Source organism: Amblyomma mixtum, chromosome 10 (assembly GCF_055824585.1).
Source record: "Amblyomma mixtum isolate Tamu chromosome 10, ASM5582458v1, whole genome shotgun sequence".
Lineage (NCBI taxonomy): Eukaryota > Metazoa > Arthropoda > Arachnida > Ixodida > Ixodidae > Amblyomma > Amblyomma mixtum.
This window is the reverse complement of record NC_143021.1, coordinates 4,388,138-4,671,197: the sequence shown is the minus strand read 5'-3', so window position 1 is coordinate 4,671,197 and position 283,060 is coordinate 4,388,138. Positions and strand designations below refer to the sequence as shown.

The 283,060-nt window shown below is 47.6% G+C and overlaps 3 protein-coding genes, 1 long non-coding RNA gene and 1 pseudogene across 5 annotated transcripts; 2 read left to right on the top strand and 3 right to left on the bottom strand.

The window, feature by feature from the left end:
* The first annotated feature begins 13,581 nt into the window (after positions 1-13,581).
* On the top strand, positions 13,582-15,165 carry LOC149325021 (uncharacterized). Its single transcript, XM_089564166.1, has one exon. It carries the CDS (start codon positions 13,582-13,584, stop codon positions 15,163-15,165), a length of 1,584 nt encoding a protein of 527 aa, XP_089420292.1.
* Positions 15,166-30,788: 15,623 nt separating this feature from the next.
* LOC149325020 (uncharacterized) lies at positions 30,789-39,840 on the bottom strand. The gene is made up of 3 exons (XM_089564165.1): positions 38,680-39,840; positions 33,853-34,418; positions 30,789-31,031 (listed from the first exon to the last, which is right to left on the bottom strand). Exons 1-3 carry the CDS (start codon positions 39,680-39,682, stop codon positions 30,948-30,950), a joined length of 1,653 nt encoding a protein of 550 aa, XP_089420291.1. The 5' UTR covers positions 39,683-39,840; the 3' UTR covers positions 30,789-30,947.
* A 6,328-nt stretch (positions 39,841-46,168) lies between these two features.
* Positions 46,169-265,228, top strand: LOC149325017 (protein 5NUC-like). Of its 2 annotated transcripts, XM_089563148.1 has the most exons (9): positions 46,169-46,508; positions 192,881-193,018; positions 203,747-203,966; positions 213,734-213,919; positions 217,657-217,857; positions 230,101-230,361; positions 233,056-233,211; positions 240,492-240,686; positions 263,108-265,228. In XM_089563148.1, the coding sequence occupies exons 1-9, from the start codon at positions 46,314-46,316 to the stop codon at positions 263,293-263,295; spliced, it is 1,740 nt and encodes a 579-aa protein (XP_089419274.1). In that variant the 5' UTR covers positions 46,169-46,313; the 3' UTR covers positions 263,296-265,228. The 2 variants fall into 2 exon arrangements, with proteins under 2 accessions (XP_089419274.1, XP_089419275.1); XM_089563149.1 differs by lacking the exon at positions 230,101-230,361.
* Positions 137,386-138,586, bottom strand: LOC149325019 (uncharacterized; annotated as a pseudogene).
* On the bottom strand, positions 150,639-160,084 carry LOC149325018 (uncharacterized). The gene is made up of 3 exons (XR_016286038.1): positions 159,087-160,084; positions 158,465-158,540; positions 150,639-150,922 (listed from the first exon to the last, which is right to left on the bottom strand). It is a non-coding gene; the product is annotated as an uncharacterized LOC149325018 (long non-coding RNA).
* Positions 265,229-283,060: the final 17,832 nt, after the last annotated feature.

Genomic DNA, 283,060 nt, shown 5'->3' with positions numbered 1-283,060 from the left:
ATATGTAAAAAATAAAGGTTGTGCGGGTATGAAAATAAGTACGTTCTCTCTTATGTATTAGCTCTTATGTATTAGCAACCACCCTCGTCAACTGATACCGGGAGGGCGGAGGCTCTACCTAAACGCCACTTCGACGGTCTGCTGCCGGGGCGTGACATCGCTGTCGACATGAGCTCACCTCGTCTTTTCGCACAGGTCGGTTATCGGACCCCTGCTTCCTGTTAGCGGTGCTCTAACCGATGTGTGATTGCGGTGTCGTGCCCCGACAGTTTGTTGGAGTGGGTGAAGAAATGCATGGGTTTATGTACTTTGTCCTATCTTACTCCTCTCGGGAGATGTTGAATTAAATCCTGCCCTAGTCCGGACAGTGGTAGTATTGATGAACGTACTAGTATTGAGGGCATCTATGCAATTCTGCGCAGGTTAGAGCAGAGACAGACACGTTTTCTTCCCGATCTTGAAGAAGTTAAGTTAGCCGCCGCGGTTGCTCAGTGCCTATGGTGCTCGGTTGCTGACCCGAAAGACGCGGGTTCGATCCCGGCAGCGGCGGTTGAATTTCTTTGGAGGAGAAATTCGGGAGGCCCGTGTAGTGTGCGATGTCAGTGCACGTTAAAGAAGCCCAGGTGGTCGAAATTTCCGGAGCCCTCCACTACGGCGTCTCTCATAGCCTTAGTCGCTTTGGGACGTTAAAACCCCATAAACCATAAACCAAGAAGTTAAGAAAGAACAGTATGCTCATGCTCGTTCGCTGCTGGAACTACAAAACACCGTCGCTGTACTGCAAAATGATTCACTTGCAGTCAAAGAAGGCGCCTCAGATAATCGGCGTAGATTGGTCAACGCGAAATCGTCCCTCGGGGATGCAAATAACAGGACACGCAGAACTAACTTGATAGTTTTTGGCTTATCTGACTGTGAAAATGAAAGTTGGAAAGACTGTGATAAAAATGTTATCGCGTTTTTCAAAGCTGAGCTTGACCAGATTATCCAAACAGATGATATCGAACGTGCTCACAGGCTCGGAACTTTTCGTGAAGGAAAGAACCGGCCGATTATTGTAAATTTCCCTAGGTTTAAATCTCAGATACCATCACATTAATCAGCTTAATTTGAATTTCGTCTACGCCTGCGGATGTGGTTTTAGGAATATTTGTTTCCGCCTTTTTCGAGTTAAGACTAGTCAGTTCTAAGCTGTTCTCTATTTTGCTGCGTTGCAACGCCATCTACAGGCGGCATCTCGGACCGAGATAGCCAATCTGTGACCTTTATTAACAGCAGGCATGTCCCTTGGCTCGTTTCAATGTTTCAAAAATGCGCTGCTTCCACGATAAGTTCCACGATAAGCGCCGGCTCTCAAGTCATATCACCAACGCGTGTTGAAAGACAGACGACACAAAATGAAAAGAGGGACACCAGATTGCTACTGCTGCGGCGCCGCTCGGCATTTTGGCAAGTAAAAGCACGAAACATTGCACCGAGTCAAGCGGCATGTCTGCTGATAATAAAGGTCACAGATTGGCTGCCTGGGTCCGAGATGCCGCCTGCTTATGGCGTTGAAACGCAGTTTTCTGTTTCTCCGCCTCCCGCCGCGTGGAGTATACCACTTTTGTCCCCGATAGTACATCCTGTTCCCATTGCTGCGCCACAGTGTCTCTGAACGATTCACAGATGTTGTGGAGAACGCATGATGCCCTGATTTCTTTCTTGGCATTGGGGCAGCTTGCACTCCATCCGCTTCATAATAAACGTGAAACGAACTTTAAGTGTTCCGAACGCTTTTTCAACTATGCGCCTTGTTTTGGAATGGTTATAGTTGAAGGTACCGACGAGGGTCCCTGGAGATGCACTTGAGAATGGTTTGAGCAAGGCTGATGTCAAAGGGAAAGCCTGATCCCACAGTATTACAGGTGCCACCGCGGAACCTCCAATCATTGTCACAGGTGATTTCAAGTGACCGCCTTCAATCAAGGTGCACAGCTTTGCCGTCCTCACACGCTGGCGTCGTGGCAGCGGCCCCTAGACCACGAATATAGATGCACCGAAAACGGTACTGGTGGTCCACCGAGGCCAACAATATTATGCTGTGCCTGCGGAGAAGGGCAAAAAAAAGCCCAATTGTATATCACCAGTCCAGTTTTCAACTGCAGGCAATCCTCATGCTGGTGTTTTCATCAACCAAGTGAACAGAACATACAGTCAAGTTGATAAACTGTGCGTTTTTCAAACTGCTCTTAAAGAGATAAACAAAACATGCAAGCTGATAAACTGGCAGATAGATAAACACATAAGCAGCTTCTTAGAACAAAACCCTCATGAAGCGTGTGAGCTATCCGCAATGGGCTTCTGCTTACAAGTCTCAAAACTTGTTTGGTTTATTCTGCTTATTGGGGTTAAACCCCAATAAGCAACTCAGGCTATGAGAGACGCCTCAGTGAAGGGCTGCGGATATTTCGCCCCACCTGAGGCTCTTTAACGTGCACTGACATCACACAGTACACGGGCCTCCGAATTGCGCCTTCATAGAAATTCGGTCGCCGCGGCCGGGATCGAGCCCGCGTCTTTCGGGCTAGAAGCCGAGCAGCATAACCGCTGAGCCACCGTGGCGGCCTAAAAACTTTTTTTCGGCCGTATCGCAGCTTAGTGATTAGTTGCAGTTCATTAGAGATGGCATATGGAGGTCTCGGATATAGCCAGTCAGAGCTCTCATTGAAAGGCAAATGAACTCGAACAACTGACGGCGCACAGCTCTTTGCATCTTTGGTATGAAAGTGCTGCCTTTGACAATAACTGTTGGTAGGGATTCTTTTTAGCGATCGAAGGCGATGCACATGACATTTGTATATACTACCCTTTATGAAAAGTCACTTTTACGAGTTATGCCGTCATAAATGTGACAATAAGCACGTCATAAAACACTAAAGCCCGAGTCACACTGCGGAAACACAACAACGATATGAACCAAACACGTTCGCAAGCGAGCCGTCAACAAGTCGCTCAACCAACTCGTCCCACAACTTCTTGTCACACTGCACGAACGGCAGGGAAACGAGACAGGTTGCTGGGGTGTTCTCTCGGTATGACAGCTTCCGGGAACCGGAACAACAAACAAACAGCGTTCTTGGACCCGTTTGGCGCTGTTCGCCGGCCGGGCGAATTTCCTCGCGACACCGCACGTACCAAACCAAGCACTTTGCGGTGATTCACCGCTTTTGTGCCTTTCGTGCTTGGAAACGTCCTTCCTTTTCAAAGTGCAAAAAAGAGCTCTTCCTTTCGTTGTAATGATGTCTGCTACGGTACGGCGTCTTGCAGGCGGGTGCATACAGACGGGAAGGCTGCCGTGGCCACCGTCGGCTGGCGGATGCGGCCGCCGTGAAGAAGCACGTTCGATCCCCGTCGCATTCTTGTGAGCAAGCGTACACTTCTGACGAACGCGGTTCTGTAGGGAGCCAAAAGGAATGTCCTGTTCCAGGGACTGTCTCGGCCGCGAGCTCTAGCAGTTTCTTGATGGGTTTGTGCGCGAGAACCACCCGAGCAGGAGCCGGCATACGAGTGTGCCAGTTGCTCGCGTGAACATGCCGCTGTCGTACTCGTGCCGCCAGGAAAGTGACCTGATCGCGATGATTGAAGAGGGGCGTTTTCCATGGAATATAACAGACCCAAAATATCAACGGTGTGATCTGAAGGAATCTGTGTTTCAAGAGATCGCTAGTTGGGACTGTATTTCACAGGTAAGCGCGAGTTACCAGTTACCTGTCCTGCTAATTTTGAACTTGAGATGAAGAAGAAAGCAGTGCTGCATTTTTTGCTTTGAGATAGCAATCAGAATAACTTTACAGGGTTCCAATTTCATTGCAAGAATGATGCGTATAATTATACCCTTTTTTTAGTACTCTGACAGCTTGGAACAAACTCGATGAATCTGCCGAGATTGTGGCGTGATTTGTAGTGACCGGCCGGGTTGATAATGCATTGTGGAACAGCAGCGCAAAACACAAAATGTGTAGAAGTAGACACAGGGCACAGAAAGCAGACGCGTGTAGCCCGTGCTTAGTTCTTTCGCATGAAGTTTTCGATAACGCCTCGCTCAGGCGTCTTTCTCAGCCTGTCGATCATCCAGCGCGGTTTCTCTGCGGTGGCGGCTGGTCGTCCGAGTCAGAATCGAGCAAGGCTGCACCTCAGCCGCCGCGCATGGTCATAGTTCGTCCGATATTCTGAAAAATCGCCAGTAGCTACGACAGTGCAAGGTGTCTCCAGTTTCCGCGGTCGTGCACACGCACGGAGGAGAGCGCGCGAGCGAAGGCAGAGAATCGCCGGGGAACGCGATTGAAGTTGTTTTTCTGGTGTGACAGGGTGTTTCTGAACAAGTGGCGCACATGTGGCCAACACAGACTGGCGGGAGACAGCGACATGTTTACCTACTGTTCGTGTTGACGCGGTGGGACAGGATCGCCAACCCGACGAAAACACTGTTTTGTCAGAGGGGTTGGCCGACTGTTTCCGCAGTGTGGCTCGGCCTTTAGCAGTCCTTGTAGTTATGATAGTCAATAGACGATATGCGAAATGCGCAGCGCCATCTCTAGGCGCTCCGAGAACTAAGTCCTCCATGTTGGTACGGTACACAAAACGAAACCGCTGCCCAGCGTTGGGTTAAAACGGCTGCGCTTCGTTTTAAAAGTAACATGCCGATGCAGTGTTGCGCTACCCTCTCCACTGTGAAAAGACACTACGATGCGTGCCAGAACTAGGCGCGTTCCAGCTTTTCGCTTTTCTATTTTTTTACTCCGTCCCAACGTTTTAGTAACACAAAACGCTATGCGAGGTATCATGTGTCAGCACGCGGATCAGTGCGCAGCTTTCGCTTTCTGCGCTGATTTTTTACAAACCTCTCGAGGTGATCTGAGTTTAAATTAAGATAGGGACCACAGTCTTTGTTGTCTCTGATCAAAATTAGAAGCCGTTTTCGTGCATTTATCAACTCTCCGGTCGGGCGTGAATATATATAGACGCCTATTTGAACAACGTAATAGAGAAGGTAATTTTTTTGAGCGGGCCAATCGCTCGTGCCGTGGCGAAATAAGTTCACTCGAAGAACAATATGCCGATTATTGCTTAGTTTGCTACGTGTTCAGTTAATTTTTTCCCGTGTTCAATTAGTTTTAGAAGGGCGAGCAAACTCTCTCGACCATACGCATATGTTATGCGCGTTAAGGAATCTTTGTGAAGCAATACACCCTATGTATAAAAACTGAGGTGCCAATGCTTTATTTCTTGAGGATTCCTATACCTTCGATATCTGCGGCGACGAAAATCTAAAAAAAAAGAAGCGAATAATATAGCTACTTTATTATGAAGGAGGGACGCATTTCTAAGCTAGAAAGGACGTGCAACAGTGTTCTGAAAACGCTTCAGGCCATCAGATTTTATTATCGTTGTGGCAAGCTCCAATAGCTTGCTTCGCAACAAAGCCATTTGTCTAAGTTTGGGAGTAAGCTAATTAAGTTTCGGAAGCAACCGAACATGCTAATTTCGCCCCTGCACACACAGCTTGACCAGCGTATCGAGTCCGTGCATGCACCTACAGCTGTAGCATCTTTCCCTAACCAAGCCGCCGCGGTGGCTCAGTGCTTATCTGAAAAAAAAAAGCTGCGTCTGTGCTTACAATATTTTGAATTATACGTGCATGCCTACTTTCCTCTTGTTGATGTCGACTGACTAACTTAAGCAGGACGCGGTTTCAACGAATTGTGGCGAAAATCAACCGACGCCGGGCTCTGAAACGGTGACGTTGAAAACCGTGGATGCGCATTGCACATTACAGTAAAGGAATTGAATTACGCAGCTGGTCGAGGGTCTTGTGTGATTATACTGCAATGCAGAAAGCTCCTGGCGTCGGCGCGAACGAAAGTTCGCACTGTCACAGAAATTTGTCAACACACGTGCGCACTCACCGCAAAATAACCGCTCGCTACCCGACCAGATGAATTCGCGTCCACCTGGGAATAAAATAGCCATGATAATGCGTGATGCTTGAACTGGTGCTTTAATGCGAGCATTAAAACGACAACAGCACACGGCCACGGTTCGACTTTCCAACCCACTTTCGAGTGCCGATTATTGCGATCATCAGCGCCAGACTTCAAGCGAATCTGAGGATGCGGTAGGAGTAAGCTGACACTTATTGAAAGCACCTACATTTGGTCAAAGATGAGCTGTGAAAACAACGCAGCAGCTGAAGCTTGCCTGTTGAAATTCCACTCGCAAGAAGAAAGTACGCATAGCAAACGATGCACCAGCTCGACGAGCTCGACCGAGCCAAGATGGAAACCGGAAGTTGTGGGCGCGGTGTTGCCGGACCGCCAGGCAATTTCGCATATCGTCTATTGCGTTGTGTCTTGGTGGTGACACTGGAAAGTAGCATCTTTCAAGAGCTCCAATCGCTTGCGGAAAGCAGTTGGAGGCAAAGAATTCCTTCATGTGCTCCTTTAGTTCGCTGCGACGGACCATTCACAGCCACTCGCTTTCGAGGTGATCGAGCACAGCTTGGACAAACTCTCTGAACACCATGTTCAATGCAGAACGACCAACACCGAAAAGATGTGCAATAGTCCGGTCTTCTGCACAGGAGCACGACCGGTAAAGCCCAATGGTAACTCTATTCTCCATAGGAAGCGGCTCACTCGTCCTCGTCGTTTCTTTCTGCAAATAGACTTTGCAGGACTGGACGATATGAGTGAATGTCGTTCGAGATACACGTAAGACTTGTTCGAAATTGCTCTCCCCTAGGTGTTGCGGTATATCTTCAAACCAGCGTTCATTCCTTTGGAACGCCCCGCGTTCTCGATGAATCGTGGCTTCGTTAGCCACCACAGCCGCAACCGTACAAGAGTTTGCCCAAAACTGTAGCTGCAAGTTCCTGATGACTTTCGATTGAGCCTCTATCGCCATTTGTATTCTGCTCTCTTCATTCTTGCTTTTCGCTCAGAGATACTTATATATTGCAATCAATTTCGTGACGTTTTTTTTTCATTTGCATACCGAGTGTCTCCACTTTGCTTCGCCATGTGAGCCATGTTGCTTGTTTACCATTTTTGGATGTGCGGCTAACTGCGATATTGTTTTGGCTTACGTTGACCGATTTGCTACAGCCAAGTAGGGGATAATTGTTTGAGAACTTAAACAAGTGCAGAAATGTTTTTTTCTTCTTTAAATATAGTGAAAGACCATAGACCCTTTCGAAAATTCAGCGCCATCTGGTGTGTGGTGCGCAAACCGCGGTGCCTCCGCCATTACTTGGGCATATGCCTGCCGGTATGCGCTCGGGCCAGATTGAAAAGTACGCGCGCCCGGCGAAGCCACAACAAGCGCAATTTTCTTGTTTCTGTGTCCTAGCCATGTTCCTTGACATTGGCTATCTGCACCAAGCTATAGTCGCGATGCCGGCATGCTGCTGTGTGCCTTTCTGCAGCCAGCGCGGCGAAGAGACGCGCACGGAAACAAGCTGTGTTTCCAGAGCACGGAGCGCATGGAGTAGCTGCATGCTTATTTCTTCTCGTCCGTGACCTGTTCGTTTTCACATTAAAATAAATGATATAAGTATTGAAAGAGCAGCGAAATGTTCCTTCTACCGTGTAACCGCTCCGCTGTATAGTGAGCACAAAAATAAAGGTGCCACCTTCGGCGCACTCGAGGACATGCATTCCGATGCTGGCGACTGTTTCGGCGCGTCACAAAATCAAAACGTAGCTCAAACGCGCTTGTTTTGGATTTTCAAGAATCCACGTCCATTCATAGAGAGTTCCGTGCGCGCGAAAAAGAGCACGACGATGCGGCGCGGCGAGGAGCGCCGTCGTTCTCTCCGTTGCGAACATGCAGCAAACGACGGCGACATAGGCGGAGTGCAGCAGCAGCAGCTGTGTGTTTTCGTTCGGTCAGGGCCTGTGCACTCTGGCTAAGGCAAGAGACACATGTCCGGCAACACGTCCGTCGCGCCGCTTCCGAACTGCCACACCACAGCAAGCAGGGACACACGCAGCGGCAAGAACTGCTGCGCCGCTCTACCCAAGCTCCGCCGACAACCGGTGTCGCACTTCGCCGCAGCGCAGCAGTGCCTGAGCGCTGCTTGGCTTGGTGTACAAATATTGCAAGAAAAGACGGCATCGCCTTGTTATCAGAAAGACTGCCAGCTATACTCGAGCGGCGACAAAGCATGCCAGCTGATGTTACGAGCTTTGGGCAACGGCACCGCTCGCGGGCGCTCCGGGCGAAGAGCTCTGCGGCTGCCTGTCTGCCGTGGTCGTCGCTAGGCCTATAGCCTGCTTCGCATCGAAGCGGCAGGGGCCGGCGCTTCGGAAGTCGCCTGCGCTATAATTGAAGGCCTATTCTTCACTCCGCTTTGCTGTTAACAGCATCATCTCACAATAAAATAATAGTATGGCCAATTTCTACGGCGCCTTCAGCAGCGGAGCTAGCGGGCGCCAGTCGAGCCGGACCCCAGCGTCGGGCTAGCGGCAGCTTCGAGGCGGTTAACTCGCAACAAATTCGCTCGTACCACAGTTGTCACTTTTACCAGCAACTCGGTATTGACCAATGACCCAGAAAAATGATGTATTTTCTCATTTCCCTATCACAGGGCTTGTTATTTACGTCGAGAACACTCATTAGCTCGTTTTTATGACGCCGGCAGGGGATCCAGGCTGGCCGGCCGGCATGCTCAGCTTACTTCACGTTCGCACAAGAAAATACAAAACGGCCATGCTACCAGAAAGGATGCTTGCTAGATTCTAGCAACGACAGCATGCCTGTGCTAGAGTGGAGCTTTCGGCAACGACACCGCCCGCGGCGACGCCGGGCGACGAGCTGCGCGCTGGTCCCCGACTGCCCTAGTCGTCGCTAGGCCTAGATCGCTGATCGAGCGCCCGTATCCGGATCCACACGCATTTCGCCCTGCAGTGCGCCTGCTCGTAGTCGAGTCCGGTCCAAGTGTTGTTAGCCCTCCTTTATCGACAGTAGATTCGACCTGCAGGGTAACACAGCAACGCGCACTGTCGACGGATCGCAGTGATACCGGCTTGTAGCTTCGCTGAGAGGTGCGGCCGGACGATAGGAGTCCAAAAGCCTTTCTGAAAATCCGCCCGGGATGACAGTCAGGTCCCTCGACCTCTGCAAATTTTCCGCCATCGCTTTCACAAAAGCAACCAGACATGCCACAAGGTGGAAACTAGTGCAAAGGCTGTGCAGAGCGCTATAGCTGCGCGTCTTCCAGCCAAAGGTGCCCAAAATATGGCGCACGACGCCGACGAAAGTTGCTGATGATGATGCCTGCCGAGTTGCCAGACTGAATTTTCTAAAGGGTCTATTACAAGCACTTTTTTTTGCTCTGACTTTTTGTTTGTGCAATAGTTTTTACCTGATCGTCATTGCTATCATTTGAGAATGACATTATTTTTTACTGTGTAGCACGGGAAGAAACCGAATGACATTCGATGCATCGAATGTCATTCGATTCAAAAGGCTAGTGTGACAGCGGTATTGCATAGGCTTGCTCAACGTCTGTTGAGCATGATCTGTCTGCTGAGCACGTCTGTTGAGCATGAGCATGATCTTCGCGCCATGGTAGGCGCGCATATACACATAGTATCGGCCGTGCGGTCTCCTTCTCCTTCTCGCGCCGGGCGCACGTCCCCATTGGTCAAACGCTTTGACGCGCTTCAGTTGCTTCCAGGGCTTTGTGGTCTGGCGCTGCCGCCGACGCGCGAGTGAAGAGGCGGAAGACATCTGTTAGCACACGCAAGGCTACGCCCTCTCCGCCGTCATTGAGTAGAAACGTCTCCGACATTCCAGAAGGTTCCACGGCATGGCTGACGCAATCCCCTTTGCGTCGCGCCGGCGAGCGGTGGTAGAGGGGGCAGCCACACACAAAAGGCTAGTCGCTCTTCGGGGTGTATTTCTCCTCTGTTTTAGGACGCGCGCCGGCGAGAGCCCTCCGCGAAACGCTGTTTTCGTTTGTTTCTTCTCTCTCAAAAAAGCGCTGAATTTTGTTACAGAGTTAGATAGGCAGATCAGCACGGTGGATCTGAAAATTCGTATGCACAAAACCGAAGCAAAGTTTAACAGTCTCGGAACTGTTCAGCAGTGTACAGCTGGTAGCGAGGCGTTGGGGGTGGTAAGGGAATACATCTACCTCGCCCGTGTAGTGACCGCAGATGCGGGTCACCAGGGCGAAATAACTCGAACACTTAGAATGGGGAGCAGCGTATTTCGGCAGTTTCTCGCATATCATGAATTGTGGTCTATGTACTTTTCTAAAAAGGAAAGTACAGAACAGCGGTATCATACCGGTACTCAACTATGGGGCAGGAACGTGGAGGCTATGAAAAGGGTTTAACTTAAACTGAGGACAACGCAACGAGCTATGGAAAGGAAAATGATGTGTGCAACTTCAAGGAAAAGCAAGAGGGCAGAGTGAGTCAGAGAACAAACGCGGGTTAATGGCATCCTAGTCTAAATCAAGAAGAAGCAATTGGCTTGGGCAGGGAATTTAATTCGAATGCAAGATAATCGATGGTCGTTAGTGTGCTATGGAAGAAGCTTCCATAGGACATGGTTAACAGAGGCATCTGAGAGATGCCTTTGTCCTGCAGTGGGCGTAGTCAGGCTGCTGCGGATGATGATTGCTGGGAGTCCTCATACCATTGTTGGCGTCGTGGTGAAGCGGTTAAGCGACGCGCGACTGCCCTGTGATGACAGCTGCTTACACTAGTGGGAATTGTGAGGCACAGGCTACTCTTCCCGAGCAACCCCCGTCGCCGGACCGACAGTGGAAGAAATCAGTAAGTCAGAGTCTTACACTAAAACGATAGCCCACGTGCTCGCCATGTATGCGGACGCCGAACACAAGACATGGAATGCCATCCTTCCCTACGTCGTCATGGCCCACAGCACCGCAGTACTGGAAACCACCCAGATCAATGCTTCAGGCTTGTTCAAGGCAGGAATAGGAACGACCAATTTCGACGCAGTGTTGAGAAACTGTGCTGAAGAAGACAACCTCGAGGTTTCTCGTAACAAGGAAATTTTTTAACCACAGATATTCTCTTAAGGTCTTGGGCTCGTTAACGCAATACAGCACCGGTTTTCACAAGAGCGAGAAGATGGGCTACTTGGCTCTGCATTGTGATTATAAAGAGCAAGGTAAAATGACAAGACAGAAGCAAAGGAAAACACGCACGTGTCATTTTGCCGCTGTGTCTGCCACCGTACATTAAAAACTATGTGCCAGGCGCATGTCAGTCATCAGAGCACTCTACACGTGGGTATTTGTGCCACTGTCATCAGTGTTCTTAACGATAGATATATTTCTGGAAAATTCAACCTCATGGTTTGCCTTCACAACATTTCGTCCAGCAAACAGTTCGCCTCAAGTCGTTCCCTTATTTTACAATCTGCCAAGCAGTGCGCCTCATCCTGCCCATGGGCTCAATAATTAATGGGGCTTCTCCTAGAAACTGCCGCGCCAGCTTGGGCCGAATTATAGCGCATGAGAAGTCCCGATGATCTTCAAAAATCACAAGCCTGTTAGTGATGTTTTCTTCAGGTAATATTCGATTTTTCAGGAAATTAGGTAACTAGGTATTTATTAGGTAACTAGAAAATTAGGTATTTATATAGTTACCTACCTAGGTAGGTAACAATATAAATGAAATATATGAATTTTTTTTCTTCAGCTCTCAGGCATGATTTTCGCGCTTTGTTTTTCATCCCAACGAAGAGGAGGCAGTAACGAAAGAAATATTACCGAATCACCTTAAAACCAGCCGGAAGACACAACACAGCGTCCTGTGTAGTGCCTTCCGGCTGGTTTTAAGATGAATCAATACCAACACGCCCAGTCGTCCGCCTTGTTGCACAAAAGCACGCAGGAAAATATGCAAAAATATTTGAAACTGCTGCAGGTAAAAAAATACCGAAAATACGTGTTTCTTACGCCTAAGATAGTTATTATTTACTGCCTGGAAGATCTCTTAAGCCTATTAATGAATTCACTGTCGGTTAAAAGACACCCGTCAGGTTTTGGCCTTCAGAAGTTTCCTAACCAGTTCGAAGCAGCTTCTACGTCGACCGTGACCTCACAGCTGATAATAGACGACGTTGTCTTGTAGCAGTAGCTAGTACTTGCGTTGTCTTCTCTCCCATACAGAAGATGCGGAAGAATAGCTCTAGCAGCTGACCACCCGGCGCGGTGGCTTAGTGGCTGTTGAGTAAGGGTGATGATCGAGTACCATCCTCATTTTGGTGGAGCAAAATGCAAGAAAATTATTGGTATCCGAATGCATGTTAAAGAACTCGAGGTGATTTAAATTAATTCGGAGCCCTACATTAAGGAATCTCTCATATGTAATCTGCAGACGTTGAACCACAGACTCAACGTACCGTGCGTACCATACCACACTGTATCTTGGCCCCAAGCGTGCAGTAGCAGGCCAGAGACTTACTCCTGCCGACCTCTCCACACTTCCGACTCTTTAAACATGTTTACCGCGTATGCCGTACCATTTGCCAACTCGACTACGCACAGTTTTTCGAGCATTCGGATGATCTCTTAAAGTCCAAGCAAGTTTTGAATACCTTGGGGACATTCATATTTACGGTTATAGAAAACAAGAGGCTTCTTTTATTCACGAGCTTTTCTCTTTAGGAATTTCCAGGGGCAATGCCTCGACCGTCACCGTCCACCTCCATGCTATCAACGCTCCACTCCTGATGACTGAAAGGTTGTGAACTTCTGTACAAGCGGTATCAAGGGTGATTGTGGAATAACATCGGCAATTTTTTTAACTACAATTACAGTGACCTGCCTAGGAGTCACGAAATAAACCTGGCAGTTCTATTATCCGTTACTAGGAGCACTCGAGGTGACGTAAGAAAAAAAGAAAGAGAACCTAGTTGCTAAACGGCCAACTCCTTCTTCCTATTTCAAAAAATTCTTCGGCGCGGCAGACAAGGACAAAGCGTCGAAAAAACACCACAGAGCACCACACGTTTTTTTCTACGTTTTATCCTTGTCTGCCGCGCCGAAGCATTTCTTGAAATATGTTTGACCAACTGGCCTACAAAATAACCCTTCTAAGCTAACCTTCTTCCTCTTCATTGCGATTTTTTGTCTTCCTCATCCTCTCTTTCATCTTCTTTTCATCATTAGAACTGCGGAATGTGAGAAACACAGGAGCGTGAGACACTAGGATTACATAGATCTTAATAACAACAAAAAATAAAGAAAATCATTGGCGACCGAAACTGCGTTCCTACAAGCAATGCAATTAGGTTCATGGAAAGCGCACAGTTCTCGTCATTTGCATTTCCGGAAATAGGCAATTGCAAAGTGATATGTCTTCCTGCTGAGCTCAGCTCGTATCATTATATTGTTTTCGTTTATTCCGCTCTTAACTTCGTAACATTCAGCGGTATCATTTCAACCTCAGCAGTTTTTCGCGGATCAGCACGAGCCCGTTAAAAGAGAAGATGAGTGCTGGCCGACGTCATCGCTATTGAGCCGGGCTTCCACGCTGTGACCACTGCGGGGCTATGGGCAGCCGCAGCGCGTTCGGCGGGGATGGAGAAGACACCAGCTACTTGGACGAATACTCTGTTCACGTCGAGGTGTATGACACCGAGGTCACGGACTCAGCAGGTAGCACGCCGATAATCAAAATCTCCGGCCTGTGCGACTCCCATGGTACTGCGCCCTACCTCATGAGCCCTAGGTCTTTGTCACGGCTGCTAGACCAAGTGACCAGCCCAAGCGCTGCCCAGGTCTGCGAACGGACGCAACTTCATCGACTTCAGTCGCTTCAGATGTTTGGTGATTGTTCCGACTCTACTCCGCTCCCTCCGTTGGCAGCGTCGAGACAGTACAGCAACCATACTGTGCCTTTAACGGGCTCTTGCGCTGACCCCGAAAAACGAGAAAATGTACTCGCCGACGTTTCCTTGACACACGGAGAGCAGCGCTTCATCGCACAGAGCCGGTACTGCTCGCCTGGCATTGTGGATCCAATGCACGACCGCGGTTCGACGCATTGCCGGGCGGAGTGTTCTGCTCTGGGCCACCACCCGAGCAGCCCAACCCGTGTAAGCACCTGCGCCAGCGCCAACCGCAAGTTGTGCACGCCTTCACGAAGATCACATCGACGGAGCCGCAAGAGGACGACGATTCCGTCTAGGCTTTCTGGAAGCTTCCGGGAAGCCGAGAAGATGGTAGCCCTTAGCAGCGAGTGCACATGCACACTTAGGAGAAGTGTTGGTGGTGCCTGCAGTGCAACAGAACCACAGTCGGGGCCGCAGTTGGGCTGCATGGAGGAGATGTTAACCATCCGTCACCTGCCAGCTGCTGACAGAAGGAAGCTCGTAAGACGTCATGAATGCGAATCGTTGTTGCAGGAATGTTGGGGCGGCAGTGAGCTAAGCGCCGTTTACCGGTTTCTGCCTTCTCGAAGGATGCGGCAAGGATGCCGGCTGGCCGTTTCGGAGCTGCACGCAAAATCGGCAGAAGAAGAATTCGGAGAGATTTATGTTTCCGACCGAGACAATATGTGGGTGGACGCACTCACCCCATCATTTCCGCGAAGGTCCGAACGAAAGTTTCCAACTGTGCACCAAGCGGCGTGCCGCGCGAACTCACAAATTCCTGACAGCGGACATATGGACACGAGGATTCGTGACCAGGGGACACAGACTGAAGGCGCAGTGACGGCGACGCTACCGTACACCATCACATGTCTTGTAGAATGGTTTTCCTCCACTTGCTACGACCTAGTCGTACGCCTTGCTGCCATCCAGGCCAATGAATCGGAGAGGTCTTCAAGAATTTTTTCGGGTGCCAGTACCGACCTTTGGTACAGGGTCATGCAACATGTGCAGGAAACTATGGCCAGCGTGGCACGGCCTCGTGATAGTGGCTGCCGCATCGACGGCATGACGGGCGGAGGAGAGTGCCCTGTTGAACGGCGGACGAAGGAGACGGAAGATGTACCCAGAATTCTATCGTCGTCGAGGCTTAAAGTGAGCACAAAGCAGTACACAGCGGAATGCCCAAAGGATACTACCCTTGCACAAGCTGAGTATTGTTCTACAGCTCCTGAGGGCCGCCAAGAAGCTTTCCAGAAGTGATGCTAATCGAGTTAACCACCGCTTCGCCGGAAATTACTAAAATTGACTGACTGCTTGTCGCCGACGCCGGCATTGTCCAATGCGGCTGGGTGGCGAAAGACGTATTACATATTTCCGTCGTAACAATATAGCGTGGCTCCAAATGGCACGAAAAATGTCCTTTTCTCCACTCGTGTGAAGCCGTAAGTTGAGAAGGAATAAGAAGGGATAAGGCGGCTCACAGATATTATTGCATGTTTAGCAAAAGAGAAAACGCCGGGCACGAGCGACAAAAAATAAAAACGAGGAAACAGGTGTCCGAACAAAAAGGTTTAAGCTCATCATTTCAGTAGGCCTGATGTGTGGTGCTTTTGATTGAAATCAGATTCATTGAGATGACTTTGTTGCTAGCTGCTCCGCAATGCACTCATCCGCGAAAATAAATCTTTACCATGGCAGAGTGAAAGAAGAGGCAGAAGTGCGTAGTTCCTGACCGCAGTCGCTCTGCGCCATTAAGCCTGAGGACATCATCATCATTATCAGAGAGATGGCGTGCAGCGGCTGCAGCAATTCTGAAAGGATAACCACAGCTCGAATCAGGGCAACAACGAAGAAAAGACTGCAACAAAAGTGATGGCCCATGGTAAAGGACGCACTATGCTTCACAGTGCAACAGTAGTGAAAAAAAAAATAGATAACCTGGACGGCACGAGCGCCGCTCCCGTCCTCATTATCTTTGTGCGACATATGTGGCGCTTTTAAGAATTGCGACCCAAAGCACTGCACGCGCTAGGGCCTGCGCGTAAGCTCGGGCTGCAAATTACCTATTTAGTGGCGTCTGGGTCGTGCCCGAGGTCCAAGTCGAGAGGCCATACCTGGCTCGCGTCCTTATATAAACTTGCATATGTCTAGCTTTTAACTCCTTATTTTCAAGTGATGCAGATTTCAGACGTTCTAGCAGCAAATAAGGCTCACGATACGGATTTAGCAAAAAAGTTTTCAACATTCATTTGCTTTCGGGCCGAGGACGGGGCGGGGACAGGAGGGTTGCTTACTTTCATATTTGCGCCGTTTTTACGCTTTTTACGCTGTTTTTGCTCGCTGCGCTGTTTTTACGAGAAGAAAATTAGAAAAAATAATTGCAGCTCTTTTACCTTTTCGGGAACTTGCTAGGAACGTTTCGAGACGCGGGTCACGGCAACGTGTCCGGTTCGTAACGCTAAACCACCATGCTTATCCAGGTATTCATACAGTTTTTACACAAAAGAAAATGAAGACTTAAGCACTTCACACGTCCACTCTGAAGCCGTCCGCTGCGTCTGCTCGCGAAATAGGGATTGAGACACAATCGCCATCGTGGTGGGCAGTTCGCGTCAACTCGTCCGCGCGGTGACTGCCTGCTACGCCGCTGTGCCCCGGTAGCCACTTGTAGATAAGGTCATGCCCTTAATTGATGGCAGAGTGATGTTCTGCGATTTCCGCAACCAGTTATCCACGGTCTCCACTGCGAAGAGCAGCTTGTAAGCCTTGGGTGGCTGCTTTGGAATCGCTGAGGATAGGTCACTGCTGGGCCGTGCTGATTTATATGCTCAATGGCGACACGAAGAGCGGTTGGTTCTCCACCCGTCAAAGTCTAGTGATCTGTCGTAACATTTATTTGTGCAGTCCTAGCCGGAACTACCACGGAGCCCAAGAAATTGATGGGGTTCACTGAGCCGTTTGTGTAGAAGTGCAGCCAGCCGGTTTGCATGGTGCTCATGGAAATATTCACGAGTGACTTTTTCTATTTCTATCGGCGATAAATGAACCTTCCTTCTGAGGCTGTGTATTGAAAGACGCACACGAGGTTAGCGTACGCTTCATAGTGAAGAGGACGGTGCGGAGTCGGGTGTAAACTGGCATAGCAGAGTGGCGCGATATGCATCAGTGGTGTTTGCAAACGACGTTCCCGGCCTAGTAATAGGAAGACCCGTCTTCTTTCGCGCTCGTTTTTACAAAAATGCATCCTCTCCAACTTGCCCAGTTCAGCATCCTTGTGTAAGTCACTGAACCCGAGAAAACCATGGAAAAAATTATTGTTTTTTTTTCTGTGTTGAATAATGAGAAATTAGTCGTGTAATATTGACTAGAATAGTAGTGTAATAAAGTACTAGTGTCATAAATGACTAGAATATACCTACCGAGTAGATTTCGGTGACGAAATGGGCGCAAGCTTTCGTCTGGGCTGGTGCTCCGTACATTCCGGTGAAATTCTCTGAATATGAGCCTCTGACCACATCTTTTGCAGAGCGGAAAATCTTGTCTCATGGAATTTTTGGGGAAAGGCTTTCCTTGCGCCATAACAAAATTCATCCTCATTATTACTTAAATAACTCTGAAGAAAGGCTGCATGCAGTGCAGCATTACTTCTCACAAGTACACGAGATCAACCACATTAGGACATTCGCGGCAAGCTGTAAAATGCTTAGTTTATGCTCAAAGCTGCCGGCACGCGGCTCTATCATTCTAATGATTTTAATGGCCTGTATAATGTGATGGTGTGTGTGATTAAGAATCTGGTATAAATGTGGTTTTCCTTGTAGCAAACCTTAGTTGACGTTCCCCGTCTTGTCCTGTGCTTTCCTCACTTCGTCCGTCGTCGTTTCGAGCGGTTGCAATATGCACTCCATTGTCAGCCACCAACTAGCCCCGCCTTCACTTGTTACATGTTTCAGCTGAAGTTGTCGTTACGTTGTTGCCCTGTGGCAGCTTCAAAGCATATGGTTGGAGGTGGATGGTTTATTGGGGTTTAACGTTCCAAAGCGACTCAGGCTATGAGGGACGCCGTAGTGAAGGGCTCTGGAAATTTTGACAACCTGGGGTTCTATAGCGTGCGCTAACATCAAACAATACGCGTACCTGTAGAATTTCGGTTCCATCGAAATTCAGCCGCCGCGGCCGAGATCGAACCCGCGTCTTTCGGGACAGCAGCTGTAAGGTCGTCGCTTGCACCCGCTTGTACGCGTTTCTTTTGCTTGTGTTTTTTTTTTATACAGTTACGCCCCGAGCCGCTTCACGGGATGCCGGGCGTCCCGGGCGGGGAGGAAACTTTTGTTTGTCTTTTGTATGCTGTTTCGAGTTTTGTTTCGTACAGCGGTACCCCCGAGCCGCGTCGGCGGGGTGCCGCGTGCCTTCGGGGGCGGAACTTTTGTTTGTCTGTTGTTTGTCGGGCGGAGCGGGCCCCCTGGACGGACCGCGCGTACATCACCCGCATTTTGAGATGTTTGTTTCCGCGGGTGAACTCGCACTTTGCGTGGAGTGAGTATTGAGTGTGCAACTGGTTTAGTTGGGTCTTGTTCTAGCACCGACGTGTAAGGCGCCGTGTGTCTCCGTAGACGGCGCCGCTTCGCGCATGTGCGGGGCTCCGGACGCCTTCGACAGGCCACACCCCGCACATCTGCTAGGTGCCTGGGTTTGCGTTGCTTCTCTTTACCGGTTGTCAGAGCCACTGGTCGTAAATTTGCGCTTCTCCTCGGGAATGGGTTTCCTAACATTGCGGACCGGGGCCCAGACGCGTCGGCGCCCCAGCCCGTCCGCGGTACATGGATTCCCCGAAACCGGGGGAAAGTGTCTTCGGGAATATGAGAGCGCTGAAAGAATATTTGTTTTTGTGGAAGAAACCCAGCCACGGCCGCGAGCTCTGAGCGGGCGGCAGTTGAGGTCGGAGCTGGGTAGGAGACGGACTTCCTCCCGCATGCTCGCTTAGGACGACGGATTGTCTTAAGTCCAGGGGCGGCCCAGCTCAGGTATTCTTTTCAATGCTGCTGTCATCATTATAACTGTACTGTACCTTTTTGTTGCAATCAAGTGTTAATTAAAAATGTTCTCAGTTAATCCGGCGAAATCGAGAGGTTCATTGGGCGAAGCAGGGAAACGGGACCTACTAAGAAGAAAGAAGAATCGACAAGCAACAAGTGAAGAAGAAAGGAGAAGGAAAGAACGAAGAAAGAACAGAACAGAACAACACAACACAATTGTTTTACTGCAGCCGAGCGCCTTAAGCGCTGAGCCAACGCGGCGGGGTACGACCGGGTTAGAACCCGGGTACTTCGGCTCAGTAGCCCAGCACCTGTTCAGTGTCTTTTGTTGGGGGAAGTCACCAATAAGGAGTTCGTTTCAGCGTTGCGCACTCTGCTCGTCCTTTGCTCATGGCGTTGTGTCCATCATGTTCCAACTTGCGCAAAATCGCGATCAACATATTGCGGGACGCGAGTTCACGAGAAAAAGTCCATTGCGTCTCTTCCTGGCAGTGCAATCGCCTGGTATTCTAAGCAGCGGACGGAGCATGTGCGCTTGCTCGTATCCTGACACATTTAAGGCGACTGGATTAAATGCGCTGTAATAAAAGTTTTTCCGCAAATTGGCTTCACGTAAACTTTTGACCGTGATAGGAGGTATAAAGGCATTTTTCGAAGCGCTAAAACAACATGGACTAAGAGAGAACAGACAGGGACGAGCGCTACTTCCAACTGTTTATTTCGTGAAACCCCAAGTGCTTTAAACAGTTCTCGACCGCTTTTATGACACGGCAGTAAACTGCACGTGCAAGATTACACAGTATAGCTGCCGAGACTAACAGAACAAAGAAGATAAGTGCACGATTACGTTGATACCCTGAGGAAGGCAAGTTCTTCGTTTGACAATGAAATAGACGGTGAACTTACACAAGTGCTACCCAGGGATGCTATGTTCTGTGCTTCTATAATCTCTCGGGTTAGTTCATCACGACTACGTCCGATGATGTGGCACTGATTTAACAATGGAGCACAATTACGGCACTTACTGCAGTGAATGGCTAGGTTGCTTCCGCAGGAATTTTTAACATTGTTGTTGTGCTGGCGTAGCCGGTCATTAAGACAACAGCCCGTTTGCCCAACATACTTTTTGCCACAATATAAAGGGATGCAGTACACAACACAGTCTACACAGTCTGTTTGTTCACGTGATTGTGATGTATATATGTTTTCCTTTTTCAATAAAAAATTCAGTTTCGAGTCAGCGCTCGTCTTTGTGTCCTCTTGCTTTGTCTGTCGTTTTGTTTCGCGCTGTTCCCTCCCACGATGTACAGTCTACGCAGTCCACGTACGCTGTTTGGTGTTTGATACCACATAATTGTTTGACAGAAGAGTAGGGTTTGGTCAGCTTGCAAAGCTTGTTTAGCTTGTTAGGGGCCATGAATGCAACTCTCACATCTGCTTTCTGCGCTATCTTTTTCAAGATGTGGGAAACAGTGTGCACGTAAGGGAGCACAGCAACCTTTTTTAGTAGAACTTTTTGACGGGTTAGTTGGTACATTGTCTAGAAAGAATGTCGTACGCCAAAAAAGGACGAAACAGGAAGGAAAAACACTGAACAGGAAAGAGGCGCAACTTCCAACTTTAATAACAGGAAAGGAAACCAGGCGCTCTTTTATAGCCGCTGAGCTGCATGAGGGTGCGTGAACTAAAAACCAAATGCGGTGGTGGATGAGTGATAACAACACTGCAACACAGCACAACAAGTCATAGGGAGGTCGCTATTACAAAAGGCATGTTGAAAACTCAGGCGAGCGTGAATGATAGCACAGGTTGAACGATTATGAAAAAGGATAAGAACTACCTCTAAGATATTAACAATCATGAAACCAATTGAAGGAAGCAGGCGGACTTTGCAAAGGGCATCTAAACGAAACCGTCCAAAAAAGCTAGTTCGTTTCTGGTGAGGAGAACAGAAGGCGTGCTAACGCAGTTGTCTTTTCTTTGATCAATATAAAAAGCCTCAATGACTTCTCTTTCGATTTTTTTCCTTTGCCCTGGCTAGAAACCTGGTCTCTTGAAATTTCGGAAAACAATCTTTACACCTGCTACAATGTAAAGCTAGATTGCTTCCCGTCTTGCTTTTTAGGGTCACATTGTGCTGTCGAGCACGCTCATTGAAGCACTGTCCCGTTTGCCCCACATATACTTTGCCACACGTCAAAGGGATCTCGTATACCACATTAGTGGTACATTTTGTGAACATTGTTTGATGTTTGACAGTGCAGGCCTTTTTGACCCGCTTTCCTGACACCATCGGACATATGCTTGCCAGTTTGCAGGGGGCTGAAAAAACCAGCCGCACTCCGTGCCTGGAAGCCACTTTTTTCAAATTGTGCGAAAACCCATGCAGGTAAGGTATGACCTGCACAGGTTTGTTTCCAAATTCCCGCTTGTAGTCCGGCTTTTTCATTTTTTGAAGGAGGCTTTCAGACACACTGGTGACCAGTTGCAATGGGTAACCTGCTGACATAACTCTTCTGATCTGATACTGGAAGCTTTCACTGATTTTGTGTGGACAAGATTTTTCTAGGGCCGACCTAATGCAAAGAGAAACTATTCCTCGTTTTACTAATTTGGAGTGGGCGCTATCGTAAGCTAACAGAGACTTCTTTGAGCGAGGTTGATACATCCAACAGACGTGGTTGTTGGTAAAGGAAATCTGTAAATCCAAGAACTGTATACAATCATGATCTGGCTTTTCATGCGTGAACTTCAGGGACGTTGACTTCGAGTTAAAAGCGGTCAGTACGTTTTCGATATGCGAATCTGATTCACACTGGGCCGGCACATCAAGCAGAACAAGATAATCGTCAAGGTATCTAAAAATGCATGAGACAGCTGTGCCGCAAAAACTGGAATCAAGTCGTCGATCAAATGAAGCCAGAAAAATTTCACACAAAACTGGAGCAACTGACGACCCTATACAGATTCCTTGCTTTTGCACAAAAAATTTTCTTCGAAACAAATAGCTGTGGAATTAAGATAGAACACTAAGAGTTCTAAAAAGTTCTCTACTGTGAGCCGCACTTCATTTTGAAACTTTACTTCCCCGTATTCTTCCAGTTGTTCTCTAACAGCCGCGAACAAACCATCATGAGGCACAGAGTAAAAAAGGTCTTCTATGTCTATAGAAAATCCGGTAGTAGCAGCAAGCTTTCCTTCTTCTAAGACCTGCACTATTTCTCTTGAGCTTCGGACACGGTAGGGATCCCCTCCCGCTATTCTGTCCAAATGGCGTCGTAGAAATCCAAATTTTTTTGTGCAAAAGCAAGGAATCTGTATAGGGTCGTCAGTTGCTCCAGTTTTGTGTGAAATTTTTCTGGCTTCATTTGATCGACGACTTGATTCCAGTTTTTGCGGCACAGCTGTCTCATGCATTTTTAGATACCTTGACGATTATCTTGTTCTGCTTGATGTGCCGGCCCAGTGTGAATCAGATTCGCATATCGAAAACGTACTGACCGCTTTTAACTCGAAGTCAACGTCCCTGAAGCTCACGCATGAAAAGCCAGATCATGATTGTATACAGTTCTTGGATTTACAGATTTCCTTTACCAACAACCACGTCTGTTGGATGTATCAACCTCGCTCAAAGAAGTCTCTGTTAGCTTACGATAGCGCCCACTCCAAATTAGTAAAACGAGGAATAGTTTCTCTTTGCATTAGGTCGGCCCTAGAAAAATCTTGTCCACACAAAATCAGTGAAAGCTTCCAGTATCAGATCAGAAGAGTTATGTCAGCAGGTTACCCATTGCAACTGGTCACCAGTGTGTCTGAAAGCCTCCTTCAAAAAATGAAAAAGCCGGACTACAAGCGGGAATTTGGAAACAAACCTGTGCAGGTCATACCTTACCTGCATGGGTTTTCGCACAATTTGAAAAAAGTGGCTTCCAGGCACGGAGTGCGGCTGGTTTTTTCAGCCCCCTGCAAACTGGCAAGCATATGTCCGATGGTGTCAGGAAAGCGGGTCAAAAAGGCCTGCACTGTCAAACATCAAACAATGTTCACAAAATGTACCACTAATGTGGTATACGAGATCCCTTTGACGTGTGGCAAAGTATATGTGGGGCAAACGGGACAGTGCTTCAATGAGCGTGCTCGACAGCACAATGTGACCCTAAAAAGCAAGACGGGAAGCAATCTAGCTTTACATTGTAGCAGGTGTAAAGATTGTTTTCCGAAATTTCAAGAGACCAGGTTTCTAGCCAGGGCAAAGGAAACAATCGAAAGAGAAGTCATTGAGGCTTTTTATATTGATCAAAGAAAAGACAACTGCGTTAGCACGCCTTCTGTTCTCCTCACCAGAAACGAACTAGCTTTTTTGGACGGTTTCGTTTAGATGCCCTTTGCAAAGTCCGCCTGCTTCCTTCAATTGGTTTCATGATTGTTAATATCTTAGAGGTAGTTCTTATCCTTTTTCATAATCGTTCAACCTGTGCTATCATTCACGCTCGCATGAGTTTTCAACATGCCTTTTGTAATAGCGACCCCCCTATGACTTGTTGTGCTGTGTTGCAGTGTTGTTATCACTCATCCACCACCGCATTTGGTTTTTAGTTCACGCACCCTCATGCAGCTCAGCGGCTATAAAAGAGCGCCTGGTTTCCTTTCCTGTTATTAAAGTTGGAAGTTGCGCCTCTTTCCTGTTCAGTGTTTTTCCTTCCTGTTTCGTCCTTTTTTGGCGTACGACATTCTTTCTAGACAACCTTTTTTCTTTCCCTAGACTTATTTGCGATGTCGTCACGACCGTTCAGGTTCCTAAGGACACGCTCTGCTACCGAGACCTGAAGTGGAACCGGGTAGCCAGCGGCGGATAACCGGTTCACTTGTTTGTGGAAACTACGGGGCATGCAGTGGTGGCAAGATTTCGTCAATGCGTTCCTGAAACAAAGTGCAGTCACTCCTGGCTTTACCAGCTGACAGTTCGAGAACTGTTTAAAGCACTTGCGGTTTTACGAAATAAACAGTTGGAAGTAGCGCTCGTTCCTGTCTGTTCTCTCTTAGTCCATGTTGTTTTAGCGCTTCGAAAAATGTCAAAACTGCACCAACTAGCCCGATCCGCTACACTTCTGAGGTATAAAGGAACGCAGAACTATGGAGGGAAATGCTTCTTTTTCGTATTCACTATGCCCAATATTAAATTTTTTTGTTCCAAAACGCAGCAAAAGCGTACCATCACCAAAAAGAAATTTCCGTTTTTCGCACACAGTTTAGATGTAAAAAAAAATTGAAGCCAAAGACACACCATGAACACAATATGTCCGTGTATTTGCAAAGTAAATTTTTGCAAAATACACGACTCCTAGTGAACATAAGAAGAAAAAATTCAGGGGGCACTTTGACTCTCTAAAGTGCTGCAAGGCGAAAGCGTTTCCTGGCGCAGTTTTTGCTTTTCTTTAATTTTTTTATTTTTCATATAATTTTTTAATGTTTTTTATTTCTGTTCCTTTTCTTATTTCTATGTTTTCTATTTATTTTTTAATTTTTGTTAAATGAAACCCATGCATTCACTAGATGCGCCTTTATCCATGCTCAAACGGTGAGCCTTCGTGGCGTAGTGGTAGCGTCTCCACTTCAAAGGCCCTGGTTCGATTACCAGCCTGGACACATTTTTTTTTTATTAGTGACGCTGAAACACGGAAAAACTTGCTAACATTCCTTGGTCACGACAGTATGAGGCATTAAATGCTTTCGCGTTAATATGAGCTTCACGAGTTCCAATACACGGCTTATTGAGTTGCGCAGCTGGCGCGTCCGACCACATCGCACAGGAAAAGTGGGTGCAACCTGGATGACGAGCATGCTAACGCAGACTGGGCAACTTGCTATCTGTTGGAAATGATGGCACAGAAACCGCCAGTGGTTTCACAGGCACATTCAAAGGGAAGCCCAATGACTGTCAGCATTCAAGACCTTCTGCACACTCAGTTTGCAGAATTTCAAGAGAGGATGGAAGAATCAGGAACGGCAAAGTACTCGACAACCACATTCTCCGGATGCACAGATGCCACTTTATTAATTTTGTTTTTTTTTTATTTACGAATACTGCTAATCCCGTTTGAGGCTGTGACCGGAAGGCATAGTCTGTGGCACAGAAGAAAAAAGAACAAGCAAGTGCCGTGTTATCCAATTTTCAGTCAGTGCCGCGTGCGGTCAGATAATACAACAAAAATCACCCGTGAAATCATTAAAGCCCATGAAATCCATACATTCAAGCCCCGCCGCGGTGGCTCAGCGGTTACGGCGCTTGGCTTCTGACCCGAAAGACACGGGGTCGATCCCGGCCGCGGCGGCCGAATTTCGATGGAGGTGAAATTCAAGAGGCGCGCGTACTGTGCTATGTCAGTGCACGTTAAAGAACCCCAGGCGGTCGAAATCTCCGGAGCCCTTCACTACGGCGTCCCTCATAGCCTGAGTCGCTTTGGGACGTTAAACCCCCATAAACCATAAAACATACACCATAGATTCAAAGATGAATGCGTAAGCGTTGCCCCAATAGCTCTGTCTGCAAAAGAACTGCGTTTTCTTCATGGCAATAGAAAAACGTGCGCAGATGGCCTTGTGTAACTGTAGCCTTTGTTCAGGTACTGTCATTCTCGACATCTTGTGTATCTGTTTTTTTCATTTGAGATTGTTTGCCACTGTATTTAAGAAATTAAAATCGCCTCAATAAAACAAGTTGCAATTTCAGCGCCGTGTCTGTGAACTTGTCTCGTCCTTTGTCCCTTGCGCTGCAAAAAATAATGTTACTTTATAGAATACAGAGAATAAGTAAACTTGAAATATTATGAATGTACTGCACTGCAAACGCATTCACATAGCATATCTTGATTAACGCGGAAAATTGGGCGTGTTGGTACATGTCTGGAATAAATCAATAGCAGCGCAAGGAGACAAGGACAAGAAGAAACAACAAGGACGGCGCTGAACTTCCAACTTTTATTTCCAACGAATCGTGAGAACATATATGCACTCTCAACACTCCGGCGTCATCGTCAGTGCATGCGCAGATATGTCAGCTCTTTATCAGAAAGAGTGATAGAAGCGGAGCTAACACATGCTTCTCCCCGATTATAAATCAACTCTGATTCAATGATTTCGCGCGTTACACGTTGATTATTCTTTTTTCTAATGACGGTGCTAGCAAGGTCTGGGGAACATTCTTCGCACGTAAGACAGTGGGCGGCCAGAAGTCCTTCAAATTCTTTTCCTTTAAGGGAATTATCTACATTTTTGGCATGTTCCCTCAACCTGTCATTCACGCATCTCCCAGTTTGGCCGACATAAGTTTTGCCACAGATTAACGGAATTTCGTATACCACGCCTTCTGCGCATTCAACAAAGGGCCGCCGATGCCTCTTCCCACAGTTCTTTTGCTTCGCTGTCTCGGGATCTGTCATCTTGCACAGCTTTGACAGCTTGTGAGGAGCAGAGAAGACGACTTGCACGTCGTACCGCTGCGCTACCTTTTTCAGGTTGTGTGACAGCTTGTGAATGTAAGGTATCACAGCTACCTTTTGCCTACGCTGCGCGTGGGCGTCACACTTACTCACGTCAGTGCGTAACTTGTTGAGTAGGCCTTCAGCAACCGAAATGAGAAGGTGCTGCGGATACCCGGCACTGCTCAGCCTATCGGCTTGATGGTTGAACGCTTCTGCGGCGAGATGCGGGCAGCTTTTGCTAAGGGCGTTTTTAAAGCAGGAGGTGGCGATGGCTCGCTTAACGAGCTTTGAGTGCGCAGAGTTGAAAGGCAGAAGCGGTTTATTGGCGCGCGGATCATAGCCCCAGCAGACACCATCATCTTTAAAGTAAAGCCTAATATCTAAAAATCTAAAGCCTAATATCTAAAAATCTAATTTCGCCGTTCACTGGGAGTTCGTGGGTTAGGTCAAGAGGCCTCATCACCGTTCCAAAGGTGCCCAATATCTCTCTAGCAGCACGTTCAATTGCCTGCGCGTCACAATCAACAACAACTAAATTATCATGAACAAACCTAAAGACCCTGCGGACGTTTTGGTCATTGAAGGATGAGATTAAAAGACGGTCTAAATGAGCAAGTACAAGGTCACTAAGGGCTGGGGCAATGCAAGACCCGATGCATACGCCCTGCTTTTGCAGGTGCGGTGTCCCTTCAAACTGGATGTAGGTTGACTGTAAATAAAATGTTAAAAGCTCTAAAAAACCTCGGACTGGAACTCCAGCAGCGTTCTGGAAGGCAATGCAGCCAAATTTGTCAATAGAGTGCTCAACGCATTCAAGGATTAGCTTGTGAGGTAAAGAATAAAAAAGGTCTTTAATGTCAACTGAGAAGGCTTGGCGGCCCTTTTCATGATTATGGGAGAAGAATTCTAAAGCCTGGTTAGAGTTCTTGACCAGAAACGGATCGTCCACAGGTAAAAGCTTAAGTTGTCGTTGCAAAAAACCTGCGACAGAATGCTGCCATGTTCCAGCTTCAGAGACAATGGTCCTTGGTGGCATTTCTAACTTATGGGTTTTCACGCTAAAGAATACATTTAAGAAGTTTTTCTTGCTGTTATCGATCGCCTTTACAAGCTGTGAAAGGTTTAACCGTTCGCAGAGTTTCTTTGCGCGAGTCTTGACTTTAATCAAGGACACCTTAGGATAGTTGTTGAAGACTGACGAAATAGCATCCCTGGATTTTGTTTGAAAAACTGTGCTAGGCATAACAGTGAATCCACCCTCCTTATCGGCCAGAAGGAGACGAAGCGAGTGATCACGTAAAAAGGCGGCCACTCTTCTGACAGGCAGAGAGGGCACCGGGTTCTTGCACCGGTGTAGGACATCAACCCCTTCCGAGACAAACCGAGCACCTGCCTCAGCCTGACGAGACACCTGACGAACCAAAGATAGTTGCTCTAACCGAGATTCCCTAGGCGGCACAGCAAACTTTGGTGCGAGGGAAAGAACACGTTCCACATAGGCTGGCAAGGTAACGTCACCTACGATGTGCACGTTGCAGGGTGGGGTAGCCGAGCTCTGGGCAGGCTTGGCCCTAAGTCGTCTCAGCACTTGTTGCCAGAGGAACTCCGTTGTCTGGTCAGCCAGGATGTGGAAGTTCCGCAGCTCACGTTGGTGCGAGGAGGCCTGTGTCCTGCTACAGACCTGGGCACTCAGGAGGTCACGGTACAGGCGAGCTTGCCGACGCCATTCTGATCTCAAGATCTTGACACCCCGTATTCCATGGCCAGAGGAAGGCGAAATCCCACCGAACATAGCAGTGACTTCGTCGGGTAGGCGCTTGGTTCGTAAGCAGAAGGAAAATTCCCGAGCACGGCACACTGACACAGCGATGCACGAGACGATGCATAAGGTAGCTGTGATACCTTACATTCACAAGCTGTCACACAATCTGAAAAAGGTAGCGCAGCGGTACGACGTGCAAGTCGTCTTCTCTGCTCCTCACAAGCTGTCAAAGCTGTGCAAGATGACAGATCCCGAGACAGCGAAGGAAAAGAACTGTGGGAAGAGGCATCGGCGGCCCTTTGTTGAATGCGCAGAAGGCTTGGTATACGAAATTCCTTTAATCTGTGGCAAAACTTATGTCGGCCAAACTGGGAGATGCGTGAATGACTGGTTGAGGGAACATGCCAAAAATGTAGATAATGCCCTTAAAGGAAAAGATTTTGAAGGACTTCTGGCCGCCCACTGTCTTACGTGCGAAGAATGTTCCCCAGACCTTGCTAGCACCGTCATTAGAAAAAAGAATAATCAACGTGTAACGCGCGAAATCATTGAATCAGAGTTGATTTATAATCGGGGAGAAGCATGTGTTAGCTCCGCTTCTATCACTCTTTCTGATAAAGAGCTGACATATCTGCGCATGCACTGACGATGACACCGGAGTGTTCAGAGTGCATATATGTTCGCACGATTCGTTGGAAATAAAAGTTGGAAGTTCAGCGCCGTCCTTGTTGTCTCTTCTTGTCCTTGTCTCCTTGCGCTGCTATTTATTTATTCAAGACATAGCATATCTAGTTGTTTTCTTCTTCACAACTTCACGCCTGTAAGTGAGTGTGAGGCAAATGCATAGGCTCGGTACACTGTAAGAAAAAATCCCGCAAAAGTACGTAACATATGGGCTCTAACCTTGTTGCCGCAACATGTGCTGTACCACTCCATTGTGAACGTGCCCCGTGGTGAAGTAGTTCGGTGCATTGAGCGGCAACAAGGTTAACGCACACATGCTATGTACTCTGTTATGACGTCAAATGTTCTGTATACCACGGTGTACAGGGTCTGTTCTGAAAGTAGTAAGACTGGTTTTTTCCTGGGCGAACGGGCGGAAGAGAGCTGGTCTGCGCGTGCAGGATCGTTGAAGGGGGATATTGGGAATGCTGGGGAAAATCGGCAGTAGGCTCTCGGCCGCTGAAGAGAGGAGGTCGCTTGTACTGTGAACCCCTGTCGAAACGTCTCGTCACGCAGAATAGTCGAGCGTTTGCTCGACCAACGATACGCGATCAAATTTTAAATCTTAGTAAAACGGGCAAAGAGATTCACAACATGATTAAGGAGGCCTACGGTGACGCTTCCATGGGTAGATCAGGTGTTTTTTGAGTGGCACAAGCTGTTCCGAAAAGGTAAGGAAAGAGTGGAGGAAGACAACCGCTCCAGACGCCCTTCAACCAGCAAGACCTACGAAAATGTGTAGCGAGTGAAACATTTACTTAACAGTGATCGTAAAATGAGTATCAGAGAATTGCTCATGACTTCAGCATTCCTCAAACCCAAGTTTTTGAGATCGTGACCGAAAACTTATCCATGAGGAAAGCGTGCGCGAAGTTGGTGCCGGGAGTGTTGTCAGAGGAGTAAAAGGCAAACCGGTAGGATCTTCTTCATCATGTGAATGGGGACCCCGATTTTTTGCCCAGCACAAGGCGGCAACGCTGCCTCAGCCCCCCTACAGCCTCGACTTGGCCCCGCCAGACTTTTTTCTATTCCCGAGAATAAAATCGACGCTCGAGGGGAAACATCGCGAATCGGTAGAGGTGGTTCAACAGGCCATGACGAGGGAGCTAAATAGCATTCCGGTCCAGGCGTTCCTCGAGGCGTACAAAAAATGTAAAACTCATAGGCACCAGCGTGTAGGTGCGGAAGGGTGCTACCTTGAAAAATGGTAATCGTTTGTAGTATTCTCTTGAATCAATTTTGTTTAAAAAAATCAGTCCTACTACTTTCAGAACAGACCATGTATGTGCTGTTTTTATGCTGACGTTACATCAACCGTCATAATAATGTACAACATATGTGCTGCAACTGAATTAACATGACATGATCTGTTTATACGACTACACCCCATGTTCTGTTCTTATGCTGCACTGTACATTACACAGCAAAGGTGCTAACATATGCATGTCCCGTAGCATTTATCAGCAGCCCATGGCCAGTTTTGAAACTTGACTGAACACATGCTGTTCAGTGCTTTACGGCACATAATACGCAATGTTACACTCCCGTATTTTTTGATCGGGGCCAGGCCCACGTTCAGGTCAGAGGCATGCTACGCATGGTAAATATGTCATGTCGGTAGCCTGTCACTGGTAGTCGATGCAATAACTCATCTGTGTGTACAAAGCTAGAAAAGCCACAAAATTTGTACATATACATGTGTCTATATGCAGTACTTTTTTGCATCTCCTTCAAAAATTTTCGGGTAGAGACGCAATCTAGGAATAAATATTGCATAGAAATGAAATAGTTTTAGAAAGTTTTAATTAAGAACACAGAGGTACAAAATAGCAAAAGCAAGCTATACAGAGAATCTACACTGAATGATATAAATAAAAGTTGTTTGCAAAAGCTACTAAATCCAATATCTAATCTGATATCAGAGTTCATGGACACACTAAATTGGCGCTACACAATAATCCAATATCTAAGCTGTGATATCGGAGTTATATTAGCGCACTAAATCTGAGCCATGCAATCCTGCCACTTTTTTTTTACTTTTCACTGTGCACTTTTGGGTGGACTGAGGTTATCCTCCGGGACAACTGCCGGCTCCTTTCCTCTGGGTTCACCCCCACCAATTGCCTGAAAAGAAAAAGACACATTTAGAAGCTAGATCATCCTGCTTAGACCTGCAGAATTTTAGGGCTGGTCTAAATGCCCAGCTGCCTCTGTTAGTTCTGCCGTTAGGTTGAGTTTGATTCTCAACAGTCCAATGCTCTCTTAGCGCAACTTCTGTGGAAATAACGGTACATATTAACATCATTTACATGGTTATACTAGCTTTTCAAACAAAACAAAGCAACACAAAGCAATAAAAGCACACAGAGTAAGGCATGCTGTGATGCCAAGAGAGCAAATGACTCCAGTATTAGGCAGGCAACAGTAACTTGTTCCAGACACTGCAGTTACTCAGTGCATTCTGATTTGGAATTCTTTATACAACCAATTTCTGTCCCGAGAGATATGCCTTGTGCATAAGCCACAGCGCAGTTACTGCCATATGCCTCAGCTTCTAATTTTGGCAAAACATTTTGAATTCTGTGACTTGCAAATGAAGAATCTGCAATATTCTGGAGGAAGGCTCCCGCACATTCACGTACACAGCCTCACACACAGCAATGGCTCGCATGCCATCGCTTCCTGTCTTAATGCTTTGTGGCCCGTACAGCACAGTTCTCTGCTTATTCAGCATTTTTTCGCTACCCTTCTACTCAAGGCTCTTTCAGTCACTTCTCTTCTTTCTCAGTAGTCTGCACGGTTTTCTTTCCGCGTTTCTGGTCATCAAAAAGTTCGCTTTCCCTCACAGCTCATGAGCCTGTCGTGTGAGCTCGCTGTGGGTGTATCAAAGTGAGAAAAAAAATTTCGCTCTATTCATACCTTGGCTCCAAGCATACGATTTTGAAAAAAAAAACTCGTTCTAGATTCATGCATATATGGTAGCGCTGCTTTTGGCAGGTGCCCGTACTGTAAATTTCTCATACAAATATGTGAGAGTGTTGCTGCCAGAGCCGCAGCACTTGTTGTGCTGGCTTGCATGAGCAGAAGAGTAGCAAACATATCAAGACATCAGCAGAACTTTGTTCATTTCCAGGTTGTACCCTCCATAAAAATTGACATGAAAAAAAAGCACATTCCTATCGGTCTGTCATTGTACTGGTTTCTACAGACACATTATCGTCCAAAAAAAGATAACGTGGCTGCTAGCACACCATTGCACAAAAATGCTGAAGTCATAGGTTTTTGTGAACTAAGGATCTTGCACATGAGTAGACAATACAGTCAAGCTCTGATTTTATTACTCAGCCAAATGATTGAAAGAGTTGAAGAAAATTATTAACCGAGCCATACTCACATAAAAGCTAGCCTTCAAGACTTCTATAAAGCCATGAAGAACAGCCCAAAAGAACAATACACAGTAAGCAGACAGGCTGAGCGCACGTGTGTGCATGTCGTCCTTTAGCACAACTCTTCGTGGTTTTGCAGAATAGAAAGAGACTAGCATCTTTCACGGGGCTTACTTTGCAACTACAGCACATTCAATTGCAACTCATCTCTGGAGGAGGGCTCAAGGATGTTTAGCATATGAAAATAAATATTCTTTACTAGCTGCCTTGTTAAAATGGAAGCTTAATTAAATCCTGCCTACTATTTTCCTCGCCTTCCCTGAAACAGCAGAGTTCAGCAAGGATATCTTGCATTTCATGCGTTCATATTTCTTATTTCTTTGATACAACAGCAGTTGCCACCCGAGAATGGCATAAAAAAAACTGTAACAAAAGAATCATAGCCATGGTTGCATGAACTGGAAAGCACAGCGGACTCCCGATTTCTGACGCAAGCCATGCAAATCTTAGCAGCTTCACACATGCTTTAGCCACATAGTTGAGATAAGTAGTTGCGTCCTTTCTTTGTCCATGTGCCACAGCGCTGTTTCACCGTAATGTTCGACCTACTCGCCCATCAATTCGTATTATTAAGGTTGTCAAACTACGCACAAAATGCACATGCACATTTAATCGCAACAATGTCAGATCTTGTGGGAGAGTAGCCAGGCTTATGGAGTTTGCATGCAGCTTTTTCTCACGTATCACTGAGTATAAGGTATGGGGGGTTATTCTTGTAGTAACGCTCAAAGGGCTAGAAGCAGTTGTCGCTCTCTAGCACCAGCGTGCTAGCCCTAGCAGTCAGAGCTGTGACCCCCAACCCGCGGTGCGGTGAGTCGCAACCACGGCGGGTTCGGGCCAGAGGGGACAAACACGAGTATGCTACTCGGAGGAGCGTTTATTGCTCCCGAGCAATACAGTGCAGCAGCAACAATACAACCGCCATAACGAGGGAGAGGGTTCCGCTCGCGTACGGGGGTGAATAACACAAAGGAAAGAAGGCACGCAAAGTGTGGGGGAAGAGGGTTCCGCTCACCTCGCGTGGTTCCTCGCTCACGGCCCGCGGCGGTCAAGTCACACACGGTGGCCGGGCGATAAGGGCAGAGGTCTCCGTGGCAGATCTCTGATCAGTGCGCGTGCACGGCTCCCGCCAGAAGACAAGCGAGCCTCGGGAGAAACGCGCCTTCTTCCCGGGCTGTGGAGAGGAGGTCTCTCGGTTGTGAAAGGGGAAAGAGGGAAAGTCCCTGCTGCGGCGTCGCGGCGGGGCGAGGAAGGAAGTGGGGGTGGCGTGAGTGCCCTCCCTCGCAAAACCTCCCGAGCGGCGCGCGCATAGCATCGCGTGATAATTACGCGCGGCCGTTACAATGGGGCAGGGGATTCATGTGTATCCCCACATCCCCCCCTCCTTAAAACTGCCCTACGGCCGAGAAGTGACCGCGTTCACACAAAAGGGTGTACCGAGTGGGGCCGGCGAAACGCCGTTAAACTTTAAAAACCAATAAAGAAAAGATTCAGCTCACAGCCAGCAGTGCCGTCGTCGAAGGCCGTGGACGCCGGGGCAGGAAGGCAGTGTAGACGGCCGCCATGGACGACCGTGGAGCCCAGGGTTGAAGGGGGTCGATGACCGCAGGTCCCGTGAGTCGGCCAGGGCAGCTTTGCCGGGACGCGCGGGCGGCAGGCAGGCTCAGGGCAATTACGCACCGTGTCGTAGCGTACGGCAGGCCCCCACTCAGCTGGATGAACCGCTTGCTCTTGGCTCGCCTTCTTTTCCTCTCGTTGGGGGGTGACAAAGGCGCGCCGACCCATTTTCCTTCTGCCGCAGGGGACTTGCGAGGCGGGCCCAGCGGGGCACCAAGCTTCTCTTGCGGGCGAAGCCGCTGCCGCGGGGACAGGGGGACTCCAAGGCGGCCTCTCTGCTGCAGTTTTCGCCATGGTAGACACAGGCCCCGGTTTCTCCGAATTCTCGTTCGCTCGTCCCGCGGCCGACCGGAAGCTGTTCTTCTTCTGCGCAACTTGGTGGCGACAGCGGGCTCTTGGCTCCGGAATGCGGCCGCCTTCCAAACGGCCTGGCTCTCGGTGTTCGAAGCTGCAACGGTCGTTGCGGCGTCTGCTGGTTCTCCTCCGGGCACGCTGTGAAGGCTGGCCTGCGGCTGCAAAGCTGTCTTTTCTTTTTAGTTACTTTTAACGATTTACGCAATTTTTTTTTTCTTTCAGTTAGTCTAATCCCGCTCGGTCTTTTCCGAAGAGAAAGCGTGTGCTTTCTCCGGAAGCCACGGTGCGAAATATGGAAGGGGTGTTCCGTCCATATTAAGCAGGAGAAATTACTCCCTGCGCGTTGGTCAGAGTTGTTTCTGCCGTGGGCGCAAGTTGTAACGAGGCGCCGGGCTCTGTTGTCGAGCCTTGCCTCTCGGTGCGGCTGCCTGCTGGCGGGGGAAGGTGTTCTCCACAGGCCACTCGTTCCCTCTGTCAAAGTAGGGTTTGAGATCACAGACATGCACTGGCCCGCCGGTCGGTCTTAGCGTCAAGTCCGCCAGCCTGTAGACGAGAGAGGAAAGTTTCCCCCGAACTGCATATGGTCCCGCCCATTTCGGCGTTACTGGCACCGCTTACTGGCATCGCTCAGAACGTGACTGCGCCTCAACACCAGGTCACCCGGTTTGTAGTGAACTTCCCGGTGAGAGCGGTCATACTGCGCTTTCTGCTGGGCCCGAGCAGTGCTCAGATTCCGGCGTGCTTTGTCCAAAGCCTCCATCATCCTCGCGCGCAGCCCGGTCGCATAGTCGGCGCGTGCCGACCAAGCAATCGGGTTGTCGCTGCGAACCTGTAGAGTAAGTTCTAACGGGTTCGGCAGCTCCCTGCCAAGGTTGAGAGCGGCAGGTGTGTACCCAGTCGAGCGATTCACGGTCGACCTGAGAGCAAACCCAATCTCGGGGAGACAGGTGTCCCAGTCGATGTGCGTCTCCGCAAATGCATCGAGCATGTGCTTGATGTTGCGGTTCACGCGTTCCGTGGGATTCGCCTGGGCGTGGTACGTGGTTGTTCTCCTGTGCTTAATGCCAAGGGCCGCACAGGAGTCCACGAAAAGTTTGGCAGTGAAGTACGATGCATTGTCCGTTATCAACTGCCCGGGGTAGCCGAATTGTGAACACCTCGATCAGCTTCCCCGTGATTACGCGTGCCGTCAGCTTTCGAAGTGGGAACAGTTCCACCCATTTGCTGAAATGGTCTGTGACAACGAGCAGATATTGGTTTCCACTCGGAGTCCTGGGGTAAGGTCCCATGACGTCACAAGCCGCAATTTGCCAAGGACCCTGGCTATTGATCGGCTGCATGAGCCCAGGTGGGCGTCCACCACGTGGCTTGACCCTTTGGCACACGTCGCACGAGCGGGCGTAGCGTATCGCATCCCGCTTCATGCCAGGCTAGGTAGCGAGGCGGCACAACTTGAGGTAAGTCTTAGGGCCACTCGCATGCCCAGCGATGCACGTGTCGTGAAAGTAGCGTAAAAGTGCTCCTCTCAACGTGCGTGGAATCACCACCTTGAAGGACTCGTGTGTATCCCTCTCGGAGGGGATATATCTCAGCAGGATGTCATCGGAGTCGAGCAGATAGGAATCCATCGCGCTCACAGCATTACCAGCTGTGTTCGAGCGCCCCGCACGGACAACAATACCAGTTGCCTCCATGTGCGCCGCGGCCGCGCCGCCCGGCTCCCTGAGCCCTTCGAACACTTTTCGACAAAATGGATCCTCCCGCTGTGCCTCCAATAGCTCCCTTCTGCTGAAAACGCTCACCACGGAACTGACGCCTTCAAAGTGGTTTACGCTTTCGCCCTGGGAAGGCGGGGTGTCCCTTCTCTCGGGGCGTTGTGTGAGCTGCGCGGCAGTCGCGCTCCTCTGGCTGTCGGGCGCGGCGGAGTGGGCAGTGTTGTTACTTCTCAAGCCGTCAACGGGCGCGCGCGAAAGTGCGTCCGCCACCACGTTGTTCTTGCCCCTCCTGTAGCGCACGGTAAAGTCGTAACGCTGGAGGAGTAGCGCCCATCGCGCTAGGCGTCCGGACGGCTCGCCTAGGCGTCTCAGCCAAGTGAGTGCCATGTGATCAGTCTCAACCACGAAAGCGACTCCATCGACATAGTAGTCGAACTTCCGCAGAGCGAAGATAATCGCGAGACATTCTTTTTCGGTCACGGAATAGTTTCTCTCTGCGGGAGTTAATGAGCGGATGGCGAACGCCACCGGTCTCAGGCTACCTACGTGCTCTTGAAGCAGGACTGCTCCTAAGCCCAGGTCACAAGCGTCCGTGTGGATCACAAATTCCCTGTTCAGGTCAGGCAGCCTTAGCTCTGTGGTTTCCGCGAGCGCGCAAGTGAGATGGCGTAGTGCCGCCTCTTGCTCGGATCCCCAATGCCACTTCACACCTTTCCTTAACAGTGTTGTTAAGGGGGCTTGCAGAGCTGCGCAATCTGGGATAAACTGTCGATAAAAGTTCACCAGCCCCAGAAAGCGTCTTAGTCCGCCTATATCTGCCGGCGACGGGAACTGCAAAATAGCCCGCAGCTTGTCTTCGCACGGCAGAAGGCGTCCTTTGTCTAGCGTAAACCCCAACAGTGTTATTCGGGTCGCCGCTATCTGGGTCTTGTTCGGGTTCAGAGTGATTCCCGCAGGCCTCAGCCTTTCCAGTACATCCCTGAGATGGCGTAAGTGCTCATCAAAGGTTTCCGAATACACGACAATGTCATCCAGGTAAGCAAGAGCGTGGTGCCACCTTGCATCGCCTAGGACACGGTCCATCAGACGCTGGTACGTCGCGGGCGCGCCGACCAGGCCGAACGGCATTCGGGTAAACTGGAAAAGTCCCCTGTGACAAGTGAAGGCAGTTTTCTCTCGGTCACTGGGGGGTCATCTCCACCTGAAAGTATCGTCTGCTAGCATCGAGCGTAGTGAAGTACTTCGCGCCACCAACATTGGACACTATCGAGGGAATGCTCGGAAGTGGGTATGCGTCCTTCCGTGTCACCTCGTTCAGGCGTCGATAGTCCACACAAAGGCGGGTTGTTCCATCCTTTTTGGGCACCAGCACCACTGGAAACCCCCAGGGGCTGTTTGATCGTTCCACAACGCCTGTATCGAGAAGCTCGTCCAGTGCGTTATCGAGCGCTTTCCTCTTAGCCAAGCTGACTGGCCGAGGATTGCACTTCCATGGAACAGCGTCGCCTGTCTCAATTTTGTGCCTAACCAGCGTAGTGCAGCCAGGCCGCTCCGTGATTACGGCGTCGTACTCGTTTAGGAGCAGAGACAAACGCGCTTTTTCCTCCCCCGACAAGCTCTCTGAGTTGTCCAGCAGCGGGTGGGGAGGCCTGCATGCCGCCGCGGCGCGAAGTGCAATCGCAGGGGGGACAGGGGGCCGCGCGGGAGGGGAGAGGTTCCCTTCCGCGCTTTTCCTCTCGACGCGGTCGACAGGCTGGTAGTTCAGCAGGGCCGAAGGCGTTTCGAGGTTCTTTTTCGGGCGATGATTGCGTACATCTGCTCGCGAAGCATCGGAAAGCGAAAATGCTTTCGACGCTTTTTGGGGTTGAACGAAAGGTTTCAGGGTGCCACATGCTCGCTCCCTATATCCTCCGTTGCAGACGTCAATAACAATGCCAGTCTTGGCGAGGAAGTTTCTGCCAAGAATAATTGGAACCGACAGGCCGGGGAGGTGAGCGAAGCGCTGGCGCCTCACTCTTTTCTCCCACCGCACCACAAGCCGCGCGGCACCGCTCGCGTGCGCAGTGCCGCTGGCTAATCGGAACGTGAGGTAGCTCGCTCGCACTCGGAGTCCGTTCCGACGGAGATGCTCACATACCTCGTCACCAAACAGGGATGCGCTCGCTCCTGTGTCTAGCAATGCCATGAACTTACGTTGTGCCACTGTAAGCTCAATTAGCGGTACTGGCGTGTTGCTGGGTGGTTCCAAACGACAAGCCAACGGAGCTAGGAGTTCGTGTGACTCACTGAGCACCGGTGTTGACGCCGCCGGCTGCGAAGCGTTGCTTACCGGCGGCTGCGTTCGTTTCCCGAAAGCGCGTGCTCTCGGTTCACGGGGCGTCTGCACTCGTTGGTTGCACCGGTAGCAGAGGGTATCCGGCCATTGCCGGGCGGGGCAGTTGTCGCCGCGCGCCGGTTGACCGTTCCTCCCTACCGGGCGAACCGTCGCAGATGCCCTTTGGTCTAGCGTCCTCGGGTCGGCATGTCGGTCCCGATTCTGCGTACCTTGGCCACGCGCAGCGTGTGCTGACCGCATAGCATACGTGTACGGGTCGAGAGCTCGGTCTGATAGTTCCCAACCGTTTCTCATTTGCCCGTCACTTAATGCAACCATTTCGGCTCCCCGGGAACGGTTTCGAAAAGTGTCTCCGTTCCAGGCGCATCGCGGCTCAAGTGCCTGCGACGCTGGCGGGGGTGGCCGATACGCGCGGGAGGCGAGTATGTCCGCCTGTGTGCGCTTAGCTGCCGAGGCGAGTTCGTCCAAGTCCCTGAACGGTACGCCTCGTAGGTAGGCTGCGAAGGTAGGGTGAGCTTGTCGCGTGACACGCTCTATCTTCTCGCCGTTCGAAGCTGAGGGGTCTGCAAAACGATAGAGTTCGTCCATCGCCCTCACGTACTCAAGCAAGGACTCGTCCGGATGCTGAGTAGGCAGCTCCAACTCACGCCGCAGACGACGGTCGTAATCTGCGGGCAAGAACTCCTCGCGAAACCTCGCTCGGAACTCCTCCATCGTGCGAGACCGATGGCCAGTAAGGCGGAACCAGCGGGCAGCCTGATCAGTCAGTGAGATTGGCACGACACGCGCCAGAATCTCGCCATCGGAAAGCCCTGTCGCCTGCTGGTAGGTCAGCATGCGCTCAAGGTACTCGTTGGCACTGACAAGATCGTGATAGCCGCCGTAGCTGGGAAGGTCCACCCTCAGCCTCGGACTCGCCGCTGGAGCGGGTGTTTGCAGGTTGTTCTGCACGATACCCGTGAGGCTCTCTATGAGGCGCAAGGCATTGCGCAACACAGCCTCTTGGGCCTGGCCAGGTAGTTCTGGCTGAGGGGCCCCGTGGGATGAGCAAGATTGCACATGTCGCGCCATGCTCTCCCTACATGGCGGCATAGCGCTTGGCGAGAAGTGCCTAGCGTCGCCGCTCGTCTGAGCCGGTGTGTCGTGTGAATCACCGCTCGGCTCAAACGATATAAGATCACAGGGGCTAGCGTCAGCCTCTGGGAATACACCTGCAGTAGTTGTTACTGCCGTGTCAACATGTTGCTGCTGAGAAGCCGTATTGGACAACCACAGCAGGGACTGGAAGTCAATCCCGCTCGCCGCCATGGCTAGTCTGTGTGTCGGCAGTCGCTCACACAGACACTCGGTTTGTCACACCTCTGGCCCCACGTTGGGCGCCAAGAATATGGGGGTTATTCTTGTAGTAACGCTCAAAGGGCTAGAAGCAGTTGTCGCTCTCTAGCACCAGCGTGCCAGCCCTAGCAGTCAGAGCTGTGACCCCCAAGCCGCGGTGCGGTGAGTCGCAACCACGGCGGGTTCGGGCCAGAGGGGACAAACGCGAGTATGCTACTCGGATGAGCGTTTATTGCTCCCGAGCAAAACAATGCAGCAGCAACAATACAACCGCCGTAACGAGGGAGAGTGTTCCGCTCGCGTACGGGGGCGAAAAACACAAAGGGCAGAACGCACGCAAAAATGTGGGGGAAGAAGGTTCCGTTCACCTCGCGTGGCTCCTCGCTCACGGCCCGCGGCGGTCAAGTCACACACGGTGGCCGGGCGATAAGGGCAGCGTCTCCGTGGCAGATCTCTGATCCGTGCGTGTGCACGGCTCCCGCCAGAAGACAAGCGAGCCTCGGGAGAAACGCGTCTCCTCCCGGGCTGTGGAGAGGAGGTCTCTCCGATGTAAGAGGGGAAAGAGGGAAAGTCTCCGCAGCGGGGAGCGAAAGGAAGCGGGGGTGGTGTGAGTGCCCTCCCTCGCAAAACCTCCCGAACGGCGGGCGCATAGCATCGCGTGATAATTACGCGCGGCCGTTACAATGGGGCAGGGGATTCATGTGTATCCCCAAAAGTGTTAAGCTCGATCGACCCTTGGTCGACCATCGGAGGCAGGCGAGCCTCCAGTAAAGCGTTTATCTGCTGGAACATATTCATGGCCTGACTCTCAGAGGCTCTAAACTCATTGCTCAAGGCGTCCAATCTTTGCTCAATCCTGTCCAACCCAGCTTCCAATTTTACCACTCTAGCTTCGAGCCTATCATGACTCTCCATAATGGCGATCCCACCGGCCCTAAGCTCGCTTAACCACTGACGTCTGTGCCACCCTCTTTGCACTTGCTTCTTCTGTGGCCGGCGGCGGCCTTTTCACCGGCGGCTGCCACTCTACCTACATTTCGGTTCCCTATCCGCGCTGGAGAGCAGCGATCGGAGTCTCCATTAGTTTAGGCAGCACTGGGGGTGCCCCCTAATCTTGATTCTTAGTGCCCTAAGTCGTTTCAGCTCTGCCAATTCGGCCTCTAGCTGTCTAATTCTCTCATACTGCTGGGAAAAAAACAGCGCTGACACGAGGGACAAAAAAAGAGGAAGACAACAGGACCGGCGCTTGGTCCTCCTGTCTTTGTCCCTCGTCTCAGGGCTGTTTTTTCCCCGCAGTATGTACCAACTAGCTGAACTCCCCGTTTTATTGAAATTCTCTCATACCCTAGCTGACTCCTCATTCCTCCTCTTGATGGGACTCGCATAGGGAGGCCGTATTTGGCCCGCTCACCTTTTTTCTCGTTCCACTTCTTCCAGGCAACGGCGGGAATGAATCCGAACGGCCCCTGCTCTTGCTGCTGCCTCTAGCACTGCTCGATGACCGCTTCCGAGGTCTTGAAGGGTGCCCCTCTTCCTCCGGTCGACTCTTCTTTCCGACGCCATGCTGCGCACCCGGCTCTTTACGGCCTAGTCGAAACTTGCACTTTCAGCTTCCGGCAAAGTGCGCCCCGTGGAACGCAATGCACTCCAGCGTGCAGGTCAACAATGTCCCCTCTGGCGGCACTGAATGGTCTCCCCCCCCCCCTTCGATATGGCACAGGTACCTGAGAAATTTTCATCTCGAGATATATATGCTCGCTGATGATAAGGATTTATATTTCAGTATTGAAATTGTAGACAGGGTTAACTGGAGACGACGGAGTTAATTGGAGAACGGGGGGTGGGGACTCCCTTCTGGAGTGGGCGTAGTCATGCTGATGATTTCAAATTCCGCTCTGTATTTTCTATGTCTTGCTCGTTTGAAGCTTAATTGGGGAATGAACAGTATAAGGTCATCGAAGTTACTGCTACGTTTGTTAAAACGTTCCGAAGCTGCTTTGGCTTATCTTTTTCTGTGTCAGCGCTGTGGCCATATGCATTCTGTCTAGCGCTGACTGATTGCCCTTTTCCACTAATATACTGCATGGGACAGGAAGGGCGTCAAACGATATAGAAGACAATATGCTACGCGCAGTTGAATCTAGTCTTTCGGTCGAAGGTGAAGTCAGTTTTAACGGTAGTGTCGCTCTGGAAAGGCTTGCATGACGTACAGATATGTCGAGGGCATGAACGTATTGTCGGCGTGGGTTTCTTATCGAGTCTAGCATGTGCTAAAATATCTCTCAGGTTTTTGTTTCGTCTGTATGGCGCAGTTTGCGCACTGGGATATATTTTTGATACGGCCTTCGCTAGCTTAATTAGGATGGTATTTCCGCACAATATTGTGTTCGTAAGGAAGGGCGTTTGAATATTTACATCACTTCCTATCTGTTTCAAACTGCAATATAGCATTGTGTTTTGTGTGCGTACAGACTCACTATTAGGATTAATCATCATACTGAGCTGATAAAAGCTGGTTGTTAATTAGCTACCTAATCAGTATGTCTTTTAAGTTAAAAGACATACTGATTGGGTATGCGAAGTAGGGGAAGTAGGGGTGTGCGAATATTCGAAACTTTCGAATATTATTCGAATATAATATTTTTAGTATTCGTATTCGATTCGATATCCAAGTATTCGTGTTGCTTCGAATATTCGACCCGGCGCGAATATTCGTACTCAGCCGAATATTCTATTGCGACCACCGGCGTTCATTTCGGTCCGCAAATCCTATCTACATAGACATAACAATATGGCGGCGCCCAGAGCAATGCGTAACTTTGGGCCATTAAGTAGCTGACTACGCTGGTGAGCTTCTTTGAGGCTATACCTGCGAAGCTGGTATAGGCAGAGCTGTGCACTAAATACCTCGCAATACGTGCCAGTTCAGTGTCAAGTGAGAGGGCACTTTTGTGGCTGGAGAAGTCACTTCACCTAGAAGGGAACTAACTACTTCTGCCTGACCTTGTGGAGCAGCCGGTTTTCCTTCACGACAACCTTTTATGTTCATCCCAGCAACGCGCTTTTGTGCTGATGGCAAGCTAGCCTTAATCAATGCTGTGTGCTAGCCATCTTCTCCAATATTTCCACTCTTCTAAGAATAATGTTCGAGACTTTGATATTTTTTGTGCAGCCACACACATCTTTTGTGTTCATTTCATCACTAATAGTTGAACTGTGATGTTCTTGAGTGCTCAAATAATGTTTTGTAGTGATTAGATGCGTCTGTCCTTGATTATTCGATATTCGATTCGATATTCGGAACCAAGTAATCGTAATCGATTCGTATTCAAAAAATTTGATATTCGCACACCCCTACTTTTAACAGTTACTGCCACCTCTTGGGATTGAGAGTTTCCGAATGAAGACACGTGCTTTCTGTTATATTAGCCTATTGTGACAAATTTTTAAAGTGTTTGCTGAAGCATCCGATATTCATACAAACTGAGGGAGCATGGGGTCCAGGAAACGAAGTTCATCGGTCACTTGAGTACATGTAAGCAACCAGGCCGCTGTGTTACACTCCGAAGAAGGTGCATAATACATATTCGGTCTCCAGTATCTCTTCATGCAAATTATATGCACAGCAAATTAGACTGCCTACTTTGGCTTCTGTGAATAGGCAGCACGTGAGTCGTACTAATCGTAAATATGGCGCAGCGTTGCTTTCGAATTTCTGTGCAGTCGGCGGCGCGCCACGCAGTGCGGCACGTGCTGGCACGACAGCACCACGCGAACACCGGTCGTGCAGTCCAGGATTGTGAAGGGAGGTAGATAATTAGTAGCATTCCCTTTGTATCGGGTAGCGGGGGGGAAATCCGACTGTGCGGCCTGCCCGTGGCCCCCCCTGCCACCGGATACGGGCTGGTGTAGTTTCGGCTACTAAGCTTTGTTCCGGTGCAACGCACAGCGGTGGGTGGATCCGCCGGAATCCACTCTTGGGGTTGCGAATCCCCAGGAAAGGTGCAGCAGACTTTCCGCGACATTGTGAGCGTGTCGCGCCCACGATGCCCTATGCCTGAGTGGGAGGGCAGGTCCGAGAAGGGAGACGGACTGGGCACGTGGAATCCGGCTTAAAAGCAGAACTGGTGACTAGAACGACTGTTTGCTTTTGGCGTGGTCGACCCGGTAGACGCGGTCGGGACTTTGTCGTTTTGCCGTTGGTGCTGGCGCCTCGGTAGACGCGGTTCCGACTTAGCTGTTTTGCCGAGCGACGAAATCGCCCGGGCAGACGCGGTCGTTCCAAAATTCGCAAAAAATTGAAAGTCACGGTTCCCTCTCGGTACGAGGGCGTACCACCCAGCCGCGGACGCGTTGGTTTCCGATCACGAAGAGCTCGGTGCCTCGCGGGGGCATGCGGCTGGGCGATCCAAGCTTAGGTTTTGGGGAAGTCGCCCTTGGCCTGAAAGCACGAAAAGAGATGGAGTAAGTAGCAGCAAACTCCGAGGCCAGTAAGCTCCGAAACGCGGGAAAGCCCGGCGGCTATCTGAGTAACGGTTAGTAGACTGCTGAAATCGCAGCGAGCATCAAGACCGATATACCTTGTGGTAGCACGTGATGCACTGCGGACATCAACCGAGACTTCAACCATGAAAGAGTGGGAGTATGGATTGAAGTTTCACATATTCTGCCAGGGTGATCGGTCTCGATCACTGCGAAAACCGTGAAAGGATGGCTGCAGCGTGTGCGAGTACTGCAGGAGTAAGAGCCGAAGTACCGAACGAGTGCTGCGAAATATCTGTCTCTTAGTACTGTGGGAGGGTCGGGGTGGCGGAACCTGGCTTGGGGGAGGGGATCCTAGTCGAGCCCCTGTAGGATTTTCCCTGTCTCGGACGGTCGGAGATCGCCGGTAAAACGTTCTCTGTGGTGTGGGAGTACGTTCGACGCCGAGGGCCCACTATTGGTGCACTGAGTGCTCGCCCTTCAAGGAGGCCTGAAAAGGAACTCAGGATCAAATCAAGCCAAATCTGGTCAAAATCCTGCTGTCCCCAATCCCACCTAATTCCCATAACCCAATCCAACGTCCAATTTCCCATCCATTTATCCCATCCCTTCCGCTACTTCCCAGGGAAGATCAGGGGAGTCTCCCCGGGCCCGCTTCCTCGGTTGTGGGTCGCTAATGTAGCATTTTCCCTTTTATTTTATTTTTCCACCCAAGGGTGCGAAAATATATTTTGCCTACGGGCCTCATCTTTTATTTTCCAATTGGGTTGAGCCTGTTGTGCGTAAGCGGTGCAGGTGGGGGCATATTATTTTTATTTCCTTTTGGTTGCCCCAACCTAACAAATGTATCGGGTAGCTCATAATTCTCCCCTCAGAACTCATTCCTAGCGTGATAAATTTCTTCCGATCAAACGCCAATTTCCATCTTCCTCTAACTAAACTCTCTTCTTCACCATTCTTCAACTCGCCTCTTACGTGTTTCTACCTCTTGAAAGTAGAACACGACCTGGCTTTTTTTAAAGTCTAGTGCATGGCGGATATCGGTGCGGGCCTCTTGCACTGGGGGCTGGAGGGCCTTACACAGAGATAAGAATCTGTTCTGTAGTTTCTCTCTCTTAAATGCTGCGACAGTATTGCTCGAAGCTTACACAGCGCCCTGTGCACCGAAAAAGGTTCACGCTCGCTTTGTAGTCGCCGATGTATATGTGTGGGAATGCGATCAGCTTTGTTGTTCTGCAGTCTGCGGCAGCTCTTATTAACATCAGGTCGTTGTTTTCATTCCCAAGCAGCCTATTTCTGCCGTACGCACGCGTAGCAACGAGACGCAGCAGAACGAGGAGCTATGGAGCTGACCTCCGTGATCCTTGGCAACTCGTCTCCGTTATTGCCGAAAGCTGGTTTCGGTGGTCGCCAGCCCATGTGACCAGATGCTCTTTCCCGTCATGGGCGAACTTTCTGGCATCCAGCGGGCTGTCCGAGCACGGTAAATAGAAGAGGCCCAGTGTTTTTAAACTGTTCGCCTTAATTTTATGGAGCGAACAATCTCGCACTTTCGAGGAGCCTGATCGTGTAAACTCCTTGAAAAGTCTTTTTACAGCAGGCGACAAGAGACCATAATAGGCAGCCATTACCAGATTAGTAGTGGTTGATGACGACGAGGCGTTACCAAAACGGCTGCTGCCACGCTTAGCTAGCTTATGTTGATGGCGGTGACAGGGTGCAAGCCTGCGCCGTCGACACATTACCCCATGGTGATCTCGCATTTTGAAATGCGGGGGCGCGGTGCGGCGACGTGCGCGCAGCGCCCGCCGCGTGACCTCGACGCGCGCGTCTCGGGCTGGATCGGCATTCCGGCGGCCGAAGCTTTCCGCGACACCCTCGAGGGGGCGGCACTCGTGAGTACTTTGCGGGAACAACCCTTCCTTGTGCCCTCTCGCCCCGTCGGCGCCAAGCGCCCATATCAGACGGCCATTACAAGCGGCGAGAGAAACGCAAGTGCCCCTCCCTTCTCGGTCCCACGCCGTCACTTGAATGGGCGTTCGTACAAGCTGACTCGCCTTGCGTGGCTGTCGTCTGGGCCGCTTCTCATCTAGCGTGCTGCGGGCACCGTCGCCCCCGAGTGATGAACGCGATGCATGTCACCACGCCGATTCTTCTGCTGGCGTGCGCGGTGGTGGCCGCTCAGACTTTCGACCTGACAATCCTGCACATCAATGATCTGCACGCGCACTTCGACCCCACCGACCCGTATGGGGCGCGATGCAAGCCAGGCACTGAGATGCGGTGTGTGGGAGGCGCTGCGAGACAACTCCACCTGGTGCGTATTGCCCCATTTATGCTGTGCCTTCTTTGCTATGCGCCGACACCGCTACACGCATCGTGTGGCTCGTGCGTGCACTCTGTCCGGTCCGTGTGGAACCAAAAGCATGCTAGGGATTTCTCGTAGCTTTGCGAGGCTTTCTTCTGAAACGTCTTGACACGCGCCATGCTAGTTGTAAGTCCTGTCTCTATAGGGTATTTTAGGCCGGCGGAATATTATCTAGTGTAAGAGGCGTTTGGCGTTTTGAATTTCAAGCGGACGGTACTTTAAAAATTCGGCCTTGCACCGAACGGTTTTACATGGGGTTCTCGACTGAGCCACATTACATCTAAGAGCTCGGCAGCACAGCCTAGTTGTTTGTGCATGATGCTTACAGCGCGCTGTACGATTCACCTCACGAAGACGGAAAGAGAGACACTGAAAGGGAGCGCAAGCTCACAAATGGTAACGAAGTCACGAAGGGGTCAATTTTAATACAAACACACGTGCCTGTTTTTTTTCTATATATATATAAGGGATAACAAAATCTTCAAGGCAACTGATTAAAAATATAATAAGTTGGGGAAGTCACACTGAAAAACTTAACAGATTTATTCAACGTTTCGACCAGGGACTGGTCTTTTTCAAAAGACCAGTCCCTGGTCTTTTAAAGTAATATCAAGTAATCAGTACAGGTCACTGAATACTTGAAATTGCGTTTTCAAATTTTTTAACGGTTGGAGTTTTGTAACGTGTAGCGATCACTTTAATCCACTTATTTCTTCAGTGATTGATTTCTAGTGATTTGCTAACTTTTTTACAAAAGTGAGTAGCCATTGGTATAACTACAACAGCCTGAATTCGGTGGTGAACCCGATTGTAGCACCATATTGCCGTGCACCGAAGCGACAGCCCTCGAGCTGTGGAGTAGATGTACGTAGCTCGAGCTGCCTGCACTTGAGTAGCCCGCGTTCCGAGCTTCGCATTTCGCCGCAACGTCACAACGAGAGTCATGTTTACAGTGGTCCTGTCCTGTGCCCCCCTGTTGTTGGGGGCACAGGACAGCGCATGCGAAGCGCTGCGAAGCGCAACGCTTTGCGTGCCTTCCAGGTTGTGCGCACGGTCTTCGAATGCTAGAAAAAAAAAAAATCTCCGGAGCGCGCATTCGGATGCTCTTCAGTCCTGCTAATGTGTGTTCTCAGAGAAGCGTGGATAAATTGCCAAAGGGCGTACCGCGACAGACTGTAGCTCAAGCAAGCCGCAGCAGCTCATTCTTCTCCGTTGATATTTGGGCTTAAGTATTAAGAAATGGATGGTATCCCTTAGCGAAAAAAAAGATGTGCTAAAAATTCATTTTGAACATACACTATTGCTTTCATATCTTTTTCTCATTTTTTATCCCTATGCTTTAACTGCAGTAGGAATGCTTCTAAGTATAGTAGGAACAATATATTGAACGTTTTTACAAGTACGTCAAAAATACTTTGGCCGGCGAAGTACATTTCAGTGCATAAAAATATACTAAAAATATACATTAAACACATTAAATTACGTTAAAAATAGACTTAAAATATACATTTGAATACATATCTATGAAAATGTATAATAAATATACATATATAAGATAATACTTACCAAGTCGCCCAAATTTCAGCTTTGCTCAATATAATTTAATGCACCGAAAATATATTCACTTCAGCTTAAAACCCGCCACGGTGGCTCAGTGGTTACGGCGCTCGGCTGCTGTCCCGAAAGACGCGGGTTCGATCACGGCCGCGGCGGCTGAATATCGATGGGGGCGAAATTCTAGAGGCCCGTGTGCTTTACGATGTCAGTGCATGCTAAAGTAGCCCAGGTGGTCGAAATTTCCGGAGCCCTTCACTAGGGCGTCCCTCGTAGCCTGAGTCGCTTTGGGACGTTAAACCCCAATAAACCAAACCAAATCACTTCAGCTTAAAGAAGGTGCACTAGGTGGCTTCACCAGGTGAGACGGGTTAAAATTGTAAACAGCACAACTAATGACTTGCCCGGCTATAAGCGATGAGGAGCCTATTCCTTACAACACGCGTAGTCACGATCAATCAAGGTGGTCTATGTGACTGCAAGGTCACGTGCCGGAATTGGAACACTAAAGGTGTCTCCACAGAGCAAATGCAGACAGAAACCGACGCAGCAAGCGCGAAGTGCTCCCACAAGTGCCATACTTGGCTGCCTTGCATATATGCACCGAGAGACGATGCACTATCCTGCCCGGTGAGGCGTTTTTTGCGCAAAGACTGTGGGCCCCCAAATATTCGCACAAGTGCCGTCCTGGCCGCGTTCGAGCCTGGGGGCTCGCCGTGACTTGCGTAAGGCATAGGTGAGGAGTCTAACTTTAGTCCTTGCCAGTCGGGATCATTTTCGCTGGCATATTCGGGCCCGGAAGTACCCAAGGCGCCTTCGCTTGTGTAATGCTACCACGTTCTCCACACGAAACGTAAATAAGTGGTGACTGCCTTCCTGCTAGAAGTTACCATAAAGGAAAGGACGACAGGAAAGGGAGAGTTTTCACTGTTTCCTGAAACGTCATTTCGAGCCGAAGATTGTTCCACGGTAGCTTGAATCTTGATGCAGATATGTTTACTCGGACTGCCGATTCGTTAAAATTTGAACATACTTTGTAAGAATTAATTGCGAATTTACGAAAGTACACTAATATACGTTGCCAAATTCTAAATGAGATTTCCCGAAACTCAATTTCGAGCATTGGATTGTTCAACGGCAACTCGAACTGTGCTGCAATTATGCTTAGGCGGACTGCCCATTTGTTACAATTGAAGTAGACTTTGGTCTAATTAATAGCGTATTTACGAAAGTACATTTCAAATACATTGCCAACACGCAAACGCCATTTCCCGAAATGCGATTTCGAGAACTAGACTGTTCTATGGCAGCTAGAAGTGTGCTGCAAATGCCTTTAAAAGGACTTCCCGTTTGTTAGAATTTAAGAATACTTCGGACAAATAAATTTGAAATTTACGAAAGTGCACTTTTAATACATTGACACGATGCTAAAACGGCATACATATTTTTTCACCTAGTATTTGAATCGTGCTCGGAGTATGCTTCAAGTGAGAAATTTTTGGCAGATTATAAAATATATTTCGAATACAGTGTATGAAGTTTCAGGAACCTATTTCCTACATATTTTTAGTGCATTCATAAATACAAAATGTGTTTAAAATGCAATATAAATATCCCACGGTATAATCCAAAGGGATTAGTTTTCTCTTAGGGGAATACAGCATAACAATAATCGCTTAATTCTCAGTAATTTAGTTTTTTTTTTAATTGCCCGCGAGTGAGCACTGAAATCTTACATTTCAGTTGAAGTAATTGTAATAGTGATGTGTTATTTTTCCTGTAACATGTATTAGAGAGCTCACCATCCCTGTTAACTTTCGCGTGTAGTCCTTAAATTTTTGTAGGCGCCGTAAACAGGACTGGCATCCTGCGTCTACCTGCTAGCTTCTTTGGTCTGTGGGATATTTTATCTGGGTGGATGTAGGGGATAATGACTGGCTGCACCTTTTCCTTGGTTCCTGCTTTTCATTTAAATTTCTTCCCTGTCGTCAATCTTAAGTCCATTTCTGCAATTTATGCCAAAAGAATACCTGGATATGCAAAAACGCGATGTCAGTTCCCGCTCTGTGTTTCAGCGTCATTTGTTCCGTGTTCGTCCCGTAAATTGTGAAACGCGCTCTAATCACGGCAGGACCCGGCAAGCGTGGGGGCATTTGTTCGTCTGGCGCGGCTAGACTTATCCCGCAGTTCAAGCTGTTCCGGTGATGGGCTCTGCCACATCGCCGGAAACAGTGCAAAGCGACGCTAAACGTGCTAAGCCTTTTTGGGGGCTATTGAAGGAGATTATCGTACTGTCTCGGGGTCCAAGTCAGCACTCACCTGCGCTGCTCTCATTAGCGGCCAGATTATTATTTACTCGTGTGGAGTCCAGGTTTAAAATGAGCAGTCCAAATTTATTTCGGGAAAGCAGAGGTGCGCCGTACTCAGAATTAGTTTCATTTCATTTTATTACCTTAAAGACCCACGAGGGGTATTACATAAGAGTTGGGTACATACACATTGGTGAGCAAGTGTTAACACAACGAAACATGACTGGTAACATTACTGGCAAAGTTGGGTGAGCACATGATGGCTGCGCTGTCATTGGGTAGGTTGGGTTGGGTCATCGACGTAACTGCGCATCATTCTGCCATAGAGAAAATCTAATCAGCTGCTTTGAAGTTCTTGGTAGTCCACGATTGTAGGAGACTCATTTTCCAGACCTAAAAGCTCATTTAAAGCTTTTTATTTCTAAATATGTAAAATGTCAGCCTCGTAGATTCTTCATTTTATATTCGAGGATCACCCGCGCTGTGCCCAAAGGCCCTCCTGTAGGATCTTTACAGCCCTGAAGCGCATCCTCAGCCACATCTCTTGTCTTCCTTCGTAACATGCGATTTCTTCCATTCATGCACGAGCAGGAAAAAAACATGCCTTTTCTTTTATTGTCACCTTCTTCCGGAATCGCTATGAACATCAACATGATGCAAAGCTAATACTGTTTTCCGTTCTACATTCATTCTTTTAGCATAATGTATCATATTTGTTGCTTAATGTGTCTACATGGCTGACCACAAAATTTTTTTGTCAATTTTTTTATTTTACATTTTTGCTTCTTAAATTTTTGCGTAGGTTTTCGCAGGCATCAACGACCCTAAAATGGCACTATCGTGCGCGAAAAACTTATGTTTTCAAAGTAGAAGGTGACGGTGTGATTTTTTTTCAGTTAAATTTAATTTGCTGGCTAGCGCTGCGACCACACACACTGTCAACGCGAGCACTCTATCAGTAGAAAAGTGCAGGGCAATATATCGCTGAAACTTTGCGCGGATTTTATTGCTGTATAAGTATGGTTTATCTGCTGATACCTAAACATTTTTGTTTACATGTCAAAGATACGGGAACGGACTTTAGAGATTAGCTTGTTCTGCATCTCATTAACGCGCAGCATAGGACCACGTGAAATACGGGCTCGAAATCATCTTGTCTATTGTCGCCAGCTCTGCGCCAAATAATATTGATGTGATGTAAAAATAACAGCTCGCCCAGCAGTTAACCCTTTTGACATGTGTCCGCCGGGGTGGCTCATTGGTTATTGCGTTCGGCTGCTGACCCGAAAGACGCACGTTCGATCCCTGCCGCGGCGGTCGAATTTCGAAGGAGGGGAAATTCTAGAGGCCCATGTACTGTGCGATGTCAGTGCACGTTAAAGAACCCTCGAAATTTCCGGAGCCTTTCACTCCGGCGTCTCTCATAGCCTGAGTCGCATTTGTCACATTAAACCCCATAAACCAATCTTTTAACTTGTGTCAAGTTGTAACGCAGTCGCAGCCGTCGGCAAAGAACTCGGCTCGAAACTTTACTACCAAGCAAATATCATGATATATTATGAACAGAAGCGGTACCAAAACGGAATCCAGCGGTAAGTCCGATGTGGCATCGGCCTAACATCTAACCTCATGCGTTTAACACGACGTGGTAGATGCTTCTCGATTCACTGGACAGCAAGCAATGAATAAGGGCTGGAGGCAGAGCGCAGCCAACAATTCAACGGCAACAACTTTCTCTGCCCGGAGTATTTGTGTGTCACGTTACGGTGCAGCCTTTGACCACCGTGGAATGCAAGAGCACGTGTCTGATTTTCTCCCTCCACTCCTCGCCCTCTCTCTGAGCGCAGCCAACTTTCCGCCGTGTTGTGGAAAGGCCCCACCGCGTCAGAACTGGAAGCGTTGCCCTCTCGGCTGCAAGGCCAGCTCACCCCCGACGAAGCGCTGCTTCCCTTCTTTTTGCCTCTGCTGTGAAGCGCTTTCACCTGATCCGGCAGTGATTGCGTTGAAGCGATTTTTCCGCTTCGTACGGCACGAGCGCAGCTGCATGGTAGCAGCTGTCCCGGATGTTCGTGTACAGAGGCCGTCGATATTTTTGCGCTGCTCCAGCTTTCGCAAGTGCGCCACGACATGTGAAACTTGGATTCCTGAAAACAGGCCGCGTCGGTTCTGTCGCAAAGCCGGAATACGCACTGCGAGAGCTTCAAAGTGGTTCAAGGAGGTACGACCGCACCAGAGACACAGCAATCCAGAGCGAAGCGCTTCTGACAACGTTTTTTTTCCTCCTCTACCTTTCATTTCCAACGCAGCTACGCTGGAAAGCGGAAGGTTATTGTATCATATCTGCTTGTGCGCGCAGTTATCTTTGCTTCCGAGCACACACGTGCCGACGTTTCCTTTCAAGATAACTCTTCCTACCAACAGTACTACTCTCTACCCTCACACTACTCTCTCGCCCAACGTGGCTCTATACACGGTGCAATAAACGACTGCTGGCATTCGTTCCCTCAACACGCACTGGCGTACATCACTCGGTCAGTCACCATGAGTGATACATTTATAAAAAATATCTGCATGCAAAGCAAGGATGGCAAAAACAGCGAAAGGAAAAAGAAACCAAGTGACTTTACGTTTTCCATGCGTTTCATTTCAACTGAACAGAAAACAGGAGGACGAAGAGAGTATGGAATACCGGACGGACGACGGAACATTTTGACTCAGGTTTCCTAAAATCAGACAAGGCGACCTTATAATCTCCTCATGTGCAGAACAATCTAATCATCACTTACTAGCATTAGGAACTCCTAGAAGACTAGGCGAGGTTAATAAAAACTACGAAGAACCACAAAAAAAGGAATGTCTTTAGCGGAACTATTAGGCCAACTCCCAATACAAGAAAGAAAAAATTATGACGAGCAGCAGGGTTATTGCTTCATGAAACGTAATTTAAACGTGTGCCTCTTGTTTTAATCGTGAGCAAACAACAGAAATTGAGCAACCAAATAATTAAAAAACAAGAGTATGAGAACAAAGAATAAATGCGCAAAGTCTGCAATTGGCCCGTGTTGTTCTTCTTCTCTCTTGTACCGTCCTTTTCGCGCAGTTATTATTTGTTCTCATAATGTCGTACCAACTAGCCCCTCACCGCACTCTTCTAAAAAGACAGCATCGCTCCTGCCAGTAAGAAGGAAATATGGAAGAGCCCACAAGTCCACTCAACAGATGAAGTCTTGCACTATCTAAAGGAGGCCATGTCTGCGGAAGTTAGCAGAAATTGTTAGCGGAAATGCTCCTGCGAAGCAATGATGCCAGTGAGTGTAGGGTGTTGGCCGAGGTATTGGAGTATCACGTCCTATAAATCCGCTTCTGTGCGTCCAGCGCCCACAGTACCGATAACGCGGTAGGCGGCCTTAGTTTCGCCTTGGTGAACGACGAATGCAGACAACTCGAAAACACTCTGACGACATTTTACGTACGTTGGTCGCCGTCGCATCTACGACTGATTCTGCCTTAGTAGACAGTAGTATATCTACTCTTAATGACAGGCGACTCATGCGTGACGTGCAGTTTCTCCAAAAGTTGTGCGTGGCTCCACTGACTGTGAACAATTATTGATTTCACTGAGATTTCGTGTGCCTCATGCAAAAGCCTCCAAATCTTGTATTAAATTTTATCCCGACATGCTTGCCATTTGTTTCAGGACTGGTTTCCAGGTCAGATATAATTCGACATTAGCGCGGACATATTAGCCTAATTTGCTGTTTTTCATAACTAATATTAAATAAGTACTTTTAGTTGCTTTTTTAATAAATGCTCTTTAGTGATGTTTGTCTAGCTAGCTATCGCTGCCTGTCTGTCTGTCCGTCTGCCTGTCTGGCTAGAGATCTGCCTGTCTGTCTGTCTGTCTGTCTAGCGCTCTGTCTAGCGCCCTGTCTAGCTGTCTGTCTATCTAGCGCTCTGTCTAGCTGTCTGTGTGTCTAGCTGTCTGTCTGTATGGCCATCTATCTAGCTGTCTATACTAGGTTCACTTTGTTCGCGAAGCAGCAATGCCCAATCTGTAAATATTTTGTGTTAATGGAACATGTTCTCAGCATAATAAATACCGTGGTTTACAAAAGGCGGCTTTGTAGCCTACTCGTTGCGTGTTCACCTAGCAACCTTAGTGTGCTGGGTTCTATTCTCCGCGCCTTCAGCAGAAATTTTATTTTTCATACTACGGAGTGGGAAGCGCACTTCTACTGCATCCTTCGTCAGCTCCTTGAACTGTGTCTTGGAAAGGAAAGATTCTTGAGGCTATGCCTCTATGTGGACCGCAGCTAGATATTGGCCTCGGCAGATCCGTCTCCCGGATGAGCGCTGGGCGGACATCAGGCCAGTGGCACTGCAGCCAACCGGAGCTGTAACCGCTTTCACAATCCCGACGGCCCCATCAACACGCCCACCGGGTCATCATTAGTCATGTTACGAACAAAATAACCAGAGTTGCTGCTGCGCTGGAACTCTTTAACCGCCAAATTAATTCCCGAACAACGTATCAAAATCCTCATTTGTTAGCGATTTTTAGCGAAAATGACTGTTGACGGCCTTAAAACACGCAGTAAAGGCGCAAACGGGCCGACAACTACCGCCATCTAGTGTTGCAAATTGCAGCCAACGGAAGTGATCGCCGTAAACTCCCCTTTGGCATTGGGAGCAACGCCACATGGGGCCGTACGAGTGACTTATAATTGGCGTAATTGGTGGCATCTGGCATCACAAGTGCAGGTCGGGATTGGCGCTCAAAGGGTTAATTTGACATGAAAGTACTCCAGCCTCCTTCAGGGTCAGTAGCAAGATTTGCTAACATAACATTGTAGAAATGAAATTACAGTTCAATACAAAGATTCGCTCATAAAGCTCGGGCGATCTAAAATAAAAATAAAGAAGTTAAGTGTATTACATTTTGCCACAGTATCTCAACACGACAGAATTGAGAGTAAGAAGTTAGGAAGTACTAATGAGGGAATGATACCGGGAGTATGCCCCAGTTTTCCACAGTTGAAGGAAGAAGTGGTACTGGAAAGCTTTAGCGCATGAAAAAACAGGCTGTATGTTCGATATAGACAAAGACTATATTTAACATTTCTTTCCGTACAGAAGAGAATACAAGGATAAGAACGAGAAACTGCTTCATGAGTGACCAAAGTTTTTACCACGTTTTTGGTAGCGGATAATTGATCCTTATAATAAAACACAGCTGCGATTGAAACTGTTAGAAAGTAAAAAGCATACATTAGACTTCGTAGCTATAAAATACAAAATGCGAGGCAATGAAAAGCATTACTCATACAGAATACACGAACCCAAAGACATGTATCAATTAACACCGGCGCAATAGCTAATCGCTAATACCGTCGTGCACATTCAAGGGCATCAGCACATAAGTGCACTTGTAGGTATACAGCACTAACAAATTATCTACATCTGCATACACAGTACCACGGGCCGCTTTGTTAATTATAATTTTAAATGTTATGTTATTAAAAATGTTGTGTTAATTATACAAGCTGTTCAGTATAGGGGGCATACGGCACTTTATCCTATTCTGAGCATGATTTGTGCGGGAAAATGGCACAAACCATATTTCCCTTGCCCTTATGTTGTACTGTACTTTAGGTGCTTTCGACAAATTACACAAGATTGTGATTGCTCGAAGTTGCTAATACTGTAAATAACGAGATGCAATTACCTCTCAGGATGGAGCAAAGTGACCGAACAGTAGAATGAAGAAGCTTCAAACATTAACTATTCCGGCGTGAAGTGAGAAGATGTACACTCAAGGAGGACAGGTTAGGCTAGCGTGAAAAACAGCGTTGGCTTGGTGCCTTTCCAATGCAGGGATTACATTTTATTACCTCATCAGTGCTCGCATAAGGCAACGCATTTCCACTGCCTCGGAGTGAGACCACCGACCGTATCAATCCACGGGGAGCGGACTCGCTTTGTCCGTCTCTGCTCGGAAGGAGCTGGACCGCGGAAGGGACGGAAGCAGCCGGTGGCGCCCGAAATAACGTCTTGCCCAGAGGAGCGGCCGGAACAGCGCCAGCGCAGTGTGCGGCGAGAAAAAGCGCAGACAGGCCGCGTTGATGGAGGCTGACGTGGCTGCTCCGCCGAAAGGATAAACAAAGCGTCTCGAATGGGCGCGGCCGCTGGGAAGACTGGCTCCCTCTCGCCTGGCCGGCATCTCTGGCGGATACTCTCTGGTGGGCCAGGCGGCTGCTGGCTTCCTTTCTCTCACCGGCTCCTTCCCCTGACATTTTGAGACTCTCTTGCAAGAAACCGATACTTCTGCTTTTCCAGCATATGTGGTACAGGCGTTGGAAATCATATTTGCTAGCGCTTAGTGAACACACGAGACAAAGAACACAAATACACAGGACAGACGCTAGTCTTCAACTGCCATTTATTCGAAAAACGTTCACTATAAGACATCTCAGAAATGCTGAACTTACACACGCGCAGTAGCAGCGCCACGCTTCAGGAACATTTCCTTTTTTGAGATTGACAGACGGGCGGCTGACGCATTTCGAACCTTCATTATCAGACGGCACCCTTGCGACTCTGACCCTGTACCTTGCACACCAATCTTTCCAGAAACAATCATTTTAGGTACAATGAAAACCCAATCGGAAAGTGAAATTTTTTGACCTATGCATTGATAATGAAGGTTCAAAATGCGTCAGCACCCCGTGTGTCAATCTATTACACAAAGAAAGGTTGTTCCTCCAAAGCATGTAAAAGGCCCTTTGGGTGTGGACATCACCTAAACGCTGGGATTAAAACGTGGTGTTTAATGGACACTGGACACTATTCCATCCAGTTATTGTTTTCGGCGAAAATCGATTATCTGGTTCTCTGAATATGCTAGTGCTTGTCCGGCAGTAAAACGCGCATTTTTCCTGAAAAAAAAAGCATAGCATTCGAAAACTTCTCGCCACTACGTTCCACCGCCCGACGTCTACGCCGAAGGGACCTCCTTGACCACCGTTTTGCAGTGAACGGTGACTGAGTCTAGCCTCTTGGATCGGCGCCTTCAAAGTGGTAGTTCTAAGCCATACGCACCAATTCCTTTCACTGCATTATTGCATTGCTCTGAAGTGACGCATTTTTGGTTTCATTCTTGGAGACGAAACTAGTGAAGCCTTGGTAAAGAATACAAGTGGGAAGAGACGTATGCTAGTGTTCTGTGAAAATTTGCGACTTGTAAGCTGCTAAGAATCCCTGCTTATTCACTCTTCTCACAGATAGCAAGAGCAAACTTAGCTTTACCGCAAAGCAAGCGTGCCTTGGCGGAGCGGCCGCGCTGAAGCAAATGACGCAGCGCAGGCCCTACCTACAGCTGTCACTGCGCTTGCGCGCTAGACTGTGTACATCTAGCAATGCCGTGTAATCACAAGATATGTGAAAATCAGCGCCAATGTTGATTGGAAATTTCTTTTTTAGAAAACCTGACATTATGTTTGCTTACACAAGCACTTCGTAATCTGGCTATCTTTTCTAAGACAGGCGCCTGTCCTTGCTTTTCCCCACTAAAAAACACTTATCGAGGAAGGGCCTGCAATTCGCTTCTGAAATGAGCGCCTTCATGACCATTCATCTTAAAGCAGCGCGACACACAGGACGAGAGAAAGAAACAAGAGACGACACGAACGCTCGTGTCGTCTCTTGTTTCTTTCTCTCGTCCTGTGTGTCGCGCTGCTTTAAGATGAATCCGTTCCAACTTGCCCAGTTTTCTGTTCATGACCATAATCGCTATGTAAGTAATAAGAACGAAGAAGACGCAGAACTAGTAAATCATTGTAATGCCTGTAACAAATGCAGGCCGTATTAAGTGTTTTTAGTGGGAAAAAGCAAGGACAGGCGCCCTCGTGAGATCATCGAACAAGAAAAGGTAGCCACAGTAGTAAGTGGTTGTGTAAGCAAACCTTCTATCAGACTATCAAATAAAGAAATTCGCTACCAACATTCACCCTGTTTTTCGCATATCTTGTGATTTCACTTCGAAGTCAACGCTGTGTGCGTCCCCTGAAGTTGGATGCGCGTAGGTGCCATCACGTGCTCTCAAAAGAGAGCGGAATCCGTGAGAAAGGGGGAGCCCGCGTATCAGCGCTTGCTCACGCAGCCTTTTGATAACTGTGATGCTCGGGCGCCAAGGAGGGAGACACGCTATCGGTAGACGCTTATCTCGTGTGTGCAACACTCACATTCAGCAGTTCGAAGTGGTGCTCGCTTTGTTTCAAATGCAACACTGGGGAATTCCTATGGAATAGAGGCAACGTTACTAGATTTCCTGGTCAGTTTGCAAACTCCGCTGCAGCTAGGCGGCCAAACGTGGCCCCATTCGGGTCCCTCTCGCGAGGTGGCGTTTTCGGCGCTGTTGGCCCGCTCCGGCCGGTCTCTCGTCACACGGACTATCGCTATCAGACGAGCGCGCCGTGTTTCACACCACTTTACGCCGGTAATTCCTGTTTAGCAAAGATATTTCCAAGATAGGCCACAAATATTATTCTGAATGTGCAACTACACTGGCATTAAGGCTGCGCAAATGGTCCTGGGCGGCAGAGGTGCGATCGGGATGTCTGAATCATTATCTATTTCGATGATACATCTGGATCTTGGTCGGGTATAGTTTTTTGTTTTATTTACTTCTCTACAAACTAAATGGCACCTTGCTTACGGCGGGCCACGAAGCGGTAGATGAGTCGCATGTTGCCGAAAATATCGAAACCTATGGTCATGTACGATCGGTTTGAAGCAAGACTGTCAAAGATGCATACGTGCTTTTTAAAGGGAGATGCAGCAATACCACCGTGAAACTTCGACGTTATTGAGGTCATAAAACGCGAAAAATGACGGTAATAGCACAGGTCAGATTGAAAAAATGAAATAAGAACTGGTATGGCGCAAGAAACGGGGACACAGAAGGCACACAAAACACAGGACTTCCGTGTCCCCGTTTCTTGCGCCATACCAGTTCTTATTTCATCATGAACCAACTCGCTCAAACTAGAGTTTTACTCAGATTGAAAGTAGTTTATTCAGTTAGCATAAGAAAAAAAACATATAGATCTTAATGGGCCAAACAGTTACAAGAAACGTGCTTTTTTGTTTGCAACAGCCACCTTCTCCTTGCTGTCTAAATGGTGATTAACGTCTCTAGAAAAAAAGTGCATTCTTGTAGCAATAACAAAGTTCAGTATCTAACAAGTGAATGCCGACACGTGCTCAGCACAACCCAAGCGAGCAAGGCTGCACTTCTATAGCTCTTCCAGCACTTTCCAGAAAATGTTTGAAGCCTTGGCGATGGTCAGTGTGAATTGCGGTCGCACATTACGTAGAATGCTCGTCTTTCCTTGGTTTGGGAGCAGACAGGTCGACAGCTGGGCCGCACCGACTCACGGACGCATAGCTCGGGTGCACCGACGCTGTTGCGCTTCTGCGTTGAGTTGCAGCCGGAGCCAACGCTGCACGAGCTACGTCGTTCGAAACGCACTTATATAAATCTGGCAAGGATACAGAGGAGCAGCGATCAACTTGCAGCGCAGTTTAACCCAACAAAAAAAAACGCCTGGCAAAAAACGCTTCGCTGTAGTCTTCGCTGATGTGGTCAGCGTGGCTACTCTGCCGAGAAGCCGGTCAAACAGCGACGAGAGCGCCCCGCTCGGCGGTACAGGCAAGGGTGACATCCGCGGCGTCGGAATTTGCAAACTGGAAAAGTAATCTAGTAACCTTGACTAGAGGTCCATTTGCACAGCACTTCGCGCGGTTTTAAGGGGGGTCAGCGGCTGGCCTGTGCTGCCTCCGATATTATCCAGCGGTCAGCCAGTAGGTTGGCCACTGAATGATCCGGATGCTCCCCCACCCCTCTGTCTAAGTGGATTAAGGCGCAGACTCCATCGACCGGGATGAACACTGTGGGGGCAACAGCAGAGGAAGTTTCGACAGGTCCTTCGACCCCACGATGACCCCACAGAACAAGGCGAAAGCCTTTCCTTGCGCACTGTTTGGCATTGATTTCTTTCTTTTTATTTTTTGTTTTTATTTTTAGATTCAAGTTTTTATTTTTGTTCATTTTTCTTATATTTTGTTTTTATTTCCTATTTTTATTTTTTATTTCCGCTGTTGATTTTGCCCGCACACTCTGACGTCACAACCGAAAAGCTTAACACCTCTGCTGACAAGATTCTCCTGACAACCTTCTGTCGACAACGATAAGGCATTAAAGGCTTCCGCTTTAATAGAGGATGCCTGGCTTAGAAGCAGCCTGTGTAGTTCTTCCCACGCTCGGATCGGTGCGAAGGACCTACCCTTTGGTTCCCCGCAAGAGGCGACCGACGATGGACAGAGGACGGGGGAAGAAGGGAACTGTGTCTTCCAGTAATTGACCGTGCCCAACAAGAGCCCTCCCAACCGGAGAAAGACCGCCGAGGTTGTAACCACAGCGCCGCAACTTTGTTTCGATGGACACGTGCACTTGGGGCGAAGTAGCCGCGGTCCTCCGAATCCTGCTCGACCATTCCCACGGTGCTCCCGTGCGCTATGTAGCTCTTCCGATCTGTGCCTCGTGTTGATTCGGCCACCGCCTTGCGGAGGGCCGGAGCCTTAGGGTATTTAACAAGCGTCCTAAGTGAGAACGAAGGCTCTGGGCCCTGGCGACAAGGCTCATCCAGTCGCTCGACCCTATTAACTTTTAATTCTTGACTGGTTGCCCTTACTTGTAAATCATGTAAATAGTCTGCATAAAGTTTTCCTTATTTTCGTAACTACGTCTCCAGCCTTCCACGTCCATTCTCCGGTCTGTTATCAGTACACTGTTATCAGGAGCTATCGTTCATTTTTTTTATGATAGTGCCATGACAGGTGTGTCACGGGGTGCGGTTTTCGTTTTTCTGCTCAAGTCGAAGGGCTTTCTCGGCCATTCGCCAGTGTGCCCGTTGAAAATGGGGCACCAGGATTCGCGGTCTTTGAGAAGCGTCATTTCGCTTCTTAGAGGTTGCTCATATATACTGACGTGAACTCCTACTTCGTGTGCACTGGCCTCTCTGTGGAGACCTGCCTCGCTCGTCCCCTGTGGTTGGCTTCCCCGCGATGCACCCTCCCTAGCCTAGTTAGTTACCGTAACTAACAATGGAGAACGCCGGCGTCGCAGGACATGAACGATACGGACTGGGTGACTGCTGCGCGCGCGCTGGATAGCACTCTCGTTTCGTCTCGGGATTTCGGCTCGCACTGATGTTCAGGCGCGGCACTCAGCGCTTCGCCAGTGGTGCGAAGCTTTGTGGTGGGAACATTCCGCCGCCAGCTCGTCTCGTACAGCCTCGGAGTTTTCCTCTTGCCCAGGCGTGAGCAAGCGTTCGCTCGTAACCGTGCTGGTGAGTCGGACGTCCTCGATTCCTCAGCGAATTAATGCGATAGCGTTAAGGGCCCCGTGTATCATAAAAAAAATTGGCTGGGGTTTAGCTAAGGTTAAGCCTGGATATCTCGAAGCGAAAAGCAACGGTGATCCACGATAAACACGCGCTTGCGGCGAACGTCAAACGATGACGCATAGCGCGCGGCAGCGAGCGCCTGTTCTATGGGCAAGCGTGCCTTATAGACCTTTTTCAGTTTTAGCCTCGCTCCCAGCGCACCGAACACCGCCATGTTGCTTTCCTCCTCTCTGGCTGGTTCGGAAAGGCGGTGTCCGTGCGTCCCGTGCGTTCTCTGCGGTTCTCCGTGTTTACTGTATGCGGTTGCTTAGCTGTAGTAGCCCGATTTGGGTGTATGTGCGATTAAATCTGAAACGAGGTCTTCGGGAAACCACTGCGCAGTCGTCTGCTGTTCAAACAACTACAGGAAGCGAAGGCGGCTTGAAGCGGAGCAGTGTGAAGAACACAGAGAGCCACGGCGGCAGTGCGGTTGCAGGCTGTTTCAGCTACACAAACCTTACACGTGAGCACCTACTGCTGATGTCACTAAGATGTGTCGTCTGTGACCCTTGCAAAATCAAAACATAAGTAATAATTTGGATAAATGATGTAGCAGCATTGCGGGTTACGTAACATTTCTTTTATAACTGCCGACACTGGCGACTGATTATTAACGACAACGGCTCTGTAAACATAGCTATTTGACAGAACTTGAAAGTCATGATGCATTGCACAAATGCCACAGCTGTTTGCTTGCAGTAAATATCCGATAAACCAGCAGGACTTAACAAACTGAAGGCCGCAGCTTTGACGTGTCCACCTTGCATGGTGACACCTCATGCTTCGACCAAATACTATTTTCAACTGACGCCATAATGCAAAGTGCCGATTGTTTAAAAAAAATATGTGCCTATTAGGGACGCGCAATCAGCAGGCACGCAGTGCCCACCCGACCACACGCACGCGCTTTCTCGTTCTTTCGGCATTAAGCAGCGGCCGCACCCGAGACGGACCAAGCAGATACGCCCCTCAAGAACTGTCACAGCAGGTGCACCAGTTTCGAGTGTATAAACTACATCGCGTTCGAAGGCCACATGCCTCTCTACTACATCTTTTTCCGAGTTTAGCGAAATGTCAGACGACGCGAAGCTCCGAATCCAGTTTCCTTGGTTCCTGCGACACCTTGCTTCGACACGCGGCGCCGACGGATCCACTGGCGCTCCGAAGAGCGCTGCCACAAATTCGCATGTTGACGCTAAGAGTGGACCACCCTACATTTGCAGGCTTCACCGGTTATTTTACCGTTAGTACGAAGTAATCAAGAAATTTATGCGAAGCCAAAAGCCACAACAGGATTCTGTGCGCTTATGCGCTCCAGCGGTGCCTTCTCCATGTAGAACTGCAGAAAGTACTGTTTTTTAGGACAGTGCAGAGGGAAAATGTAGTGGAAGACGCGGTCGAATGCCGTTTCAATCTGTTCGTGTCACCGGCGCAACGCAGAGCAGACCGCTTGGGCGCTTGACAGCAACACTGCTGTTAGCTCGGAACGGAGCGGTTTTTAAGCATGAAATGCTTTTAGCCCCCGTTGTCGGCAGTGTGGTGACGTCACGCCGAGACCGAGAGCCATCATCCGGGCATTGAAATCCACTCATCCGGGCATTGAAATCTACTCATCCGGGCATTGAAATCTACTCATCCGGGCACTGAATTCCAGTCATCCGGGCACTGAATTCCAGTCATCCGGGCACTGAAATCCAGTCATCCGGGCACTGAAATCCAGTCATCCGGGCTCTGAAACGAGAACATCCGGGCACCGTACGAGACTTAACGAGATTTAACGAGACTCTGTAAGCCCTCCTACGCGACCGGCATGCAAGCGCCGGTTGGTCTCCAAAGGAGTCACAAAAAATAACTGCTGCCAGTGCCTTCTCAATGTTTATCAAGATATCAGTCGCTGTGCGTTTGATAATGCACGGAATTATAATTTCAATTATAATTTCCGATTTCTAATGACGCGTGCAAAAAGCACATAAATGCCACGATACACTTCGTTGTCATACGTGATCTCTTACGGGCTTCGCGCATCGAAGCAAAGCCGCGCAGGCGCACAGGAGCCCGGGGGAGAAGCGCTGCGTTCAAAGGGCAAGGCATCGCGCCGAACGGGTGGTAGCGTTCCTCCCTTCCATTACGGTGCGGTTCGGGTGTCCACCGAGATGGCAGAGAATTACTGCGCCATTTCCTTTCCTCAAAAAACCTTGCGTTCAAATGGCAAATCATCGCGCTGAACGGGTGGTGGCGTTCCTCCCTTCCTGTACGGTGCGGTTCGGGTGTCCACCGAGATGACATTAGGCCCGTAAACATTTCATGCTTGCTCTACTGTCGGTTACGGGAGAGGCAGAGATTTTTTACAAGCGGTTATGATTGAAGCAAAGCCTATCTGGTTTTGTTCTTTGTGGCATTAAAGAAACGAATACGTCACGCCGAGACCGAGAGCCATCATCCGGGCACTGAAATCCACTCATCCGGGCACTGAAATCCAGTCATCCGGGCACTGAAATCCAGTCATCCGGGCACTGAATTCTAGTCATCCGGGGACTGAAATCCACTCATCCGGGCACTGAAATCCACTCATCCGGGCACTGAATTCCAGTCATCCGGGCACTGAATTCCAGTCATCCGGGCTCTAAAACGAGAACATCCGGGCACCGTACGAGACTTAACGAGATTTAACGAGACTCTCTAAGCCCTCCTACGCGACCGGCATGCAAGCGCCGGTTGGTCTCCAAACGAGACAAAAAATAACTGCTGCCAGTGCCTTCTCAATGTTTATCAAGATATCAGTGGAGCTGTGGGTTTGATAATGCACGGAATTATAATTTCCGATTTCTAATAACGCGTGCAAAAAACACATAAATGCCACGTTACACTTCGTTGTCATGCGTGATCTCTTAGGGGCTTCGCGCATCGAAGCAAAGCCGCGCAGGCGCACAGGGGCCCGGGGGAGAAGCGCTGCGTTCAAAGGGCAAGGCATCGCGCCGAACGGGTGGTGGCTTCCTCCCTTCCTTTACGGTGCGGTTCGGGTGTCCACCGAGATGGCAGAGAATTACTGCGCCATTTCCTTTCCTCAAAAAACCTTGCGTTCAAATGGCAAGGCATCGCGCTGAACGGGTGGTGGCGTTCCTCCCTTCCTGTACGGTGCGGTTCGGGTGTCCACCGAGATGACATTAGGCCCGTAAACATTTCATGCTTACTGTACTCTCAGTTACGGGAGAGGCAGAGATTTTTTCTTTTATAATTATAGCTACAACATAGAAGCGCTCAGAAAGTTTCGTGCTCGCATTAATAAATGTCTCCATTATAGATACCAGAAAGCCGTTAAATGAATTGCGCACACTTGCGTAGAAGCGCACCTCCAATGTCGATTTTCGGCACAACTTGCAGGGAAACATCCGCTTCGCCGCTCGCCGAAGCACCGGCCATTTTGTTCACAGTTGCTCAGTGCATACAGTTCAACACTTTGCAGGTCAAAATACTAACAAAATCAACACTCGGATAAGGCTGAACAGCGCGGCGAGTACTCGCTGCCTGTACCAACGTTTTTAGATCCCTTTCAGTTCGAAAGCTGCAGTGCGCGGATTGTCGCCCTCCCGTTTCCTGCCGCGCGGTGGCGCTAGCCACGCTGTTTGCCCGACCAGCGTGGCCCTTCGCGCCTACGCCATCGTCGCCGCCGCCTGATTTGGAGCAGCCAGCAGATATCAGCATGGAAGATATCAGCTCTCCTGTGCCAGTTGTTGGCAGTGACGCTTATCTTACAGTATACAAAAGCTTCAAGCAAGGGTGCTTAAAGCATCCCACCAAAAAGATGCTAGAGTTTACCAACATTCTAAACTAAGCAATCTCGAATTCTTTGAAAGAAGGTCCCGTTTTTGGGCACATTTTTTGGGAGGTGCTAGACGAGCTGCAATTGCAAAACCTTGCTCGGCTTGGATGTGCAGAGCATATGGCCACTTTTACATGCCAACTGCTGCATTTTGTCATAGTGAAACGCATGCATTTCTATGCGAGAGACAACCGTCGGCTGGAGAACAGAGAAAAGGTTATTGCAAATAAAAAAGCTCGCCTTCTGTAGCCGTTCCCTCCGTGCTTCCGATTTAGTGTTACTGCATTTAATGCTTGTCTGTGTTCAATGAAATTAACATTCTAAAAATGAAAGTGCAGGACGCTGCTCCCGTCTGTGCGATCATTGCAAATAAAAAGCTCTTCTATAGTTATTCCCTCCCTGCATCCAGCTAAGTATGTCTGCATTTATAGTTGTGTTCACTGAAATTGGCATTCTAAAGAACGTGCAAAATGCTGCTGGTATGTGCGGTGCTTCGTTGATAATATAGCGCGGAATTTCGTGACTGATCTAGAAGTGGAACATCGGTAGTTTTAACCTTTCATTGATGTTTCGTGCATTCTACCGAAAAAATATTGATAGCTTTACTCCAACATACGCATAGCGCTAAAAGTCGCGAACGCGATGCGATAAAGCGCAATGCAAACGATTGGTATTTTGCGAACTGGCATCACCCTGCGCTTTATCTCACCCTTACTAGCCAGGCGAAACATTTATTTAACCATGAGACTGAAGTTTCAACGTGACAGCTACAAAAGTGCAGCAAATTTGAGTTCGACGTGTTCGCTCCCAATGTTATCGCGGATGAGAACAGGCTGTCACAGCAACTGCCAAGCGCGAGCGCTCCGGCGGCTCCGGGCCGACAGCGACAGCAGCGCCGCGTGGTGAGTGGAAGCGGACGGGGGCCGCTTTCTCGGGCTCGGCCCGGGGGAGCTTGCAAACTGAAAGGTATCTAAAAACGTTGGCCTGTACTGCAGCGGCGGCCGCCCAAGCCAACATGGCGGAGAAATCGGCCAGACGCAAGACGGCGCTGCTGTCGAAAGATGGCCGCGCGCACCTGAAAAAGGTCTATAGTATAACCCCTCCTTTCAAATGCGCACTGCGCAAGGCTGCGGTGAAAGGTCAAACGGTGGCGAGGAGGAGAAGCGGCGGCGCACATGCGCAGTAGCCTGCGCCGTGCGTGACGTCACTCATGCGCCGACATACGCCGGCTCACGCGAAGCGCGGTGTTGACTAGCGTAGTGAAGCTTTTCGCTTCAAAACGGGTGTCGTCATCGGCGGTGTTGGGCGTGAGCGGAAAATCCCCGCAACATTAATAAATAAAACCGAGTAGGAAATTGGTTTAGTTGGGGGAGACGAGCACGCTAACCACTCCGCCACGCCAGTTCTATGGTGTGGAATGAAGAAAGGCGCGTCTAGTGAATACGGGCTTGTCTTTGAATGGCGCTCTAGAGACATGTACTGTGGTGTATATTAGGAATTATGAGCATGGAAATTACAGAAGTGGCAGTTAAGCGAGTAGCAAAGTAGGTTTCCGCTACTTTTCCTTTTCGCTTGGCGCACATGTAGCGCCATCAGGCGGCGCCCACTAAAACCTCCTCCTCGTAATGTACGCCACTGCCCCAACTGATAGCGCGACGGCAGCGACTCCCGCTCGTCTTGTTCGCGCGCTGTGGGGCCGTGCGGGGAGGCTGGAATCACGCGGTGAACGGCGAACAACGCAGCGCACATCGAAGGCTCGTTCACCACGAAGCTTGCGGCTTCCTGCCCGTTCGTTCGGCGCGGATGCTTGAGCTTGCGTTCGTGGTATCTGGTTTGCACAAGAATGATGTGCCGACGAACTACGAATGCAACTTGAGTTTAGGACAGAAGTCAAAGAAAAGGAATACGAAGGAGGAAAAAGGAGGAGAAGGCGCTATCGCGTCTGCTCTTAAAGCGAAGCTTAACGTCCTCCTAATTTTTCTTTTTATTGCGAAAGCAATACTGCTCGCAGTTTGAGCCCTTCAGCGTCGTCTCGGCAGTGTAACCACGTCTGAGCTTTAGCATGACCTCCGCTGTGATAACGTCACGCCAGACGGAGAGAGACAGAGCCCCAACTCATCTCGTCGCGGTCGTCCCAACGTAAACACGGTGCGTCGAGCGGCAGCTGCTCGCCGCTGTCGCGAGGAGGCGCTCGCTGTGATGACGTCACGCCAGACGGAGAGGGACAGAGCCCCAACTCGTCTCGTCGCGGTCGTCCCAGTGTAACCACGGTGCGCCGAGCAGCAGCTGTGCGCCGCTGCCGCGAGGAGGCACTCGCTGTGATGACGTCACGCCAGACGGAGAGAGGCAGAGCCCCAACTCGTCTCGTCGCGGTCGTCCCATCGTAACCACGGTGCGCCGAGCAGCAGCTGCTCGCCGCTGTCGCGAGGAGGCGCTCGCTGTGATGACGTCACGCCAGACGGAGAGGGACAGAGCCCCAACTCGTCTCGTCGCGGTCGTCCCAGTGTAACCACGGTGCGCCGAGCAGCAGCTGTGCGCCGCTGCCGCGAGGAGGCACTCGCTGTGATGACGTCACGCCGGACGGAGAGACAGAGGCCCAACTCGTCTCGTCGCGGTCGTCCCAGCGTAACCACGGTGCGCCGAGCAGCAGCTGCTCGCCGCTGCCGCGAGGCGGCGCTCGCTGTGATGACGTCACGCCAGACGGAGAGGGACAGAGCCCCAACTCGTCTCGTCGCGGTCGTCCCAGTGTAACCACGATGCGCCGAGCAGCAGCTGCGCGCCGCTGCCGCGAGGAGGCACTCGCTGTGATGACGTCACGCCAGACGGAGAGTGACAGAGCCCGAACTCGTCTCGTCGCGGTCGTCCCAGCGTAACCACGCCGCGCCGCGCAGCAGCTGCGCGCAGCCGCCGCGAATAAAAAATAAATAAAAGAACATATAATTTTTAACGCTTTGTATCCCAGGTGCCACAAACGTGGCAGTTTTGTTTTAATTTTTTTATCAAACGAAATATGCTCTAAGAATCCCGTGCTCCCAGCTGCCACAAACGTGGCAGCTGGTGCTTGCACTTGTTGTCAGTAGATGGCGCCACAGGTACCGCGGCACGTTTTTTTGAGCGCCGAAAACATGGATTCCACGTGCAGCCGGCCAAGGCTGTGAGTGAGCTTACTTTTGGTTTTTTGGTGACTGCAGCACTAGCGCTTCATTGCTGAAAAGATTTAGAGATGTTTTGCAAAAGCCGAGCGAATATACGTACTGAGTTTCATGTTTCTACGACTGCTCTTTGGAGAGCATATAACCTCGTTCAGCTTACATACACGTTTGTGGCAGCCAGGAATCTGGCGAGCGTACTCCAAGAGAAATGCATGAAAGAGTATGACTTCATTTAGCGCTTATGTCTGAGTATTTGCGGCACCTAATTTCTTTCTATCTATTCAACCTTCTTACGTGTTGTCTAGCAGCGACTTTTGTTGACGTCGTAATTTTCAAGAGCGTTTTTTATACGCAGGCAGTGCCTGACTGATGATGATGATGAAAACGTTTATTAAAGCCTTAGTTGAAGGGAAGGCTGATCGGGTCCCTAGTCCGGGACGCCGTTGGTGAAAGCCGCTTCCCGTGCTCTGGCGACGAGGGCTCGTTGTTCCTCGAGGTCCGAGCTGGACAGGGCCGCCTCCCAGCCCTCCCGCGTTGGCTGATTTATGATCTCAATGCTGTCATTTTTCTGACAAGCCCATACCATGTGGTACAAGTTTGCCTTCTGGCCACAAAATTTGCACTGTGCCGAAAAGGACTCGGGCTCAATGGCGTGAAGCGTAGCTGGGTTATTGAAAGACATAGTTTGTAGCCTGCGAAGGTGACATTCCTCTGATTTACTGAGACCCTTAGCGGGCCTCGGAAGTGTCTGCCTTTCAAGGCGCAAATGTTGCAACATTTCTGAATATGTCGTTAGCGGAGAGGGGGAGCCAGAATCGGGAAGGGAGGACGTAGAAGGATGCCGGGGAAGAAAAGCTCGGGCCGAAGCGTGTGCGCGCTCGTTTCCTTCAACTCCCTGGTGACCTGGTACCAATATTAATTCCTTCCATTCAGCTGAAGTCCTACATTGACTAAGAATTTTGCAGGCTAGCGGCGTGATTCTGCCACGCATATAGTTTCTATAAGCCGCCTGGGAATCTGTAACTATGTATTTAGATTCGGAGTGCGTTGCGGCTAGGGCTATCGCTACTTCCTCCATAGCCTGTGTATCCCCGTTACGAACTGAAAGCCCGTCCACGACTTGCATTTGGTGCACCACTGAGATTGTTGATATTCCTTGTACAGGACCCGCAGCGTCCACGAAGAAGGCTCCTTCTTTTGTTGAATAGCACTCGTTCATCTTCTTGCTCCTCGCCACTCGTCTAGCATGATGGTGCTCCGGGTGCATGTTTTTGGGAAGCGGAAGCGTAAGGAATTCGCTCTTCCACTCTTTAGGTATATCTTGTCTCCCAGCCACTTGCTGCGGAAAGCTAATGTTTAAATCTTCTAAGACCCTGCGGCCGGTGAGAAAGAAATTCTTTTAGAATGCCCTACCGGGAGGGAGGATAAAAACTTGGACGGTTCGGATTGCGATGAAGAATACGAGAACAAGGCACAATATCAGCGAAAGCTCTACAGACAGTGACGAAGAAGTACAGGTGACGTCAACACAACAAAAAAAAGAAGCAAAGATTTGGCACAGTGTGAACACGGAAATCAGTATAAATCGGGGCGAGGAACAAAGTGTTCTGAAGCCTTCAGATGGTTTAGAAAGAGTGAAGGGCCCATTGAGCATGTTCCTGAAACTCGTTGACTCTAACCTAATAGAGTTCCTCACTTTCGAAACTAAAAGATTCACAACCCGAGAAAATCGCACCCAAATCCATCCAGTGTCAGTCCTCAAGATACGCAAGTTTATTGGCATTGTCCTTTAGATGTCAGTTGCTAACCTTCCGTTTAGAAGGATGTATTGGTCAGCGAACACCCGTCAAGTGGATGTCAGCGTTTGCATGACAAGAAACAGGTTTGACGAAATTTAGGTACTACATGTGCTTACGAGCCTAAAGAACACATTTCTCAAGCTGCCACACTTGAAAAATGCGTTGCTGTAGATGAGATGATCATCCCTTACAAGGGCAGACATTCTCTGAAGGTTTATATGAAGAGTAAGCCTAAAAATGGGGGCTACAAAACTGCTTTCAGAAATTTCATGCCTCCTTAACATTCGGGGAATTTCTATCCCCCAATCCTAGCTGCAACGTTTGTGGCACAATAAAATTTTCTACAAAATGAAAAGGGATCATTCTTTTTTCACTGATCTTCCTATGAACCACATCTGTTGAAAAATATCAATTTCAACAATGTTCACCTCATGAGACACCTGTGGGATATAAAGGGTTAAAAAAGGAAATAAGAAATAAAAATATAAAAAATGTAAAGAACAAAAAAATTACAGAAAATGAAAGAAAAAACAAAAAATACAGAAAAACAAAAAAAGTAACGAAAGAAAAGCTACGCATTGTGGCAATTGCCACCACCCCGTTTCAAAGGGGGCGCTCCTATCCATCCATCCATCCCATCCCATCCCACCCACACACCCACACACATACCCACATACCCACACACATACATACACACACATACATACACATACACACACACATACATACACACACACACACACACACATACATACACACACAGCCGCCGCGGTGGCTCAGTGGCTATGGTGCTCGGCTGCTGACCCAAAAGACGCGGGTTCGATCCCGGCCGCGGCGGCTAGAATTTCTTTGGAGGAGAAATTCTAGAGGCCCGTGTACTGTGCGATGTCAGTGCACGTTAAAGAACCCCAGGTGGTCGAAATTTCCGGAGCCCTTCACTACGGCGTCTCTCATAGCCTTAGTCGCTTTGGGACGTTAAACCCCACAAAACCAAAACCAAACATACACACACACACACACGCACACACACATACATACACACACACACACACACGCATACACGCATGCATGCATGCATGCATACACGCATACACGCATGCACGCATGCATACACGCATACACGCATACACGCATGCACGCATGCATACACGCATGCACGCATGCATCCATCCAACCATCCACCCACCGGTTACCCGCAACCTCAGCCGCCGGCTTTGGCCGCGTAGCTCGGAGCTTCTACACAATCATCCGTTAGCGTCAGCCGCTCGCTTTGGCGACCGAGGCACGCAGAAATCTCCCAGCACGTGGGGGCCCTCGTGTGGTGAGTATAATGCGATGTAAAACAAATGGGCAAAACTTAGATCAGCCAAACCATGCGCAGCCAGGGCTATTGTTTTCGCAACTTGCCGGGCTTAACCAAGCTAAGCCTCTGCCAATTTTTTGTTGCCAGCTGCCATTATTGTTGTGGAATAAATGCCTGTTTGTGCCAACCGGAGTGTCGTTGCTCTGTTCCCTCAGAGCCAGTGGCGGTCCCAGAGATTGGTTTTAGGGGGGGTGCGGACGGACTTCCTTATATCAAAAAATAAAATAAAAAATAGGAAATAAGAAAAATATGTAAATAAATAAATAAAAATAGAAACAATTATTCAATTCACATTTTGTTTGTACAACAATTTTTGTGTGCTTTGTTACTGAAAAATAAATGGCGAACGATGTAGATATTGTAACATAAGTCATGCTTTGAATGTTAACAGTCACGTGAGCAATATTCATTTCGATACAGGGGGAATAGAGGTCGACGGCTGAGATATCCCGCCACGGCGAGTCCAGGAAGGTCAAAGCTCATGAGCTCGGTTAGCGGCCTTATAACTCAGTCCTGGGAAGGGGCTTTGTTCAGCCCTTGGTACTGTTAGAGGACACTCAGTGGATGTTTAAAAACTAATTTTGTCCCCTGCTATTAAATTGCATTGGGCTAAAAGGAAGGCATGCGTTCAATGAATGGGTTTTCATCGCACTTCTGGAAACTTTTTGCGGTATATGTTTCGCGTAGCATATCTAGATTTGAAACTTCCGTAAAAGAAACGCCAGAAATCGAAAGGAACAGTGGCCACAAGACTTTATTTACATATTTACAAATTATATACATATTTACAAATGGCAAAGCTTTTTACGTTTGTGCGCCAGCCCACTCGATTCTAGTTTAAGGTATTTTAAAGATTCTATTTTAAGGTTTGAAATATAGTTCGCATACCTGAAAACAAGGGGAGAAAAAAGTCCTTCAGGAACCAAAATATTTTCCTTTCTTTTCACTCTTTTATTTCAAGTTTTAACCAAGGTCAGTGCAGCTACTTGCATGCTGCACTGCGCATCCATGGCACAGATGCCTTTATTTATTGCGCAATTGCATAGAATAACTTCAATTACCTAAATACAGTTAGCATTCTTTAGCCAAAACACTGAATAAAGCCGAAACGATGAAGATGTAAGAATATATCTCGTTGGTGAATATACGCTCTTTGCAAAATTCGATGGCATTAATAGGCATATTTAAATAACCATTACATGAACGCCCACACTGAACTCTAAAATTTGTATCTATTCAACCACACAAGAACACTGACTGGTACATAAGGGAAAAAAGATATAATATTTACTTATGCCAGCAGTCTAGGGCAAACATCGCGTCCCATGAATTTTAGAACTGCACCTTGTCCATATGTTAGCGCCATGATAAATTATTAGTCTTCAGCGATTGCTTCGAAGCGCACACACAACGTACCTTAGGATCTCGCAGAGTCCTTATGTCGACGTCGTCGCGGCAAAACACGCACTTTTGGCCCTTTGTCATAGTTTCCTTTGCAGTTCGGCACGCAGCAGCGACCCATTGCTTCAACAGCAGGGGCAGGGCACGCAAAGATTTAGATATTTCCTAACCAGCACTCACGAACGCAACAGCAAAAAAACGCAGCAGCGCACGCTGACACGTCTGACAACACGACTAAGGAAGGGTGCAAGACTGGTTGAGGGAAGAATGGAGACGTCTCAGTGTCGGAGGAATGCGGTGGGGTCAGCGGTCAAAGCGGCTGACGTCAGAGCGGGGGAAAAGAAAAGCGCGCAGGCCTTGAGAATCCAAGATGGCGCTGGCTAACTGCGCTGCTCTCGCCGCGTCCACTCTGTGTCGACTCTCCTGTTTTCTCTCGTGCACTCGTCTCCCCGCGTGTGCTTCGGTCCGTTTCTCCCCCCGTGGTCGCGTGATGTTCCTCCTCTTCCCTTCGGAGTGCGGGAGGCGTCGCGAGGTCCCCTCTTTCCTGTGACGAGCCGGTGGCTCCGACATGTTAATCCCTTTGCCAGCGCGGTGCGCTCTCGTCGGAGTCTGCTTTCATCCAGCCACAAATTTGTAGAAAGTGCGTTCTGTCCGAAGGTCGAAGCAGTTAGCAAATTCTTGAAACTTCCTTGGGCTGGGCGAGGAATGTGCCCGTCGGCAGCATGCTGACAGTACCCTCCGACCAAGCGGCTGGTCAGCGCTCCTTGTCAAGCCAAAAAGGGATGACCCCCTCGCTGACGTCGCCGTGTCCCATGATGGGGTATCGACATGAATGGGTGGCTCATTGCCGCCCCGACGAGGGGGCTGGCCACCCCAATCGCAGCTGAATGGCACCGCCGCAGCTGTGGTCGGCGCACCAGAGCAAATCAACGGTGGGGGCACGGCAGGACCATGATACCTCGGCAGTTACTACGAATTGTATAACTACCAACCTGTAGAATGTAGAATTGTGTGAAATCAGACAGCCGCTAACACGGTTAACGTACTTAGTGTTTGAATCCAAACTTTATTTCAAAAATGTGCACATTCTTTAGAATGAGCCACAGGCCAAAAGCTAAAGAAAATAGCTTGAAAATGCCTGTGGCTCATCTAAGAGCCATTACAACATAATAAATAAGATAAACACATTCATACAACGGTGGCAGGTCGCATACGAGCACACTATAGAAAGAATTAATATTTACAATTGAACGGATTGCTACACAGAGATGTAGTTTGAAACTAGAAAAAAACAATTAAAACTGAACAAGATGCATTTGAAAGTTACACACACTGCTGGGTTGATGACAAATGGGAAAAGGACACCGATAAATACACAAACTACAATATATAGTAAGAAGTTATGGAATATTATTTACAAAGTACACTTTTAAATCATGTGGTCGGAGGTTATACATGCTAAGCTGGTTAGATTCGTAGCTGTTTAGAACATTAGGTATAAGAAAATTAAGGGCTTGTTTACCATAATTAGTTCTAGTGCGTGGAAGTGTCCATTTTGCAGTTGATCGGGTTTGAACATACTTTTCTATGGGCTTTAACATTGCGATATTAAGCAAAGAATTACATACTAAGCAGAAGACTACTTGACTCATCGCAGGCGAAAAAGCTTTCAAATTCTACGTCAAAAATCACAACTCGCCCTGTGAGAGCCCGAAAACGGACGTTCGGGAAGATGTGCAAAGGCTTTTGGGGGGAAGGGGGCGACCGCCCCCCCCCCCCCCCCCTTAGGACCGCCACTGCTCAGAGCAAGGCCCGCCGTGGTTGACGTGTGAGCGGTAGAGTACGCGATCACTGGGCGTGGTCCGGCTTTATTGAACGGTGTCACCCGCGGTTAAACTGCGAAAACATATTAAGGCGAAAGCCTTTAATGGCTCACGCTCGCGGTGTCCGTCCGTGCGCTGGAATCGTGCCAACTGTGGCCTCTCCTCCACGCAGCGGCGGAACCTCCTCCGTAATTTCCTTTCCTCAAATTCATTTTCTTCAATATGGCCCCTCTTTCTGTTTCTTTTTTCACTCCCACTTTCTACCTTCCCCTACAAACGGCTGACGGGTGTCCACCGAGATATGCGAGAAAGTCACTGCACTGCGTAATTTCCTTTTCTGAAATGAAATTCTCCTTTTCTTCACTACGGCCCCTCTTTGTCTTCCTTCTTTCACTCCCACTTCCTCCCTTCCTATACGGTTCGGTTCCGGCGTCCACCACGACGGTTGCTAGGCAACGGCTCATACAGCCGTATCAACAACACAACAGCGCGATTCAGGCGTCCAGTGACCCAGGGAGCCGGTTTGCGCACTTCGTTTCCTTAAATCGATCGGAGTGTTTAAAACGTCAACGCCAACGCCAGTGAATAAAATGAACGCCTAACTGGCAACGGCGACGGCGACGCCGCGAAACGGGCGCCAAAGAGCTGCGCTCTCAAACACTACAACCAAAAAAGCGACCCGTGTCGCCAAAGACAATAAAACCGCATATGCGGGAAGCCCGCCACGTGCCAAGCGGTTCGTAGAAGTGGCAGTGGGTTGACCACAAGGCTTTCGCCAAGGACACTTTAGAATTTCCAAAACCTGAGATCCTTCCTTATTGGAATTGTATTTCTGACTTATGGAGACCTATGGTAGCAGTGGAGCTGTTTTAGATACCTGCCAGTATTTTTGCATAAGGCTTGTTCGACACTATGATTCCGCAATGCCTGCATGACGGCAGAGGTTTCCACTGATTCAAATGCTTTCTCGTAATCAATGAAGGCTGTATATAGGCGTTGTTTATATTCTGCGCATTTTTGTACCCCTGATTGATAGCGTGAATATGGTCTATTGTCGAGTATCCTTAACCAAAGACTGCCTGATCATTTGGTTGATTGAAGTCTAAGGTTGTCCTGACCTTATTAGCAATTACCTCAGTAAAAAATTACGAGGAACTTTAGCGGCTAAAGTGCTGAAAGGCGAAAGCCTGAGTGCTGCATTCTGCTACACGATTGTTCACTTCACATTTTGTTGGTGCATTAATTAACTGCCAATTAATGACCCTTAAGCTTCGCCTTTAGGAGTGGAACGCGACAGCGTGTTTTAGCGCTGCCACGAAGTCCATTGAACGCCACCACCCGTTCGGCGCGATGCCTTGCCCTTTGAACGCAACGCTTTTTAAGGAAAGTAAATGGCGCAGTAATTCTCTGACGTCTCGGTGGACACCTGAGCCGCACTGTACAGGAAGGGAGGAAGTAGAGTGAAAGAAGAGGGGCCGTAATGAAGAAAATGAAAATTGTATTTGAGGAAAGGAAATTACGCATTAACTGTCTCGCATACATCATAGTCGAAAATTGTATTTGACGAAAGAAAGTTGCGCAGTAACTGTCTCACATATTTCGGTGGACACCCGTCAAAATTCGCGCGTGGTGACATCACGACAATTTGGACCAATCTGAAACGCGGACAAATACGCCTTGCTCGTCAGTAAATTGTTTTTTGAGGAAAGGAAATGTATCTGTCTCGCATATCTCGGTGCACACCTGAACCTCGCCGTAACGGGAAGGGGGGAAGATGGGAGTGAACGAAGACACCGTATTCACTAGACGCACCTTTGTTCATTCCAAACCATCGAGCTGGCATAGCCGAGTGGTAGTGTGCTTGACTCGCACTCCGGAGACCGGGGTTCGATTCCCAAGCTCGGCCAATTTCTTACTCGGTTTTATTTATTTATCTGGCCTGACTAGAAGGGTTAATTCGACTAATTGGTTAAGTAAGCAATTAACTAAACTCAAACTTACTTGGAGCATCACTATACGATCCCTTTAATTGGTTGGATGGTTAGTAGCCAAGGTACAATTGGCCCCGTTTGAAATTCGCGCACTGTGACGTTACGACCGTTTCGACAAACTGAAAAGCGTGACATTTCTTGTCGACAGCTCCTGCTTACAACGATGAGGCATTAAAGGCTTCCGCCTTAATACTTCGTAGGCACTGGACAGTAAGCTGGTCGGCCGCCGCGGTGGCTCAGTGGTTATGGTGCTCGGCTGCTGACCCAAAAGACGCGGGTTCGATCCCGGCCGCGGCGGCTGGAATTTCTTTGGAGGAGAAATTCTAGAGCCCCGTGTACTGTGCGATGTCAGTGCACGTTAAAGAACCGCAGGTGGTCGAAATTTCCGGAGCCCTTCACTACGGCGTCTCTCATAGCCTTAGTCGCTTTGGGACGTTAAACCCCATAAACCAAATCAAACCAGTAAGCTGGTCGGTCTGTTATTTTTCAGGTCCTTGACGTCTCCCTATGGACTACACTGATAGTGTTCTTCTAAGTTTCTGGTACGCTCGTGGTCATAAAGCATTGCGTATACAAGGTGGCTTGTATTTCTTGCAAAATGCTCCCGCCCTCTCCATCCTTCAACGGCTCTGCTGTTAGCTGATCGTCACCAGCAGCTTTCCCATTTGCATTGCTCTTAAAGCTTTCTTCACATCGTCTTCCTTTATGGGCGGGATGTCCGAGTGCTGTGCGCTACTGCTCCTGATTGCATTGGCTACTGTGAAGATTTGTGTGGAACTCTTCGGCTACTTTTATTATTTTATTTATATTGCTAATGACATTTACCTGTTTTTCTCTTAACAAATACATCTGGTTTTGGCCTATGGCTAGTTTCCTGTTAACCCCATTTTGGCTATCTCCGTCCTATAGAATATGGTGGATTCTCCTTATAAACTTATGATTGGTTTAGTTTCACGTGTTCCGGCCTGCGCCTCATAACTTCCTGAAGCTAACCGCGGAATATGGAGACAACGTAGCTAGTCTCTGGATTAGTTTCGACGCTGAGTTTCCTGCACCGGTTTTCGCTAAATAGCGCCGGCATGTCGGGAGCACTCGCAGCCTGTTAGCGCGAATTACAATCAAGGAAGACTTGTCACATCTCGCAGCTATTCTTTGGGACCGGCTAAACAAGACTATAAATCTGCTCGATTCTTTGCGATTCTCATTTTTAACAGTTTGATTACTGGTTGCACCATTTTTCTTTTTCAATGCAATCGCTTTTCTTTCTTCTGGGCACTACGTAACTATGTAATGGTGGTGTAAGGCCGGCACGACCCGCGTGTGTCTCGCATCTTCTCCGTCTATCGTCTATTATTTGGCGTATTTAGTAAGAATTGTGACAGCTCGACAACCATAAGCTCTTCCATTACTGATGACGAGATATATGCGGTGGTTCGCGCTGAGACCGAGAACACAGCCTCGGCTGGTGGCAACTCGATCATACGTAATCTGCAATCCTTCCAGATCAAACCACCTACATAAACGAGCTCTCCACCGCAGGGGCATCTGCTTCATGAAGATGTTAGGGAGTTGAGACACCACGGGTTCCTGAGCATCCGCAGGGACATCCCCGAAGGGGGATGATGGTGACCAGCGCGTCACCACGGACCCGAGTCGGCCGTGTCTGGGGAAAAGGGGATCCTGGTGGATGAGCTGGTGCGGAACATTTGATCCTTAAAGGGCCACTGCCCAGGGTCCGGACATTTTTGAAAACAAGCCCACTGCATAGATGAGGCATCGAAGATAACCTCTGCAAAATACTAGAGCCATGCGCGTCCCGAAAAGCTGCGAAAATTCAAATCAAAACCCGCTCGTTCTTTCCTTCAACAAAAACGGCCCGCCCCACTACTCTGCACCCCGTTGACGTCATGGGGGGTTACTTTCGCTGAAGGTACTCCATTGGTGCATCGTTCTGACTGACGGGAGAAGGTTGGGCGTAGCCTTGGCGTCGCGTCGTCTGCACAACGCTTTCCGCAGCGCCTTCTGTTCTGGCTCATGCTTACAAACCCGCATGAAGGAACAAAAAAATGCTGAGGCTCAGCTTGGCTAAGCCTGGGGAATGCGAAGCATATTAGTGGCTAGGCTTGGTAATACATGGCTTTCCTTGGTTGAATACTTGGTCATTTTAGTACAACCACTAGAAGCCTTCGTCGTGGGGGAAGACAACGGCATGGCTACAGCGGAACGCCGACTAACCCCGAGACGCGCGTTGGGTGAGCGCCTGGATTGCCACGGAAGCCGCGTCTGCCTGCCCGGTGGAGCGAGCGTTTCACCTACACCGAGTGTGAACGCGCGTTCGAAATGCGCGGGAATGCGCGGGTGTGAGGGCTAGGGGTCCCACGGCGACGGCGCGAGGTGGAGGCCGGCTCTCTCATCCGATGTCACGTGGTGTGACGTCACGGTGTCACGTGGCGTGACGGCTAGGGGTCCCACGGCGACGGCGCGAGGTGGAGGCCGGCTCTCTCATCCGATGTCACGTGGTGTGACGTCACGGTGTCACGTGGTGTGACGTCACGGTGTCACGTGGGGGTCCCACGGCGACGGCGTGAGTGGTAGCTCTAGCAATGTGCTTCGCATAAAAAAAAACTGCGGAGGGAGCGTGCGGCGACAGCCTTGAACCCTAGCCATAAAAAGTAAAAAAAATAGTAAAACTGAGGGAGTTGGTTCGCCCCCCCCGCCGTGATCACGTCACGAGACGCTCTGCGTGCGCGCTCCCTTCTCAGTTTTTTTTTTCTGCTATGCAAGCCCCCCAAAACAAGGTTTTAATTAGTAGTACAGCAGAGCCTTTCCCTCGCTCGCCCACTTGACCGCTCCGCACAGACACCGCTTATCCTTCATGCATCTTGCGTACGCCTTGATTCCAATGAACGACATGGACAGAACACAAACACACATGAAGAAAAGCAAACGGGCGGTTGCCGGGCCCGCACTTCGCCGTGTGTTTCGAACAGAACCGATTTCCGCCCCATCCGCTCGTGAAGCGGTGGGGAGGCCTAAAAAAAAATGAAAAGGTGGCTCGCTAACTGGGAATGACAAACAGATGTATGAAAGGATGTGCTTGCTAACAAGTCTAGGTGGTCGAGCCGATCGCGCCTCTCGATCGTTCAGTGTGCGCGCCCGCAGCGTCCCCACGCCCCCCCCCCCCCTCCCCTCGAACAGACAGACCCAGCAGCAAAAACCAAGAAAAGAATTCTATTGAAGGCGGGGCCATGACGTAGCCCTGTGACGCACTCCACAGACACCACGCCTCCGGCTTACATCGGAGAACGAAGAGGTGATTTTGACTTGCCGAGCCTACTCGACGAGGAGCGGGAGAGAAAAATTTCGAGGAGGGAATGGAGGGAGAGGAGGCTCGCTCAAAGTGAGGTAGAGAGTGTTTGCGACCATGGGGTGGGCAGGGGCCCCTCGGCGGAAGCAGCACACCACCAAGCTTCCTGTAGGCGGCACCTAAGGCCTACAGACGGTAATCGGCGGTGGCGTTTTCCTATCCTCGCCATTATCTTTCCTTTTCCTCTCTCTCTCTTACAGCTCTCCTGTCTGAGTCCTACCTCCTCGGGTTTTTCTTTTTTGCTGGCAGCTAGGATAACCTTGTGTAGCGAGCCCTGGGTTTCGTAATATTTGGTTATATTTACAGTGCAGAACTGGCGTGGGCAGGGTTTTCTTCTAAGTTCCTGTCCCGACCCCTGTTGGGCTCCATGGTGGGTGGTTGGCACCGTTACCGAACAACATATTTTCACGTAGTAGTGACTGCAGACCGGCGAGCTAGGGAACAGCGAGAATGCCTTCTAAACGAAACTCTTTATTTGGGCTGATTTTTCGTTCATAAAGAACAGTATGACTCGGCGGCGGTGTAGCAACCGGCGTGCTCGGCGGTCGTCAAACAGAATTCTCGCCGCTCTCGGCCGTGCTCTTTTAAAAGCTGATGGCGAACTTTCGAGACAAAGCTTGGGAAGTTACCAGAACATTCGGGAACAACGTAGAATCGGCTCCGCCTGGATACGATCAATGGCGATAAATCTAGGGGCGTCTTGCATCACAAAGAAAGCAATGAAGCGGCGTGCCGGCAGGTTTGTAGAATGAACAAACACTACAAAGACTCGCAGCCCACCTGCTACTCGAACTGTATAATGAACCTCAGCAAGCAAAGCTCTCGAACATTCAATCTATTGGGAGAGTCCCAGTCACTATCACTGCACATAGATCGTTGAATACCGCCTGTGGCATAATTTCTGACCCTGACCTCCTCGGCATCACTGAAAATGAAATGTTGGATGCTCTCGATGACCAAAATGTGGTAAATATTCAAAGAATCACAATCAGCGAAGACGACAAAGAAATCCCTACTAAGCTCCTGATCCTTACATTCTATGCAAGCATATTACCCCAAACAATAGAGGCAGGTTACATGAAAATTCACGTCACTCCATGTATACGCAACCCCCGCAGATGCTTCAAGGGTCACCGCCCCGCCGTTGTGGCTGAGTAGTTGCGGCGCTCGGCTGCTGACCTGAAAGACGAGGGTCGATACCGGTCGCGGCGGCTGAATTTCGATGGAGGTGAAACTCTAGAGGCCCGTGTACTGTACGATGTCAGTGTACGTTAAAGAACCCCAGGGGGTCGAAATTTCCGGAGCCCTTCGCTGCGGCTTCTCTAATAGACTGAGTCGTTTTGGGACGCTGAACCTCATAAACCACCAAACCACCATGCAAACATCCTCCATGACCTTGGCTGAGACTTTGACATTGTCCTTGAGATGATCCCAACTTCTGTGGAGGCGTTGAAATCTCCGAGGCTACTCAAGCTATTGCGTCTTGTCCACTGTTTGCCCCATAGGTAGGTGAAAACCTGGCCTCCTTTGCGATGGCGGGTTCGAGACATTGGGTGCTTTCCTTTTGGTTCCGATGGCCCCGTTAACTCTTGAGGAATTGTCTACCGACGTCATCGCTGTCCTTACTGTGAGGTTATGGGGTTATGACGTCACGAAACTCTCGACTAGTGCGGATTTTCTCGATAAAACGCAGGCGCCGAGTTTTCCGCTGGACGAGACGCTTATCCATTTCAGGCGTTATTTTATCTTTCCCTTAAATGCAAGTATCTTGCGCTTAAATATTAAATTGAGGCAGCAAGAAAGAATATTTATTAGTTTTCCAGCGCAGGATTCCAAGGGATATTTTTTATATGGATGTGCAAAGTTTCGCGCAGTGGCAGAATTCAATTTAATAGCAAAATTAAATGTCAGGAATTTTCACGGAAACACCCGAATGTTCATGCAATTTATTTGTTTCAAAATTGCACTTAAACTTTCAAGGTGGGGGAAACTTCATGATATTGTACAAGGTAAGTTGTTGGACGAGTCGACGATGATGTTTCATATGTACAGCGTGATAAAACAGGACAAGATGAGAAGGAACAGCGCTGGGTTTGTCTTTACATGTTTCTTCTCATCTTGCCCCGTTCATAGCGCCGCCTTTCCCCTGGCGGTCATTTCCGAACTTCTGTCCGGGCACGCCGTCGGCGGAGCGCATTGAGTGAGCAGCGTCTCGACTGGCACTCTTTCATTGCGAGCACGAGCCGTCCTGCTCGCAGATGCACAAAAGAGGCTTTGCTGCTGGTTGTCAGTCATGGCTGGATTTAAAAACTTATTGTCGTGTCGGGGGCCGTCACCACAGTTCTCTGAACACCAACGGCCAAGAGGTGCCTGTGGAATTCTGTAAATTTGCTGCACATGTCGTACATTCCTGGGGAAAAATTTAAGTATTGTAAAATTGTAATGTACTGTCATGGAAATATTGAAGGCAATGGCCCATAATTTTGATGTGTAGCAAAATCTTTTCGAACTTTTTCATGGCTTGCTTCGAGCAGTTTACAATAGAAAAAACTTTAAAAGCAAAAATATAATTCAAGGCAGTCTATGGGCGATTGTTATAGTTTGTCGGCGATTCCTCTGCGCGGGGACGCACAGGCAGTCACTCGAGGCAGGTCTGTACAAAACGGTTTATTCTCTCACATGGCAGGGGGGTCGGTCGTCGTCGGGGCAGCGGGGTCAGGTCGTCCTCTGGCAGGGCTGGTCCAAGAGAGAGAGAGAGAGCCAGCCTTCGCTGTCGCCCCTTAAGAAGGCTTTCTTCTAGCCTCGCTCCCCCGCCCCACCACTCGGGTAGAAGGGGTCCGAGGCTACCCGCGGTGAGCGGCGCGAGATTTGACCTGCCTGCGAGCAGACCCTACAAGTTAAATCTTCCAGTATATTAAAAAAATGTGTTCATACACTTTTCTCATTCAGAAATGCTTTTGCCCGGAATTTTTGGGTGTGAAATGGTTGATCTGCAAATGGATCTGGAAATAAATTGTTTTTGGGATGCGCGTGGGCTGTAATCGGCATTAAAATAAATATACCAATAGCTACTCTCAGTGGTGTGACACGAAAATAGACCATTTTTTCTCGTATCCATAAGCGAGAACCTGGTAGGTGCATTTCGAAATCCGAACAATTTGGCCAACAAAGTTGCGTAAACCGAACAACACAGCTCCCTACAAAATTATATTTAGCTCGAATTCAACGTCTTAAATCACCGGTTATTTGTGGGGAGTCGGCAGGAGAGGGCGCTTTTCATTGGCGCCTGCATGGAAATAGCTCAAGCGGAAAACAGACCTCTCTATTTAGCCTTCCTGGACATAAGCAGTGCATACGACAACGCGAAAAGGGAACTCCTGTGGAACATATTAAAAGATGTAGGTATCGGTAATGAGGTAACTGATTTTCTACAGGAAATCTACCGAGATGATAATGTTGAAATTACATGGGAAGGGGTAAAAAAGCACCACAACTGTGAGGGTATACAAAATATTAGGGCAAGGTTGTCGTCTATCACCGCCACTGTTTATGCTTTATGAGATAAATATGGAAACGGCTAGAAGAAAGCAATCTAGGCCATAATCTGTTGTACAGATTAGGCGGAAATGTAGTTGAGCAGCGGCTCCCGGGTTTAAAGTATGCGGACGATAGCGTACTGTTAGCAGATAGCCAGGAAGATTTACAAACTTTGGTTAATTGCTGTGGAGACGAAGGAGATGCTCTAGGATTTAGTTTTAGCGCAACTAAGTCAGGTGTGATGATTTTAAATGGTACAACTGATCAGGTGCTTACAATACACGGCCACGAAATACCCAGAGTGGCCTAATACAAATACCTCGGAATATGGCTAAACGAAGGGCAGATATACACGGAAAAGCATGAACCGTCTTTTAGGGCAAAATGACGAAGAGATGCCGGGATAACGAAACATAGGGCATTATGGGGGTACAACAAATATGAGGCGCTCAGAGGTATTTGGAAAGGAATAATGGTGCCGGGCTTACTTTCGGCAATGCGATTCTGTGCTTAAGGGCAGAAGTTCAGTCGAGATTAGACGTAAATCAGAGAGCTGTTGGAAGATTAGCACTAGGTGCCCACGGCAAAACCACAAACAAGCCAGTACAAGGGGATGTGGGCTGGGCATCGTTCGACGCACGGGAAGTTAAGAGTAAAATACTGTATGAACAACGCCTGAGGAAATTGGGCGATAACAGGTAGTAAGGTAAGGTATTTGAATACTCATACAGAAAGAGCGTTGACTCACAGTGGCGGAAAAAAACTAAGAAACTAACCAGTAACTATGACGGGCACGAGGACGGAGAAAGAAAGAGCATTAAACGACAGGCTAGAAATGCGGAGCTTAAAAATTGGATTAATTCAATGGAAAACAAGCGTAGTGTAGAGCTATACTGATATTGGAAAAGACAGATCAGGAAAGAATTTTTCTATGATAACTCAAGAGGCAGTGCCCTGCTCTTTCAAGCTAGGTAAGGGTGTGCCAGAATGCGCAGCTACAAAAAAAATTCAACGAAGATGACACATGTACAGTGTGTGGTATATCTGTGGAAACAATTGAACACCTCATACTCAAATGTGATGATATCCACCCGGATGTCTATGCAGGCACAGTCACTCTTCCTGAGGCCCTAGGGTTTAAATATAACAATGGTCATGTAAATAAATCTGCAGTGGAAGTTAACAAAAAGCGATTGGAGGATTGGTGGCTGAAAAGCAGAGACGTGGCATAAGGTTATAAGTGTAGGAAAGATGGCGAATCTTAATGGGGATTAACAACATAATTGAAAAAATAAAGAAAGAAAAGCTGAGAATGGTGGCCATTGCCACCACCCCCTTTCAAAGTGGGCGCTCCTATCCATCCATTCATCCATCTTTCATTCATGCAGCGCCCCCTTACGAAACTGCTGTCCTCTACTATTTCCTTCGTTTCCTATATGGAGTACAACAATCTTACTTGCTACAAGAAGGATCCGAAATTCAGCTGAAACATTGAAATCACTGCAAGGTGTTGCGCATACCGTGATAAAGCTGGGTTTTAGAAAAAGCTGTGAGTGATGAACACCCTTTCAAGCTGCTGAGAACAATCGTCGGACGCATGAAATAAGGACGTTCTGATAGCGCTCGCTCCTTCAAAGCGACCCAGAAAATATCTTATCAAAGGCGGCGTTAGCTCTGCGACACTGCCTTCCGCGCTGTCACGCTTTCCGTTTACTTCCGCAATGAACTCTATGTCGCGACTGGCGCCACAGGACGCTTTATACGACTACGATTGACCCCTGCAGTTTGGTGCATATTTGAAAAAAAAAAACAACGAAACACAGAGGAATCAACCCGAAAAGGTCTCCAACACATCAACTTTGCGAGGCTTCTTCTTTTTCATCTTTAGGAAATCGGAGCACGTTCCTGGTGACAAAAATAGAGGCATTCGAACAAAGAGATCGGCTCTGGCTGTCGCCACATTGTCACAATGCATTTCTTCATTAAACTGACCCGCATCTAAAACTGGGCTTATCCGTAGACATCCTCGCTATCTGAAATCTGTCTACCGTCGTAAACATTAAGGTCAACAAACAGTCAGTCTTGTGCCAGCTGTGGCTTAGTTGAGAGAGTGCAGCACATTTTGTTAAAATTATCAGCCTATGCACACGAGTGGGCATGCTACAAGCACGAAATGGAGAATCTCTCTCAAATGCCACTAACAATGAACTAAGTTTTAGGTCCCTCGGTCTACCGTTTCAAGCTGCTTAGTGCTCTTTAATCAGTATTTTCCTATTAGCCGGCGACTAGGCTCAATGAAACAACTTTAAAACTTTGTTTTATCCCCCCTTGGCATTAGCTGGACGAGCACTGAATTACGTACTGCCTAGCTATAAGACACTGTGGAGTCCGTCCCCAGCATTAGAACCTCCTTGATATGCACTTACCCCAGTTCGAAAACGGTGTGTCTTTATGCCTTGTAATGTTTGATTGAACTATCTCTTAACGCCTTTTTCTCCCACTCCAATGGAGAGCAACGTGTTCGCGCTTTTCACGCGCCGGTTGAAGTGTGTTCTTCACAAGGAGAAACTCTCTTAAACTGAAAGCTGGTAAAATTAAGTACTGCCTAAAACGTTTCAGTGGCTAAAGTGAGCGTATTGACCGAGGAACAACCGTTCAAGCGGCGTCACTTGCAGTCATGGCACATGCAGCTCACAAACTGACTGTGAATAACAGCGCAGAGACAACGGACAGAGGAAGGAGACAAACCCGGTCCTGTCTGCTTTCTCTGTCCCTTTTCTCCGCGTTGTTACAGTCAGTATGTACCCACTAGCTCAAGTGGCTGTCTTGTTGCAGCTTAAAAAGGCGACGGTAAAATGAACTTCGGGAAAGCTTCCCTCCGCGTATGTTAATTGGCTTCGCCACGTGGTATAAAAAGGAAAGCGAAGGCCGGTCACTGCTTGCGATTGTTCGCCTCTCAGACACCGCTCAAGAAAAGACAGTGTTGCCCCAAAACGTTGGCCGGAAGATAAATTATTGGTTCGTGTGAGTAAATATTGCTACGGGTCGTCTCAGAGACTCGGGTCAACGTGCGTGTCGCGGACGGTGGAACAGTTAGTGTTGACGGAGTCTGCACTGCACGCGTTAGTGTTGCTGGCCATGACCTTCCGGTGCAGTTCACTGTTTTGAACCCTTGTGTTCATGACCTCATCCTCGGCCTCGATTTCCTGTCAGAACACTCCGCCCTGATCGACTGCTCGCAAGGCGTCCTACACCTCGATCTCCCAACCATCGATCCTGAACCCTTGCATTCTCCCTGACTGTATTCACCCGACCAAGTTTCTCTGCCCTCACTAGCCGCCTTATTCGTTACCCTACGTCCTACCTCATCAGTGGCCGATGGTGACTACTTAGTCGCCCCTATTTCAGATGTCTTGCTGCACCGCAACGTTGCACTGCCCCATACTGTCGCTACAATCAGGGGAAACAGCGTGTCACTACCGTTAATTAATTTCAGCAATTCAGCCCAAGTCCTTCCACCTGGCATATGCGTGGCAACGTTATCCCCTATTGGCTCCTGCCCAGTTGCCCCATTGGACCCTGCCCATGCATCAGCTCCTGCAGACCCTGTTCACGCTCCTACTTCGACTGACGCGATCACGGCAATGATGCCCTCCGATTTGCTCCCTGCTTAATCTTGTCAGCTGCGTGCGCTTCTGGAGTCCTATTCCGACATCTTCGACCTCCATAACAGCGCCCTCGGCCAAGCTCTTACCGTTACGCACCGCATCGACACCGGCGACGCTCCTCCGATCCGCCGCCGACCATACCGGGTCTCCCATGCAGAACGACAGGTAATCCAGGCGGAAGTGGCAAAAATGCTGGAGAAGAACATCATTGAGCCCTCTCACAGTCCTTGGGCTTCGCCCGTCCTCTTGGTCAAGAAGAAAGATGGCTCGTGGCGCTTCTGTGTGGATTACCGTCACCTAAAAAAGATCACTAAGATCACTAAAAATCACCTAAGATCACCTAAGATCACTAAAAAAGATGTCTATCCGCTTCCTCGAATCGACGGTGCCTTAGACTGCCTCTACGGAGCCAAATTCTTCTCCTCCATAGACCTACGCTCTGGCTATTGGCAAATTGCTGTGGATAACCAGGATCGGGAGAAGACTGCTTTTGTTACTCCTGATGGATTATATCAGTTTAAGGTTATGCCTTTCGGCTTATGTAACGCCCCAGCCACTTTCGAGCGCATGATGGATTCCTTGCTGCAAGGATTTAAGTGGTCCACTTGCCTCTGCTATTTAGACGATGTAATTGTGTTTTCTCCCTCGTTTTCGTCCCACATGGACCACCTCTCACAAGTTCTTTCCCTCTTCCGTCATGCCGGGCTGCAGCCCAACTCTTCAAAATGCCGTTTCGCGCGTCGTCAGATCACTATACTAGGCCATGTCGTCGATGCTACAGGGGTTCGTCCCGATCCAGACAAGATCCGAGCAGTAAAGGACTTCCCAGTACCCCGTACGGGCAACGACGTTCGAAGTTTTTTGGGTCTCTGTTCTTACTTTCGTAGATTTATTCAAGATTTTGCCGACATTGCTCAGCCGCCCACCGATCTTCTTAAAAAGGATCTCAGTTTTTCCTGGGGGTCCTCTCAAGACCACGCCTTTGCCCACCTTATAAGGAAGCTTACCACTGCACCGGTCTTGGCACACTTTGATGTGTCAGCTCCTACGGAAGTCCGTACTGATGCTAGTGGCCACGGAATCGGGGCAATCCTTTCCCAGCGTCAATCCGGCACGCATCGCGTAATTGCCTATTCTAGCCGCCTCCTATCCCCTTCCGAGAAGAACAACTCTATTACCGAAAGAGAGTGCTTGGCCCTCGTCTGGGCTGTTGGCAAATTTCGACCCTACCTATATGGCAGGCCATTCACAGTTGTTACAGATCATCACGCACTGTGCGGCTCTCTTCTCTGAAGGATCCTATCGGTCGCCTCGGTTGTTGGGCGCTACGACTCCAAGAATATGACTACGTTGTGATTTACAAGTCCGGGCGGTTGCACAAAGATGCCGACTGCCTCTCTCGTTACCCTGTTGCCCACACTAATACTGCGACGAGCGCAAGCGCTATTGACCTGTTCTCTCTATCGCCGTTTACAACTATCGGCGAAGAACAGCGTCGGGATGCGGAGCTTCTCTCCATCATCGATCGCCTAACGTCCGCCCACACCGACCCTTCACTGAACCGCTTTGCTCTCGTTGATGGTATCTTATACCGCCGGAATCTTCAACCAACTGGTCCTGACCTTCTCCTCGTCGTCCCGAAGCACTTACGAACAGTCGTTCTCCACGAACTCCATGACCTCCCGACTGCTGGCCATCTAGGCGTTACTCGCACGTACGACCGTATCCGTCGTCGGTTCTTCTGGCCTGGCCTCTACCGCTCAGTGCGCCGTTACGTTGGTTCTTGCGATGAGTGTCAGCGTCGCAAGCGCCCTGCATCTGCTCCCGCTGGCTTTCTTCAGCCCACTGACATCCCTCCGGAGCCGTTCTACCGTGTCGACTTGGATCTTCTCGGCCCCTTTCCTGAGTCCACTTCTGGGAACAGATGGGTTGCAGTAGCCACAGACTATGCCACCCGGTACGCGATAACACGTGCGCTCCCCACGAGTACTGCCGCTGATGTCGCCGACTTTCTTCTTCAGGACGTCATTCTTCATCATGGAGCACCCCACCAACTGCTCACTGACCGAGGCCGCACCTTCCTTTCAGCAGTGGTAAACGACATTCTTCGCGCGTGCTCAACTAAGCACAAGTTGACGACCGCTTACCACCCCCAAACTAATGGCCTCACTGAGCGACTCAATCGCACGCTTACCGACATGCTCGCCATGTACGTCTCCTCTGATCACCGAGACTGGGACGTCGCACTCCCATACGTTACATTTGCATATAATTCATCCCGCCATGACACTGCCGGCTACTCTCCGTTTTACCTCCTGTACGGCCGCGAGCCTCAACTGCCGCTTGACACATTGTATCGAACATCTCCTCCCCATCATTCTGAATACGCCCGTGCAGCCATTGCCCATGCCGACCATGCTCGCCAAGTCGCCCGTTCCCGCTTGCAAGCCTCCCAAGCTTCTCAGCAACAGCACTATAACCGCCGCCACCTGGACAGTGCCTTCTTGCCTGGGTCCCTTGTATTGCTCTGGGTGCCTTCTCGCCGTGTAGGGTTCTCGGAAAAGCTTCTTTCTCGATATGTGGGCCCGTATCGTGTGCTGGGCCAAGTCACAGCCGTCACATACGAGATTGAGCCTGCCTTCCCCGACTGCACTTCCCGTACTCCACCCTCCGATATTGTGCACGTGTCGCGCCTTAAGCCCTACCACCTACCTTCTTCTGACACTCGCTAAGCAGCACCGCGACGGTGCTTTTGCGCCCGGGGGGTCATGCTACGGGTCGACTCAGAGAAGATGAGGCAGACGAAGTGAGAGGGCGCTTGGCGCGTGCTCGGGCTCCGAATCCTGGACAGTGGCCTGTGTTTTGGCATCCGGTGCGCCCTGTTCTTGTGTTCTGTTCAGCGTGAGTGCACCAGTGTTCTGCGTGGCGTGAACGGCTCCTGCCACGTAACAATATCTACTAGGTATTAACTAAGGTAATCGCTAATAGAGTCAGGACTACCTTAGACTTCAAGCAACCAAATGATCGGACAAGCTTTGATAAAGGTGCCTTGAAAATAGACCAAAGTAACAATATCAGTCAGGTAACGGAGAAATTGGCAGAATATAACAAAACCCTATATTTAGCTTTCACTGATTGCGAGAAAGCATTTGACTCAGTGGAAACCTCACTGTCATGCAGGCATGGCGAAATTGTGGTGTACAAGAGTGTAATGCGCAAATATTGGCAGATATCTATAACGACTGCACAGCTACCGTCGTCCTTCATAAAGTCACCAATAAAATTCAAATAAGGAAGGGTGTCAGGCAGAGAGACACGACGATCTCGCCAATACTTTTCGCCTCCTGCTTTCACAATATATTCCGAGGCCTCAATTAAGAACAGCTGAGGATAAGAGTTACGCTGATGACATTGCCTTGCTAAATCACTCAGGAGGTGAGCTGCAACGCACGATGAATGAGTTAGACAGGCAGAGCAGAACGTTAGGTCTTAAATTTAACATGCAGAAGACCAAAGTAATGTTAAGCAGTCTGACGAAAAGTGTTCAGCTCAAGTTAAGGACTACGCAGCGAGCTGTGGTAAGTAAAATGATAGGTGTTACGTTAAGAGTTCGCATGCGGGTAGAGTGGGTGAGGGAACAAACGCGGAATAGCGATATCCTAGTCGAAATCAAGAGAAAGAAGTGGACAGGGCATGTAATGCGAACGCAAGACAACCGGTGGTCCTCAGGGGTAACGGAGTTGGTTTCCAAGAGAAGGCAAGTGTAGCAGGGGACGGCAGAAAGTTAGGTGGGGGGATGAGATTGAGAAGTTCGTGAGGATACGGTGGCCACAACTGGCAAAGGCCACGCCTAATTGGAGACTAGGACAGGACTTGCAGTGTGCGTGGTCAGGGTGATGATGAGGATCATGATGAAGGGTAGAACGTGTGGACGTCTGTGCTCAAGGAATACATTCGACCATGCACAGTCAGCCTTAAGGAGAGCGGTAACAAACGTTAATACATTGCTTCAAATTTCTTACGTGGCCAATCGGGCGCGCTGATTTCTCGGTCTTTGCATAAAGCGTGTAAATGGCTGACGGTTACCGCTGTCGTGGGCCGAGCTGGAGGGCTGCGAGCGAGCGCGTTCTCCTACCGCCTGAGCGGGGTTCGCAGCGGTGGAGCGGTGGCCACACTACCCAGGTGCGGCGGGAGACGGAAACAAACCCCGCCGCGGAGGCCGTTAGAAGAGCGCGCGCTCCCCACGAGATCGGCATGACCAGGCTTATACTAAGCGTCGAGCGATAGCAGCTTGCCAATGGCCGGGGCCAAATTATTAGGTCGTCATCGTGTCGGGCACGATCATTTATAGTTGGACTTTGATTATGATCTAAATCGGCGGAGGTCAAAATTCGAGGGTGGCCCCGCACAAATTTTAAAAATGACGCAGGTGAAGTGTGGAGGTCTGTGTCGTGTCGGATACGCTCAAATATGGTTCGAAGTCGACTTTTTTGCCTATCGGTCAAGGTCAAATTTTGGCGGGGGCTTACAGAAAAAAAAAGCACGGATTTGTGCTACGTGGGTGACCATAATGTGCGGGCAGTGCCGCCTAATGGAGCAGATGAAGAGTACGCTCTGCAATGCATAGCGCGAGAGTGCGGTGCAGTTTGACACGAGGCGTGTTCACCTGCGGCAATAGCCTATGACTTTTTACACTGGCTACGGAATTTCTATCTCCATTGCGCAATGATATGTGTGTAGTAGAGCATTAAAGCATTTGATGGCTCAGCGGGATCGACTTCCATGGAATAAAGAAAAACTATGATGATAGCTAGCTTAGTGGTATCGCGCAGCGTCCTGTGAAGCTGATCTGTTCGCGCCTCCGCGGGTTCGACGGCCAATTGTGGACTGAGTTTTCTTTCTGCCTCTTTTTTTCTTATCTAGATGCACATTTTGACCTTATCTAGGCTGAGCGTCACCTTCAGAGAGCGGACAGGTCACGTGGCGTTGAGCGGAGTTTTTGCATTGAGTAGAGCTACCGCTCTAAATGTTTCAAAAGGTACAGAGGGCAAAACACTTCTCTAGAACACGTTCTGGGCGTGTTTTGGAATAAGCATGCGATATCTAGCGATAATGTTTGGTTAAATATGGTCCGGATGTAAGCAATTGCTGTTAAGCTCGTAGGATTTCATCGTCATTTTTTGCCGTCCTGGTCGTAGCGGCTTTAGGAGCTGCGAAAGAGACATTTCAGTCGTTCTCGGCATGTGTTTTGCCCTCTGTACATAGTATACAACAGCTTCCACCCGTTGCACAAAACGGTTCTGGTGATTTATGCTGCGCTCTAGGTTCTGTTCTTACTGCTCCAAGTTAACGCGACAGTCAGTTTTTCTAGGTTTGGTTGGTTTATTGGGGTTTAACGTCCCAAGGCGACATAGGCTATGAGGGACGCCGTAGGGAAGGGCCCGGAAATTTCGACCAGCTGGGGTTCTTTAACGCGCACTGACATCGCACAGTACACGGGTCTCTAGAATTTCTCCTCCATCAAAATTCAGCCGCCGCGGCCGGGATCGAACCCGCGTCTTTCGGGTCAGCAGCCGAGCGGCGTAACCCCTGAGCCACCGCGGCGGGGCAATTTATCTAGGGCTAAACACTGCAGGACCTGTAAACACTGCTCTGTGACCAATTATTTTTATGCGATAGCCGCAGTGGTGCCTCATCGATTATGGCTCTCGGTTGCTGACGCGAAAGACTCGGGTTCGATCCCTGCCGCGGCGGTCGCATTTCGACGGAGGCGAAATGCTAGAGACCTATGTACTGTGGGATGCCAGTGCACGTTAATCAACCCCGGGTAGTCGAAATTATGCGGAGACCTCCACTATAGCATCCCTCATTGCCTCAGCCGTTTTGAGACGTTAAACCGAACCAGATTAAACCACAGCAACCGTTTTTTCAGGCGATGAGATATGCTGTGCGCACCTATGACATGGTAGTGTCACTATCTTTCTTTTACTCTTTTCTATTCCGATTTCGTAAGCAGCAATGTAGGTAGCATTTTTTGTTTTCTCTTGCCTTTTCATTGAGGCAATGATAAAAAATTCAGGGGCACTTTGGCTCTCTTAAGTGCTGCAAGGCGAAAGCGTTTCCTGGCGCACTGTTTGTTCTTCTTTGGTTGCTTTTTCATATCTTTATTTTTGTTTCTTTTCCTATCTTTTTTATTTTATTGTTTTTATTCTTGTTTCTTTTATTATCTTTTATTTCTTTTATTTTATTTATGAAACCCATGCATTCACTAGATGCGCCTTTATTCATGCTCGAACCCTTCGGCTTCGTTGCGGAGTGGTGGCGTCTCCAGTTCAAATGCCAAAGGCCCTGGTTTGATTCCCAACCTCGACACAGTTTTTTGCTTAAGTAGTGACGCCGAAACGCGGACATATTTGCTAACATTCCTTGTTCACGACAGTATGAGGCTTTCGCCTTAATATTTCTCGTTCTCCCGCAATCTTTGATTCATGCACCGGCCTGCCCGGCCGATGTAGCCTTTGCCAAAAGAGAGTTAAATTCGACGAACCATCGCTGCCATCGTGGAGTGGGCACATCGTTCATAGCTCCTGCGGCGCCCAAAAAAAGACGACACGAGTGGCGCACTCCCTGGCCACCTTCTTCTTAGGGCGATGGGACAAGTCTTGCATGTAAGGAAGTGACGTCCCTCGGGTCCATTGCTGTCGCCGGTGTTACGCCCATTCCTGATATTTGTAATGGGGCTATCAGCAACGTATACGTATGTACGCTGCCCGGGAAGCCAGCGCAGTGTAGTTGGAGAGGGTATTACCCGGCACTAAAGTTGTTTTGTGCTGGCAACATTTGGAAGGGCTGCGCTTAATCATTACTTATCCCTGAATGAAGCGTTTCTGAATGGGCCAAATTGCAACTTCTAATGACCTTTCTGGAACAAGGCAAATGCGTCCAACACAGTACACGGTCTTTGAAGGCGCTGTTTAAATAAATTGTCTAAGGCAATCCTCATCTTCAATCTATGGGGGTTATTCTTGTAGTAACGCTCAAAGGGCTAGAAGCAGTTGTCGCTCTCTAGCACCAGCGTGCCAGCCCTAGCAGTCAGAGCTGTGACCCCCAACCCGCGGTGCGGTGAGTCGCAACCACGGCGGGTTCGGGCCAGAGGGGACAAACACGAGTATGCTACTCGGAGGAGCGTTTATTGCTCCCGAGCAATACAAGGCAGCAGCAACAATACAACCGCCGTAACGAGGGAGAGTGTTCCGCTCGCGTACGGGGGTGAAAAACGCAAAGGGCAGAACGCACGCAAAAATGTGGGGGAAGAAGGTTCCGCTCACCTCGCGTGGCTCCTCGCTCACGGCCCGCGGCGGTCAAGTCACACACGGTGGCCGGGCGATAAGGGTAGCGGTCTCCGTGGCAGATCTCTGATCCATGCGTGTGCACGGCTCCCGCCAGAAGACAAGCGAGCCTCGGGAGAAACGCGTCTCCTCCCGGGCTGTGGAAAGGAGGTCTCTCCGTTGTAAGAGGGGAAAGAGGGAAAGTCTCCGCGGTGGCGTCGCGGCGGGGAGCGAAAGGAAGCGGAGGTGGCGTGAGTGCCCTCCCTCGCAAAACCTCCCGAACGGCGCGCGCATAGCATCGCGTGATAATTACGCGCGGCCGTTACAATGGGGCAGGGGATTCATGTGTATCCCCACAAATCTTACCAGTGAATTCAGCTTTTTTTTTTATTCTTCGAAAACAGTAAGAAGACCAAATCTCTGAAATTAGCGGAAATATTACCCGTTTCTGCAAGTGCAAAGGCAAAAAACATGGCAAAAAAAGGGAATAAACGTACCGTGCTGTTTTGTCGCGCTCAAATGCTTGTACGCCTCTGGACAGCGTTTGAAAGCAAAATATTTGAGGCATTATGTACTGGGACAGCAGGAGGCTAGTGCGTGAGCAGCCCGCTGATAAGCCTCATGGAGAACGAGATGGCTTAATCTTGTATGAGGCACGTACAACAACCATTTCTGAATATTGGATTTTTGTGTTATTTTTATTATTCAGGATGAGGGGACGAGGAGAGGAGAAAAAAGGTTTAGCAAAACGTTCAGTTGGGCGAGTTGGTAGATATTCATGATGTGAACAGCGCGAACTACAAGGGACAAGAAAAGAAGGGACACAGGACGAGCCCTGTCCCTTCCTTCTTTTCTTGTCCCTTGTAGTTCGCGCTGTTCACATCATGAGAGGAGAAAAGCATAGGTTGCAGATCGTGCAGCCTGGAAATTGAATTTTATTGCTTTCTTGAGTGCAATGAACTTCGCTTTATATCTAGCGCTGGATTCCATCGGTTCCTTCTCGCTCGGTTCCTCCACCGAGCCTGACTTACTTCTCTAATTATACAGACAAGGTATTGGAGGAGTGGGCTGGAGGCCTCGGAAGACAGTTAAGTATAGCTTAAAGTTGAGCGAAATGACGACATTGCGACCTGTTCTGTCAGGACTGGCAACCCTGAAGCAGCAGGAGGAAGTGTCGATCTAGCGGCAACGATAAGGATGAGGAGGTCCCTGACCGTCATTATCGCGTGACTGAGTAGAAAGAGGCAACCCTATTCAACCCTATTCAGTACCAGTTAGAAACGGGGCAGTCCTCCCTTAAAAAGAGCGCGGAGAAGACCACGGCAGACGTTGCGTCGTTTGTGCGTGTCGTTTGTGCTCGTTTACGGTAATTACCTGCCAGCTTGCCCAACATATCACGATAGCATCCTCCAATATGCTCCTTTATTCTGTTATGAGAGTAAAATAGCGCATTTATTTCATGGATGCTCTATATTGCTCGAATAAATGCTTCAACATACTGAACTTGTAAAGCTACGTCGGTGACTTAAAATCCCATGAGGGTTGATTCCCATTTGCAGTGTAATGTGTGGGACAAAGTTAACGGCATTGATTAAATAGGGCAACTCTGTCAGAAGCAGCACTACCTCTTGGCTATAAGCTATGCACAGGTTGTTGAATAGAATCTGTGTTTTTATAGTAGCTCCGCTCCTTTTCTCATCTTTATTCCTTGTCTATGCTTCACTTTCGACGTTTCCTTTTCGACCAAGGAAGAATTTTTCAGTTCTTACCCCGCCATTGTCCAACGCGGACATCGACGCGCAAATAAAATACGAATTTGTACACGCTTCTGGGTATTTGCTCTTTTAGGCAAGAACGCGAAACTATCAGCGTTTCTGTGTGATCAATAATTTTCGCTGAGAATTTTATTAATTTGTATTGCAGCTTCATGCAAGTAAAATTGTTTATAGAAATTTGAAGGTGATGTCTGGTGTCAGGCTTCCTCTTCGAGACGAGCGCATCAGCGTTGCTGACATGCTGCGGCGCAGTATTTGCGCGTGCTCTCTGGCCCCTAGTGGTAAAACGGTGTTTATTGGCGGAATTTTCGTAACCTTTGATCCTTCTATTTTAGCAGGTTCGTACCTTCTTCGGAATTCTCCTAGTCGCAATGCGGAGGAGGATAATTCACGCCCCAGAAAACCTCTCGCGGCAAATTGTCCTTGGCGTTCATAAAGCCGTCCTTGAGCTTGCTCGACAACATGCGCTACCCGTGCAACCGCATGATCCGAGCCAAGGTCTCGTTAATACAGGGTACGTCGAAAAGAACGGCCCGTCGTGGATCCGAGGGCCCTTTAAGACATTGTGCCCGAGACCGTCGCTATCCTCGTTGGAGTTTGCGCACTGCCTTGATTGGCTCATAAACTTCCATCGGCTCTGGGGCGTATCTTTTATAACCGTTACTGCCTGGTCCATTCTTCCTATTCGCTATTCACCGATCTCCGGAGTGCCTAAATAACGCGGTGACATGTCCAGACAGGGAGGTGCCCAGAACACGCTGAGTACATGGCACTGCCATAGATGTTGGTCTTGCCTTTAGGGGACCGCCTTACCGAGTTTCTGTGGAATTCCATTCGTCCCTGGCTAAATTCCAAGAATAGAGCTTCAGCGACCAGAGGGAGTGTTACCGTTCTGGACAACAGAGTGATTGAAGATCAGCACCCTCGCACTCTAGAATTGGGACCTAAGTTCTGCTTCGAACCTGCAGTCACGCCGCTGGAGCGGTTAGCGCTCGCGCGTACGGTCTCTTGGGTTGTCCCCGAGGCAGATAAACCAAGATGCGAGAAAGAATATTCCACAATTGCGATTGAGCATGAAGAAGGAAAAAACGATAAGAAGAAAAAGTAGAACAGGGCTCGGGACCGAATCAAGGGATTGGTGAACTATTTGGTGGCTGAGAGCCTGAGACCTATGTTGTCGGACAAGGAAGGGTTCTTTGTTCTAGCTCCAGAAGCAGTATTCGCACAAAAAGTGGTAAAAACAGTAGAAAATAACTTCAAAGAAGTAGCTCTGCGACCCGCTGACATCAATAAGCAAGCGTTGGTCTTACTTCGACGGATGAATCTTGAGGGACTCGGCGCTACAGTGAACAACAGCAAAGGTGCCGTTCTGGACTTATTCTTCACAGCGAAATCCCACAAACCGGCATTCGCTTTCGGGCAATTGTTTCTGAAGAGAACACTTGGCAAAATGTTGTCTCAGGGTTTTTACAGCGCCATCTTCGGTCACTCAAGCTTCAGGATTATTTTTCTGCGAAAGATTCTTCTGACGTCGTCAAGTTTCTGTCTGAACAGGAAAAGAGGAAGTACTTTGCCTTCAGCATAGACATGAAATACCAGTTTTACTCGCTACCCCGTGGCCAGCTCATAAAAAAAGTGAAAGACTGCATTGTGAAAGACAACGACAAGGTGCTGTTTATGGAGGGCTGTGGTATTTCGGTGGAAAGTTTCCTCGAGCTACTTTCCTTTTATTTTAGTCCACCTTTGTGGTGTGGGACGGAGAAGTGTACGTCCAGAGGCCAGGGGTATGCATTGGCTCCCGTGTCGCACCTGTGTTGAGCAATATCTTCTTCTCCAAAGTGGATCAAGAGCTAGCGGAAGATCTTTCTGAACACGCGGAAAAGGTGTTCCGTGACGTTGGCGTTGATGATTTTTTACTTTTTCTGAAATCGGGATCTCCCAGGATGGCTCCGGACATCGTGAAAATCTTCAGGGAAAGGGACGACGGCTTGAGATTCATGCTTGAATTGCCCGGCGCTGCTATCCTCCAATTTTTAAACCTGAAGATCGAGTGCCTTGGGAGGGAGATGTGTTGGGAGTATCATCCTAGGACGAAAAAATCCGCTCCTGGACTATAAATCTGGGCACTCAAAACTTGTCAAAGCGTCAGTCCTGTCTTTTGAGCGTCTTCCGTGTCCTCGTTTCTTGCGCCATTACCAGTTTTTTCTTTCAACATGAACCAACTCGCCGAAACTAGAATTTTACATTCCGTACCTCCACGTCTTATCCCATCGGCTCAAGAAAGTGGGAGCGAGGTAAAAAGCAAACGTTATTTTCACGGCAAAGAACAAGCTGGCTGGAGCTTGCAGTGCCGTCCACAACAGGAACGAGACCGAAGGCAACCGCGTCAAGGGCAGCTGCACGGTGGCGCACAGAATAAAAAACAGTTTCACAGAATGTGACACTAGAGTGGTTTACAGTGCCCCCTCTAGTGTGGGAAAAAAAAATGCATAGGCCAGACTGACCGGTGTATATAAATGAGCGGTTGGCTGAGCATCGAAGATAGTTAGAAAGTGCGGCTTCATCTAATCTCGCCTTACACCGCAGAAAATGTAAAGGCTGCTTTCCACGTTTGAATAGGGCAGGCGTCTCATTCAAGCACAAAGATCAGACATGCAGCGAGTGAATAGAACCATACCTGATTAAGAAAGAAGAGGACAAGTGCGTCGCATCACCATCTGTCGGCCTGCTCGATCAGCAGATAGAATGTTTGCTCAAATATCTCTGTGCGAGTCGGAAATATGGAGGGTTGGCCTGATGTTTATCATCCGGCCTTTCGGGTTTCTTTGGCGCTGTAGTGTGATTATGATATGACAGTGGCTCAGTATCATGTGAAAACGAAAAGTGCGATATTGATTTCGTTTCTTCGTTTTGTTTTGTGTTAAGACGCGGGTCCATGAAAGAGCATATATAGGCACCTTTCCGTGAATGAAAATCAGTTGTTAGTCTGCCCCTGTGTCCTGTATTTTCTTCCGCTGCGTCCTCGTTTCTTCGCGCAGTTTAAACCATGAATCCGCACAAACTCGCCCAGTTCTCCGTCCTTATTAAGAAAGTCAACTTTCTTCAAGCTAAGGTTACAGAAATGGAGGATCATGGTAGGCGCTCAAATCTAGTTATTTTTTGGCATTAAGGAAGATGAAGATGAGGACGCCACTACATTAAAAAGCAAAGTTATCATCGATCCCTTTTCTACGACACATAATATAAATTGCACTTCGGTTGGCGGGACTCATAGGCTAAGGTGAGGCAGTGGCAACCGACCAGTAGTCGTATTTTTCCAGAACAACAACTAAAAGCAAGTGCTGAATAACTGTCATAAGCTAAAAGCTGAAAACATATCGGTGCAGATCGACTATTCCTGAGAAACGCTGAAGAAGTGAAAACTTCTCTGGGATAGCGCTAAAGAAGAATGACTGCAGAAACAAAAAGTGCCCTTAGTCAATGACAAACTGAAGATCGGGAATAATATCTTCACTTGAGATGAAAATAAAAAGAAAGAGTTAAACTGGCCAGAACTGAAAACACCCCGCCTAATCAATGACGTGTCGCCCCTCAAGTTAGACTTACGCCTGCTAAACAAAAGCGGAAAACTGGAAGTTATTTGCTTAGAACATAACCCACATATAGTGGTAATAACGGCAACTTGTTTACAGCAAGATGTCGATGATTATATTTTTCCGAGCACTTTTCGCGTATTTTGTCGTGATCGAGAGTCAAGAAGGGGCAGAGTTGCCGTTCTGGTAAAAAAGAAACATTGTCTGCATTTATTTTACAGCAGAATGGTAAGCATGAGTGTGTAACCTTAAAAGTCAGTTTTTTCTGCCAGAGAATTTTGTTATTTCCTCTATATAGAGCACCAGATTCTCAGCCCCAATTTTTGTATAATTTGTGTGAACATATGGCTGCATTCACTCAAGACAAAATAATATTGACAGGGGATTTCAACTTGCCTGGCACTATTTGGAGCAAACCACCCCTTGACAGCATGCTTAAAAGTCATTCTAAGTATCTGTTTGACATGTCTTGCTATAAACATAATACAAGTAGTCAACGAGCCTGTTGAGCCTGGCATTTCTGATCACAAAATGGTGTGCTTTTTATGTGTTTTCAATGCTACACGCGACTTCCAGTGCGTACAACCTTAAACTGCGAAAGATTCTTCACTCGCAAGCGACGAAAGCGTAATAGACTATCTTGATCTTCGCCTAAGCAACTTTCGCAGGTCTGACGTCAGTGTACTATGGCACCAGTTTAAGGAGTTATGCGATCACTGTCTCACAGTTTTATCTCAAGCAAAATCAGGAAGAGTACAAAACAAACCCATTGGATTACAGGACGTGTCCTACAGACAAAAAGGAAAATGGAGCGAGCGTTTGATACAAAGTGGCGCCTGCCAAAGCATCATTGATCGTACACGGGCCACACTTACTCAAGCTGCGAGTAGTGCCAAGCGGCACTATTTCAGGTTACTTTGCCTAACTTTATAAAGGTTAAGCGTAATAAATTTTGGAACCATTTTTCCAAAAAGAGAAAGCCAGTAGATCAAATAATGTATGGCGGTGCTATCATCCATGACAAGCAAGTCATCGCTAATCATTTTAATGAATACTGCCAGAGTGTTTTTTTTTTCATTGCAGTCAGACATGCGCAAAGCGATGACCTCCAACAGCAAAACGATGATGAGTGTGACTTGGTGTCTTTACCTGGGGTCGTGCAATGCTTCTTAACCTAAAACTAGGACCATCTCCAGGACCAGACAACATTCCCAATATATTCCTCCACCGTTACGATGAAATGTTATGGAAGTTATTAGTCGTTCTTTTCTGAGCATTCATTTCGTCGGCTAACCTTCCTTCTGACTGGCGAGTGGCTCGTGCCGTACCTGGGCTCAAAAAAGGCAACTCCACCCTCCTCTAGAACTGTCGCCCCATTTCACTGCTATCGTCATGTTGTAAAATGTTAGAACGTATCATTGCCAATTACGTAACTGAATTTCTACATAACAAAGGTTTTCGAACTACACTTCAGCATGGCTCTAGGAAAGGTTACTCAACTGTAACTCAATCAGCTTTAGTTGTCCATAGCTACGCAGAAATGCCCGATAGACCAGGTCAAATAGCTGTAATTTTTTAGATTTCTCTGAAGCGTTTGATCTTGTTTCCCATAACAAACTAATTTGTACACACAAATTCGCCGGTCTACCTTCTTTGTTAATCAAATGGATTATCGCATACCTCACTAACAGAACCAAATTTGTTAGTGTTGGTGGTCACTCCTCACGCTCCCTCTCGGTCACATCTGGAGTCCCTCAAGGAAGCGTCCTTGGCGCGTTATTATTTCTTACCTATATAAACGATATTTGGAACGTTATTACAGAACCAGTTCAAATTAGACTGCTCTCGGATGACTGCGTTTTGTTCACAGAAATCAAGAGCATTAACGATTGGTGTTTCAGCCACGATATGAAACTAAATGCTGAGAAAACAGTTTACATGAGAATAACTAATAAAATACGCAGCCTATCTTATCAGTACTGCCTATCATTGCGGTGCTTATTAGAAGTAACGCAGTATAAGTACCTTCCTGTAACAAGAACTAATAACTTAAATTGGAAAGCTTACATTTCGAACATTTGTGCATCATCCTTCCGTAAACTGTGTTTTCGTAGATGTAAATTAAAACAAGCCCTTTCCACAACCAAGCTCCTATCTTATTCATCAATCATAAGACCGAAATTGGAATATGCCTGCACAGTGTGGGATGCTTTCACTAAAACTGATATCCAAGCGTTTGAATTAATTCAGCGGAAAGCAGTAGGTTTTATTTTTTTCAAATTCTGCACTACCGGCTCTCCTACAAACTTAATGAATGTTAATGGCATACAGACACTGGAAAATCGAAGAAAGCTTTTGCGACTAAAATGTCTCTTTTTTTGTCCATAAATACCAAGTTATCAATGAGCCCGGACCCTTACATAAATCAACTAATGACGCGATTAACGAGGCATTGTCACGCCTAGTATTTAACACCTTATCGTGCCAGTGCCAACTTGCATAAATATTCTTATTTTCCTCGAACAATAACGGTGTGGGACCAGCTTCCTTTGACTCCACTGTTAAGCTCTGAGAGGATTGCTAGATTTCTATACACACTTTTGTATGTGGTACTTCCAGTTCTGCCGAGAAATTGTGTTCAATTTGTCTAGTTTTTTTTCGAATCATGCATGTGTTCTCTTTGGTTTGTTTATCTTTTAGTTTGTGTGCTAAATGTTAATTTGCTTTGCATCTCATTGTATTGCCCCTCCTGCCTGGGCCTAGTAAGGCCGGCAGTATTGAATAAATAAATATAAATAAATAAGTAACGTTTGTTGCTTGGCTAGCTGGGTATGCATGTTACACTTCAAGAAATAAGGCTACAAAACCGACGAGATGAGACAGGACAACGATACAGGCAACATCTTCCAACTGTATATTCGGAGAACGAGGTACGTGCATTTCTTTCGGTGCTTATCAGAAGCCGCCGCTTATCGAACCGCGCTAGCGTGTTGCCACAGAAAATCAAATTCATAAAATACTTGGATGGCGCAAAGGAACAAACACAGGAAGGCACGGAGACAGAAAGAGCGCCTACTACCAACTGAGTTTATTGCAGAAAGCACCACCTTTATAGGCCAGCACATTATCGTCATCAGTGTGTTATCATAGCCTGGACAAGCAAACAAGAAAAAAAAATATAAGTACAGAAAAATATGGAGAAGAACTGCAGATCGGGCTAGTTGGTGTAGATTCATAACGATGGTTCAACAGCGCAAACACACACAGCAAAGAAGGAGACAAGACGCAAGCACAGCGCTGAACTTACAACTGATTTTTTATTAGGAAGAAGCACGTCATAATATACACACACGAAAAAACAGCCCACAAGCGCAATGTCAACAATCTATTCGGAAAGATAAAGGGTGCGTGAGTACGCGATCTGTAACATTATCTCTTCGAGAAATGAATATGCTACATAGTTTGATTTGATTTGTTGGGGTTTAACGTCCCAGAGCGACTGAGGCTATGATAGACGCCGTAGTGAAGGGCTCCGGAAATTTCGACCACCTGGGGTTCTTTAACGTGCACTGACATCGCACAGTACACGGGCGTCTAGAATTTCGCCTTCATCGAAATTCAGCTGCCGCAGCCGGGATCGAACCCGCGTCTTTCGGGTCAGCAGCCGAGCGCCGTAACCACTAAGCCACCGCGGCGGGGAATATGCTACAGAGTGGGTAGCGGTTCTGCGGATGCGCACGTGCTTTTAAAGCGGTTTTACCTTTTACCAGCACTAGAAGATTGTTGACATTGCGCATGTGCGCTATTTTTTTTTCGTGTGTGTATATCAATCAGTTGCAAGTTCAGCGCTGTCTGCGTCTTGTCTCCTTCTTGGTGTGTGTGTGTTTGCGCTGTTCAAACATTATTGTGAAAAATATCATATTTATGCTTAGAAGTCATTGCTACTCACAGAACAAGGCATGAAATAATTTACGAACACGATAACAAGATGGAATGAGGTGAACTACACATGACCGTCTAAAAATTGCAGTTTCCGGCCGCGGAGTTTAACCGACGAAGTGCTTATGCACGTGGGCCCAACTTTCTGTATGTGAAATGCTTCGATAAAAAAAAAAAACTTCTCTTACAACTCGCTCCCTGCCTTCGCCGATAACATTTGCTTCTTCCATCACCAATCCGCATTCTTTACAATCTCTGCAATGATCAGGGAGGTTCCCCCTTCCATTGTTCTTTATCGTCCGTTTGTGTTCACTCGCTCTATCATTGAAACAACGCCCGGTTGGTCTAATGTAGACACGCCCACATTTGAGCGGTATCTCATAGATGACCTCGGTCCTGCATTCCGTGTAACATTGCATATGCTTGATAGCGCACCTTAGGTGTCGCTTGTCCATCATGGCGCAAATCTTTCCAAGCTTACAAGGTGCTGAAATCACCGCTTTCATTCCACAACGACACCCTATCTTCATGGTGTGCGCTATTTTGTACATATACGGAATTACCGCCACAGGCCTCTTGTCTCGTTGCTTGCTTGGTAGATCACCGCTCGAAGCGAGTTTAGCCATCGGCAACAAAGCTTCAGAAACAGCTTTTATCAGAAGGCCAGCGTTATCAGCCAGTGTTATTCAATCTCTAACGCTGCTTATCAAAGTCAGCCTGCAGTGATCACATGATTTTGAGAGAGGGGCGTGTAAGCACGTCATTGTATTATTTCATTCCACCAGTTTAGAATGGGCACTGCGGAACAGCATGAGGCTTTTCTTCGCCCGGGGGTCGTACTCCCAACAGACATGATCAACACCAGCGAAATCAAACTGAACGTCCAGTAACTGGACCTTGCCCCTTTGCGGCAGTTCCTAAGTGAATGTGAGGCCTTGAGAATTGTCTCTAATAACGTTAAAAACAGCAGCAACAGCTACGTCAAAGTTAACAAGAGGGAGGTGGGTCAAAAAGAATAAAATAATCATCAACAATGCGGAAAACCCTTTTAACAGGTGTCCGGTTTTGGTGTACACAAATGCGCTGGTCAATGAAGCTAAAAAAAATGTCAGTTAACATGGGGGCAATAGATGAGTCAATGCAAATTCCAGTTCTTTGCAAATAAAGCTTTTGGTTAAAATCAGTAATAGTGGATTGCAGACAGAATTCAACCAATGAAATAAAATGGTCACTGGTGATTCCAATAGCGTTCTGGAACCTAACTTCATCAATATCATTTACGCTCTCACGAATGGCTGGTAAGAGGCCATCGTGAGGAACAGAGTAATACAAGTTTTCTACATTTATAGAGAACGCACATGATGCATTGTCCAATCCAGACCTCATTTGCGATAAAACCGAATCAAGGTTCTTAATAAGAAAAGGGTCATCCACAGAAAGGTTTCCTTTCAAAGAACGTTGTAGAAATTTATACACCTGGGATTGACATGTCGTCTTTTCCGATGCAATAACCCGCAAGGGACATTCAGCACACTCATCTACCAAGAAAGCAGCAAGACAAGAGACCTGTGGCGGTAATTCCGTACATGCACAAAATAGGGCACAACATGAAGAAGATAGTGGGTCGTTGTGCAGTGAATGTGGTGTTTTTATCAGCATGTAAGCTTGAAAAGATTTGCGCCATGATGGACAAGTGACCACCAATGAGCGATATCAAGCATACGCAGCGTTACGCCGAATGCAGGGCCGAGGTCTATGAGCTACTGCTCAAGTGTGGGCGTGTGTACATTAGACAAACCGGCCGTTGTTTCAATGATAGAGCGAGTGAACACAAACGGACGATAAAAAACAATGAAAGGGGGAACTTCCCGGATCACTGCAGAGTTTGTAAAGATTGCGGACCGGTGATGGAAGAGGCAAATGTTATCGGCGAAGGCAGGGACCGAGTTGTAAGGGAAGTTATCAAAGCATTTCACATCGAGAAACTAGTGCCCACGTGCATAAGCACTTCGTCGGTTAAACTGAGCGGCCGGGAACTGGATTTTTTAGATGGTCATGTGTACTTCGTCTCATTCCATCTCGTTATCGTGTTCGTAAATGTTTTCATGCCTTGTTGTGTAAGTGGCAATTAACTGACTTTTATGCAGAAATATGATCTTTTTCTGTTCATATATTTTTTTCTTTCTTGTTTGCTTGTCCTGGCTATGATAACGCACTGATGACGATAATGTGCTGGCGTATAAAAGTGCTGTTTTCTGCAGTAAACTCAATCGGTAGTAGGCGCTCTTTCTCTCTCCGTGTCTTCCTGTGTTTGTCCCTTTGCGCCAGTCAAACATTTTAAGATGAACCAACCAGCCCAACAGCAAGTACTTCTAAAATAAAATTCCGCCTTATGCAGGTTAGCTGACCCATCGCTTACGCACGTATCAGCCTTTTTCTTGATGCGAAACGCATCAAGCTTAGAATCCTCGCTTCCGCGAATCGTGCGTCGCACTTACACGTCCCAATGTGCTCGACCAAATCAGCGCATAAAATTTTGCCATGCTCCCTAAGGCGGTGAGTTATGCATCGCCCTGTTTGTGCAATATAGGACATTCTACAGCTCAAGGGGACCTTATACACCGCTCCTACCACGCTGAGCCCCGCCGCGGTGGCTCAGTGCTTACGGCGCTCGGCTGCTGACCCGAAAGACGCTGGTCCGATCCCGGCCGCGGCGGCTGAATTTCGATGGAGGCGAAATTCTAGAGGCCCATGTACTGTGCGATGTCAGTGCACGTTAAAGAACCCTAGTTGGTCGAAATTTCCGGAGCCCTTCACTACGGCATCCATCATAGCCTGAGCTGCTTTGGGACGTTAAACCCCAATAAACCAGACCAAACCAACCTACCATGCTGCGGATGTGACACATGAGACGGCCTACGTCCGCTGGGTGGTAGGAGTGGTATATGAGATCCTCTTGAGCTGTAAAATGTCCTATATCGGACAAACAGGGCCACTTTTTTTAACGACCACCTTAACGTGCACGGAAAAATGTAAAAAATGGGGTAAAATGAGCTAATTTGGTCCAGCACATCGGCACGTGTAAATGCGAGGCATGACTCGAGGAAGTGAGTATTCTAGGCTGGAGCAAGAACAAAAATGCGAGGTTTTTGCTTGAGACGTTTCACATCATGAAAAAGGCTGATATGTCCGTAAGCGATGGTGAGCTAACCCGTTAGGCGGAATTTGATTTTCTGTGCCAACACGCTAGTGCTGTTCGATAAGTGGCGGCTTCTGATAAGCACCGAAAGAAATGAATATGGGCGGCTCTGTGTTGTAAAAATGCATGTACGTCGTTCTCCGAATATACAGTTGGAAGTTGGCGCCTGTATCGCAGTACTGTCTGGTCTCATGTTTGCTGTGGCGCCTTATTTCTTGACGTGTAACCTTCCACTACGCTGTCCTCATAGCCTGAGTCGCTTTGGGACATTAAACACCCATAAAAAAAAACAAAACCAATAGATCGGGCAGTGAGCAAAGTTCTGCCGATGTTCAAAGCTCATAACCGATCAGCTCCATCCAATTATCGCCCCATTTCGCTGGCATACATTGCCTGCAAACCCCTGGAACCTGTAATCTATATGGAAGTCGCATCGTACCTCGATAATAATTCTTTTTCTTTTACTAAACTGCATGTCTTCCATTCCAGCTTCTTCTGTGAACCAGTCTTGTGGTTTGGACTGGTTGGTCTTGTTGCATGGCTTGAGGGAGGTGCGTGAAAATACGAGTACAAACCTATAAGCTAACAGGACAGGCGCCGAACTGCCAATAACTTATTCAGAGCGACGAGCAGGTTTTGAAATGAAAGCCAGGACCCACGTGCCCCTAAAAACCATTAACAGCACAGGCAGCAAACAAATCTTCATAACTTAACACCATCTATCAGTAGCCTATCTAATGTTAGGCACATGTACAGCAAGAACTGTACTCTTAGAAGATCCGGTGAGCCGAAACCAAGACCACTAGAAAACAAGAAAACAGTCGAACATGAAACGTAAAGTCAAAAGTAAAACTTAAGAGGAATAAAAACGTATCACAAAGTCAAATATAAAAAATATGTCTAACTAGGATAACAAAACGGAGCGTAAGCTGGGTCAGAACTGTGCAATCATAACAATGAACACGAGGCACTTAACCCAAACGAGTAAAAAAGGAATAACGGAAAGGCAAAGTCAATACATGAAAGCAAAAGCTGTGCCAAAATTAACGTTCAAGGAAATCGTATCCATTTTCAGGGAGTAAAATACAAGGGTTCCTCGGACTGAAATCGTAAGGGTTATCATGGAGGCTCTGCTGATATCCAAAGGCAGGGGCCAGTATGTGAGCACTCATTTTGTTTTACTCATTGACAAGGATATTAGTTGCCTAGAATATCGTTAATTTTGACACAGCTTTTCCGTTCATGCAGTCACTTTGCCTTTCCGTTATTCCCTTTTTACCCGTTTCGCTTAAAGCAGCCTCGTGTGTTGCTATGATTACGCAATTCTGAACCAGCTTACGCTCCGTTCTGTTATCCTTGTTAGAAATATTTTTATTGTTGACATAATGATACGTTTTGTTCCTGTTAAATTTTACTTTTGACTTTACATTTCGTGCTTGCCACTGCTCTGGCTCGTGCTTTTAATTTTGACACTTTTCACTGTTTTCTACTTTTGCACTGGTCCTGGTTTCGGCTCACCGGGTCTGCTGCGTGTTAAATTCTTGCTGTACTTACATGTACGAAGCGTTTGATGTGCTATTGGTCAATAGTGTTTTGATATGAAAAATTCTTTCCTGTGTGTTCTGTTAATGGGTTTCTGGTGGCACGTGGGTCCTGGCTTGCACTTAAAAACCTGCTTGTCGCTCTGAATAAAATCATGCCCCTTCTAACTACCTGAGTAGTTAGCGTTTACATGGATCAACAACCGCCTTCAGTGCATCTTTTCTGCCAACTGTAATAGAAAATCGGTATTCAATGGGTTTCTGGTGGCACGTGGGTCCTGGCTTGCAATTAAAAACCTGCTTGTCGCTCTGAATAAAATCGCGCCCATTCTAACTACCTGAGTAATTAGCGTTTACATGGATCAACAACCGCCTTCAGTGCATCTTTTGTGCCAACTGTAATAGAAAATCGGTATTCAATGGGTTTCTGGTGGCACGTGGGTCCTGGCTTGCAATTAAAAACCTGCTTGCCTCTCTGAAAAAAATCATGCCCCTTCTAACTACCTGAGTAGTTAGCGTTTACATGGATCAACAACTGCCTTCAGTGCATCTTTTCTGCCAACTTTAATAGAAAATCGGTATTCAATGGGTTTCTGGTGGCACGTGGGTCCTGGTTTGCACTTAAAAACCGGCTTGTCGCTCTGAATAAAATTGCGCCCCTTCTAACTACCTGAGTAGTTAGCGTTTACATGGATCAACAACCGCCTTCAGTGCATCTTTTCTGCCAACTGTAATAGAAAATCGCTATTCAAATTCAAATTCACTTTATTTCTGGTAGAAAGCAAGTGTACATCATGAGCAAGAGAGTTTAAAAGAGGATGATTCTACCAAGGAAGACGAGGCAAAAGGCGTTTCATCTACGCCTGACAAGGCCTCGCCTCCTGGCGAGACACACTGCACTCTCTATGCTACAAAAGCCGTTGAAAAAAAGTATGTTACGCCATTCATTACGTGCAGAAAACAGAAGCATTGTGAACAAGCATTATATGAAATTAAAACCGTAAGTACTACAGAAAACAAAAGAATTTTTCTTCAAAAAAAAAAGCTTACATCACAACCTGTTAGTTATTATTATGTCAAAAGGTAAGAACCACAGTTGCATAAATATTTATCTCAACAAAAGATTAGCTCCTAACCAGAAAAATTATTACAGTGTCAAAAGCATGAAGAAGCAACATTTGTATCGACATATTTCAATAATCTAACAATGAACACAGCAATACAAACGAAACACAAACCTAAATGAGATAACAAGGAGTCAGATCATTTTTTTTCTACCAGGAGTACTTTTTTTTTAATTTTTAATTTAAAAAAAAATAAAAAAAAATCAATGGGTTTCTGGTGGCACGTGGGTCCTGGCTTGCAATTAAAAACCTGCTTGTCGCTCTGAATAAAATCGCGCCCCTTCTAGCTACCTGAGTAGTTAGCGTTTATATGGATCAGCAACCGCCTTCAGTGCATCTTTTCTGCCAACTATAATAGAAAATCGGTAATCACTACCTGACTGCATTGTAAGCGAGCGCGATCCTACTACATTTAGATGGGTGATATTCAGTAATTTCTGCGAATAATTATTATTGAATATCTGTCTTCGACCCAGTGCTAGTCCTACTTCCAAGCCTTCCTGCCACTCTGCTATGACTAGCATTGTACTGTATCAGTTCACGCTGTATTCATTCATCGGATCCAAATTTATTGTAGTAAAATGTGTTGTGTTGTATTAGCACTGTCTTCCTTCGCTTTACATCGTATTTATTTCGTTCTTTCCCCTCTTTTCACTGTATGAATAGGGTTTTGATAGGTACAAAAATGTGAATGATAATAATGATGGTTACGCTTGGTTTTAAATAAAAACAGTGCACATGTATGAACGACATAAACTTCGTGGTGCTGAAATTTTTCGCGGAGAAGATCAGATATTCAGAAGAAAAGAACTACAGTGAGTACAACCCACGAAAGCAAAGATGATATTAATACAAATATTGTTTTATACTCAATTTAATCGCCTTTACTGATATGGGGAGTTCTACATCTAGTGAGGTTTTTTCGATGAATAAAAGTACCAGAAAAGTTAATTTCAGTTTCCTGTAGTTAGTCCCAGTGATAGGTGCTAGTTTTTTCCTTGTTCTCTGATGGTATATTACAGCTGGCCTTCCATCAAACGAAAGTAATAAATTTAGGATACGGTGTTTTTTTAACAAGGCTTCCATGGGCAGAACTCGCAGTGTGCGATAATTGCGTTCAGTGGTGATAAGGCCTTCTTTTTAGAGGGGGAGAGGGAGGAAAGGCAATCTATTATGCTTAGTGTAGGGGGTTTAATACTCTACAGCGACTCAGGCTATGAGGGACACCGCAGTGAAAGGTGGCGGAAGTTTCGACCACATGAGAGTTCTTTAACGTGCGCTGACATCACACAGTAGATGGGCCTCTAGAATTCCGCCTCCATCGAAAGTAAACCGACGCGGCCAGGATAGTACCAACGTCTTTCGGGCCAGCAGCTGAGCGCCATAAGCACTGCGCCACCGCGGCTGCTACCGATGTATTAAGATTCCCGGATGAAGTGGTTCCCCACACAAGAAAGAAATATATTTATAGTGTCACCGACAAACGCAGCAGAAAAGCGGGAAGCACAGCGTTTCCTAGGACGAAGCCCGCCGAACCGCCGAGCTCATGTAGAACGAAGACGACGCGCGGCCACGCGCCTGGAGCCAAGGTTCGGCCACCAGGTGGCGCCGGCAGAGTGCCAGCAGTGTGGCATTGCCCCCCCCCCCCCCCCCTTTTTCAAGAGGCATCGTTCCGATGCCGCACGGGCGAAAAAAAAAATAATGAAGGGAAGGCGGAAAGTGAACGGCGCGAGTGTCGTGAAAAGGGGCTAAGTGCGTGAAAAGGGGCTAACGGGAGTAATACGGCTTCAGTCGCGCCACGTGGACTACTTCGGGCGTCGGTTGTCGTGAGGACCGGACAGTTCCTTGAGGGAGCACCTCGTAGGTAACGGCGCTGAGGCGGCGTAACACCTGGTAGGGACCGAAGTAACGGCGAAGAAGCTTCTCAGAGCGCCCCCGCAAGCGGATCGGGCTCCACACCCAGGCTTGATCACCGGGTGTGTAAATCACTTCCCTGCGGCGGAGGTTGTAACGCTCGGCGTCGCGTTGTTGTTGGTGCCGGATTCGCTGTCGAGCAACATGGCGAGCGGCTTCGGCGTCACGAGCAAATTGGTTCGCTACGAAAGAAGAGGGAGCAGGATCCGGAAGAAGCATGGCGTCCAGCATGGTCAAGGCTTCGCGACCGTGCATCAAATGGAACGGAGTGAAGCGTGTCGTTTCGTGTAGAGCAGTGTTGTAAGCGAACGTGATGTAAGGCAGTATCCGGTCCCAGTTCCCATGGTCATCGTCTACATACATCGAAATCATGTCGGCAATTGCCTTGATAAGCCGCTCAGTCAGTCCGTTCGTTTGCGGATGGTAAGCTGTAGTCCTTCGATGGCTGGTGCCACTGAGTCGAAGTACCTCGCTCGTAAGTGCCGACGTGAAGGCGGTGCCCCTGTCAGTTAATACGACTGTAGGGGCTCCGTGACGAAGTACAATGTTGTGAATGAAGAAATATGCAACTTCGGCTGCGGTACCACGGGGAAGGGCCTTGGTCTCACAGTAGCGGCTGATAGTCAGTGGCAACAGCAGTATACCGGTTACCCATGGAAGACGCCGGAAATGGGCCGAGTAAGTCCATGCCGACCTGTTGAAATGGGAGGCGTGGGGGATCGATCGGCTGCAGGAGCCCGGCTGGTTTAGTCGGCGGCGTCTTCCGGCGCTGGCACTCACGGCAGGTTCGGACGTAGCGGTGGACAACCGCAGCAAGCCTGGGCCAGTAGTAGTTTTGACGTATGCGCGCCAACGTGCGGGAATATCCGAGGCGGCCCGAAGGAAGGTCGTCGTGGCACGCACGCAGAACTTCGTCACGAAGCGCTGTAGGTACGGCAAGCAGGTAGGCAGTGTCCGTTGGGCCGTAATTCTTTTTATAGAGGACACCATCGCGCAAGCAAAACGATGACAGCCCGCGCTTGAAGATTCGAGGAGGAGATGGAGCGGTTCCTTCGAGATACTTGATGAGAGGAAGCAGTTCGGCGTCGGCCCTCTGTTGGCGGGCAAGGGTGGACGCGGTGACAGCACCGAGAAAAGCGGAATCGTCGTCGGACTCGCCCGTGGGGCAGGGAATAGGAGCGCGGGATAGACAGTCAGCATCGCTGTGTTTCTCGCCGGACTTGTACACGATTGTGACATCAAATTCTTGTAGCTGAAGGCTCCAACGAGCAAGCCGCCCCGAGGGATCTTTCAGATTCGCCAGCCAACACAGGGAATGATGATCGCTCACAACCCGAAATGGGCGGCCATACAGATACGGACGAAATTTCGTAACGGCCCACAGCACAGCCAGACATTCCTTCTCCGTGGTGGAATAGTTGACTTCGGAACGAGACAGTGTGACTAGCGTAAGCAATCACGCGTTCTAGACCATCCTGCCACTGAACAAGGATCGCACCGAGGCCAACGTTACTGGCATCAGTATGTAGTTCCGTGTCGGCGTCCTCGTCGAAGTGGCCAAGCACAGGCGTACATTGGAGACGGGACTTGAGTTCCGTGAAGGCTCTTTCCTGGTCCTGCCCCCACAAGAAGGGTTCAGCGTCTTTCGTCAGGCGGGTCAGAGGCTCAGCTAGCTTGTAGAAATTATGAATGAACCGGCGATAGTACGCGCAGAGGCCCAAGAAACGACGCAGGCTCCGTTTGTCTGCGGGCTTGGGGAAGGCAGCTACGGCGGCCGTCTTTTCGGGGTCTGGACTAACGCCTCGAGCGCTGACAATGTGACCAAGAAACTTCAGCTGATGAAATGCGAAGTGACATTTCTCTGGCTTGAGAGAGAGACCAGCGGAACGTATGGCCTCGAAAACAGCACGCAAACGTTTCAGGTGCTCATCGAGCGTGTCGGAGAAGATCACGACATCGTCGAGATATACGAGGCACGACTGCCACTTCAGTCCAGATAGCACGGTGTCCATCATTCGTTGGAATGTGGCAGGGGCCGAGCACAAGCCAAAAGGGAGCACCTTAAACTCGTATAAACCGTCAGGGGTAATAAAGGCGGTCTTCTCTCGGTCGCGTTCGTCGACCTCTATTTGCCAATACCCACTGCGGAGGTCAAGAGACGAAAAATAGGTGGCATGGCGCAGGCGGTCTAGAGAGTCATCAATGCGTGGCAGAGGGTACACATCCTTTTTCGTGACGTTATTGAGGCGCCTGTAATCCACGCAGAACCTGAGGGTGCCATCTTTCTTCGTGACGAGGACAACAGGTGATGCCCAGGGGCTCGTGGACGGTTGTATGACGTCGTCCTGGAGCATTTGTGTAACTTGGCGGCGGATGGCGTCACGTTCTTTTGAAGATACCCGATAAGGGCGCTGACATATTGGTCTTTGGTCGTCAGCAACGACAATTCGGTGCTTTGTAAGCGGCGTCTGTCGCACCTTGGAAGTTGATGCAAAACAATCGCGGAAGGAATAGATGAGGTTTTCTACGCAGCGTTTCTGACTGGCCAAGAGGTGCGGGTTGACGTCGGTCGGGATGGCTGTAGCTGTCGCCTCGTCGTGGTCTGACGTCGTGGACAAAGATCACTGCCTGGTACACTCTCCGAGCTCGTCAAAATAAGCGACGACCTCTGTTTTCGTGAAATGTTGCGGTTCACGGGTAAAGTTCGTAACAAAGATGTCGGTGCGACCGTTGGTAAGGTCTACTAGGCCTCGAGCTACACAAACTTGCCGAGCGAGTAGCAGCGACATGTTCGCTTCAGCGATGCCAAGGGTGCCGGTGCTGCCATTACACTCAACTGTGACGAACTTGCTGGCTCGCGGAGGGATCGTTACATGGTCGTCACATAGACGCAACATTACTCTGCAGGGCTCGCTGTGGGTGTGAACGGCTCGCTGGGCGGAAAAAGATACCATGAGTTCCCGAAGGTCGCTGACCGCACCATACACTTGAAGAAAATCCATGCCCAGAATGAGATCTTTAGAACAGTCACGTAAGACGGCAAAGGAGCCAGTGAAAGTAAGACCCCGGATCTGGATGCGGCAGGTGCAGGCGCCGATCGGCGTCACTACGTGGCTGCTGGCGGTGCGAATCACGGGTCCACACCAAGGCGTCAGAACCTTACGGAGAGTCGTGGCGAGTTGACTGCTCATCATAGAAAAATCAGCGCCGGTATCGACGAGTGCGGTCACTTGATAACTGTCGGCGGTTACAAAAATTTCAGATGAAACTAATCGTTCGCAGCACGTCGGTGAGGTCGTCGGAGAGGTCGTCGGATCGGGTGGCCACCCCCCGGGCAGGGGCGTCGAATCGTCGGGTGGAGGCTGTTGACTCTGTACAGTGGCGGCGGCCCTACCCCCGGACGACGCCGTCGTCCGTTTTCCCGGCGAGGGGACGTGCGTCTGAACTGACCAGATGTTGAGGGCCGACTGGGCGAAGCAAAGCGCCTCGGGGATAGCGATCGCGATTGGCGCTGCTGCGAGGCCGGGGGCAGCACGTGAGCGGCGAGGTACTCGTCGATGCCCTGCGGTCTTTCGCCATAGCGAGGTCGAGGCGCGTCGGGCGGGAATCCTCTCAAACCCATACGCCGGTACGGGCAATGCCGCAGAATATGGCCAGGCTCCCCGCAGTGGTAGCAGAGCGGGCGGTCGTTGGGCGTGCGCCACACGTGCGCTTTGCTGATAGGAGGGCGCAGGTTCTGCTGCTGCTCGACGGGGCGCACGTAACGGTGGGATGTTGGAGGTCCGGCAACTGGGCGAAACTCTTGCGGCATGGGAGCAGGTCGGCGCAGGGCATCGCTGTAGGACATGACGTGTGGCTCCGGTAGTGGTGCTGGGGGTGGCTGCACCACGCGCTGGATTTCGTCACGGATGACGTCCCCTGTAGAAGGTATGCTTGCCGACGGAGCATCCATGCGGAGGTGTCGCAGTTCTTCGCGGAAAATGCTCCGTACAATCTCTCGGTGCGCCTCATCCCCGGGCCTGGCAAGGGCGCGAAGTATTGAGTGGCCGCTACATTTGCCTGACGGCCGTATTGGGCGCTCCGTTCCAGCAGCGAACGCTCCATGGAGGTAGCTTCCTTGGCGAAGGCGGCGACGGTTAGCGGAGGGTCGCGCATGAGGCCAGCAAACAGCTGCTCCTTCACCCCACGCATAAGGTGCCGCACCTTTGTAGCTTCTGGCATGGTAGGGTCGGCCCGATTGAAGAGGCGTGTCATGTCCTCTATAAACATGGCCACGGTCTCGTTGGACTGCTGTGACCTGGAGCGAAGGGCAATTTCAGCGTTCTCCTTCCGTTGGCTCGAGCTGAATGTGGCGAGCAACTCACGGCGAAAAGCTGCCCAGTTGGAAAAGGACGCCTCGTGGTTCTCAAACCACGTTCTCGCCGAGTGGAGCAGTGCGAAATATACATTCAGCAGCTTCCGCTCGTCGTCTCGCTGATTAAATGCGGCCACACGGTCAAAATTGGCCAACCAGTCTTCTACATCCTCAAACCGGTCGCTGTGGAAGGATGGTGGCGACCGAGGTGCGAGAAGGACGCACGGCGGGGCACTGCCGGAGGACTGACCTGTCTGGCTGCCAGTGGTGGACGTCATCGCTCTGACAGGCCTTGTTAGTGGCTCGAACTCGGGTTGCAGGCCTCGCAGGCGACGGCTCGTTTTGTGGACGGGTGTGGCGTCCGCGGGTCGGGGAGAAGCGTCACGGCTGTCGTCGGGGTCAGCGTACATGGGATGGTACCCCGCACGGCTCCACCAAATGTCACCGACAAACGCAGCAGAAAAGCGGGAAGCACAGCATTTCCTAGGACGAAGCCCGCCGAACCGCCGAGCTCATGCAGAACGAAGACGACGCGCGGCCACGCGCCTGGAGGCAAGGTTCGGCCACCAGGTGGCGCCGGCAGAGTGCCAGCAGTGTGGCAATAGTATAAAAAAGAACCTAATATGTTGATATCTTGTGGGTGTCAATTTAGTGACTTTATAGAGAGCTCGCCGTTTTACTCGGATCTTTTACTGGTACTCTCGTCTCTCTTTCATTTTGTATCTTCTCACCCCTTTCTCTCGTGTAGGATAGCAAACCGATTATTCTTCCGGTTAACCTCCGTGCAATTCCTCTTATATTCCTCCTCCTTTACTAAACTTAAAACAAGCATGAAAGGTTCCCAATAAACCAAACACCTAGGACGATTGGTGAGGTTACTATTACATTTACTAACAGCATTGCAGTGTTGGCTAGCATTCATCGGCCTATATATTCTATATGTGTTTTCGGTAAGATTGAAACTAAGTTTATTTGCTCGTGCTTTGTAAATTGCCATTCACGATGTAAAATGACCCGTTCCTTGGAACCCCGCAGGGACATCTGCAAGATGCAGATGGTGGTGAGCTGCGATGCCTGGGTTTCCCTAGCATCCACACTTTGTAATGCGTGGCAGCGCCGCATCTGGCGAAAAGGTTACCCTGGTGTTTGAGCCGATGGAGAGTGTTCGGACCGTTGAGGCCCATCGGCGGAGGCTGGTGAACAGTACCTTTTTCTGGGATAGTTGTGTATAAGTCGCAAACGAAAGGCAAAAACAGCTCTAATTTAACACAAACCACACGGAGGGTCGATCTTTCATTGTGGTTTTCGTTAAATTAGCGCAGTTTTATGCCTTTTCCACTGGTGGAGATATCACAGCACCTCGGCCCCAGCTTCCTGTAGCCTGACACGACCAGGGGAAATGGGCAGTCGCGTTGTCCTATCCTTCCTTTTATCTTTTACGTTTCTATTCCTTTCCTACAACTGTCCCGTCTCCTTCTCTCTTGTATTTTTCCTTTTTCCAGGCGACGAGAGTTCACTTTGTGTGGCTAACCACCCTGCATTAAGGCATATTTGGTTATAGTTAGCGTACCATTGACGTGGGAGGGTTTTTTTTCTAAGCTCCTGTTCCGTCCCCTCGTTGGTCTCCATGGTGGACGGTTGGCGCCGTTGGCCGAACAACATATACATCCTACGGCCTCCAGTTCCTCAAAACCTGATCGCTCCGATAAAACGCGGCGGACGGAAGTCACTGCACATATTCTGCAAAGAACCAAAAAAACTTTCGCTAAATATTACGTGATTCACTCTTAAGTCTTAGAAAAACCAGCCCGAATATTGTCCTCTTTTCTGGTGCCAAATGGTTGACAGATGCCCTACGCTAGTGAGGTGAATAGCCAGTCTAGACCTGCTACTCAAACTTGACAGCCAAATCACAGTATGCAACTCAAAACATTGTCTATTGGGGATGGCCTTGTGATTCCCAGTCCATACAGAACATTACATACCGTCGGCGGCGTAAACTCAGGCTCAGACTTACTCCTCATGAGTGAAAAGGAAACTCTAGGTGGCCTTGCTGACCAAAACATGGTCAGTGTCTCGAGGATGACTATCTGTAAAGATCGCAAGAAAATTCCTACAAAGCGCCGATTCCTAACGTTCTATGCAAGCCCTTCCCGGAACAATAGAGGTGGGATACCTGAAAATTCAAGTCCGTCCGTATATACCTAACCCAGGCAGACTTCAGCTGCTAAAGATACGGCCACGGGTAAAACGGTTGCCACGGCGACAAAACCTCCACAAGACGTGCTTTAAAAGAACTGAGAACTGCGATGCTGTGGCCTCGCACTGTGCCAACTGCAAAGACCACCCCGCTCACCTTTTCTAAGGTCGGGAAACTAAAAAGAAATTATTTGTAGCAGCATAGCATAGTGGGCGAGTTGGTATTGCATCTTTAAGGAACGAAACAGCGCAACTAAAACGAAGGACCAAGAAAAAGAGAGACACGAACACGCGCTGACTTACAACTGACTGTTTTAATCGGAAAACCACATATAAATAATCTCTAATCGCTGCGTCACAGCCTCACGTCGTCAACTACATTGCGTAGTTCATCACGACCGTCATACCGAAAAAAATGGATCCAGTACACAACTCAGGCTTACGCCTCTCGTGTAGTGAATAGAGGACATTTCTCATAGTCAGCCTGTATGCAGTTACCAATGAACCATCACTTGACATCAGAAGAACCACTTCAACCACTGCATATGTCCTTAAAGTAAGATATCTACATAAACACATCTGTTATCATGTTGTAATCAAATGTCCTTCTATATGGAATAAATATTCACCAGCAAACCTCAACCTACTAGGCCACTGGTCTTGCGATTCGAAGAGATTTGCCAGAATCTCAATAACAGAACGCATTTCCTGACATAACCCAAAGACGAGATCTACTACCTCTATGATACATTTTTCCTGCAATCTGGGATTTCACTCTTACACAGTTCCGTGAAAAGCACACTCTAAAACAACATACCACACCAGAATTCCGTCCACTTGATGAAAAATATAGTAACTTTGCGGACGTTTATACTGATGGTTCAAAAACGGATGTTTACATAGGAAGCGCAATCGTACGAGGCAACTGGAAAGAAACAGTACGACTTCCACAGTGCGGATCTGTCTTCACTGCGGAATGTTAGCAGTCTGTATGGCCATAGAAGAAAATAGTAAACGAGTACCTCCCAAATCACGTGCGACTCCACAATAGGGGTGGGCCGTTGGAAGCGCAATTGGCCTTGCGTTCGCACCGGCTTGCCTCCTATGATGTCTCGCAACAACAAGGGCAGAAGCGAGGAGGAAGAGGAAGACGGTCTGGCTGGCAGAAAACCAGAGCCTTCGCGATGTTCAAAACGCTGACGGAGCGTGTGTCGCGCGTCCTCACCCTGACGCCCCCCGTGCGGGCCCCCGGGGACGCGGTGAGCTGGTGCAGCCAGGAGGAGATCGAACGCCGCATCGCCGAGCCGGCGCCTCTGCTCCGGGCCATACCGACGCAGGAGCAGGTGATCCTCATGCGAAGGTAGGCAAAGCGCACGCTTGGACGCGCATGCTCGAAAGCACATTTCGCCACGTTCCTTACGCTATCAAGTTTAACCTTTTCAGGCTGTGCTCGGTATGTCGATTACATAAAATATTATTAGTCAGCCTAACAGCATGTCCACGCCTCAAGAATGCCAATTTGTTATTTCTTCAATGTAAAGCAGCAACGGTTAGCTTTCCTAGCCATGTGCGATATTTCGTAGACAGTGTTAGAAAGTTAGGCGAAAAATCAGTCAAATAGACGAGGGACAAGGAGGAAGGCACACAGCGACTACTGGACCATGCGTTTTTCCGCACTCTCGCGGCATCACCGGTTTCGAGAGGCGGTGCACTTCTCTCTCGGGTGTCTGCCTGGACTCGTTTGAACACCGCTTTGCTTGGCTGCAGCCTGACGTCTGGGAGCCCAGTGCGAAGTCTCCTGCCCCGCAACTGCTCACCGGGAGAGCGGCCATCTACGAGCGGAGCGGATCTGTAGCCGAGCTAACCGAGCCAGAAGTCGTCCTTTGCTTCTTGCGTTTTCTTCAGGATCCTTTTCACAGTTTTCCTTTTCACCCCCTTCTCGGCGCGGCCTTTTGATCGCAGGAACTATGGGCTCGAAGTAATCCGAATCGTTCTTGGATGCGAAAAGAGCAAATTCGTAAGAAAGTTAGGGCCCATTGTCCGTGCACGCTTCCACTGGAATATTGTATCATGAGAAGATGGTGCTGAACTTGTCAATTACTGCACTTGATGTCGTACGAGTCTGCTTTTCCACTGTAGAAAGTTGGAATAGGCATCAAAAACCGTCACGCTCCGCGGTGGCTCAGTGGTTAATGGCGCTCGGCTGCTGACCCGAAAGACGCGGGTTGAATCCTGGCCGCGGCGGGCGAATTTCGATGAAGGCGAAATTCTGGAGGCCCGTGCGCTGTGCGATGCCAGTGCACGTTAAAGAACCCCAGGTGGTCGAAATTTCCGGAGCCCTTTACTACGGCGTTCCACATAGCCTGACTTGCTTTGGGACGCTACACCCGAAAAACCAAACCAAAAACGGTCAGGTACGAGCTACTTTCGTGTTGTAAAATGTCAGCGCCTACACGGTAAGTCTGATCATAAAGGGTCCGCTTTGGGGTTTGTAAACGCACTGTCGACGAACTGCAGAGCTCTGCAGCAGTCCGAGTTCATCCCTAGCCAGATCACTAGGCCTCTTGCTCTTACTTGGCATTTTTTGAAGGCCATATGCGTCTCATGAATGCGTTGAAGAATTTACTTTCTCATTGACTTCGGAAAGAATTTTCTTTGTCATTGACTTAGGAACTACAACTTTACTTCGCTTAAACACAATTCATTTAATCAATGAGAGCTCGGAGGCGAATGGCTTCGTCATGCCCACATTGTTACCTTCACCATTAATGTAGCGTATTACCAACTGCAAGTCCGGATCATTTGCCGTTGCGTCGCCAAAGCGGCCCACTGTCTTTGCGCTTACCATGTCTGACACGACAGCAACGGGGGGGGGGGACTGAGTCTTCAGAACCGTCAGTGTAATCCTTCGTCTGTGTCCGTGGAGCTCTTGACGGTGTGTCTGCGAGGAAGAATTTTTTGCCTGGTAAATACTGAAGTTCAGTCGTAGACCAGAGCCTCAAAATAATATATAAAAAACGTTGAAACCTCGAAGGCCTATCACCAATTCCTTTTGTCGCTACACCGATTAGTGGGCGGTGGTCAGTCTCGATAACAATCTGACGTTTGTGCTCAAAGTGGTAAAATTTTCACAGCCGAATGTTATTTCCATCGCTTCCTTTTCGATCTGCGAGTACCTCTGTCCAAGCTGTTGAGTACACGCGACGCATGAGCGATTGGCCGCTACTTTTTGCCATGACGCTGTAAATAAGTCCCCAAACCATTTTTGATGCGTCTACCACAATTTTCGTTTCTCTGGCTGGGTTTAAAATAGCTAGGGGAGGCGCACTGCTAAGCATATTGCAGATGGTCCTCCACACACCAGCGTGATTGTCGGTCCATTCGAAGACAGTCCTTTTTGATGAGGCTGCGAAGAAGAGTAGTACATTCTGCGAGATTGGGCAAGTACTTGCTGAAATAATTGGCCTCTCTTAGCATTCTGTGGACCGCTGCTTTAACCGTTGGGAATGGAGTCTCCATTATTGACTGAGTCAGCGCTGGGTTTGCTTTACTCCATCCTGGATAAGGACATCACCAGGAATTCAGTTTCAGTCACGCCAGTCTTGCAGTTTTCGGCATTTAGAGTAAGCCCTGCTGCTTCTGCCGCCTTCAGTGGTCTTCGCAGGTGTGCATCAGATTCTTCCCTAGACCCGCCCCATACCAGAATATCATAGGTATACTCTCGTATCTTGGCAGGGGTCATATTTTAGATGAAAATTTTGTGAAACACTTTCGGGGCTTATGCGAATCTCACCGGGAGCCTCAAAAACTGATGACGCCCGAATGAACGTGCACATAGTTGCTGTAGCGTCATCCAAAGATACAGGCGCGGACAAAAGTAAACGGAGCACGCAACTGTCTTCGAATATATTTCACGCGTCACCTAATTGAAATTTTCAGCAGTGGTGCGCGCATGCTGGTAGCGGAGGTTGGTAGGCTTTCTTGAATACAAACAACGCTTCGTCATTATCAATGGAGAAAGTGTGATTGCACTTCGAACGCAATAGCGTGCTCCGTTTACTTATGGCCGCGCCTGTACCTGATGAAGACCAGACTTTGCATCGAGGAGCGAGAAGTACTACACTCTCGCTAGCTTAGCTCCTATGTCCTCACGCCATGGCATCTGACAGTGCTCCCGCTTCACGCACTTTTCACGCTTCTAGGGTCCATGCAAACGCGTAGTTCGTCTTTTTTCCGCACGATAACGATTATCCAGTCTGTTGATTTCTAGATTATCATTCATTGTTTCAACACTACGGTCGTCTTCTTCAGTTAAAGCGGAAAATCTGTTTTGCAGCGACATTCTGAATTCCTCTACCTTCCCTCTTAATGCTAACTCGTTAATAGCCTTTCGCTTCACCAGTTTCCTCCGTTCCCTCATCAAATCTAAGCTAACACGAGACCTTACCATTCTGTGGTCGCTACAACGGACCTTACCGAGGACCTCCACATCCTCTACGATGCCAGGGTGTGCACACAGTATGAAGTCTATTTCATTTTTAGTCTCACCATTGGGGCTCTTCCACGTCCACTTCCTGTTTGCTCGTTTGCGGAAGAAGGTATTCATAATCCGTAAATTATTTCTATCTGGGAACTCTAGTAATAACTCTCCCCTACTGTTCCTAGAACCTATGCCATAGTCACCTACCGCCTTGTCTCCAGCCTGCTTTTTACCTACCTTTGCATTAAAGTCGCCCATCAGTACAGTGTGCTGTGTTTTTACTTTGGTCATTGCCGATTCCACATCCTCATAGAAGCTTTCAACTATCTGGTCATCATGGCTTGATGTAGGCGCGTAGGCCTGGACCACCTTCAGCTTGTACCTCTTATTAAGCCTAATTGCGATAGCTGCCACTCTCTCGTTAAAACTGTAAAACTCCTCGATGTTGCCAGCTATATCCTCATTGACACAGTGACATTTGACACAGTGTCGCACAACTTACTCCTTTACAAACTAAGTAAACTTAATATTGACCATAATGTACTAAGGTATATTGAGTGCTTTTTGTCTAACCGAATGCAGTATGTACACGCTAATGGCTTTAACTCGTCATCCATTCCTGTGACCTCCGGCGTCCCACAAGGTTCTGTCATAGGTCCTTTGCTGTTCCTTGTATATATTAATGACCTGCCTAACAATGTAACATCTTCAGTAGGACTCTTTGCGGACGATTGTGTCGTTTACCGCGAAATAAAAAATACGAATGACGTTGAATTACTTCAGGCAGACCTAACCACTATCTCTAACTGGTGTTCACAATGGCAAATAACTCTTAATACGACTAAATGCAAAGTAATGCGCTTTTCCCGTCGCGAAAATTCAAGTCCCGTTGCCTACACTATTTCTTCTTCCTTGCTAACACCCGTGGAATCTTATAAATATCTCGGCGTCATTCTAACATCAGATCTAACTTGGAAAGCACACGTCAGCTCTATCATAGCTTCCGCTAACCGCATGCTTGGATACCTTAAGCGCAATTTTTACTTAGCATCAAGCCCTGTCAAGCTTCTTCTGTATAAGTCACTTGTGCGCTCAAAATTAGAATACGCTAACTCTGTATGGGACCCTGTCACTAACACACTCATCGACGCCCTAGAAGCTGTGCAGAATAGAGCAGCGCGTTTTATTGTGCGCAACTATGATCGTGCTTCCAGTGTCACAGAAATAAAAAATAGTTTATTGCTAACCCCTCTTGCTCTGCGCAGAAAAGTGTCCCGTCTGTGTCTGTTTTTTAAAATTTACAGCATGAACTCTACTCTGAAAGAAGCATTGATCACAACACCAACATATGTTTCATCCCGCATCGATCACTCACGGAAAGTTGGCGTTCCTCGTTGCCGGACAACATCCTGCATAAATTCCTTTATCCCAAAAACATCGTCGGAGTGGAACCACCTACCACCACATATTGTAGCTGCAAAGGACCTTGATGAGTTTAGGGCACTGTTGTCATTACAATATGGTTTACCATAGCCTCAGTTGGTTCACTTCGTTTTGTATATTGTGTATTTAGCCCTGTTCCTTTTTTTTTCGCATACACTTTGTTCTGTTAATAGCCTTCTGCCATCGTACCCGTTCAATGTTTCTACGAAGGGTGATGTTCTAGTTCATATCTTTGTGTTTCCATGAAATGTTTTTTGACTGTTTTTGTGAATTTATTCGTTTTGGTGTTGGTATTCCTAATTATTGTATTGTTTCGCTTTTTTGAATCATGTATTTTCTTGCAGCTAGTTTTTTTTTTGCAATCATGTGTATCATTTTTTCTAGGCATGCCTATGTATGCGTTAACCCACTTTTTGTAACAGTTTCATTTTATATCTATGTACCACTCCCCTCAATAATGCCCTGTGGGCCATGAGGGTATCAGAAATAAATAAATAAATAAATTAATTAATGAGGAATCCCACACCTAGTTCTCGCCTATCTGCTAATCCACGATAGCACAGTACATGCCCGCCCTTTAACATGGAGTTTAACATGGAGAAAATTGAGCATGCTCTAAGGAACGGAGGTAGCCTAAAATCAGTGCGGAGAAAACTGGGCATAGGTAAAAACCAGATGTATGCGCTGAAAGACAAACAGGGCAATGTCATCAGCAATATGGATAAGATAGTTGAATTAGGCGAAGAATTCTACAAAAATCTATACAGTAGCGAATCTAATCATCAAGTTACTGAGGGAGGCAGTCGAGCACAGCAATGGGACATCCTGCCAGTAACGAAGGAGGAAGTAAAGAAAGCCTTAGGAGCAATGCAAAGAGGGAAAGCAGCTGGTGAGGATCAAGTAACAGCAGATTTGTTGAAGGACGGAGGAGAGATTGTGCTACAAAAACTAGCCACCCTGTATACGCAATGCCTTGTGACCTCGAGAATACCTGAAGCTTGGAAGAACGCTAACATTATCTTAATTCATAAGAAAGGAGACGTCAAGGACTTGAAGAATTACAGACCAATCAGCTTATTGTCCGTTGCCTACAAGGTATTTACTAAGGTAATCGCTAATAGAGTCAGGACAACCTTGGACTTTAGTCAACCAAATGATCAGGCAGGCTTTCGTAAAGGATACTCGACAATAGATCACATTCACACTATCAATCAGGTGATAGAAAAATGTGCAGAATATAACCAACCCCTATATATAGCCTTCATTGATTACGAGAAAGCATTTGACTCAGTGCAAACCTCAGCTGTCATGCAGGCATTGTGGAATCAGGGCATAGAAGAGTCCTATGTGGAAATACTGGAAGATATTTATAACGATTGCACAGCTTGTATAGCTCTCCATAAAGTCAGCAATAAAACTGCAATACGGAAAGGTGTCAGGCAGGGAGACACGATCTCGCCAATGCTCTTCACTGCCTGCTTACAGCAGGTATTCCGGGGACTGGTATGGGAACAGTTGGGGATAAGAGTTAACGGAGAATACCTGAGTAATTTGCGATTCGCTGACGACATTGCCTTGCTAAGCCACTCAGGACAAGAACTGCAAAGCATGATGAATCAGTCAGACAGGCAGAGCAGAACGGTGGGGCTAAGAATTAACATGCAGAAAACCAAAGTAATGTTCAACAGCCTAGCAAGGGAACAGCAGTTCGCCATTGGTAGCGAGGTGCTGGAAGTAGTAAGAGAATATGTCTACTTAGGGCAGGTAGTGACCGCAGATCCGGATCATGAGAGGGAAATAACTAGAAGAATAAGAATGGGGTGGAGCGCATATAGCAGGTTCTCTCAGATCGTGAATGGTAGCTTACCAATATCCCTGAAGAGAAAAGTATACAACAGCTGTATCCTACCGGTACTCACCTATGGGGCAGAAACGTGGAGGCTAACAAAGAGGGTTCAGCTTAAGTTAAGAACAACGCAGCGAGCTATGGAAAGGAAAATGATAGATGTAACGTTAAGAGATCGAAAGCGGGCGGAGTGGGTGACGGAACAAACGCGGGTTAATGACATCTTAGTTGAAATCAAGAGGAAGAAATGGGCTTCGGCAGGGCATGTAATGCGAAGGCAAGATAACCGCTGGTCCTTAAGGGTAACGGAGTGGATTCCAAGATAAAGCAAACGTCGAGAATGTCGAAGCTTTGTTGTTCCTCGCCAGCTCCCCTGACCTGCGGGCCCTTTTTTGCAGCGAGCTTCGAAATGTTTAGCACTCAGGAACACGAAAGAAGTTTTTTCGAATGCTGAACATCTGCCTGATATCTCGTAAAAACGGTTGCAGTTGGTGGATTTTCTGACTGCTTTCTAACTAACATCACTTGCTTACCGGGCTGTACTCAGGCCTCGTTTGTAGCCAAGCTCCTTCCCCTGCTTCGCAAATATGCTCAGCCTTTAGTAGTGTCAAGTCTTTTTCTTTGAGCAACTTTTCACGCAGGTTCGGGCTGTCAGTACAAAACCGTATTTGGTCATGGATTAAAGAATCGGCTAGTCCTGAAAAATTGCAGCTTCTGGCTTCTTTTCTTGGGCACCGCAAAAAATGCTCGAAGGCCTCCTCTTCGCCTTGCACTCTTGACAGGAACAGGTACCTCTCATAAACATCATTATGTTGCCCTTGGAAGTATACTCCTTGAACTTCTTAGTAAGGGTTGCCTAGTCTTGCTCTCTTTCGTTCTCGCGGAAAAGGAAGTTGCTAAATGCGTCCTCTCCGGCAGTGCTGAGCAGCAGGGATGTCGTGGCGTCTTCGGCTGTTTTGAAGATTCCTTAGCTTGCAGCGAAATCTCAAATTTCTGCTAGTATAATCCCCAGTACATGGCGATATTCCCCGGCAATAGCAGTGGATCAGGAAGCTTCAGCAGTGGCTCCATCGTGCTCGCTGCAGTCTTCTAGTCATCCGGCAGGGCCCCTACGTGAGCTGGCCCAATATCTAACTTCATGTATCAGTCGAGAAGGGTCAGCGAACAAAAGGCGTTCATTGCAGCCAGCACAGCGGTTTTATCGCTCAGGGGTGTGTGGGAAACAATGGGCGCCTCTTAATCTTGGCAAGCATAACGAGCGGTCGCGCCAGGCATGGCACGTGCGTCATTCACGATGCAGAACCCAAGTGTGGTGGTGTTCGCCCAATGCGTCATTTTTACACCGGCCTGCTGTTCGGCCGATGTAAACCTTTCCAAATGTTTCATTTCATTTCATATATTTTTCCCTTAAACGCCCGAGGGCATTACATAAGGGGGGAGCAAACTCAAGATTTGTACCAACGAAGACAAGAACACTAGAGAAAAAAAGCAGTAAAAAAAAATAAGAATGTACAGCAGGTAAGTGGTGCCGAAGAGGTTGCACAATATGTAAGAAGTAAAAAAGAAAATTTGAACACAGTAAACACAGGCTAAGGAATGAAAAAAAAGCACGGACACTTGTCTGTATAAAGTACGACATATAAATGAAAAGATTGCTCTCATGAAAAATGGTCCTTTAGTATTTCACGGAATGATTTGCGATTAGTGCATGATACAATGGTGTTTGGCAGGGCATTCCATAGGGCTATTGCGTGCGGGATAAAAGAAGTGAGTGCTAACGTGCGACAGTTGCTGCGAGCGATTCTAGATTATGGTTCAAGCGGCTAGACGTCCTATGGGGGGGTTCTAGTTGTGGTTTGCGTGAGCGCGGATGATAATAGGTAAACTTATGCGGCAGACTTAAGAAGAAGAAGAAGAAGAAGAAATTTATTCACATCACATTACATGATGCAGGAAGCCTGCAGACAAAGCTGCCAGAAGCCAGCTTGACAGGGCCGCAGGCCCCCTTTCATTGGCAGTTGGCGGAATGTCGTAAAAAAAAGTTTATACACAGCATATTTTATCACAATATGTAAAGAAAAAAAAGTGAAAAAAAAACAACAACATATTACAAGAAAAACGCTAAAACATATATACTGTTACCACATTTCAGTGTAACACGTACTCACATTTTTAATACATTCGTGGGGAAATATTATAGACACAAAATCTCGTTTTACTTCGTTTTGAAAAGATCGCGCAGTGCTTTGAAAGCTATATTGTCGAGTTGGATATTTTTAGCTTGCAAACTGTTTAGTAATCGGGGTAACTTGTTTTGCAGCATTTGTAGACCGCATGTAGTTCTACTTGTGTTAACCTTCCATGGTTCAAAATGACGCGTCTGGTATGAAACTACATTATTCTCTAGCTGAGCTATGTTCTGAATAGTACAATTGTTACATTTAGTTTCTTGTTTGAACAACTTGCAAAGCCGGTAGTCATAGGATTTTGTTACTGGAATTACATTGTATTTTTTAAATAATTCATGTGTGTGGTAGTGCATTGGTACGTTTTCGACAGCTCTTAAAAACGTTTTTTGGAGAATGAGCACTCTGTCTATATTAGATTTAGTAGTCGATGACCATACCAAGTGACAATAATTAAGTCTAGGGGAGAAAAGACCATTATAAATCAGCATCAGAATGTGGCGAGGTATTACATGGCGATTTCGCGAAACAATGCCTACTATTTGTGATAGTTTTTTTGTAATATATTCTATGTGGGCATCCCATGACATTGTGTTTTGAAAAATGACACCCAGAGTTTTAAAACTAGACACAATCTCAACAGGAGTTGACCGTAGTGTAATTGTGTTTTGTGTGTCTATGTTTTTTTTTCCTAGTATGATACAAAACTGCTTTAGTTTTATCAGCATTAATCTTCAAGCTATTTTTTTGGGTCCATTCATCAAGCTTAGCAAGCGCTACATTTGCTGCAGCTATTAGGTGATCACTTGATTCTCCTGTGAAAAACACGCTTGTATCATCCGCATAATTCACAAAAGTAGCGGATGGAGCGATACCGTGAACATCGTTCACGTACAAATTGAACAAAAAGGGGCCCAGGATGCTGCCTTGCGGCACACCTTGGGAAACATGAAGTGCATCTGATCTGCATCTGAAGTGCATCTTGTGGAACATTTCGTGCAAACATTTTCATGCTTCGTCGTACAACTAGGAGGGCGCAGCAATTGCGTACTTCATCGAGTTGTCGACCACTTGGTCCAAAATGACCTGACCCTGCTCCAAGCGGACAAAAAGGGCGCTTTCGTGGTTCTTGCTACAAACACGTTCTGGGAGAAGGCAGGGGCTGCCATAGGAAAGAACCTAGCACCTACCAAATGGAAACCCTCCAAGCTGAAGATGGAAGCAGTGGAACACCTGGAATATAACTTGGATAAGCTTGCGCAAGCTGTCAAGAACTGGAACGGGGACCGCCTATAGTTGTTTTTTTCTTGACGTTCCTCACCCTGCTGAACCCGTACAGCGTGGCAAGCTCGGCACAGCTAACAGAAGAGCTCGGCAAGGGTAGCGCGGGGGCCATTGCGGCTTTTTCGGCCGACATTCTACAGCATACCTCCCGACGAACTTCATGTGCAGTGCGGAAAGTTATTGAAAATTCCGACCGCATGGGGTTCCAAAACGAGTGTTTTCTGTCAGTTTCGCTCGTTTTTTTTTTTAGAAATTCTGTTCTTTTACATGTCTTCCACCACTGTTGGTTTTGAGGGCTGCTTGTACCTAAAGAAAAAGAAGGAATACTATTGGCGGTAGCGTGGCTCCTGTGTGGTGTAAAAGTTTTTGCAAAATTTGACCATTTACTCTAAAGGCGTTGTTCTGGACAAGCATGCGTGCAGAGTTTTTAGGCACATTGATGATTTCGCATACTTTCATATCGTTTGCCTAATGACTTCCTGCCTGTATAGTTGCAGAAGATAATTTTAAATACTTTTTACTCTTCTTCGCTTTCTGTTAACTTCACCCATGAAATTTCTACCCACCATTCCGCAGGTTTCTTACACCTTCTACTAAGCTTCTCTGGCGATGGCCATTTATGCTGGATGTTTTCTCTTAGGAGCAAGAAGGCACTGTTACCTTTTGCGTCCACAGATTCTAAGACTGCGAAACGAGGAATCGCTATGTACAGTCTCCGCGATGCACTGGAAAAAAGCTGCCACCGCTTTATGAAGAGCACCTTTGAGAAAGAACAAGGTGTGTTTCTGGGCGAGTTGGTTGATATTGGTTGATGTGCCTCAGAACTCCTACGTTATGAGGCAGCAGGGTTTTCAAGAGTCCTCCTGAAAGCGGTTGCTGAAGCGGTTGCGAAGCGGTTGCTGGAAGCGGTTGCTTGAGCGGATTAAGAATAAAAAGAATGTGAGGCTGGTGGATATTCTTGCTACTGAAGAAAAAAATATTTGAAGTTATGCCCTATGTGCACGGGCTAGCCGACACCATTAAAAACCTTGCAGTTAGGCAGGCGTTAGCGTTCTATTCTCGGCTCCCTGCAAGCTCTCGGGACTGTGGTCGCGTTTATCGCAAGGCAAATCGAGAATTGCTAGTTGTACGGCGAAGCATGAAAATGTTGTCGCGAAATGTTCAACAGGCATGGTGTATAAATTTCCCCTCAAATTGGTTAAGGTTTACATCGGACAAACGGGCAGGTGTATCAATTACCAGCTGCGCGAACACTACATACTCATTTGGTTTTTGCTGACGGCGAAATCTTGCCCCACCATTCTCGGGAGCGTCGCTGCTACCCGCTGCTTGGCAACGTAAACATTCTTGGCAGAGCCGAAGGAAAGATGAACGCGAAATTCTACAGAAGCCTACTACATCAGATTGCAAGGTGAAGATTGCATTAATACGACCTGGGTACGCCTGCTTCAACAAGAACTTGCTGTTTTTGGCGCGCGGGCACTAGTTTTGCTGCTGATGTCATTTTCCGGTGATAGGCTTGGTTTTGCTTCTTACGTCCTGTGAGCCTTACTGGGAGGTTCAATAAAGCGAAGTCGCCAGTCCAGTCGTCGTTACGTGCTATCCTCCTTCTAGTCCCTCGTCTTTTTTACTGGGTTTTTGTATAGTCCCCTCGCAAGTGTATACTAGCTTAAAAACCTTGATGACATACAGATGCTTCAAATTCGTCGCTCCATTTCATTTCTGTGCTTATTCCATAAATATGTTCACACCCGTCTTTCGTTTTTACCTCTAGAATCACCTTTCTGCTCTTCAGAACGCTTACATAATCAAGTCAGCTTCAACCGGATTTATGGAAAGACCCTGTCATTTAATTCCTATCCCGCAAGGGCACCTTGTGTAACGAGGTGTTGGTGCTTGGCGCCACCACGGACCCTTAGCCCCCATACCGAAGCTGTCATCCGTACCGTGGCGATAGGTTGAAAGGTGGAGGGAAGAAACCTTGAACGGTGGCGGTCGAGGAAGTGGTCAATCCTCGGCCGATGGGCTCCTCGTCTGTCTACCAGGCGGGGAGTCCCGGGACCTTCCTCTGTGTATAAGGGTGAATCAGAGGCGACAAAATATGGGAACCCTTAGTTTATACATGCCGTATGGAAAAATTTGCAAAAAAATCTGATCGGCCCCAAAAAAGGGGTCGCACCGATGTCAAGAAATTGAATCCACAGAAGCCAGAAATGTTCGCGAAGTTTTTTATGGTTCACTCAAACACTGATGAACCGGTAGCCAACCTCTCTGCATTTGTCATCGCCAACACCCTAAAAAGCTGTGTAGGCAAAGACTACAAAGCAAAAAAACAACGAACCGGAGATCTCCTTGTAGAAGTAAACACAAAAGAACAAAGTATCAAACTGATGTCATTACAGAATCTTGGAGAAATGAGCGTACAGGTAACCCCGCACCGCACCCTGAACCACTCGAAGGGAGTCATATCTGAATATGAACTCCTACAGAGTACCGATGCGGAAATGGAAGAAGAACTAGCTCAACAAGGAGTAATAGCAGCCCGAAGAATAACCATCCGGAGAAACAATGCAGAAATCAAGACAAAACACATTGTCCTAACTTTCAATGGCACAACTCTGCCTGACTCCATCCACGCCGCATACCTCCATTGCAAAGTCCGCCCATACATACCAAATCCGAGACGATGTTTTAAGTGCCAGCGCTTTGGACACAGCATGTTGGCTTGCCGCGGTAAACCCACTTGTGTCACATGCGCAGAAGACGCACATACAGAAGAAAGATGCGAACGCACAGCAAAATGCGTCAACTGCAATGGCGCACATGGCGCGTACTCCAGGTCGTGCCCAGTCTGGAAAACAGAAAAACAAATTATAACTTTGAAGACTACAGAAAACCTGTCCTACCTTGAGGCAAAAAAACGCGTCTCTTTCCAACAGAAAGGGACATACTCTGAAGCGGTGACGCGGGGGCGGCCGCCGCCTTCAGTTTCTGTCGGCACACAGGTCTATCCGGTGGACCTGGTGTCGACACCCAAGTCCCCACCACAGAAGTCGGTGGTACAGTTCACAGGGCTGAAACTTTCGCGAGAAGACCACGCGATCCTCGCTGGAGGCCCTCAGGCCCCACTTTCAGCAGCGGCATCCTCGGCGACAGACACCCAGAACAGCTCAGCTGAACTGGACCTGTCGCCCCACCCCTCTAAGAAGGCACCTGCTGGCCCAAAAGACTCTGCCGCTTGAGCAGGGCCTGGTTCAGCGGTGCCAACAAAAAAAGACGAATGCGAAGGCCACGGGCCATCGCAACCAAGAAGCATCCCCCACGTCCACCGTGGAGGATATGGATGTCGGCGAAAGTCCGCCGACATCTAAAACACACACATCCGCGGCGTCTCCGCGGAAATCCGGCGCCACGAAAGTGGCGATGGATACAACTCCTGGTTCGCCACCGCTGCAGCGGCGGCGAGACTCCCTAGAGAAGAAAGGGAAACCACGGATCACTGCTCCTGAGAATAAGTAATATTGAATTAGAAATATTATAGCGCAAACAAAGACACGGACAAAAAAGAGAGGAAACACACACACAAGCGCCAACTACCAACTCGCCCAACAGGAGGTTTTAATGGAGAATAAGTCACTTTCCCCAATCCCCAACTTATCACAATGGCGTATCTAATACAATGGAACTGTAGAGGTCTACAGAGAAACTACACAGACATAACCGATATGCTCAAAACAATGGCACCTACAGCTGTGTGCCTGCAAGAAACGAACCTTGGGCCACAGCACACAAACATCTTTAAAAAATATAATATTTTCCGGAAAGATCGAGTACAAGCTAGCCGACTCTCAGGAGGCGTCGCTACCAATACGCAAAGCGATGTCCCTGCAAGAGAGGTATCATTAAAGACGAACTTAGAAGCGGTCGCAGTAAACATCATTAGCCATAAAACAATAACAATATGTTCTGTGTACATACCACCACACAACACAATTACCATGCATGACCTAGAAGAACTTCTGGGACAGTTGCCTGAGCCGTATGTCATAATTGGAGATTTTAACGCACACTCCTCATTCTGGGGAAGTGAGCATAGTGAGTCCAGGGGTCAGCTCATCGAGGATTTTATTCTTTCACATAGCATATGTTTAATGAACACAGGAAAAGCAATGTACTGCTGCGCCAGCTCTGGAAAAATGACCTGCCTAGATTTAGCGTTTGCATCACCATCGGTTTTTAATGATTTTATTTGGGTTGTTTTAGACGACCCTCGGGGAAGTGATCACTTACCTACGGTTTTAAAGCTAACATCAGCTACCTCCATCCTCCCTACTAAGCCACGGGGATGGAAAATTCACCTCGCCGATTGAGCACTTTTCAGAACGGAGGCCACACTAGAAAAAGAATATTTTATTTATTTTTATTTATTTAGTACATACTGCAGACCCTTTTCAGGGTCCAAGCAAGACAGGCATATATTCTTAAAACTCAAAAGATACAGAACACAATGAAAAGAAATATACATAAAAATGAGGAGACAAATATTGCAAACTATTACGATGTCATAATATGGTTCCAATCGGATATTGTCCGCGGAAAAAACGAATACTTAAAACAGTCAGTTTTCGCAAAATACGGTGTCAATGAGTGAATGTGATGATGTCGGGTATAACGTGTGGTTAAAGGGGATATGTACTGTGAAGGATCCAAAGCAAACTTATGGTTAAGTAAAGAATAAAGAAACTCAAGGCGATATTTTCCTCTTCGCGTTTCAAGTGTTTCAATATTGTTAGCCGCCATGAGGTCAGTGGGGGAGTCGGTGATTTTAAATTTGGAATAGATAAACCTAACAGCTTTTCTTTGAACCCTTTCTAATTTATATATGTTAAGTTTAGTGAATGGGTCCCAAACAACCGAAGCATACTCAAGCTTTGGCCTGATGTAAGTGTTATACGTTAGCAGTTTTACGTGAGAAGGTGAATTTCTTAGTTTATGCCTCAGAAAACACAGCTTTTTAAATGCAGAGGAGCATATGTTATCTATATGTGACTTCCAGGAAAGACTGCTTGTGATTGTTACACCTAGATATTTGTAGCTATTAACCTGCTTTAGTGTTGATGATCCGAGTGTATACACGTGGTTAATTGGGTTCTTTTTATGTGTTATTTGCATCGAAACTGTTTTTTCAGTGTTAAGAACCATGGAAAACTCGCTGCACCAATCGAGAACATTTCGAAGACACTGGTCAAGTTCGTTTTGATCGTTAGTACACGTAATTTGACGGAAAACGACACAATCATCAGCAAACAAGCGAATATGAGTTCCTGGAGTAACCACATTAACAATATCATTGATGTAAATCTGAAAAAGCAAGGGCCCCAAGACGCTACCTTGGGGCACCCCAGAGGTGACTGGGAGACAACTGGAGCTGCACCCATCGACTGAAACAAATTGCACTCTATTCGTGAGGTAATCTTGAATCCACGATATTAAAATGTCTGGAAGATTAATGTTTTTTAGTTTTTGAATGAGTTTTCTGTGGTGAACTTTATCAAATGCTTTGCTGAAATCCATAAATATGGTGTCTATTTGACCATTCATATCCAGTGTTTTAGCAAAAGTGTGTACTATTGTAACTAATTGTGTTATTGTAGAATAGCCCTTTCTAAACCCATGCTGAAAGTCGCTTAATATGGAGTGTTCTTCAAGAAATTTGTTAATATGTTTAGCAATAATTTGTTCGAGCATTTTACAGCATGCGGAAGTTAAAGAAATAGGACGGTAATTTTGTAGTAATGTGCAGTCACATTTTTTTAAAGATGGGAACAACTCGAGCAGTCTTCCATTCAACTGGAAGTTTTGATGACAGCAGAGATTTTTTAAACAACACAAAAAGAAACTTCGCAATTATTTCGGCATAGCGTCGCAAAAATACATTTGGTAAATTATCAGGACCAGAAGAAGTTTTAGGTTTCAGTTCTAAAAGCAAAGCAAATACACCAGGGAGGCTAACAAAGTCAACCTCCGATACAGGAAAATATGATGCGCTTTGTACAGTTTGTACACCTGCTTCAGAGAATACGCTGTGAAAAAAAGAATTAAAATGGCGTGCAATGTCAATCGGATCAGTCAAAGTATCTCCCTCTGCTGTTATTTTTGAGATATGTTTCTTGCTGTCACTCAGGAAGTTCCAAAATTTACTTGGGTCATTTTTAACAAAACTGGGTAACGTTGTGTTAAAGTACAAGTCTTTTGACTCACGAACCGCACGTTCAAGATTATTTTTAAGCGTTTCAATCTGACTTACTGGTGGTTTTTTTTCTTAGATCTTTTTAGTTTTCGCTTCAGTTGAATAATCTTCCGCGTCATCCAAGGTGTGCGTTTGTGAATTTTTTGCGTTTATTCGGAACGAAGGCATTTAGACAATATTGACACATTTCGACGAATCGCTCCCACAGCTTGCAGACATCATCATTATCATCGAAGCTCGGTAAACAAGTTTCCATATGTTCAATCACTGCGGCATCATCAGCCCTAGAATAATCCTTGAAACAACGTACATGACTGGCTTTTTTGTTGTGGTAAGGGGACTTAACTAAATCTATCGATACGCTTACGAGGTGATGGTCTGAAATGCCTGTTTCGACCGATACAGTATGCATAGAATATTGACGGCTAGCAAAAACTAAGTCTAGTATAGAGGAAGATGTACCTTGTACACGAGTAGGTTGATTTACAATTTGAGCTAAATCATGAGTAAGCATGACATCAAACAGAACGTCTGCACTGCTCCCAGACTTAGCACCGCCTTGTAAGCGGTCCCAGCACACATCTGGCAGATTGAAGTCACCTATTAACAGTATTTTCTTATTTTGGAAATAAGACAGGTGATGTTGTAGCTTAATAAGATAGTCGGGTGTGGCATCTGGTGGCCTGTAGCAACCATACAGGATGAAAGAATGACCCCAGCAAGAAATTTTTATGCAAAGGCATTCAAGGTCAGGAACATCATATACAAGGTCGCATTCTACAGAGTCTTTTAAGAGAATGGCTACGCCACCACCCCTTGAGGTCCTGTCCTTGCGAACGACTTTATAATGAGGAGGAAATACCAGGTCATCTGCTAAGTCGTCGTGTAACCAAGTTTCCGTCAGGACTGATATGTGTGGGTCGAACTCCAGCAGTTTAAGTTCAAGCGAGTCTTTCTTGTTTGCAACGCTGCGTGCGTTAATGTTAACTATTCTCAAGCTTTTTATACTAGATTGGCCCGTGTTACTATGGCAAGACAAGCTATCTGTCTTAGTGAAGAAAGAAGCTGAGGTAAATGAACTACTCACTTTATCGGTGAGCGGTTTCGCAACTGCGTACAACTTCGCGTCACGGGCCGACTTGCGCCGATCCCGTCGTTTTTTTGAACCCTCACTTTATCATTTTTATTCCTAGTCCCAAACGTAAGGAATATTATTGATATATAACTTATCAAACACCAAGGAAACCCTTTCTTTTTTATCTCGGTTCGGCTTCGCGCTATCCCATAGTTTCTTTCTTAGTTCACGAACGTTCTTTGAAAAGTCTTCGCCAATTGAATAATCTTTTCCCTTTAGTTTCTTTCCGTTCTTGAGTATCACAGTTTTATGCCTACTGTCTAAAAGCTTTAGGATTACAGGACGTGTTTTGTCAATTGCCGGTTTACCTAACCTATGTATCCGCTCAATAGGGATAGGATCGAGTCCTAATATATCATGAAATATATCTTTGTTTACGGTTTCTTCAAGCGATTCATTTGTTTCCTCTTCAGTTTCTGGGATGCCATATATGATCAAATTTGACCTCCTACTATAATTTTCAAGCTGCTCAAGCCTTGCTTCAAGCCTTTCAATCGTTGTACTCATACAACTAACCTGTTCTTGGCAGGACGTTACTCGGCTCTCAAGCCTGGACAGGGCATCTAATTTGTTCTCTATGTTCGGTAATCTGTTCTCTTTCATATCTTTTATGTCGACTGCAATATCATTAAGTTGTTGTAAAATTCGGGTCATGTCAGGGCCTGGGTTCGATTCAATTTCACCGGCTAACAATAATAATTTCCTCAGACACAATGTGAAAACCTGTAGCAAGCAACAAAGTCCAGGCCACGGCAGCACCAACAGGAATAGGTCATTAGAACGAAAACATTTTTCATACTTTTTGCTCACCTGCACAAGGAAGACAAACGGATTAGTGCTCCGCATTCTGTCGATGCTGCCATGCCCAGTGGTTGCAAAAGAAGCGTGAGTCCCATTTATAGCTTGAGTGCACTGTGATGCACCCTGCAGTCCAGGTTCCTGGCAATCAGAACGTGTTGCCGAAGAATGATGATACGGATGCCAAGATTCCAATGCTGGTGGGCGTATTTCTTGATCGATGTCTCGATGCGTTGAAAGATGGACATGCGCAGAGAGGTTCAGCACGCTGATGTCCGGACAGCCAACGTTGAAACATCCAAGAAGGCCACATAGCTGCACAAGGAAGACAAACGGATTAGTGCTCCGCATTCTGTCGATGCTGCCATGCCCAGTGGTTGCAAAAGAAGCGTGAGTCCCATTTATAGCTTGAGTGCACTGTGATGCACCCTGCAGTCCAGGTTCCTGGCAATCAGAACGTGTTGCCGAAGAATGATGATACGGATGCCAAGATTCCAATGCTGGTGGGCGTATTTCTTGATCGATGTCTTGATGCGTTGAAAGATGGACATGCGCAGAGAGATTCAGCACGCTGATGTCCGGACAGCCAACGTTGAAACATCCAAGAAGGCCACATAGCTGCACAAGGAAGACAAACGGATTAGTGCTCCGCATTCTGTCGATGCTGCCATGCCCAGCAATATGCCGAAACCCTTACGATAGAAGAAATAAATGAAAAATTTTTGACATGCTTAACATCTGCAGCAATAGAAGCAATCCCACAAACATCTGAAATTGAACGAAAAACACATAAAGTTTGGTGGTCAAATGAATGCACATTAGCTAAAAAGCAGCAAAACAAGGCTTGGGGCAACCTTCGCAGATATCCCACTGCAGGGAACTTGCTCACCTTCAAAAGGGCTAGAGCCAAAGCACGATACATTAGACGCAACGCAGAAAGGGCATCATGGCAACAGTACATATCCTCGATAAACAGCTCAATAACATCCAAAAAAATGTGGGAGCAGGTGCGGAAATTCACTGGAAATTTTACTCCTTTCACATTCCCAAAGCTAACAACACCCGGTACTCAAACAACATTAGAAGAGCAGGCCAACATATTAGGTAAACATTTTTCTACAGTTTCAAGCTCATCCAACTACACACACTCCTTTCAAAAGCACAAAACAATAGTAGAAAAGCAAGAACTTCCCTTCAGAACATGCATACATGAAGACTACAATCACCTTATTACCATGCAGGAACTAAACGCAGTACTAACATCCGGTAAAAAGACAGCACAAGGCCCAGACAATATACATTATGCCATGCTTGCTCACTTCTCGGAGACTGCCACAGAGGCTCTCTTAAAATTTTTCAATAAAATATGGATGAGTGGAGAAATTCCCTATGCATGGAAAGAAGCAATCATAGTACCCTTCCTAAAACCTGGCAAACCACCAACTAGTCCCACCAGTTACAGGCCAATAGCACTCACTAGCTGCGTTGCAAAATCATTCGAAAGCATTCTAAACATCAGACTAACCTTCATACTTCAGCCCCAGCAACTTTTAGATATACACCAGTGCGGTTTTAAAAAGACATGTTCCACAACCGATCACCTTGTACGCTTTGAGAACACAGTCCGGGAAGCGTTCATCCACAACCAACACTGTATCGGGGTCTTCTTCGACCTGGAGAAGGCTTACGATACCACGTGGAGGTTCGGTATCCTCCGTGACCTAGCGGACCTAGGTATCCGCGGCAGGATGCTGAGCTGTTTGAGCGACTTCCTGACCAATCGAACGTTCAGAGTCCGCCTAGGCGCAACCTTCTCCAAGACTTTTATCCAAGAAACTGGTGTGCCCCAAGGGTGCATCCTCAGCACGACCTTATTTGTCATCAAAATGAACTCCATAGGAAAAGTAATCCCAAAATCCATAATGTACTCAGTTTACGTAGACGACCTCCAAATAGCATGCACGTCTTCCAGCACACCTACCTGTGAGCGGCAAATACAAATAATAAATAAACTGGCTACCTGGGCAGATAGAAACGGATTTAGATTTTCCCCTCAGAAAACAGTAGCGGTTCTGTTCTCTTTGAGACGAGGCCTACAGGCCGACCCCACACTACATTTAAACCAAACCCCACTACCTGTCAAACAAGAGCATAAATTCCTAGGGATAACTTTCGATAAAAAGCTCACATTCTTGCCACATATAAACAGCTTAAAGAAAAAAGCTTCCCAGGCCCGTAATGTGCTGAAAATACTATCAAGAAAACGCTGGGGGTCTCATAGAGCTTCCCTGTTGCATATATATCGTTCTCTGGTTCGCTCTAAGTTAGACTATGGGTCCATAGTATATGGCTCAGCAAGACCGTCCTACATAAAACGACTGGATCCTGTCCACAATCTTGGTTTAAGGTTGTCTTCCGGTGCTTACAGAACTTCACCAATAGCAAGTCTGTATGTGGAAACTAATGAACCTTCCTTAAAAGATCGAAGAACTGCACTAACTTGTACATACATCCTCAAAATCCTTTCTCAGCCCAAACATCTCTGTTACCCAATTGTGAAGAAATGCCCATCCCGAATAATCTTCAACAACAAGCGCCATGCGATTAAGCCGTTGCTCTTGCGCTTCGAAGAAAAATGTCAAACTCTGAACATACTAAACGAAATAAAAAATATTGCCCCAAGACACGAAGCGCTACCACCGTGGTACACTCTCCCCACAGTGTGTGACGTCACTCTAACACGCCTCAGCAAAACCTGTACACCACACGACCATATAATACAAGAATATCTAGCACTACAACAAAAATACAGAAATTATACTGCCTTTTATACTGATGGGTCAAAAACTCATACTCATGTAGGAAGCGCAGTAATACAAGGAAAAAATGAAAATGCAGTGCGACTGCCCTCATGTGCTACAGTGTTCACCGCTGAGTGTTATGCCATTAGTGTTGCGGTGCAGAAAATAACAAATGAAAACATCAAAAACAGCATCATTTATACAGATTCACTGAGCGTCCTTACAGCATTAAACTCCAAAAATGCCATGGAGCCACTGATAGGGAGCATCATACACAATATAGTAAAGGTCACAACACAAAAAAATGTTATAAAATTCTGCTGGGTTCCCAGTCACGTTGGTATTAGGGACAATGAGAGAGCCGACATGTGTGCTGTTCATGCCAGAACCATGGAAATAAAAAATGTGAATTTACCTCCTAGGGATTACATGAAGTTAGTGCATAGCAGACTAAGAGCCAAGTGGCAAGCTTCTTGGGAAAATGAAGGACACAACAAGCTGCATACCATAAAGCCCATTTTAGAAGAATGGAAATCATGCCGCCATAAAGAGCGTTTTATCGAAGTAATTTTATGTCGTTTACGCATAGGTGACACACACATCACCCATAACTTCTTATTAACAAAAAAGGACCAACCTGTGTGTGAAATGTGTGGTGAGGAGCTCACAGTTAATCACATTTTAATTTCTTGTTCCCATCTCGAAGAACTTAGGAGAAAGTTTTTTACTGTATTTTACAATCAACAGATTCCATTTCATCCCGCATTGCTTTTAGGCGAGCAGACACTTGTCGAGTTTTCACTTGTTTGTAAGTTTCTAAAGAAAGCCAATGTTTTAAACCTGTTATAATGTAACCTTTATACACTTGACATAACATCATCTAACCTTGTGTTTGGCGCATGATAGCCATAGTTGCTTATGCGCCATAAAACCCCATATAACTAACTAACTAAATTTAATTCCTATACATTACCTAGAGCAATAAAACTCTGGAATGATCTTCCTGACAACATAATCGCTTTCATTGATCCTGGAGAGTTTAAAAAAATCTATGTAAACATTTATTGCCCTAGTGATGTTCGAAACGTACGACAGTTTCATTTGTTTTAACGTTGTTTTCCCATTTACCACTTGTTCTGTTGCCCCTTGTTGCCCTTTTTTTTCACATGTTCGTGTTTCGCTTTTTTGTCTTTCTGTTTTCGTGTCTGATGTTATTTTAACTCCGTTTTGTACAAATTTCATGTTCCTTTCATGTATTTGCCTTGTACCACGTTCTTGCATCGATATTATGGTTTTTTTCCTTCTGCGTATTTCTTCGATTTGCCCCCCCCCCCCCCTCCCCCTCACCCAATGCTCTTCGGGGCCTGTGAGGTACAAATAAATAAATAAACTATGAAACAACTGGACCAGATCACAACTCTTCTGCAAAGTGTTCGAATTGTTGGAAACTAGCGCCAAAATACCAGGATTTTAGAGAAAAACGTTCGGAGAAGTGTAGAGTCACTTTCTACTTATGAGATGCATGTGAAGCTAGCGAAAAGTAATAATAATAATAATAACAATAATTACGGTTTGCAGGTCCGGATGCGTGCGGCAGCTTCTGCTGGCTTCCTACAGGGTCTTATCTAGTATTCGCTGGCTAATGAGTATTGGGGCTCACTGTGCTAGGTTCAGCTTACAGGGCTTGTCAAAGGCCCTGTGAAGACCTTCCTTCGAAATATACTCTCGCTTAGAGACGTTCGATGAACCGCTCACTCAGGTGCCACCTTCTCTACAGAGTCCCAGAAAACCGTCGCCAAATGAGCGCACAAGTGCTAAGGCATCTCTATTAACCCGCAAATTTCCCGCGACAATTCCTTCCGTGCTTCAGCCGCAGCGGTGGCTCAGTGGCTATGGCGCTCGGCTGCTCACCGGAAAGACGCGGGTTCGATCGCGGCAGCGGCGGTCGCATTTCGAAGGAGGCGAAATTTTAGACGCCGGTGTACTGTGCGATGTCAGCGCCCGTTAAAAACTGCAGGTGGTCGAAATTTCCGGAGCCCTTCACTACGGCGTCCCTCACAGCGTGGAGTCGCTTTGGGACGTTAAACTCCATAACCCAAACAAAACTACTTCCCTGCTTTGCTTTCGGCGAACTCATAAAACCACCGAAGGGGTCAAACGGCCGTGGTGTAAGGTACAATTAGTTTGATTTGGGGACTCGACCGGTCGCATTTAGAAACTTTCCGTTAAGAGTATGCCGTGTTATGTTCTTATTGCATATGATTAAGGTGAATCAGCTAATTCACTCTGCTAATCCACTCTCTGTCGTTCACTATCAATCCTTCATACCACTGCTTTCAACATGTTAGTGCTCCCTCACTGTGGTCTGTCGGTGCAAACACATAGATCCTTCCAGGAATGAAAGGCGCGAACTATTGCATGTTTGCCAGTAGTTTCCTCTTGTACGTAGTGTGTATAATAACAACTTCATCATTATACATTCGACTGCTTGTCTGTGTTGCAGTGCAGCAATATCCATTTGCTGGACGGTATGATCCAGTGATTTCATGTGTTTAGAGTTTTCTTTCATGCTGTATTGCGGTCGTTTTGACTACCTTAATGTATAGACCACTTTCAACTTATATTTTGTGCTTTTCCGTCACTTGAGCTACTGGATTTTATGCCAGTACATTGTGTCTGTTTGTCAGTTTTGCGGGTGACTTCATTTTCATCTTGCTTGCACGATTTTATGTTTGCCACTCCGTCTAGGGCCAGAAGACTGACCTGCAGTAGTTTGAAATAAATAAATAAATAAATAAATAAATATAACTGAAACAGGTCTCGCCTCTGAAACTTTCTGCCCGTAGCACTGTGTCGACATGCTGAGAACCTGAGGTTCGAAGAGTGATCTGCAAACTGTCGAGTGTTCAAACAAAGGTTTCTTTTTATTCGCAATGTATATGACATTACTTTTCCTCCCTGTTTATCCAGCGTGTGCTCTTGTAATCGTTTCCAGAATTGTTTCTTGTTTGCATCCATATTTCATTTTTGCTTTTGTGCTCGCATCTGGCCTCATTATTTACTCGTGAGCTACAAATTTCTCCTTCAATGAGCGGAACTGCTGCATACAACCTGCCGTCTCGCATATAGTCTCGCATAGTTACCTCACTTTTTCTCCCCAAAATTACTGCATTTTCCCTCTCGCAAATTTACGGTTGGCGTCTTCATGTCTCTTCGTATTTCTTCGTGCTCCTGTGAATGCCTTAAACTAAGCGTCCTGCAGTAGTGAACTGCGGTTATGGGTGTCAGAATGAATTACTAGAGCAGTCGGGTAATAGCCACGACAGTTCACCGTGTACGTTTTTGTATACGAGGCAAATAGGCTTTATAAGGTGTTTTCTTTGGATGACCTAATTCATGACTGCGTTCACAAAAACAATCGCCAAACGTAACAAGAGTTTCTGCGATTTTCCTCTTGGAGCCGGCAACTATATCTAACAACATCGTTTCAGTTACCTGTTTTTTGAACCTCAACGGCTCGAAATGCCATTTTGAGATCCGGCTTCCCGTCAGTACATTCTAACGCTATTGGGGTTCTCAGCGTGTTGCCCAAAGAATGTAAGATGCCCCCAATTTTCACTACTCTTCTTGAACACTCTCTTTAATGCAGTGATACTGCCGTATCAAAAGCGCTACGTCACTGCGATCGCACACAGCCAACACGTGGTTAAGGGACGAAGACCAAATAACCGTCGTCAGACCGTGTAACGTAAACTCAAAGCTGATTTATTTTGATGTATTGCACAGATGGCGGGAATCGCGATGAAGGCGCTGTCCGTCAAAGTGCACCAATACCAGCATGCCGAACTTTACGTCCTGCCTAAAAGTTGGTTGCGCACATGGGGTGCAAGGAAGAGGGACTTCATGATGCGAGCGTTGCTCCCATTCCGGAGCAAACAAATCACTGCAGGGTGGAATTTTAAACTGAACCAGGAAGCAGCTGCGGATGCGCCCAGCATGGCTCGAATATGCGAGCCGGTAGTGATGCGCGCGGCGGTGACTTCGCTGTGCGGCTGTGAAGGCACCACAGTTTGGAGCCTTCCACATACAGTGAAACGCCCGCCTGGTCTACTCGTCTAACACAAGACGATGGAAGGATTGAATTATCGTCGCAGTTTAGGGCGCTACCTCCATGTCAGCTCACAATACTACCTTAATGGCCGCGGTGCCTTCGATTCGGAATTCCAAAACTTCCCTGCGCTTCGCGATGACAGCGCAAGTTAAAGAGCTCCACTTGACCTAAATTAAAGAGAGGAATAAGCCGGGCTAGTTGGCACACTCTATGCATAAAAAATTCAGTGGAGCACTTTGTTGACCTAAAGTGCGGTGAGGCGAAAGCCTTAAGCGCAGTGTTACTGCTTGTGTCACTGATGTGTTGTTAAGATGTTAAGCTTCGCCTCTAAGTGTAGAACGCGACCGTGTCTTGCAACGCGGCCAGGGAGTCCACACAATGCCATCGGCCATTCGGCTCTACGCCTTGCTCGACGGTAAATTGTTTTTTGAGAAAACGAAATGTATCTCTCTTGCTTATGTCGTTTGACACCTGAACCTCACCGTAAGGGAATGGAGGAAGATGGGAGTGAACGAAGACGCGTATTAGCTAGACGCGCCTTTGTTCTTTCCAAACCTTCGAGCTGGCATGGCGGAGTGGTTAGCGCGCTCATTTCGCACTCCGGAGACCCTGGTTCGATTCACCAACTCGACCAATTTCCTACTGGGTTTTATTTATTTATGTGGTCTGTCTAGAAAGGCTAATTAGGCTAATTGGTCTTTACCATTGCTCTAATGCCATCCATCATGTCTTGTCACTCACCTGTAAAATGATGGAACGCTCTAGAATTTTCGACACAATGTCTATGAAACGTCTAATCATTCATCATCATCATCAGCCTGACTACACCCACTGCAGGGCAAAGGCCTCTCCCATGTCTCTCCAATTAACCCTGTCCTTTGTCAGTTGCCGCCACTGTATCCCCGCAAACTTCTTAATCTCATCCGCACACCTATAACTTTCTGCCGTCCCCTGCTACGTTTGCTTTCTCTAGGAATCCACTCCCTTACCCTTAAGGACCAGCGGTTATCTCGCCTTCGCATTACATGCCCTGCCCAAGCCCATTTCTTCCTCTTGATTTCAACTAAGATGTCATGAACCCGCGTTTGTTCCCTCACCCACTCCGCCCGCTTTCGATCTCTTAACGTTACACCTATCATTTTCCTTTCCACAGCTCGCTGCGTTGTTCTTAAACTGAACCCTCTTTGTTAGCCTCCACGATTCTGCCCCATAGGTGAGTACCGGTAGGATACAGCTGTTGTATACTTTTCACTTCAGGGATATTGGTAAGCTACCATTCATGATCTGAGAGAACCTGCCATATGCGCTCCACCTCATTCTTATTCTTCTAGTTATTTCCCTCTCATGATCCGGATCTGCGGTCATTATCTGCCCTAAGTAGACATATTCTCTTATTACGTCCAGCACCTCGCTACCAATTTCGAACTGCTGTTCCTTGGCTAGGCTGTTGAACATTACTTTGGTTTTCTGCATGTTAATTCTTAGCCCCACCGTTCTGCTCTGCCTGTCTAACTGATTCATCATGCTTTGCAGTTCTTGTCCTCAGTGGCTTAGCAAGGCAATGTCATCAGCGAATCGCAAATTACTCAGGTATTCTCCATTAACTCTTAACCCCAACTGTTCCCATTCCAGTCCCCGGAATACCTCCTGTAAGCAGGCAGTGAAGAGCATTGGCGAGATCGTGTCTCCCTGCCTGACACCTTTCCGTATTGGAATTTTATTGCTGACTTTTATAGAGAACTATAGTAGCTGTACAATCGTTATAAATATCTTCCAATATTTTCACATAGCACTCTTCTACACCCTGATTCCGCAATGCCTGCATGACAGCTGAGGTTTCCACTGAGCCAAATGCTTTCTCGTAATCAATGAAGGCTATACAGGGTGTTTCACCTAAGACTTTCTGCAATTTTTAAAAATAAGCTGTTTGAATTAGATGCGCGCCTTTTCTGGCATAGCATTGTCAGTGGTGTAGTACATCATAATGCAGCTAAGACGTTCTAACTAGCAGGCTTGTTAACCAATATTTAATAGTTAACTTTTAAACTATTACCGTTGGGCTCCTTAATTATTGAGAGGCATGTAGCCCACCGTAAGTAATGTCCATATCCGTTTTTAGAATTTCGAGAACGCGATTATCCTCGGCGCTGTGGCCCAACAAATTTTGGCTATTTCGACGAGTTAGGCTCACTGGAGAGATTGCTTTGCCTGCAAGCTTCTCAGACCGCATGTATTTTGGCGCGATGTAGGCGAAATTTGTTGGGCCACAGCGCCGAGGATAATCGCGTTCTCGAAATTTTAAAAACGGATATGGACATTACTTACGGTGGGCTGCATGCCTCTCAATAATTAAGGAGCCCAACGGTAATAGTTTAAAAGTTAACTATTAAATATTGGTTAACAAGCCTGCTAATTAGCACGTCTTTGTTGAATTATGATGTACTACACCACTGACAATGCCATGCCAGAAAAGCGCGCATCTAATTCAAATAGCTTATTTTAAAAAATTGCAGAAAGTCTTATACCTGTGCTACACGGGTACTTTCGAATGACATCTGAGTCGAATGGCATTCGAGACTTGGAATGGCATTCGAACTCGACGGACTCCCGCGGTGCTACACGGCACTTTCCAAACGCATTCGAAATTCTCGGCTCGTTTTCAGTGTACAACGACGACGACGGTCACACTAGTCCGACAACGGCACTATCACGGTGAACAGCATCATGTGATTATAGTGAACTATCCAGTTCACTTTAATATTGTAGTGGGACAAGTTTTTTGGCTAAACGACACATCGGCGGACGGTCAGCCTTCATATGCCCTCGGGAGTTCGGCGGCTGAGCGAAAACACGCTGATGAGGGGACAGTGCGAATACATGCGCGCTTATACATTATCAGTATTGGAAATAAGCGAAACGAACGGCTATATTTCACATGTGCACACTTGGACACTCGATAGCGATAACCACTTGCCAAATTAATTTCAGTCGACGACGACTCCGTTCCCTTCAGCGACGACTAGGCCTAGCGAATCCGCAGGGTTGGATCGGTGATTGCGGTGGTTGTGAAGAATGAATTCACAAGTTTTAGCGAATGCAAATGGTCAACGAGTGTAGTTTTGACAACAGGGACATGAAATCAACTATTGCTTACATCGCAGGACGCGCATACGATGAACGGGAAGCGGCGGTGTGACACGAGCTGCCGAGCAGTGCTTTACGGCCAGCAGCAGTCGTCGCCGTCGCTAGCTTGTAACTAACAAGTTAGGCCATTTTAGTTAACGCGAACGGTCACCAAACATACTTCTGGATAAAGTAGCTTAAAATAAAGTACTGGGCATGTTGGAGGAAGCCGGGAAAATTAGCGAGAAGCGCCGATCATCCGATGTCAACAATCCGGCTGTCAAGTGTTTCTCAGGCGAGCGATCGTGTCGGCGCTTCCCACAGATTGTCGCACTGCGTAAACAAGCACGCGTACAACCGGTACAGAAGAGAAGAGATTATTTAATAGAACTAAAGCGAATATTTCGTTTTGTGTCTTGCAAACGAGCACAAGCTGTTCATACGAAGCGATGTAAACCAATGTAAACAGCAGTATGACTGCAGTCGTCCTCATCGGCGCACTCCTGGGGAAATTTCATGCTCACGCGGTAAATGTTCATTGGTGTACTATTATCTGCAAGCACTCACCTAGACGGAACACGAACTATTTGCTAAACAAACAGCAGAAAAAAGCGAGTAGCGGGTATCGAAATGAACAGCCACAGAGCCGAAAGCAGTCGCGCGGCGGTGGGCGGGGCGAAGAGACGGCGGCGGCGACGGCTATTGGTTGGTTCGGGCTGTGTTCGCGTTTCGAAGGCATTCCAAAATCTGGAATGTCTCCGCGGAGCTCCTTCGACTGGAAAGTCATTCCAACCGAATGCCGTTCAAAAACGTCGTGTAGCAGCGCACGTTTGGCATTCGAGTCGAATGACGTTCGGTTGGAAGGCATTCGAAACGCCCGTGTAGCAAGAAACACCCTGTATATAGGGGTTGGTTATATTCTGCGCATTTCTCTATCACCTGATTGATAGTGTGAATGTGATCTATTGTCGAGTATCCTTTACGAAAGCCTGCCTGATCATTTGGTTGACTAAAGTCCAAGGTTGTCCTGACTCTATTAGCGATTTCCTTAGTAAATGCCTTGTAGGCAACGGACAATAAGCTGATTGGTCTGTAATTCTTCAAGTCCTTGACGGCTCCTTTCTTATGAATTAAGATAATGTTAGCGTTCTTCCAAGCTTCAGGTATTCTCGAGGTCACAAGGCATTGCGTATACAGGGTGGCTAGTTTTTGTAGCACAATCTCTCCTCCGTCCTTCAACAAATCTGCTGTTACTTGATCCTCACTAGCTACTTTCCCTCTTTGCATTGCTCCTAAGGCTTTCTTTACTTCCTCCTTCGTTACTGGCAGGATGTCCCATTGCTGTGCTCGACTGCCTCCCTCAGTAACTTTATCATTGCATTCGCTACTATATAGATTTGTGTAGAACTCTTCGGCTAATTCAACTATCTTATCCATATTGCTGATGACATGGCCCTGTTTGTCTTTTAGCGCATACATCTGGTTTTTACCTATGCCCAGTTTTCTCCTCACTGATTTTAGGGTACCTCCGTTCCTTAAAGCATGCTCGATTTTTCCCATGTTAAACTTTCTTATGTCGGCTACCTTGCGCTTATTTATTAACTTCGATAGCTCTGCTAGTTCTATCCTGTCTGTGGAGTTAGACGTCCTCATGCTTTGACGTTTCTTAATCAGATCTTTAGTCTCCTGAGATAGCTTGCTGGTATCCTGTCGAACAATCCTACCACCTACTTCTGCGGCGCACTCTGTAATGATAGCTGTAAGATTATCATTCATTGTTTCAACACTACGGTCATCACTCTTAGAACTAAAGGAGTGCAGAGGAGTGCCCAGAACACACTTTGAAGGAGTATTCGCTTGTCCCATATTCCACTCCTTTTTCCAGAATAAAATTACTCCCTCTGGACAAAGAGTGATCCAACACCTACTCAAGGAGTACTGTACTACTCCTGCAATAGAGTACAGGCACTCCTCCGAGGGAGTAAAGCTACCACATTGAAACAGCATCCTACTACTCTTTCAGGTAGAGTTCCAGGACTCCGTTTGTTAGAGTGACTATACTCCTTCAAGGAGTATCAGCCTAGATCTTATTTTACTCCTTCAAAAGGAGTTTCACGTGTTTTCAATGTATCCTACTAATTTTCTTATTTCACATATTCTTCAGAGCAAATTGGTCATATGTTTTGCAGGATCCACCTGCGCTACATCTACAAAAGAGTAATGAGCAAAAGGGATTATAATTTTTGCTCATACAACTACTTTATGGCTACACTACAGTTTGCACATTAGTATGGTGCTCTGTCTGCGTTGGGAATAACAATGGTTCAAGAAATAATGACACAAATGTACAACACTGACAACTTTTATTTCTCAAGTCATTGCTGTGATTGCTGTGGCTGCCCAAAACACGCTCGGGAGGCACTCGCTAGGATCAAGCCCCATTAGTGTCTCAAGCAGCAGACAAGCCCGCTTTGTTTTTGGGGTGTACTTGACATTAAATGCCAAGAACACTGCCAAAAGCAAAGTAAACCCATCTACCAAATCCACCGCAGTGAGCTGTAAGCGCTCAAAAGAAACTAAGATGCTGGATGATGCCGTAGCTTGCTCGGCTGAGTGAAGGAGCTTTGGCTATGCGTGCATTTCTCCGGGTGCCTGCAAACATGAATGAAAATAATGCAAGTAAGAGTCAATTCCAATGCCCTTTTCATACTATCCTGCATATAACCCCATGAAGAAAAAGAAAGAATACAACTAGAATGTACTGATCGTGTGTGTCATGTCGCCACTAGTGTGTACCTATATTGTTACCAAGTGCAGACACCTTTCATTGCAAACCTTCATTCAGAGCTACAATTTTATGAAGCCCAATACAATTATCACTATGCTAGTCCTTTCAAAAGCTGTGTGCATGTAAAACAAGCACATATTTACCAAATGAAAATTTTAACATGAGCAACCTCTTCTGCAAGTATCATGATCAGCCTGACTACGCCTACTGCAGGGCAAAGGCCTCTCCCATGTTCTCCAATTAACCCTGTCCTTCGCCAGCTATGTCCACCGTGTTCCTGCAAACCTCCGCCCATGGAACTTTTTGCTGCTTCCTGCTACGTTTTCCTTCTCTTGGAATCCACTCCGTTACCCTTAAGGACCAGCGATTATCTTGCCTTCGTCTTACATGCCCTGCCCAACCACCCTTTTTTCTCCTGATTTCGACTAGGATGTCTTCAACCCGCGTTTGTTCCCTCACCCACTCCGCCCGCTTCCGATCTCTTAACGTTACACCTATCATTTTTATTTCCATAGCTCGTTGCGTTGTCCTTAACTTAAGCTGAACCCTCTTCAATAGCCGCCACGTTTCTGCCCCATAGGTGAATACCGGTAGGATACAGCTGTTGTATACTTTTCTCTTGAGGGGTATTGAAAACTGCCATTCATGATCTGAGAGAACCTGCCTATATGCACTCCGCCCCATCCATATTCCTCTAGTTATTACCCTTCATGATCCGGATCAGCGGTAAATGTAAATGTATTCCCTTATCACTTCCAGTCATTTCTAAAACCACACCTATTGTGCTTGACGGTTTCTTGTCACGTAATACATTGTGCAGTTTAAAATATAGGGTAACCTTATGTATCAGCAGCGCGAACACCACACAGGAAGAAGGAGAAGAAGGTAAAGAGCGCTGAACTTCCAACTTTTATTTGAGCAAAAATTGAACCCGCACTTTTATACACATACCAGGTAAAATCCCACCAGGGGGGTAACCAAAGCGTGCTATCGAATTCGGACCAACACGATGTCCAGGGCATCAAAAAGATAACTACTATCGCACTATACAAAGACTTCCATGAAAAGCACGAATGACATGCGGAAAAAAAAACAAGACAATGTAAAGAACAGGGTTCAGTGTGCGCAAATGGAAAAATGGAAAAACAGGGTTGAGGGCGCGAATTTTGCTAAAACCATGAGAAGGCAAGAACACGGTAAAAAAGTAAAAACAGGGTTGAGTGTGCGCAAATGGAAAAAATGGAAAAACAGGGTTGAGGGCGCGAATTTTGCTAAAAGAAGAAAAAAAAACATGAGAAGGCGAGACACGGTAACAACGTAAGCGATGCGAAGGGATGAGCGCCAACAATTAACACGGCTAGAACTAAAATGCAGTGTGCCCCTAAAAGCCAGGTAAAGTCAGGTAAAACCAGAGGGAAAGGTGATTTCTTTTTCAGATAATGAGATGGAAGGGGTGCTTACGCAACCTTCTTTGAGCCCTGAGATGTAGGTAGCTTCAATGATTTCGCGTGTTAGTTGGTTTTTATGTTTCTTTAAGACGGTTGCTTTCTTAAAATGAGGAATGCACTTCTTTTGGCTGTCACATACGCTGCAATGGGCGGGCAGGTTCCTCAACGGCGCCCCAGATAGATCGTTCCTATGTTCCATTAACCTTTCGTTTAAGCATCTTCCTGTTTGGCCTATGTACGCCTTACCGCAAGCTAAAGGTATAGAGTATACAACACCCTCCGCACAAGGCACAAAAGGATCTCGGTGCCCGGTTGTACAGCTACTATTCTTTTTCTTTTTATTAACTTTGTTGCACAGGCTTGACAGGCGCAGAGGGGCTGAAAAGAAGGCCACTGCGGCCTTCCAAAATGAGTGTGGCGTTTCTGCGGATGGCTTCATTGAATTGCTATGCGCTTACCTAAAATCAACAGTGGCAGAGTGGAACGGTTCGAGATTCATACAAAAGCAAGGCATATGTATAGGGTCATGCATCGCCCCCATTTTGAGCGACCTTTTCCTCGCTATGCATGACAGATCCTTGAAGGACAAGCTTGAGTCTTCAAGCGTTCTAAAAATTTTCCAGTACGTCGATGACTTCCTGGTCCTCTTAGATTGCGACACTGAAGCCTTTAAAACAGAAGCAACTCAAGTCCTCCACACTTTTTCTAATACTATATCACCTCTTGAAGTTACTCATGAATTCCCAGAACAAAACGCCATGCGGTTTTTAGAGTTAAAGTTGTTTTTCGGAGAGGACCATGTGTGCTGGTTATTTGAACCAAGAGCCAATAAGCCCATCCTACCCTACGATTCAGCCCATTCAAAACTTGTAAAAAGGAACATCGTGAAGTCAACTTTTAAGAACGCACTCACAAAATCTTGTGAACACAGGTTGCAGGACAGTTTTTCGAGCCAAGTGCTGAGGCTGACGCAATCAGGATACCCGCAATCTCTCCTTTCGTCTGTTGCAAAAAAAGTCCTGATAAGTATGAAGCATGAATGTGAAGCCCCGGATGATACGTGACAGCGGAACAAAAAGGTCGCCGTTCTGCCATACCTGCACCAAATCTCGCATAATCTGAAGAAAATTGGCAGAAAAGCAGGCGTAGACGTAGTCTTTTCAGCCCCTCTGCGCCTGTCAAGCCTGTGCAACAAAGTTAATAAAAAGAAAAAGAATAGTAGCTGTACAACCAGGCACCGAGATCCTTTTGTGCCTTGTGCGAAGGGTATTGTATACTCTATACCTTTAGCTTGCGGTAAGGCGTACATAGGCCAAACAGGAAGATGCTTAAACGAAAGGTTAATGGAACATAGGAACGATCTAACTGGGGCGCCGTTGAGGAACCTGCCCGCCCATTGCAGCGTATGTGACAGCCAAAAGAAGTGCATTCCTCATTTTAAGAAAGCAACCGTCTTAAAGAAACATAAAAACCAACTAACATGCGAAATCATTGAAGCTACCTACATCTCAGGGCTCAAAGAAGGTTGCGTAAGCACCCCTTCCATCTCATTATCTGAAAAAGAAATCACCTTTCCCTCTGGTTTTTCCTGATTTTACCTGGCTTTTAGGGGCACACTGCATTTTAGTTCTAGCCGTGTTAATTGTTGGCGCTCATCCCTTCGCATCGCTTACGTTGTTACCGTGTCTCGCCTTCTCATGTGTTTTTTTTTCTTCTTTTAGCAAAATTCGCGCCCTCAACCCTGTTTTTCCATTTTTTCCATTTGCGCACACTCAACCCTGTTTTTTACATTGTCTTGCTTTTTTTTTTCCGCATGTCATTCGTGCTTTTCATGGAAGTCTTTGTATAGTGTGATAGTAGTTATCATTATGATGCCCTGGACATCGTGTTGGTCCCGATTCGATAGCACGCCTTGATTACCCCCCTGGTGGGATTTTACCTGGTATGTGTATAAAAGTGCGGGTTCAATTTTTGCTCAAATAAAAGTTTGAAGTTCAGCGCTCTTTACCTTCTTCTCCTTCTTCCTGTGTTGTGTTCGCGCTGCTGATACATATGGATCGCAACCAACTAGCCCGACAGATGGTGTTATTCAGGGTAACCTTGAATCGGGAAAACACTTAAACCAATGACAGTTTTCTTGCTGAAGAGAAATGGCTGTTGCAATTCCTGTTTCTCAGATACCATTAACTGAATTTCATGCTCTAAAATAGTGAAGGAAAAATTCAAAATTTTTCATCTCAAAGAGGCAGACAACAAATTTCAGTTTGGTTTGGGTTGGTTTATGGGGTTTAACATCCCAAAGCGACCCAGGCTATGAGAGACGCCGTAGTGAAGGGCTCCGGAAATTTCAACCACCTGGGGTTCTTTAACGTGCACTGACATCGCACAGTACACGGGCCTCTAGAATTTCTCCTCCAAAGAAATTCCAGCCGCCGCGGCCGGGATCGAACCCGCGTCTTTCGGGTCAGCAGCCGAGCAAATTTCAGTTGCACATTTTTTTTTGTTTTTAATGATGCATAAGGCATTACTATGCACGGATAACCACACAGTATTCGCCTATGACTGCTAAATAATTTGTAATTAAATATCTTCTCTCTCCTGCTTCACTTTTAAAAACTGAGCAATGGCAATGGCATCAAAGGTCAGTATAAGCCAGGGGAGGCATGAGGAAAACTGCAATATAATTGCGGCTTCGTCATTCATTGTGATTCAGACTCTTAAGGCAGGCTGGCTTTAGCATTGTAACTAATTAAAACGATGAAGTAGCGATATCGTAGCTTTTTTGTGCCTTCCATAATCTATACTGAACATTGATGTCATAGCAATTGCTATGCTATTGAAACAGGGAAGAAAAGAAATCTGGTTGTAATTATTTAGCGATTGGAGACGAATACTATGCAACAATTCTATGTATACGAATGCCCAGCACGTCGCTACAAAGAACACACATAACCAAAAATTTGGTGTTTATACTCATTTAAGGTAATACTACTTCCCACGCAAGAACACGACAGCCATGTGTAAACTTTTTGCTTTCATAGTAATAAAATCTATCCAACGACAAGTTAGGCGCAGCATGTCTGCTCTTTATAAATATGCAATACTGACAATGTTTGACACTAGCATTTGGCATGAACGAGATAACTGTGATTACTTCGCACATTACGTGCCAGTCCATACTATTATGCACAATTTAGATTTGCAAATGTAATGCGTAATTCTCTGACTGCCACGTTAGTGCACTGCAAACCAATGAAGTTGTCTTGCATTTGCAATGTTCTCACTACTTTTATGCAACACTGATCACTTCAGTATATCTGCATCGATCTGTAGACGGCCACGGGATAGCTAGAATTAAGGCTATTTTATGTGATGGAAACCATTGACTAGACAACAAAGAAGAAAAGCCTCAACTACTGTCCTGGTGCTGGGACGTCTAATAAGAGCTCAGAAAGACTCGGTTTCAATACGCCAGACCCTCCGCATAACATTACCCTGTGCGAAAATACCCCACCCCACCCTAGCTTAATTTCTGTCCACATGCACCAAGGCTCACTGCACCTGTTATAAATATTGCCCTAAATATTGCAATCAAGCTGCCCGTGTATGCATAGACTATCTGTGCATGGAGAAAGAAAGAAGTTGTTAGGAATGTTTCACACCAAAAACAGAAAAAAAGCAGCCTGTTTCTCAGAAACAGCTAAGAGCATGAAATGGTGTGTCCAAAAAGATTAGGCTGCTTTGTACTTATTTATGACAACGAGAACTGTCAGAGCTGCGCTTTCAAAAATTCAGGAGCTTTGTGCACAAATGTAGCTTCCGTATGCACGTCTTGCAGCACCAATGCTTCCGAATTGAAACGACCGATGAATATGCACAGGAAAAAGCAAATAGAGAGCGCTTGAATTTAAAAGAAAAGCTACCTTGCACAATCAGAAATTTCGCGACAGAACCTTCCAAACAGTGACGTGTACTGGTTGCGGTATACGGAATATATACCTAGCAAATAAGTGTGCGCTTTGTTAACGAGCGGGATTCTTTGGCGGCAATGCTACAGCTCCAATTCCGAAAACCTAACGGTGCAAAAATTGAGTTTTCAAAATACGTGTGAATGCACGATACACTTTTGCACGTATTTAGAACTTTCAGTTGTGAAACACAGACAACGAATCTTGTGTATGTGTCTTCCTTGGCTGGTAAAAAAATTCTTCTATAAGTCTCCAGTTTCCCTGTGTACTCCACAAATTCTAGGATCCCTGTCCGCTACACGTCAAATTTCACTGAAGCGAAAGTAATACAACCGACAGCTGATGATCTGCTAGGGCAACAGGATTTCAAAAGTTTGAGAAGGGCAGTGGGAGTCCAATCCAGGTGGAGTAGTGAAATTTGACTAGTAACAGACAGGGATCCTCCAATCTGTGGAGGACACCGGCAAATTGGAGACTTACGGAGGAATATCTTTACCCGCCAAGGAACACGCATACACAAGAGAGGACCACAGAGGACTACGGCTTTTACCAGCCCTTGTCCTGTGCGGTTCTCTCTTGTGTATGCGTCTTTTTTGGCTGGTAAAAAAATTCTTCCATAAGTCTCCAATTTGCCTGTGTCCTCAACAAACCGCAGGATCCCTGTCCACTACTAGTCAAATATTTCAACTCCACCTGGCTTGGACTCCCACCGCCCTTCTCTGTGGAGAAAGGGTGACAGCAGCTGGCAAAGGACAAGGTTAACTGCAGATCAACTGGGGAAGCATTATCCTGCACTGATTTTGACGGCAGGTTCACAAGACAAACAAAATCAACTCGAGGAGCGGGGTGCACATCATGTGACTGAATGTCAATGGCCAGTGAAAATGGCACCAGCACTGTGGAATGCACATGCAGAAAACGAGACGCATTTTTTTTGTCAACTTTGAGTAGCAGTCTACTGCAATTTTAAAGAGCAAAGCTCTCAAGTATGGCAACACTGGCACTTTTTGTTTTACTGGGGTGAGGGTCGTCGTGAGGGTTGAAGTCCATATTTCTTTTCTATCCACTGTGTTAGTTGCGAGCTATGTTTACCTAATAGGGGCTGGGCATCTAACATCACCGTTATTTCTTTGCAGCAGTTAAAACAATACAGCATACATTTTATAACATGCTTAACGAATTTTTGGGAGCAGCATGCTTTTACCCTTCTACTATTTGTTGCTACTGAATCAGTTTGGCGTTGACAAAAGATCTGTAATAAGGAGTAATTACTCATTGACATCCACTCGAGCACAGCCAAACGGCTACAAAGGAAAGCTATACAGCTTTCACAGAAACTTCATAGTTAAAGAAAGATTCGTCCTGGTCCGGTGTTCGAACTCAGAACCACCACTTCACTGGAGCAGTTGCTCTATCAATTTGTCCAACCTGGACGGCAAGCTTATGGTAGGGCGAGAGCGAAGTGATCAATAACTCGAGTGGGAACTGTGTTGGTCCAATGTTTTAGGACCCCTAAAACACTGGACAAACTCAGTTCCCGCTTCATGTTACCTCTAAAACATTGGACAAACTGAGTTCCCGCTTCTTGTTACAATACTGAGTGACATTTTGGTCTATACACCAGAAATACCGGTAAAGCATCATGATAGAACACAATGTTTTTTAAAGGGATAAAGGAATATGTTCGCCCTTTCAGAGGGCACATATGCATATGAGGCAACATGTGTGAAATAGTCACTCCACCTGAAGCAGTGTAAATTCCATTATGTTAACAGCAGCAGTCAAAAGCTTCATGAGCGACTATTTCATACAGATCATGTAATTACATTCATGTAATTCAGGATCAGATTCATGTGATTATACAGGGAGGTACTGCTGCTAAGTGCACGTAGAGCTCTGCATGCATTTCTAAACCCGGCTGTGAGTCTATGTCTACGAAATTTTTCTAAATAGGCAGGTAAGGTATGCATCACTGGAAAACAATACCTACCACAAACAGCTGAGGAGAGATAGCACAGCCAAAAGCTGGAAGCACGAATGGCCCAGTAGATACTGGCAGCTGGCAACTGCAAATAAATATGTCAAAGCAACTGTTGTCAGTGGCCGTAACAATGTCATGAATGACAAGAGAAGAAATTGTCTACTGCTTCATAAATTAGAATAAGGTATTCACATAGGAACACAAAAAGCAATGAGATGGCCCATGACAAAAGAAATGAACAGATTGTATGTGATGTACCGATATACATTTTTTCAGTAGATTTACATGACTGTCACAACCGCATAGAAAGATGAGCAGGCTGGAATACCACTATTTTTATGCATGATGAAAAGAGCGCAACTATTCGAATATAGCATGCACAGGATTTAATTATTACTACTAGGGTGCTTTGGAGCAGCACCGAAGCTATTTTTAAATTGAACGTAGCGACCAGTAGACCCGTCTGCTTTGCACAAATGACGAGAGGATGGAAAAGGCATGCATTCATTGGCAAGAAGCACGATATCTCACATCACAGCATGAAACGAAAATTGGTATTGGATTTAACAAATCTGCACAGAAATAAAAACTGCCTAGTGGCAATGCAAGTAAGAGCAAGGGAAAAAAATACCGAAGAAAACTGGTGAGTGTGGTGCAGGGAGGTCTGTGGGTAGGGTCTCGTGCCTGGGAATAGTTCCGAGCGCGGAGAATCGCCGGCAGCACAGCTGGTGGCAGTCAACCAAGAATAAATAAGAGAAAGTGAAAATCAATAACAAACCATCACCGATATAGCGAACGACTTGAAAGCGGGCCGCACAAACGAGGGATATAGCAAAAAGCTTGAAATCCTAAATAAGTGCGCAGTTGCATCCCAAACAGTTCTCAAAATCTGAAGGCGAGGAAGCATCGACACCTACACCTCAGGGCAGACGCAAGAACGATCTAACTTTGACATAATACTGTGTCAAATTCTGTTCCATGGGGAAGCACAGATAAAAATTTACAAATGACTAGGCAAGGGATATGCCCCAGCCTTTTACACGCGATCATTGTCCCCGAAAAAATTGTATGACAAATATTAAGGCGTAAGCACTAATCCGACGAGTACACACACTGAGCACTGTCTGTTGGCAGCTGGCCTAGCGCGAGTGCTCTGTCGCGCGGCACTGCCGCTCATCGTCATCTTCTAAGTAGCACAAATCAATCCGACGGGCACCAGCCGCGAGGCAACTCGACCGTTGTCAGTTCCCTTGTCTGTCCGCAGCTGGCCTAGCAAGAGCGCTCTCTAACGTGGCACTGCACGCTCATCATCCTCTCCTACGTAGCACAAATCTATGCTATTGGAATGTAGTAAACATTGTCTGTTGTTTTTCGCAGCGCTAGCAAGCGACCGCATAACTCTGTTGTGATAACTGGTGGCCGCGGCCGACAGCGCGCCTGAATACGTAGTGCGCGGGCCGCGGGCGAACGGACCGTCGTGTGAATCGGGCTTAACGCATTATAGCTGAGGCAACCGCACGCAGACTGCCTGCACTGCCATCCCTATATAGGCGCACACTAATAACGCGTGCGAATAGAGATCAGAAGTAAAGAAACGTACACGGGACTCACCGTTCAGACGGCTCATCAAGGCTTAGGAAAACCGCACATTCTTCTTCGTTGCCTCTCCAGATGACAAGAAGTCGTAGCGCTACCTTTCTTCACGGCTTTACCCGTTCAAAATCACCAGTGTTGACAGGGCGTAATTCTCGTCGTTGGTTTCCAAAACACACTTGTGTTCTTCATACACGTCCACCGCACGAGCACTCAAACAATGCTACGAAAACCCAAATAACACAAAACGTGACGACGGCTGCAGTTTTGCTTCGTTGAAAAAACCTACAAATGCGCTTTTTTTATTACTAATATTTGAATTGTGTTCCCAACAAAAACAAATTATATTTTTTCATTTTATTTCTTTATTAAATGCGAATACCAAAGCGCTTTTAGATACTTTTGCTGACATGTCGTTTGTAGAAGCTGCGATCCTGTGATCCCATCCCCGGGTGTCCTAGCAGACGACGGCGCAGACGACGCTGTTGACGGAATGCAATTTCGATTGACGGCAGCGAAAATCCCTTAAATGCGACAAAAAACGCAAAGAAACGCACCGTATCGCAAACTGGTCCATATCAAGGATATGTTCGACGCGAGCGGTAGGACAAAGAGCTGCTGCGATGCATTACTCAACGCGACACTGGCATGCTCGACGGAGACATGAAACAGAGCTTAAATGTGACCCGTACAAGCGGATTACTGTGATATCAACTGCGTTACGGAACTACGACGATACTTGCTTCACACTTTAGCTTATATGCAACAGCGGCCCGCACTCGCCGCATCCTGTTCGAGTGTACTTTCACTAGCAAGAGCCCACATGCATGGAAGCCGACAGAAGCAACTGTCTTTTCGAGTTCAGATTGTTCCGAGAAATACGAGCAGCTTACTTTAGCACGTACTCGAATTCAAGTTCGCAGACTGTGTCTCACGTACGGTGACGATGGCGTCGAGGACGAGCTTAAGAATCGCCTTAACGTGGCCGCAACGCAGCCAGCATTCGTGCGCTAATTGTTGTTCACCTGTACTGCGAACGTGCGCTCAGTCGCAGGCCAGCCGCTAGCTGCTCGATTTACCAGCCTTGCGAGTACAATTCGCAAGTTTCTGAGCCAATCTGTGAGCGAGCCGAGCTTTCAGCAATGACGCTGCTCACGAGCGCGCCGCGCGACGAGCTTCGGCCTGCTCCCTGGCTGCCGTATTCGTAGCTAAGCCTAGGAGGTTTCACTTCGATGCCAGAGCTGAGAGCGCTTCGAAACTGGCTAGCGCTGAGGTGCTACTCTTTGCATTGTAAGTACGTTTTATTGTGAACTATGTCTCGTAGTGAAATAAAGATATGCTCGGGTCGACCCGAACGGTGATGATGGCGTCGAGGACGAGCTTAAGAATCGCCGCAACGCAGCCGATATTCCATGCATACATGTGTGCTAAATTTGTTCACCTGTGCTGCAAACGTGGGCATAAAGGCTCGCTCAATCGCAGGCCAGTCGCTGCTCGATTTTCCAGCCTTGCGTGCGCGATTCGCAAGCTACGGAGCGAATCATTGAGCGAGCCGAGCTTTCGGCAACGACGCCGCCCGCGGTCGCGCCGGGCGACGAACTGTGCGCTGCTCGCTGGCTGCCCTTGTCGTCGCTAAACCTAGCCGATTTCACATAGATGCTGTAGCTGAATGCGCTTCGAAACTGGCCAGCACTTAGGTGCTACCCTCGGCACCGTTTTACTCTGAACCCCGCGTCATAGGGAAATAAATATATGCTCGGTTTCCGCGACCCCTTCAGGAGCGGAGCTATAGCAGAGGCCAGGCGAACTCCAGAGCAGCAGCAAAGCGGCTATGGGAGGAAATTTGTATGGCTGTTATCGCTTCTACCAACAACTCGACATTGGCTAATGATACTCTATCCCAGAGCTTTGGTCGTGAACAAACAATACCAGTGCATTTTTCTGACGCCGGCATCCAGGCTGGCAGGCCGGCCCCGAGAAGCTAGCGCGCCCTTACGAATGTATGGCCGTAAGGGCGGAGGAGTAAAACAAGCACTGAACTCCCTTGAAGTACGCAGGAGTGGAAATGCCATTTTACTCTTTTGTCAAGAGGAGTGAACAGGACCTTTCACTCTTTCTCGTTTGTAGAGAGAGTAGATTGAGACCTGCAGGAGTAGCGAGGCTCTTTTACTCTTAATGGAGGAGTAGCAGTTCTTAGAGTGATCTTCTTCAGTTAAAGCGGAAAATCTGTTTTGCAGCGACATTCTGAATTCCTCTACCTTCCCTCTTAATGCTAACTCGTTAATAGCCTTTCTCTTCACCAGTTTCCTCCGTTCCCTCTTCAAATCTAAGCTAACACGAGACCTTACCATTCTGTGGTCGCTACAACGGACATTACCGAGGACCTCCACATCCTCTACGATGCCAGGGTGTGCACACAGTATGAAGTCTATTTCATTTTTAGTCTCACCATTGGGGCTCTTCCACGTCCACTACCTAATCATTAATGATGGTTAATGATAGTTTAGCATGACTTGCACATTTCGTGATACTAGTTAATGTATGGTTAGTGATAGTTAACGCGACCTTAACTAGTACATTGATTAATTAGTGTTAAGGTACAGGCGCAGTACACAGTCCCACATGCCACTTCTTAATTCTAATTACCAATTAGTCATTGAGTCATTCAGTACAATGATATCATGAAATCCAGTTATATCATGTTCCGATGTCTTTCGATTCACCCGATTAAGTATCGATTGCCCCGCCGCGGTGGCTCAATGGTTACGGCGCTCGGCTGCTGACCAGAAAGACGCGTGTTCGATCCCGGCCTCGGCGGCTGAATTTCGATGAAGGCGAAATTCTAGAGGCCCGTGTACTGTGCGATGTCAGTGCAGGTTAAAGAACCTCAGGTGGTCAAATTTCCGGAGCCCTTCACTACGGCGTCCCTCATAGCCTGAGTTGCTTTGGGGCGTTAAACCCCAATAAACAATAAACAAGCAACTAATATCGATTGGCATTTGATTGGCATATGCCATATAAGTCATGCATCCGAAACGCGAACACATTTGGTAACAGGTCTCGGTCACGACAGTAATAGGTATTAAAGGCTTTCGCCTTAAAACAGCGTAGCGCCCGTGTTTGTGTCTTCTTTTCTTGGTCCCTTCTTCTGCGCTGTTTTTATGCAAAGGTGTTAATTAATGCGGAGCCCTGCATTACGGCATCTCGCATAGCCTCAGTCGCTTTGGGACGTTAAACCGCATAACACCTATCAGAACCCATGTGTGGCTTCGAGACGTGAAAGCCCACAATTCACGATTTTTCATCTCTTTCGAAGTGATTTGTGCACATAGCTGTAATGGCCTTCCACGTTACAGCTAGTGCAGCTAGACGTCACTTTTTTGAAAGGGGAACATAAATAGGCGGTCATAAATGTGACTAGAATTCCCGCTTTGTTACTGGCAAAAAAATAGAGAATATTTACTACATTGGATTGTGTGCCTAACCACGGATTTTCGCTACATAAAAGAAGACGTTGAGCGGGCCCTGCCGCGGGACAGAACGCTCGCGCTTCTCGGACATAAATTGTGAGACATTCCAGCGGCTAAAAAAGACGCGGACGAAGGGAAAGGACACAGGACCGGCGTTCGTCCTGTCTCCTTTACCTCCGTTCGGACATAAAATTGCGCTTCTCGAACACACAATCGGCAGGCGATGATTTCGCTGGGCTCTGAACCTCCGTATTAGTGCTTTCGCACTAAAAGAGCTGCCAGTGTTTCGATTTGTTTCGATTTCTTGAGATTCACTGGTCACTGACCGTGGTCAAACACAAATGGCATTTCGGGAGCGCTACGGCTCTCTTGTCGCAAAGAAGGCAGCCGTAGCGCTCCCGAAACGTCATTTGTGTTTGACCGTGGTCAGTGACCAGTGAATCTCATCCAGCCATGATTCCTGACCAGACGGTATTTCGTCGAACCCTAGACTAAATGTTTCCATTTCTTACTCTGAACTCTCGATGGAGCGATCGCGGGGGGGATGCTTATTCGCTGTGGGGACTGATATGCGAGGCCCGGGCTCCCAGGGCGGAACTGGAGAGGCTCGAGGAAGAGGCCCGCCACGAACTGCCCAGCTTCACGCCGTGCTTCTGCTGCAGCGTCACGCTGATCGCCCTGGCCGGGGCCCTCCTGGTGCTCTTCTTCGTCCCGACGGCCCAAGAACTGCCGCTGTACTTGCACCCACTGCAGCGGACGGGGCCCCGCACCACGGCTGTGCCCACCACGCCGCCCTTTGATCTGGACACCGGGGCCACGGAGTACATCACAGCGCTCACCAGCGACGGACAAGAAGACGTCTTCTCCGAAAAGAATAGGACAACAAAGAACAGCACCAGCGTGGTGCCCGACGTTGTCTTCGATGATACATTCAGCACCAGCGTTTTCGACATCTACAATTCCATGTGACGTTATTTTTTTACACCGTACTCCTACCGTTGCTTGCAGAATAAAGTGGGGGGATGTAGCCTATACGCAAAAAAATTGGCTGTGGTTTAGCTAAGGTTAAGCCTGGATAAGGGAAAAGCGCTCGCTGCTTTTCAGCCAGCTCCCAAGCTACCACTTCTGGATCGGTGTTTCTGCGCCGTCCGACTGCTGCTTCTTCGTCTCCTTCCATGGCGAGTGTCTGCGCCTGTTCTACAGGCAAGCGCACCTTATATACCCCTCTTTTCAAATGCGCACTGCGCACGGCTGCGACGAAAGGTGGCGAGAAGGAGAAGCGGCGGCGCACATGGGCAGTAGTGCGCAGCGGCGGCGAAAGGTCAGACGACGGAGGGGGCGCGCGGCGGCGACGACGGCTGCGGCAGCAGCGGCCACCTGCGCTCTGCGTGACGTCACTCGGTTTCGCGCATGCTCAGCTGTGGCAAACTGTAGTGTGGCTCACGCGAGCGCGGCGGCGACGACGGCAGCGGCAGCAGCGGCCCCCTGCGCTCTGCGTGACGTCACTCGGTTTCGCGCATGCGCAGCTGTAGCAAACTGTAGTGTGGCTCTCGCGAAGCGCGGTGTTGACGAGCCTAGTGAAGCTTTTCGCTTCAAAACCCTTGTGGTAATCATTTCTGTGGGGGAGATTTTTGGAAATCACCAATAGAATGTTTTATTTTTTTAGTAGCCCCGTTGCGGCTTGGTTAGTGCGGCATTTGGCTGCTTAGCCCAACGAGGGATCGAATCCCTGCCGCGCGGCGTTGTTAACGAACAGCAAAGAATGCAAGCTGGGCGAAATTAGTCCGGAGCCCTCCACTACGCGTCGCTCACAGTCCATGTGCAGCATCGACGTTAACCCACATACACCACAGCGTACCTATTTATTTATTTATTTTATTACGATAATGTTTCTGTAAGTATGTGACGCAAGCAGATGGTCAAGAGTGCAATTGCAGGTTGTGAACAAACAGAAGTGCATCAGAAAGACTTTATTAAAATGAAGTAGTGAAATGTTAATCAATCTTGTAGGAGGTTGACAGTTACATATAAATGAAAAACATTCTGCACAAAAGCATGAAAAAACTCATTATTCTCCTCCTTCTTCCTCCCTCCCATTCTTCCCTGTTCCTCTCCTCCCTATTACCAACCGAGCTAGCAGCGGTATATCACAGAACATCTTACATGTAAAGAAGTCAGCAAAAATTAAGCTAATCGCAGTGAGCTAGGTGCACATCCGTAGAAAACAAAAAGTTGGCACTGGTTGCCGTTACAGATTTGCTATAGGTTCTAGCCTTCAGCTGTAGGAAGATAGTGGGTTCGAGTTGGGGATGGGTGAATCCAATGGGTTCCATTCCTCGGTGACTAAAGAGAAAGGTGAAAGCTTAAAGGCAACAATATATTATGCGTATTGTAAACTGCAAGACATCTCGAAGGAAAACTTCTTAATTTAAAAATTTTGACGTTTCTGAGCCCCCTCAGGGCTCACAGGAGGCTGCCGGTTTGCGACTTCAAGTGCACAAGAGAACGGGGGAGAGGAGGGTGTTCAGTTTTGTAATCACGGGCTGCGTGGGATGACCGCTGCCGTGTTTTTTTTTCTCTTGTGATCGGCGCATTGAAGTTTGAAGACATCTATAAAAGAAATGAGGAACCCGGGGCAAAACGTTTGCTTTATTGGTTTATTGGGGTTTAACGTCCCAAAGCGACCCAGGCTATAAGGGACGCCGTAGTGAAGGGTTCCGGAAATTTCGACGACCTGGGGTTCTTTAACGTGCACTGACATCGCACAGTACACGGGCTTCTAGAATTTCGCCTTCATAGCAATTCCATAGCCGCAGCCGGGATCGAACCCGCGTCTTTCGGGTCAGCAGCCGAGCGCCGTAACCACTGAGTCACCGCGGCGGGGCGTGGGGGCAGAACGTCAAATCTTAATTCAGTTTATGACACTTGGGCCCCGGGCCCCGTTGCATGGCAAATGAGCGAGGTTTTAATAAAATTGGCTGTATCTTCAACAGCGACAGTAATTAATGGGGAGTACATTTACTAACGAGTTTAGATTTTATATATATTGTTTATTTTGAAATGAATTGAAGCCCACAAGCAGACGCACACAAGAAAAGGAAACACACAGGACAGGGGCTAACTTCATCTGATTTATTCGTAGGCAAGAGAGCAAGTATATACGTAATGAATATAATGTATATATTTTCTCTCTTGCCTACTAATAAATCAGATGATGTTAGCGCCTTTCCTGTGTGTTTCCTCTTCACGTGTTCTTGTGCGCTTAAATTAATTTCAAAATAAACTATGCACCATCTAGCCGAAACAGAAGTTTTGTTAAATTATATATTGTTTATTTGTGTGGAAATAAAAAAAAGCATCGTTTAATGTGTAATGTGTTTACTATGGTTGGCCCACTTAGAGCGGCTTTTCTCTTTCTTTTAACGTTTAGAAACAACCAAAACATTTCACCGTGAAAATTATGCGGGCAGTAGAAATGCGACTGCAGTGAAAACAGGCGCAGGCGCACCGTGAAAGGTATAGCTGGGTGTCATAATTATATTTAGAGGTGCTTAAATCCAGTAGACAGGCGGCGGGCAGCTTTTCATGGAGACCGTTCAGCTCCCGTCTAGGTGCGCAGCAGCGTCTTTTAAAACAGCCAGTACTTCTGCGACGCAAAAGCAGACAAGATTTCGGAAGCTGCAACCGAGGAAAGGTTAACTATCACACTCCGCTGTAAGGTTGTAACAGCCACACACTGCGCCCCTGTTCGGGGGGAGGTGGAAGGGTCTGCGTTAGTGACACGAAACCGCACCCTTAAAGGGGCAGTGAACAGGAATCTGAAATTTTTTTGCATGGGCTAGTCGGTGGTTCGTCTCAATTAAGGTAATAGCAGCGCAAAAAAACAAACAAACAGGGGCACAAGAGAGACACAACATGATGAAATTGACACATATAATGCCCACATCTTGCACGGCCGCATGGGAAAGGAAAGAGCCCAATGTAAGAGAAATGCAATCGATCAAAATTTTTGTATTGGCTAGTCGGTGGTTCATCTTAAGGAAGGTAATAGCATCGGAGACACAACCAACAATCAGCGCCAGTCCTGTTGGTTGTGTCTCTATTGTGTCCCCGTTTTTTTTGCGCTGCTATTACCTTCCTTAACAAGAATCTGAAAACGTCTTTTTGCCGCGGGAACTCAATCTGCAGGTTCCGAGCTTTCTTAGAAACTTGTATTTATTGGCCTGTGTGACAGATTTTCCTAATTAAACCGGATTAACGTGCTCCCGCCCTTTTTTTTTAATTCTCCCCCGTACGGTGGGCGGAGTGAGTCGACCAACGTGTGGAGTGCCTTTCAGCCAGCCCCGTGGAGCTTGCCGCTCTGCCATCAGCGGAGTAATACGTTGTAATCCGTAGTAGCAAATAGTCCGCGCGTATGTTTTATTTATGCGGGCTTATGTTGCGGCTATATTATCTGCAAATGAAACTATTTATTCGCGCAAACCTAAAAAACAGAATAAAGCGAAAGCAAAGCCTCCACGGAGCTGACTGAAAGGCGCTCTACACGTTGGTCGACTCCGCCCACCGTACGGGGAGAATACAAAAATAAAGGCTGGAGCCGCACGTTAATCCGACTTAATTAGCGAAATCGGCCACACAGGGCAATAAGCCGAAGTCTCTAAGAATGCTCGGAACGTGTAGATCGAGTTCCCGCTGCAAAAAGACGAGTTCAGATTCCTCTTCACTGCACCCTGAAGGGCAGGGAGACAATTTTTTAGAGTGCAACTCTTAGGAGCCCACTGAGTAAAACACGTTGCGGTGCTAGTTGGTTATGCATTTTCTTTCGTTAAAATTTTAGCAACGCTAACTTTTAGGACGAATACACAGAGGACATGACAGGACGGGCGCTGCCCGTCCTGCGTTTAGGAGCCTGTTCCTGCGTTTAACGTCGTAGTCGTCGTCGGCGTAACACGCCAGCTGTGGCAGGTGGCTTGCGAGTAGCTGCACTCCGATCTCGCATTACCGACTATCGTAATTTTTTTTCACAGAGTACAATCCTGTGACTATACGCTCACAACAATCGGATTCATTGTCAAACAGCGCGGGAAGACAGGACAGACGAAACACTCAACGAAAACGCTGATTCACAACTAATTTTTATTCGGAGAAACGATCCTTATAAGCCTTGTTTTCCAGGGAAAAAAAAAACACCAAACATAAATGAAGAAAACGATGCTATTCATCAGATTCAACGGGGAAAAACACAAAACATGCACCACATCTTCCGGGTGCAAACACGCATGAAAGTTAGATTTCTTTTTAGGATAAATAGGTAATCCTATTACTGAGTGTAATCGATGGATCACTTAAACAATCGAAGGCAACCAATGCCAAAAAGAAGAGGGATCCCATACACATCATAAAAATTGCTTTGTACCATGCAATGAGGATTTGGAGTGCAGGATAGCCTGTACTTGCAGAGCGGCATACATCATCCAGACGAGACAATGCAAAAACGTTCGTTTAAGTGACCACAATAGTTCCCGTTCCATTGATTATTCATGCAATCTTGCCCGTCACTGGAGGAAAGGCGCAAGCACTGTTCTTTTTTGTAACGCCATCATCCTCCGCAATGAAAGACCAGCTAACAAAAGAAATTTTAGAAGCTTTCCATGCCTACAATAACACAGACGTTTGCATGAGTGCTCCAACAACACTCACTGATAGGGAAATCGCCTGTTTATCCACAAATGACACACAACTTTCGTGCGCGCTTGCCTGGCGGTGGTATGGTGTGCGTTTTTTATCGTTCTCTTGTTTTGTTCTTTTATTATTGGTATTCGTTGTTTTTTTTCTCGAAAGGAAAGCCTTCAAGGATTGCTTCACCGAATAAAAATCAGGTGGGAGTCAGCGCCTTTGTTGGGTGTCCTTTCTTTAATCTGCTCTGCGTTTCCGCGCTGCTTAACAATGAATCAGTACCGCCTGGCTGTAATCGCACCTTGAGGAACTGTAAAGGCGCGCGTTTGACAGATAACATTCCTTGCGTGGGGCCGCCGCGGTGGCTCGGTGGTTATAGTGCTCGGCTGCTGACCCGAAAGACGCGGGTTCGATCCCGGCCGCGGCGGTTGAATTTCGATGGAGGCGAAATTCTAGAGGCCCATGTACTGTGCGTTGTCAGTGCACGTTAAAGAACCCTAGGTGGTCGAAATTTCCGGAGCCGTTCACTACGGCGTCGCTCATATCCTAGGTCGCTTTCGGACGCTGAACGCCCGTAAACCAAAACGCAAGCCAATACGGTGGTGCTTAGTTTTTCGCACGTGACCTTCGAAATGCGGACAGTGCAGCAAGACCCGCAAAGATACGACCGAAACCGCTGCTTGCGCTGACTTTCTCTGGGGCAATCGCTCATTTAAGCTCTGTGGATCATGAACTATTATTTCTTCACTGTGGTCCGCAGAAGAGCCCGCACATCGTGGGAAGCGGTTATGCAGCTGTACGTTAACCGAATTCTATTGGTGGCGCGTATATCAGCATGAACAGTGAAAACCACTGCGTGGTAGTGGTTTGCTTTCACGCGTTTGCATAAATACTAAACAATCTTTTTGTAATTATATAGTATTACACATATGTCACGCATGAATTACTTTACGTGCACTCACTGTGCGTGGGCAGCACGTACGGAATTATCGCATATGTATTGCGTAAATGATGCACGGAATGACGTACTGAAAATGTCAGCTTGCGCCGTTTCAGACAAATTTAGCACCGCAGGTGCGTCGGAGTAGATTTTATCTACTGTGTACGGCATGCTGTAGCGTATCATGATATATATATATATATATATATATATATATATATATATATATATATATTTCGATGAAAAAACTTGCTCGACTGCTGATAACATAAGGAAAGAGTTGAAGTACACTTCATAGAGAAACATTTCTTTACCGACGGTTTCGGACGGTGGACCGTCCTTCATCAGGGTAAGGTTGTTTGTGAACAAAGACGATCCATTTGCTCACGGCACCGCACACAGATGGAGAGGGAAAGACGCTCTCCTTTGAGGAAACAAAACAAAACACGAAATGCAATACAGTGGCGGACAAGGGTGTTCCTGCCGATTAAGGGGAAAATGAGGGCTGCAAAGCGAGCAGACAAAAAAGAAAAGAACGAATTCAAGAAAGGGGTAAAGAGGGGGTGGGGGAAGGGAAGAAGGCAAAAGGTTGCAGCGGAAGTGGAGAGGGGTGAACTGTCTGCGAGGAAAACCGTTGAGAAGAAATATTGTGGGCGGAGGCTTCCTTCGGCGGGAGCGGGACGTTCGAACACGCGGGAAGAAAACATTATCGCGCCCGTTGCATCACAGTGACAACCGCCCGACAGAAGTGTGGTTACTGACTGTTTGAATGTGAGTTACGGCGGCGGCGCGATCACATCGACGGAGAGTTAACCGGCCAGACGCCGGACGGAAACCTGATCCCGTGGCTGGGCCCCGCGGAGACCCAGCGCCAGCCCCCGGACGCTACTCGTCAGCCGCGCGCCCCCTCGCAAAGACACTGCGCCGCCGACGAGGTGCCCTTTCCAAGGAGCGAAGTGGGGGCCAGAGCAACGAAAAAACGAGAGAAAGAGAGGGCGTACGCAGAGCAGGAAAAATAAAAATAAGAAAAAAAGGAAAGAAAAGGAGGCATGAGAACTTGCAAAAAAGTGAAAAAAGGGGGGTGGGGGAGGGTGGCTTGCTATGTACCTCACTCATCTACCTCACCTTTTTGAAAATCACGAAGTAGCCCAAATTCACTTAAGGCCCCTTGTTAGCGCCCTGCGCCTTCGTAAGGCAGGCAAGTAGAAAATTGGGCTATCTAGCTGGACGACCGACAAACGCGATTGACAGTGATCCACAACCATATTAGTGTATAGCAACACTCCTAATCCTCGTTCGCAAACCAATGTAATGTATTGAGTATCATTCTTTTCGTTCTGTTTGAAATGACATTTAAAAAAAAGGGGGGGGGGGGTGGAAGGCCCCCTTATGGTTTACTGCAGAAGTCGTTTCAGCAGCAGCAGCGGTTCTGTGGCCCTTTCAGCGCTAACGTGCTGCTCGATCTGCTTCGGCTTCGTTTCCACGCCTGCTGGTGTGGCCGACACATGCTTGCTTCCGCCCTGGCTGGGTGGCCGGTGGCTTCCATGGGAGCTGAGGTAGGCTGCCTCCCCTGCTTCGAGGCTTTATGCCACCTCAAGCAGCTCCAAGGATTTAGTGAAGCTTGCTGCTTTAAGCCGCAGTATCGCAGCGTGATTTGCATTCTGCAGGCCCGCAATGATCAAGTTCTTCCATTGCGAAGTGTCCTCCTTGATGTCGCACTTTGTGCAGAGGTAACTCTTGTCGAAAAAATAGTCGACAACGGACTCGCGTGGACCTTGCGTACGGCGGAGCAGTCTCTCGTAGAGGGGAAGCGGGTTGGTCTCGTCGTCGGGAAAGACCTTCTGCAGCTCCTCCGCCCATTTCTCCCAGGTCTCCAGCTGCTTCCCCCTTTCTCTGTGCCACTTCAAGGCAATCCCGCTGAGCTTCGACGCTGCCACAGCGAAAACAACACCGTCCCTACAGCCGGCCTGCCCCGCCATCATCTTGACATTCGATATCCACTCCCTTGCGCTCTCTCTCGCTCCGGCCCCCGCAATGGCGGTGCCCGAGAAGGCGGGAATGGATGCCGACAAGTCCGGCATTGCTGTAACAAGTGCGTTGCCTTGGTGTTGGGCTGCCAACAGCTGTACGTGGGCTAGTTGTTCGGTGAGCGTCATCAGCGACTTGATTATTTCCATGTCTTGGGACATGGCGATGCCTTAGGGGTGGCTGCTAGCTGACCGCTTCACTTCAGGGAGTCCGAGTAATGGAAGGAGGCTCACCGCTGCTGTCTTCACGTAGTCGGCGTCGCTTCGGTTGCCTCTTTCCCGTTGCTCCAGGCTTTCGGAGGAGGTAAATCCCACTTCTGATTATAAGCTTTATCTTGGGTGTTCGGGCGCGAATTAACGGCAGGATGCCTTTTTACTTTTTCGAACTGTTTATTAACAAGGTTAGCTAAGAATGATTACATAGGTGCGTACGGTCCAGCGTCCATCTTCTTCTTCTTCACCATAAGAACATGGCACATACGCGTCCATCTTGCGTCTCTTCCTTCGTCTTCCTCCCCAGGGTTGCTGGTCGCCCCGTCGCCCATGGTTGTCGTACGACTGCGCTTTTTCCGCTGCGCGCGTTTGCCTTGCATCGGGAGGTTCGCTAACACATCCAAACATCTCTTTTACGCACTCCTATTCGACCAATCAAATTAACTTTTTGGACGTCTTGATTCGAATAGAACAGGGCATCTTAATCACCAGTGTCTACAGGAAGCCCTCTGATAGACAACAGTACCTCCATTACATGAGCCCACGCCACTGCAAAACCTCTATTCCATACTCTCAGGCCATCAGATTCAAACGAGTGTGCTCACGCTCAGAAGGTTTTAAGGGTAATTCTAATCGTATGCGGGAGGTTTTGAATCATTAGCGCTATCCGATCTCTATTGTCGAAGATGCAATTAGAAAAGCGGAAGAGAGAAATCGTAACGAACTGTTTGGGGATCCCGCGTCAGCAGCTCCCAATGAACACCGCTCTAATCTAGTCCTAACCTTTGCGAACAACCTTCCGAATGTAAACAAAATTCTAAGAAAACATTTTAACATCATCGAACAAAGCGACCGACTCTCAAAGATTTTCCCAACGGCTCCACGGGTCACCTACCGACGACCAAAAAATTTGCAAAATTGTGTGGTCCACTCTACTATCAGTAAACAAGAGCCTGTAGGTTGCGTGCCTTGCGGGAAGAATCGGTGTCAAGTTTGCAAGCACATGCAGAAAACGACGTTGGCTCAGAGCACACACTCTAATTTCAAACACTCCATTCGAGAGAACTTGAATTGTGACAGTAGTAACGTACTGTACATGCTCGCGTGCGGCAACTGCCAAATGCAATATATTGGCCAGACCGAGAATCCCTTCCGAATTCGATTCAATAATCACCGCGCGCATGCCAAATCACTTCCTCTCCTCCCCCTGTCGAATCACGTCCGTCAAGAAAATCATGATTTCGACAAAATTAAGGTCACTCTGCTACAGAGCGGTTTCAAAAATACCCGTGAGCGGGAACAACGGGAGTCATACTTTATTTTCAAATTTAATACGCTGCAGGCCGGTATAAATGAGAACCCCGGAGCTCTCTCCGCACTTCAGAAATCAGAGGCCCAGTGAGATTCACAGCCTCTTCGACTGAATCGCCTGAGGTCATACACTCTTAGAAAAAAAGGCAGTGAAAACGTAGTAACGGCTGCTGTTACAACATTTTTTTAACCCCTACTACCTATGTACTATGTTGCTACGACCTTGTTACTACTCGAAAGAAAATTAAGTAGTAACAAGGTAGTAACTTCTGCTGTTACTACGTTTTTTTGGCAGTTACTACACTTGTACTACCTCATTATAACCCTCGTAGTATCCATTACTACCTTGATCTGGAAATCGATGATCGGAATATGCACATGTACGTATACTAACATTCCCGGTGACATTGCTACTCAATGCCCCATGTTTTGTATAATGAAAAGGGTTTCCTAATTGGCAGCAAATCGAACAAAATTGCCAGTGCTGTTTTTTGTTTTCAATACAATATACGCAGCGCGTAGGTGTTCCACTCTTTAGTTTGATTTCTTAATTGCACTTTTTCACCAACCCCAAGCTATTGTGCCTGACTTGTGCTCATTTTTCCTTCTGGTTTACTACAAGATGCACAAAAATGGGCGTTGAGTTTCTGATGTCATGTTCATGCACTCCTTGTGACACATTAGAAAGTCACCACGAAGTCAGGTATTCATGTCTTTCGACAATAAAAACTCAGCAGAGACTCTTTTTCGTTAACACAGAAGATTTCCTTATGTCATTGGCCATCAGCCACTGAAAGGTCCTTCTCAACAACATTGTTGTCCTGTGCGAGAATGTAGATGCTGCTGCTACATTTACACGCAATGAAAAGAAGAAACAACTGTGGCTGCACATATCAAGGCACATAAGTTGACTGTTAACATCTGGTGGCGTGGCGTAGTGGTTAGCGTGGTAGGATAGAAAGTGTGGAAACAACTTCAGCATAGAAAGTCAAAGGTCTGCCGTTCGAATCCTCCTGAAAGCAGGGTTTTTTTTCTTTTTTGTTTTTGCTCTAGTTTGTTTTTGCTCTTATTTTGCACTATTGCTATCTTATATGCATACGATTCCAATGTCAAAAGTCATTAGATTATTTCTTAAGGTGTTTTCTCTCGAGAGGTAGTAAACGTTACTACCTTGCAGTTACTACGTACAGTTACTACCTAGGTAGTCATATATGTGACAGTCGTTACTACCCTAAAATGTAGTAACCTCAACTACCTTTTTTTTAGTGTACCATTTTGAGTGTTTGCGTCTGCATGCCGCCTGTCTCCTACCCCAACCTTTCTTTTCTTCCTTATGCCCAAACATTGCTGCTGAAACGACTTCTGCAGTAAACCATAAGGGGGCCTTCCACCCCTCCCCCCCTTTTTTATTAAATGCCATTTCGAACAGAACGAAAAGAATGATACTCAATGCATTACATTGGTTTGCGAACGAGGATTAGGAGTGTTGCTATACACTAATATGCTTGTGGATCACTGTCAATCGCGTTTGTCGGTCGTCCAGCTAGATAGCCCAATTTTTGTACTTGCCTGCCTTACGAAGGCGCAGGGCGCTAACAAGGGGCCGTAAGTGAATTTGGGCTATTTCGTGATTTTCAAAAAGGTGAGGTAGATGAGTGAGGCACATAGCAAGCCACCCTCCCCCCCTCCTTTTTTCACTTTTTTGCAAGTTCTCATGCCTCCTTTTCTTTCCTTTTTTTCCTTTTTTCTTCTTTTTATTTTTCCTGCTCTGCGTACGCCCTCTCTTTCTCTTGTTTTTTCGTTGCTCTGCCCCCCACTTCGCTCCTTGGAAAGGGCACCTCGTCGGCGGCGCAGTGTCTTTGCGAGGGGGCGCGCGGCTGACGAGTAGCGGCCGGGGGCTGGCGCTCTGTCTCCGCGGGGCCCAGCCACGGGATCAGGTTTCTGTCCGGCGTCTGGCCGGTTAACTCTCCGTCGATGTGATCGCGCCGCCGCCGTAACTCACATTCAAACAGTCAGTAACCACACTTCTGTCGGGTGGTTGGCACTGTGATGCAACGGGCGCGATAATGTTTTCTTCCCCCGTGTTCGAACGTCCCGCTCCCGCCGAAGGAAGCCTCCGCCCACAATATTTCTTCTCAACGGTTTTCCTCGCAGACAGCTCACCCCTCTCCACTTCCGCTGCAACCTTTTGCCTTCTTCCCTTCCCCCAGCCCCTCTTTTCCCCTTTCTTGAATTCGTTCTTTTCTTTTTTGTCTGGTCGCTTTGCAGCCCTCATTTTCCCCTTAATCGGCAGGAACACCCTTGTCCGCCACTGTATTGCATTTCGTGTTTTGTTTTGTTTCCTCAAAGAAGAGCGTCTTTCCCTCTCCATCTGTGTGCGGTGCCGTGAGCAAGTGGATCGTCTTTGTTCACAACCTTACCCTGATGAACGGTCCACCGTCAGAAACCGTCGGTAAATAAATGTTTCTCTAAGAAGTGTACTGCAACTCTTTCCTTATATATATATATATATATATATATATATATATATATATAAACGTAATTCCGTTGACACACGGTAGAAAAATAACAACTTTATTCTAACTTTTCGACCAGGGTCTGGCCTTCGTATATATATATGTGTGTGTGTGTGTGTGTGTGTGTGTGTGTGTGTGTGTGTGTGTGTGTGTGTGTGCGTGTGTGCGTGTGCGTGTGTGCGCGCGTGTGTGTGTGTGTGCGTGCGTGCGTGCGTGCGTGTGTGTGTGTGTGTCCCAGCTAAATTTTGCCAAACTTTCAAAAAAGGCGAAGTGTCCTAGTCCAGTGAAACCAACTCAGGGTTATTCATATTCGCGTGGCCTAGTCTTGAGTATTTTCTCCGCTCTCCAAAGTTCATTAATTAGTTGAGTTTAATTAGCTAACTTTATAATTATTGACTTCAGGAAGAAAGTGTCAATGCAAAAGTTTTAGATCACCTTGAAATAGCGCTGCTAGAGCTGTTTCCGTCAAGTTACGATTTACCTAGCTTCATTTATTGGCCTTAAAAGAAAGTTGTCACGTCACCAGCTGCTCGCTCACCTCTCTCTGCCCCAATGTGCACCCAAAGTCTCATCCAGGAGAGGACTTCAGAAAAAACGGACTTCAATCTTTAAGGCGCGTCTTGGGACGTTGAAGTGGCACGGTTGTCATGTGGAAGCTTTTTCTTATTGTGTGGGTTATGGTTAAAGGCCGGTAAAAAAATACGTTACGTAAATATTACTTTGCTGCAAATGTCTCAGTCAGCTGTTTCGCAAAGCGATCTACAACTTTTCCATAGACACTTTGTTCCTCAAGTCAGTAATTAAAAAGTCGCTTAATTAAGCTTGTCTATTTAGTCAACCTTGAAAAACGAAAAATATACTGCAGACTAGGTCACGCGACTCTAAAAGACCCTCATTTGGTTTCAGACGGCTAGGACACCCCGCGTTTTTTAAAAGCTTGGTTACATTTAGCTATGACACGTGGTGTGTGTGTGTATATATATATATATATATATATATATATATATATATATATATGAGAAAAGCCAACAGCCACAGAAACCAAGGAACACAGGGGATTTTTAATTAATTTATTTGTTTTGTGCTGTTGTTAGATTTAGAATATTGTTACGGTGCATAGTGGCTAGGCGAAGACGACGTTGAAGTTAATTGATTAGAAAAGCAGAAGAAAAAAGAACCACATGCCGCCGGTGGGATCCGAACCCACGACCTCCGAATTACGCGTCCGGTGCTCCACCGCTGAGCTACGGCGACGGCTGTCAAATCTTCTGCTTTTCGGGGTTATTTATGTTTACAAATAACCTACCCTTGAGAGTGTTCATTAGCGCCACCCAATTCGGAGGTCGTGGGTTAGGATCCCACCGGTGGCATTTGGTTGTTTTTTCTTCTGCTTTTCTAATCGATTGGCTTTAAGCGATAACATATTCAGCAATATTCTAAATCGAACAACAGCAAAAATAAATTAATTAATTAAAAATCCCCTGTGTCCCTTGGTTTCTGTGGCTGTTGGCTTCTCTCATATTTATAACGAACCCCTCATTCCCCTTTCCTTGTTTGCTTAATTGCTTAGCGAGGGCCTCGGTTCTGGCAGCCTTGACGCGATAAGAAGCATACGAGGGTTCTCACACAGCTTCCACCCTCGCCGTTCGATGACGTTCTGCGTCACATCAGCGGTAACTCAGGACGTGCTACGTCCGCCGCTTAAGAACGGGGGTGGCGCTAATGAACACTCTCAAGGGTAGGTTATTTGTAAACATAAGACCCCCGAAAGGAGATTTGACAGCTGTCGCCGTAGCTCAGCGGTAGAGCACCGGACGCGTAATTCGGAGGTCGTGGGTTCAGATCCCACCGGCGGCATGTGGTTGTTTTTCCTTCTGCTTTTCTAATCAATTAGCTTTAAGCGATAACATATTCAGTAATATTCTAAATCGAACAACAGCACAAGATAAATTAAAAATCCCTCGTGTCCCTTGGTTTCTGTGGCTGTTGGCTTCTTTCATATTTATAACGAGTCCCTCATTCCCCTTCCCTTGTTTGCTTAATATATATATTATGGGTGTGCGAATATTCGAAATTTTAGAAGATAATTAGGGGTGTGCGAATATTCGAAATATTCGAATATATTTCGAATATTATATTTTTAGTATTCGAATTCGATTCGAAATTCAGGTATTCGTGTTGTTTCGAGTATTCGACCCGACGCGAATATTCGTATCTAGCCGAATATTCATTGTGAGCACCGGCGTGCATTTCGGTCCGCAAGCCCTATCGACAGATATATAACTACAAGGCGGCGCCTACACGGAAGGAAAATTCTTTCTTCCTCCAAGGGCCATGCCGTAGCTGACTGCGCTGGTGAGTTTTTTTGTAGCTATACCTGCGAAGCTGGTATAGTCAGAGCTGTGCACGAAGTACCTCGCAATACGTGCCAGGTCAGTGCCAAGTGAGAGGGCATTTTCTGTGGCTGGAGGAGTCGTTTCAGTTAGAAGGGAACTACTGCCTGACCATGTGGTGCAGCTGGTTTTACTTCACGACAACTTTTTACGTCATCCCAGCAACGCGCTTTTGTGCTGATGGCAAGCTAGCCTTAATCAATGCTGTGTATTAGCCATCTTCTCTGATATTTCCACTCTTCTAAGAATAATGTTCGAGACTTTGATACTTTTTGTGCAGCCACAAACACCTTTTGTGTTCATTTAATCATCGATAGTTGAACTGTGATGTTCTTGGGTGCCCAAATAAATATTTTGTAGTGATTAAATGCGTCTGTCCTTGATTATTCGATATTCGATTCGATATTCGGAACTAAGTATTCGTATTCGATTCGTATTCGAAAAATTTGATATTCGCACACCCCTAAATATAATTCGAATATTATATTTTTAGTATTGGTATTCGATTCGAAGTCCAAGTATTCGTGCTGTTCCGAATATTCGACACGACGCGAATATTCTTATCTAGCCGAATATTTTATTGCGAGCACCGGCGTTCATTTCGGTCCGCAAGTCCTATCGACAGAGACAGAACAACATGGCGGCGCCCAGAGCAATGCGTAACGTTGGGCCATGCAGTAGCTGACTACGCTGGTGAGCTTCTTTGTGGCCATACCTGCGAAGCTGGTATAGCCAGAGCTGTGCAAGAAATACCTCGCAATGCGTGCAAGTTCAGTGCCAATTGAGAGGGCATTTTCTCTGGCTGGAGAAGTCATTTCAGCTAGAAGGGAACTACTTCTGCCTGACCATGTGGAGCAGCCGGTTTTCCTTCACGACAACCTTTTATGTTCATCTCAGCAACGTGCTTTTGTGCTTATGGCAAGCTAGCCTTGATGAATGCTCTGTACTAGCCATCTTCTCTGATATTTCCATTAACACGTTTTGGCGGGCTAGTTGGTTAAGCATCTTGAATAAACAGCGCGAACGAAGACGAGCACAAAAGACAAGAAAATGGACGACACAGCGCTGACTAACAACTGAGGGTTTATTGCTGATCACACAAGTATAAATACATAGATGTCGGCAGAGAGGGAAAGGTATACAAAGTGCAAAACAAACAAAAAAAAACCATAAATGTGACAACAGCAACAGAAGCGCGCTAGAAATCAGCGGATTTCGCTGATTTCTCCACTACGGCGTCTCTCATAGCCTTAGTCGCTTTGGGACGCTAAACCCCATAAACCAAACCATATATACGCCGTATTGCTCCGGAAATTTCGACCACCTGGGGTTCCTTAACGTGCACTGACATCGCAGAGTACACATGCCTCTAGAATTTCGCCTCCATCGAAATTCAGCCTCCGCGGCCGGTATCGCACCCGCGTCTTTCGGGTCAGCAGCCGAGCTAGAAGCACGTGTACTGTGCGATGTCAGTACACGTTAAAGAACCGCAGGGAGCCAAAATTTCCGGCGCCCTTCACTACGACGTCCCTCATGCCTGATTCGCTTTTTGGGATGTTAAACCCCCACAACTCAAATATATATATATATATATATATATATATATATATATATATATATATATATATATATATATATATATATATATATATATATATATATATATATATAAAATCAAATTCATGAGAAATTCCTGTGTTCACCTCCAACGACTATTCAGTTTTGATTGACTGACTGGACCGATCGATCAATCTGGTAACTGATGGATCGATAGATCTTTTACTGACCTGGTTGATATATTTGGAGCTCCTGTGGGCGGCCCTTCAGACCAGGGCTGTAGAGGCTTCTGTCGATCGTGTGGCAATGACGCTGCCTGGTCGTCCAGACGTGCGCTGGTCAGCTTCGCCTCCCGTTGGACCAGGGTCGCTTTACGTGGCTTTAAATGGTGGGGTTGTTATGGACAAGTCCATGTATTAGGGTTAGCGTGTAGCCACACCATGGACGTTTCTATTTCATTTATTTCATTTATTTTCTGCTTAAGGGCCCGAGGGCATTACATAAGGGAGAGGCGAATTAGTATGATGTATATTTCTTGAACATAGAAAAAGGTGAGCAGAAATATATAAAATACAACGAAGGCAAGCAAAAACAAAAGCGAGAGAAAAAGATGCAGTAAAAATGCAAAAATACATCTAAGTGAAATAACAGCAAACAAGCGAGCGCAAGAGAAACAAAAATTACACTAAGGCGCAGAAATGCAACTAAACTAAGTAAGAAAAGAATACAAAGGGTGCAGTCTATTCAGGATGGCTGAAGTTTTATCTTATTACGGAGTGGAGTTCTATCTGTGCATTCGACTATGTTTTCGGGTAAGGAATTCCATAAGACTATTGCATGAGAGAAAAATGAGCTACTCTTTGCAAGGGTGCGGGTGGAAATTCGTGCTACACACTGGCAGTGGCTTAAACGGGAAGATCTTCTTAGTGGTTTTGTTAGTAGCGTATGTGTTCGGGCAGGTGTGTTTAAATTTAACCGGGAACTTTCTACGAAAGGCTTTGGCTGGTCAAAGCAAAGAAGCAGGTCACTCAGTTGATTTGGGAGGACGCATCTCTCTTCGCTACAAAAAAATCTTTTCATTCAGCCTTCTTTTATAATAGTTTCATATAGAAATCGCGAAGCGTGCTCTCAAGAGAATACGTGGAAACCTTGAAAAATCTACAGTTGCTCATTTCGCAAATGCAGTAGTGCATAAGCCGTCGTTTTTCCACCCAGCGCTCTGTGTGGCCAAGGGATCCGTACGGGCTCAAAGAGATCTTATGTTTTCTTTTCTGAAACGTTGCCGAGAGTAGGTTTGCTAATTCAGCAATGTTCACTCTACTCCGTCGAACCCTTCGTTATAAAGCAGGGTCAGGGCAGAAACTACCTTCCACATTGCTTTTCGGGCGTCATCCCTACTTGGCTATGCAACGCTGCCAGCGCTAGGTTATCGCTCTAATACGAGCGTCGATACTCATTCGAACACTCATTAAATGCAGATTCTGCTCTTCCCCGGCTCTCCCCCTTAATCAGCGATGCAGCGACGTTCTCGCCCCTCTGTAAGAACACATTCGCCACACCCGGTGACGTATCTAATTTGGGTGAGAAATAAGAGTAGGGCTTTTTGCACGCTCAAAAAAAAAACAACAGAAAACACTTCCGGTGTAGTAAAAACAAAATCAAGTTTCCGGACGTGTAATATTTTAAAAAAGGAAACTTAGCGTTCCGGAGAAATGTTGCAAAATCAATCATCGGTGCTAGTACGTTTAAACGGTAAAATGTTCCCTTAACTGACGGCTTAATGGAGACAGTTGTATAAGCACGGCCATTTCATCCGGCTTGTGACAGCAAGGATATTCGAAATATTTGTACTTTAATGAATTTTCACGTCAGTGCAAAGAAAATTGTAAGGATCAATTCTTAGGCGTCAATATTAATACACACAGAGTAGGCAAACGATTTTCCTGCGCCGCAGTAAAGTATTGATAATCCCTCGCGCATATCACGCTTTTCATCATTTGAAAACATCACCTCGTGCGACCACTCAGCTGGCCATGGTTTGTACACAATTCAAATGATACAGTGTAATTTAATTGCATTTATATGCTGTCTCTTTTTAATTCCATCGCGATGAAGCGAGTCTTGAGCTCTTCCGTAGCTTTCACATCACGTGGCATTTTTCAGCTTGCGTTTTGAGTTTTTCGCGACACACAGAACAAAAAAACTTGAGTTTCTCGAGTTTTCACGCGCTGAGGTTGAGGCTATTTTGAATGTGGAAGATCACATTTTCCAGTGCTACGTTTCACCTACAGTGTGTAACTGATGCTCTTTGAAAGCTTTTTAAGAATCTTGCTTTTAAAAATATGAAAAATCGTGCATCTAAAAGTGACAACGAGCAAAATTACCAAGCAAAATCGGCAGAGTCTTCTTGCGGCTAATGCGCTGAAATTTACCAGCCTCAAGCTACGGCTTCAAAGCTGCTTAACGAAAGTGAAACACTAGGTGTTATGAAAAAATAGATGCTTTTTGAGGTAAAATTGTCCTGCTAGCGCGATCATAATCGCGGTTGGAGCGGACGTTGTAATAAGTGTTCCAAGTGATAATTAACGTTCTCTGTCACCGATAGCTGTTGATTAGCTTTTTCACTTGGGCAGTTGAGCGAATCCGCCAAATATCATTATAGCTGGAAAAAATCTATTTTCCGACTGCACTGCGCTGCTCAGAATTTCAGCTTCCAGGCGCCACTTGAAGCTTGTACGCATCACACGCGTCTCGCACTAGTTTCTCCGGCTCTGGCGAGAGCACTGCAAAAGACATCGCTCTAATCGTGAAATAAAAAAAAACACAAAAAAGAGACGAAAAACTTCTTGCGCCTGGAAGCCCGAGGCATGAAATTCCTTTGGAGTGCATGGCCGTCGGCTGCTTGTTTCTTCCAACCATTTTCATTTGCTGCAGCTCTGAATGGCCATTTTTCGACGCCTTAGAAGATGGACATGGTTACTGCGTTGTTTGGACGCAGAAGCAAGCCTCGCAGCTGGAGCCATTGCTTCCTGCTTTTCAGAACGGTGCTCAACCATTTGAGCACCAGAGGAGTGGTGCAGCCACATTACGAGCAGGCGACCATCTCTTGCAAGAAGAGTTCGAGACCGATGTCAACTGAAATCCACAGGCTAGATAGGCTCTGAAAGAGAAGTATATTTTTTTCGATGTCAACAAAAATACAAAACAAAACTGCTGAACTCAATGGTCTAAACAGTCAGGCACATGCACAGTGCCGCAGCACTGAGCACGTCAGTAGGGCAGTAATAAGGCCGACATTCGACTGCCGCGCAGGACGATGAAGTATGTCGACCATTTGCGCAAAACCTCAGCCTCGCTCGATTGACAGTGCGTCCACGCTTGCTTGCTCAAAGACGCGCGTGCGGAGGCGCTGCAACATTGGAAACATGGTTCTTTGTGGACGCCCATTTAAGGAAGCCACTCCCCACTGCCTCCAGAAAACGAACATGCCGACACACAAAAGCTAGATAAGCTAGCTTAAGAGAAGTCGCTCGCGCATCTCAAGGAAGCGTCGCTTTGGAGTGGACACTTCTTTTTAAGCACCACTTTTTAAGCGCCACTCTTCCACGTATCCCGGCATCCGGGGCTCACCGACAGCGATTTCCACTCATGACTCTCATCGGGTGTGACCGCAATGAAGATTTAGTATTGTATGCAGTCCGACAAAGATGGGAGAGTGAATTTGCACATAATACAGAAATCTGTCGCAGCGCTAACGAAACGGAGACAAGATTGTCTCCTCTGGTAGGGCATTTTATCACCTCATGTAAGTTGAAATCTAGGACTAAATCAAGGAACTGTTTTTCTTCGTTTGTGATTTGTGAGGTTCTGATAGTAGAGGCCAGTTGATAGTGAGATAGTTGAAGTCAACAAAAACAAAGATGGGTGCGTTGGACAGCTTACTCCGAAGTGATTGTAGTGAAAGGCAAAGGGAATTCCAGAACGATGGGCTATTTCCACGAGGGCGGTAGCAGATACGGAATACTGTTTTGATGCCTGTGCATTGTACGCAGACCCAGGTCAGTTTAATGATGTCTTCATGGCAAATGAGCGATGATTACACGATGCTTTTCACGGCTGGAAGTACTCCTTCTGTTTCGCCCATTCTATCGCAACGATATAGTGTTAGCGTTGGAGGGAAAATTTGGTGGTCGTACATGTCCTGGTGTAGCCGCGTTCCAGTGAGTAGAATGATGTTTGTATTGCTGTCCTCCTCGATAAAGCAGATAAGTTCTTCACGTTTTGACATTCCACTTCGTATGTTAGTAAACGTGATGTTTAAGTGGTGATAAGAGCGCTGCCGAGTGGTAAAGGGAGCCAGGTGGGTAGTGTGTCCCACAGCATTGTCGTGGATGCTATCAGGTGATGCGGCGTTGTGCTAGGTGGGGTGAGGCATAGTGTGTTCTGTGATACTATCGGATGCGGAGTCATAAAGGTAGCACTTGCTTCCTACTACAATTAATCAAAGCTGAGCTCAAATGCACATTTCAGCGGTCGGATGAAAGCCAACAGTTATGGGCGTGCAAACTGTGTGGGAGAAGCGAAGCGAATACATACAGATGTTTGATAACGCTCTCTGGAGACGTTCAGATGTTCGGATGTCATCGGCATAAATCATAGTGTGTACTCCTCGGGGTACTTTTCATGTCATGTGTATCAGGGTGATGCTGAACAGTAGACGGCTGAGTACGACCCCCTGAGGTATGCCCTTCTGTAGTGCGTGAAACGACGTTGGATTTTTTGGTGTACTCATAAACATTTGGCGCTCTTTTCAGTAGCTTTCAGTCTTCTTGTATAATTTTCCTCCGAAACTAATAGTGGTGAAGGCTGCGTGTATGGCATGCTGAAAAACAGTCAAAAGGGCCTTGATGTCAACAGCGGGAGCTGTTGGGATGTGCTCAGCATGGCGGTCCACTTCAAGTGTCGAAACGAGGGCGATGACATTATCAGTCGCTGACTTGCTTTGGTGAACGCCTGTAATTTGTTAGGGGTACAGCTGACGTTTTGCAAGCAGCCATGTGATGTGCTTGTAGATCGTTCTGTCCATAAGTTTACCTACGCAACTCAGTAGGAAGATGGGCGCGAGAGGTGCGTTGCATGAAAGTGTGATATCCACTTTGATGACCATGGAAATGGCGTGAGACTTGTACCGCGAGGTTCAAAAACCCAGCAGTCATGCGCAGTGGTGAACAATAAGGCAAGTTCTAGAAATTTGATCTGGTTATCAAGATAAACTTAATCAGAGGGTGACGCAGTCATCAAGAATTTACAAAATAACGAGAACTTCAGCTGCAGTACAGCCAGTAAACAAGCTAATCGGGTCAAGTAAGAGAACTTGGCCGAGATTCTAGTGGGATCGCTTCTGCTTTACTATCTTGAGCCATTAAGATTGTGTATACTTCCTGCCCTAACGCAGCGGCTCAGTCTGCCGCTTAATCAGGAACATGACGTTTACATTACCGGACTTTTTGGCTTCAAGGCACACCGAACAGCTTAGTATTAGTGTTAACCTGGATACCCATTTTCATGATGTTGTCAACAGCTATTCTGTGCTCCTCCTTCTGCGTGAGGCACTCACAGAGCTCATCTGTCAACAGCTGTTGTCGGCAGGAATTACTAATCTTTGGGCATAGCTTCCCTCTCCAAACTCCTTATGCATAATTCGTGCTTTTCGCTGTATTCATCGTTGCGGCCGCTAGGCCGAGCGTGTCGTTAGTGCGAAATCGCAGTATTGTGTTTAGCCGATGCAGAAAATTCACACACGGTCTTACCACCTTTCCTGAAGAACTTGCCAGTGGCGTTAAGAAAGGACCGAGGCAGACAGAATAAAACAATTAGAAGTCCAAGCATAAGCCTTTGGTTTGCTTCGCATTAATGCAACCAACGTTGCGATTTTCTCCCCACCAGCAATATAGCCTCTGTTTCTGTGCTTTTTATCATTTGGTTTGTTGCAGCTGCAACGCACATAAAGTAAGTAGGTTAAGCATTCAAGCTGACAGAATTTTCTAATCGGGAAGCAGGTGCACCTGAAGCCGCTCATTTATCGCCTCTCGCCCCCTCATTCTTTCTCCAGTTCACCGTGGATGCCCCTACGCGGCATTGAACTAGCAGCAGACACGCCGAGCGCTGGCGCTATCCAAAGCATTTATTTATTTATCTATTTATTGAGACATTTATTGAGACCGTTGAGACATGTTCCTCATTATCATAAACCGAGAGTGTTTGTGATAACGGCGAAGCAACTAGACAATATTACGTGCCAGCTATCTTTAACGAATTACCGGACGATTTATTTTCTTTAACCACCCGCAATAAACTGCGTGTTGCGGTTCAAGCATTAGAGAACCTTCAACTTGTACTAAAATCTCATCAGTGCTTTTTCATGCTGTTTTCCATATTGTTTTTCATTTACTTCTTTTAATTTTCTTTTGCTTCTGATGGAGCTCTGATGTAGCGCGAAGATTGACGCTGCTGCCGGTTGTCGCCGCACAAGCCCACTTGTGGCTTCGGCGTTTCTGTTTTATGTATGTTCGGAATATACTGAATAAAGATTATTATTATTTATTTATTTCTTTATTTGGAGCATTTAAATAGCGCGGCTGCAGTCGTCTTACAGGTGCGTGCAAGGTTGGTGATAAAACTAGTTGTTTTGGTATATTGGTGAATGCCCATACAGCGCACGAGCCGTACCCTGCCTCCTTAAGTCGTGGAATGTTAGGGAGCACTCTGTCACATAATGATTTACGTTTCTAGTAGATTCGGATACGTTGTTTTTTTTGTGCATTCATGCTTGTGAGCGTTTGTAGCAGCAGCAGCGGCCTTACGCAGCAGGAGCAGCACCAGCCGCCGAAGACGAGGACGCCGAAGTTCCGCCGAATGGAGCACGTTTTTTCGTGCCGGCGGAACGCGCCTCTCTGCTGCACGCCATCTTACATTCTAACACTGCGACCAATAAATCCATCACCTCCTTCATCGTACCGGCCTCATACTTTTTCGGGTGCGACAAACTGGTGACTCCGGACGTCCGCTGGAACACCCGCTCCCACCACGGCCAACGCAGACGGCAACGCCTCCGCCACGCCCGGTGACGGACCCTCCAGCGCAGTCTCTGCGCTGTCCCTTCGCCTTCCCCAGTTCTCTGCAGACGATTCTCAGCTCTGGCTCGCTCAGGTCAACAGCTAGTTTACTATTGGCCGCATCACCAGCCAGGCGTTCTAGCGGACGTCCGGAGTCACCAGTTTGTTGCACCCGATAAGTATGAGGCCGGTACGATGAAGGAAGTGATTGATTTATTGGCCGGAGTGTTAGAATGTAAGATGGCGTGCAGCAGTGAGGTGCGTCCCTCCGGCGCGAGAAAAGATCTCCATTCGGAGGATCTTCGGCGTCCTCGTCTTCGGCGGCTGGTGCTGCTCCCTACTGCGTAAGGCCGCTGCTGCTGCTACACGTTTTCGTGGCAGAGTTGACTCTAGTTGTGAATTCCTACGTCCTGTGCACCACCCGAGCTAGCCTGTCTCTTCATTTAAGAAACTCAGATACCAAAAGAACTGCAATATTCGAGAGGTAGTCGCTGTGCCGTATCTTTTCACCACTTTTGTTTCCAATTCAAGGTTTCGTGGACATCACTTTTAATTCTGAGGCAGGTTTGGTATGAGTTCCGGCTTCAGCTTCCCAATGATGAGCTGGCAGCGATGACGTAGAGGTAGAGCATCCGCCTCGCGTGCAAGAAAACTGAACCGGATTTCCTATTCTGGCGCTGCGCAATTGTCCACCGGATGTGAAAAGCAAGAAAGAACTCCGCGTGTCTATGGAATTCCATAACCAGGCGTGCGGGGCGGATTGATCTCGCTGATCACAACCCGGAAAGGACTCCCCTACCAGAGAGAGGGTTGAGTCGGGCTGGTTGGTTCATGTTGAATGGTGCGGCAAAACAGCGCTGACGGACCGGACGGAAGAAGAAGAGACAGACACTTGCGTTGTCACATCAGACACATCAGCGCATGTGTCTGTCTGTTCTACTTCCGTCCCGTCCATCACCGCTGTTTTCTCGTACCATCATTCCCTTACAAGATCAAGGTGTGGACACTCTTGTGTAGTACTTGGCCACAACTTTCAATGAGCAAACCAATTAACCCTCCGCCCTCAGCCCCCAGCGGCTGCAGAGCATCTGACCAAGGCGACGGTCAAACTTGTGACGCAGCGCAGGGTGCTAAGAATATCTGCCTGCGGACAGGCCACCGTTGGAAACTGAACATGGCAATGTTTAACGCTGGAACCTTATCTAGTGAGGTTAGCCTAGCAGTACAGTTCGGGAAACTAGCGGGTGTTAAATGGCATATCATAGGGCTGAGGTTAGGAGGACATAGGAGGCGTGTACAGTACTCAAGAGCGGACATGTACTGTGCTATCGTGGACTACCGTACAGAACAGAACTAGGTGGAGGATTTCTCATCATATAGGATATAGCTGATAACATGGAGGAATTCTACAGTATTATTGAAAGTGTGGCCGCTATCAAAATCAAGCTTAACAATAGGTAAAAACTGAGTGTGGTGCAAACCTACGCGCCTACATCCAGCCATGATGACCAAGTCATAAACAACTTCTTTGAAGACGTTATAATGTGATATACTGTAAGGTGGTATTTCTTTTTAAAAGAATGTTTATTGATTAAAGGCAGGCATCACATAAACCGTAAAGAAGGGAGTCCCATCGACGGTCGAATTTCGAAAGATTCGAAATTCCAGAGGCCTGTGTACTGTGCGATGCCAGTGCACGTTAAAGAACCCCAGCAGGTCGAAATTTCCGGAGCCCTTCAGTACGGTGTCCCTCATAGCCTGAGTCGCTATGGGACGATAAACCTAAACCTAAGAAGGGGGTCCCAGAGCGCAAGGCTGTATCGGGAGCTTCTGTGAATGAGTATATAAATTTTGAAAAGTATTGTTGGAAGAAGAAGAGCTAACACAGTCAAAAGGAAACGACACCACCGAAAGAGATAAAATTGACTTGGAAATTTCTTACGCTAGAATAAAGATCATGAAAGTTTTGTACAATTTAGTAATGCTTCCTGACACACACATTAGGTAACTTATGCGTGAAATAAGAAGAAACTGGTACACAGAGTGAAGAACTTGAGTGAAGAAGGCTAATGTGACATTACGGATAATATCTGGCGTTGGAAACAAAATATTGATGGGTTGCTTCACCTGAGAAGGCAAGTTACACCAAATTTGTAAAGATGCAAAAAGCTCCTTGTTCCTACCATAGTTTGTTGGTATGAAAGTATCGATGTGAATTGTCTATCCTCCCCTTCATGTGAAAACCTTGCATTGAAGTTTGTCCTACGATCACACCGAGTAGTTCCGTTGAAAACCAATGTGGTGCGTTTTTGACATCATACGGCAGAAAATTGCAAGCGTCCCGAGGAGAAAACCGTGGATATAGTGACTGTTGTGGGCGCACCAGGCAAGTGCGTTCGCAAACTACTTCCCGTTGAAACAATGGGCTTGTCTGAAATTTGTCGGTGCAGAAGACAGTTAGTGGCCCTCCCGGCTTCTTATTGTCTTTGATCGTGGCCGATAAACCCCTGATTTCTGTTTCTTTTAAAGGCGGAATTTCCCCCGAATGATTTTTCTTCTTTCAAGTTAGCGCTCCTATCCGCCAAAGCACCATCACCGCTTGGCAGCGTACGGTGATGCTTTCAAAAGATGCCACTCGCTTACAACTTTGCCGAAGGTAACCCATGGGCCATTCTACATATTACACTCTCTCACATCTCCAACCCAAAACATTAATTTAATTTAAAGGGCCACTGTACACCTCCAGGTCGAAAATATTTTCTACCTCTCTGGCAGCGAGGCATCGTCCCCGAAAGGCGCGGCCACAAATATTTTTTGCAAGAGCTTATTAATAGACTAATTACAACCATCGCAATCAAGCTGCATCGCCATGCTCCTTTCCTTCTGTTCCCTCCTCGAGATTGTTCTCTCTCGCTCCTCGTCGGGTAGGCTCCGCAAGGGAAAATCGCCCTTCCTCCTCCGATGTTAGCCGGAGGAGTGGTGTCTGACGGAGTGCATCACATGCCTACGTCATGGCCCCGGCTTGAAAACAATTATTTTCTTGCTTTTTGCTACTCGGTCCATTTAGGAGGGAGGGGGGGGGGGGGGGGGAGCGGCGAGTCTCCCAACACCCTATCTATTTTGCTCTTTGTGTCTCCTCGCGGTGTTTCCCCGCGTTTGATTTTCTTATTTCTTCTTCCTCTCCCCAGCTGCTGTTTTTGCGCCTTTGTTTGAAACTTTTTTTTTTTCACCTTTGAGAAGTCAACACTTGAGTAGGGTCTTCCTGAGGTTTTGATGTTTTTCTTTTTTTAGCTATATTTTACTGCGTCTAGCACCCTGCGCAGTCTCGCCCTTTGTTGGGTTCTCTGTTTCCGCTCTTGGATCTACGAAATAAATGTCCAATAGAAGGCAGGCGCCGGCCATGTCTGTCATTGTGTCCTGTCTTTCCCGCGCTGTTGTCCGAAGTTGTCAACGGACTCTTGTTTGTCAGTAGGATTCGAAAGTTCGCGATCGTCCTCGCACTGAAATGGATCCCGCCGTGCGTGCCCGGCTGTAAAGACTGGCCCCACAAATGGACCCGCACGGTGACACACACGTAGTCGTCCGGGGTGAAGTGTGTTCCGCAAATCACCCCATTCTTTACCGTTGTGTCTGCAAGGCCCATCCGTTGGAGCCAGACATGACTCATTCTCACAATCTCCTGGCAATCTGTGCCGCACCGTGGTTCGACTGCAGTCGCTGCGTGCGCAGACAACAACGAAACAGCGTCGTTGCATTTTCTCCGCGCACCGAACGATCGAGAGACGCGATCAGCTCGACCACTTCAACATGTCAGCTAGTGCGTCCTTTCACACGTGTCTTTTTTCCTCAGCCTCATCTCTAGTTAGCGAGGATCATTTCCATGCCTTCATGTTTTTTTGTTTTGTTTTTTTCGTGAGGCCTCTCCGTCTTACTTTCTCTCCGTTTGACTATATTCTTACTTTTTATGACTAGGCTTCAAGGCTGCCTGCGGACGCTCCCTCCTCAGCTTTTTTTTTTATCTCCTCCATGCGGGCTTGTATGCGTGTGCGAAAACGGACGGAGCTGCGGAAAGCGTGCGCACACGAGCAGACCACGCGACGAACCTGCTACGCCCACCCTTCGCCCATCAGTCAGAACGGCGCAGCAATGGAATGCCTTTAGCGAAAGTGTACCGTATGACGTCAAAGAGGTTCAGAGTAGTGGGCGGGGATACTTGCTTGTGGAAGGAAAGAACGAGCGGGCTTTGATTTGCATTTTTGCAGCTTTTCGGGGCGCGCGCGGCTCTAGTATTTTGCAGAGGTTATGTTCGATGCCTCATCTATGCAGTGGGTTTGTTCGTCTAAAATAAATAGACCCCTGGTCAGTTGTCCTTTAAAATGCGATGTTTCGGAGCCGGCTCAGCTCCTTCTTCAGGGTTGACGGGGGGGGGGCAGTGGCTAGCGTAATTAAATATGCATGGAGGGGAGCAGGAGGTCAGAAGAGCGAAAGGCGCGGGGGAGCGGGTAGAGGGCTAAGGCTGTGAGTCACGTTGTCCAACTGTGGGGAGGCGGTCAATGGCGACTTTCGTTCGAGGTGCAGACCGAAGTACCTGTGCATATACTGCGGGCAGGATTCCCTTTGTGCGGTTTAATTTGTTCGGGGTAGTTCGGATGTCCGAGGATTCGAGTAAGGGCCTTTTTGTTAATTTGTTTTCGCTCTCAGAATGCTGGTTTTGTCGAAGTTGATTCTTTGCTCTGAGACTTCGGAATGTCCGGCTACAGGATTACGCTCTCTTGCGAAGTTGCGGACGCCGTTTTTGTGTTGGCGAATTTTCTTTAAGATTTTTGGTTTCACGGATGTGGCTTGCGTTGCAGTCAGTGCAAGGAATTTTTTAGAAAATGACTTGGACTGTTTATTTCCGTCGCCGTTGTTTAGGGACAGGTAGGCAAAGCGCAACAATGCTTGTAGGCTTGTGCACTACCCGGAGGCCCCCTTTTTTCAGGACTCGGGTGATGGTTTGGCTGGTACCTCGGATATAAGGTGGACGGACGTATATTTGTGGTGGCCTTGGTTGTTATGAGTTGATTTCTCGGCGCGTGTTATTTTGCTTGTTGAGGCGAATGGGTTTTCGAATGAACGGATAGGTAAAGACGACAGATAACCGTCTGCGCCTTTCTGCACGCGTTAGGTCTAGCACGAGTGACGAATTGCTCCAGAACCGTACCTTACTGAGTTGCATGAACTGCTCACAAAGTAAAGCACGTTGCGTGGCTAGTTGTTGATGCATTTTCTTTTCTTCAAATTTAAACAGCGCTAACTTTTGACAAATTTATTTACAAATCGCTCTTTGAATTTTTCTTGATACCATATGGAATTTTGATTCAATCCACTATACAAGTATATAAGAATTGACTACTCAAGGTTTTGCTTAAATGATACATAGGCTGAACAGTTAAGCTATTAAAAAAAGCTAAGCAGGATGGTGAGGTGTCGAATATTAAGCCACCACATAAGTGGCGGAAATCGTATCATAAAGCAATGGAATGGCAGACGAGACAGTCAAACCTCTCGTCACAATGCCGCCGTCACCGCTACGTTGCGGGGCAGACTGATGCAGCCATGCCCTTCTGTGCAGGCGCGCACTCTTCGGGCCCAGCACCCGGCCTCCCTGCTGCTCAACGCCGGCGACAACTTCCAAGGCACGCCCTGGTACAGCGTCTTCAAGAGCCGCGTCGTCACCGAGGTCACCGAGCTCATGAAGTACGACGCTCTGGTGAGCCGGCACACTCGGTTGTTCTCAGCTTGCGCGCAACCTCGCGAGGGGAGAGGACCCGCCCTCTCCGCCGTGTTGATTGCGAGCCTGGAGCATGGCACTATCTCTGTGCAAACTAAAGCGCTTGATCATACAAGTGCGCTTATGAAGAGCAATGTTTACGGAGACAGATATCTAACATCTATTACAAAATCAGCGTCTTGTTCAATGGCTCAATTCCTACCTCTCTGAACGGCACCAGTACGTCCAGATCTCAGGTTCCAATTCTGTGCCAGCTCCAGTTCTCTCAGGAGTACAACAGGGCTCCGTTCTCGGTCCACTATTGTTCCTTATTTACTTAAACGACTTAAACTTCCACTCCCCTGTACGGTGCCGTTTTTTCGCTGACGACTGCGTTGTATATCTGCCTATTCAAAATGCGGAGGATCACCATGTGCTGAATGACTGCCTTTCAGAGGTCTCAAGGTGGTGCCTAGTCTGGCAAATGTCACTAAACACGTCTAAGTGCTCAAAAATGACATTTACGCGTAAAAAGTGCGCTCTTAATTACACATACACAATAAACGGTGCAGCTGTCTCCCCCGTAAACGAATACAAATACTTGGGGGTCGTATTCAATAGTAACTTGAGTTGGAGTTCGCACATCGGGCATATAGTTTCAAAGGCGTCCAACAGGCTTTGGCTGTTAAGAAATCGTCTAAGGCACTGCACATCTAAAACTAAATTAGCAGCTTACACTGCACTCGTACGGCCATTACTGGAATACGCAGATGTGGTTTGCTATCCGCACACCCAAGTAGATGTACAGCGCATTGAAGGCGTTCAAAGGAAGGCGCTTAGATTTATCTACAACGCATATGGAAGGCACGTTTCGGTTACTAATCTATTGAGGGAATCTGAACTGCAGACACTTCAATCTCGTCGCAAGTTGCACCGTCTAAAAATGTTGCATGGGATTGTTAATAACTTAACAAACATTCATTTTGAGACCTACATGGCATACAACACTTCACGACCGACGCGCAATAAACACAATTTGACAATCATGGTGCCACGGTGCCGAACGAAAGCGTATCAGTTTTCTCTTTTTCCAAGAACGATATTGGAATGGAACGGGCTTCCGTGTGACGTGGTCCGTTTGACAGATCAGAAGTCTTTTTTACCTGCTGTCATATCGTCATTTTAAGCGCAGTGTATTCATTCATGCTCTTTTGTTTGCTTTCTTTTGTATTTTTAGGTAACCGAGTGCATTTAACCTTGCTCTTTGTCTTTCTATAAAACCCTGTGTGTTAGCTTTTGCTTCTTTATTCGCATTTTTACTTGCTTTGTTTTGTCGCGATGTACGATGTATCCTTGTACCGCTCCTGCCTTGGCCACCAAATGGAGGCTGGCAGTATTGAATAAAATAAAATAAAATAAAATAATTGGCAGCAATAATTATACTAAAAGGCATAGTACACCCAGACACTTCGCAGCACTTTAGCACAGATTGCTGAATAAAGCTTTTCCGGATGACAGACAAAGACATAGTATTCACTTGGTCAATGAATGAGCTATTGAGGAACTTTGGTACAATATACCTTAACATACAATATCTATAGTTAGTTCTGCATTTTGGTAGTGCAAACCTGCACTGCAATCTGATGTCGTAGGGTGAGTGACGATATGACATTGGCACAATCTGAGAAATAAATGAATCACCCTTTTTATCACTGTTTTGTAAAAACATGCAAATCTGTAGTCAAATAATTTGTTGACAGGTATAATATTATAATGTAATGTAGCTGAATGCGTCTAGTAGGCGAATCATATGACCCGTTCACGATAGCACAAAGCATTTTCTTGTGCATAGTGTGCAGTTTGTTCTTCATAAGAGCACTTGTGTCCACTTTTTAACAGTGTTTTCTTTTTCTTTTTGCCTCGTGCCAACTGCTGACTTCTAAGGATGGTGAGGATGGTGAGGCCGGTCAAGCGGTGTATCATTCACTGCTTTTTTCTCACCATCCTCAGTTTTCATGTACAAACTGAAATAAAGATTGTTTTCATATTTCTCTCCCACGGCCTGAACACTGCCACCGCTTACCGACCTCCTCGCGCCCCGCCCTTTACGCGCAGACCAGTTTCTCGCGCGCTTTTCGGGACGGCGATTGGTTCTGCCCCTCCGATGCCCTTGGAAACTCGCGGCCGCTTGCGATTTCCATGTTTGTTTGTTTTTTATTTTCCCTGAGCACCTTTTTCTTTTTTTTTTCTTCTTTTCCTAGGCTCTCCGTAGCGAAAGTTCAGCGCTGCACTTACTGTGCTGCGCGGTGCCGCTATGCAGACCTTCTGCGCGATTAACTGCAGCAGTTGGCCTGAAAATCACTGCACTCTGTTGATACCGCAGAGGAAGCGCGGCGGCTTACTCGAGAAGCAGGTGCTCAGCAACATTGCACGAAAGAATTTTGTTCACTCTAGCAATAGTAGAACTTTTTGACGGTTTAGTTGGTACATCGTCTTGAAAGAATGTCGTACGACAAAAAAGGATGAAACGGGAAGGAAACACAGAACAGGAAAGAGGCTCAACTTCCAACTTTATCCCTACCGTGTCCGAAGCTCAAGAGAAATAGTGCAGGTCTTAGAAGAAGGAAAGCTTGCTGCTACTACTGGATTTTCTATAGATATAGAAGACCTTTTTTACTCTGTACCCCATGATGGTTTATTCGCGGCTGTTAGAGAACAATTGGAAGAATACGGGGAAGTAAAGTTTCAATATGAAGTGGGGCTCACAGTAGAGAACTTTCTAGAACTCTTAGTGTTCTATCTTAATTCCACAGCTGTCTTGTTCGAAGGAAAATTTTTTGTGCAAAAGCAAGGAACCTGTATAGGGTCGTCAGTTGCTCCAGTTCTGTGTGAAATTTTTCTGGCTTCATTTGATCGACGACTTGAAGCCAGTTTGTGCTACACAGCTATCTCATGCATTTTTAGATACGTTGACGATTATCTTGTTCTTCTTGATGTACCGGCACAGTGTGAATCAGATTCGCATATTGAAAACGTACTGAACGCTTTGAACTCGAAGTCAACGGGCCTGAAGTTCACACATGAAAAGGCAGATCATGATTGTATACAGTTCTTGGATTTACCTTTACCAACAACCACGTCTCTTCGATGTATCAACCTCGCTCAAAGAAGTCTCTGTTAGCCTACGATAGCGCCCACTCCAAATTAGTAAAACGAGGAATAGTTTCTCTTTGCATTAAGTCGGCCCTAGAAAAACCTTGTCCACACAAGATAAGTGAAAGCTTCCAGTATCAGAGCGGAAGAGTTATGTCAGCAGGTTACCCATTGCAACTGGTCACCAGCGTGTCTGAAAGCCTCCTTCAAAAAAAAGAAGAAACCGGGCTATGCTAAAAAAAAAAAACCGGATTTTATGCTGAATAAATACTTTCTAATACTTTCAAGCGTGACATTGGAAACAAACCTGTGCAGGTCATACCTTACCTGCATGGGTTTTCGCACAGTTTGAAAAAAGTGGCTTCCAGGCACGGAGTGCAGCTGGTTTTTTCAGCCCCCTGCAAACTGGCAAGCATATGTCCGATGGTGTCAGGAAAGCGGGTCAAAAAGGCCTGTATTGTCAAACATCAAACAGTGTTCACAAAATGCACCACTAATGTGGTATACGAGATCCCTTTGACGTGTGGCAAAGTATATGTGGGACAAACGGGACAGCGTTTCAATGAGCGTGCTCGACAGCACAATGTGACCCTAAAAAGCAAGACGGGAAGCAACCTAGCTTAGCAGATGTAAAGATTGAAGGAGCTAGACACCGCAGGGGACACGGGACACAGAAAGAAGACGACACAGGGCGGTACTTGCAACTAAATTGCAATAAAATGCAATAAAATTTGCAATAAAATTTTTAGTTGCAAGTACCGCCCTGTGTCGTCTTCTTTCTCTGTCCCGTGTCCCCTGCGGTGTCCAGCTCCTTCATGTCTCACCAACTGGTCTACACATCTACCCTCCTAAGTTATGTAAAGATTGTTGTCCGAAATTTCACGAGACCAGGTTTCTAGCCAGGGCAAAAGAAAAAATCGAAAGAGAAGTAATTGAGGCCTTTTATATTCATCAAAGAAAAGACAACTGCGTTAGCACGCCTTCTGTTCTCCTCACCAGAAACGAAATAGCTTTTTTGGACGGTTTCGTTTAGATGCCCTTTGCAAAGTCCGCTTGCTTCCTTCAATCGGTTTTATGATTGTTAATCTTAGCGTTGGTTCTTATCCTTATTCATAATCTGTCAACCTGTGCTATCATTCACACTCGCATGGGTTATCGACCCTACTTTTTGTAAGAGCGACCTCCCTATTACTTGTTGTACTGTTATCACTCGTCCACCACCGCATTTGTTTATCAGTTCACGCACCCGCATGCAGCTCAGCGGTTATAAAAGAGCGCCTGGTTTCCTTTTCTGTTGTTAAAGTTGGAAGTTGTGCCTCTTTCCTGTTCTGTGTTTCCTTCCTGTTTCGTCCTTTTTTGGCGTACGACATTCTCGCAATAGTGTTCGGCGGCACATCAACGACCACGATCAGATTTAACATTTTATGTCCTTCTGCTCTTCAATATTTTTGTTATAGCGGGAGTGATTTGTAGTCTACGCTACAAAAATCCTTTGCGCTCAGCTGGCTGAGTCTCACGCTACACTTCCGAACCACGTCAGTTGTCTATTTTTATTCACTTAGTGTAGCAGAATTAATTCTGGCTTCTGCACCTTCCATAATTTTGTGCAGATGCGTAGCAGAGGAGCTATTCTTTCCACCTTGCACGTTCATGTGGTAAACTCTCAAAAGCGTTTCTCTGCTTGTGTTACTTAGAGGAGCGGGCAATATTCTGCACTGTATTAACATGAGGCCAGATTCTTGCGGCAATAGGGTTGATTGGCAAGCCGAAGAAATCAACAATGATCATGTAAATAAATTATAAATTGTGTTGTTTAACGCTCCGAAGCCGCACATGACTTATGAGAAACGTCGAAGAGGAGCGCTCTGAATTAATTTATACCCTCTAGGGCTCCTTACCATCCGCCGGCACTCCACAGCACACAGATACTTTTCATCTCGCCTCCATGGAAATGCATCTTTTGCATACGCTGAACTGAAAGTGGGAATGTAAGAAATGGCGTAACGTCCCGCAATATACCGGCGTTTAGAGAACGTAAGCATGCATATGCTTATGGTACAGAGATAGCTTCGATTTTTGATCTTTTCTAACCATATCTCAGTTACCATGAAACACTGGTCATCCTGCTCACAGCACCAGGTAACTTGAAACACTGGTCATCCAGGTCACGGCACCAGTTAAGTTTCTCCTCCGTAAACGTCGTCGAAGTGGTCGGTTTGTCTACGATCGTACGTGGTTAGCAGTTCGAAGGGCACTTCGCACCTTCGTCCACTCGTCAGGCGACACGTTGCCGGTTGGGGCAGCACTCCAAATTTAACAATACTGAAGATTGGGCGAGTTGGTTAACATACATCTTGCAAAATTTTAGCGCGAAAAACAAGGACAGAAAGAGTAGATGACACGAGCGCTGACTAACAACTGGAAGTTTATTCGAAACCACGTAGAATTATAAAGGAAGAAAGTGCGATAAAATCGTTGGTCAAAAACCAAAAGAAGAAAACTAAACACAACAGTCACCGCCAGCTCCTGCTATCAAGGCGCAAAGCACTTGTCCAGATAAGCTACCTCTTTTTCCCGTATAGTAACAGACGGTTTGGCCACGCACGTGTTATGAGCCTTGGCGATACTATATGCCTCGTAAATTTCCCTACACAACACGTTGTCATGCTTGTACACAATCGTAGTGTTGTCAAGGTCCGGCGAGCACTTGCAGGTCCCGAGATCCTTGCACTCACGGCAGTGCAAAACAAGGTTCGAAGACACCGGTTTTCTGCAGTCCAGTGAGTTCTTGTGCTCCTGCAGCCGCACGTTGATGCACCTGCCCGTTTGACCGTAATACACCTTCCCGTCAAACGGGCAGGTGCATCAACGTGCGGCTGCAGGAGCACAAGAACTCACTGGACTGCAGAAAACCGGTGTCTTCGAACCTTGTTTTGCACTGCCGTGAGTGCAAGGATCTCGGGACCTGCAAGTGCTCGCCGGACCTTGACAACACTACGATTGTGTACAAGCATGACAACGTGTTGTGTAGGGAAATTTAAGAGGCATATAGTATCGCCAAGGCTCATAACACGTGCGTGGCCAAACCGTCTGTTACTATACGGGAAAAAGAGGTAGCTTATCTGGACAAGTGCTTTGCGCCTTGATAGCAGGAGCTGGCGGTGACTGTTGTGTTTAGTTTTCTTCTGTTGGTTTTTGACCAACGATTTTATCGCACTTTCTTCCTTTATAATTCTACGTGTTTTCGAATAAACTTCCAGTTGTTAGTCAGCGCTCGTGTCGTCTACTCTTTCTGTACTTGTTTTTCGCGCTAAAATTTTGCAAGACTCCAAACTTCTTGAGAAGCAAAACTAGTTTATTCAAGATGAGACCAAAAATATAGGCAAGAGGAGAAAACGCTGTTTAAAAAAGGCTGTTTAAAAGAAGGGCTGTAGAAAAGCGGCCGAGACTGAGACTCGGCGCGCTCCCCCCTGCTCTTTGTTTGCAACGGCTTTTAATTCCTTCGATAATTGGGCGGAGCTTTAGTAAATCTGCTCTCGTCCAATTTCGAGCAATACCGCTGCAATGGCACTGTATGTACATACAAGTGGGCGGAGCCCAGTGCTCGCCATAGACCGACTCTAGAGGCGCCAGTAAAGTGCACTGTTTAGCTAATTCAGAAGTCGCCGACCTGACTGACCCCCACTCACTTGAGAGCTGATCTCTTTTCAACGGGAAACGGTCGTCAGCCCCTTGCGGCCCCGGCAAGGCTGTTCGGGGTCTTTCTCCCCAATCCCCGCGAGCGTCGACAGCGTTCGAAGCGCGCGACGCGCTGTCACCATTCCTAACCCCTCCCGACTTCAGACGGACACGGTAGGGGGAAATTAGCTACTGGTGCCGTAGGCTTCTAGCTTAACAATCTCTGTACGCCATGAGTGGCGACATGGTAGCCGGGAGGTGTGAACGTGGCACTATTTCGGCGGCGGTCGAATTCGCTCGCTCTCGCCACCGCATGCCCAAGTGTGACCGAGCCGCACCGGCGCGAAATATGGACGCAAATTCTTCACCCGAGTCGACTTCCTTTGGATTCACCCGGTGGCGAGGCCACCTAGCTGTTGGAGGATACAGGTACACTTCATCGAAAGCACAATCACGACACTGCCAAAAAATTGCGTGTAGTCGCCCGCGGAGCCGTCAGTTCACGCTGCCATTTTTACCCGTCTGCTCACAGGGTTGGCAGGTCCAAAAAACGAGAAGTCGCCACAGAAACGGGGAAAGTAGCCAGAAAGTAGCCAACCAGGCACAGAGCAATTAAAAGTAGCCAAAAAGGAGACATGTGACACTGACATAGAACGCGTAATACAAAAACACAACCGGGAACATTGTTTGTTTAGTACTCGTTTTTATTCCAACGTTCGGGAAGAAACAAATGCCGGATGCTTCTTATAGCAACTACTTGTAAATCATGTGGGTAACCTTCCGGAAAAAATGGGCTGTTTAGCATTGCAATAAATCATTAGGTGACTAGATATATAACTAAATTAAATCGATAAACGCACGTCTTATCTCAGTAGTATAAAATATTAACAGGAGTATAACGTCCCTAACAATTACTAGAAAAGGGAACAAGACGAAATAGCAACCACTCAGGTGCGATGTTCAGGTGTTTCGTAAATTGTTGAGTTTACCTTCTCAATCATTTCTTGCGGAATAGTGAACCCAGAACCTGTGACATTCCTCAACTGTAGAGCAAACTTTGTCCTCGAAATCGATACAAGTAGGTCATCGGACATCCTATTTCCCACCGAGGTCTTACAGTGCGACGGTTTAAAACACTCGCTCCGTGTCGGCGTTCGATATAGACAAAACAAGCCCCTTCATGGCTCCATCTGCAAGATGCTCCATGGGATTGGCGCCAGACGGATCCTTGTGCTTGTAAACTTTGGTCCAGAAATCAAAGATGGTTGCCTTCCACTTGCTGCAAGTGTACCTCAGCTCTCCTTCAAGCTGGCTTTGAGAGCAACCAAATGTTTCAAGCGATCCTTTGGACGCTTTCATGGCACAGGGGCCTAGAACGGCCTGTGGGCTGACGGCACGCAATTTCTGTAGCAGTGAGGTAGGCAGGCGCTTTTGAAGGTCACATATGCATAATTGGAGGGAAAAAAAGAACCGCCGCTTCACAGCATCTTGCTCCTCAGCATTCAAGTCGGATTCGTGAAAGAATTTGGCAAATGTTAGTCCTAGGTCTGCGTCCTCAATACTTAAAAAAAACAGACTGTAGGTTTTCAACGTCGCCCTCCCCTCTTCTCCTGGCCTGCTTCTTGGGAAGCGATATTTATTTGTGTATTTTACTCTCAGGGTACAGGCTACATTAAAGAGCAGAACGGCATTTCACAGCAGTACAGGAGGTAAAAAAAAGGTAAGGTACTGATTCTTGAGGAACCCCAGAACCAAGTAGTGCAGTAGAGGATTCTGCCTCGTTAGTACCGACAAATTATCCCCGAGAAGAATGGGACACTCCATAGTATATTTCTAGGACGAAAACATTTGGCTACCCGAAGGAAAATAGCCTTTTTTAATCCCTTGAAAAAAGAAGCAGGAATGACAGAGACCGGCCTATCATTTGTGGTATCGTTGATGTCTCCATCCTTGATATGACAATCATCGTACTTTTCGTCATTTCGCTACGATGCGAACCCGGAGCAGCAGCACCCCGGGGTCCCATTTTTGATTTTGCTATGACCTTTCTCCTTGAACGGTAACCAACCTTCAGCTAGCTCCACTTTCAGGATCGCACTTCTAAGCTCTCACCGTTCCGTCCTCCTTTTTCGCATACCACCACGGCAGCCGCCTTCCGATAGCGCATTCTTTGCAATATCGCCACACTCGCCTTCCATACTGTAAAAACTGGCAGCCCTAAATTCTTGTAGTGGATCTTTGACGATGGGCTGGACCGCCATTTCATTTTGGACAATGGTGACGGTGTGTTTTTCGGTCTTGATGTTATAGCGTGGCTTTTTGGGCTTGTTGGTACATACTTCAAAGACACTGTAGCGCAGCAAAAGACGAGGACACAAGAAACGAGAGACAAACACCACGAGCGCTAACTTCCAACAAACTTTATTCTCCTGAAGCATCACACTTTTATACACCAGAAAACAGTAATCACACGTGCGAACAGTATCAATTTCTTAGAAAAACGAGCTCTTTGTCTGAGAGGAGAATGGAAGGTGTGCTTACACACGAGCATCCTGACCTATTTATCTTTTCGGAAGTTAGCGCTCGTGGTGTTCGTCTCTCGTTTCTTGTGTCCTCGTCTTTTGCTGCGCTACAGTGTCTTTGAAGATTGATGTTATAGCTTGAAATGATGGGGCGGGAAAATTTTTTGAGCTACATTTGGGCCATTTGCGGCCAGGCAGACGTGAACATGGACTGAAAGAGCCATAAAATTGCTTTTGCTGAGGACAAGAATTGGATCGAGTTTTCCTGAGCGTGCTTTTAAATAGCTGCCTGTGTAAAAAGAGCAATATTCATAGCAGATTCATAGCAGGAGAAGTGAAGGGCGCCATTTTGGAGTACGGCGCTGTTTTAATTGTGTTGACTGGAGCAGGCTGTGGTACGGCGATTTTGCTCTATTCCATGACTAAATGGCCTCCCTGCCTTTCCTCTTCTACTTCCGCCTCCTCCTCCTCCTCAGCCAAGCAGGAAAGCGCATTTATCGTGTTCCTCCATGACTAGCCATGCGTGTTGCCTGCTGTCGGAGCACACAGGTGTGGTTAGAAAAGAGTATAAATTAATGCCACCTACCTACTGTAACCGTTTGGACGCTTACGTATGCAAAACACAAGCGTTTTGCATGACGCTACACCAGTTGTCACATTCGACCTTTTAGTTTAACGTATCCAAACCGAGACTTCACGATAAGCTGAACCTAAAGAGTGGTCTATTTGTTAAAACGGGAAGCATTTTTTGTCAACAAACCGACGCTTCACTTTTGGACTACAAAGCCGAAGTTTCGCCGCTGTAAATAAAAAAACAAACAAAATTTATCGCTCATACATTTTATAATTACGAGATGAAGCGAAACCCATTTGCCCCATTTTTGGCTAGTGAGCGTACTGAAAACGGCAGTAACGGTGAGGAGTTAAGTCCGCGGTGAGAGGACCTGCTTCGAAGGTCTCCGCAATTTCAGAAACGGTGTTTTAGAGAACGCAACAGCCACGCGCGGAAAACTCGGGACATACCGTACATAACGCGAGCGTACGTTAAGGGTTGATAGGAAATGGCGTTTGGCCAACGCGCACTTTAAAGCTCGCTATCCTATATTCCGGAAAGCGTATTTTATACTGGCACTACAATCCCCAGCATCAGAACGGCGCCTGTGCACTTATCGCATCTTTGGCAGTGCCTCGACGAACTACTGGGATGGAGTATAGGCATGCGCGGTTCGAAAACTGCAGTGGGCTTAAGAGCTAGATGGCAAGGGTGCTGACAGCCAACTGTAGGTGGACTCATCAAGACTCCTTCAGTCGGTAGGTGGCGGGTGATTTGCACCTTGATGCGCGAGGCCCTGAACGTGGCGCTGTCTTGCTGCAGTGTTTGGGCAACCACGAGTTCGACGACGGACCGAGTGGCCTGCAGCCGTTTGTGAGCAGGCTGAAGGGCAGCGTTCCGGTTCTGGCCTCCAATGCCAACTTCAGCGCCGAGCCAGCTCTGGAAAGCAGCGTGAACAAGTCCACCGTGCTGACGGTTGAAGGCCATCGTATTGGGATTATCGGCGCCGTCACTGTGGACACTCCAGCGCTGTCTTCCCCCGGTGAGAATCTATTCTGACCAACCCGCCGCGGTGCTTCACTGGCTATGGCGTTTGGCTGCTGATCCCAAAGGTCGCTGGTTCAGTCCCGGCCACGGTGGCCGTATTCCGATGGAGGTGAAATACAAAAGCACTCCTCTGCTGTTCGATATCAGCGCACTTTAAAGAGCGCGAGGAGGCCAAAATAATCCAGATCCCTCAACTGCGGCCTCCGTCATAGCCGGAGTCGTTTCGGGATGTCAAAATTTCACACACGATAAAATTCGTTTCTCTGAGACAGAACGCAAAGCAGTACAGCCGCACAGATATCTTTCGCGAAAGCGAATAGGCGGACGCCGTTTTGCTTCTGCTATCATACTACCAGCATGCCTGTCGCTACATTCAGCTTCAACCTTTCCTTTTCAATACATTGCACGTTTAGTGGCACTTGAGCCATGATCCACATTTTGCAATGATTAATTTCTTTTTGTTTTGAAAAGAAAAGAACAGGATGCAGGGCACAAACCTACCAACCACAGGCTGCACAGTTGATCTCGTAGCCGGAGAAGGACAGCTGCATCCAGAACAACGGCGAAATTACTCTCCCGAGTGGGGATTAGAGCCAGTAAAGGCTGTCATCATTAGCCTAACTGCACCCACTGTAGAACAAAGACCCCTCCCATGTCCGTCAAATCTACTCTATTCTATGCCAGCTGTGCTCATCTTATCCCTGGGAACTTCGAATCTCATCCGCTCACCTGACTTCTTGCCTGCCTTTGCCACGCTTGCCTTCGCTTGTATTAAATTAAGCTACCATTAACGACCATCTGATATAATGCATTACTATAACATGCCCTGCCCACGCTCATTTCGTTTTCTTGACTTCGACAGTCGCGTCCCGACAAGGGAACCTTGAGTCCCAAGATCATGATGCTTGGCGCCACAACGGACCCTTAGATCCATACTGAAGCTGTCATTCGCACCGTGGCGATAGGTTTTAGGGTGGAGGGTAGGAACCATGAACTGTGGCGGTCGGGATCGTGGTTAAGCCTGGGCTGACGGGATACCTGTCTGTATACCAGGCGGGGTGCTCCGCGACCTTCCTGTGCATAAGACGGTGAAACACAGGTGACTTGTTTGGAACCGTCAGCATGCACATGGGGTATAGATAAACTTATATCAAATAAATCCGATCGGTACATGGACTGTTTCCTACGATTAAAGTGGTACAAAGAGCTTGGCAAAAGCTCAGGAAACCAACTCATGATAACAAATACACTAGATACAGTTGAGCAATATGCAAACAGTTCGTAAAAGCTTCGATAATAACTGAAGTAATGAGAAATGGAAGGGTACAGAAATAAATTTACATGTAGTTCTTAGCCGTTTTTGGAGCAAATCCAGTAATGTCTTAATGGTTGTTAAGAAAAATTTAAGATTATCAGCCAAGGATTGTTGCTTGTAAATGGTTGTAACCTGTGGTACAGACCAAATGCCAGTGCATTGAGTGTTGACAATAGTAGCACGATGTTCAAAAGCCGCAAGTTGTGTTAAGAAATTACTTATACCTGGGGAAGAAAGGTACATTATTTGCAACGAACGAAATTCATAGATAATGTCAACACGGATAGTACTGAGAGGTACTATTCTGGGAATAATACTCGACGTAACTTCAAAGTTTACAATGAGTCGGGTAATTTTTCTTTGGAATACGACAAGTGTGCTCATACTTTTTCCAGCTGTTGTTGCCCATACTAGAGTGCAGAAGTGTATGGGACAGAAAATAGAGCATAATATATGGGAATAACACCAGCAATAACACAGAGATACAGCAAGGATAGCATTATACATCAGTCTATCACTCAGGATAACTTGAAATAGTTCGAATGAGACATGATGACTTGTGATTGGTATACGATCCTGAGCAAAACAAATGCGAATGATTCACACGGCGAATTCATTTAAATATTTGTGAATAAATATCGAAAAAATTTTTGTTGTACCACTCAAGCTGTCAAGGAAAACAGAAAACCATGGAAAACCAGCAGCATTTAAAATTGGTGACAAAGTGAAACCATCTTTACCATTTTTTTCTCTGATCACAGTGGGAAGCTGCGCTAAGATAAATTTAAAAAAAAAACATGGAATCGAGCAAACGCGGAGATGAAGCAGGCCAAAAGTGCATATTACGAAGTACTCTTTGCATATATTAACGGAGAATGTCCTGCTCCTGCCGCGGTGGCTCAGTGGTTACGGCGCTCGGCTGCTGACCCGAAAGACGCGGTTTCGATCCCGGCCGCGGCGGCCGAATTTCGATGAAGGCGAAATTATAGAGGCCCGTGTACTGTGCGGTGTCAGTGCACGTTAAAGAGCCCCAGGTGGTCGAAATTTCCGGAGCCCTTCACTACGGCGTCTCTCATAGCCTCAGTTGCTTTGGGACGTTAAATCCGTATAAACCAAACCAAACCAGAATGTCCTGCTGAATGGAAAATTATACGTACCTTCCTTGGAGGTGATGGCTCACACTTAATTCCGACACACGACAAGCGCAGACTCGCGACTAACTTTATTTGAAAAACGACACTCCTTTTATAGCTTCTATTTGTCGCATCACACACATGAAGACAGGTTTTTGGTTTCCGTATGTTTGAAGCTATAAAAAAGAGTGCCATTTTTCAAATAAAGTTAGTCGCGAGTCTGGGCTTGTTGTGTTACCTTCTTGTCCGTGTCTTTTTGTGCGCAGTACCCCCTTTTTATTTACTATGATTGACCGGCTAGCCCAACAACGTACGTTCTTACCTAAATAACAGTGCCCTCAAATCTGTCACTTCCTATCGTTATCTCGGCATCGAATTCTCTTCTGATCTTACTTGGTCCCTTCACGTTAACACAATAATAAACAATTATAATCGCGTGCTTGGTTGCCTTCGGCGTAATTTTTTTTCTGCTTCCAGCTCACTTAAAAGTCCTCCTCTACAAGACATTCATCTGTAGCAAACTAGAACATTCTGCATCTATTTAGGACCGCAGTTTTGCTGTTATTTCATCTGCAAACAGAACCCTTGGATATCTGAAGCGCCATTTACGTCACGCAACAAAAGAGGTAAAATTACTCGCTTACACATCATTGGTAAGACCAAAACTAGAATACGCATCCCCCATTTGGAGCCCCCATCAAGCATATCTAATCGATGCACTTGAAGCCGTGCAAAATCGCGCCGCCCGTTTCATTCACTCCCAATATTCATACGAAGTCAGTGTGTCATCCCTGAAATCACTGTCCAACTTACGAAGTCTTTCTTGCCGTCGTCGCGTCGCAACCCTATCTCTTTTTCATAAATTTTATTACAGCTCACTCGGCCATGAACCATACATTTGCGCACCTCCGCCGCGCATATCACATCGCACTGGTCACCCCCTTCAAGTTACTCGTCCACGTGCCCGTACCGTAACCTTTTCCACCTCCTTCTTTCCACGAGCCGCGTCAGACTGGAACGGCCTCTCCCACTCCGCTGCTGCTATCACCTGCCCGTCACTCTTCAACGCCAACATTGAACTTCATATGTCATCGTGAAAAATGTACCAATTTTTGATTAACCCACCCCTTATGTAATACCCCGAAAGGGGCCTTTAAGGTAAATAAATGAAATGAAATGAAATGAAACCTAACCCATGCCCTGGAGCTTGTCCAGGATAACTCCGTTCGTTTCATTGTGCATAACTACAATCGTACTGCTAGTGATCATCAATGAAACGCGTGTTCAGACTACCTTCATTAGCTTCTCGTCGGAAATTTTCTCGCGTTTCCTTCTTTCATAAAATATTCCATATTTGTCCTAAGATTTGTAGCGCACCCATCCCTTCGCGTTCGTACATCTCATCAGCTCTGGACCACGCACACAAGGTTGGAATTGAACCGGTCAGGACAAAAACCTGCAGCGGCTCCTTCGTTCCTCGAACATCCAGAGACTGGAACCACCTTCACGGGTTGATTGAAGGCATTGCAGACATTCCTCGATTTAGAAGCACATTAGCCAGACTAGTACATGTAAATGATTGACTTGTCTGCTTGGTGCTGTTATTTGTATTGTATTTATTCCAATCATCCACTCACTTCTGTACTGCCCCAGGCCTTGCGGGTAAAATAAATTAAAAACAGAATCATTAGTTTCAACATTAAGATTGTGTGCCTCAGTTAAAGCCGTATATAAATAAAATATCTGTTCTGCAGCGAAATCCTGAATTCTCCTGCCTCCAACACGTTAACGCGCTTGCGCTTCACTACTTTCTTCCGAACTAATGAGGTTCACTTTCCAAAACTGTCAGCTGAAACTGTCTGACCGGTTCTACGGTCCGGTCCACAACCGAGCGGAGCTGGGCGCTGAAGTGCGCGTGCGCAGTGCGTTCGCCCACTAGCGGGTGAGCGCCGCCTCTGTTCCGCTGGCGCGCCGGCTTAGCGGTGCGTTGTGTCGTACGGAAACGTCTCGGGTTTTCCCGTTAGTTCCAGATGGCTGGATCCGGCTCAACGGTCGCGTCTAAGAGCGCCTGCATATTTCATTGTCTCAAGGGCGCGTTTTCCCGACTGCAATAATCGAAAGCGCTGCAAAATGGCCAAGGATCCCTGTTTGCAGTGAGACGCAGTTACGGTGATTACCTTCGAGCATCTATTCGCACATATGGGCGCGGCAGGCTGAAAAAGCCGCGGTCGCAGTCAAGTGCGATTCAATATTGCGCGCTGCGAAGAACCACGTGGACCGCCTTACCGGGTATACCTTCGGTAGGCTGCAAAGGAAATTCCAGAAAGAAAGTTGCTGCCTTCGCACCTGTCTCCATTTATTTTGCTAATGAGTAAGATTTCGTGCACTCCTCTGCAGAGGGCGTTCACCTCGACCCGCTCCAAGCGTTTCCAAATGGAGAGATCGCTATTGCACCTCCGGTTTAGCAGCAACAAAGAGAACGTTCATTGCCGGAGTCTGAACTCCTGTTGTTGGCTGCGTGGGAAGCAGGATAACGACTGAAATAGCGGCTGATCGCGGTCACTGGCGCGAACAACACAGTGTGGCATAGGTCTGGATGGACTAAACTAACAATGCAAGTCGCGTTTTCTTTAATTCAGCTGCCCGATCAGGTGTCCTTCCCAGGCATGTCCGCTTAACACAAATAAAATACCAGTGAAGGAACAAGAAATGGATATAAACTAGAAACACAAATTGTTTCTCAAAGCTGTTCTGCTTGTCTCCACCAAATAGCGCCACATGTCGAAACCATTGCGTTTAGCCGTACAAGCTGAACTGTTAGCTAAAACATGCTCGCTGCGCCTCCGTTCCAAAAAAACAGGTGTATACTACGTGGACGCCTCCGGCCCTCACCACGGAGGATGGTAAACGGTCGCGGTAGCCTACAACGAATTTACCAAAATTGCATACGTGATACGGACCCCGCGCGCCGTCACCTTATATGGGCCACTTCTCATCAGGGGTGGCCAGGAAACGAGGCAGCAGACGGAACAGCCCGTGCTCTCTCTCACCGGGCTGTTTTCTTCTCCCCATCCGATAAGGAACCCGATTTTAATCGTCTATACCTTCAAAGATGTCACAACCTGCTATCAAGATAGTCATCCTCTGTACCCTCGCCCATGTAAAGGCCTCAAGAAAGCTATGAGCGGCTCCTTTCCTGCCTTCTCACCAATACATTGCTGCGCCCGGCGTCACTACAACATTTTGACCCCTCCTTTAACGGCAGCTGCCCGCACTTTATAGCGGTGCCTTCGGACACCTATCACATGGTGTGGGCCTGCCCCTCCAACCCGGCTATTCCCCCCATCCCAACTCAACCCGGGATGACTGGGAGGCGGCCCTACTCGGCTGCCACGACTTACAGGCCCAACAAGCCTTAGTCGGGCGCGCCCGGGCGGCGGCCACCGCCACTGGGGTCCCAACCTAGGGACCTCCACCGAGTGCGTGTAAAGATCGGTCTTTTACGGGCTGATCAAACATACGTCCTGGTCTTTCCTAATAAATGCTTTCACCACCACCATCACCTCCGTTCCGCGTATGCTGATCGTGTCAACGTAAACAGAGCGTACCGTGAAACCGGTAAGCTAAAGCAGCCTAATGAGGAAAATTTTCTCCCCTGTTCTGGAACCGTCCACAGTGCGTGCGGGTGAGATTCTTTCCGCAGCGCGCCATCTTACCAAATGTGCGCCGAGTTTTCTGACAGCCAGCTGGAATAACATTGTCATCGCTGTCTTCCTAATCTTGTCGGCGCACCTAATTTTGTGCCGCCCTTTGCTATGTTCATCTTCTCTTGGAAACCACTGCGTTACTCTTAACGACCATCGTTTATTCGGCCTTCACATTAAGAGCACATCTCTTTTCAGTGATTCCTATTAAGATGTCATCAACTCGCACTTCATCCTTCACCCATTCTGCTCTCTGTGTGTTAGTTTTTCCGCCTATCATTTCTCTTTCCATAGCTCACTGCGTTGTCCGCAGCTTAATCTCAAGTGTTTTCGATAGGCTCGAAGTTGTCTTTGCCACTTAATTGCCATGATTTGCTGCCCGAAAGGACAGCGCCCTTAAGTAGCAGTTGATACCTTGGCGCTTTCGTTGTTGGTTGACGTTCGTCCAGTTAAAAAAGGCGCATTTATCGAAAGAAAAAACTGGTAATGGCGCAGTTGCCAATTACCGGGTAATGGCGCAATTACCAGTTTTTTTTTTCTTTCAACATGAACCAACTCACCCAAACTAGAGTTTTAGTTGGCGCATTTATCGCCAAGAGAATTCGGTTCAAGCATGTTTCCGCCCGCTGCGCCTACTCGGGGCACCCTTACACAAGGGGATGGATTGCCGCCCTTTTCAGCCGACTGGCGGAGTCTGGGATTCACGCCAAAAATTCGGCGTCGACGCGTATAGTTGCGAAATGCGCCGGTGACGGCAACTGCTGTATTCTGGGTTTTGGTCTCTTCCATCTTATAAGGCTCCGTTCTCGGTGGCGGTGGTCTCTCTGGTTAAAGCGGGGTACCGTACATATATACGGCAACTTCTACACAGGCAGCTACTCCTTTAATACGATTCAGGGGATCCTCGCCTAATTCCTTCGCAAAATCTGCCACGGAGCTTGTTGCGTTGCCTTTGATTTTTTTTAGATAACTGAACCCCTTTCCTTCTTGCTGCAGGTGGGCTTGCATTATTCAGCTACCCTTATTCGCTCCTGATCTATCGGGGCTGTTGGTCGTCTGTCACTGTCCATTCGTATGTCTCTGCCCAGACTGATTTTGAAGTGCAGTGTTGAAATTCTATCTCTGTAATACACTTCCTGGGATCCGTACCATGAGGCACCACTGGCTACATTGCCTTGAAGTTATGTTCCCTGCCTATGTGCAACATCATCAGGAAACTGGCCATGCCATCGACTGGGACGCAGCACGTGTAATTGCAAAGGAAAAATCATTACCAAAACGCCTTCTCATAGAACCATTGTACATTCAATCCACGCCCCACACGATTAACCGGACCCGTGGCAATCTCCAAGCGATATACCTGAGCACCCTTCGAAAAATCGTCCATGTATTAGCTCCCTTTCCCGTCCTTTGCTCCTTTGGGATCAAGGCACCCGTACGGGCGCCGAAACGTCAATTCCTTTTATTTTCTTTATTGGCGAGCATATGTTTCCTTTGACAAATCAGTGTGAATTTTCCTCGCCATACGGGATTCCGTCGCACCCTGGACCTCTAGCCCACTCTGCATCTCACATTAGAGCTAGCATTTTTGTGTCCTTACTTCGCTCTGCTCTTTTAACTTTATTTCAAGATCCCTTTGTTAGTCTTTAGGTTCCTATACTGGGGTTAGTGGAGGGAAAGACACTATTGCGTTCTTTCCTCCTGCGGAGCACTGGCAAGCTACGATTCGTGACCGGAGAGTTGGTGCTGTTACTCTACTTGCTATTTCCCTCTCGAGGTCGACATCCGCGGCCAATACTTACATTATGGCATATTCCAATCGGCGATGCGAATCAGCTCTCCGAATCCGCAAAGAATCAAGATATATGTGGCATATGTGGTATACATTGTTGTAAGGACTGTGAGGCCCGCGGCGCATTTCTTACTTTTTTCTTCACCACACTGTCGTGTAACCGTGACGTGGGCTCGGTAAAATTCGTTTTGAATGAATGTCGTGGTCCAATTATTCAGGATCTCAAGAAATAAAGATATGAATACAAATCATGCACTGAAACAACTTCTTCGGTTTTACGGAGTAACAAAACTCTCCCCGATTCCTGATTAGAAAAAGTTATCATAAAGATGCATTCGCTCAGAGCTCCTAATAGATCGTTTTATAGCGTAATTACTTCGTTCTTTCGAAGGCTGCTGAACACTTTTCTTATTTCAGTTTCTGCTGTTTTTTCATCAAGCATTTGTCAACAGTTCCGTGTAGGGGCGCGGGATTAAATGGTACGATTAAATACAGTTCAACCTCATTGTAACGAAATTGAAGGGAACCGCCGATTACTTCTTTATTACCGTAACTTCGTAATACCCGTGTTGACCGAGCAGCTTCCAAGTGATCTCATCATGCCTTCGTTATATTCATTATTTCGTTATAAACCGTTTTTTTAATAGTGAGGTTCGACTGAACAAAAAAGAGCAATGAACCATGGCGCTGCTGCTGCTTGTTTGCGGATTTCTCGCGCAACGCCGATGATACGACGGCGGCACATGAATTCCATGAAAAGGATCGCTATAGGAGCCGTGGCTCACCAGTGCTCCGAAGCTTGCAAGGGTGGAAGAGCGGGCTAGTTGGTAGTTCATCTTGAGGAAAAACACAGCGCACTCCTAAGACACGGACAAAGAAAGGCAAGACGATACAGCGCTGTATCGTCTTGCCTTTCTTTGTCCGTGTCTTAGGAGTGCGCTGTGTTTTTCCTCAAGCTCCGAAGCTGTCCGCGTCATACGCGTTGCTATCGTCAAAGTTGAAGGTTGAAGGTTGAAGGTTTATTTCCGCAACTGGGTGTTGCGAGGACAGCCAGGGAAAAAGCTGTATAGACAGCTTGAGAGGTCCTGGCTTCCTCTTACAGTGCAGCATTGACGGTGGCGGAGTACGACATCAAACAAAATGTAAGTAAAGTATGTTCGGTACAGAGAATGAGACATGTACGTTCAATACGTAGTACATTGTGCTTATAAAAGAAAGAAGAACTACATTAGATCAAAGAGCCTATAAAGGCAAACACAGGGAGGAGAAAATAAATGACAGCAAAATTGACAGGTGCACTCAAAGTGGTAATAGGAAGAAAAAAAACTACATGAACATTTGGGGCAATTCTTTCAGAGAAATATTGGATAGGTCAAGATTCTTGTGGCAGTACAACTGGTTCAGAAGTGTCGGTAAGGTATGCTGCAACATTTGCTTGCCATAGTTTGTGCGGCATTTCTTAACATTCCAAGGTTCTGCTGCTCGGGTATCATACACAGTTCTGCTTTGCTCTAGCCCAGCCAGTGTAAGTAAGGAGTCATCATTTTTCATTATGGCGAGTTTATATTTATAGCACAGCCTATAGTTATACATGGACTTCATTGGTATGACGTTGTGTCGATGGAAAAGGCTCGCCGTGTGGAAGAAATATGGCAGTTAAGTGGTAGTTTAATGGTTAACTGCGGTCAACACCGCGACACATGTCGCGAATCGCGGCATGAAAACAGAAGAGGCTTAGAGCATGATATGTATTAATGTTGGCCTCTGTGCCTGCAGTTCTAACAATGGCGTGTGCGCTAACCTTCTACTTTCGTGCAGGTAACGTGACTTTCTCTGATGACATCGCTGCCATTGAGATGGAAGCGGAGGTGTTACAGAAGCAAGGCGTCACAATCATCATTGCACTGACGCACGTGGGATACGAACGGGACATAGAGATCGCCGCTAAAGTGCCAGCCGTGGATGTGGTCGTCGGAGGACATTCGCACAGCTTCCTGTACACGGGTAAGGTTCTCAAATTTTCAGCCGCGTCCGGCTCTCATCCTCACTATTACAAGCGCTGCCACCGCCTGAGATAATTGGCGGCTATTTCTATGAAGTATGTGCTTCGCCACTGATTATTACAGCACAGATGGGCATTCTGGAGTCTTGTCGGCGTGTTAAGAGGAGGTTAAACTAGGGGTGAGAAGTTCAGCACGTACTTTATAAACAGCTCATTATTTCTCGTTTGCCCCGTAGGGGCGTCCAAAACGTGCAGATGTTGGTGAGTTCCGACACCACAGGTTCCTGAGCATCCGCAAGCACATCCCCGCATGGGGATGACGATGCGCCGCCACTGACCAGAATACCCATGCTTAGCTGTGCGTAGCTCAGCCGTGTCCGGAAGATGCCGAGCATTTGACCCTTTAAGGCTCCTCGGCAGAGACCGCACACCACTCTGGCCGCAGCTTCCTGTAGACGCCACCTCCGGCCTACCCGACCGAGGAAATCGGCAGTGGCTTTTTCTTGTGCTCCCCTCCATCTTTCACTTTCCTATCTTCTTCCTCACTACTGTCCTGTCTCCTCCTCCTTTCTCGGTCTTTGCCCCTTTCATGGGCGGCTAGGGTTAACGATGTGTGGAGTAGCCACTCTCAGTTACCCCGTATATGGTTATAGCCGTAGTGTACAGCTGGCGAGGGCAGGACTTGCTCGCAAGTTCCTGTCTCCTCGCCTCGCCTCGACCAAAGTAACCACAAATTTCTACAAAAAATGCAAACTTTCCAAGTTTCCACGTTGGCCACAGGGAGCACGCTGACATAACTGCACGACTGGTGTCACCCTTCCCTGTAACAAGAACCCTAACCGAAAGCACCTGATACGGGTACAAAATAGAAAAAAAAAAGGAAATGGCGGCCTCCTGTTGGAAATCCTTTACAACCATGAACATGAGAACTTTTCAGGAGTGACAGATTTTGGAGAGATACCATTGACAATTAGCCCACACCAATCACTCAGCACTGTTCGTGGAGCAATTTCTGGGGATGACCTAAAATACCTAAGCAAGACACTACTGGAAGTACTGAAAGACCACAATTTTAACAATATCTGCTGGATAAAAATAAGACTTGACAACACGGAAACACCAACGCAGCACATTGTTCTCTCCTTTGCCTCTAGTATACTTCCCAGCTCTGTAAAGGTAGGTTACAGAAAGCTGAAGCTAAGAACAGACCCAATTCATGTTGATGCTACCATTGCCAGATGCACGGATATGGTTCACAGAGCTGCAAGGGTGAATAAACCTGCGCCAAATTTGCTTTTCATGACTATCCCGCAGAAAAGTGCGAAGTTGAACCCCACCTTTGCGTAACTGTGAGGGCAGCTATCCGGCTTACTCACGGTCATGCCCGGCCTGGAAGAAATGAAAAGAAACTATTACACTTAAGGTCACACACAGTATATCATCCAGGCAAGCGCCGAAACGACTCTCGTTGCAAAATCAAAGCTACTCCGCCGTGGTGCAGTAGGGCACAACATTACAGCGGTCTTCGGCGCCTGCACAGCTCGCACGCAATGAGCCTGGAGCAGTGTATACCTGTTCCCCTAGTGGGAGCAGCGAGCACTGTGCTACCGGCAGCAACACAGGCACGCGGACCACCAGGTCAGCAGGCCACAAGGTCCCTCCCCACGTGCAGGGGCCCAGTGCGAAAACAACCTTGTGTACTACGCGGGTGTCCAGTGTATCTGAGGATGCCATGGACGTAAGCCAAGGCAGTCCTTTACCGTCAACTTAGGACTTCGCTAGGCCTGGCATCTGCAGCAGACTGTTTAACAGCCTAAAAGGCTGCTTTTGTGACCGTTAATTCCATGTGCGCCTAGGTTCAAGCCCTTCGATGAATTTCATTCAGGAATATGGAGCCTTCAAGGGTTTATTTTATGGACAAGTCTCTTAGCAAAATAATCCAAGTTCCATTATGTATTCAGTCTGTGTAGACGACCTCCACATCGCTTGCACATCCTCCTCCACATCAACGTGTGAAAGACAAATACAATGAACAATACATAAACTGGCAACATACAAAGACAAAACTGGTTTCCAGTTTTCTCCACAGAAAACAGTGGCCCTTCTTTTCATAATTAAAAGAGTCTTGCAGGCAGAACGCACTCAGAAGAACTTGCTTTGGGGCTAGTTGGTTCATGATTGTAGTACAGAATGGCGCAAAAGACACACACACAGGAGGCGCTCTTTGTGTCATCCCCTTTTTTCCTGTGTGTGTGTCTTTTGCGCCATTCTGTACTACAACGCACTCTACGCCTGAAGGAAAACGAATTACCCGTAAAAAGTCAACGTAAATTTGTGAGCGTGACATCTGACAGAAAACACGCTTTCCTGCGTCATAGGAACGCGTTGAAAAGTAAAGCCTACCGATTCCTTGCGAAAACACTGCGGGGTCGATAAGACATGTTTTTTACAAATCTACCACTCTGTAGTACACTCTACCCTGGATTACGGATGTATAGTGTTGGTATCAATGAGACCATCGACACTTATCTCACCAAATAGTTTCAAAGTGTCCATCTAGACCACGGTTTAGCAGCAAATTGCGAACTACCAAGCCGTTGCTCTTGCTTTTAAAAGAGAGGGGCAAAAAGCTCGGTGTACTGGAGACATTACCTAGCACTGCTCAAAGAGGAGATCCACTGCCTGTTTGGTGCAATTTTAGTTGCCAGGTGAGCTATGATTATCGCCTGCTGCTGAGTCAGCACGACTGCTTTCCTGCGATAAGAGCTTGATGAGGTTCTTCTCGCTGCTTATCGGTACAACTGCCGATAATAGCCGCAGCTCAGGAAAGAAACAAAACTATGCTGGATGTCGAGCCATGTTGAAATTAAAGGCAACGGGGCGTCTGCGCTGCTCAAGCTCATGGAAAGCAAGTAAAGAAAGTAAATATACCATTAAAACTTGGCAGTAACTTAGTTCATCGTAACTTGAGACAAAAATGCCAGTCTGCGTGGCACAACGAACTAAATAACAAACGACTTTGTAAAACCAGTTTTAGGTAAATGGAAGTCGTGCACCCACCAGGAACGTTTCAAGGAAGTGGTTATATGCCGTGTTTGTATAGGACACACTCCTCACACATAATTTCCTACTAACAAAACAAGACGAACAACAATTTGGTTATACGAAGATGAGCTAACAGTAAACAATGATTTCTTTCATGCCGAAAAGTCGAAACAGTGAGCAAGAAGAATACTGCAGTTTTGTTGTTGTAATGAACGCATGCAATTCCAACCAACTTTGCTCATTGATGAAGATGCAGTTATTGACATTTCAGAGCTTAAGTTTTTAAAGGGAGCAGCTGTTTGAAACAAATTGTAGATTTATTAAGAGATATTCATTATAACAAGCAGACTTTACTAACCACACCTCAGCGACTCTCTCGTTCCTGAGAAAATGGCTGCGGTCTTTATTGGATTGGTTTGAAGTCCCGACATCCTTGCGCAGCCAAGGATGTTTGCAGGAGTTACCCGACTTTCTTAAAAGCTTTTACTAGGGGCCACTTTTGAAATGTTTTTCGTTTGGAAACACTGGATAATATAACAAACGTTTTAGGCCCTGTACACCATCGATCACATTTCACATTTTATAATATTCTGCAGAAAACTTTTCTACACCTTGTGCTTGGCGGACGATGGCCTTACATGCCTAGGTGCCATTGAACCCAAGACAGCACAGCATACATTTCTCTTCCTGACAGGCGACGACCACCCCAAGGAGGATAAGCCGAAGGGACCGTACCCAACTGTTGTGACCAGGGCGGATGGCACCACGGGACTCGTTGTTCAGGCTCACTGCTACGGGAAGTACCTCGGGTTCCTAAATGTGTCCTTCAACGCGGCAGGCAACGTAGTGGCGTGGTCGGGAAATCCAATACTCCTGGAACATTCCATTCCTGAAGGTAAGCACTGATTACGACATAAACACCTGCACTCTGCTTGACAGTGACGCCTTCTCAACCGCAAGAAAACATCTGTAGCCTGAAGTGAGCAGATAGGAGTTTTAAATGACCTCAACGAACTACAGCGAAAGCTTAAATCTTTAAGCTAACCCCACCCTCTGGGTCTGCGACTGCAGCTTCAGTTCCTATCCGCCATGATTGGTCTGGGCGTGTCTTCAGGGTCTTCAGTGTTGGCGGGACACAGATATGAGTGGCGGTGCGCATGTTGCGCTCTTTTTGCCTTGAGTAGGTAGCCAGCTGGTATAATGTTCTGGCACAGCAGTGTATGTTAGGGTCAGCTGATACAAAATAAGGTGATAGGGCTCGTAGCTTTCTTGGCTAATTTGCCAAAAGGTGTCAGTTTTGATTATTGGTATTCTTCGCGTTAGTGCATTCATTGCACTTTAACGATTATAGGGGCTTATTTCGTTTTGTAGACGACTGCCTAGCCCTCCTCGACCGTAATACGGATATTGAAGCTGAGACCGACCGCGATCTCGGATGTTATTGAGATCTTTAAGCAATGCCTAAAGCCACTGCAAGTGACACACGGGGTCCCGTAAGAAGGTTCGTTCCAGTTTTTAGATTTAAGGCTCAGGTTTTCAGTAGGTCATACTTGCTGGAAATGTGAGCCTCGGAGCTGCAGGAAGCTTCTACCGTTCCGTTCGGCGCACTCCAAGGTGAGTAAGAGAGAGATCGCCGGCCTGTGCCTGAAGAACGCTATCGAAAAATCTTGCGCTCATTTCATGCAAGAAAGTTTCTACGCTCAGGTTGCTCGTCTTCTTGACGCTGGGTACCCTCCGGGCATTGTTACTTATGTTAGTCAATGCCTTCTGAAGGAAGTAAAACAAGAACCACGAGCCAGCAACGGGATCGAAGAACCGCCGCAGAAACGAAGAGTGGTCGTTGTGCCGTATACGAGGTCTGTTAGAAAAGTGTCCGACCTTTTGCCGAAGAAAAAAAACTGGCATAACTGGAGCTTTGGAAACCTAGTCGTCTTCAAAGTAGGCTCCTTGGGACTCCACATAGTTTTTCCAGTGGTGCTGCCATTGTTGGAAGTATTCTGAAAAGGCCCTTTTCGGAATGGAGTTTAGCTCAGCTGTCGTTGCAGCCATAATGTCCTCTCTTGTCTGAAATCGCGCTCCTTCCAATGCCCTCTTGATTTTGGGAAGCAGCCAGAAGTCACAGGAGGCCATATCAGGAGAGTAAGTAGTCTGTTGAACTACAGCAGTCTGGTTTGTCGCGAAAAAAGTGTGAATTTAGTGCGATGAATGTGCAGGAGCATTGTCGTGATGGATGCGCCAATTTCCTGTTGATCAAAGCAGAAATCTGGGCGAGTTGGTAAGTATTCATGATATTGTTCACAGCGCAACAACTCTGTCGTCTTTCGTTTTTCCCGTTCTTGTTGCGCTCTGAACAATATCATGAATTTCCTGTTGACCTCAACTTCGGCCTCTTGCGCCGCACAGCACCACGCAGGCGACGGAGGACATCCCTGTAGTATTCTTTTAGTCAATGTTTACTTTGTGGGGTGCGTACGCGTGGTGTGCCACACAGAAGGAGTCAAAGAAAGCAGTCAGCATCACTCTGACATTGCTGCGCACTTGGCGGGCCTTCTTTGGTCTTGGTGACGTGGAATGCTGTCATTGTGACGACTGGAATTTGGTTTCCGGGTCGTACCTGTACACCCAAGGCTCGTCACCAGCGATTATGGTGTTGATGAAGTCGGGGTTACTGTTTGTGGAATCCAGCATATCCTGTGAGACTTCAACACGAAGCTGCTTTTGCTCCACCGTGAGCAGCTTAGACGCGAATTTCGCTGCATCTTTCTCCATGGCGAAATTTTCGGTGATAATGGAATGTTCAGAAAAATTGGTGATGTCCACCTCTTCCACAATTTCTCGGATAGTCACACGATGGTCCCGCGTCACCACAGCGTTCACTTCGGCAATGACCTGCTCATTTCGGCATGTTGATGGCCGACCGGAGCGTGGCTCTCTGTGCACCGATGTGCGGCCGTCTTTAAACCAATTGTACCACTGCTTAATCTGTGTCCTGCTCATAGCATTGTCACCGAAAGCCGTCTGAATATTCCGAATGGTTTCCACTTGGCTGTCGCCTAGATTCTGTCAAATTTGATGCAGTAGCGCTGCTCCTGTCGCTCCGCCATTTTCCTTGCAATAAAAAACCGACGAGAGCACTGCGCACTGCCTCACTCAAACGCTGCGTGCCAGTGACTGACGCTATCGGCAGGCGAGAAAAAATTTGTGCATGCGAACGAAGGCTCAAGGTAGCCTGGTGCAAGCGTGCTTGTTTCAAATCCGTCAGGTGTTCGTAAAAAAAATAAAGTCGGATACTTTTCTAAGAGACCTCGTATACACATTGTGTCACACCGCCTCAAGAAGATTGGTCGGCATAATAAGGTTAACGTCGTCTTTTCGGCCCCTATGAATTTAGGCACTCTGTGCGCAAGTGTTAACAAGGGAGATGGCGAGCGTCGGCGGTTTAACACGGCACATCAGAACCCCTTCGTCGACTGTGTGGAGGGTGTGGTGTACTTCATTCCCCTTTCATGCGGCAAGGTTTACGTCGGCCAGACGGGTCATTGCTTGAATGAGCGGCTGAAAGAACATCGGTACAGGATATTCGAGACAGGTACAGGCAATCTGGCACTGTACGGGCGAAAATGCGTCATGAAAGACCGAACTGCAGGGAAAGAAGAGCAGTGCACTCCGGACTTAGCCAGCTGTTCGGTAATCATCACGCACTCGGACCAGATAGTGCGGGAGATCAAGGAGGCTGCAGAGATAGCCGGGCTGCAAGATAATTGTGTTAGCGCGCCTTCAATCGCTTTGCCAGATGCGGAGTTGCTCTTCTTGAAGAAGTGAAAAGCAAAGATATTTGCGCCTGGTTGTGTAGAAATAAGTATTTAAAGGGTCCCTGAAAGGGGTGTCTGAGGTTGGCAAAAAAATACTTGCATTATGTAGAGCGTAGGCTTCTGAACGTTCATGCCGCGTACAATACATAAAAAGCGAGTAGATAATTTATAATACATTTTCAAAAAGTGCTGCTCCCTAGCCTTGCGGCGACCAGCGGCGGTGAACTTCCGCCCGAATCTGTACTCATTACGTCATTTTAGTACTATTTACGTCACCAGCGCAGGGCTATCATTGGTTCGCGGTGCCAACGTGAAATCGCATATTTAACAAACTAAAAGCTCTAGATACTTCACATTCTCTTTACGGAACCATTTCGCATTTCAGCAAGGAGAGTTCTCGATTATATGCATGTTTACGCGGTTATTGTGTGTTGGGAGTCAGAAATTAGTACTGCACATCCGGTTTACAATGTTTTCGTCTGCTCGTGCCGCTTGTGTCACTCCGCCGGCGCCGCTGTCGAACCGAATCGAGAATCGAGGTGCGATTTGGAGTCACCGCACTACTGATTTCTGTCGCGACCACCGTCGCATGCGCAATCAAAATGGACCGGCCGTGCTGTGTCGTTGGTTGCAAAGCCAGGGTTCGGCAAGATGTTGCCCTTCGGCACTGTCTGCCGAAAGATGGAAGTGAGCGAGCCGTCGTCGTCGTCAGGATTCAGCGCCCGATTTCTGAACGGCGTGTCCTTAAAACCTTGGCCGACGCGCCGCACCGATCGTCGCTTGCGAACTGCCGCCCCACTACAAGCAGGGAGACACGGAGCGGTGAGCATCGCTGCGCCGCTCTACCCAAGCTCAGCTCACAACCGGTGTCGCACTTCGCCGCCGTGCAGCAATGCCTGAGCGCTGCTTGGGATGGTGTACAAATATCGCAAGGCAAGATAGCCTTGTTATCAGAAATACTTCTCGAGCAGCGACAAAGCACGCCTGCTTATGTTGCGAGCTTTCGGCAGCGGCACCACTCGCGGGCGCTCCGGGCGACGAGCTCTGCTGCTGCCTGGCTGCCGTGGTCGTCGCTAGGCCTATTGCCTCTTTGGCATCGAAGCTGCAGCGGCCGGCGCTTCGGAAGTCGCCTGAGCTATAATAAAAGGCTTACTCTAAACATCGCTTTGCAGTCAACAGCATCAGCTCACAATAAAATAATAGTATGGTGGCTTTCCGCGACTCCTTCAGCAGCGAAGCGAGCGGGCGCCAAGCGAGCCGGACCCCACGTCGGGCCAGCGGCAGCTGCGGGACGGTTGTGGCAAGAAATTTGCTCGTATCACAGTCGTTACCTTTGCCAGCAGCTCAGTATTGGTCAGCGATCCTCAAAAATGACACATTTTTCACATTTCTTATCCCAGGGTTTATTATTTACGTCAAAAACACACTTTAGCTCGTTTTTATGACGCCGGCAGACGGGATCCAGGCTGGCCGGCCGGCCGGCATGCTCGGCGTACATCACGTTCGCACAAGAAAATGCAAAACAGCCATGATACCAGAGAGGATGCTTCCTAGATTCGAGCAACGAAAATATGTCTGTGCAAAAGTGGATCTTTCGGCAACGACACCGCCTGCGGCAACGCCGCGCGACGAACTGCGCGCTGGTCCCAGGCTTCCCTAGTCGTCGCTAGGCCTATCTGGTTTCGCATTGAAACCGTAGCTGACGGCGCTTCGGAAGTCGCCTACGCTATAATAAAAGGCCTACTTTTCACATCGCTTTACTGCGAACTCGTCCCATAATAAAAGATATATTCGATTTCCACAATGCCTTCAGCAACGGAGCTAGCAGACGGTAGGCGAAGCGCACCAAGTAGCAGCAGCACCAAAGCGGCTGTGGGATGAAATTTGCTTGTATCGCAGTCATCACTTTTACCAGCAACTCGGTATTGGCCAACGATCGTCAGAAATTATGCATTTTTTACATGCATCTATCCAAGGGCTTGCTATGGACGAGAACAAACAATACTAGCGCGTTTTTCACTCGCCGGCGGCCGGCATCAAGGCTGGCAGGCAGGTCCGGCGTGGCTCGGCCCCGAGCGCCCTGAGCAGCGCGCTGTATGGCACCATGACGCTGCCGCTCTCCGCGCTCGTATTGGCTCCCGCTTCCCGTCGTTGCGTTTTCAGCGCGCGGCTCGTCGTTGACATCCAGCAGGTTGGACGCAGGAGACGAGCTGCGATCGGTCGTTACGACGTCGTTCACAACGGCGCGCCGCAGCGAATCGCACACACTTTTCGCACATATGTCCCCGCCTTAAGGCTGAAATCCCATTTCGGCACTCATCCGCAAAAGTCGTTCCTTCAGCTCGGGGTCCATAGTACGAGAGAAGCCGCAGCGACGGTTGCGAGACACAGGTGAACACAGCAGACAGCGGGAAAGCGAGCGAGCGAGCGAAATAGCGCGTCAACCGGAAGTAAACAAACCGATCTCGTCGATGACGTATTTGTGGGCGGAGCATGGTCCCAGCCTGTAATCTTTATTTTTTTATGGTTCGCCCCGGTGTACGAGTTGAGAGGGAAAAGGCTGGTGGTCATTTTTAATAGCCATTATCTCTGGTTCCACACAAGATAGATAAAAAATTTTTGCGGTAGGATGATGGATCGTTCAATGTCTATCAATACTTCGACTTCTCTTTGCCTACATGGACACCATTTCAGGGACCCTTTAAACACAATTTTCACCCATTAAACGTCAGTTTGCAGTCAGCTCTTGTGTGTCTTCGTTCTTCGTCGTGTCGTCTCGCTGGTTTTCGCTGGTATTTATATGTAATGGATCACCAACTATCCCGCACTCTTACCCTGCTGAACAAGACCGGATAGCGAGGTGTCGTCGTATATCATAACCGAAAACTTCCGAAGTTGTGTAGTAGTCACACGCAACGTTTTCGCATTTTTCCACATAATAAGAAGAGTTCAGGGCTCTCGTAATTTTCGTAAACTTATCTTATCTCTAATGAATACAACGGCCAACATTGAGATTACAAGACAAGGTTGTTAAGGTCGGTAGTTGACCACTCGGGTAACCAGGGAAGCTATCTGCCTTTGTTCTGCCAACTGACTGCCCAATGAGAGCGCAGCACAACGTAGTACGTTCGAGAGCGAAAACTTACGTAGTACTTCCTCCGGTTGAGAAGTAACAGACAGTAAAGCACAAGCCGTGGAACGCTTAAGGAACGCTTGCACAACGAAGGCAAATGGTCTAAAATCACCGAAAAATTGAATACTTTATTTTGTGCCCTGAATTGCAGTAAGGAACTTTATATCATTGCGAAGAAACGCTTACGCAGTTCAGGGTGAGTCATACCGGCACAAGCCATATCGTTCGAAATGCATTTACACGTTCCATATATTTGGCTACTTCTAATTGCATGCCAGCGTTCGTATTGCCTTCGGCCATCTGATACTCGGGTTCTGTAATTATAGAAATTTTTTGTTGCCCTAAAATATAGCAACATACAAGTATTCATGCAATCACTGTAAGTCAACGTAGGCAATAGGGACTGCATGTGTAGCGTTTTGATGCGAAAGCAACACTACGACAGCCAAAGCGACACCTCGGGGGGCCGAAGTCGCGCCGTCGCTACGCTGAGCTTGTTTCAATTGGTCGAAATGGCCGTGACGTCAGAGTGCGCGAATTTCAAGCAGGGCCAATTGTACTTTTGCTAGTAACCATGCAACCAATAAAAGGGATCGTATAATGATGCTCCATGTAAGTGGGACTGAGTTTGGTTAATTGCTTAACCAAAGCAAACCAGTTAGCGATTAACCTTTCCAGTCAGACCATATAAATAAAACCGAGTAGGAAATTGGTCGAGTTGGGGAAACCAACCAGGGTCTCCGGAGTGCGAGACGAGCACGCTACCCACTCCACCATGCCAGCTCGATGGTTTGAAATGAACAAAGGCGCGTGTAGTGAATTCACTCGCAACTTCCTCCCTTCCCGTCACGGCGAGGTTCAGGTTTCCACCGAGGTATGGGAGACAGATACATTTCCTTTCTTCAAAAATCATTTTACCGACCAGCAAGGCGTAGAGACGAACGGGCGATGGCGTTCTGTGGACTCCCTGGCAGCGTTGCAAGACGCTGTCGCGTTCCACTCTTAGAGGCGAAGCTTAACATCTTCAGTGACACAAGCAGCAACATCGCGCTTAAGGCTTTCGCCTCACCGCGCTTGATGTCAACAAAGTGCCCTCTTGAATTTTAAAAAATGAGTGTTCAAGTAGGTATAAGCAATACCTACAGATTATGGCTTACTATTAAGTTAAAGCAGGAGATTTTCGACAAATGTTGGTGAAAGTTTAGTTTGGCAAATTGCCGATACTGGCGTGGAAGTACGTCATCGAGTTTCCTGTAAGAAGGAGACAGCTGTCCCCAACATTATTGTGATATTCAGGAGCTGTGCCAAACGCAACACAGTTCTTTAGAATGGGAAGAAAATCTGAATATCCACGCAGGACCCCGGCCAATAGTCCAGCTCTCCGATATTTATAAATGAACTTCTTTGCCCAGCCATGAAACAGCTGCTTCGCAAAGCCATTGCAATAAATAAAGGACAGGGTTGGACCTTTTTGTGTACAAATGGCGAGGAAATGCTTGCGCAGAAGGGCGAAACTTCGTTTATCTTACACATTCATGGCGCGCGGGATACTGAAGATTTTCTTAATAAGTCTTCTTGCAAGCGTACTGTATTGCTCTAAAAAAGATAAAATCTCCATGCGATGTGAATAGTATTGTACGCGCTGATCCTAAAATTCACATGTTTTCACTTGAGCGTTCACTCTGCAAGAAATAAAGGGCAGCTTTCACTTCTGCTGGATGAATTTGCATCCCAGTTTCCCTCAGTTATGCACCCTGAGACGTGGTAACGTGTTACGGCCACAGATACCAGCGAGAGAACTATCTGTTTATATATTTAATAAACCGATCGAGCAGACAAAGGAGTGGCCTTTCAATCTTAATGAAAAAACTCTGCCTCTCCCGTAACCGAGAGTAGAGTAAGCATGAAATGTTTACGGGCCTAATGTCATCTCGGTGGACACCCGAACCGCACCGTACAGGAAGGGAGGAACGCCACCACCCGTTCAGCGCGATGCCTTGTCATTTGAACGCAAGGTTTTTTGAGGAAAGGAAATGGCGCAGTAATTCTCTGCCATCTCGGTGGACACCCGAACCGCACCGTAAAGGAAGGGAGGAACGCCACCACCCGTTCGGCACGATGCCTTGCACTTTGAACGCAGCGCTTCTCCCCCGGATCACGTACGACAACGAAGTGCAACATGCAATTTATGTGGTTTTTGCACGCGTTATTAGAAATCGGAAATTATAATTCCGTGCGTTATCAAACCCACAGCTCCACTGATATCTTGATAAACATTGAGAAGGCACTGGCAGCAGTTATTTTTTGTCTCGTTTGGAGACCAACCAGCGCTTGCATGCCGGTCGCGTAGGAGGGCTTACGGAGTCTCGTTAAATCTCGCTAAGTTTCGTACGGTGCCCGGATGTTCTCGTTTCAGAGCCCGGATGACTGGAATTCAGTGCCCGGATGACTCGATTTCAGTGCCCGGATGACTCGATTTCAGTGCCCGGATGACTCCATTTCAGTGCCCGGATGACTCGATTTCAGTGCCCGGATGACTCGATTTCAGTGCCCGGATGACTCGATTTCAGTGCCCGGATATCTGGATTTCAGTGCCCGGATGACTGGATTTCAGTGCCCGGATGATGGCTCTCGGTCTCGGCGTGACGTCACCACACTGCCGACAACGGGGGCTAAAAGCATTTCATGCTTAAAAATGAATTTGACTGCGATATCTTTTCCGTATTGCCTTTCATAAATGAAGAAGTCAAATGTCTAATGCTCACATCACGGTGCCTGGTTTTTCCTGTTATGTATCGATCGCCTGAATCTGATTTAGTTTGTTTCAGTGGTCGCTCAGAAAGAACTACGTGTGTGATAATAACTGAACTTTCATTCTTGAGGGTGATTTTACTATAGATGTATCAAGTTCTCTTCTTCTCAGGCGGTGCTTTTGTCAGTTATAGATTCTAGTGGAAATACGAATTTAGCAAGAGCAGCGACACACATACGCCACAGAGCACGACATTAATTGATTTCTTTGTCAGCACTATCAATCTAAGCTCTTTACAATCAGGAGTCGTATGCAGTGACATTAGTGACCATTTTCCCATCCGTATGGTCGTCGAATATGCAGGCCAAAAAACTTGTGATACCGCTGAAGGATTAAAGCAGCACAGACTATTATATTGCATCACTGACAGCGGATGGTTTCCGCTCAAGGCTCATGTGCAAAGAGGAATGACGTATTTGCTTCAGGTAAAGCAGATACCACGATAATTTTAACGAAAGGTGCCATAAAAAGAATGGTCTTAAGCAGCGGATCACCAAAGAAAGGATGAAGGTGGTAAAATAAAAAAAAATATTCACGAAGATGTTTCTCATGCCCGAGTACTCATAAGTTCTCTAGGCTGAATCAGCGAGAAAAGGAAATACTTGCATGAACACTCCCAAATAGACTGCAGTCAGGGCAGCGCTCAAAAGTGGCCAAAGGTTAATAAACTGCTTCAGCGGGCACCATGCACTTCATGTGTTTGCGAATTTATCTTCGAAGGCCAATAGCTACAGGGATGAGAACTCGCTGAAAGGTTTAATGAACTCATCATTGGTGTTATGAGCCTTGCGCCGTGTTTTCAGATGCGGATGCATTGGATTAAAATACTCTATAAGGCTTTTTTTTTCTTGAAGCTATCTATAGTCATGAGCAGGAACTTAGTAGCATTTTTTCTTTACTTAATAATGGTAAAGTGCGTGATGCAGATGGAATTACAGGTGCGCTTCAAAAGTATGTTTTAGATATTATAGCTCCCCTGCTTACATATACCTATAACCTTGCTTTATCTACAAGATGCTCCCCCAGATTGATGCAGGTATCACAAGTCATTGTAGTTTTGATAAACGGAGATAAAAATGACATGTCAAATTTTACATCGATATCTATTCTGCCTATTTTTTCCAAAGGATTAGAAAAATATTTTACAAGAGACTATGCAAATTATAGGCAAATTCAAGTTACTGTCTGCATCTCAATGCGGCTTGTGTGAGGCAGATCTACCTATGCATCTTTGCTGCCACAAAAATGAACTAGTTCCTGAAGCATTTGAAACTAAACAGGCATGCGCAGGGATCTCCATAGACTTCTCAGAGGCCTTTGATCACCTCTTTCGTCATACTACTGCAGAAACTTGAACTCAATGACGTACGTGGCAAAACTCAACATCTAGATTCTTAACTCTAACACCGTTTCTAATGTGCAAATTAGGAAAAGACGTTTCCTCCATTCAGAATATCACTGCTAGGGTCCCACAGAGAAGCTTTATAGCTTGCCAGGTTCGGGCAGCTGAGATTCCACAGAGACAACGACAGAGCTGTCAAAATAACAGCAAGGGATGATTATCCGCAGAGGAGGTTATGATGAGCAATCAAAATATGAAAGGTACCCTCACTGTAAGCTTCATTTTAACCACCATTATTGCTTGTAGCTCTTAAAAAGGTAGCTTTATATTAAGCATGAAATGCTTTTAGCCCCCGTTGTCGGCAGTGTGGTGACGTCACGCCGAGACCGAGAGCCATCATCCGGGCACTGAAATCCACTCATCCGGGCATTGAAATCCACTCATCCGGGCATTGAAATCCACTAATCCGGGCACTGAATTCCAGTCATCCGGGCTCTGAAACGAGAACATCCGGGCACCGTACGAGACTTAACGAGATTTAACGAGACTCTGTAAGCCCTCCAACGCGACCGGCATGCAAGCGCCGGTTGGTCTCCAAAGGAGTCACAAAAAATAACTGCTGCCAGTGCCTTCTCAATGTTTATCAAGATAGCAGTCGCTGTGCGTTTGATAATGCACGGAATTATAATTTCCGATTTGTAATAACGCGTGCAAAAAGCACATAAATGCCACGATACACTTCGTTGTCATACGTGATCTCTTAGGGGCTTCGCGCATCGAAGCAAAGCCGCGCAGGCGCACAGGGGCCCGGGGGATAAGCGCTGCGTTCAAAGGGCAAGGCATCGCGCCGAACGGGTGGTGGCGTTCCTCCCTTCCATTACGGTGCGGTTCGGGTGTCCACCGAGTTGGCAGAGAATTACTGCGCCATTTCCTTTCCTCAAAAAACCTCTGCCGCTCCCGTAACCGAGAGTAGAGTAAGCATGAAATGTTTACGGGCCTAATGTCATCTCGGTGGACACCCGAACCGCACCTTACAGAAAGGGAGGAACGCCACCACACGTTCAGCGCGATGCCTTGCCATTTGAACGCAAGGTTTTTTGAGGAAAGGAAATGGTGCAGTAATTCTGTGCCATCTCGGTGGACACCTAAACCGCACCGTAATGGAAGGGAGGAACGGCACTAACCGTTCGGCGCGATGCCTTGCCCTTTGAACGCAGCGCTTCTCCCCCGGGCCCCTGTGAGCCTGCGCGGCTTTGCTTCGATGCGCGAAGCCCCTAAGAGATCACGTATGACAACGAAGTGTATCGTGGCATTTATGTGCTTTTTGCGCGCGTTATTAGAAATCGGAAATTATAATTCCGTGCATTATCAAACGCACAGCGACTGATATCTTGAGAAACATTGAGAAGGCACTGGCAGCAGTTATTTGTTGTGACTCCTTTGGAGACCAACCGGCGCTTGCATGCCGGTGGCGTAGGAGGGCTTAGAGAGTCTCGTTAAATCTCGTTAAGTCTCGTACGGTGCCCGGATGTTCTCGTTTCAGAGCCCGGATGATGGCTCTCGGTCTCGGCGTGACGTCACCACACTGCCGACAACGGGGGCTAAAAGCATTTCATGCTTAAAACCTTGCATTCAAATGGCAAGGCATCGCGCTGAACGGGTGGTGGCGTTCCTCCCTTCCTGTACGGTGCGGTTCGGGTGTCCACCGAGATGACATTAGGCCCGTAAACATTTCATGCTTACTCTACTCTCGGTTACGGGAGAGGAAGACATTTTTTTTGCTGGTGCAGGCAGCTGAGATTCTACGAAGACAGTAATATGGTAGTTAGAATAACAATAAGGGATCATTGTGCCCAGACGAGGGCATGCTGATCAATGTAAAGAGGAAAACGACCCTCGCTGTAGGCTTCGTGTTAACCTCCATTGCTGCTGTAGCTCTTACAAAGGTAGTTTTATGGGTTACCATTTGCAGGCAGTTGAGATTCCACGAAGAAAACGGGAGACCTGTTAGAATAACAATGAGGGATCATTGTGCGCAGACGAGGACATGGTGAACCTCCTGGGCAAATACCGCGAATACGTGACGGCTGCCACCCGGGCACCCGTGGGCGCGTCCCGGGTGCTGCTGAACGCCGACGACGGAGCCTGTCGCAGGGCCGAATGCAACATAGGGAACCTGCTGGCCGACTCCTTTTTCGAGCACTACCTGGATACGGACACGGGCTCCAAACACGTCTGGTCCGTGGCCAACGGGGTCCTCCTCAACGGCGGATCTATTCGCACCTCCATCGGACGCTCTAGTAAGGAGCCGCAGCGAAACGTTCCTTGTGACGATTCGCCAAGTTTCATGCGTTCGCTGTATTGCTCAAATAGAAACCACATATAAAAAACAGAGCCTATACTGAACCATACTGGCAGCACGCTGGCAAAAGTCGAAATCCGCGCGCCGTCGCTACCAGGTCACAGAGAAGGTGTGAAAATCCGATGAAAAACTATACCGCGAGGTTATGAAAACAAAATGGAAAGCTTAAAGCGTACAGACCAACACCGATCTGTGACGTGGCAGAACGCGACGGCGCTGATTTCATCGGTAGTTCGTACGGCCCATAGAAACGTATATAACGGAGAGACTTCGAAGTAGTTTTCCTATTTCGCACTGCACCTAACAGTCACGTCTTGGGCGGCAGAAGCTCAATAGATCGCAGATTCGAATGTGCATGTATGTGCATGTATGACGCGCTACTTCGAATGCGATGTGTATTTAAAACGCCACGATAAGGTCAGACAAGTGTAGGGATATGAACTGCTTGTTCTTATTGTTATGAAATGCATAGGAAGGAAGCCAACAGTCATCGACACCGAAGAAAGCACAAGAGAATGATTCTTCCATTTTTTTTAATTGTAAAGTTTAAAATGTATTTAAACGCATGCCACTGGTATCCGAGCTTATAATATCGGAATCGTTGCCAGTTATATTTAACGGAACTGGACAATGCTATAAATGCGTTTATGCGCAGCGTTCGGAGTTTGTTGGTTTTAATCCCACCGGCGGCTGGTGGTTTTCTTCTACTTTCTCTTCAAATATCTCTGAGGCATAAACTATATTACAATTTTATTTCCCATTAATCAACATCAAAATTAAAAAAGCCGCCGCGGTGGCTCAGTGGCTATGGTGTTCGGCTGCTGGCCCGAAAGACGCGGGTTCGATCCCGGCCGCGGCGGCTGAATTTCTTTGGAGGAGAAATTCGAGGCCCGTGTACTGTGCGATGTCAGTGCACGTTAAAGAACCCCAGGTGGTCGAAATTTCCGGAGCCCTCCACTACGGCGTCTCTCATAGCCTTAGTCGCTTTGGGACGTTAAACCCCATAAACCATAAACCACAATTAAAAAAGACATTTCCTTATGTTTGGTTTTGTGGACTCTTGGCTTACTTCATGCAATCGTAAAGACAGTTTGTTTCCTATTGTTTTCTTATTAGCTAAGACGAAGTTGTTTATCCAAAATATACTGATGGCATTTCACGTAATGCACTGGTTATCTTGTACGACGATAACTGCAAGAGCAATTAAAGTCATTGCTTTTTTACTTATCGAGGACAGTGCTGTTCCTTACCCCCAAAATATGTGACAGACTTCGCTTTCCGTGTAAATTGGAAATAATGCTGTAAGTATATTACATCTTTGCAATTTGTACTAAGGGAGTAATTACTCATTGACATCCACCCAAGCGCAGCCATACGCCTACAAAGGAAAGCTATACAGCTTTCTCAGAAACTTCGCAGTCAAAGAAAAATTCGTCCTGGTCCGGGGTTCGAACCCGGGACCACCGCTTCACCGGAGCATTCGCTCTACCAGTTGAGCTAACCGGGACGGCAAGCTTATGGTAGGGCGAGAGCGAATTGATCAATCACTCAAAGTGGGAACAGTGTTGACCAAATATTTAGGGTAATTACTCAATGCCAATGTCAATGTCATGTCAATTGTCAATGAGTAATTACTCCCTTATTACAAATCTACTCCACCTTAAGGGATTCCCCTAAACATTTGGTCAACACTGTTCCCACTTCGAGTTATTGATCAATTCGCTCTCGCCCTACCATAAGCTTGCCGTCCCGGTTAGCTTATGGTAGAGCGACTGCTCCGGTGAAACGGTGGTCCCGGGTTCGAACCCCGGACCAGGACGAATTTTTCTTTAACTGCGAAGTTTCTGAGAAAGCTGTATAGCTTTCCTTCGTAGCCGTATGGCTGCGCTTGGGTGGATGTCATTGAGTAATTACTCCCTTATTACAAATCTACTCCACCTTGGGGGATTGCCCTAAACATTTGGTCATATTTGCAATTTGAATTTTAATGGTCTATTTGGTGGCAAAATTTATGTTACCGAATTTTTAAACTGTGTGGATACATGCTATGTGATTAGGTGGTATTAGTGTCTAAGCAAAAGAAAACACGAGGCGTAGGATACATCCGGTGACCAGCCTGTGGAGATATGTTGGGAGCGCAGCGTTTCTTGCTTGTTCTTGCACTTCGACGGATATCTAATGTTGCTGTGCCCTCTGAGGCCGGCAACAAGCCGCTGTCAGGCACTTGAGGCTCTGAATTTTCATCATATGGGAAAGAGAATGACTTTCTGGATCACTGGCGATGTGGAAATTGGGCGATTCACCACAGAATTAAGGATTCATTGAAATAAAAAACAACTGGTTGAAATCGGCACAAAAGCAAAAGTAAGCAATCAAATACAAAAAAAAGTGAGAGGACTTGAACTGCAAGGTTCTTTTCCTAAATACATTCGGTTTCCACAACAAACGGAAGCACTCTCGTACGCGTTGTCTGTTACTATTTACGTCATCACATAATCCTGCTAGGGTGTTTGCGTGCACCGTTTACATGACCGGTAGCTTCGTTTGTTAGAGTGCATGCAATGATTCGCCTGTCCGGTAATTTCACTGCTTTTGTGCTTTCTCTCCTGGGTTTCTTTCGTCAACATCACAGACCAGATCAATATGGAAGATGTGATGATAGCGCTGCCCTTCGGCAACAAGCTGGCCCTGGTGAACCTGACTGGCGCGCACCTGTACCGCCTCTTCGAGCACGGAGTAGAGAATTACCACCCTCTGGAGCCCAGTGGCAGCTTTCCACAGGTCTCAGGTGTGTCTCACCAGTCCTCCCGTGAAGTATAAATTAAGAGCTGACGATGATGAGGTAGGCACGTTGCACTCAAAGTGCAGTCCAAACAGGCCCTTTTCCTTTTCCGCTTCATCCAAATCAGTAAGCACTGGCTTGTATTGACGACAGGCTTAATCATTTATTACCCTCAGCGCCTTTGTAAGACGTTACAGAAGGGGGGGGGGGGGGGGAGGATAAGAGATTGAACTTCTAACAAATTTCAGGCACATGGCACATGAAGTATACATAAAAAAAGGAAAAAAATTGGCTGTGGCTTAGCTAAGGCTACGCCTGGATAATCGAAAAGCTCTCGCTGCTTTTCAGCCAACTCCCAAGCTATCACTTCTGGATCGGTGTTTCTGCACCGCCCGACTGTTGCTTCTTCTTCTCCTTCCATGGCAAGTGTCTGCGCCTGTTCTATGGGCAAGCGCGCCTGATATACCCCTCCCTTCAAATGTGCACTGCGAACGGCTTCGGCGAAAGGTCAAACAGTGGCGGGATGGCCGCCTCTTTTATGGCCGCCGCTGCCGCTCACGCTTTTTAGCGCTGCCTTGCGAAAGAACCTTCTCCTCTTGGGGCGGCGGCGGCGACCGCGCAGCAGCGGCGAAGGGTAAAACGGTGGCGAGGAGGAGAAGCGGCGACGCTCAGACCACGGAGTCAGCGCGTGGCGGCGACGACGGCTGCGGCAGCAGCGGCCACCTGCGCTCCGCGTGACGTCGCTCGCTTTCGCGCATGCGTAGCTGTGGCTAAAATTGATCACGGCGCACGCCAGACCCGGTGTTGACGAGTCTAGCGAAGCTTTTCGGTTCAAAAGTATCAACAGGCGTTACAGGAAAGAACACCAGCACTCCAGGCAATGCGAAAAAAAATAGGGAAGAGTACAACGAACTATCCTAACCTCACATCTTGCAGAGCAGACACACAAGTGGATATGTGCACGCTAGGCGAAAAATCCTTAAGTCACAGCTACCCACTCCAAGATTTCCATCGACAGCTGCCGAAAACAAAACAAACAATGTCAAATGGATTTCATCATTCTAAAAGAAGATTAAAATGAGTGGCTGGAAGAAAGCCGTACAACAGCAGCAGGAAAGCGATTTCATTTCCGGATCGTTTTTGCAAATAATGCTTTTTTGCATGCTGCAGTTTTATATAGTGGTCCACGCATGCTGAGAGGTAATGAGGGGGAAATACGTATGTGTTGCGGAGAATACCATGTAGTGAATAATATATTGCATGAAGTAGATTGAAGCGAAAGATAATGCTGCGATGCTGCAGTGCTTCTCGTTTCAATGTTTCTTTGGCCTAAGTTGAACCAAACTGCCTTTCTTATATACCGGTCTACCAAGCACATATCGGGTTGCTAATGTCAGCAGTTTTTGCAGTTTGATTTCGTCTTTTAATGTAGGAGAGCCCCATACGATTCTAGCGTACTCTAATATTGACCTGACACGCGATTTGTAGAACACATCCTTAGTGTCTGAGGGAGCTCTCGCGTGTTACGTCTCAAGAAGCCGAGACGGTGACATGCTTTACCGAGTATGTAACCGATGTGCCGACTCCAAGATAAGGAAGCAATGAAAAATACACCGAGATACTTGTATTCTGTGGCATGTCTTCTAAGCGCATTTTCTATTTGTAGGAAACTTCACTTGTTCTTTTGTTCTAGAAAACCGCACCCGTACCGGCATGTGAAGGTTTAGGTTAATGCCAAATTTTTTTACGCCAGTCGTGTATTTTGTGTAGGCCATTTTGAACTGCAGTGCAGTCGGTCTCTGAACTTATTTTTCTATACAGTACACAATCAGCGGCAGATATTGTTGCGCACGACTGGGCATTTACATTAACACCATCGATATAAATTAGGAAGAGCAGGGGCCCAAAACAGGCCCCTGGGGAGCTCCTGATGCAACATCACTATGCTCCATACACAATCACGCACTGCTGCCCAGCACGTAAGCATTCAGCAGTACAGGATATTACTTGTGCAGAAAGTATTACAAAACAGAGTGTATTATATAGCAAAGCCTAAACGGTGCTTACAGATCACACATCTATGAAGAATGTCTGAGTCGTGGAGAAGAGGCCCTTTCAGCAGCCATGGCTCGTCCAAAACTTCACGCTCTACTCGTCGGTAGGAAGGGACTGCACGGCTTTGTGGATGGCTCTTTCGTTCGCCTTATTTTATTGAACGTGACGTTTGAGGTCCTGAAGCTGCTGGTTAGTTGGGGCGGGGGGCACAGCTGTGGACTGCGGAATACTTGTGACCTCCTGGGATTCTTTAACCAGCTGCAATAGCATCGCACAGCACGCGGCCGTTACTTTTCTTTTTATTTCGGACGCATCGAAATGTGGTCTACTTGGCCGTGGCTGCGTCCCTGCAGGGATCTTCTATGCTCTGGAGCTCAACGGCTGAGCCACCTAACCTCACGTGGCATACCTGAAAGAGCGGGAACCAAGCACTCGGTGCCTTCTGTAGGGTGTCGGTTGTCTGAACGCAAAGCCGAGCAGCCTCATTGTGGTCACGAAGGGCAGCAGTTTAAAATTAACCTGCTAACGAGAGAACTAACGTCGCATCGAACATAAGAAAAGGAACATAACAAAAGGGGATTAACTGCGCCTATATATTTTAGGAGAGCGGGAAGGAAAGGGGTTGCTAACAAGAGAAGAACGAGTAGAGCGGCGGCGAGAAGCGCTCCTATATGCACTGCATGCCCCTGTGATGTGATTGCACGCGCGCCGATGCAAGTGTATCACAGCACGTTCCAAGTGCTGGCACCAGCTGCGATGAGGGCGTGGGCGCATGAATTCTTGATCGTGAGAGTATCACGTGGGAGATAACTGTTTCGAGCAGTGCTGTCGTCTGTTGTGCAGTGCACTGGCATTAATGGACAGCAATTACCTGCGGCAATGGCATTGGAGCGCGAAATTTGTTTTGTCGCCTAAACCAAATATTGCTGCAATAAAGTTTTTTTGATCATAATTACATTTGTAATAGCAATTCAATAAGCTGCATATTGTATTTTTTCTTGGACCACTCAGAATGAAATGCAAGACTGAACACGCCTGAACGCTGAAATTTTTTGTCATTAACTGCCTTACTATGCGAGTTCAAACATTTTAGGCAAGTCATAAATGTCTGACCAAACCCACCAAGCGTTTTATATTGCTCACAAATGTCCCGCTAGTTTCTTGAAGACTTGTAAAAATGGTAGTTTGTGCTAAAATAAAAAGTAAAACTGTTTAAAAGAATTTCTGCTCTCAGTTTATTCGGAGCTGATACCTAAATGCAATACATTCACATTGATCAGAACAATTTGAGGGCCTGGAATGATATTTTGTTGCGAAAGCAACACTACGCCCACCTTTTCGCCTCTTCAGCGTGGCCGCACTTTCGCCGACGCGGTGACTTCACGAATAACCTTGAGCCGCCGCCTAGCAACAGCAGCAGCAGCCGCCGCCGCGCTTCGCTAGATGGCGCCGCCGCCGCAGGCGTTCGCTTCGCCAGTTGTGCATAGTAGCGACACACTACTTTACTGACCATCGAAGAGTTTTCGTGGGTGTAAATAAAGTTGTAACCAATGCTTAAATACGTGTCTTCTTCGTGTATAAACAATAGAGCTTAGCCAGAACGCCAAAGCGCCTAACCGCAAGCGAATCCTAAGCGTAGCCAGGCAGCGGTTGCTTTCGCAACACAACCAGGTTTAACCAGAGGTAAACCACTGCCATTTTTGTTAATATTTCTTGAAGAAACAGGGTTTTGCACTCGTATATAAATTAAAGCTTCTCTCACGTGACTAGTAAATTTTTTGCCCCAATTATTCTGAGAAATTGCTTTGGAGTGTGCAATAAACTAAATGGCCGTGCATTTTCTGTAAGCATCGGGGAGGGCTGAGCACAAAGCCTCGTGCGGCTGGTATGCAATGAACCTTTTCGAAAACTCACTCAGCATAAACTCAGGTTGCTTTATCTGAGATCAGTTACCAACAGATTATAAAGGGTACCTCAGAACTGTTTCAAGAAACGAAATTTAGATTGGCTGGTTGGTTTATGGGGTTAATGTCCCAATGTGGCACAAGCTACGGGGCGCCCGTAGTGGAGGGCTCCGGGTAATTTCGACCGCCTGGCGTTTTTTATGTATTCTTTTTTTTTATAAAGCTGCTAGCACAGAGGCAAGGGCCGTGTCAGGGTGGGACTGACATCACTAAATATCGAAATATGAAGTAAAACAAGCAATGAAAAAAAAGCACATTAGATGTAATCGCAAGCTGAAAATAAAAGCAGTGCATTAAAACAATAAATGAAAAATAACCGACTTCACGTTCTATGTTCAATAAACGTCTCAAATTCATCTTTGTCGTCGAATTCTAGCCACGTACTATCAAGGGCGTTCCACTCGACTAGAGAACGGGGAAAGAATGAATATTTGAAAACAATGCTCTTTGTTTGCAAAGGAAGCAAAGTAAACGGATTTCTGCGTCTTGTAGCGTAACCAGAAGAAAATTTCACATACATGTACTTACGAATGTTGCTCTTCAATTTACCTCTCGCGACTTTAAATAGAAAACGTAAGCGCGCAATCTTATTCCTCTCTGATAGTGCCCTCACCAGCTCCATCGCGGAATCCAGTAACGGATATTGTCTAATTGAGGATAAATCTAATTGCTTTCTTTCGCACTGTTTCCATTTTATTAAAGTTAACATAAGTGAATGGATGCCACATATAGCCGAAGTCAAGAACAGGTAAAACGAGAGCCTTATACGCAAGAAGCTTAACACCGTTTGATGAGTTGCGAAGGCATCGCTTCAAGTAATAAAATTTTATCATTGCGTTATTTGCAATGTGGGTAATGTGATGATCCCAACACAGATCATGAGATATGTGAAGACCTAGGTACTGTATACAGAAACTCGGAGAACTTGGTAACCATCAGCTCAATAATCGAAAATAAACGGACACTTATAATATTGTCACAGAAGCAGGTAGGCAGGGTTATATTTTGCCACAACGTCCAAGCGCCAGTGGAAACGGCCCGGCCGGCGAACCGACTAGCGAGCGAGCTCTCGGGCGATGAAGAGCGCGTGCCAGCCTCCTGAGCGCGACTATTAGGCGGCGCCAGTAATGCGTTGCGGCAATATGTAATTGTTAGAACAACACTTTAACATAAGTCGCACACATCTACCATGTTTTACACTACTTCATTAGTCTATGAAATCAACATTAAGCTTAACTTGATCATTACGGGAATTTATAATAGAGTAGAGGACACAGTCGTCGGCATACAACCGGAGTTTTGTGTTACAACCATCTACAATGTCATTTATTTGAAGCAAAAAAATTAAGGGTCCCAGTACAGAACACTGGGGTACCCCAGATACAACCGGCAAAAATTTAGGAGCATGTTCTCTTTAAACTACATATTGGCACCGGGGCGTCAGGTACGCTGAAGCCAGGTTAAAAAAAAACAGATTATTTTTTAACATGCTATGAACCTTAAATAGCAGTTTTGTGTGGGAAATGTTGTCGAATGCTTTGGCTAAGTCCAAGAACAGTGAGTCTATTTGACTTCCGTTATTTATAGCTAAAGATGTGCACTGGCGTCGCACCATACACGGGCCTCTAGAATTTCACCTTCTACGAAAGGCAACCACCTATTTCGGTTCAGTAGCCATCGCAGTGGCATACAAAACGCAGTTTACCAGAGCTAATTGGGAACAAGAGGAAGGCGCGTAGGAACAGCGAAAAGCTACATCCGGGTATGGGAGACATTTTAGACTATTTTAACGCGATCCCGTTAAGAAGCCCGTGTTACAAAAAAGCCAGCGTCGTCGTCGTTGACCGCAAGCGAAAAATCGCCGGAGAAGCAACCTAGGTGGCAGTTGTCAATTTGTACATTGGTATGTGAGCAAATGCCCACCGTGGCAGTTTGTAATAAGTTAAAGATTGCTCTAGAAGAGTAACCTGGGTCTCACAAGCCTCACCGATGGCAGCACCTGACATCGTAGGACACTGACGCATCACTTGACCTCTGCGCTAAGAATTGCCTGAGGATTCCCAGGGGTCTAAAATGTAAAGTAGTGAATGACCAGGATGGGTATACATACATACATACATACAGGAATTTTATTGCAAGATATATATACACAGTACATAGCGTGTGCCCGCAGAAGCGCAAGCGCTTGTGGGCGGGCCACGGCAGTCACAACAGCATGCGGTGAATACAAAACGCTGAAAGTGCACACTTTACAATCCTTAAGAAAAAGAAGAAGAAGAAAGAAGAAAAAAAAGCAATAACACAAAGTCGAAATATTACATATAATTCAGTCAACAAATTTAGCGATTGAGAATTATGTAAAGCAAAGAAAATCTGCAGTTAATAAATGGAACACAAATTTAAAAACAAGATAGAAATTACAAAGCAAATTTGTATTTCCTTTCTTTGAAACTTTCAAACCACGCTTGCAGTCCAGATTTCACAGCCGTCAACGAATCACAACCAAACATCTGAGCAGGTAGTTTATTAAAATGGTAGGGTATATAGAACTGTCGTGTCCTTTTACCATAATGTGTGTAAACCCTGGGAACTTTATAACGCGCTATATGCCTAAGTGAGTCTGGTTTTTTATCTGGCTGTTTAAACTGTGCTGAAAAGTAATTTCTCAGAACTACCACCTGTAAGTACAAGTCATGCAGAGGAATAACTCCTGCTTTAACCATTCTGGTGTTATGGTCGGACTTCTTGTGAGCAGTGCCATACAATAAATTAGTGGAGATTCTGCACAGGAAACTATCTACCTTCTTAATCTTACAAGGTGCACAAGAACCATACACTGAAACGCCGTATCTAAGGATAGATTCCCCTAAAGATCTATACAGAGTCTGACGCAAGTTTATAGGTGTAGTGTATTTTATACGATAAATCTGGACAGAAAGAGCACGGAGTCGTTTTAATAAACAGTCAATTTGGGAAGACCAACACATGTTGGAATCAAGATATAGGCCAAGATATTTAACACTGCTCGAGTAGGGTTAACACTATCGCGTCTTATCCTTAAGGCGGAGCGCGTTACCCCGACAATTTTTATGGCCTCTGTACGAGGGTGGAACGCCTGAAAACAGCGCATCTAGAACTGAGGGTAGAATGTTTAACGATTGCATGTTCCCATGTGATTGCAGCACTGGCACCTTAGCCAAAAGAGCGCAATATTTGTGGGCATGTTGAGAAGCAGGCGCATTTCATCGTTGACTGTTTTTTCTCCAGGGTTTCGAGTTCAGTACGATGTGTCAAGACCCAAGATGGAACGTGTCGTATCGCTGAAGACGCTCTGCACGCATTGCAACGTTCCCGCTCTCGAAGTGGTCGATGTGAATAAGCACTACACGATTGCCACCATCGAGTACATCGCCAAAGGAGGCGACGGCTATGACTTCAGCGGCGCAGATGTGTTGGAATACGGTGAGTTGCTGGGTGCACTTTCGTTCTCAAGCAGGAATCGATGATGGTGTGCGCGTATAGAGGGTGTTTCATCTAACACTTTACACAATTTTTAAAAACAAGCTATTTGAGGTACAGGAGTGCTTTTTTCGCCAATGCATTGTAAGCGGCGTAGTTCATCGGAATATTGCTAAGTGCGAACTACCAGGATGGATAACTATTCTTGTTACTCTCCTTAATTGTTCACAGGCTTGTAGCCCACCGCAGGCAATATGCATATCAGTTTTTATAACATTTAAAACCGGCCCAACATATTTTCGCTACATCGCACCAAAATGCATGCGCTTTCGAGAAGCTTGCAGGCAAAGCAACCTCTCCTGTGACATGAACTCGTCTAAGCAGCCAAAACTTGATAGGTCACAGCGCCTAGGGTAACATCATTTTCGAAATACTAAAAACTGACAGGAGTATTACTTAGGGTGGGCTATTCGCTGTTAAACAATTAAGAAGCCTAACTGATGTGCTTAAAAAGTTAGCTATTCAATGCGGTTGCCCCATTTCGCCTCGTTAAAGCGTTTGACGCAGGCGCTGTACTTAAGACTTCATTTTTTATTTTTTTTTTCAGTGTTGTTGTTGTTGAGACTTCATTTTTTACATCTTTTCAGTGATGTTGTTGGTCACCGCATAACAATTTTCATGCAGTCGCCTATTATCACTCTTTATCAAGGGTGCTTTTGTCTTGTAGTCAGTGTAGGATTTCTCCACTGCTGTTGCTTAGTTAGGTCCTTTGCGCTGTTTTGGTTTTGTTGCTCCCGGATGGCCGCGGTAAAAAAATGCTTAATGAATTGCTCCCAATGTTTCCCTGATGGTAATTTATTTGCTAACCGGACCGTCAGCAGTGATTCCAAGAGATGGCGACAGATTCTTGTTTGCAATTTTTACGTATTTTTTATACGGTTCCGCTGTCGTACAAAAGGCCGGCTTGATGCGAAATAAAGTAGTGGCGCTGATCTTAAAGGTCTCAGTATGTTTGCGGCAGCTGTCGCGCAGTGTGATTTGGCTGCTTTTCTCTCTGCCCGACAGCGCGCTCATTATGGGGGCTCTTGTTCCTCGGTTCGCTGTCCTTAAGCGCAGCACACTGATCATAAGCTTTATTCATAACTGCGGCGGCCTTGGACTAAGCTGCGCTGCCCTCGCTGGCAACACGAGCGGCAAGTAGCCACTCTCGTCGCCACCGCTGAGAAACAACTCACCAGGCGAGATGCCGCCGTAATCGTCCGCGGCCAGCACTCAAACTTCTGTACCCCGCCACATCACTGCACCCTAATCAGACGCACCGGCTTGCGCGTCCTGTCGTTCGCAGCGCTGCCTGCCTCCCGCAACACCAACGTCAATAAAGCGCACCCTGCTCAGCCCTGGGGCCGTTCGCTTCGTGACGCGGTTTCAAGGCCCGTGGTTGCTGCTTTTGCCACCTCCCCACAGAATTGGCACGCGCCATCAAAGGATGTGTTGAAATGTTTAAGCACCGCCGGGCACTGTACAGTGTTAGTGAGAATTCTGATGAGGAGGCGCTCGTCAGCGCCCTTACAAGGGGCCGGGTAGCGCCGGCGCTCCTCCTTGTAGTAATCGGTGATGTGTTTGAATGTAAGGGCCAGATTGTCTGATTGGACAGGGACAGGGAGATAGCCCGGGGAAAGAGTGCGTGGGCGGCCTGATCGGCCTGATCGTTTCCTTGGAGTCCGTGGTGACCCGGGGCCCAAATCAGGTTACGCGGATTAGAGCTTGGTATCGGCAGCTAGATTGCAGTATGCGCCGGGAAAGCGGGGTAGCCCATCGCACCTCATAAACCCGACAGGCCCCTTGCGAGTCGGTGGTGATCTAGTTCGACTTCGGATTAGTGTGAGTTTGTGTTACTGTGTTTGTGTTGTGCACGACTGCGGCCGTGTACCACCCCTCGTGGTGGGGGCCGGCAACGTCCACGTAATAGACGTGTTCTGGGTGGCCATAACACTGCCCCAACGCTTCAGCACGCGCCTGGCGACGACCGCTATGGTTTCCTCTGGACATGCTGTGGGGAAGGGGTTCTGGCGCTCCATCCCTTTCCTCAATATGGTAGTCATCTGTGGTATGTAGCTGGTCCAAGAGGCGGCGGCTGGACGTGGTTTGTGAAAGACGCGTGTTGACGAAGTGGGCTTCCCTAAACTCTCGGGAGGTGTTAATCACGCCTAGGGTCACAGGACTCTGGTTGGACGTGGCGACCGGGAGCTCGAGAGCACGGTTGACGACTTTCCGGTGGATGACCTCCAGTTGGGCCTCCAGTTGCGCAGGTTTAAGTAGGGCGTTGAGTACAGGATTCTGCTCGTAACGAAAGCAAGGGCAAACCGCAGTGAATCCTTGCTTCGTAATCCGCCCCGCTTGTTGGATGCCCCGGGGATCATGCGGCCCACCTGGTCTCCTACTGTGCGAAGTTTGGCCAGGTTGGTGTCGGCCCTGCGTTCATGGTGTATGAAGAGCCCAAGGCGCGCATCTCTTTGGCATCCCGGATCGGTCCTAAGGGGACACTTATACGAAACGAAGTTGTGTCCCTAGGGAACGCGATTAGCGCATGTCCAGTGTCAGTCTTTCTTGTCTACGTCTTGCTGTAGCGCTATTTCCTAGGGGAGGGACGTACGTGCATAGATTCAGATTTAGCTGCAGCACACCATGGAGTCCGCAGTAGGTCGCGTAGTCGTCTACTTGGTCGCCGTTCCTTGCTGGCCGGATTCCATGTGGCCCAAGTTTCCTTGCGTGGCCCAGATTGCAATATCATGCGTGTAAAGAGCGTGATGTATCCCGGGCAAAGACAATTCGTAGGGAAGATGAAGCATTGCCAAATTGAAGAGGACGAGAGACAGAACCGCGCCTTGAGGTGTTCCCCTCGAGCCGATGATGTATGGCCCGTGTTCCACATCTTCTATGCGATTATAATCTTGGCGGTGTGCAAGAAATTGTCTTACGTAATGAAATGTTTTGTGGCCGCAGTTGGTCTGACTGAGGTAGTCCAGGGCTACTTCGTGTTTGACGTTGTCGAATGCGCCTTTAAGATGCAAGGCCAGGACCACCTTGTTGTTGTGGGTACATTCGACAGGTTTAAGGTGCTGGATGTAAGGAGCTGCAGAAGTATATCCTGTGCTTACTTGTGAAGGCGGAAACCGAACATGGTCCCTGCGAAAATTTGCGGTGTTTCGAGAAAGTCGAAGAGTCTGTTGCATAGCATCGTCTCCATCAGCTTGCCTACACAAGACGCGCGGGAGATGGGGCGAAGGTTCTCCATATCAATAGCTTTTCCGGCTTTCGGAATGAAGGTCACGAAAACCGACTTCCAGTCGAGAGGGAGAGGATTCTCTATGGTACTGATGTATTTGAGAACTGCGGCGTAGGCTACGTCGGCAAGGTCTGCCAAGAACTTGACCAACACCTTGTCGCGCCCGGGTGCAGTGCCGCGCGTCATATTAGAATCGTCTTTTCTTGGGCTAGTTGGTTTTTGATGCTGTAGGTGTTTGCAGCGCACACGAAACACGGACGGACAGAAAAGGGAACGAAACACAGCACGGACTTTCAACTGAGTTTTATTAGAAAAATAAGCGACTTTTATACAAAAATTTTAACATGTGACTCAGAATATGTCAAAACGTCCTACTACATGTGCCATCTAAAATCACTGATACTCTAGATAAAAACCCTCAGTGATTTTATCAGTGATTTTAGATGGCACATGTAGTAGGACGCTTTGACATCTTCTGAGTCACATGTTAAAATTTTTGTATAAAAGTCGCTTATTTTTCTAATAAAGCTCAGTTGAAAGTCAGCGCTGTGTTTCGTTCCCTTTTCTGTCCGTCCGTGTTTCGTGTGCGCTGCAAACACCTGCAGCGTCATATTAGTTAAGGCCGCCGGGTGTCGTGGAGCTGGAGCGGGATGTCCGGCTCCGCGTTCTCTTCGCCTGCATGCGAGTACGCGGCCGGCCGGGGGCCCTTGGTTGTGCTCAAATATCGCTCCCTTAGCGTGTGCGCTAGCTGTGTTGTCCTTCCTGTAAAGTTGTACAAAGCCCTATGCAACTGGCGTTGGGTTTCCGTGCGTGTTTGTGTTCGATCAATGAGAGCGTTGAACAAGCACCACATGTTGCGGCCAGACATCTGGCGCGCATCTGTGTTACACCGGCCCACCTATTTAGTGCCGGCTAGCTGAGTAGGATATTCCGCGGCATGCCGTGTGATTTCGAGGATTCGTTTCTTGAAGCGTCTGTTATGTTTTTGCGTCCTCCATCGTTTGGTGAGGCTGCGCCGGCTTCCCAACAGTGGAGGAGGTGGTTGTCCATCTCAATTTATGTTTCTGTGAGCTGTATCTGTTTTTCTGGTTGTGTTAGTGCTGACAGGAGCGATTTGGACTAGCCGTCCAATCCCGGCTAGAGGGAGTCTGCGATTGGTAGAGAGGGGCGGATAGTCGTCCAGTCCGGGACGCGAGCTTGTTTAGTGGGCGTTCCATGGAACGCATGTAAATGGTTGTGTTGATTACACAGTGATCACTTCCGAGGGTGTCCTCTCTATTCTGCAGTCGGCATGGCGTATGTTGCATGTAAATGTGAGGTGCGGCAAAGTGTTTCCCTGAATCGAATTGCCGACACGTGTTGGGTTGGCGGGGTCAGTGTGTAGGGTGAGTCCAAGTGTAGGAACAAGTTCCGAGAGCTTCCTCCCGCGCGTGTCCTCCCGGCGGTACCTCCAGAGCGCGCACGGAACGTTTATTTCGCCGACAATCAGGAATGGCTCCCTTCCCGCCACCTGCATATCTTGTCTAAAAATTTCATTGCACGTGGCGTTCTTAAGGTGGGGGAGCAGTAAATGTTTAGAATGTGTACAGGTGGTTCACACCGCTTTAGGGGCAACACTGACACCATCCTGTATGGGAAAGGCAGTGTTGTGGGGAGTCTAACTTTCTACGCAGTATATTGCTTCGGAACAAATGTACATGTCTGCTGGTTGTGTTGCAATGTAGTGTAGCTTGTTAATTTCGCACCGGTGTCATGTTCCTAAAGGGCAAACACGGCGATGAGGAACTGTAGGTTATCAAGGTTGAGGTGGAGATCAGCCCGTTTCTTGAGGTTCTTGAGACCTCTGCCGTTTCTTTAAAACAGCGCAAAAGACAGGGACACAGATAGAAAAGACACACACAGCGCGGACCAAAATTTGTTGCCACAGGAATTCAGCTGTGCGATCCGCGGTGAGCAAGAGCTCTCCAAGCTGACGCTTGGCCGTCGTGGGTTCCAGGTTTTTGTGCAGCTGTACGGATAGGGATGTTCTGTCAAGACGAGCTTGTCTTTGCCATTCCGATCTTAAGATCCTGCAGATACGAGCGCCGTGTCCCACTGGCGGCAGGAAGCCTCCAAACAAGGCGATGACGTCTTCTGGGAGCTTTTTAGTTCTGATGCAGAACGAGAGCGAGCGTGCTCGGCAAACAGCGACAGCAATACGCGCGACGATGAAATGTTACATCTCATCGTCGCGCGTATTGCTGTCGCTGTTTTGGACTGCTGACATGAATGTTCATTGCAGATAATGGATGAACGAGTAAAATTATCTTTTTGATAAATTGGAAGAAATAAATTTTCGCTATCATACAAGGTGAATACTCGGATCGAGCCTGGAAATGACCATGCGGATGTCAGCGAACAGCAACCGGACCAATGGAATATAGAGAATAAATGCGCGCCTGACCTAGCGCTTTTATTCCATTTTTTTACCGCTCTCCTCCAGTCAGCATCGACTCTGAGCTGCAAGAAGCGACCGGGGTATTCACACTGCAACTCGCGCACCACCGCTCGTGCAGCACTTGAGGCGCACCCTCGATGCTAGGAACAATGCAGAGTATTTGGCTATGTTTTCTTGAGAAAGCGTATTTAGTGTGCTGATAAACAGCTTCTGCTTTCTCCCCGACCGAGGGATATTCCCAAATCAATATGAGGAGGGATATTCCGAACTCATGGACTCATGGATGAGGAGGAATTTATTGTCACATGTACAGAACAGCATTCGCTGAAGAGACAGACAGGACGACATTACCTTCCACTTTATGAATTCTTTTATAGCAAACAGCTGGTTTGAAAACAGGTGCAAACCAGATGCATTATGTTTCCGCAAGCTTAGAACTTAGATGTGCAGAGCTCCGCGCTGGGCCTGATGGAAGCGCTTCATAAAGCTCGATAGAGGAGGGCATTACAGATTAGAGGAAAGCAATGATCTTGTCTCCAGTTGCCTTCCAGGAAGACTATGCAAGTTTTTAACATCTGTATTGTTGACGTGACGTACACAAGCTGGAACACAAGCCTGTCAGCAAAAAAAAAAAAAAAACGAGGAGCTGATACAAAACGCAGGGTAAACAGGAGCGAGCGGCGTCTTTTGCGGCAACGGCAAAAACCATCTATCCCTTACAAATTAAAAAAACAAGCGTCTTTAGAGGTCTCCACAAAGCAAAATAGGAAATTTTTGCGTTCATTTCTTTCTTGTCGGTTGCGATTACCAAAACGGCCCCTTTCGCATTTTACACCCATTGAGCCCTGATGTACGATTTTGACACCATACCTCTAAATCAGTTAATACTCGCACAACGATCTTTAAATTTTTACGGCGTGGTTATGGGGCCTTAGGCATTGCAAAACGCGGTGCAAGAAAACTACGACCGAAATAAAAAATTCAGGGCCGAAAGGACTAGTGCGATTCCTGAAACATAGAAAGCAGCCAACATCCCCTGGCAGTTAAAGACCAAGAGCTCTTACGAGCCGCCTCGCCAAGTCTATTCAAAGCGTTTTGAATATAAGGCTAACCTTCGTGCTTAATGCTCCTGAACTCCTTGACATTCAACACTGTGGTTTAGGAAGGCATGCTCGACAGCGCACCATTTATTTCTCCTCGAAATTACTTTCCGAGATGCTTTCCCATACAGCACTGTCATACGATACCACTTGGAGGTTAGCGGTACTCCGCGGCTTAGCTAGCTTGGCATCTGAGGAGGAATGTTGAACTGCCGCGGTGGCTGAGCGGTTATGGTGCTCGGCTGCTGGCCCGAAAGACGCGGGTTCGATCCCGGCCGCGGCGGCTGAATTTCTTTGGAGGAGAAATTCTAGAGGCCCGTGTACTGTGCGATGTCAGTGCACGTTAAAGAACCCCAGGTGGTCGAAATTTCCGGAGCCCTCCACTACGGCGTCTCTCATAGCCTTAGTCGCTTTGGGACGTTAAACCCCAGAAACCAACCAACCAATGTTGAACTGCATACTAGACTGCCTATCCAAGAATTCCTTTCATGCACGCCTTGGTTCAACCATCTCAAACAACTTTGTTCAGGAGAATGAAGTGCCACATTGGTGTGTTCTAAGTACAACACTCTTTCTTGTGAAAATGCATTTCTTAATCAGCCCAAATAATCCGAAAATCAGTTTTGTACTCAGTTTATGTGGACGATCTCCAGGTGGCCTGCGTATCAACCAACATATCAGCATGTAAGCTACATTTACAATAAACGCACTTTCAACATGCACAGACAGAATTAGATTTCAGTTCTCTCCCCAGAAAACAGTAGCTGTGACGTTTTCTCTAAAACGAGGTTTACAGAACACCTAGGGGAAAACGAATAATCAGTAAAAGAAGAACGCAAATTACTGGGCATAGCTTTTGACAAAAAGCTCACGTTCCTTCCACACATCAACTACCTGTAGAAAAAAGCTTACCGATGTCTTTAAGCTGCCCTCACACGAACGGTGTGGGTCCGATAGGACATGGCTTTTGCACAGTTAACGTGCTCCAGTACGATCTTGCCTAAATTGCGGGTGCATAGTGTATGGTTCCGCTGGGCCATCTTAATTTTAGAGATTGCGCCCAATACATAGTTCAGGTCTGCGGCTTGGAAGTAGAGAATACCGGAAACCGTTCATAAATAGTGTCTACTTTGAGTGCAATGAGCCACCCTTCGCCGACAGAAAACGATGCTCAGATGCGCATACGTACTAAAAACGCGCTCACTACCAAAACACCTCTTGTACCCCATAGTTAGAAAGTGCCTATCCAAACAACTGTTTAGCAGCAAACCCCAAGCAATCAGACCACTCCTCTTCCGCTGTGAAGAAAAATGCAAATAACTAGGCATACTGTGCACATGCACTGCTCAGTATTGCCCTGAGACCCCACCGACTGCCAGCTTGATACATCTTCCCTTCTGTAAGCGACCTTACGTTCACACACATCCACAAAAAGCAAACTTCACAAGAATATGTACTGCACGAGTTTTTGGCAATGAAAGAAAAGTACAAGAATTACACAAATTTTCACACAGACGGCTCTAAAACACGTACACTACGTTTGGAGAGCGGTAATACTAGGGAAAGAAGAAAAATAGGCTACCTGAGTGCGCATTAGTTTTCAGGGCAGAAGATTCAGCCATTGATAATGTACTTAAGGAAGTAATGAAGAAAAACATTGAAAAATGTGTGCAAGTATGTCGTCTCTGCATTGGACACGCACACCTTACACACAACTTCCTATTGACAGAACAAAAGAAACTAGTTTTTGAAAAATGTGCAGATGAACATACAACCAATCGCATTATATTATCATGCGCGAAAGTTCACTCATTTTTACAAATAATGCACTCATTTTCAACCAACACCAGTCTTAAGCAACAATGCAATTGTTGACATATCCTGTGTTTATAGCTTTTTAAGATTTTCTTGAGATTAAAAATTTCGATCTACTGCTTTGCTTCTGTTTTTGTACACCTCAGCCGTCTTCTCATTCCTGAGAAGAATGCTGAGGTCTTTACTTGACTGGCTGGGAGCCTCGGGATCCTTGCCCAGCCAAGGATGGCCGCTGAGGTTACTAGACCTTCTTTAAAGGCTTCAATACTAGCCATTTCTAAAATTTCTTTGCCCAGCATCACGAGGCAGTAGCAACTAAATTTTAGGCCCTTATAGAACCGTTGCTTTTCGCCTCTTCGTAACATTCTGCAGAAAGCAGTTTTGTTACACCTTGAGCACTAAACCTAACACAACAAAACAAAATCGGCAAAGAAGACAAAGAAATTCTCACCGAACACCTGGTCCTTACCTTTGCTTCCTGCACCCTGCCTGAGTCAATGGAAGTGGGGTACGCAAAAATATCCGTCCAACCGTATGTTCCGAACTCTAGACGTTGCTTCAAATGCCAAAGGTTATAGAATGGAGGTTATCACGCCACTTATTCTAGGTCGTGTCGCGCCTGGAAGAAAAAAAAACAAATAATTATAACGTTTCATGAAGCAAGAAGACACTATGGACTTTCAAGAGGTACATTTATTTTCGTGCTCGCACCATGGAAACTTCGCCGACGTGGTGCGTGAGTGCTGCGCACCACATCAGTCTTCGGCACCTGCCCAGCCCACACCCAGTGGGGCTAAGCCACTCGCGTCCGTGGCAGATGCCCCGAAAGCTCAGGACACAAGTCAGAACTCTCTTGAGCGAAAATATAGTTCCAGAAGTTGGCCACCAACAAATAAAGACCAACCAAGGTTCTGAGTACATCTCTCCAACATAATTGTGGCATTCCTCATCTGGCAGGCATTCCATAACTGGAAGTGCCGCGGAATAATAAATAGTATACTAATACAACAGCACTCTTAAATTCGCTGTCGCCTGTAGCATTGTGCCTATAGTGGACAAAGTTAGGTCCTCCGCATAAAAATAATTTTAAAAAGTAAAGTTTTCCGATGTGACCGCAGCTGGCGAGCAGGCTGTCTGTGGAGGTGTTGATAATGTAGTCCACAAGGGTGTTGTAACGCACGAAATCAAGCTCCAAACGAAATACGACGCAGTTGCATCCACTGTCTTTCATTTTAAAACAGTTACCGTCTGCTCAGTATATCTTCAACCATGCCATACATATCTCACTGTAGCACTCCATGACTTAGAAGCGCTTTTCTTCGTACAAAAGTTCGCGCAAAACACAGGACACTCGCAAGAAAGGTGGACAGGACAACACGCTATCCTACTGTCCTGTCGACCTTTTTTGTGAGTCTCTTGTGTTTTGCGCTAACTTTTGTACTTATAATAATGCACTGACTAGCCCAGCAACAAGTGTTACTTGACTAGAAGCACTTTGTAAGCAGTTACCAGAGCTATGTCTGATGGTAGGTGCGCACTCTGGGATCTGGGGATGCGAACACACTGACACTAGATGAACTAAAGTGGCTGTTTGGGCTTGTTGGTCAGTGATCATGGTTAAAGAATGCAGCGCGAAAACACAAGGACAAACGAAGAAGTGGACAGGACTGGCGCTGGACTGGAAGTGGACAGGGCTGGACAGCGCCAGTCCTGTCCACTTCTTCGTTGGTCCTTGTCTTTTCGTTAATGACTGCGACATTGCAACTAGCGTGGAAACACAAGGACAGCGACACAAGAAACCGACGGGACAGCACGCTTTTCGCGCTGGATTCTTTAACCATGACACTAGAGGTCGTGTTTTATTTTATAAGAGGATTCTGGTGTGGGCTAGTTGGTTCATGCTTAATAAACAGATTCACAACAGCGCTTCTGTCCTCGTTCCGTAGCGCTGTTGTGAATCTGTTTATTTTATTTTATATTTGGCAATAAGCTTCGCCTGCTCGATACAGGGAAATCCACACGTCTGGAACCTCCGAAAATAGGTGCACCTTAAATATCCAGCTATGAATTCTCTCGTTTAGATATTTGCTGAGAAAATTCAAGAATGCACGTGCTGTGTAAGTATATTTTAAAACTAATCATCTCCCGAAGCAATACATGATTAAAAGGAATGCCTATTTTAGCACTGCCACCCCCTTCTAAAAATTCGCGCCTTTTGTTTTGAAAAAAAAAAATTCGAGATCACTCCGGGGACCCGCATTCGGAGAATGCGAAAGCATTGACGCCCCCTCGGCACTCGTCGCCTATCTGCCTCGCTTTATCGTATTATTTTTGTTAGTAGCGTTATTATCTTACGCTTCAATTGAAGATGTTTTATTTACTCTGATTATGCCTTTGTTTATTTGCATCAACCGGCTTGATATTACAAATTTGGTGGCGCGCTTGCTTTCCCGTCCACTTACTATATCCACGTTCAGCGTATTGAACCGTCCAGTGGTTTTGGTGTTAAATAATTTATTAAGCTATGTCAATGAAAACTTTTTGTTCGATTAATTATCACCTATCAAATATAATTAAGTCATTTAAAAATTTATTTTCACTCCTTTGCCTATTTTTACACTATGTTGGCTGTTTTCCCATCCATTGACTATAACGATTTCCGCTCTATTTCAACGATTTTATTGAGAAAGCAATACTGCTCGCAGTTTGAGCCCTTCAGCGTCGTCCCGGCGGTGTAACCCCGTTTGACCTTTAGCATGACCTCCGCTGTGACGTCACGCCAGACGGAGAGAGACAGAGCTCCAACTCGTCTCGTCGCGGTCGTCCCAGCGTAACCACGGTGCGCCGAGCAGCAGCTGCGCGGCGCTGCCGCGAGGAGGCGCTCGCTCTGATGACGTCACGCCAGACGGAGATGTATCGGGCTCCGACAAGGCTCGTCGCAGTCGTCCCGGCGTAACAACGCTGAGCGTTTCAGCCAGGCCATGTCGTCCAACATGCACAAGGCAAGGCTGCAACGACTCGCTCAAGCTAGGAAACGACGGCGGGCTGAAGAAACTGATGAAGTTGCTTTCGCAATTTCCGGGCTTAACCAAGCTGAGCCTCTGCCAATTTTTTCCACATTCTTGGCTCTAATTAATTACGTTGTAAAGAGGAAGACGATCAGCAGTTGGAGCAGCAGACCCGACGCGAGGCGCCAGACGAGAAGACGACGATCAGCAGCTGAAACAGCAGAGCCGACGCGAGGCTCGAGACGAGAGCGTGAACTGTTCTGGGACCGGAACTGTCCTTGCCTGCTCTAACCGGCCTTCACAACTGTCAATAAAGGCCGTTACATCTTGGTGGAGGTGCGGGATTCCGTCCTGGAGCTACGCAACCCGACCATCGCTACCCCCATGCCTGCCAACGCCAACCAACCAGCCGGCTCCTCGCCGGCACCCGTTGCCAGCGCGACCCTGCCGTCTTCAGCGGCACGAACGACAACGACGTGGAGGACTGGCTGTCGTCTTACGACAGGGTGAGCGCTCATAACCGATGGGACGACAGTATGAAGCTTCCCAACGTCATTTTCTACCTGACCGGCGTTGCCCACCTTTGGTTCCAAAACCACGAATGCGACTTCACCACTTGGATCGAATTTAAAACCACCTTCTCCGACATCAGGGTAGATGTTTGGGCCAGTTGGCTGCTCATGATGAAAAACTGTAGCGCTCGAGACGAGGACACAACGAAGACGACAACACATGCGCTACGTGTTAGCCCATGTGTTGTCGTCTTCGTTGTGTCCTCGTCTCGAGCGCTACAGTTTTTCTCCGACATCTTCGGCCGTCCGGCAGTACGCAAACTTCGCGCCGAGCAGCGTCTTCGCGTTCGTGCACAGCTTAGCGGTGAATCATACACCAGCTACATCGAGGACGTCGTCAATTTCTGCAAGCGTGTCAATGCGTCCATGGCGGAGGCCGACAAAGTTAAACACATCCTTAAAGGAATCGAAGACGACGCTTTCAATCTGCTTGTGGGCAAGAACGTCACCTCTGTCACCGATATATTCGACCACTGCCAGAGCTACGATGAGCTCCGCCGACAGCGCGTTTTCACTCGGCAGCCGTCTCCACAGACAGACACAGTTACGAGCCTCAGCATGACGACAGAAGACAGCTCGCTACTGCTCCAGATCAAGCAGTTTGTCCGTGAGGAGGTTGCGCAGCAGCTTTCGCTTCTTCCTATTGTTCCGAGTCCTTCTAACCTACCTTCGACATTTCAGCACGTGATTCGGGAGCAAGTGTCCGAGGCCCTGCCACCGGTTTCCTCTCCGCCCCGTCGCTGCGCCACTTACCTACGCTGAAGCAGTCAGGCGTCCCCGCCCAGACACGTTCGTTTCGTACCAACATCCACCGCAGTCGACACCATTTCGTCCTGCCCGGCCACCACCCCTACGTTTCCGTCCATGGCGGACACCACAACCTACCCATTTGTTATGCCTGCGGCAATCCTGGCCACGTGATGCGTCACTTCCGCCGCCAAGTTTTGGCCCCTGATGCCGATACCGACCCTCGGGGTGACGCCTACGCCCCTCCGCAGCCTTTTCACCACACTTCGCCTTCTGACACCACTGGCTCCTCCGATCTCAGCCCGTTTATTCGCCGCCGTTCTCCATCTCCGCGTCGCCGCTCGGTTTCCCCGATGCACCGTCGTCCCCTTTCCCCTTCGAAAAACTAGTGCCCGCAGTTCCGGAGGCAAGAACTGCGTGCTCGTCGCCAAGCTCAAGACCTCGACTTTCTCCGACCAATTTGATCACGGTTTCTGTGGAGGGCACCGATGCTTTCGCGCTTGTGGACACCGGTGCTGCTGTATCTGTACTAAGTGAGAAATTCTGCCGCCAGTTACGAAAAGTGATGCCTCCGCTATGTGGTTTTATGCTTCGCGCCGCTAATTCGCAACTTATCGCGCCCTTGGAGGCATGTACAGCCCGAGTTACTATTCAGAACGTTCTGTACATTGTTGAATTCATCGTCTTCCCATCGCCATCTCACGACGTCATCTTAGGCTGGGACTTTCTCTCCCAACATGACGCTGTCATCGACTGCACTTGTTCCGAAGTCGCTCTTCTTCCCTTCGGCGTCGACTCGGTAAACGCTTCCACTAACTTGTGCTCCAAGCTGACTGTGGCTGATGACGTCATGATCCCGCCATGCTCTGCTGTGCTCGTCTCTGTTCATTGCGACTCTGCATCCAACGGCCCTGTCATCTTCATCCCGTCCGTCTCCTTTGCTTCTCGCCAGTGTCTACCCCTGCCATTCGCCGTGCTTACCGTCTCAGCCGGCTGCAGCGCCTTGCCCCTCTCGAATCCATTCTTGTGCCCCTCCACTCTTCTTCGCGGTGAATGCTTGGGATGTGTCCAGCCTTTCGCCTCCGTCGTCGCCTGGGACCATTCTGAGGCTGACTCCTGCCACCTGCAAGTGTCTTCACTTACTTCCTCCTCACCGTCTCCTGATCCCGCTCCCGAGGCAGTCTTCGCGGGCTCAATCGACGCGAACCTTTCGCCACCAGAGAAGCCCCAGTTTGCGGCCCTGCTAGATAAGTTTTGGTCACCGTTTGACTTCTCTCACCACAGTTTGGGCCGCACCTCAGCCCTTACCCACCGGATCGACACTGGCGTCCATTCGCCGTTGCGCCAACGCCCATATCGCGTCTCGGCCGCCGAACGCCAGGTTATCGACGCCCAGGTGAATGACATGCTACAGCGTGGCGTCATACAACTATCGCACATTCCTTGGGCTTCCCCTTTCGTCCTTGTCACCAAGAAAGACGGCTCTATCCGCTTTTGCGTTGACTATGGGCGCCTCAACAAAATCACCCGCAAAGACGTCTATCCGCTGCCCCGCATTGATGACGCACTTGACTGCCTGCAGGGAGCTGAATTCTTTTCATCGTTAGATCTACGTTCGGGGTATTGACAAGTCCCGATGGTCGACGATGACCGACCCAAGACAGCCTTTCTGACGCCTGACGAAATGCATGAATTCAACGTCAAGCCCTTCGGACTATGCAATGCCCCTGCCACTTTTGAGCGAATGATCGACACCATACTGCGCGGCCTGAAATGGAAAACATGCGTATGTTACTGGGACAATATCGTTGTTTTCTCCCCAGATTTCTAGACGCACCTCGTTCGCCTATAGCACGTTTTGAGATGCCTCGCGGCAGCTGGACTTCAACTGAATTTAAAGAAATGTCGCTTCGCTGCTCGCCAGTTGACGATTTTGGGCCACGTCGTGTCAAAACAAGGTGTCCTTCCTGACCCAGCAAAGCTTCGTGCCGTCTCTGAGTTCCCGAAGCCCTCTACGATGAAGGAGCTTCGCAGTTTCATTGGCTTATGCCGTGGGCGGGTGTTTCTGTCAGACGTCGTTTCATCTCTCCTGCAGCAATGCAACATTACTTGCCGCACCACTACTGCCTATCATCCCCAGACGAACGGCTTGACTGAACGTTTCAATCGAACATTAGGTGACATGTTGTCAATGTACGTGGCGGCCGACCATTCTAATCGGGACGTCGTCCTTCCCTTCGTCACATATGCCTACAACACCGCTACGCAGAGCACTACTGGTTTCTCACCATTCTTCCTTCTGTACGGCCGTGAACCATCCTCGCCGCTCGACACTATTCTTCCTTATCATCCTGATTCGTCGGACTCCACAACCGTATCTGAAGCCTCCAGACTCGCTGAAGAGTGCCGCCAGCTCGCCCGGTCATTCACGTCCGACGACCAAGGGCTCCAGAAATATCGCTTCGACCACTCCCATGGCACCGACACTTTTCCGCCGCAATGCCTTGTTTGGCTCCGTGTGCCTTCTGCTGCACCAGGTCTCTCTAGCAAGTTGCTGCCAAAATACCACGGACCCTACCGTGTCCTTGAGCGCACTTCTCCCGTCACTTACATCGTTGAGCCCGTGACGCCATCACCCGATCTCCGACGACGTGGGCGCGAGACCGTCCACGTTTCGCGTTTGAAGCCGCACTACGACCCCTGCGTCGTGTTGACATCCTAAATCGCCAGGATGGCTTTTTTTTCCTCGGGGCCAAATGTAAAGAGGAAGACGATCAGCAGATGGAGCAGCAACCCGACGCGAGGGGCCTGACGAGAAGTCGACGATCGGCAGCTGAAGCAGCAGAGCCGACGCGAGGCGCGAGACGAGAGCGTGAACTGTTCTGGGACCGGACCTGTCCTTGCTCGCTCTAACCGGCCTTCACAACTGTCAATAAAGGCCGTTACAACGTAATCATTCTATCGACATAATTTTCTTTACGCTGCATCCTCACGCCATCCTCTATCGCTCACAACTAATCGTTTGATGCTGCCCTTTCTGAGAACATCGGAACTGCTGCGGACACGTTTTGCGGACATGTTTTGGTGACGCGACCCCGCCGACATAGCCTATAAATGCTTTCACAATAATAATATTCGTCTGAAAGCTATGCGTTTTTTCCCTATTGTTTGTGTCACCTCAGAAATACAGTTTGCAATTTCGAGCGCTATTGTGTGCTGCCATTTTCCCTTGACTGTTTTTGGATAAGAATGTATCGTGTTTCCAAGTCAGTTACGGCTATATGACAATTTTATTTTTCTATGCCTTCTTGAGGTCTCCTTTAGTACTCGTTTGTTCTTAGGTCAGGATGCGTTGCATTGTATTTTTGTTCTCTTCTCTTTTTTTTTCATTTGATATAGCGTGTCAACTGTGCGAAAATGTTTTTATGCCTTTGTATCACTCCCACAATATTGCTCCCAAAAGGCACTGTAAATATAAAAATAAATACTGCAATCATTGTGCGCGTACAGGGGAGGATGTAAAGAAAATTAGTGCGGTGATAAGCACTGCCTATGAAGGCGACACTGCTGCTTTACCTGCAGCAGTGTCGCCTGAGAGTTTTGGGCACGACAAGGAGATGCACTGTCCTGTTGGGCACGAAGTTCTTCTTCAGGACGACATTATTGTGAATGACGAAGAACGACAGTTGGCGCTTGAACCCTCGGGGACGCGATGCGGTTTTGCCTTTCAAATAATCAACTAGGCTTCGCAACTCAGGATCCGAGCGCTGCTGCTGCGCAAAACTGCTGGCGCTTACCGGTCCTAAGAAAGCGTCGTCGTCTTCCTCTTCCGGTGCTGCGTCTACGGGGGCTCGGATAGGCAGTCTGCATCGGAATGCTTGCGGCCAGATTTGTAGACTATAGTTATGTCGAATTCTTGAAGACGCAGGCTCCAACGAGCAAGGCGGCCGGAGCGATCTTTCAAATTGGCCAACCAGCACAGAGCATGGTGATCGCTCACAACCTTGAATGGTCGTCCGTACAGGTAGGGGCGAAATTTCGACGTGGCCCAAATAATGACGAGACATTCTTTCTCGGTGGTGGAATAGTTGGCCTCGGCTTTCGACAGTGAACGGCTAGCGTACGCGATAACTTTCTCCTGTCTTCCATTTTTTTTTTGAACGAGGGCCGCTCCTGAGCCAACACTGCTTGCATCGGTATGGATTTCAGTTTCGGCGTTTTCATCAAAGTGCCCGAGCACAGGAGGGGACTGTAAGCGGCGCTTCAGCTCTTTGAAAACTTCCTCTTGCGGCCTTTCCCATTTAAAAGGCACGTCAGCCTTGGTAAGTTGGGTCAAAGGTTCAGCGATGCGCGAAAAATTCTTGACGAATCGCCGGTAATAAGCGCACAATCCAAGGAATCTGCGTATAGCCTTCTTGTCATTAGGCTGTGGAAACTCTGCGCTCGCAGCCGTCTTCTTGGGGTCTGGGCGAACTCCATCCTTGCTTACGACGTGACCAAGGAACAGCAGCTCCTCGTAGGCGAGGCGGCACCTCTCTGGTTTCAGTGTTAGGCCTGAAGACTTGATTGTTTCCAGCACTATCCGAAGCCTTCTGAGGTGGTGTTCAAAGTTTCAGGAGAAGACAACAACGTCATCTAAGTAGACTAGGCAAATTTGCCACTTCAAGCCTGCGAGCACCGTATCCATTACTCGCTGGAACGTCGCTGGGGCAGAGCAGAGGCCGAATGGCATCACCTTGAACTCGAAGAGTTCGTCTGGCGTGATGAACGCAGTCTTCTCGCGATCTCTTTCGTCGACTTCAATTTGCCAGTAGCCGCTCTTCAGGTCCATCGATTAGAAGTACTTAGCGTTGCACAGCCGGTCCAGTGTATCGTCGATGCGGGGCAGGGGGTAGACATCCTTCTTCGTAATGTTGTTCAGGCGGCGGTAATCGACGCAAAAGCGAAGGGTGCCGTCTTTCTTTTTCACTAGGACGACCGGTGCTGCCCAGGGGCTCCTCGATGGCTGGATGACGTCGTCACGAAGCATTTCCTCAACTTGCTTGCGGATAGCTTGGCGTTCTAGCGGCGATACGCGGTAGGGGCTCTGTCGCAGTGGTCGTGCGTGTTCGTCTGTGACAATGCGGTGCTTGGCAAGCCGGGTTCGTCGCACATTCGATGCTGATGAGAAGCAATCGGTGTACCTTTGAAGAAGACTGCGTATTTGTTCTTGTCTGCTCCGGGGTAATTCTGGGTTGATGTCGAACGTGGGTTGATGGCCTTGGTCAGATAGTTCTGCGGGTTCGTCGGGTAGGGCAAATACGTCTCTGATGTCTGCCAGCTCGTCGAGGAAAGCGATCGTCGTACCTTTGTCTAGATGCCGGTATTCTTCGGTGAAGTTGGTTAGCAACACCTGGGCTTGGCCATTTCGGATTTCGGCGACTCCCCTCGCGACGCCCAATCCTCGATCCAAGAGTAACTGGGTGTTCCCCTCGATAACGCCTTCGGCATTTTCGATGTCTCCAGTACCTATGCCGACGAGAACACTTGATCGGGGCGGCACGCTCAATGCTTCATCGAGGACGTTTAAGGCAACGTGATGAGTCGCGCTCGTCGCAACAGGTATGGCTTTTTCCGTGGAAAGCTTAATCGACTTAGATCGAAGGTCGATGATCGCCCGATGTTCGTTCAGGAAGTCCATTCCCAAAATCACGTCTCTCGAGCATTGCTGTGTGATCAGGAATGTTGTCGCATAGGTTCTCCCATTTACATGAACTCTCGCGGTGCAGCGTCCTGACGGCGTAATCAGGTTGCCACCTGCGGTGCGGATCAAAGGGCCATCCCAGGTTGTTGTTATCTTCCTGAGTCGGACAGCGAGTGGGCCACTCATGACAGTGTAATCAGCTCCCGTGTCCACCAAGGCAGTAACCGCGTGACCGTCGACCGTAACTTCAAGGTCACTTGTTGGCGTTCTGGTATTGAACGTTGTCTTCGGTGTCCGATCTCGGCTTCGTCGAGTAGTGAGGCTGCGGTGGGCGTACTCGTCGATGGAGGATCTTTGTCATTGCGCTTAGAAGCAACCTCACCTCCAGAGGCTGCTTTATTTAGTTTAACCTTCGGGGGCTGGGGGAGCGTCCACGCACGGCGTAACCTCGGCTAGGAGAAACAAAGCGCGGGGACGATGGCGACGGGGAACGTGATAGGCGGCTCGGCGATGAGTATTCCTCCCGACGTAAAAACTCCTCGATTTCGGCTGGTCGCTGGCCGGGTCGGGGTCGTGGAGCGTCGTAAGAGAACCCTCGGATGCCCAGTCTTCTGTATGGGCAGTGCCGGAGGACATGACCGGCTTCGCCACAGTGGAAGCATAGTGGACGGCGCTGGTAGGGAGTTCCACTCGTCGCATTTCCTCGTCTGTGTGCGGCGCTCGTAGGACGGGCGGGTTGGGGCGAGAGGGCGGCGGTCCAACGCAGCTGGCTGTGAGCGATAGGGGCTTGGGTCCCGTCGTCGAGGTGCAGGACGGCGCACTGCTGCGGCGTAAGTCATGCCTGGGGGCTGCAGAGGCTGCGTGGATGATGGCGTCACACCCAAGGCCTGCTGAACTTCGCCCCGGATGACGTCAGCGAGCGAAGTAAGCTGCGGCTGTGTTCCCGTTGGCAGCAATCGTCGGAGCTCTTCACGCACAACTTGACGTATAACCTCCCGCAGGTCATTGTTGTTAGCGTTGTCCAGGCAGCTTGCTGAGAAAACGCGCTGTTGGCGGTCATACTGGCGGGCTCGGGCATCAAGAGGTTTTTCCATCGTGGATGCTTCTACAAATTCCGCGACGGTTTTCGGTGGGTTGCGGACGAGGCCGGCAAAGAGTTGCTCTTTGACTCCTCGCATAAGAAGCTTTACTTTTTCTTCTTTTTCATGTCTGCGTCGGCACGCCGGAAGAGACGCTTCATCTCCTCAGTGTACATTGCAACGGTCTCGTTTGGATGTTGCATGCGAGACTGTAGCAACTGCTGGGCTCTCTTCTTTCGCACGACGTTCGTGAAGACCTTCAGAAGCTGCTCCTTGAAGGTTTCCCAGTTCGTGAGGATAGCTTCCTCATTCTCAAACAAGATTCTTGCTGGTCCCTCCAAGGCGAAGAAGACGTACCTAAGTTTCGTGGCATCGTCCCAGTTGTTGAAGATAGCCACACGGTCGAACTGCTCCAGCCATTCTTCGGGGTCGGCGCCCGGCGAAGCGTCGAAGGTTGGTGGCACCCGGGGCTGGTGAAGAATGATTGGAGTCGTCATCTTGGGCAAGCTCATGGTAGACGTTGCGGCTGGCTTCCGCTTCCGGGTAGGGTCCGGCAGATTCCCGAACTCTGGTGCGTCCCCTTGCAGGCGTCGGCTAGCGCGGTGCAAGGCCGCAGATCCTAGCGCGGTGGACTGGAGTTGGGTCCTGCGGTAGATGACTCAGAGGGCTGGCGTCACGACTTGTAGGGGGTGTCCGGAAGATGGGCGGGTACCCCGCACCTCCACCAGATGTCACGTTGTAGTGACGGCAGTCCAGTGGTCAGGAAGACACCAGCCAGTCTTGGAAACGAAGCTCTTTATTAGGGCTGACTTGCGCCCGCAAAATAACTGAATCACTCGGCGGCGACGTAAGCAACAAGCGTGCTCGTCAATCGTCGATCTACGAATGCCCGCTGCTCGCGGCATCGTTCAATTTAAAGCCTGCAAGGAAACTTCGAGATAACAGGTCGAGATCATCTAGAGTAATCTAGAAACACGTAGATGCAGCTGTTCATGGCTGTGAACAATCGAGATTAGTCCGGTCGCTTCTCGCGTCACGAACAAAAATGATAACACCCCTTTTCTGCGGCCTTGCACGAAAGAACGGACGCTACGATGATACGTAGCACTATGCATTAGCACCATTTTCTTCTTCTAGCTCACCTTTCTTATCTCTGTTCTCGTTCACATCTGGCGATGTTGAGGAGCGAGAAACATGGAGCTCATGACAAAGAGAAAATGAACAAGGATCGATGGTGCTCATACGAAGTCCATAGGTGGACATAACTCATGCCCCTCGAAGGAGTTCCTCCAAGAGCTGACGCCGGTGGATTGTGATGATGTCCCGGTTAATCCCGTTTCAGTGATACTTTTGTCGACCTACTACCGAAATCACGCTAGAGAAGTGACCGCGAAAACTGCTCGTCACCATTCCCTGGAGGTCCTTCGAAGGAGATTGAGTTTCATGACTAGTTTCTTATTTTAAAAGTTGCCTAGCTACCTCCCCCCGCCCCAGTGAATATTGTTCTGTTTGTTACGCAGGAATTATCAAGCCTTTCAGCATCCTCACATCCTCTAATATTCCTGATCCGATGTGTGGATTTATGTTCCGCCTTTGTTGGTTGATTATTCTAGAAGGTTGAATGCTGCAGCATCTGAAGATAAAATATAATACGAAAAATAATTTTATCACTGCCTCAATACTCGGTACTCGATTGAATATAGAAAGCGTATTCTAAGAAACGGACTTTGTGGGAATCCTACGGGAGGTGCTGTCTTGTTTTCATTCAATTACTGCATGAAGTTAAAAACTCCTAGAGGCCGCAGCTCTCACTACTAAAGGATGTATGTGTTTTTCGGTTGGGTTATCACTTTCTAGATTATTAACTCTGGCGAGTTTAGCTCCCATTTCTTAGAATTTCATCGCGAGTCGTTGCTCCCTTTGGCGCCTAATTTTCTTCAGACTGGCGCTGTATAATAAAAAACATCAGGTGAGACTGACCTTAGAATACGCTGACATTATTTGGAGTCCACACCAGCAATATTTGATAGGCAAACTATAACGCATTCAAAACTTAGCAGTATGCTTTTTACATTCAAACTTTTCCAGACATCCCAGCGTATCTAACCTACTTCACAAAGCAGAACTCCACAGCTAGGCACAGCGTAGAACAACATCAAGACTGAAATTTCTGTTTTACGTCATCACGGTAATTTGAAGATATCAAGAGAAGCATTCCTTCAGGAACCATTTCGTCACTCTTCGAGAACTAACCATGAGAAAGCACTTCATCAACCCATAAGCCATATTAACGCTGATAAATATTCTTTGTTTCTATCGGCTATATCTTACTGAACAAACTAACCTCGACTGCTGTAAACTGCAACTTAGTTGAATCATTCATAGAGCATGTCAATAGCAGTGATTCATCAGTAACGCCACCGTGATATAACAATGATGCTGACTTTCATTTTCTATTTTTTGTAACTATATTTGTTTCGTGCTGAACCCGCTATTTTCGTTTCCCTGAATTGGCATCATTAGCACCACGATGCCTCTATGATTATGAATTCTTATTTTGTATTATATATGTACCCAACTTGTTGCCTTCTATTGTATCCTTTGTATCCACTCCTGCATGGGCCCGAGAAGGGCCTGCAGTATTGGCAAATAAACAAATAAATAAATAAAACTAACTTTTCGTTATTTTGCACCCAGGTGACAAGGATATCGACGCGTTCGTGGAGTACTTCCGCAAGCTGACGCCAGTTGCACCGGCCATTGAAGACCGCATAGTATTCGTCCAGACTCCGCAAGCTCAAACGAAAGCTAATTCCGCGCATGCGACCAGCTGCGGCATCTACGTTCCTTTGATAGTAGCCCTGTACTCATTTCTATTAATATGAACAGTACCATCATGGGACCATTCCTGGTACAAGGGAATAAAAGCGACGAGGGCGAGTTAACAGCGGTAACCGGGAACAATGTCTTCTGCTGCCACAATAGTGGCCACAACATGCGGTCAGAAGAATCCACTTTTTTATTTCCCTTCGCTTCGCAAACACAATGAGGGTTGTTTACAAAAACAGAAAGGAAAACAGGCTCAGCATGGTGTTAAAGATGTATCTTTAATCAGATGGAAAGGTAGGTTATATATATTCACGAGAAGATATATTCGCGAGAGAGGACAAAAAGGGACCAGCGCGAACTTTCAACTTAGAGTTATTCGAACGAGCAAGTGACATACATTTTTGCGCAGCACAGGCTCCGAACGTTGTTATTAATAAAGGGGGAGTCACGACACCGTACCTTCTAGAAACGTACTTCACTATTATAAGTCTCATCCACTTGTCATTGATAATGCGTGCAGCTCTTTTCTTGGTAAAATACACGCTTCGAGATGTTCTCGTTCTGCTTTGGCTTTGCACATAAGCAGAATCCTGATTTTTTTTTGGTATAGTCTTCTATTACTGTCCCAGGCAATATTCCGGTAGATGACATTGCGCCTAGTTTAGGGTCTAACTGACCGTTCATGCTAACCAATGCGAACTGTATGTCATGTTCACGCCATCAAATGCATGTCAAGATGTCTGCAGCTTCGGCTTTCAGATTTCATTTCTGAGGGATGCTGGTTTTCTTGATATGGTCGTGCTGGCAGTTCCTGAAACGCTGGCAAAGTGAAAGGCGCTTTATAAACAGAAGGGCGATGCAGACAACCAAAAAGCCACTAGTAGTTGCCTATGTCCACAACGCTGCACACAACCTGAAAGACGAAGGGAATAAGAGCGGTGTCGGCGTAGTATTCTCGGTGCTTTGTAAGCTCAGCCGCCTATGCGCATGAATTGGACGAGATTCCATCGAACTGAAACAAAATCGCTGAGGCAAAAAGCACAACCCTTATGCGGACTGCCAATTGAGCGTTTTTTTTTAGATATTACTGACATGCGGCATAATCTACGTAGGACACACAAGCCATTATATCAAAGTTCACAATTGTGATCATCAGAGGTCAGTTCGGAGAATGAGTCTAGGAGCAGCGCCACCTATCGAAACATCGGCTGGCAAGCAAAGGCAAGCGTCTATCAAAAACAAAAATCATGATTCTGCACAGCACGAGGACTTCTCCGAGAATATTTTCACAAGAAAAGAGCTATAGGCTGTATCAGTTACACGTATAATAGTGGGGTTCGTGTCTTCGACGGCACGGTGTCGCGGCATCTGCTTTTTTCAATATCTATCCACTTGCGATGCCGTTCTGAGCCTGTACTGCGAAACTTGTAAACTCGCTCGGTCTAATACACCGAGGTTGAAAGCCCGCTGTCTGCCCTTCTTGTCCTCAGTTATGGATGTCTTTTTTCTTTCGCAGCCTACGTTCGATCGCCATGAACCAACTTGCCCAACAATGTATCCCGCATGTTCCATTGCGGGATACATTCGACCGCACAGATAAATTACAAAGATTTCACCGCTGTTTTGGGGCTTATGAAAAGATGTCTCGTGATTCCAAAGCAAAAGAAAAACGTTACTAAAAGAACTCTCGTATAAAAGAGTACAAACAACTCCCAAAGGAAAACACAGGTTGTGATAGGCCGAATCAGTTATAATAGAAGCAAAGGCAGTTTTGTTTAAACACTACATGCTTTTTGTCGTGCAGGAGACCAAGAGACTAGATTGGTTCTTGCTCACAAACTGCGGCTTTTTTTCTGTCGTCGCTTGAAGACTTCTATGCATCACGCATGCAAGCTCAGTGGTGTCAGACCCCGGCCAGTACTTGTGTGCGAAAACACTTGAAGTATTTTCTTACAAATGACAAATAAATGCAATGTTTCAATGACTACATTTTGTTGCCTCCTCGGCGTAACTTCTTTCACGACTTCATCACAGTTCCTCCAGTCTAAAGACGAGAGTACTGTTTGAAGACGATGTCACGAATATTCATATGTCACAGAAGGACTCGTTCGCGTTGAGTGAGAAAACAAAGCTTGAAGCAAGCAAACGACAACTGGCGAGGGGCACTGTTGACCCTCTCTGTCAGTCATGCACTCTTTAAAACTTCTTTCGAGTTATGAGGCAAAAACTAAAATATTTATTACTTGTCATTCTCTGGTTCCGTATCACCCTAGGAGAGGATGAGCACTTGGCTACTAAGGGCTCCTTGAAAAAATTGCATGTTTAGACATTAAAATGCAACTGCGTGCAATTTGTACTTTGCCCAGATGGAAACATTACGACTCTAACGACGACGTGAATAAAATGTCTCCTAGAGGAGATCTTGTAGGCTATAAAACTGCGAAAATAGAAACAACATATTCATTCAAAACGCTGTTCTCATGACTAAAGCGTGCTGAGGTCCGGAGACATTTTTCACTGGGATCCCTCTGTGGCCTGCTCTCACGGTCAAGTCCAATGACCGTTTGGACACAGGAGAATGAGGAATTTTTTATTTACACATTGAGCAGACGTTTCAATAGAAATCAGCGGCCGGTTAGAATATACATATGAAGATGGAGCTCCTACGCGAAATTCGGAAGCCGTGCGTTCGGATTGCACCGACGGCATGTAGTTGGTCTTTCCTACACATTGTATCCAATGTATCCAAGTGTCTTTCAACGAGGAAACAGTTCCACTACCTAATTTCCTATTGATCAACACCACAAATTTAAGTAAAAGGAAAGGTAGAAACGGTCCCCTATGCTCCTTAGTTCCCGTGATGTTGGCTTCCTTTATTTATTTATTTATCATCATACCCGCAGCGCCATTGTCTGGCATTACAGTGGGGGGGTTGAACAAAAAGTACACAAATGCTACCTCATGCAGGTGGTTACAAAAAAAGATAACAATGAGATAGAAAGAACACGGAATTATTATACATAAATGTCACAGCATGGATGAAAATGAATCATTTGATAATATGGACACTACTTCCTCAGGCAGCTTGTTCCATTCCGAAACTGTTTTAGGGAAAAAAGACATTTTAAAAAGGTCAGTCCGGCATCTGTATTCTTTAACTTTAAGTGGATGATCTCTTCGTCAAGACATGTAATCAGGGTTGGCTATATATTTGGTTTTGTCTATTCCAGTTCTAGAATGAAATATGTTATGAAATAATTTTAGACGCAGAACTTTCCTACGTTTTTGAAGGGAGTCCCAACCCAAAGATTTTTTCGCGCTCGTTACACTAAAATATCGCCCATAGTTATTGAAAACAAAACGAACGGCCAAATTCTGAACTCTTTCTAGCTTTTGAACGTCAAGAAAGGATTTTGGATCCCAGACTGTGCAAGCATACTCAAGTATTCTTCTAACGTTTGTATTATACAGCAGTTCTTTAGTCTTTAAGGGGAAAAGTTCAGCGTTACGTCGCAGGAAGCCTAACACACGACAGGCTTTGGCAGTAACGAAATCCACGTGGCGATGCCAAGACATTGAACTTGTTAAATAAACACCAAGATATTTAAATTCCAACACTGAAAGCAGTATGCTATTATTTATGTTATAAGTGAAAATATGGGGAACCTTCTTTTTAGTGAAACACATATGTACAGATTTTTGTAAGTTGATATGCATTCCCCAGTTCTCACACCACTGGGCCACTTTACACAAATCCTGTTGTAATGCATCACAGCGTTAATGATTCTATACAATACACAATCGTCCGCAAAAAGACGCATGTATGAAGAAATACCTGAAAAGATGTCATTCATGTAAATTATGAACAGTAATGGGCCCAAGACGGATCCCTGGGGCACCCCTGATGTTACAGCCACCTCATGCGACTGTTTCCCGTTGACAACAACACATTGACGCCTAAAGCTCAAATATTGTTTTATCCACCTAATAACATTCTCATTTATGTTGTACCAGTATAATTTTTGTATTAACAAGGAATGTGATACGACGTCAAAGGCCTTCTTAAAATCTAGAAAAATACAGTCAACAGAATATCCCTTATCCAAAGCACTTGACAAGTCATGTACAAATTCGGTAAGCTGGGTGACACACGAGTAACCACTGCGAAAGCCATGCTGATTAGTATTTAATAATGAATGTATACTAAGATGATTCATAATAGTAGTATAAAACACGTGCTCTAAAACTTAGCATAATACACTGGTCAAGGACACTGGTCGATAATTTGAAACAACATTCCTAGGTCCCGATTTATGTATAGGTACAACATTAGAAAGCCTCCATTCATCAGGCAAAGAGCCGTCCTTTAAAGACTTTGTGAAAGGAATTTGAAGGTACCTTGACAAAGCAAAAGCGCAAGAGAGCAGGACCGTGGGTAAGCCGTCCGGACCGGTGGCACTGTTATCTTTTAAGCGTTCTAAGAGCGACACATATCCTCGCTGATCAAATTCAATGTTCTCCATAGGTTCCGTAGAGTTCAAGGCCAGGCGAAAACCGGCAGGGCTATTGCTGTCCTTAGCAGAAAACACTGAGCTAAAAAACGTGTTAAAGCACTTGGCTTTCTCCAGATTATCATGAACGTTACTTCCGTTGTGATCGAGTGGTGGGATAGACAATTCATCCTTTCTGTTTTTTTTTATTTACTGCCAAAATTCTTTAGGGCGATCCTGGATGCGCATGTCGAAAGACTGAAAGTAGCTAAATTTAGCCTCTTTGACCGAAGCATTCATATCTTTTGTAATCATTTTAACTGATCCATGTTATCTTGCGACGGATTTCTTTTGAAGCGCGCATATAGTTGTTGCCTCTTTTCAACGACTCTGCGCAGCGCTTTTGTAAACCATGGCTTGCTTTTGCTGCGACCCATGACGTCATCACCCATGACGGCACATATTGCTCACGCAAATCAAAACGTTTGGCTGTCAGTGTGCGCCACAGCTCATCAACGCTAAGTGAATCAGACAATGTTTCGTACACATAGACATAGGATTCAAGTGCCCGGGCTATCTCGGGGATATTTGCTTTTCGATAACTGTAAATGCGCCGATTGCCACAGTCTTCAAGTTTAACATACTGAAAGTTCATTTCTGCTAAAACACAACTGTGATCACTGATACCGGGCACTACAAGGGTAGAATATGCTGCCGATGGTTGGTTAGTCAATAATAAATCCATTTGCACATTGTTTGATTGGACATTCAACTGGCGGAGCCTATTTGAGGTTGCCATACTTAGCACAGAGCAAAGAGGTCACTATTTTTTAGAATGATGAGCCACCAACTCGCCCTACATTTGCAGGAAGTCGTTGGGTGAAGCTGCCCTCGTCTCGCGGTCAACTAACCACTTGAAGTGACTGTAGCCAGAGCCGGACACGGCGGCCTTCCACTGGTCCATAGATTTGTTGAGAATTGGGTAGATATTGGAGTTACTTTGGCATGCCCCTGCCACATGCTAAGATGTGGCTAGGTCCTCACCGCAGTGAGGGCATTCGGGTGTAAAGTCCGCGAGGTATTAGCTGTGGAGGATTTGTTGTGATGTGAGTGTTCAGTTAGAAGAGCTAGCATTTGAGCGGTCATGGCAAGGAAGTCTGCTGCAGAGTGATGCAAAATGTATACGTGTTGTTGCGACCCGGGTTGCATGGATGAAGCCGGTCACGAACGACGTGGCCGGTGACCGGCTGTATCGAGCCGAAGAGCGCTGAAGAGGAGATTGTACAAGTTTGTTTTAAATATTTGCAGCTCCCAATAAAGGATCACATTGCATAGCCTTGCGGCAGTTTTAATATACCATCCTATGTCCCCAGGTACTCAACTGGGGAACCTCTGCACTGGATGAGTGGCCAATCACGGATCCCTTGAGCAAGCAGGCGTGAGTTACCGCCCACCGCACCACCGCACCAGCGCCGCAAACTTCCTCTTTCGGATGCATGTTCTGGAGCCATGCCAATGTGCAGTGATCGGTCTCCATATGCAAATAGTAAGCCGGCTTAGTAACATTCAAGTTTTTAGTGACAGTGACCAGTATCACAAAATTCGGCGCATTCGAAAAAAAAAAGATAGCGGCGCGTGGAAGCGATCCCGCCAGTGCTTTCTGCTAGGCCAGAGGAGAGCGCTTAGCCTTGTATGTGTTGCTTCCCTCTTCATCATCACTCGCCGGCGCGGCGCGAAGGAATTGCGTCAGCGCATGTCGTCGATTTTTCTACAATGTCACAGCAGTTTCTACTCAATGCTGACGGAGAGGGCGTAGCCTTGGCGTGTGCTAAGAGATGCCCTCTCCCCTTTAGTTGCATGCCGGCGGCGGTGCAACAAAAGATCTCGAAGCATTTCGAAGCCAGCCTCCGCGCCTGATCAATGGGGACTCGCGCCCGGCGCGAGAACGAGAAGGAAATAGCACAGCTGATACTGTGTGTCTGTGCGCAGCTGCCTTGGCGCGAAGAACGAACAGATGCGGAGCTTTCCTATATATGAAGGTGGGTCGATCGCTGTCGGTCAGCCCGAGCCGCCGTTTAAGCTTCAGAGAAGCTTAATCATTGAACGAGTTGCATTGTTTTGTTAATCACTTTGTATGTGCTCGTACGAGTGATTGTGAAATCTTCTGTATCGTATCTCTGCTGCATAAAGTCCTATTTTGTTTGTGAACATTTTGCTCCGATCCATTCTCTGTCTTTCGACCGGAGAAAGCTGGTTATCAAACAACGAAACCTCTTCTGAAGGAACCAGCGCACAAAACACAACGGACAAGAAAAAGGTGGTACACGACGGACAGGAGCGCTGACCTCTTGTCCTTTGGTGCCTGGTCTATGTCTGAACTTGCCATGCTGAGTCGAGGCCATCTCCTTTGTGACCGAGACCGCTACCCCCATACGCTCCAAGGGTGTCTGGGAGCGCACGCTAAAGTGCGCGAAGTGGTGACGTCTATTCTGGCGTCCGCGACAGGACATTTGGCGCTTTGTAAGCGCAGAGAACGGAGGAAGAGTCGGAACGAGTTAACAAAGTGGTCTTGAACTAGTTTCAGCAGAGCAATATTGTGAGGTGCCGCACTGAAGCGGTTAGTGAGGTTCAACTTGCAGAGGTATCCTTCGCCTTGAGGTGCTCCTGCTCGGAAATTGCAATTGAATGAACTACTAGAGGTCGGCATCCAGATAGGGATGTCCGAAGCGGAACTACGTAAATGAGTGAGCCAGAGAGAAAAAGAGGATCGTGAAAAGGCTGAGAAGGCTCATGAAGAAGCTGAGAGAGCGAGAGAGTTGAAAATGAAAGAGAAAGTGTTCGAGAAAAAGCAGAAAGACGGAGAGAGAATTTAAAAGGAATGGCAGAGGTCTCGAGAAGAAGCCGAGAAAAGAAGAGAAAAATTAAATGCGAAAAGCAACTGCTTGCCATAAAGCTTTAACTTCAACGAGCAGCAAACCACTCAGCTGAAGTGCAGATAGTAGTAGCTTGCGGATATATGCCAGCAGGTTGCTTCATTGTTTTCATGAAAAAAGGGACGATCTCTACACATTCCTAAGTGATTAGAAGGAATAGCGGGAAGCCAGAATTGGTCAGACGGTGAATGCGCTACCGTGCTTAGCACGTGTCTCAGCGGAGAAGCACTAAGTGTATTCGGGCGAGTGCCTCGTGAAGAAGCAACAGTTATAGCAAGGAAAGAGCCGCTTTGCTTAAACGATTCCGACTCACCACCGAGGGATTTCGAGATAAATTCAGGACAGCAAAGCCATCAGACGACGAGACGGCAAACCAGTATGTGGCGCGGTTAAGCCACTATTTCCATCGGTGGACGGAACTCTCGGAAATCGCACAGGAGTACAGCGCACTTCGTGAGCTGCTCTTCAAGGAACCATTCCTGAGCAGTACAGAAGGACTAAGACTCTCTTCGAAATGTTAGAACTTGCAGACCAACTTCTTGAAGCTCAAGGAAGAACGAATCTGAGCAAAATTAAGAGTACAAATTCGGAGAGCGCAGGGAAATCCGAAGGCCGCGACACCCGATCCAGCCCAAGCCTCCACCGAAGTGCTATCTGTGCAGGAAGGCAGGTATCTACGCGTCTAACTGCCGCAACAGCGCTACGAACAGTAGCCTGACAGCGTGTTTTAAGTGCGGTCACAAGGGGCACAAAGCCGTGCCTTGTTCGAATCGGGAGAAGTACGTTCCCCAGGTAATATGCGTACGGGCCTCCTCACGTGACCACCTCGAGGAAGATGAAAACCGCTTTGTTGAACTGAAGAACGGAAAGAAGGTTCCCGTCGTGAACACCATAGTGAATACGCGTCCTGAAGCCGTAATGAACAGGATGCCTGTAATGAAAGAGAAGGTAGGGCAACAAGCAGTTTCAGAGTTGCGAGACACAGGAAGCAGCGCAGTTATCATAAAATGATGTGTGGCACAAGGTAAAGATTTCACTGGAAAGAAGGGCCTTGTGTGGCAAGTGGACGCCTCAATCCAGTGCTTACCCGAAGCTAGAGTATATGTGCGCACTCCGTACTGCAGCGGAAAACAGACTGCACTGCGCGTGGAACGCCCCATATACGAGCTCACATTGGGCAACATAAAGAGGGCAAAATTTCCTAAGGACCCAGAGAGTAGACAAGAGGGAGAGAAATCCGAATCCAGCTCGGCGGAACGTCGCAGTGATCGTCAGGCGAAAAAGAAGTGGCGAAGGAAGCGTTAGCGGGCTAGCTCGAGTAAAGAGGCAATAAAAGAAATTCCTAAGAATGATGAAGGGAAAAATCCAACGGATGAACGCTCCCGGAAAAGAAACCCCTGTCGCTCGAGAGGCGCGACAATCAAGTAGACTGCCGTGCGCAGCCGAAAGACCACGGAGTGACTACAGTGAAGCAGAAGCACCTACGGAAGTAAGGAAAAGCGAAAGAAAGAAAGCGCAAGAGGGTAAGGTGTTAGGAATTTGTGCTAAATTCGGCGTTGGGCAGGCATGTAGACATGATGGGGGTGCTCCCTTATAAAAATCTCTATAGACAGTCCATAGACTGCCTATAGACTTTAGTCTATGAAGTATATAGACAAATCCTATAGACTGGTCTATAGATTTATGGCCATACTCTTTTAGTAGACTTTTGTCCATAGGCAGTCTATAGACAAATGTCTACTGAAAGTCTATAGGTCTATAGGAAGTCTATAGACACAGGTCTATAGACAGTTCATAGACAATATATAGACTTATGGTCATACATTACCTATAGAGTTGTCTATAGACCGTCTATAGACATTGTCCATAGATGGACTATAGACTTATGGCCATAGACTTCCTGTAGATTACTGTCTGTAGACAGTCTACAGACAAAAGTCTACTGGTGCAGTAGACATGTCTGTAGAATGTCTATAGACATTCCATAGGTGTGTGGCCTGGCAGTGCTATAGACCTTTGTCTATAGACAGTCTATAGACCTCTGTCTACTAAACTATTAGTAGACCATTATCTATAGCCTGTCTGTTGGGCTCGACGCGCCGTCTGCAGCGACGACAGTTGGCGCCAGCGGGACTGGGTTACGTGAATAACGGCCAGTTTCAGCACGCACGTATTTGTGTACACGTTTGCTTGCGGCGTCCCGTTCTGGGAAGTGTGTTGGTCGCGCACACGTGCGCCCGCCGGTGGCTCCTTACCCTCTCCTTCGAGGTCGAGAAACGGCCGTCGCCCCCTCCTTCACGGCCGAGAGACACTGCTGGCTAACCTTTGCGGCAGTCTTTGTCGGCGGCTGCTGCGGGGGGGAAGCGTGGCGGCGCAACCAGGGGACGGATGCCCCTAAATCGGTTGTCGGCGGAAACGCGTCTCTTTGGATTCTCAAGTTCGCTCAAAACCGACAGCGGACCGACAACGAAAGGGAGTCCATCATGGTGCGAAACGGCTCCGACTTGACAGCGAGAATGTGTATATCACCTTAGTTGCCGCCAAAGGACTCCTAATTCCACGGAACGATGGGTGAACAAAATACACAAATCGACCATCTGTGCGTGGGAGGACCGGCGAGAGTGTGAATGTCCCGCCTTTTTGTCACGGTGGGAGGATCGGCGAGAGGGTGATGTTCCGCCCTTTTGTGGGCGGGTTTCGTCAAGGAATGTGATTGGCGATGTTCGAACAACCAAGTTTCCCCAGATAGGTACCTGGGGAATTGAAAATGCATAAAATGTGGCTTCAGTGTGCTTTTGGGGAGAGACTCCTGATAACCTGCTATGTAAATAAAATCGTCTATCTTGTTTGGCAGTAACCGGCTGCATCTTATTCCGCACGTTGCTGGAGAGAAGAACTTCGGAGACCATCCCGAGGTACGAACCACATTGCACTAGCCTATCTGGCGCAGTCGGCAGGATCTCCAGCGATGGGCAAATGAGAGCAGCATCGGTGGACGGCGGACGAGACTGGTGGCGTGGACGGCGGACCCGAGGACGTCACTGAGGAGCCAGCGGCCTACCAAAGCGAGTCCCTCCAGACCTGTGGAAGAAGAGAGCACCGCGGAGCGACTCTTCAGAAGTCAGGCGAGTGCCTCTTGGTTTCCTGCCGGGCGCAGTTGATGACAATGCCATATAACTTGAGAGACAGGGAGGTTAACACCACAGATGCGGAGGTGGACGGGGTTGAAAGCTTGCAGGAGTTGGCGGTGACCAGTGACGCGGTGGGGGATCTGAGTAGCGCCATGGAGGAAACAGCGTCGGAGCAGCAGATGAAAATGCTGGAGCTTCGATTTAAAATTGCTGAAGCAGAAAAAGAAAAGCAACGATTAATTCTGGAGAGCCAGAAGTTGCGAGCCCAAGAGCGGGCTGAGTCCCACGAAGAAGGTAACAGCGGAGCGCTAGCTGGGGATAGGTCAGAGGAGGATAGGCGCCTAAAGTATGCATCCTTATTGAAAGGAGTACTAGCACCGATGTCGAGTCGGCAATTCCTAGTGCCCGGGTGGTTTGAGGATGTGGAGGCGACTCTTGATTCATATGACGTCCCGTCTGAGTGGCGGGCCTGGCTTGTCTTGCCACAGTTGAGTGAAAGAGCACGCGGATTGCTTTCTACGTTGACAGCCGAAGAAAGAAAGGACTATAAAAAAATGAAGCAAAGTATTCTAGATGGATTGAGGTTGTCAGCAGCAGAATATAGAAGGATGTTTGAGGGGTCGGCAAAAGCAGCAGATGAGACATGGGGCCAATTCGCAATCCGGCTGGGAAACTATTTTGAATACTATACAAAAACCTCGAAGGCTACCACTTTTGCAGAATTAAAGCAGTTAATGGCCACAGACAGGTTGAAGGAGTGCTTAGCAGCTGAGGCACGGGCTCATATTGTTGTCAATGAGAATCAGAGGTTCCTTTCTCCGGGCGAAGTGGCCAAGCTGGTGGAGAGTTTCGACGAAAGCGTGAGATGCAAACCAGGGTCAGCAGCTCATTTGGGAGGCTATCGAAAGAGGCCGAGTGGGGACTAGAAGGAGCGGGCCGGTGCAACACCTCATCAAGGGGAGAATTCTACTTTAAGAGGAATGAAAGGACGGTGCTTTGAGTGCAAGTCTCCAAATCACTTCGCTAGAGATTGCCCTCTCAAAAGGACACGGGATAAGGCAGACAGACGAGGCCAAGAAAAACCAGGAGACCTCGCCGTGGTGGCTAAAGTGAATGCTCATTTGGAAGAAATAGCTCCCGTGAATGAGGTTGGCATGCAGGAAACAGAGAGGGTAGGTAGGAATTGCCTCGGAACAGTAACATTGAAAAGTTCGGAACAAAGCATTAATGCTGTGATTGATTCCGGGACTGAAATGACTGTTATCAGGCGAGCTCTAGTGCCGAAGTATGAGGCAGCTGGTTCCACAATAAAGCTGAGGGGAGCTTTCGGCGATGAAGTGCGAGCTGAGCTTGCATATGTGCCTCTCAGAGCAACAGAAGGTGCACCGTTTGTCTCGTTCGACAAGGCACAACCAGCTTTGCTATGTGCGCTGACAAACTGTTGGCCGGAATAGACGCGCTCATAACTCCCGCAGACTACAGACAACTCCTTGAAGAAAGGGCAGTGGTAATCGAAGTTGTTTCGGAGACAGAGATCGAAGGAGGTGAGAAGGAGACGACAGAGCATAAAAATCAGCAGACGGGTGCGTCCTTGGCGGTTACGGGAACAGACGAAGAAGCCGAGAAAAAGCGGAGCGCGCGGCAAGTTTTCCGTGAGGCTCAGGAAAATGACTCGTCGCTGCAGGAGGCTTGGAAGCAGGCTAGAGCTGGCACACATGGAAAGATAATCCAGGATGAGTTACTCTATCACCAGGAGCACGTAGTGGGACGCATGTGCACACAGTTGGTGCTGCCATCGCATAAACGACAGGAAGCACTAGTGAGAGCACACTATTCGCCTTGGGCAGGACATTTGGGAGAGCGAAAGACATTGCAGCGCATAAAAATGTCATTTTATTGGCCGACCATAGGCCGGGAGGTCAAGGAGCATTGTCAGTCCTGCCACCAGTGCCAAATCAGGGCCCCTATGAAAACACAGGACCGCGTACCCATAACGGCATTGGCCAGGCCTAGTGCACCATTCCAGGTGGTATACAAGGATTGTATCGGTCCACTGGATCCACCATCAGCAAGGGGACATCGCTACGCACTATGTGTAGTTGATTTGCATACTAGATGGCCTGAGGTTGTTTGTTTGAGGTCCTTAACAGCTAAGGCTACCTGTGACGCGCTCACCCAGATATTTTCCAGAATGGGAGTGCCAGAGACCATATGCTCAGATCAGGGCACAAATTTTACATCAAATTTAACGCAAATTATGCTGCAGAAAATGGGAGCGACTCCCACATTTTCCACTCCCGATCATCCACAAAGTAATGGACTGGTAGAGCGGTGGAACGGCACTTTTAAAAGGATGCTGTTTCACATTGTAAGCGAGCATGGACGTGAGTGGGATCGAATGGTGCCATTCCTGCTTTGGGCTTATAGAGAGGTGCCACATGCCATCACGGGAAAATCACCGTTCGAGCTTATGTATGGTAGGATCCCTGTCGGACCTCTGGCTATACTGCAAAAGACGTGGTCAGGAGACTGGGTTGTTCCCGACTCATTGGCAGTGCCAGCAGCAGACTATCTCGAGATATTGAGAAATGATCTCGAGGAAGCCAGTAGGGAAGCGGCAAAAAGTAGCGAGCTCACGCAGCAAGCTTATGTGGGGAGGTACAACTTGAGGACCACCGACAAACAATTTTCTCCAAGTGACCAGGTTCTTTGGCTGGAGAAAGAAGGCGATGGGAAGTTAATGGCACACTGGAAAGGTCCAGTAACAGTTGTGAAAAAGGTGCGGCCATATAGCTATACGATTGAGCTAAGTGATGGCACGCGCCGATCAGTGCATGCAAATAAGCTTAGGCCATACAACGCGAGGGTCAACACTGTAAGCATAGTATTTGAAGGCGACACGGAGTTTGGGTCGCGTGGACAGATACTTCCCGCGTGGTCAGATACAACGACAGCAGTTGAGCAGCTGGAACGGGTAACTCTCAGCCATTTAGATCTGCTGCAGCAAAGGCAGGTAAAGGAACTAATCGGGAAGCACTGTGAGGTGCTCAGTGATAAACCTGGCCGCTGCAACTGGGGAGTGCACAAAATCAAGCTAAAAGATGGGGCGCAGCTGAAGCGTGCGTACACTTACAAGGTGCCCATGGCACTAAGAAAGGAAGTTGACCGACAGGTGGCAGAGCTAAGGTCGTGGGGTTTGATATATCCGATAGAAAGCTCCCATGCACATCCCGTGGTGTGCGTTGCTAAGAAAGATGGCAGTGTCAGGTTATGCTGTGACTATCGCAAGCTGAATGAAGCAACGGAACCTGATGCGTTTCCTATGAACCTGCCAGGTGACCTAATTTACGAGGTAGCGCAGGCAAAGTACATAACCCTGCTCGATATGCTAAGAGGATATTGGCAGATTCCGTTGAACGAAAAAGCCCAGGAGTACACAGCATTTGTCACCTCGTCTGGACAGTACGCTTGGAAGGTTAGGCCGTTTGGACTGAGAAATTCGGCAAGCACCTACCAAAGAATAATCAATCAGATCCTTGTACCACACCGTGAATATGCGTGCGCATATATAGATGACTTGTGCGTCTTCTCGCAGACATGGGAAGAGCACCTCGAACACCTCGGAAGGGTACTGGCTTCGCTAGCGGCCGCAGGGCTCACAGTTAATGTCACTAAGTGCCATTTCGCGCAAAAGGAAGTGCGGTTTCTGGGTCATATCGTTGGGTCAGGAAAACACGGCGCAGATCCAGAAAAGCTTAGAGCCATTCAAGAAATTCCTGTACCACAAACAAAAAGGCAGCTGCGTAGCTTTTTGGGGATTACGTTCCGGAGTATTCAAAGGTGGTGCTACCACTGACGAACCTGACTGGAAAGCGCGTGCCTCAGAAGATACCGTGGAAGGAGGATGCCGAGGGTGCTTTTATAAAAGTAAAGGAGTGTTTGACAAAGGCCGCAGCGTTGAGCGCACCCGATCTGAACAAAGAGTTCATTCTGGCCACTGATGCTTCAGATTATGCCGTCGGAGCATGTCTAGCACAGTTGGATGACGAAGGAAAAGAGCAACCCATTTCATTCCTGAGCAAGAAATTAAGCCCGGCCCAGTCACGATGATCTACAATCGAGAAAGAAGCCTACGCCATCATTTGGGCGCTGGGAAAGCTTGACACGTGGCTGTTCGGTGCACGAATCAGGGCAATTACCGACCACAATCCCTTGAAATTTCTTACTCTGACCACGCCACTAAGCGCGAAGCTAACAAGGTGGGCGCTGGCTCTCCAGAAGTATAACATTGTAGTGGAGTACAAAAAGGGGTCTCTAAACGCAAATGCCGACGCTATGTCGCGTATGGTCGCCAATGACGAAAGCGAGTAAGATACCGTCGTCCGTTTTCGCGGCCTCGGTTTGCGAGAGGTATGGCATTGTTGGGTGCTGCGTTGGCGGGGGACCGAGGGGTACTTGTTGACAGATGAAGTGGGAGCAATGCGTCGAGCTCCTGTGATTGTTGTGTGCAGCAAGTTCGAAGACTGTGCCGCACAGTTTTGTGGGGAGGTGTTGGGCTCGACGCGCCGTCTGCAGCGACGACAGTTAGCGCCAGCGGGACTGGGTTACGTGAATAACGGCCGGTTTCAGCACGCTGAGTGTGTGTGTATTTGTGTACGCGTTTGCTTGCGGCGTCCCGTTCTGGGAAGTGTGTTGGTCGCGCACACGTGCGCCCGCCGGTGGCTCCTTACCCTCTCTTTCGAGGTCGAGAAACGGCCGTCGCAGCCTCCTTCACGGCCGAGAGACACTGCTGGCTAACCTTTGCGGCAGCCTTTGTCGGCGGCTGCTGCGGGGGGGAAGCGTGGCGGCGCACCCAGGGGACGGATGCCCCTAAATCGGTTGTCGGCGGAAACGCGTCTCTTTGGATTCTCAAGTTCGCTCAAAACCGACAGCGGACCGACAACGAAAGGGAGTCCATCATGGTGCGAAACGGCTCCGACTTGACAGCGAGAATGTGTATATCACCTTAGTTGCCGCCAAAGGACTCCTAATTCCAGGGAACGATGGGTGAACAAAATACACAAATCGACCATCTGTGCGTGGGAGGACCGGCGAGAGTGTGAATGTCCCGCCTTTTTGTCACGGTGGGAGGATCGGCGAGAGGGTGATGTTCCGCCCTTTTGTGGGCGGGTTTCGTCAAGGAATGTGATTGGCGATGTTCGAACAACCAAGTTTCCCCAGATAGGTACCTGGGGAATTGAAAATGTATAAAATGTGGCTTCAGTGTTCTTTTGGGGATAGACTCCTGATAACCTGCTATGTAAATAAAATCGTCTATCTTGTCTGGCAGTAACCGGCTGCATCTTATTCCGCACGTTGCTGGAGAGAAGAACAACTTCGGAGACCATCCCGAGGTACGAACCACAGTGCACTAACATATCTCTGCCTATAGACAGACAGTCTACAACCGTTGAAAAATGTCACCAGAGTTCACAAATGACACAATCAATATACTTACAAATTTAGTTTATTTCCAAGCTATCCAGGCTCGCAATATGCAATACATGCACCATAAGAATGCACCACACTAACATAAATGTTGAAAGTAACAGTCCGGCTAGTTTCCTCAGAAGCGTTCTTGCGGCCTGTTGTCTGCAGTCAATCATCCGGGCATGTTCACCTGTACAACACAAAGGAAAAAAAAGAGGAACTGAAAAAAAATCCCATTTCATCTCTACACATGAGCTTAACAATGGAAGGCATATTCTGGCTATGCCATTCTAGAAAGGGAATCTTGATCTTTTGGTTTGGTTTTATGGGGTTCAAAGACCCAAGGTGACACAGGCTGCGAGACGCTGAAGTGAAAGGCTGCGGAATAATTTCGGCCACCTGTACACAGGCCTTCAGCACTTTGCCTCTGTTAAAATGCGACCGTCTAGGTCAGAATCGAACCTGCATCTTTCAGGTCGCCAGAAGAACATGATAGCCACTGAGCTACCACGCCGGCTCAATTATTTCAGTAAATACAGGACAAATAAAACATTGTAACAAAGACCCATAATCCCTGGAGCAGTCTACTATGAATCCAGTACTGATACTGATTTCTGTATGGCAATACTGTTACAGCCAATACTGATCTCTGTATGTCAATCCTTTTACATTATTTGTAACAGAAGACTTCGAACAATTGTGCCACATATCAGCATTGTTAAATAGAATTCAGCGCAAAAAAAAACGGACAAGGGACGAAGTAAGGGACATAGAGACGTTAACGAGCGCTCGTGAACGTCTCTGTGTCCCTTACTTCGTCCCTTGTCCGTTTTTTGCGTTGAATCCTATTTAACACGCTTCACCAACTAGCCCGGCAGCTTGCTCTCCTATATCTGCATTGACTCCCAACGAGCTGTTGAGAATGCCACCTCCATAAAATACAGATTCAGCACACCTTACACAGGGATACAAAAAGGAGAATATTGCAGCATTTATTCTTATAACCGCAATAGAAGAAGCGCTTCAAAATACCCTGCGTGAAGCCTGGTACACCCGGCCAAATTTTTAACTGGCTCGGGTGTGGCATCGCTAAATGCACCTTGTAAAATGGTGCCTTTCGGCTACACTGCTGGCATATTCATGCTGTAATTTTACGAGTGAAATGTCATTTCGGGGTTCCTTTTTGTTCATATAATGTTTGAGCGGAGTACAGTGGTGAGCAGCCTTGTCTAGAGCGCTTGAGCAGTGCGCACTTGGTAACAAAAAATTGCTGAGGCTCAGCTTGGCTAAGCCTGGGGAATGCGAAGCATATTAGTGGCTAGGCTTGGTATTACATGGCTTTCCTTGGTTGAATACTTGGTCATTTTAATACAACCACTAGAAGCCTTCGTCGTAGGGGAAGACAACGGCATGGCTACAGCGGAACGCCGACTAACCCCGAGACGCGCGTTGGGTGAGCGCCTGGATTGCCACGGAAGCCGCGTCTGCCTGCCCGGTGGAGCGAGCGTTTCACCTACACCGAGTGTGAACGCGCGTTCGAAATGCGCGGGAATGCGCGGGTGTGACGGCTAGGGGTCCCACGGCGACGGCGCGAGGTGGAGGCCGGCTCTCTCATCCGATGTCACGGTGTCACGTGGCGTGACGGCTAGGGGTCCCACGGCGACGGCGCGAGGTGTAGGCCGGCTCTCCCATCCGATGTCACGTGGTGTGACGTCACGGTGTCACGTGGGGGTCCCACGGCGACGGCGTGAGTGGTAGCTCTAGCAATATGCTTCGCATAAAACCGAAATTAGAGAGCAGCCCCTCATTACAGGGCAAAGTTTTCATGTTTACGAGGCTATCTGGCGCTACTTCCGTGCAAGCGTTGCAGCTGGACCCTAGAGGCTGCCACAAAATCTGGATTTGTTTGCAAGGAAGTGCACCGCCCGAGCGCTCTAGACAAGGCTGCTCACCACTGTACTTGCGTGTTTAGATCAACGTTATCAGAAATATTCGTCTGCCACTACGAACAGCTGAAACAAGCGGCATACGCAGCAATGGATGTGGTCCATATGGCCTCATGCTCTGGGTAAACTACCACTCCTTTCATGGAGGACAAGTCGTTTACCCAGAGTAAGTGCAAAGCGCCACCAGAACCATTGCTGCGTATTCCGCTTGTTTCGGCTCTTCGTAGTGGCAGACGATGAATATTTCTGATAAATTTGATCTAAACACGCAAGTACTCCACTCAAACATTATATTAACAAAAATAAACCATGAAATTCCATCTCACGCGTCAAATGACAGCATGAATATGCCAGCAGTGTAGCTGAAACGCACCTTTTTACACGGTGCATTTAGCGATGCAACACCAGAGCCAGTTAAAGATGTGTCCGGGTGTACGTAATCCGATACTCAAACGGGAACAAGCTATACAAAACCAGCAGGCAGAAGCAACCAGTTCACCACAGATTTGCGCCAATAACTTGAAGCACAAAGACAGAACAGCATGCTCATACATCAGCGCGCGCTCTTAGAAACAAGCGGGTTGCAGCGCTTCCATGGCGCGCTCATTGTTCAGAAAACTCATACAGCACACAGAGGCTGCACTGCGCCGTTTCAAAAGCAGTCGCGAGGTTGAGACAACATATTACTGTCACGATAAAATACCGTCTGAAATTCAGTTAGTTTTTCCTTCAAGTGCAGCCCCAACAGCGCAGTAAAGAGGTGTGTTTCTTGCATGGAGGTAGCTTAACCTAACGCTGCAGAAAAATCAGTGAAAGCATTGAACGCGCTCAAAGTAGGAAGCATTTCAATGAAACAATTAACGCCTTCAACAGGCGCAGCTATAATAACACGAGAACTGAATTGCATTTTAGGCGAAAATAAGCGGCGAATTACATCGGCGCTTTCGTAACGTAGCAGTCTGAAACCAGAAACACATACTTTGCCTCTCGCGCAAATGGTATTTGAGAGATCTGTGCACGCGTGAGCGGGATTCATGAACGAACCACTCGGAACGAAATGTAAGCCACCTCTTGTCGAGCCGACCTTTACCCAGCTTTCAAAATGAAGTGCCCGCAGGCCAGCGGCGGCGGCCAACGGCTCTGAAGTCAGACATGGACGAATCCATACGTGTGCAACAAAGGGGAGACGGGATGCAGCTTGTGGGTTCTTCGCGGTGTTTGAGTGCGCCGGCCATTCGCGCCCGCAACGAATTTTATTCATCCATCACACTATAAGCATTCCTCCAGCGCCGCTTGACTACAACTTTGACAAACGTCTCGCGCTCCAGTCTATAGCGTTACAAGACACCTTTGCTGAAACGTCGGCGTCCACGACGCACACCGAGCGAGCGTCCAGACGTAGCAAGCAATGTGCACACCTCAAAAAGAACAGCACTATATGGTCCAGACAGGCGATAACACAAAGATTAGAAAATAAATGCAATCCACCATAGAACGAGAGTGCATGTAAGTACGTTTTCGGAGGTGCAACGTAAATTGAGCTCACACGGCGCTAACTAACGCACATTTCCATTTCGGCCGTCATTCACAGGCAAAACGACATTTCTGGCCGCGCATCTACCTTGAAACACGAAAAATCTAGTAGACAGCTCGCGAGAAGCGGCTTATCATCAAGGGCATCGCACAGACTGCCTTTCCGCGCGTTAGTAAAGACAGCGGCACAGAGATAAGCGGCATTAGTCGAGAACCCGATGGCTTTTTTTTTTACACATACTGCAGTCATAGAGACCAAGCAGGGGGGCAACATTCAAAAAGCAAAAATAATATCAAACACTACGCAAATCCAGCGTTC

What these genes read in the sequence shown, in the direction of transcription:
- LOC149325021 (XM_089564166.1), top strand. Translation starts at nt 13,582, where the DNA reads ATGGGCAGCCGCAGCGCGTTCGGCGGGGATGGAGAAGACACCAGCTAC.
- LOC149325020 (XM_089564165.1), bottom strand. Translation starts at nt 39,682, where the DNA reads ATGGCGGCGAGCGGGATTGACTTCCAGTCCCTGCTGTGGTTGTCCAAT. An exon ending in AGCCGAAATGGTTGCATTAA is followed by an intron (nt 34,419 to 38,679) that starts GTGACGGGCAAA and finishes CGACCGTTGCAG; the next exon opens with CTTCGAACACCGAGAGCCAG. An exon ending in CGACGACGGCACTGCTGGCT is followed by an intron (nt 31,032 to 33,852) that starts GTGAGCTGAATC and finishes TTTTCTTTTCAG; the next exon opens with GCAATTGGTGGGGGTGAACC.
- LOC149325017 (XM_089563148.1), top strand. Translation starts at nt 46,314, where the DNA reads ATGAACGCGATGCATGTCACCACGCCGATTCTTCTGCTGGCGTGCGCG. An exon ending in CAGCTTTCCACAGGTCTCAG is followed by an intron (nt 233,212 to 240,491) that starts GTGTGTCTCACC and finishes TTTTTTCTCCAG; the next exon opens with GGTTTCGAGTTCAGTACGAT. An exon ending in CGCAGATGTGTTGGAATACG is followed by an intron (nt 240,687 to 263,107) that starts GTGAGTTGCTGG and finishes TTTTGCACCCAG; the next exon opens with GTGACAAGGATATCGACGCG.